Source organism: Meriones unguiculatus, chromosome 14, assembly GCF_030254825.1.
Source record: "Meriones unguiculatus strain TT.TT164.6M chromosome 14, Bangor_MerUng_6.1, whole genome shotgun sequence".
Lineage (NCBI taxonomy): Eukaryota > Metazoa > Chordata > Mammalia > Rodentia > Muridae > Meriones > Meriones unguiculatus.
In genome coordinates this window covers 18645985-18934342 of record NC_083361.1, presented here as the reverse complement: position 1 = coordinate 18934342, position 288358 = coordinate 18645985, and the positions used below count along the sequence as shown (strand labels likewise).

At 45.1% G+C, this 288358-nt stretch overlaps 2 protein-coding genes and 1 long non-coding RNA gene across 3 annotated transcripts; 1 reads left to right on the top strand and 2 right to left on the bottom strand.

Annotated features, from left to right (window-relative positions):
- Positions 1–10503: 10503 nt before the first annotated feature.
- On the bottom strand, positions 10504–12211 carry LOC132647026 (uncharacterized). Its single transcript, XR_009585313.1, has 3 exons — positions 12102–12211; positions 11409–11831; positions 10504–11002 (listed from the first exon to the last, which is right to left on the bottom strand). It is a non-coding gene; the product is annotated as an uncharacterized LOC132647026 (long non-coding RNA).
- A 103472-nt stretch (positions 12212–115683) lies between these two features.
- Positions 115684–179024, bottom strand: Usp31 (ubiquitin specific peptidase 31). Its single transcript, XM_021640639.2, has 16 exons — positions 178246–179024; positions 154025–154162; positions 152932–153020; positions 152746–152838; positions 151856–151991; positions 149538–149682; positions 146534–146711; positions 143772–143883; positions 143216–143310; positions 141193–141270; positions 140178–140307; positions 134590–134709; positions 132201–132426; positions 126713–126871; positions 125129–125281; positions 115684–123365 (listed from the first exon to the last, which is right to left on the bottom strand). Exons 1-16 carry the CDS (start codon positions 178858–178860, stop codon positions 121786–121788), a joined length of 4047 nt encoding a protein of 1348 aa, XP_021496314.1. The 5' UTR covers positions 178861–179024; the 3' UTR covers positions 115684–121785.
- Positions 179025–201939: 22915 nt separating this feature from the next.
- On the top strand, positions 201940–233813 carry Scnn1g (sodium channel epithelial 1 subunit gamma). Its single transcript, XM_021640643.2, has 13 exons — positions 201940–202085; positions 205395–205739; positions 207215–207533; positions 208859–209049; positions 210250–210353; positions 212926–213089; positions 225968–226066; positions 227961–228078; positions 228927–229005; positions 229088–229145; positions 229343–229404; positions 232013–232088; positions 232441–233813. The coding sequence occupies exons 2-13, from the start codon at positions 205423–205425 to the stop codon at positions 232819–232821; spliced, it is 1968 nt and encodes a 655-aa protein (XP_021496318.1). The 5' UTR covers positions 201940–202085; positions 205395–205422; the 3' UTR covers positions 232822–233813.
- Positions 233814–288358: the final 54545 nt, after the last annotated feature.

The window sequence follows — 288358 nt, the reverse complement described above, 5'->3', positions numbered from 1 at the left end:
CCTCCGGTATCTAACTGTATCTGGGAGTTTAAGAAGACATTGTGCTAAAAGGTTCTTCTGAAACACAAGCCAAAAAAAATGGGGGTGAGGTGGGGCACCTGTTTGCTATTACTTCTACACTGTGTTTTCTCAAGGCATGAAAAGGTAACTGCATTTATTAAAAAAATAGAGCAATTAAGAAGTAGTATGCCAGGCATGGGTGTGAGGTCATGTGAGAGGCTGAAGCAGGAGAGGGCTGCTGAGGCTAGCCTGAGCTACATAGTTGAATTCCAGGTCAGCCTAGGCTACAGAATGGGACCATGTTGAAAGAGAAAGAAAGAAGGAAGGGAAGGAGGGAGGAGAAGAAAGGGACGGATGGGAGGAAGGAGATAGAGAATTACTTTGGGTCAAAACAAGATGCAGATTATATTAAAAGTCTGGCTTTGTGTTTCAATAACCAAATTTTGGCTACAGAATTCAAAGTTTGATTCTGCTATCTTTTTAGCTGTGTGATTTGATGGACAAAGGCTTTCCCCTTCTTCAGCTCCTGCCTCATAGAATTCTAGAGAATATTAGATGTGATCAGGTGTTTGTCAGAAAGTTGATAGTTCCATGCTTGTGTTTGTTTTGCTTTGAGGGCACACCACATAAGCCAGTCTGGCCTCAAGTTCCCAACCCTCCACCCCCGGCCTCTTGAGTACTGAGATTACAGGCATGGCCAGCATACCTAGCTATAACATATTCTCTTTGCTGTGAAAAAAAAAAATATTGCCAAATATTTTCAAAAGCACAGACAACTTCTGCTCTCCAGAGGGAAAGTCTAGCCTGCACACATACCTCTATCCACTCGCCTGATGCCACTCAAAGGATAAAAAGTAAAATACCTCCATGACCCTGGGGAATGGAGAAAGGCATTGCCAGTGGCCCTGAGGCTGGAAAATTCTGGGAGGCTGTGAAGCCGACCGCAGACAGACTGATAGAAGCCTTGGCACTCTACCAAGGGGAAACAAGTCCCCTGAAAGATAAGCTCCAGAAAACAGAAAAGAGCCCTGGAAAGGGGAAGCTGCCAACACACGCTGAACAGTGAAGAACGTTCTTCAAACAGGGTTTGTTTTTCTTTAAAAAAAAAAAAATTCCCTATATATATGGAGTCACCACTGACTTCACCACATAGTCAGAAGCAGTTGGCTCCCAGAGACTGTGTGCCCCTGTGTATATAGATGCACCTCTGTGCACAAGCAAGCATGTGTGCATGCATGTTTTATGTGAGTGCATGCATGCATTTGTATTTGTGTGTGTTTGCGTTGAGTTCACAACCTCTGAGTTTATAAACAGCCAATCATGTGGTGTTAGAGGGGCTGTTCTCAGAAAGAGTTCAAAGTCAATTTTTAAATATCTCACTGTTCAGATGTGTGCACAGTCGTGAGTGAAAGAGTGTGTCTTGTTAAGAAGTTCAGGATGGTGGACACCAATCCAGAGTACGAGCACCTGGGTTTAAAGTCAGACCTCCATTTCTTAGCCCTCTGAACATAGCTAAGTCACCAATAACCTCTCTGCACCCCCAGCTTCTCACTTATGAGCTGAGGTTAATGGCATCTCCACCCCCAAACCCTTGTAAGATACAGAGAGAAAATGAAAGAAAGCTCTGAGAAGTTACAGCAAGTGCGAGCAACTGGTGGTATTGAACTGTGGCTGCGGGTGTACGAGCAGCCATTTGCACACACTCCCCCGACTGCAGCCCTGCTCTGCCTATCTCTGGAAAACAACTAGGTAGGAAATCTGAGGAGCCGCAGAGAAAGAAATTCCCACCATCACATACAAAGGAAGTTATAATCCAGAGCAGAACATGCAGGCCCAACTCCAGAGCGGCTGTCTCCACTCCTCCAGGGTCCTCACATCCTCCGCAAACCAAGAAGACTCCAAGAGACACCGTTGCTCGTTAATAATTTCCGTAATCCTCACTATCAGCTACTAAACCAGCAGCCTGCTCCACACAAGCAATAATAATTTATGGTTGCAGTTAATGGGCTGTTTTATAGGAACCCACAATTATAATTGGATGTCAAGTGTTGTGAATCTCAGCGGATGGAAAGTGACAACCACTGGGGCCTGGTGTTTAATTTTTTAATGTGATTATTAAATTTCCCATCTCCCTGCTCCTGTATCTTTCCTTGGTGTGGCTTCCAGCTGTGGCTTCACTCTACGAGCACTGTCTTCCCTGGCCCAGAATCTTGAAATTTACTTCATACAGTAAATTTTCTGGCCCTATAGGCTTTTCGGTGTGTATAGGCACTCAACTGGTCACTGGTCTAGGTCCTGCAAGTAGGCTAAGTAGGGTAAGTAAGTACTGGGCTGGAGAGATGGTGGCTGGGTTGGGAAAGTGCTTGCCTTGCAAGCAAGAAAACCTCAGGTTGGTCCCCAGAACTTGCATACGAATGCTGGGCCTGGTGACATGAGCTTGCAATCCCAGTGGTAAGACAGTAGGGAACAGAAGAGCCCGAGGGCCTTCTGGTCAACCAGTCTAGACTAATTGGTGAGTTCCAGGCCAACAAGACACGCCGCTCAAATGGAGGATGGTGGTGCTCCTGAGGATGACACATCTTGTCCTCTGGCTTCCACATAAACCTGCACACATGCATGCACCCACAAACATGTACACACATGAAACATAGAGTACGCACCAACTCTCAGGATTGGGAACACTCCAAAAAATAAACTCTGACAAAAGAACACAGGTCCCTAGAGTTGTCCAGAAGCAGGGGCAGGTATAGCCTTCAAATTCTTGTCCCAGTGACCTACTTGGTCCAGGTAGGCTCACTTCCTAACTGTGATACAACTTCCCCAAACGGCAACACTGAGTGGCAAACAAGTGCCTATAACCGATCCTGTTAGGAGCCGTTCAGATCCAAAGCATTGCAGAAGCAGTTCCTGCCTCCGTTGACCCAGCAGGCATGGACCCCTGGAATGAACCTGCTCGGCATTGTATACTTGAAATCTGTAGTCAGGTTTTTGGATGCTAGGACTCTAGAGTGACATAGAACTCAAAGAGTGTGCTTGTTACTCTGGGAAGTAGAAAACAGATGAAAAGCCATACAAAAGATGCTTTTCTGTGTTCAGTCCAGGATCTCAGATGAAAGCCCAGGGGCAGACTATGCAGAGTAAAGAAGAGACACAGAGCAGTTGGTAGTTTGTCACTATCTAATTGTGGCTCTGAGCCCATCCGCCTTATCCAGCTCAGATCTTAGCTTGGCCAAGGTCCTGGTGCCTAAAGCCCTGTGCAGATGCTAATGGGGCACAGCACTGAGAGCCCATTCCAAGGATAGACAAAGAACCCAACATTGCTGAGGGTATTTAGTTTCTCACTAAATTGCAACCCAATTATAACTCTAGAACACAGCCGTGCCTGGAACTCAATGGGAAAAGTGGTCAGGAATTCATTTGCCTTAAAGCCAAGCCCACTTCAAGGGGAGCCACTGATAACTGTTGCTCGTTAATTACTGTCAGAATCCATAACTGTCTCTTCCGAGAGGATGTCATACTGCAAACAAACTTATCACATAGGACCACACATTAGTTCACAAGGAATTCCAGTTTTCTGTGGGCAAAGACTATCTTCAACTCACCTAGGAAAGCCCATAGCAAGCACAGAGCCCAGCCTAACACATAATCAGCTATTAGAATCACCCTGAGAGTCAAACCTCTAATCATATCAATGGAGGGGGGGTCCTAGACTATGTTCACCAAAGTGGGTACCCTAAATGTGGGTAGCATTAGTCCAGCTGGGCTTCAAGAATGAATAAGTGGGAGAAAGGAAGCTGGGTACCAGCATTTATCTCTCTTCCTGTTTCTTGACTTAGAGATGCAATGTGATGGGCTGCCTCATGCTCATGCTGCCATGACTTCAATGCCATGACTGCATCCTCAAACTGTGAGCTAAAATAAACCCTTCCTTCGTTGATATACTTCCACTGGGATTTCATCACTGCGAGGTGAAGATGTAACTAATACAGACACGAGAGACAGCATGGGGTGGATTAAAAAGAGAGTCCATCAGGCCTGAGTGAGAGCCCTCCTATCCCAGTTGTCAGCTATGTGACCTTCCCCAAGTTGCTTACCTTTCTGCCATAAGGAGCAACTCGACACAAAATGTTGTCTTTTTCCTTTCTCTAAGAGCAATGTCTTGGTGTTAGATTAGTACCTTTTACCATCCATCAATGTTTTTATCATTAGGCTCCCATAAACATGACATGGGCTACTCAAGAAAGGAAGGATTTCTCCTGGCTTACAGTTTCAGAAGGTTCAGTCCATCTTTCTAGGAAGTTTGGCATGTCAGAGTATAAAGCACTTCACATGACTGGAGTGGGTGCCGAGAAAGGACTAGGAAGCAGCAAAGACATATGCCCCCAAGGACTTTCCCCTTACTGATCTGCTCCTCCAGCTATGCCCCATCCACCAAAGTTTCCAGAACCTCTGAAAATAGAACTCCTCCCCTCTCCTTCCTGTCCTCTGGCTCCTCCTCTCCTCTCCTTCCTACTCCTTCCTCCCCACTGCTCAACATTGTGGCTGGTTGCTTTAATTTGGCATGTTTACACAAAGTTGAGACAGGTGATGCTTAGAGTAAGTATCCCAGTGCAATGTCCGGATTGAAACCAGAGAGCGGGGGGCGGGGGGAGAAATCAGCATTTGAATGAACAAGGGTAAGCTAATGGTGTGGGGGAGCCTTCAAAACCCTCAATCTGTGGGGTGTTTCAAATGTTCGTATTAATCCTCACTGAGTAAACAGTCCTCACAGGGATTCGGATTCTTAGAGCCCATGTGACCTGCCAAACCAGCTGTGCCTTTGTGCTGCCTGATATTCTATTGTATGCCTTTCTACTACAGAGTATCCATAGCCTTTTGAATTACCTATCTTTTGCCATCACAATGCAATGTAACGACAGTCGCAAAATGCCATTGGTGCCCCAGTGTTTTGAATGTGAAATATCCCCAAATAGTTTGGCCAGTTGTGGGATCTAAGAAATGAAGCTGGAGGAAGTGAGTCACTGCTGGGGGGTGGGCCTTAAAACTGTATGTCACAGTCCCACTTCCTGTTCACTCTCTGCTTCTTGAGTGCAGAGGCAATGTGTCCAGCCATCTTCCTGCTCCCACCGTTGTGTCTTCTGCTTGCTGCCATGCCTTCTGCATCATGATGGACTGAGTCCCTCAGGAAGTGTCCATCAAACTAAACTCTTTCTCCTTTAAGTCGCTTTCATCAGAGTATTTTATCACAGCAAGAGGAAAGTAACTAAGATGGTATGCAGCAACAAACAGTTCTTATTTCCCTAGGTCCCTGGGATGGTGAAACTGTTCTGTTGGCCTTGCCTGATCTCTGCTGATCTTTTGTGTATACAGCGAGGTGCTGTCTTCAGGATTACGTCCTGAGACCTCTCATTCTTCAGCCTGTAACCTGGATCACCTCCAGATAGTTCCCCAGGTTCCATCAGACAAGCCTGGGCTCTGGGTTTCAGAAAAATGGGCAGAGTCCCTTCAGAGTGCCAGGGCCTGGGCTCACAAATGATAGGTCATCAGGACATCATGTCATATCAAGTACATGACCAGCCCAGTTCCAAGGACTGGAGACACAAATTCTGCCTCTTAATGGAAGGACCTTGAGGGTAACATCAGAAAGGGAAAGGAGGGAGACTGTGACCATTGGGGTGCAATTGTTGTAGTCTAAATCTAAAAGGTCCCCACAGGTTAACATTCTGAACACTTGATCCTGGCTTGTTGTAGTTGGCGTTAATATTTACTATTCTCTATCTTTTAGTAAAGCCCCATGTTGGATGTCATTTGTTGTAAAATTTATTATTATTTACTTTTGCTGTATCTTTTAGTAATGCTGCTGTTAATCCTGAACATCTGTATACCCAAATCACCACACAGAGACTGTGATTTATTTAATTAACCTAGATCACAATGCTGGGCAATAGTTATTCCATCCTAAACCTCCAGGCCCACCATTCAGATTTTACCCATTATACTTGCTTTTAGTGATATCTTAAAGTCCAGTTCATTTCTCCATGTCATTCCAAGACCTCTCTTGCAGCCTCTCTCTCTCTCTCTCTCCCTGTTTCTCTCCTCTCTCCTCCTCCTCTGCCTTCCACTCCTTCTTGTCCTCTGGCTCCTCCCCTCTCCTTCCTATCCTCTGGCTCCTCCCCTCTCCTTCCTGTCCTCTGGCTCCTCCCCTCTCCTTCCTCTCCACTGCTCAACATTGTGACTGGTTGCTTTATTTTGGCATGTTTACACAAAGTTGAGACAGGTGATGCTTAGAGTAAGTATCACAGTGCAATGTCCGGATTGAAACCAGAGAGTGGGGAAGAGAAATCAGCATTTGAATGAACAAGGGTAAGGTATATACATTCCAAAAGAACATTATACCAACACTGGCTAGTGACACTATTTGGCAGCGATGGGGGTGGGGAGAGAGAGCTGTGGAACCATTAGGAGGTTGGACCTAGCTGGTGAAAGGAGGTCACTAGAGGCAGGCTTTTGAAAGGTTGCACTTTGCCCCAGGTTTCTTCTGTACTTCCCCGTCCTCAATGAAGTAAGAAGCTTCCATCTGCATTCCCACCACCAAGACCTGGGAAGCTTCAGCATGTCAGAAACTCTGAAAATCTCAGCCCACACAAGTCTTTCCTGTTAGAACCTAGTCGATGCAGGTACTGCTGTGAGTAGCTGACAGGCCACACACAACATGTCAGCCTCTCTCCCTTCACAAAGAGTCAAGCCCCCACCCCAGCTGTCACCCAGCAATCACAGGCACCCAGTCTGTGGACACAGAGCACAGGTTACAGGTTAACGAAGCCTGCATAGTCCTGGTGCCAGGACTTCCCTCTCTCTCAGAAACCTTTAAGAGTAGACGCCTTGGTTTGACTGAGGGACTAGAAAGCCTCAGTGGTGAGGAAACCCTTACCTGAGGGCCGGTTCAACTCAACACCTCTCTTAGAATCCTCTTCTGTCACCTCCCACCCTCAAACCTGCCTGCCTCCCTTAAGTTGCTTCTGCCGGGTGTTTTGGACACAGTGACATAAAGCTAAGTGGCAGAGACATCAAGATAGTATGCATTCCTGGTGTCTTTTAAGTCTTGTTAGTCTTTAAAATCTGAATGGGAGGCTGGAGTGAGACACTGACATGCTTGAACTAGAACCAAATGTTTGAAGGCTAATCCCACGCATGCTGCTTAGCCTTTCTGAGCCTCGGCTTCCTTGTCTTTAAAGTTGTGTCAAGCTCTGCTGGCTTCCATCCTGCTCCCATGGGTCCTTTAGGACATGCCCAACCATCTGCTGTTAGCAGGACAGGAAGAAAGAACGAAAGAGAAGATTGATGTAGTCCCTGCCTGGCCATGCTGTCCATCTCAGATCCCAGGTGGGCCTGGATGCCAGTGACCAAAGCCAAGGTCACAGACACCGATCACCAGAAAGACAGCCCTTCAGCCTTTCCCAGGTGGCTGTGACTGCGGAAGAAAGGGCAAGGAAGTATGGACAATGAGGGCATGATTTATTATCCATTCCAGTTTTTGCTCTACCCTATGGGAGAAGCTGCAAGTACATGCCATGCCTAGCTCTCTCAAGGTAACTAAAGCATAACGCAAATGTTTTCCCTGCTGCCCTCATCTCCTGTCGGCTTTCCCCCAAGGCAGTGCTAACTAGGCCACACAAAACTCTCTCATTACTGTTTGCTTCATTTGCATTTTCCAATTATAATATTATTGTCCTAAACTAAGGGTCCTGTTACTGGGGCAACCAGAAGTGGTGCTTTATGAAGATTCAGCCTTTACTTCGACATCAGTTCTACTGCCTAAAAATCCACTCTCAGGGTACCAAAAAAACAGAAAACACCCCTCGGTCGTTCCTGCCCTTTTCCCTCATTTTGTCTTTGTACAGAAAAGATGTATCTGGTGGTTGCTCCTGAGTCACTCACATAATTCATTTTGCTTTTTACTTACCAGCCACAATCTCACTCCTTCTATGAGCACACTCCTCTCAGATCAATACTGCCCACTCAACGCCTACCCCATGGGGCTGGAATGAGGTTAAATGCATAATGCATTTAAGATTTTAGTGCTTTGCTCTATGCATTGAGAGGAGCTCAATAAAGATTAACTATCAGCATTACTATCACTTTTAATATTGGTGTTAATATTAATCTGTCCCTACCCTCATTACAGTATTTACATGGCTCGTTATTTCCGCCCCTCTTCAGAATTTTAAGTTCTCTCCTCTCAGTTCACGCCATGTATTACCTCTGATCAGGTGAACTCAAGTCACAGAACGGCTACTGTCTACCCTGGACCACCTCCAGCAGAGACAAGAGACTTCCACTGAATTTTCACTACTGACTCCCAGCCCAAGCAGAGGCCAATGTCATGGGAGACAGGCAGTCCTGGGCGGGCACTTGTAGGTCTCCCTTCCCAACTAAGATGAGGAGAGCAGCAGCTGGTGGGAAATGAATATGACAGAGACTGCTCTGCTGGAATAGCTATAAATAGGGAAAGTCAATGGAGTGGAAAGCCAAAGTGTTTAACAGCTAAGTATTCTTTGCAACAGCAGGTCCGTACCTCATTTCATCAAGCAGTATTTACATAAAAAAAGGTGTGGCGATGCCTGTGGCACTGTTAGGCGTGGGCTGCTTCCTTAACATGCATTTGAAAGTCTGGGAGAAGCAACATCTGGAGAGCAGCTCAAGGACACCCCGACAGCCAAGGTTCCCAGAAACAGACCCGTCTCCTTGTCCATCCATCTCTGTGCCTGTCTCTGTGTGTCTGGGTGTGTCTTTCTGGTTATGTCTATGTTGAGACTGTGTCTGTCTGTCCATTTCTGTCTGTCTGTGTCCTTGTGTCTGTCTGATTATGTCTATGAATGGTGTGACTGTTTGTCTGCCCCTAACAAAGGGCTTCACTCTATTTATTGAAGAGCATAGAAAGCATCACATGGAAAAGAAACAGGATACTTGACTGCATCAAGTCACTGACTGGCTCCAACTGACCTAGACAATAAGTATCATTGTTTATCAGCCAATAGCCATAAATGGTGCTTTCTGCCTTTTCGGTAGATTTTAGGAAGTCACTTCCAATGATTCACCTTCATTATTCTGAGTCAGGGGCTTGGGAGAGTGAGTCTGCAGCTATGCAATAGTTTAGGTTGTAAAAGCTGACTCCATGGGAAATCAAAGGCAAGTAAGGATGGTTGTTACATTATTCCCTTAAAGGCGGGTTGAACAAACGGGCTGAGTGCTCAGTTAGCAGAGCAGTTTGAAGTCTTATATGACCTAAGGATGTAGTGTTAACCCTGGCTGTGAGGGCCAGCAGAAGTTCCAGTCTCGTAGATGGCAAGAGATATTTTCAGAATATTGCAGCGCCACACATGGCTATACTATGCACCCAATTCTCCGTGGGGTCTTTCTTCCCCCACACTGCTATGGGAATTTACTAGTGCCTCTCCTGTGTCATATTTAACCTGGCCTAAGGGAAGACACCTCCCTTTCTTTCTCAGTCTTCCAAGCCACTCTGCTTCCTTCTACAAGCCTACCCCCAACAACCATTTCCAAAATTGCAGGAAATTCTTCTGCCCTCCTACCATGATTGTTCTTAAAGAACCTGTGTTCTGTGACTGAGCATCCTCCACAAGAACCCATTAAGGTGAGCTGAGGGTGCCCTGAGAAGCCTGTGGAAGTCATTGTGGAGTGTGGCAGGGCTCAGGATGAGGACTCAGCAGACATGTCCTCGAGGCCCCCCTGGCTTTGGAGCACAGAGCCACTTCCCCTCTGTATAGTGCTGGTGGGCTGAGAATCGAGAGAGGAGAGGCTGCAGGGACATAGCCACGGTTTCTGGATGGACAAGGAGACGGGTCTGTTTCTGGGAACCTGGGCTGTCGGGGTGTCCTTGAGATGCTCTCCAGATGTTGCTTCTCCCAGACTTTCAAATTCATGTTAAGGAAGTAGCCCACGCCTAACCTTGAGGCATTTATCTGCCAAGGCAACCAAACTCCAAGTTGACTACCTGCTTGCATGGGAAGAAGGAAATAAATGCAAGTGGTGGCCAGACTGTAGCATTTAAGAAATGCTGGTTCCACAATCTACCTACACAGACAGCCTGTCCTTTCAGGAACTCCCTCGAGCCCACGCACTCAAAGTGCTGATGCTTTATTTTAGCCAATGCTTGGCGATCCTCTCATCCACCAGCTCTTTGCTGGATCAGCCGGCTCATGCTGGAACTGGTGAGGTGGTCTGGGGAAGTGGTGGAGGCTAGGCGGGATGTCTTACATCTTGACTTTGTCTTGCCATTGGTTTCTCACAATTTTTTTTAATCATGGATTTCAAGGACCACTCATAAATGAAATCGCTACATTGCAAACATTGAATCACAACCATAACCTAAATGATGGTGCAAAGCCACTGCCAACCATAGCATCATTTAATCATTCAAAGAAGTGAGTGGTCCCTGGTCAGATTCCAAGGGGCACAAACAAAAGTACATGGATGTGGGAATGAGGTCAATAGACTTGGGGTGTGGATAAGGAAAGGAGGGAAATAGGAGCGAGTGAAAGCAATCAAGATGTATTCCACATGTGTATAAAATAATGAAAGAACAAATTTAATTAATTACAAAGATAAGTCAGTAGTTGGCTGTTCTATGCAGAGCCTGAGGCTAGAGATGGCTTCAAATGATGACTTGTTTTTGTTTTCACATATTTAATTGATACTTTTTTTAAATGTTTATGGTGAGCACTAGCCTTGGCTCAAAGGACAGAGGAGTGAAGGAGAATGCCTAAGTGCCTTGAGGAATTACAGCACTTTTTTTTTAAGAGCTGATGATTGATGTGGGAGCGTCCAGCCCACTATGAGTGGTGCCATGTCTAGACAGGTGGTACTGGGTAATATAAGGATGGTAGATGAGCGAGTCATGAAGAGCAATACAGCGGGCAGTACTCCATGGTTTCTGCTTCAAGCTTCTTTTTTTAGCTTCTCTCAATTGATGGACTGTAACCTGTAAGATGAAATAGACCCTTTCTGCCCCCGAATTTTTTTTTTATTACAACAGCAGAGAAAGCAAACTAGAACGGGGGTATACATAAGATGAATGAATACACAAGCAAGTAAATTAATCACAGAAAGAGAGGAAAACAGGAGACAGAGAATGACAAGGGTCCTCATTTCACATAGGCTGGTCAGCGAGGGTCTTTCCAGTGAGGTGACTTGAAACAACAATGCCAATCATAGAAAGACAACAGGAGAAGATCATTCCTAATACTGACCAGCGAAGGGGACTGTGAGGACAGTCCCCTTTGGTGAGGAGCAGAATGATGGAGAATGCACAATGAACTGTAGGTTCTGGGACAGGACGTTAAGGGACAGGATGACAGGAGCCTCAATGAGATTCAGAAAGATCAAACCTTGCAGAGGTCATCATGGCAGACATCCCAGCTCAAGGGTTAAGAGCTCAAAGTAATGTGATCCATCCCAAAAAGCTCTCTCAGGCTCAGGTGCACAGATCAAGTGTGAGTAGAGAGATGAGCAGGTAGCCCAGGCCATGGGGAGGCCTGTGGGGAGATCAGGGACGGGCATCAGAGACAGAGAAGTAGACCTAGCTAGGATGTCTAGGTTTGTCTTCTGTGGATATCGCTGGATACTACATTCAGGGAAGCATGGGAAGTCCAAAAACATGGCCTTGGCGTCTGGCAAGTGCTTTCTCACTGTATCAAAACATGGAGGACAAGCTTGCCTGCTTAGATCTTCCTTCCCCTTCATAAAAAGCAACCAAAGCCATCATGGGGAACCTGTCTTCATGGCTTCATCGAATCCGATAGTGGGTCATGCTGAAAAACAGAACATTAGAATTGAAATAGAAAGGAAGGGACCCTGCGTGATTTAAGCATCCTCCCTATTCTAGAGAAACCTGCAGACTGAGAGAGACCCTTCCCATCTCTATGCAGAGGAGAAGTTAAGGCCACCGATGTCCCCCTCATGCATTTGTGATTATCACCTCAGACTTTACAATGAAAAAAGGTGTGTAAAATACCGTGCTTTCATCAATGCCATGGACCAACTTCTTATGATTTAGCCTTGGAACTTTCTAGAAAACTTACTCAGGCTCTCCAGTTGCCTGATCAGCACAGCGTTGAGGTTCGATTTCCACCTGGTCTGTCTCCTAACCTGGAAGATGCCCGCATTAACATCTGGTGATGTTTTGTTCGTTTGATTCTGCAGATGAAATGCCCCAGGTTACATTAGCCTCCTATAACCAATGCTTGTGATGATACACCCCTTCCATCAGCCCCCCCATCCAGCTTCCATTTCTTCCCACCACAAACATTACAGGTTACACCCCACTCCAACCACACCCACCTCCCCTGAGTTCCTGGGAACCACTGTTGGGACCTTAGGCCCAAGTGCCCATCCGTTTGCCACCCTCCAGGGTACAGAGAAGTCTCATGGCCTGGCTTGGTCCCTGCAACCCCATGGCCAGAGCCCCTCCGGTTGATCCTCAGCTGCACCCCCCCAGCATCAGTCTCTGCCCTCCACCAGACAAGGGCTCCATTATTGATCCTGGCGCTGCCCGCAGCCGCCTGTGCCAAGAGATGCAATTTACCACCAGCTCGGAGGTCACCGCGGAGGAGGCCAGCCGCCCGCTGGTGCTTTTATGTCGCTATAAAAACCATTTAAAGGGCCACTTTGTGAGCCTCAGCGCTGCTTGCAGCACAGGAGGAGGGAGGCAGCGGAAGCCACCGAGCGTACCGCCCCCGGGGGCCTCCTTTCAAGAGTCCCAGTCAGATTCCAAACCCCAGAAACCTGTTTCTTCTCTCAGTGCACCCAGGAGGCAGGCAAGGGGCACCAGGTAGAATGAGGTTACAAACAGGACCCTTCTTAACTCCCCCATCACCTCCCAGAACCCCGTGCCCTCTTACTCTGCCCTGACAAACATGCTCGCCTGCCTTTTTTTATCTTTTGACAGAGGTAGGTGTTATTATTTTCACGCCGATTCTCAGAGAAAGAAACCAGAGGATCAGAGAACCGAAGTGAGCTATGGAAAGTTTCACAGCTGGCAAACATGAAAGCCTGGGTTTAAAGTTGGATCTTCCAACCCCAAAGCCATTATCTTCATTTCCTTAGGACTCCACCGCACCACATTTTGGTAAATCCAAGGCTCTCAGATTAGCCACAAAATCCAGCCACTTGCTTAATAGCAAAGAGGGCAAAGAGACTCTAAAACCCTGTCTGCAATTCCCACTTGGCTCTGCCTGATGGATTATGCCACCTACAGGAAGAGTTGCTCATTGCTTCTTGGGCCACCATTACATTCTTTTTAGTTCCTCTTTAAGATTCCTTGGGGTATCACTCATCAGACTTTTCTTTATTTCTGATCGGAGTCAGAAGGATAGAACTGGCCTGCAGCCCAGGACCCATACATGCCTATAATCTAGTGGGGACCGTTTAAACAGTCGACTAAGATGTGAAAACAGGGAAGGGCAGACGGCTGCCTGGAGAATGTGTCCTTGAGTTACCGTCTGCGGGGTCAGAAGTTATCCGGGGCAAGAAGAGTTGGGAGACGAGCTTCCGACACGAATGAAGACTTGGGGATGAGCGAGGACACCGCGCTGCTGGCAGTCCTCAGTTGCCACAGCAACGAAGACTTCTCACCATGTCCACTCCGCATACGGTCTTGTACAGTGTTATGCAAGTATCAGATGTCAGATGCCTACATTCTCCATTAAAAACAAAGAAACAAAAACCCGAGCCCTCTCTAGAGAGAAGCAAGCAACGGTGATCAGGGGCAGCTCTTGGTGGGACTTCCTGTTAGTTTCTTGGAAGTTTGCCTTTTCTTTTGGTTTTGAGACAGGGTCTGGCTGTGCAGCCCAGGCTATTCTGGGACTGGTGACCCTGCCACTGGGGTTACAGGTGAGCTGATCTGTCACTTCTTCATCAGGTAATAAAGGGCTCAACAGTGAGAGATCTGGCTAACTCCTCCTTCCCACCCAGTCCCTGAGGATATAGTGCGCCCCTGGCTTCTTCACACACCATTGGCAACAGATGAATCTTCCTCTTAGGGGATGGAGGCATTGAAGGCCACCTCCCATATGAAAGGCAGAAGCTGGAGTCGAGGTCAGCTGAATGAGCCCTCGTGCATCTCGCTAGGAAAAGGGGACTTTGGAGATGGTGTTGGCACCTGCTGCTTTACAAGCATCCGCCAAAAGCACTTCCTCCCTGCAGACCCCCGAGGACCTCTTCCACTGCCATCCCGAAGCTTCCATCTATGCATCCGGCTTCCCAGGCATCCTGTTACCCCTCTTCTAGGCATCATCTCAGTGCTGAGTCCAGCTCCACCCGCCCCTCCTCACCCTCCTGGAGGCTCCACATCCCCCTGGATTGGTTCCCTGTCTTGGCCATCTGTCTTTGCTGTTCTGTGTTTTTCAGTCTGCTTCCTGGAGTGTGACGGTTGGTCTTGTTCATCAGCTTGCCTGATTAAGAGATGGGCAGGACTGGTGAGATGTATCTCCATGTGTCTGTGAGTTGCATTTCAGAGACAACTGACCAGTGGGGCAGTGGCTAGGGCAGAACAACAGGCCCAGAGGTGGGTGGCATCTTCCATGAGGCTGGTGACCCCGATGAAAGGAAGTTGTAGGAAGGCATAGTGCTTCCTGCTAGCCCCTTTTTTCCTCCCGGGGTGCACAAGGCAGTGGTCTGCTGATGTCAGTCTCTAGCTTCTGCCTTTCAGTGTGGACTCAATGTCAGCAACTTCCATGGATCCCCAGGCTTCAGGCCGCAATTGGCATTGCTGAGATGCCCACCATCATGGATGGGGTGGCTATTGGCTCCTCTGCCTCTCCAGTGTGCAGACTACCATTTTGGACCACCTGACCTCTGTGGAGCAAGTCAAGCTGATAAATCCTCTTTGTGACACATACATCTATTCGGATTTTGTTTCCTCTAGAGAATCCTAACGTAAAGACCAACCCTGAGCCTAACACACACCCTCTCTCTTTTTTTTTTTTTTTTGTTGTTTTTTTTTCTCCCTACAGATTCCCATAAAAATGTCTTCTGCTTCCCTATTCTCTAGAGAAGTCTGACGACGAGGCCACCACTCCCTAAGCACTCTCTTCCTGCTTGAGTTCATTTGTGAACCATGGTCACGATCATTCTGCAGATGGGGAAACTGAGGCTTGGAGAGAGAATGGCATTGTGTTGGTGGTGGAGCAGAGCTCTAACCACCACTGTGTGTCCGCTCCTTTGTCTGAAGGGACCCGCTAAGAGGAGAACCACCTGGCTTATCCCTCACCTGTACCCCTCTTACGCCTGAAACATTAAGTGAGACTTAAATGAATGATCAAATACCTTAATGGCTTTCCTCCTTGATTATAATATCATATGTATCAATGTATCTCATCATTCCCAAATGACTTTATAAATTAAAAAAATAAACTCAAAATATAAAATTGAATGAACTCAATACAGTCGCAAGCCCATTTATTCATGCCTTCGTCCTTACTGCCAAATGCTGGCACTTTCCTAAGCAGAAGAGAACACTGTCAATGTATTAATTTGTGATAGCTCATAGAATACACTCAGGCATGGCAGTGTTAAAAAATAATCAAGAGAGAGACAAAAATAATCAGAATAGATGGATCTGGGAAACCCTATTCTAAATGCTACAGGTCTGAAAATATTTATTGAAAGAAATATGCCCAGTCAAGGAAGGTTATTTGGCAGACAGAAGAGAGAGAGAGAGGAAAAAAAAAAAAGGTATCTACAAGAAGAAAATGGAACAAACTTGGCAAATATTCAACAGGAAAAAAAAATATGTTAAAATCTCCCTTGGGCAAAAGGAGAAAAATGTGCATATATGTGGGCCTCTCTGTGACCCAAACACCCACTCCAACCCTGCTACACCAGGTTCTAACATGCTCAAGGTATAACAGTCACTACTGATAAAATAGAGCACTCAGAAGTGTATGATAGGTTACACACATGTGGGCTCTGTCATTCTCTGTGGATCTTATTGTACTTTGGCCTTTTCACACCAGGAAGTGCTTTACAGTTTCCCTTCGGCATCTGTCTTCAAGCATGGTTGAGTAAAACAAGGGTTCCCCAAGCACAGGCACCTCACTACCCCTCAGTCACTGCTGGGGAGGGGAGGGTGTGCAAGCTGAGAAAGCTGAAGAAAGGGGTTATCTGTGTGTCAAGGTGGATGAGGTGGGGTGGTGTAAATTTTTAGCTATGCTGCTTAGAGCAGCACCTGAAGTAAAACCTGTTGGCTGTTTATTTCCAGTATGTTCCGTTTAGTATTTTCCGAGTAAGTTTTTTCACTGAGACCCCAGAAAGTGAAACCACGGATAAGAAGATCACTGTGCTTCCTCAATAGGGACTATGGAGCAAGAGACTCCTCCATGCTAATTTTAGGCAAATTAGGCTTCAATAAATGTTTGGTACCCTTTCTTAAACCCTCCCCCAGCATTTCTTTCTTTAGACCGTAAGTTTTCATGAACATTTAAACTGCTGGGGGACAGGTTTTTGGAAGTGACCCCCAGAGCGCCTGACTTAAGTGCCCTAGGGGGACCCCCATGTCCACACGGGGGTTGCTCACAAGATCTGCTTAATCGTGGCAGGTTACTTGGATATCCAGTGGCACACAGCACACTTGGTAAGAAAATAGTCTTCCATCTCACATCAAATGGCCTTTTCATGTCTCTGGCTCAACATGCATGCAAACAGAAACCTTCAAAATATCAGTGACTTGAACAGCCAGGATACATTTTCTCTCTCTCTCTCTCTCTCTCTCTCTCTCTCTCTCTCTCTCTCTCTCCTTCAATAAGCCCCATGGTAGAAGCCCAGGAGCAGTCTGCTGGTTCCATGATCACCAGGGACCCAAGCTCCTTCCATCCCGATGTTCCACTCTGGTCACCACAGGGTCCCAGGTTGGCTGCTTGTACTTAGCCATTACATCCACATCCTGGACAACCAGCAAAAGAAAAAGAAAAGAGAAGGATGTCTTCCTCCCTGCTAAGGGGACTTCCTTGAAAGCCCATAAGATACGCTAAGGGCATCCCACTGACCTCAGCCTAACCACACGCTAGCTGCAAGCAAGGGCAGAACGTAGCCTTTTGTCCTCAGCAGCGATGTGCCCAACTCACATCCACAGTTTGTTAACCAAAGAGGAAGAGTGGGCCACTGGCAGTCTTAGGCAGCAGCTATCATCAGGCCAGACCTCCAGCCCTTCAGGGGCTGGCGAGCCCTGACGTGACTGACGCCACGCTAAGACTTTTCTCCCTTCTCACCCTCAGTCTGAGCTCCCTCCTCAGCTTTCCACATCTGCCCAGTGGAGAGATGGGAGCTCCTCAAGCAAAATGGGTTGCCTCGTTTGGCCAATTCAGAGTGCTCTTTGTGTTCTAGTTTCTGATTTTGAGAATCAGGCTATTTCACAGGGGAGTCTAGAATACTGGACCCTCTTTCACAAACTACCTGATAATCTGGCCATGCCGGGACCACCCCCGTTTGTGGCCACAGCATCTCAGCCAAGTAGAGCTGCCCTATATGAAGCTTGAAGCACACCCACACTTCCTTTCACACACCTGTGTCCACCTCACCTAAGAACTGTACTTCTAGCTACATTCTTGCTTTTCTTCCTTCTTTTCTGAGAATGCTGGGAACTAAGCCTCTGGCCTCTTGAAGGCTGGGCAGGCACTCTGCAACTGAGCTGTCCCTAGCCCTCCTTTGACTTTTTATTTTGAGGCCTCATCTCAAAATAACCTGCTGAGGCTGGCCTTGAACCTACTCTGTAGCTCATGTGGGCTTTGAACTTGGAATCCTACTGTCTCAGCTCTGACGCTGAATTGGTGGTCCTCCCTTAAGAGACCTTCCAAACTTGGTTCACAGGCAAATGGTACAATGTAGTTGGGATGGCAAGCCTCAGTTTAAATCCTGCACATCTCATCTCCCTTAGTCCCTCCTACGGCTGGGAATGGGGTAAACTCTGGAGCAGCTTAAGGGGTTTTTTGCTTCAAAGGAACTTGGAACTTGGGTGTGGTCTGTGAATCTGTGCCGTTCAAAGACATGGACCCAGCAAGGGAACATCAAGGGACACATCTGCAATCCCAGCACTCAGGGGCTGCCGCAGGAGGATCAAGGATTAGCAGTCAGTCGGGGTTAGATCATAAGACCCTGCCACAAGCTTATGGACCTCTGACGAGTTATCAAGCCCCCATAGTTCTTAACTCATATGCGACAATGCTGGCACAAGATGTAGCAACGTCACAAATCGCTGGCAGGGCATTCAGAGCCAATGCATCATCCCCTCTGAGAAGTTCTTACCCAGAAGTAGAATGTCAGCTAACTGAGAGGAAATGGCAGGCAAGCCCAGATTGAGAAACATTCTACACCTCAACAGACAAGAGCACCCCAAAGTGTCAAGGTCCGGAAAGACAGAGCCCATGTCTGAGAAGTTTGGAAGACAGAAGGATGAAATGCAAAGCGGAGTCCTGGACAGGAAGGGGTGTTTGGAAAGAAAACCTGCTCAAATCTGTGTCATCTCTGTAGTCTGACAGTGTACGCTCTTGACAGTCCAACCACAGTTTGTTGTAAGATGCTGACGTTGGTGGAAGTCAGGTCTAGGGTGTTCAGGAACATTCTGCTACGTGGTCAACTTTTCTATGTCTAAAATCATTTCCAAGTAAAATGTGGAAAATAAGGTTGTCATCAAAATGTTTATCTCCTCGAGCTGTGGAGGTGGCTCAGCCTCCAACACCCATGTAAAAAACCTGGATGGGGTGTCACACGCTTGTAGCCAGTACTGGGGAGATGGGGACAGGAACATCTCTGGGGCTTGCCAGCCTAGTCTGTTCTGTGAGTTCCAGGTCTGTGAGAAGCCCTGTCTAAAAGAAAGAGAGAGAGAAGGAAAAGGAAGGGGGAAAAAGAGAGAGAGATGGGTGGAGCCTGAGGAATGACGCTGAGACTCACGACCTACACACACAAATGCACCAGCACACACTTACACATGTGTACACCCTCACTGATGCTTATCTCTTGCAGGCAAGGTGATGATGAAGATACCATGTCGAAGAAGAACGCATTGCTGCAGCTGCAGCACATGCCTGTCATCACTCAGGAAGACTGAGTGTTGGAGGCCAGCCTGGCGCCATAGCGGTACCACCTGCGGTTCTTGAGGCACTTGGCACCAGCCTGGTTGAAGACTCGCTGTATGCCAGTCCCGTTATTTAGTTCTTATCAGCGAGGACCGTACCACCATACTCCTTTTAGAGCTGAGCGTGAAGCCCAAACAAGGCTCTAGCTTACCCGCTTGAGCACAGTCTGTCTTTGCCAGGTACCGCTCTCCCGGGGCCCATCCATAAGCCTCGGGGAGCCTGTCTCTTCTCTCACACCCCTGCCCCCCCCACCCTTTTCCAGTTCAGATTTATACTTCCAGAAAACAGCTGCTCCTGCCAGCTTCCTGCCCCAGCCTTTGGATTTCATTAGCAAACCCTATTCTAATTGAACTTTCATTCACTGGCCACAGATCAGCAGTTAATCAAGCTGTTCCCAGCCCGACTCACTTCCTCTGGGGGCAGAGACTTCAAGCAGCACTCAGTCCCGCTCCTGGGACAACATACCCTGCTCTCCAACTGCGTCCTACGTCTCCCTGTGTTCCCAGGGCACGGTGCTCTTAGTGATTTCTAAAGAAGGCTGTTAGATTCGGATGGTAATCACAGCCCCTTCTGGCACATTCCCTGGACTCTTGGCCTCATTAGAAATCCTCTCCTTGCCTGCTTCCAGCCTCTCGCTTACAAGTGAACGCTCGCCTCTGCTCTCCCGCCCGCCTGCCAGACTCTCAAGGCACCTCGTTTACTTTTTTTTTTCCCTTAAAGTAACATTTATTGTCGCTTTCTCTCATTCTCTGATTAAAGAAAGAATATGTGCTCATTGTAGAAAAATTGGAAAATGGGAAAAATCACAAAGAAGAAAATAAAACTTAATCATAATGTCACCAGCCAGAAATAAGCCCTGCTGATAGATGGAAGTACAGTAGCTCCTTGACTTCCTCAAATACGGCTTTTGTGAAAAATTATACACCATAGGTCCAAGTCTCTATTCAGAGATCCAAAGCGCAAGTAGCAGTGGGATAGCTCACCCTGTTGCATGAGTCCGATAGACAATTTTTTATTTTTCCTTTTCTTTCCTTGGTTTTTGTTTTTGGGGTTTTTTTGTTTGTTTGTTTGTTTGTTTGTTTGTTTTCTGAGACAGGGTTTCTCTGTGTAGCCTTAGCTGTCCTGGGCTCACTTTGTAGACCAGGCTGGCCTCGAACTCACAGTGATCCACCTCCGTCTACCTCTCTGAGTGGTGGGATTGATCGCATGCACCATACCATTCTTACTGTAGCCTACAGGAATGGCATCTTCTGAGGTTGTGTGGTGCAGGCTGAGCAGCTGTGTGCGGTGGCTGTGCACAGGAAGACAGCATGAAGCAAGGGTAAAGCAAATACCACTGGGCACAATCCTGCAATTCTTCAGGAGGTCCGGAAATCACGCGGGTCAAAGCTGGATCATGGAGCCCCTGTCAGCTGCAAATGATTGGAGGTCATCCTAAGACTATTACCTCTTCTGGCCTAGGTCTCTTCACACTCCTACTCACCACCCTCCCCCCTTTTGTTCTCTTTCTAGAGGAATAACCCCAGAGCCCGATTTTTATGGAGTCTTTTTTGGTCTGGCTGTCCTGGGTTTGGGTAGGGCAGAGGCAGCCAGCAAAAGCCCCAGTAAAACACCATGGAGCTAAAGAGGGAAAGCCATTATCTCTGCACCTCCATGCAGAGGCTAGGAGGCTGGAGGTTCCCTGATCTGACCTGGTTCCTGAGGAGAGGTGGGAAGAGAACCAGTAGGTGAGGGGCAGGGAAGAGGCTGCCTCTTCCCTGGAAGGGAAGGTCCACTTCTCAGCTGTTATTCCTCACACACTATTCCTTCTTTGAGGATGTTTTCCTTTGGGTGACCACACATGAGGAGGAGTCATGCTGTGCTGGACTGTGAGTGACATGGGAACCAGACATGAGTCTAATGTGAACCCCAGCTGAATTTCTATGATCAGCAGAGGCACCTTCTCTGCCCATATCATCTTAGGTCTCCGTCTTTGCTTCCTGACTGCCACTCACTTTCACTGTGCTCGCACTGCCTTGTCATAAACCTAAAAGCAATGGAGCCAGTCAACTTCAAATTGACATCTTGGAAACCATTAGGCAAAGTGTGTCTTTGTCTAATTTGTCACAGCAACAAAATGGCTGATGAACCCAGAACAAATGGAGAAAAGGAAGCCACATACTGTCTGTCAGTTGTCAAAATGGAATAAATATATCCTGAGGACAATCAACACTCTCTTATCATGTTACCACTAACAATCTATATAATTCCTTTGCATGAATATACCCAAAATTACATTTCTTGTTTATGAGCGTTTCTACTATTTATTAAGTTTTATACATATGGACTAGATGTTAGTCTTTATCCACAATCATCCAGGTAGGTTATGCTGACACACATCTATAATCCCAACACTCAGGAAGTGGATGCAGGAGCTACCACGAGACTGGGCCATGAGAGATTCCATCTGGTAAATAATAGTAATGGGCTAGAGAAGATGGTTCAATGGTTAAGAGCACTTTTCACTCTTGCAGAGGTCCCAAATTCGATTCCCAGCACCTACACAGCAGCTCACAACCTCTGTAACTGTAGTCAAGGAATATGATTCCCTCTTTTGACTTTCTCAAGCACCAAACACACGTATGTCCATATACATACATTCAAGCAAAAACCCAGTTGATTTTTAAAGATTTTTCAGGTACTTTATATAATGAATGTATCTGTATTACTTTACGTTGTTACCTGGTCAAATGGTATGCAGCCTGGGTACTCAAGCTGCCCATACCCAGGTTATATCAAATTTCTACATATGCTATGTAAGTGCTCTTGTCTCCTGACCCACAGTGGCTTTAGAAATATATTATAGAGTGGGTTGCTTAAATACAGTCATTTGAGGCATCAATCAAATATCACTGGGACACCCAAATTACTGAGCATCATGTTCACCAAAATTCTTCCTGTGGTCATGTTCTCACAGGATCGGAGGAATTGCTGTTCGTGGAGGAGGGATGCAGGTCCTGTAGAGGCTAGCTTTGGAAACAGAGGGCCATTAAATGCCTTATCAGAGGGAGGTGGTCCACAAAACTGCAAGCCTTGCTTGATGGGGCAGAGCTGTATTACCAGGTCACCTCAGAGAAACCAAAGTTTGCTGAACTCGTCATCACTCTTCCTCACAGGTCACAAGGCCTCTCCTCTTTAGACCCACTGAACAAATATTTATGGATCAGTAGTCCTAATCATTTAAAGCACTGTTACTAACCAGACTGTTTGTGATTGTCTAGGGTACGATTTAAGTGAGTTGAAGAATGGCATCTTTAGGTCCCCCACTTCTTAAAGGGAGTGTGTGTGTGTGTGTGTGTGTGTGTGTGTGTGTGTGTGTAAATGCCCATGTTTCTACCGCAGGACATTTTAACAGTGTCTAGCAACATGCTTGAATGGCATGCTTAACTTGTTTCAGTAAGTGTATGCAGTTCTTATAATTCAGTGACTACTTTGTGTGTTCGTGTGGCCATGTGCGTGAATGTCATGTGTGCAAGTACATGTATGTATTCTACTGCACATGTACTTTTACACGCATACAGATGGAGGCCAGAGGACTGCCTTGGGTGCCCGTCCTCAGGCATCCTTCGCCTTCCTATTGCTTTAAACGGGGCTCTTGACGTCTCAGAACTCACACGTAGGCCAGGCCGCCTGTTGTTCTTAGGGCTGGGGTAATTAGTATGTGCCTCCACACCCAGATTTTTGACCTGGGTTGTGGGGGTTGAACACAAGCCCTATGTCTGCATGGCAAGAACTTTAACCAAGTAAGCCACCTCACCAGCCCTCATATTTAATTGTTAACATATGGTTTGAGTAGGCATTCCTACAAGAATTTCCACATCGGAGGCCATCTCTGACTGGCAAATGGGAAATCTGCCATTGCTTAATACTAATGATATGGAAGCCATAGGAGCCGAGTTGAAAAGATTTTGATTAATGGGGTTGGCAGAGGAGATTTCAAAACATCCTAGTATTGACTGTGTCATGTGGTTATTGGTAGCCAGTCTTGTGCATATATATAATGTAAAGGAGCAAGATAAGCAAGTAAACAAACAAACAAACAAACATGTACAGTTTGAGAAGAAAGGGAGCACCAGGAAGTATGATCAAGCTAATTTCAGTGCTCAAGAAGACAAAAAGATAAAAGAAAAACATGATTCTAAAATAAATAAATAAATAAATAAATAAATAAATAAATAAATAAATAAAGGGAATGGTGAGCTCAGGGCAATATCCCACCCAGCTAAGATTCCAACTTGTGAAAAGGAATGAGAGAAAAACTTAGGGCCCAGTATGGTGGCATACTCCTTTACTCTCAGGAGGCAGAGGCTGGCCATCTCTGAGCTCAAGGTCATCCTGGTCTACAGAGTGAGTTCCAGGACAGCCAAGCTTAGGCAGTGAAGGAAACCACTGAAACCAGAAAGCTGATGAAAATGTATTTGTTCCAGTCCCAGCAAGCAGAAAAAATTGGTAGCTTTGCCACACGGTTCTGGCTTTAGAGTCAAGGATACAAAAAATAAAATAAACCCAAACAAACAAAAACAAACAAACAAACAAAACAACACTAAGAAAAGCTGCTGAGGCCAGGCATGTGGCAGGAGTGTCCCTGCGTGAAGGCCCAGAGAGGCCATTGTGTGAAGCTGTGAAAGTGATACCCAGATCACCTTGGAGCCCCCCAGGTGTTAGAGATGCCAGATCCGTGGGATACCTGCCAAGGAGAGATGCTAACAGAGAACAGAACTAGTCCAAGAGAAAGAACTATGTTGTAGTCAACAAAGCAGGAAGGAGTTGGAGATTGAAGAGCGCTTTGGCATCAAACATGGAGATGCAGAGTTCGGAGTTTGCTCTGCTGGTTTCATATCTTCCTTTGGCTCAGTGTTTCCCCATTATGCTCCCTTTCCTCTCTTTTTGGGGAGTAACGTATATTCTGTGCCACTGTGTGTTGGAAGTATGCTACTTGATTTATTATTTTTTTTTTTATTTTGAGAAGATATTATAGTTAAAAGATTGCCATGGGTCTCTGAAGAGACTTTGAACTTTTGACTTTTAAACAGTGTTTAGACTGTGATAGACTATGGATGGGGACTTTTGAAGTTGGACTGAGTGCAGCTTTGTATTATGACTACAAGCCTATGCAGGTCAGGGGTTGGAATGTGGTCTGAATAGGAATGGACCCTATAGATGCATATATTTGAATGCTTGGTCATTAGAGAGTGGTGCTGCCCGACAGGGATTAGGAGGTGTGACCTTGTTGGGGTAGGTGTGGTCCTGTTAGTGGTAGGCTCTGGGGTTTCAAGCCAGGCCCAGTATCTCTCTCTTCCTATTGTCTGCCAGGCCAAATGTAGAACTCCCAACTTCTCCAATACTATGTCTGCCTTCGTGCCACCATGCTTCCTGCATGACAACAATGGACTCAACCTCTGAACCTGTGAGCAAGCCCAAGCTTAAATGCCTTCCTTTATAAGAGTTGCCATAATCGTGGTTGCGTTGCAGTTCTGAGGGGAAAGGTTTCCCCGATGCAAGTGTTGGTATGAAGGGAAAGATATCCTGGCAGTTAGGAAACACGGATTATCACAAAGTCACGCTGCACAACAAACCTCACACAAGAGATGTATTGGAAAAGACACAAGAGGGTGGCTGCCTAGGCTTGGGAGAGAAAAAGCAAAGAACTGAGCAGGGGGCAGACCCTCTAAGAGTTTCTTGGGGGTGGCGTTTTCCAGGGCAGCCTGAGATTGATGGGATTCTTTGGCCTGATCTTGGGGCAAGCCAAGGGTTTGGTGGAATTTTGAGCTCAAGGATTGATGGGTTTTTGAGCCCTGGACATAAGTTCAGACTTCTTACCCACAGTGGTGTCTCTTCACAGCAGTAAAACACTGACTAAAACACAGTGACCTTAAGTGGGTATTAACATATAAAAAATCCAGCCGGTCGTGGTGGCACACGCCTTTAATCCCAGAACTCAGGAAGGCAGAGGCCGGTGGATCGTTGTGAGTTTGAGGCCAGCCTGGTCTACAAAGCGAGTCCAGGACAGTCAAGGCTACACAGAGAAACATTGTCTCAAAAAAACAAAACAAAACAAAAAGATATAGAAATATTCACAGTACTGGAGAGCTGCACCATGAACCCTATTTTCCTAGAGCTGGTAAGAAAAATGGATATTAACTATTATCATGTGCATTTTTACAAAATCTACAGGGCTAATCATTTGACTTCCCTTTGGGGAGCTACTAATGTGGCCAGATGTGTTCATCACTTTTCTAATACTGAGCCATTCTTGCATTTCAAAATTGAGCCTGATTGAGTCATACCTTCCCGTACAGGTTCTTACACAGAAGGGTCTCATAACTGAGCATGGCAGTGGCCAAAAGGCCCCTTAACTTGTAACTAGAAAAGCAACTAAGAATCAAACACATCCTGCCTTGGAGGTGTTTCCAGAGCACTCACTCTTGAGGCATCGTGAGACTTCACGCAGCCATGGTTCTGAGCCCACGGGGTACATTCTGCACGGGCCTGTTATCATGCCACACGATGCCAACAACACCGCCAGAAACACCTCGGTTCATACTTGATCTGGAGGCTGCGAATTGCAGTGCCTTTACCGACATACAAGGTTTCCTGCTCTTAAAGAAATCGTGGTAATGGCTTGATTCCAGGAGCAGACTCTTTACTTTCCTGCCGTCATTCTTCAGCAGCTAAGCATCAGATAACATCTTTGGGTTGTACTGTGTTAGGAAGTTAGACTCTAAAAACCACTTCTGGGTTGCTGACTTGCATTTCATTAATGTCATTAAATGTTAATTTGGGTTTGGGATTAGAACAGAATTTCCAATAATTTCTGAAATCGCCCTAAACCTACTTGTGCTACTTGTTCCTACATTTTTAAAGTGAAGTGGCGTTCTTACCATTGATGGCTATAAAATCAAAGTATTGATTAACTGAAAAACACTGAAAAGGCTTTCTGTCCTGCAGTAGCAGATACTTGGGAAAGATATTATGTGAAAATAAACAAAGGCATGTATCAAGTGAGTATGAAGAGCCACCTTCATTTTCAACGACTGGTAAAAACATACAAACACCAAAGAATTTGTAAGATAAATTTCTTCATGATTACATGTCAATAAATACTTAATTTGTATGACTGTTTTATATATCAAAATAGATGGGGTCATGTAAACATTTCTCAGGCTAAAAAGGGTCACAAGTACAAAGAGTGAAGAAGCCTGGGCTGTTGCACCGTGGACACAGTGACAGAATCACTTTGGTTACAATCAAATTGGTGATGTTTTAAGTCAATAGCCCTAGGAGTTTTTGAATGGCTGATGTTGACTTCTCTGTAATTTTTTTTTAACTTTTGCATCAGCTCTGACAGGTTCGCAAAACGTTGTTGTAACCATCCCAAGCTGTAATCTCTTGCCCTTTGTGTGCTCAGAAGACAACATCCATATGTCCACACACCCAGCAAAATCTTCTAGGAAGTGAGTTTTTTGCTGTTTGCATATAGCTCTTTTACAGCTTGTTTCAGGACTGTTGGGCTATTCACAGTCCTTGCTTCCTTCTCTTGAAGTTTTACCCACTCAGTTTCCAGACTCATTTGCATTGTGTTGTGATATCTGTTGATGACTTTTTGTTTTGTTGTCTCTTGTTTTGTTTTGAGGCAGGCTTTCTCTATGTAGCCACAGCTGTCCTAGAACCTGCTCTGCAGATCAGGCTGGCCTCAAACCCGCAGAAATCTGCCTGCCTCTGCTTCCCGAGTGCTGGGATTAAGGCATGTTCTACCACTCCCAGGCTTGTCTATGACTCTTTCATCCTTGCCTGCAATTCTATTACTCTGCTCCCTCCTCCATTCTGAGTCCTGCTTCTCACACCTGCTGGGGGCTTATTTACATTACTGGGCCTTTTAGGGAACCAGGCATACTCTGTGTGTTCTCTTGGACTGTCTAGAGGTTGTCTGTTTAGGTCTGTTAAGATCCAGGTCTTGTTGGGGATTAGGCTATAGAGTCTTGCTCTCTGTTTCCTGTTGCAATAGCAGTTTTCCAGTTGTACCACACTCCTGCTCTTCCTGGGTTTCCTTTCTTGTTCTCCTCTTTCCAACACTTTAGGTCAAAGCCAACTTCATTTATTTTCACTTTTTACAGTTAATTTTGTAGCTTTGGCTTAGCCCACAAAATCGAAGCTGTTGCATCGCACCCTCATTTTCTCTGAGATAGTTTATATCTGTGGCCGAGTTGGTAGAGAGAACATTTACAGTTATTTGTTAAATAGCTGTTTAGAGATATTTTAAATGATCAATAGGTTCAATATAGCAAACAAAAAGAAGTGAGGAAGAAAACAAAATTCTACCAGTCTGGCTGTTGGCTGCACACACACCCCCCCCCACACACACACACAGAATTTTCCATCTCAATTAAGTCTTCTCTATCCACTTATTTTTATTTTTTGAGGCTGGTTCTCATGTAGCCCAGACTAACCGTGAATTCTCAATCCTCCTGTCACAGCCTCCCAGACTCTGGAACTGCAGACACAGGCCACCATTTCTGGATTTTCCTACCTTTTTCTAAAATCATTTTATCTCTTGTCTTAAAAGCCACTTTCTTCCTTAGATATTATATGTGTCATTATTTACACCTTGTGGTGGTTTATGCTGATCATCTGCTTTACAGGCTCTAGACTCACCTAGAAGACAACCGTCTCAGAGTCTTTGGGGAACTCTCTAGATCTGGTTAACTGTGCTTGGAAGATTCACCTTCGCAGTGGGCAGTGCCATCCCAGTGGCTAGAGTCCCATCACAGTCTGCTTCCTGACTGGGGGTGAAATGTGACCAGCTCCTGCGTTGTACCCTCCTGTCTATGATGGGCTCAAAAGAAACACTTCCTTCCTCGAGTTGCCTTTTCCAGGTGTTTTGTGACAGCAAAGAGAAATTCCTGTTGCTGCTTTGGGGAAGCTGTGACCACCTAGAGTTGTAACTTCTATGAAGATGGAGGCCCCTGGGAAGATTTAGGTGGGACTGAAGTCTTGTTTCTGTTTCCCCTATGAGTATCAGAGGAACACTGACAAAGATGCTGTGTACAAGAAGATGGTTCCTCTGCCACCATGCTTTTGAAACAGTCACACACACCACCACCACCCCCACCACCCCATGATGTACCTTGAAAACAGGGAACAGGAACTTTCTCATTCCCTACAAGACAGGCTGCACCTTTTCCCCAGCTCCCCACAATTTACAGCTAGCATCAAGTCGACAAATCCCATCGCTTGTTCTGAGCCTCGCTTTCTTCATCGGTAAATGGGAGCCATCTTTGTCCATATCACGTGGTCACGGTGAGTCACACAGAGCTCTTTACGCAGGCTCCGCACATAAGAAACACTCACTGCATGAACCTGCGCCGGTGGCTCCCACTTACTCTCTGAACAAGCGAAGTGAGTTTGAGCTCATGCTCCATCGAGGTTTGGGGGACCCCTAGGCCTGCTTCTCATCTGCAGTTTCACAGAAGCAATTAAACTCGCCTGCGATCCCGAGTCTCTGGATTGTCCTTGAAGCTGCAGCTGCCCTGTTGAGCGCGGAAGGCAGTGCCCTTCCGTGCGTTCCCGTCCTGTTTATTATGCCAGCGAGGCTGCTCAAGCTCATTACTGCTGTGGAACACAGGCCCCTAGGGGCTGAAGTGGAGCCGGTAATTACCAACAGATCCCTAATAGGTACGGACTCAATGGAAAGGAGTCAATCAGGAAAGCGCGGCTCATGTCTAAACTATTCCAATCCACGCTCTGCGGCGCTGGAGACTGCTAATGAGGGCCATGTTCCTGAGGCCAAGAGCTCTGGTCACCAGCTCCCCGCTGAGTGTTCTGTACCTAGAAGAACCCCAACAAGTGGCACCAACCAACCCCCTTAAGGTGCTTAATCTCATTGCCAGCTTGGCTGGGGTTAGCATCACCCAGCACAGGGAGAGAGACACCTCTGGATGCCTGGGGGTGTTTCCAAAGAGGACAACCTAAGAGAGAAAAGACACCATCCCGTGAGATGGAGAGCTGGATGGAATTAAGACAGTTGAGCCCCTTTTCATCTGTTTCCTGGCCACCGTATGTGAGCTGTCCCACCAAGCCTCCCACCATGATGAAATGAACCCTTTGTAGCTATGAACCTAAAAGGAAATCTTCCCTCCCTTAAGTTGTTTTATCAGTTTCCGTGATACATGTGCCACCGTTACTCCGGGCTGCCGTCCAAGGTGACCTAAGAGGCTAGCCGGCTTGGCTTGCCTCTGGCCTGGCTACACGACCTGCTCTGCCCTCTCCAGTACAAACTGTTCTTTAGAAATGCCATATGAGAAGAATCCACTCTGGGGAACCTCCCTCTACTCTTCTTTCCTTCCATCTCTCTGCCTTCATCCGCATCCCAGGTGGTATCTTGGTTGGTATTTCCCCTTTATTAGAATACATTTGCATATGCTAATATATTAGCACGGAGTGGCATATATTACTTGGGTTTCATAGAGACATTTTTAAGGACTGAGGATGTGTCTCAGTGGTACAGCATCTTCCTAGCATGTGCAAAGATAGAGGTTTGATCCCCAGCACTGTCAAAAGAAAGAAACAAAGAAAGGAAGGAATTCTTTCAACTTTTCATTTGTGTTTATGGTGTGCTTCAAGCATTCTTATCCCCTTCACCCTCTCTTTTCCTTCTTATCCCTAATTCTCCCTACACACACACATATATGTAGCACTCCTTCCACTTTCACACCTTTGCTTAAATCTAAATTCTACCTGTGAGAGACAATGTGTGGCCCGTGACTGAGCCTGGCTTGTTTTGCTTAATGTAATGACCTCCAGCCACATCCTGCTGACGACATGATTTTGTTCTCCTCTGTGGCTGTGTAGTAGGTGTCTGTAAGCACATTTTCCTCATGCATCCACTGACAGGCACCTAGCTGGTTTCATGCCTGGGTTGTGAATGATGAATAGCATCACTCTGAAAAACAGCAGTCATTTCTGGTGGCCACCTCGTCTCTGTTCATCAAGTCCCTCAAGACCTCAGTGCTGCCTTGACAAAAACTTTCTCAATTTGCAGATGCTTATCTTACCCTGAAACAAGGAAGACTACAGACATCCCCCCGAAGAAAGAATCTACTTCACAGATTGGAGGGGTGAGAAATTGAGCCATTTGGATGTTTTGATAGTTGATCATCATCAATATTCCACGTCTTATATTCTTTGGTGGGAGAAACACAACCCCAGCAGGTCCAGGAGGCCCCCATTTGTTCCCCAGTGAACATGGCACCTACGTCTTGGGTGAAGAGGGCACAGGTGTCAGATGATAAACTGGTTCTTTGGGTTTATTTTTTAATTTTTAATTTTTGGTGTTGGGGTGACATGTGTGTGCAGGTGCGTGTGTGTACACATGTGTGTGGATGTCAACATGTGTGCCGGATGACAACCTCAGGTGTTTGCTCAGATGCCAGCCACCTTTTATTTTATTTATTTATTTATTTATTTATTTATTGCTGTTGTTGAGACCATCTCTCATTGGCCTGGAGCTTTCCGATCCATTTAGATTGGCTGGCCACCAAGCCCCAGGGGACTGCTGGTCTCCAACTCCCCACACTGGGATTACAAGCATACACAACCATGGCCAGCTTTTTATTTTTTATTTTTTATAAGGGTTGTAGGGATCAAACTCAGCTTCTCACACTTGCAAAACAAGCACTTGACCAACTGACCCATATCCTCAGACCTGAACCGGTCCCCTACCCTTATCCAGTTCCTTCACTGGCATCATCCAGGCTACCTTTCTCTTCTCTTGACTCGGCCATCATCCGTGACACATCCTAATAGCATCCACTCATCCCAAGCCATGTCTCACTGGGGAGGAGACATTCATCTGTTCCCAAACTCTTCTCTCCAAAAGAGCTCACCCGCTTCCTCTTTCATGGCTCCTTCCATAACACACTAAAGCACATTGCTTGAAATGTGAGGAGGATCCTTGATTGCTGTCTAAAAAGTTCATTCTCACATAAAAACAGCAAATATTGTGCTGGTGTCACAGCAGTGCCATTATCTGACCTTTTAGTTCGGGAAACTTTTGTAATAAATAATGGACAATTTTAAACTCTGTTGGTGCTCATGATAGGAATGCAACAAGGAGAACTTTGTATGGAAACTATCCTGAAAGAAGGGGGCATCATTTGGGTTTGGAGATCTTCGATGGCTTTCTTCATTCCGAGTTCCATGGAAACACAAAATCATACTTGGAAGGAGGGGCAAATGGTCCTAAAAGAGAAAATACATACTGAGGCCATTTTTCCCCCCTGAGGTTGTAACTATGTGGATACAGTGTGAATTGTTGAGTTTACCATGGTGGGAGCCCGTCTTCCCTTTCCACACACCATCTGCTTGTGGACACATTGTCAAGTCCTAAAGATTATGTGACTCCCCCTGACACCTAGAGCTAGCCAGAGACCTGCGGGCTCCTGTAAATGTATTAGTCGCACATGGAAGCTTAAGGGAGCTCTGTGGTTCTTAAGAAAGCTCTGCCATTCTTGACCTTCCAAAAGGCAATATGGCAAGCATGGTGGTTCACACCTGGAATTCCAGCACTGGGAAGGCTGAGAAGGAGGATCAGGAAGGAAGGAAGGAAAGAAGGAAGGAAGGAGGGAAGGAAGGAAGGGAAGGAAGGAAGGAGAAAGAACAAAGGAAAGAAAGAAAGAAAGAAAGAAAGAAAGAAAGAAGAAAGGAAGAAAGAAAGAAAGAAAGAAAGAAAGAAAGAAAGAAAGAAAGAAAGAAGAAAGAGAAAACATGGGGCCTGAGACACAGCCTAGTGATAGAGCACTTGCCTCGATGGACAAGGTCTAGTGTTCAATCCTCAGTACTGAAAAAGGAGAACAGCAAGCAACACACATATTTCTCATTCCCATATTCTCCTGAGGTTTCGTCTAATCCTTTTTTTCCAAGCCTAAGCAAAAAGGAAGTCCATACCATCTAAACATCCCTCCCTCCATCCTCGTCACTGACATCCAAGACCTCTGCTCTTCCATCACAGCTGTGTGAAAGTGTGAAAGTGACTTGTCCAACAAAAACCCTCCCGGTTCCTCCACCCTGTAACTTGGGTGTCTTCCTGCCTCAGATGGAGCACTTTGGCATCTCCTAGGGTCATCACTGGCGACTCCTCCAGCCAGACTCTTCCACCCTCCACCCGGCCCTACATTTTCACGACACAGAGGCATTCTCTCTCAGTCATTCTCTCTTCCCAGTTTAAGAATTTCTTAGCTTGACAATCCTCCCTAACCAGCCCAGCCCCCCCCAATCCCCACAATTCATTCCCCTTACCTACCCAACACTCACACTTCCAACTCCCTTGTTCTTCTGTCAACACCCACCTAAACCAGTGCTGAGGTTGTTAACAATCACTCAGAAATGCACGCACCAAAGCCTGTCGCTACAAATGCGTAGCCTCCCATACCAGCTTCCTTCCAGCCTGTCTAGGAATCATTTAAGAAAGGAAGTCAAGTGTAAATATGTTTTAGCTTCATTGTCAAACTCAATCAGGTCTTTTAGCTTCATTGAGATGTTGACACGTGTACCTATGAGAACCTGATACAAAGGTAAGACACACTACTCAACGAGAGTCTGGGCCAACAAAACCAGCGTGAGAAGCATGGCTGCCTCTGTTCTTTGTACCGGATTCCTATCTCGCTCTCTCAGGGTCGGGTTTGCCATCTTGTCAACGGTCCCACCCACAAGCTGCCACTGCTGCTGAGCCACTGTTCTATGCCTTCCCTGGCGCAGTGGACTGGGAACTCTCTCCTCCCTGAGGGTGTGTCTGTCAGGACTGTGCTCACTGCAGCACAAACACACGGGGTCTGCAGGAGCCCGGACTGTTTCCTTTTATCCCTCCAGTGCCTGCTGTACACACTGGTCAGAAGCCTATGCTGGGCCAGACTTGCTCTTTGCCCAGCCTTCCCTACTGTGTGCCTTCTGGGCTGTTCACACACACACACACACACACACACACACACTGCTTCTCATAGGTATCCACAACATCTGTGCTTTATCTTTATTCTATATCCCATACTTCACATACTTCCGCCTGGCTCTTGACACTCCCACCCCGCCCACTTCGCATGCTCCCTACTCAATAAAATGACCTTTCTCAACAGAATCCGTCACCATTTCGTGGAATGTCCCAGACCACACTGCTGGAGGAAAGAGCTGAAAGAGTACCTGTCCAGGTGTCCACACCTTGTCCACCAAGCGCTAAGAGCAGCTTCTTGATGGGAAGAGCTTTCTAACAGGAGAACAGAGCACAAGCCAAGAGCTTGAAGGCTGAAGAACCTGAATTCAGAAAGATGCCGTCATTCACTTATGTGAGTTTCAGGCTCACTCACTTCCTGTCTCGGGTTTTGGTTCCTCCTGTGTAGAATAGCCTTGAAAGGAGTGAACTAGTGCCCCTAGTAGGTGTTGCAGGAACCAATGAAAGAGACACAAAGGGAAGTCTGCATCATCTTTTTAAGGCTGGGGAAACTGAGACACAGCAGGATTAAGCTTTCTCCAGCTCACAGTTAGTCACACTGCTGAGACTCAGACACAAGTCCTTTGCTCTCAGAGTCTGTTCTGAGTCATTCGCCCTGCCTCTTTTCTATACTACAGTGTGCCAGGAGGAAAAAGAACATCGAAAAAGGTGCTAAAGAATTCCGGAAGTGCCAATAAGACCCCTTTCACTGCCATGTCGCCTTCTCCCATGCTCATGCCTTGTTCTATTAAACATTTCGAGGCCCTGGGGACCAGGTAACTCAAAACGAACTGGGTGTAAACAAAAGACTACTGAAGACAGATGACAGCTTACAACAGCATTTTCCCCTAAGGGCGAAAGTCACGATACCGCACACACCAAGGGTAGAGACACCCCCACCCCTGCCTACTGAAGCCATTCAGGGGATGCTAAGGACACAGAACTTCCTCGGCCGCTGTGTCTGGAAAAGCCATCACAGGCCACCATCTATGTAACCTCTCCAGCCCTGTGAGGCTGTGCATGCAAAGCAGTGCAGGGCCCTAGCTATTGGACCAGGAAGCATCCCCGTAGGAGCACTCTCTCTCTCATTAGCAACTTCCCTTAAGGATGGAGGGCAGAGGTCCAGGTCAGCACAGAAAGGGCTCTTCCTGCCTTGTGGATCATGATCCAGAGGACAGGCTTCACAGGGTCTCAGATGTGCACCTACGTCTCTTGCTCGGAGCTGTCGCTCCCTGCCTTGAATACAGATGAGCTCGGCTAACATAGAGCAGCTGTCACAGAGGGGAGCCTGCCGGAGCCTGCCGTCTGCTGGGAAGAGAAGGAGAATCCCCCCACCTTGGAGCTCTTAGCTGGAGTTCCCCCAAACTAAAGCACACACATGACATCATCGATATATGACATAGGGGCATGTGGTATACCCTTCTTGTGAGAATTTTAAAAGTAGGAGATCACTGAACAGGTACACAGATGTTTTCACCGACATGAGCTCTCCTTTTCATCATTCTTTTGTACATCAAAAAAAAAAAAAAAAAAGTAAGACACAAGGACACAGGAAATGGGATACACAGCTTTTGCTTTGTAACAAGCTATTGGAAAACATAAGCACTCAAAAGGATTATGTTGTTTCTCATAGCAATATGAGTTAACAGGTTGGGTCAGATCTGCCTGTCTTTATGGTCCAGCTGGTGGCTAGGCCGCAGTAGCTGCTCCCCGGTGGCCTCTTCTGCATGTCAAGTGGAGGTTCTGGGTCAGTGGGGGAGAGGGGAGTCGATAATATCTTTTACCTGTGTGTTCTTCATCATCTGTTAGGCTCCCGTGAATGTATTTGCACAGAGGCAGTGTTAGTCTGTGTTAGTCAGGGTTCTCTCAAGCAGTGGTTTTCAACCTTCCTGATGCTATGACCTCGTGTTTTGGTGACCCCCCACATAAGATTATTTTGTTGCTACCTTATAAGTGTGGTTTTGCTACTGTTAAGAATTAAAGTGTAAATACCTGATTGCCAGAGATCTGATATGCAACCCCTGTGGAGGAGTCAACCTTCCCTGAAGGGGTCTCAACCCAGAGGTTGAGAATGGCTGCTCTAAAGAAACAGAACTGGCAGGATGGATACGTGAGTATCAGAGTGGCTTGCTGGCTGAGGTCCAGGTAGTCAAACAATGGCTGTTTCACAATGGAAAGGCCAAGAGTCCAGTAGCTAGTCAGTCACGAGGCTGGACGTCTCAGCAATCCTAGTCCTGTGTTGGAGTCCTGGAGGATTCCTAGAGAGCCGCTGGTCTTCAGTCTACAGCAGGATCCGAAGAAGTAGGTTTTCATACCAGTGAAAGAACCTCTGAGCAGCAGGGTAGATGAACTTGCCAGACAGAGTGAGGGAAGCAGGCAAAGCAATAGCTTCATTCTTTCGTGTGCTTTTACGTGGGTGCCCAGATTTAAGGTAGGTCCTCTGACTTCAGATAGTCCAACCAAAAAATCCCTTGAGTTTAATTTGTTCCAGGTGTAGTCAAGTTGGCAACTGAGATTAGCCATCACACCCACGATTAAATGCTGATGGTTTCAGAAAGAGAGAAGCCAGGAAAGGCACACTTATATCCCCCCTCTTGCCTGCCATGCAGTTGTCCACTTTTGGACTCTAACAGCCAGAAGGCCAACTTCCAAAATAATAATAATACCTTTTCCTTATAACATTACCCAGGCAGTTGCTTCAATTTACTAAAATAGTCCTATTTTCTGACAGTCCAAAGCAGGTCATGAGGACAGCACAGAGTCAGTATGGGGACAGACTACCCAAGGAATAATTAGGAGCTATTTTCCCAATCTCCAGTTTTCTTAGCTCATGAGCTTCTAAGAGTTTCAACCCAGTTTGGGTTCTCAATCTGTCCCAGGGCATGAATAAAGTAGAGGGAACTTTTATTGCCGAGAGAGACTCCTTACCCGTGCCTAAATACAACCCTGTCCTTCTTCCTGTCCCATGTGCAACCAGCAGCCCCAGCACCATCATCGGGCCAAGATCTAACTGAGCAACCATGCATGGAAACAAAAGTGCATTATGACATCTGTGGCAGGGTATCTCATTGATCTGGTCCTCAGTGATTTGAATTCAGTCCAGTAGTGCCATGCATTCAATAAACATTTATTCAATTCCCACTCTCTACCAGGCAAGGTGCTGGGCAACCAGACAGAACTGAAAAATCAGCCCAGTCTTTGCACCCCAGAAGCACCAAGCATAGCATCACGGCATGAGCAGATGTGAACCTAATAGTCTGAGCAGCGAGCATGTAATTACAGACTGATATACATGCCTTGGAGGACAGGAGTCCAGTTCCCTAAGACTCTCTACTCTCCTGATGGTAGTCACAGGAAGAGGAGAGAGGGGTCTCCCTCAGCTGGAGGACAGCTGAAAGGAAGTGGGAGAACCAAGGGACAGGGCGTTGAAGCCAGTCAGTAAACAGAGATCCACAAATGGTTTGCATTTTACATACGTGGAGACAGAGGCTCTGCCGGACTTCAGGACTTCATTATAGGCTACCTGCTCAGGGATGTCTGTAGAGCAAACAGTCTCAGAAGACGGAGATGAAGCTCCTCTCGGAGCAACAGATAGGCATGCTCACTGCCAAGCACAAAAATTTCAGCTCCCCTCTGCTTCAGCCTGGAATATACCCTGTTCTGGGATCTGGAGTTTGGAAAAAAAAAAAAAAAAAAAACTATCCACAAATGAGGGCAGATGTCATCACCCCAAACTGTTTCTTCCCATGTGGGGCTGGGGATCAAATTCGGGGCTTCTGTACACTTGACAGGTGCTCTACCACTGAATTACTTCTCTAGATCTTGAACTCTGTGTATGTATGTATGTGTGTGTGTGTGTGTGTGTGTGTGTGTGTGTGTGTGCAGGTTAATGTCAGATGTCTTCCTCAATCACTTCCCCCTTAATTTTTGAACCTGAAGTCCACCAAATCAGCTAGATTAACCAGCCAGTAAGCTCCTAGAATCTTCCTGTCTCCACCTCCCCTAAGATTACAGTCATGGATGCCATATCCAGCTTTGTGTGAGGATGCCAGGATTGGACTCAGGTCATCCTGTTTGTGCACGAAACTCTTTGCCAGCAGAGCCGTCTTCCCAGCCCAGAACTCTGCATTTCTGTGAACAATAAACCATCTTTTCTATCTGAGACAGATGCCTTGTGTCTTCTGCAGCACCCACAAAGCTTCAGGGGCTCACGAGTTAGCTTGTATGGAAGATAAAACCGGGATCTTTTGTAGTTCTTGGTAACTTGATTCTCCCCCTTATTCCCCCAAAAAGGCGGCTTACAGACAGAATCCTGAAGGATGAATCGAGGGTGATAAGATGCTGGTCAGCCATGTGAAGCAGGGAGACTCCATCCTGGAGGCTGATGTGAACCATGAAAGGAAATTTAGGGTACCGTAGGCTTGAAATCCATCAAAGAAATCGAGTGGCCCCCAATCACCACCTCATTTCTCCTCCAGAATCTTTTCTGCCTTGACAACCCCCATATAATAGGTTGCAACACAGGTTGGCATAGCAACTGATAATCCGGCTTTTTTTTTTTTTTTCATGATACTTGTCTTTTTACCATCTCTAGACTGCTAAGCTTGTCCTAAGCATTTGGATGACCGCAGGGTCCTATGTGTATGGAAGTAGCTCACGGGGCCAACTTCCAACTGGTTGAGACACAGACATGAACAAAACCTAATTTCCTTAGGAAGGCCAAGGCCCTCAGATCAGATCGTCCCTACTGGTGTAACAGATAACTGTTAGCAAAACCGCTTCTCCTTTCCCTCGAGAACTATGTCACAAGAGACCTCACAGCTGTGGCTATTATCCAACGTGTGTGACTCGCACTGCATGTGAGTAGACACAGCATGGAGTGAGAACACCTGTCTTCAAATCCTGGCTCCACGGACTAGCTTTGTGACCACAGGCAGACCAAAGACTCGTCTCAACGCCTCAGCTTCCTCACCAGAAAACCAGAACCTGTTTCATAAGGTTGTCATGGAGATTCGACGCAGCAGAGATGAAAGGTTCAGAACAGGCCAGGCACGGCAGTGCGCACTTACAATCCCATGCAGTCTGGAAGCTGGGGAATCTTGAATTCAAGGCCAGCCTGAATTGCATCGTGAGTTAAGGCCAGTCTGAGCCACATAGGGAGATTCTGTCTCCCAAAAACAATCAAGAAAAAAAAAATGCGTCCCAGTGAGTGTCCAGAGCAGAGTGACAGATTGCACTCAATAAATGTTAGCGATTGTCTTAATACTTGCTTGAACAGTGCTTCCTCACAACCTCTGTCATTCAAAACTTTCAAGGGTGTCGTTCCCATGGAGCAGATATTGGGCAGCAAATTAGACAGCTGCAGCTTCTGCTCCAGCTCCAAAGACACTCCTTCTTGAGACTTGCTAATCCGACAAGACACCATTGCTCTCAGCGCAATTTACTGATGGCGTATTTGACAAGAGCAGTTGGTCCTGGTCATTGAGGAAGTTTGGAAAATAGCATCCTAGACTCTACTCTAAATGCCGTCCCCAAGCCAGAGGCACGAACATCACATCAGAGGCTGTTTAAAGCAGAGGCTCTCACTTTCGCCCCAGATACGCTGATGTTTAACTCAGTCCAGCCAGCTGCCAGGAGCACTGGTCCGGGTCCGTGGCTGTCTTCCCCAGGTAAGATATGGGTCTCTACTCTGGGGGTGTGCTGGATCTCTACCTTAGGTGTACATGGGTCTGTACCTTGGTGTACCGTGGGTCTACACCTTGGAGAGTCTTCACCCTAGGTACATGTGGGTGTGCACCTTGGGTGCACAGTGAGTCTCCATCGTGGGTCACTGTGGGTCTAAGTCTGGGTACGTGGCTAGTCTCCATCCTGAGTGCATTTGTGTCTACAGTCTGGGTGAGTGCTGAGTCTCTGTCTGCACCCTGGGTACGTGGTGGATCTCCCTCCTGAGGCCTTATAGACTGGTCTTGGGAAGGCCTCGTGTGCCAATGGCTGCCAAGGCTGTCTGGGGGATTCTCTCTTGCAGCCAGGACTAAGATCTACTGGACCAGGACAACAGTTCTCAAACCTTGGTCCGTGCCATGTTCTCTGAAATTACCAGAGGCACCAGTGTTCAGACTTGAGTTGTGAGAAGATGAACCTGACCTTGGCCATCTCACAAAGTTTCCAGGAGCCTCTGGGAGTGAGAGAATAATGAGAACTGCTGATGGAAATTTACGAAGCGTTCCAGGGACATCTTCCCCTACCGGTCTCTCTTCTTCCTCTTCTATTCTCCTTCCTCAATGCTACTGGCTGGCACCAGGCCACTAAAAGCTTGAGGAGTAGGAAGACCTCAGAAATAAATGGAATCAAAGATAGCTTGGAACACAGTAAACAGTAGCTTGCAGATCAAATCTCCTGCCCCTCCCTCCCTTCTCCTCCTCCATCACTCCTTAGATGTTTAATCTCTTTCTGGTTTGTTGTTAAAACATAAATCATTGCTAACATTTTTCCAAAATAGATATTGAATAAGATTTTAGATTTCTGGATCTCGGGGAAGATCAGGGGATTAGCCACAGCACCCTGGGTGGCAGCTGTGGGCTAGAAGTGCCCCTTACAGAGAGCGTTGGCTCAACACTTTGCCACCATCCCTGAGTGACACTCACTGTCTGTTATTGTGCTGCTCTGTAAGCATTGGGGGTTTGCAGCCTCCAAGCGGGGTCTACCTGCTCATTTTGTGGATGAAAAAAGAAACCCCAGACATCCAGTGTCGTCTGTCTGCCTGGTCCCTGAATTAGGGCCAAATCTAGGATTTAGGGTCAAAATGTTGGGCTCTTCCTACTTGGAGGAAGCGGGGGGAGCCTCCTGGGCTAGCCTCACTCTTCTGAGATATCCTCGCATTTTCATCAGATGCCAAGGATGGAGATCGTCCTCATTCCCATTTTGAATCCTAGACAAAGCAGCTGGGAAGTGCAGGCCACCCCTGCTCTTGGCCTCAGGCCGTCACCTAGCCAGACATAAGGAAACAGCAAGCTCTCCTGTAGTGTGGGATGGTAACGGTGCGCGATCTACAGGATTGCTTTGCGGGTTAAACCCAACTGTCTGTAAACATCCCCACAGCCAAAGCACTTGCCGGAGAGCACTGTCTCTGTCCAGCTTCAAACAGCTCCCTACAGTTCCGGAGGGATCCTCAAGGAAGTGTGTTCAGAGAGCCACCTATCGGATGAGCGGCATTAGATTAAAGGTTGGCACTTGCGGAGCCTTGAGATTTCTGCTCTGTAAATCAGAGATAATGGCAGCATTGACTCCGCTGAGTGTCAAGAAGTTTAAATGAGTTAATGTATGTACAATCTGCTTGCCTACCCAGAGCTGGGCTCCACGCGTGATTAATTACCTCTGGGTATTGACTCCTCGAAACATCATCGCCACCTGGTGGTGTAAGTGAGTAACTCCAGGTTCAAAGGGGCATGAGAGAGCCAAAGGCAAAGGGTGGCCAGAGGGTGATGGATGGAAAGGTCTGATTTTGCAGTGGAAATGGATTCAGAAAGCAGTGAAGGATAACTGACCTGAGGAAAAGCATCCCAGAAAAGCCTTCCTTACAGGTCTCTCTTCCTAATGTCTCTCACTGATACTTGGCTAATACCACATCTTAGAGTAAGAGGCCCCCAGACCAGGCTGGAACCACAGACAACTCCAAAGAGAGTAAACCGCTTACACAGTGAACATGAGCGTTGTCATTCCTCTGCCATTACTTTCCATTCCCCATGGCAATCCTGGCTTTCCATCTTGTTCCAGAATTCTCCACTTGACATTGGCCAGCTGGCCTCCGAACTGCGTGGCTCGTAGGTTTGGATCGTAACTGTCTCCATCAGTTCAGGTTGCTTTAACAGAACATCACCGAGCAGGTGGCTTGGAGAGTAAACTTGCATTTGTCACAGTTCTGAAAACTGGGGATCCAAGATCAGGTGGCAGCGCTCTTGCCTTTCCGTGGGGGCTTTCTTCCTGGTTATGTCACTGCACTGTCTTTTGAAGGAGAGAGAGACAGAGAGAAGGGGGTCTAGTCAGTACCAAGCACTGTTCTAGGGGCAAGAGAACCACTGAAGAACAAGACAGACAACCAACCGTACACCCTGGACCTTAATCCGATGCAGAAAGACGGACGACAATTAACACAAGGAATCACAATACAGAGCACACTGGTAATAGGAAGCATCATCCAAGAGAATGAGGTGACATTTGAATCCGGACCAAAAGTGGCCCTGAATTCCACTGCGTGGATGTTTTGAGGGAGAAACATTTTTAAGGAGAGAAATAGCAAGTAAAGCCCAGAGGTGGGCTTTACATGACATGTGATGGGAGTGACAAAGAAGCCAGTGTGGCTGGGGTGGACAAGTCAGGGGGAGATATGTGGTGGATAGAAAGTTGGGGTCACTGGAAGTGAGTAGTAATACAGAGAGAATGTATATAAATTACAAGTAACAAGGTCAGGTTGGCTGCAGTATGGAGAGATTAAAAGGATAAGAAATCGGCAGGGTGTGTGTGTGTGTGTGTGTGTGTGTGTGTGTGTGTGTGTGTGTGTGTGACAGAAACAAGGAATCCATTTAGGAAGCAAGAGATATTGGCTACAAAGACCAAGGAGGTCAAAGTGGAACTTAATTGCGATGAGAATCGAAACACGACTCTCGGAGTCTTAGGGGACGCAGCACCTCACCCGAGGAACTTCCCTCTCGTCCATCTAATTGCACAAATAAATAAAGGGGACAATTGAGACCATGCCTGCCCCATATATTCCCAGAAGCCACCCAGGGGGATGTCCCTGAAAGGACTGTTTCTGGCTGACACTGGAAAAAGGTTATGCCTCATGTGGGTATTATAGCCAAGAACTTAACCAATGGCACCCCTCTCTTCTGCTCCAGTCTGAAACCTTTCACTGCTAAGCATTTGGCATCCAGAGAACACCAGTCCTGACCAGACGGTCCTTCTAGCTGTCCTTCACCTATAGCTGCAGGGAGACTGGAGACAGATGGTTTATTTAAAAAAAAAAAAAAAAAAAAAAAAAAAAAAACAGAAAACAAAACCCACTTTGACTACCTCAGCAGAAGCTGTTTCTGGAGTGGCATGCAGTCCCGAGTCTGGATCAGTCTGGCCACAAAAGCTTCTTCCACTGCACAGTCATTAGCAACTCTGAAATCAATAGGCAGCCCAGGCCAGGCCCAAGAAATACAAGAACGGTCAAAGCCGCAGCCCAGTTACACCACCATGGTGACGTGGGGTTCACTGGGGGGTGGGCGCAGTGATCCTAAAGATGTCTGCAACCCATAGCCATAGACGCCGAGGAGGTCCTCAGTCCCTGGTTCTGTGTGTGTGTGTGTGTCTGTGTGTGTGTGTGTGTGTGTGTATGCTGCGTTATGCACACACATTCAGTACATCCCTCCTGCTTTTATAAATAGCATTGGCAAGCATCTATGGTGATAATGATGTCTGAGAGAGTTAACCAAGGAGTGGGGGAGAAGTCTGCGCAAGAACAATTTTTTTTTTAAAAAAAAAAAAACCCGCAAGTGGGACAAAGCCTCAAGGGAGCATCTTAACTTATCATTAAGAGGCAACAACAGGAAAGATGTAATTGCTTGTTTGTCACATCAAAACAGAATGCTCACTTGCAAAATGGAAAAAGTCAACCCATATGTTTAAATTTGTCCCTGTAAAAATTTTAATGGAATAAAAACCTCTCACAAAAATGTGCAAAACAATATGCAAATAGGTAAATACAGTCATTCATAAAAATTACATTTAAATGAATATTTATTGATACAAAACTTATTCATTACATTATTAAGGAAAATGAAGTAGAACAACATGGAACTCGCAGTTTTGATAATCTTGTAAATTAAGTATTCTGGGAAAATGCCTCATTTGAAGCAGAAAGAAAACAGGTTAGATGATAAAAGCTGGCACACAGGTCAGGGATCTCTGAGATGTCACAGTGAGAAGTAGGGGCTGAGGAAACAGAGAGGGGCGTGGGCATTGAGGTTACAGCAGGCTGATGGATGCCTGAAACTCACAAGACCAAGAAGGGTTTACAACTTTATCGAAGTCACAGTCACGCAGAGGACAATGACCAAGTCCAAAGTGGGGAAGTGGCACAAGAATCAGACCCCACAGAGGACACACGCTTTTTAAAGGAGAAAAACTAAAATATGCAAAAAGGGAACAGAGACAAGAAGAAAGGACCAGACTGAAAAGAAAAGGAAGAAATATATATATATATATATATATATATATATATATATATATATAGAACTGTGTATGTATTTTGTCTCTTCTGAACAAATGGGGGAATGGCTGATTTGCCCCGTGACTCATTCCATGGAGTGTCTCAGATCCAGGCTTCCGGCCCTGTATTCTCACTTACTCTCATTTTCTTCTCGACTCACAGTTGCACGTCATGGTCCATCGTTGCTAGGACGTCATGGCTGAAACCGGAAGCACTTGACCTTCACATCCCAGGTCAAAAGGCAGACAGCGCTTATCTAATGATGGATGACTGCTTGTGCCCAGCTCACTCACTCCTTTTCTGTATAGCCCCGGGCCCACATCAAGGAGATGGTGCCGCCCACTTTTAGGCTGGATCTTCCCACATCAATCAATGAAATCAAGACAATTCCCCACAGGCCAACCCACTCTAGACAGTTCCTCAGCGAGACATCCTGACCAGATAACTCCAGATCGTGTCAGGTTAACAGGTAGGAGCAGCCGTCACAAGTGGAGAAATCTCTCTGACAAGATACAAGAACCCCCATCTGCACTTGCTAAGGGACTGGGAGGACATGACAGGCTACAAGGTTAGGGTCCAGCCTCAGCAACATCATCACAAAATTCCTCTAAGTCCGAGGACAAAGACCTCACTGAGATAATGCAGAACGGAGCCCTGGAGATGCAAGAATCATCAGAGAGCCGTCAGACCTTAGAACAGCCGTAGTCCTCGGGGGACGCTGACAATCTGCTGGCTTGGTAACCTCTAGATTTGACTGGACTATCCACTGTCTAAGCCACTCATTAACCTTTGAGGTAGTTTCTGAACCTTGGTCATTACTGCCTAATTAGCATATCATTAATTTCAGTGTTACCCCAGGGGTCACGGACATCACTGTGACTGAAGAATTGCCCAACTATAGGGAGTTGAATCGTCTCAAAAACTGGATCAGTGACAACGGAACAAGAAGAATGCTTGTGTAAGAAATGCCATGACATAGAGAAGGGGAAAAAAGATTTTTTAAAAATTCCTGATAAGAAAACTAGTTATGAAGGTAAATGTCTAGGGAAAAAATGGATTAGAGGTTGCTTAGGGCTCAGAGCAAAACAGAAACTCCGTGAAAGTTGGGTACGGGGAACTTTAGTGTGAACGGAACATCCTAAAACTAGCTTGTAGTAATGGCTGCTCAACTCTGCAAAGCTGCTGAGAGCAGGGGAATTGTATGTATGATATGTGTACCACAGTTGGTGCCATTGAGGGTTTAGAGAGCAGTCTAGACGGAGAATGCAGCAACAGAGTTCGGTCAGCCATCACCAAGGCACCGGACGGATGAATCGAGAATGAGGAAACGGAAGGCAATAAAGACTTGGCAGGTCTTTCTAGCCACATGTCAGTTTCACTTTTCGCCCTAGAAAATGTCAGGCATATGTAGCAAAGCTGCTGCCAGAAGCCCCCATGTGCCCACGACCCGGTCTGACCAACTGAGTTTTATTTTACATAGTTCTCACCCAGTTAGCTCCACCCCACACATGACATTATCATTCGCTATTTTAAAATCACTTTCCATTGTGAAAAAATATATATACACTCTCTAAAGTAGGAAAAACAGTACCGTTACCCCCATCCACAAGCTCCCTCCCAGTTCTAGCAATTATTAACACGCAGGCTGTTTTCCTCTGTGTCCTTCTCACTCCCCATCCCTGTAGCATTTTCGAGTATACCTCAGATGTCAGATGATTTGAGACACTCACATGTCTCAGAGATGGGCTTGATTCCTTTCATGTAGCCATGTGTTCAAATTCCCAATTCTATCACAAATGTCAAGCCATGAGTCTACTTATCGGAATTGAAGGTTCTCAATCTGCTATCTGACAGACCTGATGTCTCTCAGGGTTGGTTGTTTTTGTTTTTGTTTTTTTTTTTTAATCTATATCTCTCTTTTCCTCTGCTCATTTCTCTCTTTTCTCTTGTAATTTCTTCACTAAAGAAATCAAGTCATCTGTCCGAGCAGCTCTGCTCTTCTCTGGCTAGGTTTTGCAGAACTCTTTTTAATAACAAAGACAAAGAAAGCTGAAGCCATCCATCAAAAGAAAGTCTGGTAAATAAATGAGGATATGACCAGGTGAGAGAATCCATAAAAGCTCCCTGTTATTTACATCACCAGAAAAATGGTAACACATACACATTGGTGCTAAATGCATGTACTTTCTGCTGTGTTCTGTTCTAGGTGACTGAGAAGCAGCAGTGAGCAAAGAAGTAGCCCCAGTCTTCCTCAAGTCTGTATTAGAACACAGGGCCACAGATGCATAACTCAAGTGCACACCCATAACTCGAGTGCAAAGGATAGTCCATAATGAAGAATGATCCACGAGAGTCTGAGGACGAGGAGGAAGGAAGGTTGCAGTTTTGAATTAGATGGGGCATCAGTTACTTCCACATTACTGGGACTGAATGCCTGACAGAAGCCCATTACAGGGAGGAATTGCTTATTTTCGTTCACAGCTTCATGAAGCTCAGTCTCTCGGCCACAGCACATGAGCAGGTCATGGTGGCAGCGAGTGCGTGGTAGAGAAGGATTGGTCACTTCCCGGAAAGCAGAAAGAACAGTCTTGTATCATATGACCCCCACACACACACACACAAACACACAATTTCAGAATGATATGGCCATGATCTTCAAAACATGAGACGTGAGAATACTTCCAATTTCAAGTGATAACAGCTGGCCTCCAGCAACCCTCAACATATACACTCCCAGGTGACCAACTTCCTCCAACTAGGCCCCACGTCTGACCTTTCATCACCTACCAATGATGTCATAGTATTATTAATTCCTTAGATGGCTAATCCATTCATCAGGTCGGAGCCTCCATGCTGAAATCCTTCCTGGAGATGCCAGCACAGGCACACACAAGAGGTTTGCTTTACTAACCTCCTGGACACGTCTCAATCCAACCGGGCCGACAAGATGGTCAAAGAAGGTTCCAAGGATAAGATGGTGTTAGGAAAAGATCTGATGGAGGTGATGTTTCCAGCAAGCTGTTCAGATGATGAAGAAAGCATTCAAGGTCAAAGAAACAACCTGTGCAAAGGTCCTGAAGTGAGACTATCCCTGCCGTGTTTAAGATACAGCAAGAAGGGTAAGCATGTTAAAGGCCATGATTGGTGGGGGGAGTGAAATGTGGCCTAGGTGGTACCCAGGTCTATATTACACAGGGCCTTGTAAGCCACCACTTCTGCTCTGGGTGAAATGGAGCCATGGGGAGCTTCTGAGCTGGGTGGTGACATGATCTGATACTGAAGCGTGAGTTTAAGTGTTTGCCAAACTTCCTGCACGGTTCCATCCCATTTACGTTTGGTTTAAAAAGCAAACATAGCCACGAGAAAACAAGTGTGGCTCAGCTCTGACATGTGGAACCATGTGAATGCGGATCATCTTCACTCCTCAGGCAGACGTGTCCAATCATCTCCACTGCAGCCTAGGACCCAAGGTCTTGGCTGGGTGAAATTTGATAAGAAAATAGCAAGTTTTTGAAGTTAATTAAGGCCATTACGAATGCCCGAATTAGAGTATGAGAAACGACAGTCTTCCGGGGAAAGAGTGTTAATGTTTTAAATTAAAATAACATTTTACTGGCCCTCTCCCCTAACCATGTGTTTATAGGTTGCCCGAGGCTTTGTTCTATAACATCAGGGTTTGATCACTCTAAGAGACCATGCGGCCCCAAAGATCCTGTTGTGGGGGGAAGGGCAACGATTCGATATACCTTTCCTTTGTGGGGAGAAGGTCACAATTGAACCCACCAGAGACACTCCCTGATAAGTTCCACCTATTTCCAAATTCCCTGTCTAGCACCGTCAGATCTCGTTCTCTGTTGACGCTGGGCTCCAGTCACATGCAGCACCCCAAGATTTCATGAGACAAGATTTCATGTCCTAGCCCACCCTGCCTTAGGACAGGGCCTGGCTAACCAGCTCTGTTTTCAGTCCTCACACTCTGGTTGGATTCCAGTTTGGTCCTTGTTTCACTCACTAACACTCAACCCTGTGAGACTGTTGGATCAGAGATGCTGAAAAGGCTCTGGGAGCTTTTGGGAGAGTTACCGCAAAAGCGACCTCAAAAGCAAGTAATACAAAGCAACCATCCAAAGCCATCACATATGTGATTTCCACAAGCTGCTGCTTTTGATGACTCGGGAACCTCCCTGCCACTCATCACAGACGGCCAGTCATCAGGCTGATGGGGAGAGTGGTGGAACTGGCTGGACCTACGACATGCTGTTGGAAAGCACACCACTCACTCCTTCAGGGTTGCTGGAGGTGTCCACAGTCTTGTTCCCGCGGTGTCTAACGCGTCGCATCACTAATGAAGATTCAAAGCATCTTGGTCTCTGGCTTTCCCATGCTTAACCCGGGGATCGGCATCTTGTCCCGGCATCTTGTCACAGCCTAAATAGATCATTTTCTTCCCATTGCAGCCGCTCCTCCAAATCCTAAATTGAGAGGACCTTTTCTGCCAGCGCTCTGGCATCTTTCGCCGTCTTCCCCAATGGAGACAAAGCTGGTAAAACTCCAACAGCTGTGGCATAGGAGGCAGGCATGAGAGACCTAAACCATTCCATCTGGGCACAACAAGCATAGAGCCGAAACTGTTCAACCTTGAATTGATCGTCTTTGTCGAGAGCCTTGTGCTAGGCATCCATTCCATTCTGTTTAATTATTCATCCAGTAAAAAGACACATCCTTTTTTTTTTCTCCACTAAATAGGACTGTGATTCTAGTCTGAAACCCATTATTTTTCTCAATTATTCCTCTTGCTTCTGGCTCCTTCTACCAACCAATGTATTCTAGGTACTTGTCTGGATGGGGAATAGTAAAATAAAGCACATTTAATTTCTCATTTTTTTTCATTTTAGGAAAAATATTAAGAGAAGTAAATTGTACAAGTAAAAACAAATGCCACACATTTCACATATGTGTTGAAGCCAGGAAATTGATCTCTTGAAAGTAGAATAAAGTAGTGGCCAGAGAGGCCAGCCAAGAGGGAGAGGGCATAGAAAAAGAGTGATTAATGGGCATGGGAGTGCATTGTAAGGAATAACTTTACATGTTTAATGGCATGGTAAGAAAACTATGATTGACATCAATTGGGAAGATATTTCAAAATAGCTGGTCAAAAGGTTTTCAATATCACAAACACAAAGAAACTATTAAGTAGCCAGATATGCTGACTGACCCAGTCTGAGCGTCATACATTGTATGCATATGGGAATACTACAGCGAACCCGGCAAATACTGCAACTGAAAACAAAATAATAACAGGGTTGGAAGTTTTATTGAGTGGCAGAGCAACTGCCCTGCATGTGTGAGGCCCTGAGTTCAATTGTCACCACCAGGAAAAAAAAGTAAAATTTAATTGTTTTTTTTTTTTTATGAATAAGTTAAAAAAATAAAGGAAACCACTGTCATGCTGGAGTGCTGTGTGATGGGAGAGCAGATCTGTGATTCTCTGTGCTCTCCTGTAATCTGCATTTCTGAAAAGTAGCAGGCTCATGGCCAGGGCATCCCTGGAATTCACAAGTAGATAATTGTTTGGCGTCCACACCTGCACTTCTGGGAGCCTGGTTATGGTTTCTCTTTCTATCCCCAAATGTGTTCCCAAGATCATTTTTGTGGACCAAGAATTCCCCAAGCACAAAAAGACACCGTGAGCTTCAATTTCTCACTGCTAAGTTAAACCCAAGCATCATTTGCCAAACATTATTTTATATGCACCACGAGGGCTACACCAGTGGGAAAATCCTGTTGCTTCCTTCCGGGGGCTGGTAAAGTGAGAGGGTAAGATGGGTATCCCCAGTTAGTCACCTAGGTGGTGCTATGCTTTAAATAGAAGCATCCCCCACAGGTTTCTGTGTTAGAACATTTGATTGCAAGCTGGATATTCTGGGGGGCAAGAGGCCTGGCTGGCATGAGTAGGTCACGGGAGAAGGTGCTTTTGAGGGTTATACCTGGCCCCATTTCCAGCCCAAGCTCTCTGACTCACTGAGATGTGAAAAGCTGCCATCTATTGAAGCTGCTGCCTTGTCCTCCCCACCATGGATGGACTCGTTTCCCCTTAAAAAAAAAAAAAAAAAAAAAAGAGCCAAAATAAATCCTTCCTCCCAGAGTTGTTTCTGTTAGGTAATTAGTCACAGAAACTAGGGACGCTAACAGACACGGGCAGATTTGGCTAACTGCTCCTTGGGGTGTCTAACGAGCACATGAGCTGATGCCTTCGTGGGAGGCTGTGGGAGTGTTGGTGCCATTGGCTCATGGCTGTTTCCTTCATCCAAGTCACCTGCCTTACAGAAGGCCGTGCCATACCCTGACAGCAGCCTCATCCAGGGAGAGGCTGATATGGGATGAGAAGAGCCTTGCTTCTGCTAGGGACACCTCAGGAGGGACATCTCAAATACAGAGTGCCTTCTGGATGATGGAGCTCTCTCTCCTTCCCATTCTTGCTTCTCTCTCTCTCTTTCATTTTGCAGGTGTTATATCTAAGCACGCTCTCATCTGTTCCCAAATGCAAGTTTCTACTTAAGTTAGGTTCTCAGGAGCCTAATTTGTGTTGGGAACAGAGGGCAAAGATACCCTTGAGTTAAGAGATTAGGAAAAGCCTTCAAAAGCACAGTCACCTAGTGTCTGTTAAATGTCTATTCTGATCTGGAACTTTCTAAGCTCTGGGCTTATAATAGATACCTGAACACCCCTCAGAGCATGTTTACTTTCCTGCAAGGTGTTTTCAGCCAGTGCTAAGAAGAAACAAGCTTTAAGACTGTGATTCAAACACCTTAGATTCAAACACATCACTGATATGCTTGTTCAACTTCAAGCCCAGAGCACCTGATTCAGAAGGTGGAGCCCTCAGCCCACAGCCTGCATTCTAACAAGCCCACAGACGCCGCCAGCCCTCCTCAGAGTGGCATTGTTCTTCAGCCAACCTGGATTGAAAATCTGACTTCTTGCAAACAGGCTTCTAATGTGGTCTCAAAACAGTAAGAGCCAGTGTGAGTGTGTGTGTTCTCTGGGATTTTCCCTCTGTGTGTGACTTCCCAGTATTACTTAATCCTAGGAGATGCTACAGGGAGCCCCTATTATTAGCCTCAGAGATAGTAAGCAATGTACCAAAGGGCAGCTTTAGCAGCCCCAAGATTGCAACACAGGCTGCCCTCCTACGAGGCCTGAGATCTGAGCTAGTATTTAGATCTGCTGCCCGGGTGGCTAGGACTTGTCAAACCCAGTGCCCCGAGAACTGTTTGGGCCAGCCAGCTATCTGTTACAACAGTGGCTGATAACCATTTCCAAGCACCAGATGTTTTTCAAAGAATGGATAAAGCAGATTCCTACTTTGCCCAGAGTAAATTGTAGGGGACACTACAAGTGATTCTAAATCACAGCCTATAAGCAGAACAGTAATTCCTAGCTATCACAGTTAAGAAAACAATATAACAGTAACAACTGATCCCTCTAAACTACCAGAACGACAAGAATGTCTAGAGGTGCATGTAATTCCCTGCACACTAACTGTGAAGTGAGGAGTGAAGGCAAGACATTGTGAGCACAACCCGTGGCACGCTCCAGTTTGGGTGTGGAAGGGAAATCACGGGGAGATTTCATCTCTTCATATGTGTTTGGCATCTGTGCTCTTGTCTACCTGTTGTCCATTCTCCTGGAAAAGCAAGACCTCCCTCCTAATGTAGCCTAATGTGGGGGTGGCTCCAACTGTGTTCCACGGGTGGGCACAGGATCCATAATTAGTTCTTAAAGGCAGAAGACAGCCCTGTACAGACTATCACTTCATCCGGACTGTCAGAATCTGTGTAAGGACATGAGTCAGCACTGCCAAGAGACAACACCATCAAGTGACTTCTCCTGACTCGTGGCCCTCTGGGTGGAAAGTGTGGAGCTTGCTGAGGTCTATACAATAAAACAAGACTAAGTGGAGGCATGACTCAAAATTCAAACTTGGGGACACTTTTGTGAGTAACAGTGGATGCTATTAATCATTCCAGACAACAGACAAAACATTGGGAGTCAGGAAAACCAGACCATGAGAAGAACCAAGAACAAGGAAACACAGCTTAAATAAAGAGACTTTGCACTGAGAAGACAGCTCAATGTGTAAAAGCAATTGCTGTGAAAGCATGAGGACTTGAGTTCAAATCCCCAGTACCCATGTGAAAGCTAGACATGATCACGCACCACAACCTTGGTGTTGGAGGAGAGAAATGGGTAGATCCTAGAAGCTTACTGGCCGGCCAGCTTAGCCGAAGGAGTGGGCTTCTGATTCAATGAGAGACCTTGTCTCAAAACATGAGGTAGAGAACAATTGAAGAAGACACCCAACAACCACTTCTGGCCTCTGCATGCTCAAAATGGATGTGTGTGCATGCAACACAGATTGCCAGGAGGACATTCTTTAAAGTGAAATAAGCTGACGGCAGAGGGACAAATGCTGTATGGTATCTCTTAAATGAGATGCCTTGAGTAATCTTATTTTTTTAAGATTTATTTATTTATTATGTACACAATGTTCTGTCTTCAGGCCAGAAGAGGAAACCAGATCTCATTATAAATGGTTGTGAGCCACCATGTGGTTGCTGGGAATGAAACTCAGGACCCCTGAAAGAGCAGCTAGTGCTCTTAACCTCTGAGCCATGTCTCCAGCCCCCCAACCTTGAGTAATCTTAAAATTTCAGGGTCCACCCATCTCTGTCCCCCAACACTGAGGTTACAGGCATGCATGGATGGCCATAGGGACAGAAGCTAGAAGTCACCAGAGTAGAGCAAGGAAGCGATGTAAATAAGCAAATTAAAAAAAAAAAAATTGAAAGCATGCCCTCATTAGAATAGTTTGTTTTAATGTGACTTTAGAATTAGAAATAAATTGAAATAAATAAATAAGAGTTTCCTGGCATGCTTAAAAAAACGTTTTTACTGTTGCCAGAATTTCATGCCATCACGGCACATTCATCACAACTGAGATACCGGCATAGGCACACTGCCTGATTGCATACTCCGTAGCTTTTCTCTCGAGGTATCTTCAGTTCTAGGATGCAGCATCAGAGGACACATGGTTCCCACACACAAGTCGCCACATCTCCAAACATGTGGCAGTGTCTTCACCTTCTCTTTGTTGTTGTTGATGCTGCTGCTGCTGTTGTTGTTATCGTTGAGGCATCGGGAGCTTTAGAGAGTACAGAACAGGAAGTAGACTTTTCTCTCCACCTCGACTTATTTGGTGTTTTCTTCATGACTGGTAAAAACACAACAGAAGCAAAGAGCTCCTTACACATCACAATGTGACGGAGGGTACATTTGTCACAATGATCTCTCCATAGTTTCATTTCTATCGCTGTGACAAAATACCATGACAAAAAGTAACTTAGGGGAAAGAGGTGTTGACTTCAGCTTACCACTGCAGGTCACAGGCCGTTAGTGTTGGGAAGCCAAGGCAGGCACTTCAAACAGCTAGTCATATCACATTTACAGCCAAGAGCAGCAAAATGGTGAATGTATGAGTGCTCATTGGCTTGCGTGTACTCAGCTTGGTTTCTCTGCTCTTATGCAGCTCAGGAGCCCCTTCCTAGGGAATGGTGGTACCCGCAGTGGGCTGAGTACCAATTCAGCTAGAGTGGCTGACTAGCAAGCTCCAGGGATCTCCCTGTCTCAGCCTCCCGAGTGCTGGCTGGAATTAGAGGCGCATACAACCTTGCCTGTCTTTTTGTGTGTTGGAAATCAGTCCGTGCCCACAGGGTAACCCAACCCAGACAAACCCTCACTGAGGCTCTCTTCCCAGATGATTCTAGGTTGTACCAAATTGGCCTTTAGTTGTCATTTAACCACTGCAGGGGCCATGGCTGGGGATGCTGACCATCTTATGGCCAACACAGCATTTACCAGATACATCAGCTACAGGTAGTTTTTTTTCCCTTCCTTTCCATACACACTCCACTCTTTGGAAGCAGGTTCCTAAATGTAGGCCACACTCAAGTGAGAGGGAGTAAAAGTGAGAGGGAGTAATTAAGTACTTAAGCTCCACATCCTGATTCATGGCAGTTTTGAGCCCTTGAAGCCACCTATACCTGAAGCCAAACACTCCTGGCCTCTTCAGCAAAGCAGCTCAATATGTTCTTTCTTTCTAGAATCAATGTGAGTTTCTGTCACTTGTAAATGAAAGACTCCTAATTCCCATGTCCTTCCCATCTATTCTCCATGCAGAACCAGCATGATTTTTTTTTAACAACTATATAAGTTCCGAGAACTGTCACTAGGCCACAGCTTATTTGTATCCACAATGACAGTCCCTTGAGCGCTGGTCACGCTGTTGTTGGAGGCTTCTGCAACATCCACCCACCCCCAGGATAAAATATTCTGCTGGCCAAACCCTGGTAGGATGGTGGTCTATTTAGGTGTGTGGGTTGGCCACGTGTAAAAGAGTTCAAAAGTATTTCTAGGCATGACTTCTATTAAGAAAGACAGAGCAGCTGAGCTTTGTCAACCTCAGTGACCCAAATCTGAGGTTAATGATCTCACCAGGGCTTGTTAACTTCGATCTTGTGAGTCTCTGAATTTCACAGTAATGACAAGAGTCCTGGACTGCTGGGACATGCTTATGTTCCATAATTCATCCATCTCGTCATTCGTTCAGTGAGTATTCATTGAATTTCTCATATGTTCCAGATTCTGTCCCAGGCTTGGGGAGTGCAGTTAAGAGCAGGACAAAGATCCTGTTCTCAGAGGTATTATCTCCAAGAAACAGATGCTAAAGATGTAAAAGGGATGAGGAGACAGTTCAGTTGGTAAAGGTCCTTGTGTTAAGCGCAAGGACCCAAATTTGGATTTCCAGCACACACATAAAAAGCCAGGCATTGTAGCATGTGCCACAAATTCTAGCACTGGGGAGACTGAGACAGGGAGAATCCCTAGAGCTTGCTAGCCAGTTGCTCTAGCCAAACTGGTGAATTCCAAGATTAGACAGACCCTGTCTCAAAAAATAAAGTAGAGAGCAATAGAGGAAGACACATGACTTCAACCTCTCACCTTGCCCCTATGTGCACACCCTTATGAACACACAGAGAGAGGGAGGTAGGAAGGAGAGAGAGAGAGAGAGAGAGAGAGAGAGAGAGAGAGAGAGAGAGAGAGCAAGAGGAGAAAATAAGCCAGGTAGCTTTAGATGTTAAATGCCATGAGGGCAGTAAAAGAGGGGAATAATGAATGAGTAACTGAGAGGAAAAAAGAAGGAGGCTCTACATGAGGCTTCTAAGAGAAGATGTCATCTCTAACAACTGAAGTGAGACAGGGAGACAGATAGCCAAGCAAAGCCAGAAAAAGCTTGGTCTGCTCCAAAATAGAAAAGAAGTTGGCTCCATTATAGTGAGGGGGTTGGGAGGAAAGATGTCACTAAAGAAGTAAGCAAGGGTCAGACTGTGTAGGACCTTTGTAGCCATGGAAACAAGAACTTGTAAGGAGGGGAATGACATGATCTGATTTATGTTTTTTAAAGTCTGTTCAGGCTGCTCAGTAGAAAACATTCAGAGGTGTCAGCATGAAAAAGAAGACGGTGAGCTAAGACTGCAGCCTAGGCAAGTAAGGAGAGAGCTTGACCCTGAGAGATGGCTGTGGGCATGAGGAGACAATGGGAAGACTTTTACATTTGTTTTGGGTGCTAGGACATGCTAGCGAATTAGATGTGGGGCGTAACTGAAAACAGACACAAGGCTTGAACTTTGACCGTGGTGCCAAGACCCAAATGAACATCCTGCATTTGTGATTATGTTCATGAATAATGGAGCAAGGGTGTGTGGTGAGAGGCAGGGGCCAGGGGAGCAAAAAGTGAGTCAGGGAGAAAGGAAGCAAAGTCAACGAAGAAAATGCCACAGGTTTCTGGGAGCATTGTATGTCTACTTGAAGTGTGTGGCCATGAGGTTGGGGCAAAGCCAAGCAGCCCAAGGATGAGATGCTCTCCTACAATGTTCCATTGTGTAGGAACAGATGACAGTCTGGTCTAGCCATGGAGGAAGTTCTTTGTTGATACATGAAGTAGGAAAAACAAGGGTCAAGGAGCATTTGAACTTGTGTGATCAAAATCACAAGACATGGGATCTCTGCGGGATCAGATAATAATGAAAGCTACTAAAGAAGCTGGTGGATAATTTAAGTGGGACAATAGATGAGGATGGCCCTATGCAATATGGAAGCCATTAGCTACATCAGCAGTAGAACGCTTGACAGGTGGAGCCCTGATGGGTCTAGTATAAACTGTACATGGTCTCTAAACGTAGCATGAAACATGAAGACGTAAAACACCTCATTGATAATTTTTCCATTCATTATGTATTAACACAATTATATTTTGTATCTTCTTGGTTCAATAAAATAGACGATGAAAAATAATCGTAATGGATCGTTGCATACACCTTCATGTTCTTGGAGGCTTGTAACTGACAATGGTGTCTTCTGTTCCGTTTCTACTGGGCAAGGCCAAGCTACAGGTGTTTTGAGCAGAGACATGCAAGTGAGAAGTGTGCTTCAGATTTCAGAGGTTGTATAGTTAACACCATTTGTGAGGTCCAGAGTGTGGCTACAGGAAAAGGTGGCAGGAGCACCATGAAGATCACTCGTGGGGTGGAAGGCCAAGGAGTGATGATGCCAAGGAGATAGATAAGTTTTCCACGAGAATGTTGAGCGCACTGGACAGGGAGGGAATAGGAGAATGGGATAGCAGTATTGGAGTGTCTGACGGTTTAAGGGATGGGAGCTGGTCACTTTGAGGAGACACAGCTGGCACTGTGGCACTCCTGTCCAATTCAGGCCACACATAGCAACTGAGCACTTAAGGTGCAGCTGATCTGAACTGACATTCCCCCTGAGGCTCTCACATGAAAAGTTTCTAGGGTCATTTAAAGCCAAAGAAAGGTGAGAGCTTTGAAAGCAAATGGGGAGCCCCGAGGTGCATGAGGTGGGAGGAAAAAAAAATAGCACTTTACACTTAGAAAGTCTGGCGAGAGAGCTAGAGGCCCACTGACTAAAAAGAGGAAGTGAAAGATGTTTGGAGAAGGAATTGGGAGCTCAGGGGAGGTTTTACTGGAGTGGGAATTCCAGAGGACACAGAGGGAGTGAGGGAAGACGGATGCGGGAGAGACAGAAGGAACCTGGCAGTCAGTAACATGGAGAGCTGCATCCAGGCTGATGACAAACGCTCTAGAAGGCTGCCTCCCTGACGTGAGCTGTGAGGTCACCCGTGTGTGGCCTGAAAGGCCAGACCCCAGAAGCCAGGAGCTCATAACAGCTGCCACTGGTTGACCTCAGTGTGGTGGTGCAGAGGGAGGGGACAGTCTCTGCTGCTCTCACTGATTCTGAGAGCGATTGTATCAGCGGCCATTAATATTTATTTTCTTAAAGGATGGTTATCTAACGAGAAGGACTGGGAGCAATTAGAGTTTGGGATGCTGCCGCTGTAGTGAAGACAGAGGAGCTTTTCATTAAATAGATTGGGGAGAAGAGAGCCGGGATAAGAGTGAGAATGCCTGTGGGTGTGTTGGGAAAATGCTGCTGATGGAGCCTTTAGGAATGCTTACTCAGGACGATTTTCTCACATGGAGATCTGGTTCCTTTGTGAAATAGTTTTAATGATGTCTGTAGAAGAGTTGATGCACCCAAAAGAATCTGGAGGAATCTACACTAGTTAAGTAGTTAATGAGGCCAATAATAAGAACAAAACAGGCTGCATGCTACAGTCACCACATACTTCTGTGTTTCTTTCTTTGCTCTTGTTTGAAGTTTATGTGTTTGTTTGTAAGAGATGACCTCATGTAACCCATGCTAGCCTCCAACCTCCCATGGAGCTAAGGATGACTTAGAATTCCTGATCTTCTTTGCTGTCACCTCCCAAGTTCTGGGATTATGGGTATGTGCCACCATACAGTTTGTGCAGTGCTGGAGATTGAACACAGGGAATTGTGCATGCTGGGAAAGCACTCCACCAACCAAGTCATGTGCCCAGCCCATCATTACATGGTTCTTGGATTTTATCACTTCTATTATGTGCACACGCTACTTTTATAGGCAGAAATATACATAGTGTATAATTTGAAGTTATACATTTCCCAAACAGGAAAAAAAATCTGTATAATATATGAAACTGCATATAAATCCTTTAAAGCTCCACATAAAAGGGTCTGAGTTCTGAAATAAAAGGCAAGGGTTGGCAAGCTCTCTGTAAAGCCTAGAGTATCAGTCGGGGTTCTCTAGTGGAACAAAACCAATAGAATAGACACAATTACAGAAGGGGATTTATGGCATTGGCTTCCCCAGGCAGAAGCTGGATAGTCCCACAGTGGCCCTTTGCAAGCTGGAGAAGCCAGAAAACCCAGGATCTGCCCAGACTGAGCTGGAAGCTTCAAAACTAAAGAGACCAAAAGTACAATTCAGTGCAAAGCTGAAGGCCTGGAGAGGGGAAGCTCATACATCCAAAGGAACTGGAGTCTGATATCTGCAGCTGGCAGCCACGGTAAGGACACCTGCTCAAGAACAGTCAGGCTTGTATGTCCCACTGAATTTCCTGCTTCTATCTTCCAATCCACCCAGGCTCCCCAGCTTGCTGGATGGACCACCCCATCTCTGGAGACAGTCTCACAGACACCAGGAAGTGTGCTTACCTATTTCCTAGGCTTCTCTCAACACAGTCAAGTTGACAGCTAAGAGTAACCATCACACCAGCCAGGAAATATCTGAGTCTTTGCTAGCTGCAACTTCCCAACTCCACCACCGAAATGGAAGCAGAGAATAAATTCATAAGTTTGGCTTCGAGCTGATAAAAGTTGTTTTTTTTGTTGTTGTTGTTGTTTTGTTTTGTTTTGTTTTTTTCTTTTTTCAAAAAGAGGCAGCAAGCTAGTTTAGCCAAGCGGCCGTTATTTCTTAATCCTCCGAGTAGTAAACACACAACATGAAACAGTAGCCAGGCAAAGAGAAGTAGAGACAAAACTACAGGCGTTCTTCATGCTCAATACTGTCAGAAACCCCTGGGTGAGTTGTGCTATGAGCTACAATTTAGAGAACACAAAGATGATTTAAAAAAAAAAGCAATGTGAAAGGGCTGGAGAGATGGGCTCAGCAGCTAACAGCACTATCTGTTCATGCAGGGAACCCCAGTTCAGTTCTCAGCACCCAGACGGAGGCTCACAACAGCCTCTAACTCCAGCTAAGGCAATCCAACACTCTCTTCCGGCCTCAGACGAGAACACCACGCCTACAGGGTGCGCACGCATACATGCAGGAAAACACTCGCATACATGACAGCAAATAAATAGATGTAAATAGTTTGTAATCAGTGGAGCAACTGTTTCAGACAGCCTGACGCTACAGGCACGACCTACATTGTCCATGAAATTAGCTTCAGAGCTCCCCCAAGCCCAAAGCAAGAGGGAAACAAGAGTCTTCCAACGTCCAGTGAGCACACGGGAAGCAACGTCCCAGTTTGATAGCCATCACCTCTAATAACAACCCTGCAGGCCTTCTCAAGGGCTGAGACTATCTCTGTACCTTCCCTACCAGACTCCTAGACCCAGCTCCGCAGGTTCTCCACAGATGTGAACAGAAAAAGTCCACCTTTCATCTAAGACCGATTCGTTCTCCTGGGCTTTTTCAAAGGCGTTGAGATGTGGGGACCCAACCCAAGCATTGCGCATGGCAGGACCGCTGGACATGTCCTAGCCCCAACCTCTAACCTCTTAATCCCACACCCTCCCAGCATTCTTGAATATTTGGATACACTAAGAGTCTTTCCCCAAATCTAGCACCAACAAAACAACAACAACAACAAAACTACACACTTTCTTTCTCCCCAAGTGTCTCAGTTAGAGTTATTATTGCTGTGATAAAGCACCATAACCAAAGCAACTTGAGGAAGAAAGAATTTATTTGGCTTCCACTTTCATATCACTGTTCATCACTGAAGGAAGCCAGGACAGGAACTCAAACAGGACAGGAACCTGGAGGCAGGAGCTGATGCAGATGATGTAGGGGGTGGAGGGGAGTGCTGCTTACTGGCTTGCTCCTTGTGGCATCTTCAGTCTGCTCTCTTATAGAACCCAGGACCACCAATCCAGGGTTGGCACCACCTACCATGGGCTGAAGCCTCCCCCATCAATCATTAATTAAGAAAATTCCCCACAATTAAATCGGGGTGTCCTCCTTTTCATTAACTCTAGCTTATGTCAAGTTGACAAAAAAAATTAAAAATATGCAGCACACAAGAAAGTAGGAGAGAAGAAGTTTTAAAATTCTAAGAGGTTCATAAATGCAGTAATCAGAATTCTAAAATCCCAAGATTCTTTGCTCAAAAACCATAAAGAAGGTAAGATGCCCTTTTCCTGATTGTAGTCCTTAAACAGTTAATGAGATCTTTGTCACTGAATGAATGAATCAAAAGGAAGGTTACATGGGGGTCTGATGTTATCACATGGCATAATCACGTGAAGAACTGGATGTTTTCTCAAGCTGGTAGACACAGGTTCAAAGACTAAGAAAGGTTGGCAGTACCTCTGATCATTTTGCATATAGAGTATCTATGCATAGGGACACAGAATGGCAACCTGGAGGTAGCGAGGACCCTGGCTGGCAGGAAGCAGGAGAATTGGAACCTCAACCCTACACTCACAAGAAACTAAATTCTCCCAACAAATGAGTGAGCTGAATTTTTCTTTATCATCTTCTAGATATGAGCCCAGAGAAGCCTTGTCAGACCTTGTACGGAATTTAGCTGAGTACATCCTAAACTTCAATCTACCAAGCTGTAAGGTCATAACTGGGTATTTCCATGAATTTTGTGATAAGTTGTTCCACAGCAATTGAAGTTACTGTCCTGTCTAATAGGCAGAAAAACACAGGACTCCCTCAAGGTCAAAGTTACCCACACGGGAGCACAAGGCAGGAAATTCTGCCCCAGACCTGATGTCCATTTGTAAACTCACATCTCTGAGAGCAGTCTCATTCCTTTTTAAGCCCCCTCCACATGAGACAAACTGAGAGCCGATTTGTAGCCATGCCTGGGAGGAGACGACTTAGAAGGAGAGACACAGAGACAGACAGCATTATGAGATGGGAAATAAAGGCTAAGAAATGAGCCACTGGAGTCTTTAATAAGCCAGAGTGGAGCCTGGGCCCCAGCAGCGATGCTGACTCTCTCTAAACTCCCAGGTACTTAGCACACCACAGGGTAATTATATGAACTAAATGTCCCCAGGCCTCACCAGCCTCATGGCACAAATGAGGTCACATCAGCATTTATACCCATAATTAGCTTGCTCAGATACCTGCTTATTGACTGAGTTAGTTTAGAGCACAGGATACATTGCTGGAACAGAGAGACCCAAATACATATTAGTTGAAACAGAAGAGGAATTCAATTCTCCCTCGTATAAGATCACAGGGATGGATGATGGTCCTATGCAGGGAACTCCTCCACAGGGTCCCTGGGGATTTTAGGTTTCTATCGTCTTGTTCTGTGTAGTTGTTTCCCCCCTATCAGGGCTTAGGTGCCACCACCAAGTCCACCTTCAGCTCCCTGAGAAGGGGAGGAGAGGAAATAGAAACCAATCAGTTTATTTTTAAATAAGTGACCTGTTACTTATACTCATATTCCATTGGCAAAACTATGTCCACCCTAGGTGCAAGGGAGGCTGGGAAGTGTAGTCTACAGAGTCTTTGTTTTAGTTTAGAAATAAGGTGTCCCTCAAAATGGCTGACGTAGTGAAGGGTTGGCTCTCCAACTTATGCCATGGGGAGGTACTGAAAAATTTTAGAAGTAAATCCTAGTCAGAGGAAGTAGGTCACCAGATGTTTCCATGAGGGTCCTGTCTCTGTCTTTCCATTTCTTGCCCATGGGGATATGCCCTCCTGCCATAATGGACTTAAATGTCTCAGACAAAAACAAAAACCATCTCCTTTTTTTATGTCATGTGTTTTGGTCATTTGGCAAAAATGAGTAACATGGTCCTGTTACTCAGGAAAAGGAAAGAGCAGATTTCAGAGCAGTAAGCAGACTCTGCGATGGCACCAACGCAAGGTTCCCCGGGAGTCTCTGAGAGATGTGCTATGTGTGTTTGGACAGCTCCAGGACAGCATGGACAGTCATATCTGCTACATCACTGCTCCAAGGAACTATGCCAGGTAGAAGCTGTTCCCTGGTCTCCCGGCATGTGACCATCTTCCTTTGTGATGTCTTACATGGAGCCAGAGGCACGGATTGGGTGCCAGGTTAGAGGTTCTCAACCTTCCTGGTGCCATGATCCTTTAATACACTTCCCTATGTTTTGATAACCCCCAACCATAGAATTATTTTGTTGCTATTTCATAATTGTAATTATGTATCTGATATACGGGATATCTGATATGTGACTCCAAGGCATCGTGACCCACAGGTTGAGAACTGCAGTAGATGTTCTGAGAGGGGATTCCAAGGAGAAATTAGAAAGAGACTAAGAAGGAAAAGCCAATGAATCCTGTGTAATTGACATTAGTCTGTTTTCTGTTGCTGTACTGAAATACCTGAGGCCAGAGAATACCTGAGGTAGAGAATAGAGATTTATTGAGCTCATGATTTGAAGAGCTGAGAAGTCCAAGAGTGTGGTGCTGGCATCTGCTTAGCTTGTGGTAAGAGTCTCTTTCTTGTATGTTAATATGCTCAGAGCAGATGAATTAACTTGAGTCTTGTGATGCTTAGTGTTCCTGGTCAATCTGACAAAAATCTAGAATCACCTGAGAGCTGGGTCTCTGGGCAGACCTGTGGGGATTATCCTGATTATGCTAAATGAAGTAGGAAGACCAGGGCCTGCTATGGGTGGCACCACATCCTAGGCTGGGGACCTTAGACTATAGAACGGGAAAGGGCGCCGAATACCAGCATGCATGCACTTATGGCCCTGTTCTTCTGACCTCAGATATAATGTGACCAATTGCTTTATGTCCCTGCTTCCTTGAATTCCCCTACAGGGTGAGTTGTGCCTTGAACTGTGAGCTAAAAATAAACGCCGTTCTCTCTTAGGTTGTTCTGCTCTGCATATTTCATCACAACAAAAGAAACTAAGAAAGATCTCCTTTCCTCTTCCTATGAAGCCACTGCTGCCCCAAGGAAGGGGCCCCATCCCCAGGCCTTCTCAATGAACACAGACACTGGAGAATACCCAACTTTGAACCTTTGAGGGACACATTCAAACCACAGCATGACGGATTGCCAGTTTGAGCAAGAAGGACCCAACTATTGAGGGGCATTCTGTGTCCTTTTGAAACATGAAAGACTGGAGAAATGTATCACCAATAAATATGCCCCACTGCAGAAAGACAGAGACAAGGCAGGCCCTAGAGGTGGGATGCTGTCTGCTGGCCTAAGGACCACCCACCATTTCTGCTGCTAAACTCTGACAAGGGCCAAGGGGGTGCAGAACAAAGCACAATGTCCAGAATCACGCACGGAACCAAAGTGATTAGAAATGGGAGGGGTGTCCCTCACATCCACACCTCCGCCATCTACAGTCCAGGTTGGAGATAAATAAACCTGGGAATAAATCCTTAAGAAGATTTCCTCGGGGCCCATGAGGTGGCTCAGTGGGTGAGGGTGCTTGCCACTCCGGTGCCGACAACCTGAGTTCACGAGTAGAAAGAGAGAACCAACTCCCGAAAGCTGTCTTCTACCCCCCCCACTCACCGTGTCACGGTCTATGTCATGGTCTATGTGCACACCCCTATATAAATAAACAAACAGAGGGGGAAATGACCCCCTTACCTGTCTCCATCTCTAGTGAGACCCAGTCACAAACAATGCGGGGGTGGGGGGGAACGATTAGGGAGTCGGGGTAGGAGGTTTCTGAGTCAAATCTTAGCTGAGCACTCACTTACCCGGACCCCCAAAGTTATTCGTTAATATGTCTCATGGAGACTAAGAAGAGTAAGAAAAATAAACAGTGTAGACTCTTCTTAATACCTATTAACTAGAATCATTTTTTCACTCATTTATGACCACTGCCGGCTACTGCAAAACATAGGGTGCGTAACAGGAAGGCTTCCTCTGAGGGCTGCAATTATAGCTCAGTAGCAGAGCATGTGCGTAGCAGGTGTGAGGCCAGGGGTTTAATTTGCGTCGCACATGGAGAAAAAGAAAGCTAACGTTATTTTGGACTGAGGCCCAAGATTTTATTTATCAAATGGTGGAGCCAAGATTCAAACCCAAATTTAGGAAAAAAAAAAATGATTGCCAACCAGTGGTCTAAGCTGCTGTGACCTGCACCCCTCTAGCAATGTTTGTTGGTGGTTTTTTTATCTTACCATAATAGAATTGTGGTTATTACCACAATGTGAAGCACCAAGGAAGAATGTTTGGGGGTAACAGGTTCCTGCAGGCAACCACAACCCCCCCCCCAAAAAAAATAAAGCCCTCTGGAACAACCCATTAGCTCCTACTCTAAACCAAACTGGATCCTGAGCGCTGGAGACACCACAGCCAAGTGCTCCCAACAGATGGGAAGGGTTGAGTGGCAGGGATGAGGCTAGGCCTCTGAAAACACTGAATAATGGTGCCAGAGCTTGAGAGCCTTGGAATGAGCTATTTCAGCTTGGTTAGCTTTTTAGGGCATTGCAAAGAAATTAGATATGGAGGGGGCAGGTGCAGGGAGCAGCCGCGGGGCCTGGAAAGCTGCCATACCACCTGCCATGGGAGCGAGCCGAGGCGGAAGCTCATTAACCGTCCCCGGATCATTACCTCCTGCTCCCCAGGGGCACAATCACTGAGTGTGGACTTTCAGTTCTGGAGGTCTCTCTTCAAGGGTCCCTGTGGGCTGGAAGCAGGGCTCTCTTCCCAAGAAGGGGTGTTGTAAGCAAGCAAATCTTCCAGAGAGAGCTGTCAGCGATTACTGTTTGGCAGGATATCAAAGTCTGCTGTTTACTGAAAGTATCACCTGCCCAGCTGGGGGAAACTGAGGCTGGGGCTTAGAGAGGTAAATTAATTTTCCTCGGGCTTACGCTTAGTAGCAAAGACAGAAATTCAAGAAATCTTTCTGGGTCCCCAATTCCTAGTCTCAGCTGCCTGGGGTCTTGTAGCATAGATTACAATAGCTCCTGTAGTAAATGAGGGCGTCAAGGAATGGGCAGAACCACCTTCCACCATGGGCAGGGGCAGGAGGGTGAGTGGCCCAGGAAAGCTGGTCAGGGTGCGGGGCTCAATCTGGGAAGCATTGGTGGTGTTTGTTCAGTCAATAAATCTATTCATCTCTATACATGGAGTGTCTTAAATTGCCAGGCCTTGGAGCTGGACAGTTGAATGAGGGCAACTGAGTCCCAGCTCTTGTGGAGAAGGCAAGAAACAGTGTTCATTCCTTCTGTGCCAATAACCTCAGACGGTGCTGGGAAGGAACAGACAAGCAAGAGGATGTGTACCCTGGGAAGGTCCTGCAGGTGGGTGACAATTGTTTGGAGGCTGTATGGAGAGTGGTTACCCCAAGAATGCTTTGGGGACCTGGACATCAAGAAAGGGACCAGCCAGAGCCCCAGAGCAAGAACAAACTGGGTGCTATGACAGAAGCCAGGAGTCTAAAGGTTAGTAAGAAAGGGGACTGTCATTCTCTATCTGGCCGGTTCCTGGATCTGAGTCGGGGTCTGAAGCTCTGCTTCCGGAAAGAGAAGCAGATGAGGTTCCACTTATCTCAGGAGCAGCTAAGCACTTCTGAGCAAGGCCCAGGCCCAGTGAGCCAGAGGACAGGCCCGATGAGAGGAAGCTGATGGAGGATAAATGACGAATCTCAGGTGGTCATGGTGGAAGGCTGATAGCCTCACACAGTAGCATGCATGCACCACCAGCAGCACATTTATATGAAATCAGGGATTTCTAAACCTTGGGCAGTGGGAGGGATTTCTAGGGTGAGTGTGTTTGATTCCATGGGGTCAGGGGGTCAGGGATACTTGATTTGCACATGCCTCATTTTCCATGCAGCAGCATGGTCCTACCACAAGAAGGAAAATACAGTACCTAATTATCCTATGGGTGAGAGGAAAATCTCCAAGTACAATTGAAGGTTACTGCTGGACTGAGATCCTTAGCAGGGTGGGGCATTTCTAAGGATTCCCAGATGCTTCCTGGATTGGTTTTCTTACCAGGAAAGGGTCTGGCCTGTAATCTTCCCTGAGGGCTATGTAATGCTCCTTAAAAGACTTGGGGTCACCGAGATCAGGAGAGATTTTTGGAACCCCTCTGAGAAAAGAGGGTCTGTCATCATAGACTGAGGGCAAATAAATGGCTTTCTGGAGACATCAGACTTCAGCCTTATCCAGCAGAGCCCCACATGGGAACTAGATGAGAAATATCTAAGGGATGGGAAATTCCCTTGTTCCTGCCCACCCTAAGACCAGATGTCCCATCTCTCTCCATCTTCCTCTGTCTTCCCCTCCCTCCCCTCAGGGGTTGAACAAAGAGCTCTGTGGGGCAGGGGCTCTACCACTGAGCTACATCCCAGTCCTGTTTCTGACTTTTTTATTTTGAGTCAGAGTCTCTTGAGTTGCCCGAGCTTTGAACTCACTGTAACACAGGAAGTACTTGAACTTCCTGCCTCTGCCTCCTGAGTGGCTGGGGGGTTGCAGGCCTGAGCCAGGAGGCCTCGTGGCAGTTCTGAGATTCTATATAAGGTTTGCAGAGAAGTCCCTGAGCTTCGGATGCCTTGGGCACAAAACTGATGCTTAACTGATGTTTGCTACCATCTCTTATATGCTACATTGCCTCAAGGGACAGACTTTGGGTGCCTGCCTCCCTGGCCACCTCAAAGTCAAAAAGTTACACTCGGGCCAATGTGGTGGTGCACACCGCACTGAGTGCCTGCCAGCACTCAGGGAGGCAGAGGCAGTTGGATCTCTGTGAGTTCAAGGCCAGCCTGGTCTACAAACAGTCCAGGGTAGCCAAGGCTACTCAGGAGAAATCCTGTCTCAAAAAATAAAAAAGTTACACTTAGTTTCACTGAGATTAGAGCTAAGGTCTAGCTGGGTCTTGTTCAAGATAGGGGGCCAGTGGGGTCTTCTACCTGCCTACAGCTGGAGAAATCAACACAATTCTGGACCCTCGTCTGCTTAGACTCCTCTCCCAGAGCCATGAGGTTCACTTAAAACCTTGTGCTCTGGGAATCCCTTCCTGATCACTCCAACCTTAGCTCCAGCAACTTCCACTCCCTCCTGCTTTACTCTTCTGCAGAGTGTTTGCCCCATCTCACTGTTTACACATTCCACCTCCATACCGTTTACACATTTACCTTGCTCATTGCCTAATGCCTCTGCGTTCCAAGAACAGGGATATTTGTTGCAGAAACAAATGAACAAACAAATGAAGGCATGAGCAACATGACTTTGTCGTGGGACAAGAGCTCAATCATAATGTGTCCCACAAATAAAATGGTTTTCATTTCGATAATCATATCTAACATTTGTTGGCTAGCACTTCCAGAAGGAAGCCATTTTAAGGAGTAGAGTAAGTGTTTAAGCTTTGGCCTTGTTTTCATTTTTAGTTTTTTGTTGGCAGGTCTGGAGACATGCTCTCAGAGTTTGCAGCCTGAAGAGCTGCTGCAGCTTTCTGTGGCTGCTAGTCTTTATCTATGGAACAGAGCCATCTAGCGAAAACCTCACCTTCAAAGTATTTGTAATTTTCCTTTTAAAAGACTGAGTTTAAATTAGTAAATCTCAGTATTTTATGTGAATGTGACTATGGTGTAGATTCCTGGGCTCAGCCAGTCTCCGTTCCAGGACCACAGACCCCACAGTGGGTAGCAATGAGCTCCTTATTGTGAAGGGTCAACTGATTTAAAGCTGGTTTCCATCTGGACATGAGGCTTTAGCTGAGGGACTCACATGAATAGTCTCTTTCCAATTTTCTCGAACGGGGTCTTAAAATTCTAAAAGGATGGGTAGTTGAGTATGAGAAAATGGGGACACCCCACACAAGAATTCCGGCTGTTCCTTCACTCCCCGACAGCACCCTGCCCCACCTCCTCCCTCCACCAGTAACAGCTACTTAGAATGCTGCCTGGAGGAGACTAAAGGTCCAAGATCCTTAGGACCAGTACATTATTCTATCGCCTCCCTTTCTTCACAGCGATTGAAGAAAGGGAGCACATGACCTGAGCCTGACCAATCAACAAAGAGTATTCCATTGGCAGTGACCAGTGACTAGGATCCCTTAAAAGTCCCAAATCAGACCTTATTGAACTGTCTCCAGAGTTTGACTTGTCTCCAGAGTTTGCAACTGCATCAATCACTGTGGCCAGGAGCTTATGGATCCTGTTTGGACAGACTTGATCTATGCTCCTTCAGAGTCTGAGGGAGATGGTCCCACTTGGATAGAATGGTTGGAGGCTTGTTTCCTGACTCATGAGCTCATGCTCTACTTTCCCTTAGATGTTTTAAGCTTGTTCATTGAGATGGAGTCTCCTTTTGTAACCCTGGGCTGATCTGGAATTCATACCCTCTTCTAAGTGCTGGAATCTCAGGTATGTGCCTGTGTATGCGACAGATTTTGTCAAGGCCCTTGGCCCTCACCTCCTGTGACCTCCATCATCACTTCTGAACATGGATGAAAGCCTGTACAATGGTGTTTGGTTTTGTACTATTTCACTCAGTGGTTTTTGGACCTTGGAAACAGTATTTAATATTCTCTGTTTGCTCTTCTGAAAATGGATACAGCATTCATTTCTACCTCATGAATGCTGTTAGGAGAGCAAGTGAACTTAAGACAGGGTCTGCTAAGAGTATAATAGCTTCCACCTCCATTTAAATCTTAAGAATCAGTCTCATGGTGGCACACACCTTTGATCCCAGCACTGGGGGAGGGAGGCGGCAAAGGCAGGTGGATCTCTGTGAGTTGGAGGTCAGCCTGATCTACAGAGCTAGTTCCAGGACAGACAAGGCTACACAAAAAAATCTGTCTTGAAAAACAATTGTTCTCTTGGGGAATCAGTGTCGAATGCTATGGTTTAAGCAGTGTCTAGTACAAGCCATCTGGCTACCTCCGGGCTCCATACTGGATAGGAAGGGAGAGCACGGCGAAGTGGGAGGGGCTGAAAGGCTGAAACTAACCAGGAAGAACTGAGGGAAATGGAAGTGAGATGAATGGTGAAGCAAGCCTTTGGAGAGTAAGTGAAGGAGCATGAGTTAGAGTGGTGTGAGAGAAGACAGGGTGGGGGGTGGAATGGAAGAAAGAAAGGAGAACTGACAAAGTAGGGTAAGATGTGTCGGGGCCTCCCTCCTAACAGAACAGGGAGCTTTCACCATAGTCATTTGGTAAACAGGGCATCAGGGGATGGTTTCAGAAGCAGCCTCAAGTTCGCCCTCCTCGGTAAGATCAATAAAGAAGGGAAGGTCATGCCCCTGGCCTATGGCATGTATGGGTGCTTACCTACATCAAAGTTCACCTGGCCTCCACTCAACCTGTAGAAAGACCATCTCCCAGGACCCACGAAGACCCCGGACATCCAGTGGAGCCCTCAGTTAGAGTACACAATGCCCTCACAAACTTCTACACTCATCAATGCCAGAATCCATAGTGTGTTGTTTGGTGAAAGTCAATTCAGGCAAGGATACTGACAGATGGGCAACTTTTCCTGATCAGCTACAATTTCTAAAACCCTGATTTAATCATTTTGAAGATGCTCTTACAACCGGAGTGAGAAGCAAACCCAAAGGCAGGAAGACTCAAGGAAAACACATCTGGAGATAGACTAATCTTAAGACCCACCATCCCATTCCTTCCCCCTAAACAGGGATCAGGACACCCAGAGCACAGCTTAGATTAGCTTCCTTGGATCTCTGATAATCTTTAGAGTTGTGGGTTCATTAATGACTCCTGTGGCTAAGCAGAACTTTGGCTAGTGAGCAAGTGCTGTGAGGCACATAGCAAGCAGGGCCATTTCCAACTGGGTCTATTACAAGTAACTGAAGCGATCCTGCAACATAAGTAAATGTGATAAGAAATAGATGAGATACTCCATGTATCTAAGCAAGCCAGGGAGGATTCTTCAGTCTTAACACAGAGAAAGGATGCAGGTATAGAGATGAAGAGATGGTGTCCCTTTACATCATCTTGTTTCTGCCTCTCACTCTATCCATTGCTTCTGATTTTCTATGCTTGTTTCATTCTTAGACACAGTCCCTTGATGTAGTGGAAAAAAATAGCACCCAAAAATGTTTTTGTCAGTGGTCCTTTCAGAACTGAGCCATTCCCTCTTAATATCCATGTTAATTCTTCTAAAAAGGGATTTGGGTGGACTGAAGAGATGCTCCACTCAGTAATCAAATCGAAATGGTGTGCAAGCATGAGGACCTAAGTTCAAATCCCCAGAAACCCTGTCAAACAAAACAGATGTAGTAGCATGGATCTATCATCTCAGCTCTGTAGGGAAACTGAGACAGGAGGATCCCTGGAGAACACTGGCCAGTCAGTCTAGCTCAATTAGTGGGCTCCAGGTTTGGTGAAAAGACCTGTCTAAAAAATAAAGTGGAGAGCAAACCAAGAAAAACATTGACCTCTGACCTCCGTGTGCATGTACACATAAGCACATACACATATACCACACATATCCCTCTCTCTCTCTCTCAAAGGATTCTGGCTCAGCTTAGCTTCCATCTCTCCTGGACTTGTGGAACTGTTGTGTCTCACATGGCCACCTACCCCCCTGAGTGTGAGAGGCAGCCCGGTTATTAATCTTGTGTTGAATGTCCCCATTTAGCACACCAGACCACACCACTAGAGTCACTCAAGAAGCCTGAGCTCCAGAAGTCAAGGTCATAGAGTTTTCTCTCAGACAGGTGGAAACAAGGATTAACATGTGAACTCAGGCAACAGCTTTGCCTTCTCCCCTTCTCTCCCTCCACACCCACCCACTGATGCTCAAAAGAACCTTTCACACATGCTTTAGAAGTAGCAGAGCTCACAGACTGTTTCCTCCAGTGATGACACTTTGTATAAATAAACTACAACATGATAACCAAGAACTGGACACTGGCACAATTCTCCATTCTTTGGAGATTTCACAGTTTACATGCTCTGGCGTGTCCTGTGCATGCAAGCCTACAACATACATTGACTTGTGTGAGCACCAGTAAAGTCAAGATCCACCATCACAGAGCTCCAGTGCTGCTTTTTGCATCCACAGCAACCTCCCTCCTCCTGAGCTCTCTACTGAGTAGGCACCATTCCTCCATCCTCCATTTCTGACATGTCAAGGATGCTGTATAATAAGAATGATGCTCCATGAAGCCTTTCTGGATTGACATGGGGTTTTTGCACTCAGCATAACATCCTTGGGACTCAGCCTAGTGGCTAAGCAGGTTGACATCTTGTTCCTCATTTATTTAGATTGTTGACTGGGAATTCACAGTATCCATGACAATATGGATGGTCCACAGTCTGTTTAACTATTTGTCTATGGAGACCATTTGGATTGTTTTCAATTAGGAGCTTTATAAATGAAGGTGCTATGAACATTCCTGCACAGGCTTTTGTGTGAGCATCGGTCTACACCTGTGATTTTGTAGGAAATTTGTCATTCCGTTTTTGAGAGCATGTCACTCTGTTTGCTGCCAACAATGAGCAAGGTTTCTTGGTCCTTCCACACCCCCAACAGCATTTGGTGTTTTCACTGTTTTGTATTCTGACTCTAACGATGGATGTGTGGCGTCATCTCTTTGAGGTCTAATTTGCATTTCCCGATGGGTTAATAACATTGTGTATCTCCTCACATACTTTTGCAAGGAAATTAAGCTTGAGATCATTTTTCCACCTAATAGACGGAGGGCTAAAAACTAGGACAGTAATATTTACTGTTCAGGGGTATTGGGTTGAATTCTAAAAAGAACCCACTGTATGACTCTCCAAGATACATTAGGAACTGAAGAGAGGGCTCAATGAGTAAAGTATTGGCTGTGCAGGCACAAGGACCTACATTCGAACCCTCAGAACCCAGAGCAGACCCAGGATCAGCTGTGCATGCCTGTAACTACAGTGCTGGGAATCAGGGGCTCAGGACCCTGAGGGCTCAGAAGCAAGCCAGCCCAACAGAAACAATGAGCTTCAGGTTCGAGAGCAGAGGACCCTGCCCCAAAACACAAGATGGGGATAGACTAAGCAATACATCCTGACATCATCCTCTGGCCTTCATGTGCACTCACATGGGTGGGCGATGGGTATGGGAGTAAATAGATATAAAAACTGTAGCTAGTTTGGGCATTCCAAAACCCATCATCCAAGCATTAACAAGAGGATTGTGAGTAACTGGGGGAGGCGGGTCCCAATAAGGAACATTAACTGTTAGTCACAATTCCTGTGGAGAAAGGTAAACCACAGACTCCAACAGAGCCCCACCCTACTGCTGTTAAGAATCCTTTCCTTATACCTCCCTTTATTTTCACCGTACTGTAGGAAAAAGAGCATTACTTAATATCACAGGATTGCCACAGAGGGCAAGACAGGTGAGACCCAGCATTTAGCATAGCAGTCGCTCTGGTGAATCCTTGTTCTCTATATTAGTTCCTTTTCAAGACACCTGACAGAAGCAGCTTAGGCAAGGCAGCACTTACTTTGGTTCACGCTCCAGGGAATGTGGTCTACCGTGGCAAGATGGGTGAGGCGCTGGCTGGCTGAGTAGGCAGCGATAAGAGCTTGCTGTTCTGCTTGCTCATACCTTTGCAAATCAGGGAAGAGTGAACTCAACTCGGACCAGAAATGGGTCAGGCTGCCACTACCTCAGGCAGTGATGCCTCCCACCCAAAGTTTGCATCCACAAACTCCCAAAACACCACTGGCTGAGGAGCAAGTGTTCAAACAGACAAACAGTTTTCACACCCAAACTATAACTTCACCCATCTAACCTTTTCTGCCTCTCCAGTCACCAGAGCCTCTGTTGGGATAGAGTGTGAAAAGGTTCCCAGTGATGACTCTTCCTTCAAAGATCACTGTTCCGTCAGGGTCCCCCCACAGTTCCCAGAGAAGAAACAAAGGGCTTGGCTGTGGAGCAGGGTGAGATCACATTTATCCGAGAAGCTTCCAAATGAAAACTAGCATTTGTACTTATTGCATTTCACCTCCAAATTTGATTACATTTCTCTCCTGCTGTAAATCTGCCTTCCCTTCTGCCAGCTTATTATTAAAGCTGGGATGGAATTGGTGGAGTGATACGTAAAATTTCCATCTCGGCTTTGACATACCAGGAAGTTAGGAACCAATTACAGATGCTGAGCCTCAGGCCCTGATGAATCACAGAGCACAGCACGGAATGGAGGAGGCCAGGACCTGGAGGGAGGGAGACAGTGAGTTAAGAAACAAGCACCAATTAAATAAGACCATTCATTTTTTGCTTTATATTCACTGTAAACAGAAATGTGTGTTTTGCTTTATATGCACTGTAAACAGAAATGTGAGTGAGTCCTGTTCATTTGTGTGGGTGTGGTGTGGGGGAGGGGTCTGATAGACCTTTAAAATGGCTTCAGAATATGAAAATTCTGAAATTTGAAATGTCCCAGGAAAAAAAAAATAAACAATATGATGACCTGCCCAAGTGTCAGCAGATATCAACAAAAAGCAACTGGCACACGCTTTGTGGTATACTAATGCCAGTTCCAGCTCTGGGAACAGGCACCTTTGTGGTTGAGCTCTGGCTTCACCAGTAGGTTCCTGAACTTGACCAAAATGTGAGAAAATTTGCCATGCCTCCACTCCCTCATCAAGCAAAAAGTGCAACACCCTGCCTGTGCCTGGCTAAAGACTGAAACACATAATGGAGTCAAGATTTCAAACACAGGGCCCAGCCAGGCTCGATGGTATTGAGACAGGGACGTCCAGATGAACAGATGACCTACTTCAAATAGACCCCAAGTTAATCATGTCCGCCTTCCCGGAGAGGGCTAAGCTTCCAAGACAGTCGGTTGTATTTTGCTTTCTATAGTGGGCTTGCTCCTGTTCCTCTCCTATGGGCAACAATGCAATGGAATTCAGCACCACGGATAGCAGAGGTCCAGCCTGCCTCCTTGACAACGATTCCCTTCCCTGCAGCGCCTGCTATTCAGCTCACGGTTCAAACACATACTGCAAGCTGTAAACCTGATTTAGTGCCAGGCCACAGTCCCGCAGTTCTGACTCTCATCAACAGAGGTCCTTTAAGTCCACGTTCTTATTTCTTTTTTCTAGTTTGTGGCAGGACTTCCTCTAGAAGAAATTCTTAATCTTCTCCTTTTAGGTTTACTCTGTCTGTAGGTGAGATGCTGGAAGAGGAAGAGTGAGGCAAGGGTGCCATGAATGAAGAACTAACGTAATTTCTGAGAACAGGCATGTTGGATGAGGCAAAGAGACAAGGGAGGGAATGCCTAGCATATTCAGTAGCCAGGAAAATCAAGACCAGGAAGAAAGCAACATGCAATGAGTAGATCATTGTGGTTCAAGTATAAGACCATGACTGCTGAGTGGACACAGCTCATCCTCCCTGGGACAGAAGACATGCAGGAGAAGGTAGGTCATTTCAAAGGATCTGGGCTTATCTAGTAAGCAGGGGCCAGAAACAGAACAAGGCTCAGACTAGTGGGTGAAGAGGAGTGTGGCCAAAAGGTAAACGTTTGTTTTCCTTTGCCCTTCCTCCATCAATCTCCCCTAGTATATGGGGAATAGAATTCTAGCGAAGGTAGTAATGATTGTGAGCGTCATGGGGATTCCCAAGAGGAGGAAAACCTTGGGGTGTTCTCTCATTCCGTTCCTCTATTTCTCACACTACAACACTGGCTGGAAGGACAGGACAAAGCTGTATATGCCTAAGTGGGAGGTCTCTAACTAAGTCAGGATGTACCCGGGAGAGTCTCAAGAGATGTGCTTGCTGTGGGGGGAGGTGGGGGTGTCTCGGCCTTCAATCCAACAGAGGAAGAAAGCAATAGCTGGGCACAGCACACCTCTGCTTGGCAGCGATCAACACCTGCTAATTCACTTGCAACGTTTGACTCCTAAGAACACCTGCTCCTCTGGTCCCCCGTGCATCTGATGTTGTCCTTGAAACCAGAATGCCAGCTTTCCAGGGAGGAGATGAGACACCAACAAAAGCAACTGGCAGGTGGCGGGAGTCCCCAGCTGGCCCTCCCTCCACCTTTCACTGGAGAAGGCCAATGAATATGCTGCTTCCTCCTTCCCTCCACACCTGAGGTTCTACGTGGCCTGTGCTCCGAGTGATCAAACTGGGGCTTCTTCAGAGGAAGAAATCGCTGCCTATTTCCCTCTGGTTCTTTACACTACTGCTTCTAGATCTAGGCTAAGTCATACTGGAAAAGGTTTCCTAATTATTTCTATACGAATGTTTCCCAAAACATAGCCTGGAGGAAGAAGCCCCTGAGATCGTCCTTGAAATGCCAGCTTAGGCTCCATCCTTACCCTACAGAAGAAACTGGGGCTGGAGTTAGGGCCCAACTCTGAATGAGCCCTTGTGGACTGAAGCTCCAGGAAGCTCCAGGAGCCATATCTGTGTGAAAGATTCTCCAGACTGGTTGACCGATTAGAACTTAGTGAGGATAAAGACTGAGGAGACGGCACAGCAAAGTGCTTGCATAAGAATCTGAGTTTGATACCCAGAAGCCACAATAAAAGTCAGCTGTGATGGCGTGCACTTGTAATCCCAATGCTGGAAAGGCTGACACAGGCGAATTCCTGAACCAAACTAATGGATGAGACCCAGCGTCTAATGGAAGATGCTCTCAAAAGAGTGAAGTGGTCATCTCCTGAGGCCTGACACCACAGCTGACCTCTGGCACACACACACACATACACACATGTGCATGCACATGCTCAGTACACACACAGACACACAGACACACACACACACGATAACTTACTAGTTGTCTGGATGTTGCAGATCAAGAGCCCAAATTATCTTGGGCTACCTCTAATTCTGAAATGACACTTATCACCGGCATTTTCCCAGAAATGTTTGATTATTTCATACAATGTATTCGGATCATAGTATGCCAAAATTAGAACCCCCACCCAACTCCCCCCAAATCCACCTGCCCCTCTTCGAATAACTCAACTTTATGTCCTCTTTTCTTTTCTTTTTTTTTTTTTTAACTCAAATTCAATTTGTGCTGCTCTCATACTGCCAGGTGTATGGTCAACCATTGGACTGTGGGTGACATACCATTGGCCATTAAAGAAAACCCCCCCTCTCAGCAGCTATGAACTACCAATAGATCCTCAAGTAGGAGGTGGCGTTCCATGCTGGAGCTTGCTCAACTCTTGTCCATGCTGCCACAACCCATTGTGAGTTCATCTGTGCATCTGCACTGTCTGGAAAACACTGTTTCTCTCCTCATAGTGACCCTTCTACAGTACAGGCACAGCCTCTGGCTCTTACGGTCCTCAGAAACAATACATAAACCTTGGGGGTGGGGGCAGGTAGGGATACAGATGCCCCATTTAGGGCTGAGCACCACACAGTCTCCTATTCTCTGTACCTCCCGCCAACTCTAAGTCTCTGTGTTGATCACTCTACCGCAAAAAGAAGCTTCTTTGTTGAGGGAATGGAAATGGATAGAATGATAAGTAGTTAGGAGTTCTCTAAAGGAAAAGAACTGATAGAATATACATGTGTATGTATTAAAAGGGGATTTATTACACTGGCTTACAGGATGTGTTCCACCAATGGCCGTCTCACATTAGAAAAGTCTAGAATCCCACTGTTGTTCAGTCCACGAGACTGGATGTCCCAGAAGTCTCAGGCTAGCGCTGGAGGCCTTGAGGATTCCTAAAGAGCCACTGGTCTTCAGTCTGTGTTGGAATCCTGAGGGAGTTGGTTCTAATATTGGTAAAGGAAGGCTTCGGCAATAGGGTAGGTGCCCTTGCCAGCAAGACTGTACCAAGAAGGCACAAAGGTAACAGTCCTTCTTCCATGTCCTTTTATCTGGGCTGCAACAGTTTATGGTTCAAACTGAGGAGGTGGAGGTCTTCCTGTCTCAAATACACTGATTAAGAAAATCCCTCACAGGAGTTCTCAGTAGCTTGGACTTTAGCTGATCAGATTCAGTCAGGTTTACAACCAAGATGAGCCACCACAGTCCATTTAGCAGAATAATTGTGGTAGGTTCTTCCCTAGGGTCTATGAAATGTCTAGCCACGTGTTTTGGGCCCTGATAACAGTTCTAGGCATGAGTTCAGTTTGTGTCAGGTGTTTTAAATCCAGTCAGAAAGTCGTTGGTCGTTTGTTCCCATTACAGATAAGGCACTATTGCACTAGTGGGCACATCTTGCCAGGCCAGTCATTGCTGGAGTCCGCCATGGGGCCTATGACTTACTTTCCTCCACTAGTAGCATGCACAGCACCTTTCAGCTAGCCAGGAAGGACGAAGCTTTCAGGTTGGTAGAAGCTTGATCTCTCGATGTTCTCTCTCTCTCTCTCTCTCTCTCTCTCATACACACACACACACACACACACACACACACACACTATAGAGTAACTTCACTTAAAGGTTTTATTCATCTGTGTGGATATATTTTAGGAAGCGCCTTGTGATGGCCACTTTTGGTTACCAACTTGACTACACCTGCAATTAACTCAAACGCAAGGCACTGGTCGCACCTGAGAGGGATTTTTCTTGATTGAATCATTTGAGATGGGAAGATTCATCTTACATCTTGGCAACACCTTCTGGTGACAGCTTATATAAAGGATGTTAAAGAAAAACAAAAGGGGGAGGGCCTGCTCTTTGCCTCTACTGGTATTAGAGCCTAATTCTTCAGGAGTCCCGCATATCCTGGAGACCAGGAGCTACACCCAGCCTTGTGGTTGTTGGAATAGAACTCATAAACCACTGTAATAAATCCTGTCTTAAAGATATTTAGTGTTAGTTATTCCTCCTTTATTCCTTCCTCAATCCTCCACCTCCCTTAACCCTTGCTGTTCCATTAGTTCCCTTTACTTCTTTAGACCACAGCATTCTATCTTCCTTTCCCTGAAAGCCATGACCCTCCTCCCATTTCCCCTGACTAATTTCCCCAAACGAAACACACATATCTAAAGATTCAAAGCTAATATCCACAAATGTGAGAGAATTTGTGACATTTGTCTTTCTGGGTTCGGGTGACCTCACTCAGAATGATTGTTTTCCACCTCCATCCATTTACCTGTGAATTGCAAAGTTTCGCTTTTCTTAACAGTTGAATAATACTCCATTGTGTGAATGTACCACATTTCCCATTTCTTATCAGTTGATTGACATCCAAGCTGTTTACATTTCCTGCTTATTATAAGCACAGCAGCAATGAACACGGAGAAGCAGGCATCTTTGTGGTAGGATATAGCGTCCTTTGGGTATTTGTTCAAGAGTGATATAACTAGATCACATGGCAGGTCTATTTCTAGCTTTTTGAGAAACCCTTCCACTGATTTCCATAGAGGCTGCAGCCGTCTGAAATCCCACGAGCAGCAAATAAGTGTTCCCCTTTCCCCATATCTACCCCAGTATTATCATTTGGATTTGTTGTTTATCTTAGCCATTTTGAATGGTGTTAAATGGAATCTCAAAATAGTTTTAATTTGTACTTCTCTAATGGCTTAGGATGTCAAACATTTTAACAGGGTTGCTCAGCCATTTGCATTGCGCCTTTTAAAATCTCCCTATTTAGTTCCACGCCTCGGTTTTTAGCTGTGTTCTTTGTTTTCTTGATGTTTAGCTTTCTCTTTAGCTATCAGGTAAAAACCTTTTCAATGTATTCATTTAACAAACCCCGAGCTCCCACCAACCGCAAAGTAAGAATGTCTTCAAATAGCATCTGAGGCTCACACGGAAATCTCCCTGCTGGGCTGTGACTTGCCTGCCTGATATTCCAACCAAGGGTTTCTGGTAAGCGTGTTGATGTATAACTTTATTTTCCTCTGTGACGAAGGAAACTTCATGTAATCTCCCACAGTGGAACAGGTCATGAGGGCAAATTGAATCCATTTCCTGGGCCACGGTCACTCATTTGTGACTCAAAATAAACTTCTCTTCTTCCCTCTAGAGCAAGTGCTGTGTATGCAAGGACATCCTCCCCAGGTGGTTCGGGAAGCACGCGACAATGTGAGAACATCTTTCTGCAGAAGTGACAGAAAGAAGGGAGCCGGATCTCCGCTCCATTTTGATCAGCACCTTAGAAGGACGCCACCTTAGAACAATGGTTCTCAACCCACCTAATTCTGTGACCCTGTCATACAGATCCCCATGCCGTGGTGACTCCCAACTGTAAAATTAACTGCCATTTTGCCACTGTTATGAATCGTAATATAAATAACCGACAGGCAGATGGTCTTAGGTGAACCCTATAAACAGGTGGTTTGACCCCCCAATGGTGGCTCAATTGGTCACCCCAGGCTGCTAGATTAGGTCCATATTTTCTGCTACAAAGAATGTATATTGAACAGTCTTTGGCTTGCATCTTCATCGACCTGCACAAGGATTTCTCCGGAACGCATTTTTAGAAACAGAATCGCTAGAGCGGGATAATGTACACAGTGAGACAGTCGTACATATGCAAAATGGACCTGCTGAACGGGTGCTTCGACTCTCATTCCCAGCATAGGAGATGCAGAGCTGTGGCCACCCCAACACCCCCCACCCGGCCTCTCCAGCATAAACTAAGTATTTTCCAGGCTCTTCCAATCTGAAAGGTAGAGATGATGCTGTGTTTTGATTTGCCTTCCTTTCAGCGGGAAACTGAACACCCTTTCTTATGGATATGAGCCGTTTTGGCCCTGCTGCTGTCTGGTTATCTTTGTTTGCACAACCGAGATGCCCGACTCTGTAACTCGGAAAAGAGAGGAAAGGGAAGAAGAAAACACGAGCCGCTCTCTCTTCTGTGAAGTACAGTCTCTCTAAGGACACACAAGTTTGAGGGTCATGCGTAGGGTGAGAGTTTTGCACAGGGTAATGACGTTCCAGAACAGGGGACATACAGTGGTATAGCTGTGGAAGTCCAGGACAAACCCTGGTGAGGCGTCACTGCGCTGAGTGATTTGCTCAGGGCACAAAACAAGACCACAGCCGACCTCATGTTTCAGGGGCAGCTCCCAAACCACTGACCCTCCCAACTCCCCCCACCCCTGACATCCCTCTTTGTCTCAGGTACTTGTTCTGAGAAACCCAAAGATTCTGTAGTTGTGTAGCTGCTAGCTCAGCCTCTCCCAACCAGATTTTTTAAAAACCCATTTGCTTGTGGCCTTTTGCACAGACTTATCACTGACTCTGACATTGTTGGTACCTAGATTTGGACCATGTTCTCACAGGGTTAAGGAAGAAGCAGAGCCAACACTGTAGCAGCCACAGGTTACTAATGTACAGGAAGTGAATGACCAACTCTCTTTGTCATCTTGTCATGTCCCAACTGATCTGCTGTGGTTCTGGCTACATATGGGAGATGAGAATGGGGCTTGAGATGTTTCAGTGGGAAAGAGTGCTCTCAGGGCAACCATGAGGACTGAGCTCAAATCCCAGAACCTAGACAAAATAATGATGACGATGATGATAGCCAGGCATGGCTGAGAACGACTGTAACTCTAGCAGTTAGTGGTGGAGGCAGATCCTGGGTGCTTGCTGGCCGGTTAGCCCAGGCAGACCAAGAAGGTCCCCGTTCAGTGAGAGACTCTGTCTCAAGGGAACAAGATGGCGAGTGATAGGAGAAGATATCCAACATCCTCTGGCTTCAACATGGTGTGTGTACTACTCACATTCATTTACACACACACACACACAGAGAGAGAGAGAGAGAGAGAGAGAGAAAGAGAGAGAGATGGGTAGAAGAGAACATTGATTAGAAAGACCTATTTTCCAAGGTAATAGGGCTCAAAGGTAATGAGGCGGGGTGATTAGAGTTCAGTCTGACCACTCCAAAATTTGTGGTTGTTGAGAGTAGATTGTGCAGCTGGGTGTGGTGGCGCACACCTGTAATCCCAGCACTCAGGGAGGCAGAGACAGGCGGGTCACTGTGAATCCGAGGCCAGCCTGATCTACAAAGTGAGTCCAGGACAGTCCAGGCTACACAGAGAAAGCTTGTCTTGAAAAATAAACAACAACAACCAAAAAGAAAGAATGAAAGAAAGAGAAAGTAGATTAGATTGGAAAAGTCATTGGTGTGGGCTGAGTGGACACTTGTCCTTGTCAGAACCTGGACAGAATAGCACAACTGCCACTGGATACCAAATGTTGTCCATTTCTGAGCTGTGGACCATCACCATGGCATCCAGTGGAAGCTAAAACACAGTACATGCTCCCTCCCCCAAGCCCCCGGCCCTAGTCCAAGGCTGAACGTACTGAGTCCCATGTTCTGTGTGGTAATGGTTGTGTCTAACCGCACTGTGCAAATTCATACAAAGGCACTGTAGTGGCTGCTGTAAGTCCTGGTGTTGCCATAGCCCTCTGGCCTCTCCTGCTCCTTAGGGCATGGAGACGAGAGACTTTCCATGGGCTTACTCCAACCGGGTATTTGAAGAGCAGATCTTCTACTCTATGAATCATAAATCAGTTGCAAAATTCAAAGCTGGTGGCGTGGGGGCTCTGTGAGTCAGGATACAAGGCAGATGGTCTACCAATTAAGAAAGCGCTTGGCCATCACCGTGGATCCAGGAGCACCTAGATGAGGTTATACACAAGCCCAGCTTCTACCCCCCAAAAAGAAACACTTTTGCTCTGCTCTGGCCTCCTGCCTTTATAGATCTCCATGAGCTCAGCTGTGAGAGCTCAGGGAGGTCCCCAGGCCAGGTACCCATCCTCTCTCAGCTCAATTAAGAGAAGAATAAAAGATGACTCTACAGTGCCCGCTGTATTCCCAACCCTACAAATATCTAACCCAAGGGAGAACAGGTCTAATATATTCTGAGATGATTTAAATTTATTTAAATTTTTTAAAAAATAATAATTCTGCAGCAGTGAGCTGCAGAGATAAATGAGGGTGTGAGTGACTCCATAGAAGCCAAAGCCGTGACTCGGGGAAGAAAGGAAATCAGCAAGGGGACTTGAGTTCCAGATATACTCAGATGGCTGGCAAGGACACGAAGAAAGGTCTCTGAGACCATGTGATCAGGATGGATGGCTCTTATTTGAATTTTCAGTGTTAAACGGAATGAGTGATTTTGGAGGAAGGAGGGTTGCTAGCAGATATGCTGACACATAGCTATGGGGTAGGTCAGTGAATGGCAATGAGGGAGAGACAGCATAAGCCCAATGGCTGGAGTTCGTTTCTTGGGAGATAACTGACTTCTACAAGTTGTTCTTCTCCCTTTCAATCTCTCTCTCTCTCTCTCTCTCTCTCTCTCTCTCTCTCTCTCTCTCTCACACACACACACACACACACCTCACACACACACAAACCACACCAGTGACTACCCACCACATGAGACTGTAGGGTAATTCTGCAGCTCTAATATGGACTGTTCCCCTCAAGGAGGTATCATCCATGACAAATCTGTGTCTTCCCTTTAACCTGGCTCACAGCGCCACAAATAAAGCTCTATCCAACCCCAGAATGTAAAGGTTATAGAGGCTCCTGGGGCCCCAGGTTGGCCATTCTGCAAGCCAGTGCTTGGGATCTCTCTCAGACCAAGAGATCTGGGATGATCCAACTACCTCTGTCCTCTGGAAATCCCACTTGCTTTGTTCCCTAAAACAGCAGGTCACAGACACAGGAGGGACCAAGATCCAGACTCCAGATATCAACAGAGGCATCTGGCTTTAGGGCTCCAGTGAGCAGAGACACAAGTCTTGAATTTCAAGAAGACAGATTGTTTTCAAGTCCTAGAGAAGCTGGAAATATTGGGGGTAATGTTCAGTGTTTAAGAATAAGGACCTGAATTCAGATTCCCCAGGACCACATAAAAATCCAGGTGTGGTAGCTCACAGTTGTAACCAAAGCAAACAAATCACGGGAGAATGTTGGCCAGCTAGCCTAGCTGAAGCGATGTGCTTCAGATTCAATGAAAGACTTGGGCTCAAAAAATTAGGTAGAGAGGCTGAGGAAGACATCTGACATCAACCTCTGGCCTCCATATATGAACACACATCCACACACGAACACATACATGCACAAACACATGCACACACGCACAAGAGAGAAAGAGAGAGACCCTAGAAATGAATTTCCACATGAAGTCCCCTGCTATTAAAATGCTTCCAGAATTGTTTTGAATTATTGCTATGAACGAAAATTGGTGTGTGGACTTCATATCCACAGCAATTTTCCACATGCGACAACTGTCTCAGATCAAGGTGTAGCCATCCATCTCATGGTCACTGGCTTACTTTGCTTTCTGTTACTAACCACCACGACCAAAAGTCCCTCGGGAAGGAAAGTGTTTTTTATTTGATTTACACGTCCTGATTACGTGAAGAGAAGTCAGGACAGGAGCTCAAGGGAGCAACTGAAGCAGAAGCCATGGAGGAAAACTGCCTACTGGCTCTCTCTCCATGGCTTGCCTTCACTGGTACAGCCTAGAACCAGCTGCTAAGGGTGGCTCTGCCCACAGTGGGCTGGGCCTCCCACATCAGTTATGAAGAAAATGCCTCCGCAGACTTACCTATAGGCCAATCTGATGAAATCATTTTCTCACCTGAGGTTCCCTCTTCCCAGAAAGTTGGGGGGGGGGCGACCCTAACAGACAGGACAGTCACCTGTGTTCCTCATGACTTCTTTTTCTCCACTCCCAGGGCGGCCCCCACACACTTCATTCACTGTGGTGCTAGCCTGCTGCTTGGAGGCTCAGACATTCTGAAGACACCTTAGGCTTCTGTAAAGCAGAGTTCCATGAGCACTGTTGAACGACACTGGCCCACAGCAGAACTGTGGACAACTCTGTTCTCCCAGTGGAGATGGGCTCGGTGCAGGAAAGAAGCCAGCTGTTGCCACAGACTCAGCAGGTTGCTCGTTCTGGTTCAGCTGTTTCTCCTCTGTACAGCCTAAGGAAGTTGTTTAGCACCTCTGCACCTCGGCTTCCACAATGACCAAAATCAATCTGTCTCTAGTCACTGATCTCCGTGGGTTGGTGTGGGATGTCCTACTGGTTCATTTCACAGGTATTTTTAAGAACCAGACTGGCGATGGTGGAACTCGGTCCTGTTGGCAAGGCCACTGGTGGGTAGGTCCGAGGATCCAGGGGTGAATGCCAAGAGAGAGAGAGAAGGCCGGCTCCAAAACAGCCCTTCAAGTGTTAAAGTTCAGTGGAACAGCACCTCTTAGACCATCTTTGGTGAATTGGCTTGTGCCCATTAATTAGTGAAGCAGCTATGTCCATTTATCCCATGGTAAACAAGTACCATAAGAACCCTGGGGAGTGAGGAGGGGCTTGTGGGGTGAACACACCCCATTGGTTGTGGCTGGCTTGCTGGTGATGCTCTATTTGCATCCAGGTGCCAGCTATGTGACTACCTGAGCCGATTTTTGAGAGTTGAGGGTCACCAGCCTGCGTGCTCCAGTGCGTCCAGGTGCAGAAGCAGGGAGGGAACAGTCCTGTTCCTGCAGTCTCGGGATGAGATTTTCAGTTTTTGTGCTCTGGACACATCTCTGACCTCACTCTAACCCCACGCCTATTGTCCCCAGCCACCCAGTGCCCTGCAACACGCCACCTCATAAGCATGCATAACCACTATGGGCCAATTAGAAGAGTAACTAAATACAGTGTTTTTTAAAACCATATGGTAAAAACAAAACAGAAACAGGCCTGTTGGTATATACTTGTAATCACAGGGCTGGGGAGGCAGAGAGGAGGTCCCAGACTACTTGATGAGTGCCAAAACAAGGAGAGACCCTGTGTCAAAATAACAAACCTGCCCTCTGCCCTCTATATTCATTCCCCCATTCATGAACATGTACCCACATAGACACGTGTGTGGGTGCTGTGGGCCCTGGGAAGGGTCCAGAGGATAGTGAGGGAGGCTTCCATCCGCTCTATAGTATGAGCGCCCATGTCCACATGTGACGTAAAACAGAGGATCTTAGCAAACTAGTAGACTCTCGGAATGGGCCCAGAACAGGGCTGTGGCTGCTTCCACTGTCTGCATAGAAGTCCCCCCAGGGGCTGGCAGGCCCAGCGCCTCCCCATAGTGACAGCGGGATGTTTGGCTACCCCAGAGTCTGTGTCAGTTCTCCACTGGTCCAAAGGCTATATAACAACGCTTGCTGCTGTGCAATAAAGATAGATCTGTACTTTGATGTTGGCCTCCAGAGTCTGTTTCCCGGGCTCTTCGTGACTCTGTCTTCCTCACGCCCTCCTGGATCCTGGTTCCCAGACATGTGGGCACATAAATGCACACATGATCCACCTGGTCACAGGTTGGGAAGTTCCTAAGAAAGGCAGCTGCCCCACGTTCAAGTGAGCGTTTAGAGGCTGGCATTCGCTGTGGCGAACCCCCAAAGGCCCTAGTCTAGCACCCCCACTGATCAGGCTGAGGTCTTCCTTGTACCTAGAACAAGGGTTCACATAAAGCCGAGGCCGGTTCTTAAGCCGTAGCTCTGAGATGTCCACTGACAGTGAGAGGAATGCAATTGTTTAGTCAGTTCATCCTTGCTATAGACAGCCATCTGAGAAGCCACGTGATAATGAGCTTGCTGATTAAAAATAAAAACCCCACAAAACGAGTTTGATTAACTTCAAATATGGCAGCCGTGATGAGTTCATCTGGTTCCAGGGCCCTGACGTTACACTCGGCTCCTGGTTGTTGCTGAGACTTGGGAGAGAGAAGATGCTCCCAGGCAAAACCCACTGACTTTCTGTTGAAAGGGCTTCGCCTCAAATCTAAATGTTTTGGCCCATTCTAGAACAGTGGCTCTCCACCTGCTTAATGCTGTGACCCTTTGATACAGTTCCTGTGTTGTGATGACCCCCAACCATAAAATTACTTCATTGCTACTTCCTGACTACAATTTTGTTATGAATCATAACATAAACATTTGCTATGCGAAATATCTGATATTTGACTCTGTGGGGGTCACAACCCACAGGTTGAGAACCATTGTTCTAGAGACAGTCCAAAGTCCTTCACTAAAGGTAGCCCTCTCTCCTCCCTCTTTGATTATTCCCTCTTGTGAAGGATATGGAGATTATAACTGTTAACTTGACAGGACTTAGATTATCTAAGAGACAAACAGCTGGGCATGTTTGTAAAATACTCCCTTAAAGAGACATGGGCTGGGAACCTGGAGTGAATTTAAAAAAGAGAAAGAAAGAAAGAAAGAAAGAAAGAAAGAAAGAAAGAAAGAAAGAAAGAAAGAAAGAAAGAAAGAAAGAAAGAAAGAAAGAAAGGAAGGAAGGAAGGAAGGAAGAAAGAAAGCAAGCTGAGTACCAGCACCTGCCTGCTTCCTCACTGGACTCAATGTGACCAGCTGGCTTAGGCTCCTGACAAGTGTCAAGAATTTAGAGTTTGAATGATACTGGAAGAGCCAGGAAGGTTCTGTGTCACCTGGCCCTGTCCAGGATGATTCTACTCATAGACCATAACCTTTATGGCAGAAAAGCATCAACAAGCTGTGTGCCTCAAGCCGAAAAATTTTATAAACCTTTGATCATGGCTGTGAAGATCAGGAAGCTGAAGGGGGTGGGGCTGTGACTGTTACCAAAAGCACCACACTTTGGTCTCAGCACTCGGGCTTCCCTTGAAAGGCCACCTCTCCATGCATGAGCTGGACCTAGGCCCCCTACACATATGTAACCAATGGGCAGTTTGATCTTTATATGGATTCCCTAGTAAGTTGAGCAGGTGCTGTCTATGGCTCAGTTGCCTGTTTTTTATCACATCCCCCTAATGGGGCTGCCTTGCCTGGCCTTAGTGGATGAGGATGAGCTCAGTTCTGGTGCAACTTGATGTTTTGGGGTGGATTGGGTGGTGGCTCCCCTTTTCTGAGGAGACCAGGAGGGGGCATGGGGGAAGAGGATGGAAGGGAGCCACTGGGATGAGGGGAGGGAGGGGCCTACAATCGAGAGGGGATGTAAAAAGAATATATGAATTAAAAATAAATTTTAAAAAAGTCTCCTCTCTCCTGCTCATCGTCCTGTCTTCTGTGTAAGGGTTAATTCCACCTGCAGATCAAGGATCAGCACACAGTCTAGTCTGTCCATAGAGTCCATAGAGTCTACCTCTCTAGCTACCGTCATTGCATGAAGAACGCACACCTTACCCTTGCTACGTGTGGCTAGAGCCATAGGAAAGAGAAGCGACTTCTTGACTATCCCACCATTGATGGGATGGCACAGACACACAGAGTACCTCTAGGAGGGAGTGTTCTCTGAGAGTGAGGCCAACACACAAGTGTTGGAAGGATAACTAAGGATTCCAAGGCTTTGCAAACAGGAGAATCATGGGAAACAAGAGATGGACAGGAAAAGAGGAGAAAGGAGGATGCCACGATGAGTTACCATGGAGAAGAAACCATATGGGCCAGGAGGAAGGACTCCAATAATGGCATAGAAAGGCCCAGATGAAGAATACAAACAAATATTTATAAGATTATGGATGGAAAATAACCCAGATAACGATGGTTAAGACAGATGGTATTGGATAGGGGGTAGGAACTGGATGATGAGGTTATTGAGACAACATAGGTAAAACATCTGCCGAGCCCAAGATAAATAAGACAATTATAAAATCTAACAGATGTCCATGTCTTATTAATTATGTTAACAGGTTAATAATATCACCACAATAACTATAGGGCTGATAATAAACATTACATAGCCCAACACCACTTTATTGTCAACAACACAGAAGGAAGCAGAGCTGAGGGTGGATGTGACAGGCTTTTCTGTATAACATTACAGTGCCTCCATCTAGCTGTACCTTACGGTAAATCCAGCTGGGGCTTTTCTATTGCATAAACCTCATGATTTTCATTTTGCTCAATCCAGACTGAGTTGGGTTTTCTGATCCTTGAAACTCCAAAGGCTTACAGTGGTACTACATCTGGACCCCACCCCACGACACTACCCATGCCATGTCCGGCTGGCTGGCTCTGTGTTTGGTTTGTTTGTTTTGTTTTTAAGACAGGATCTTGCTATAGGCAGACGGGCTCAAAATCACAATCTTCCTGCCTCAGACACTGCAGTGAAGAGAGTACAGCTATGTGGTGTGTGCCACTCTTCTTTGTTACACTGACTGTTCCAGAGAGCAGGAGGGGTCTCCGCAAACAGAGGAGGAGATGCCAAGAGGGAATGAAGGAAGAGGGACCTGAGCTGGCACCTGTGGATCCCTGGGAACCTGGACGGGAACCCAGCTACAGTGATTCAGGAAAAGGATGGTATCCTTATCCCTGAGCCCCGTGTGTGACTACAGGGCTCCAGTAGGTATTTAAACCATTGCAGCCAAGCAATGCCTTCCTGAAAGACTCTGAAGTTATTTCCAAACCCTCAAAGCTGAGCCAGCAGGGGATTTTATTAGACATATTTGTTCTATAATCCAGCATCTCACGAGACATTCCAAAGTTTCATTTAAGCTGCTTTTCCCTCCCAGGCAGAATTCTCCTGTTGGCTCTTAGACATAAAAAAATAAAACACAAAATAAATAAATAAATAACACCCGCAGTTCCCTGTCACTCTTGTCCAAATCAGCTTAGTCAATAGTCTCCTGTCTGAGCTCCGTCTTATTTTGCTCATCTGGCTGATGGATGCCCCTGCCTCCACCTCCTTCCTCCTAGTCTGAGCTGAGCCTTCCTGGGACTGAGAGCCTTCATCCACCACAGCCAAACCACCTTTGGATTGTCATAGATCCAGGTCTTCAGTGCAAAAGCGCACTCCTTACATTTCTGTTTTTATGAGTCCTTTAAAATGGTTCCTTACTGGACTGCAGGCTAGATGGCTCATTGCCTTCCCGGTCACCATTTAGTTACTTGCTTGCCTGATTCTCTCAGCCTTGATTAAGTATTGCTTTTCATTGAGTAGTTTACACAGTGATGTTTTGTAGCTGTCGCTGAGGAGAGTGAGGAAGGGGACTTAGGCAGGATTTGGATGCGCCTGGGCTTACTTCCTGTTGTTGTCCTTTTCACTTTGGGTCAAGTGCAGAGGCAGAGCCACTGGAGCCATGTTGAGAAAAAGCTTTGAGAGATGGCTTCACACAGGACCTTGGAGAAGGAGGGGGTTTAGCTATGACTTGCTGGGAATGAGGCTGCCTTTTAACTGTCCTAACAAAGGTGTGGGTGCTCAGTGCTTAAAGCTATTATAGGGTCTGGAGAGACAGCTCAGTGGTTAAGAATGTGTGTTGCTCTTCCACAGGACCTGAGTTAGGTTCCCAGCACCCACACTGAGTGGCTCACCACTGCCTGTAACTTTAGTTCCAAGAAGATATGACACCCCTGGTCTCTTCTGTGCACATACTCACCCGTAGATACCCATAATAACAAGAATACGGCTGAGTCTTTAAAGCTAAATTAAGAGGTAGGTTAGCTGGACAGAGTGGTACATGCGTGTAGTTCCAGCACTTGGGAGGTTGAGGCAGGAAGACCATGAGTCTGAGCCCAGCTTAGGCTCCACAGCAGGACAATGTCTAAAACCCAGAACCGTGATGGAGTCTGGCTCCTCTCTTTCTCTCCAAGCCCTTCTCTGTAGCATGACCTTCAGTCTCCCCGGTTATGGCCATTTCTGTCACCTCCACGTGGCCTTTCACTCAGTTCACTGAGAAAGCCCCCTCCCTGGCCTCTGGCAGACTGTTTCCAGCCTCCAGCCTCTAACACCCCTCCTTTTCCAAGTGCTGCTGTAGCTGTCAGGTCTTCCAGCAAACAGCAATGGTTCAGTCTGACAGTATCGTCCACCCTGACCTCTGACCTCATCTCTTCCCACTATCTTCCCCCTTGCTGTCCCCTGCTCTACGCTGATCTCTAACTACTGCCTCCAATGTTCTTCCCATGATTTCTCCAAGGTTTCCCGCTTCCTCTGTTTTCCTGGACCACATCTCTCCACAGAAAACTGCATGCATCCCTCACTCACCTCCTTCAGGCCTTCACTCAACCACCACCCGTCAACGTGTCCTTAATTACTCACTGAAACCTGCATATACCTTCTAGAGGCCACACCTTTAAGGAAAGGGGACTCGTGTGTCTGCCCTACCCGATGTTAGAATGATGACGGTCTTGATCTTGTTTGGGTCCTACGTAAGCAACCACAGGTGCTGTGAGTTCATGAATGCTGTGGGCAGGTAATATCCAGAGGACACTTTTTCAGGCTGGTCCCCCCAACCTCTGCCTCCTCTTCCGCAATGGTCCCTAAGCCTCGGTGTGTGTGTGTGTGTGTGTGTGTGTGTGTGTGTGTTGCGTGTGTGTCTGTCTGTCCGTGTCTGTGTGCCTGTGTGTGTACGTGTGTGTTAGATGCCCCATTTGTAGTTGAGCGCTCCAGCTCCACTGACACTCCACTCTCTGCACCTTCACCAGTTATGAGTTTCTGCATTAACCATCACTCGTTGCTCTGGAGAATTCTGATGAGGTCTGAGAGCTACACCAATCTGTGGCATAGATTATACTATGCTATCTGAGTGCAGCATAAATACTACACTACGCCACACCATACGGTAGCACCATACCATACCATACCATACCATACCATACCATACCATACCATACCATACCATACCATACCATACCATACTGAGCATAGTATATATACTACACTAATCTGTGTAAAGCGATATAAATTTAGAACACAGTTTGACATTGTATCATTTATCAGAACATTAGTTAGGTTCACCCCTGCGCCACGTGAGCTCACAAGCCATTTGTCTTGACCAGATTTACAGTATGAGGCCTGTGTTTCCTCCTGTGGAACAGCTCACAAATCCAATCCGAAAGCAGCTGGTTATCACCATAACATTTGTGCCACGACTGCCCCCACGGGAGTATCTTCGCATGCTGGTCGTGACTATAATTCACGGGGTTCACAGCTGAGTAAAGCTGTTAGTGACTTTTCCCCAGAAACCCCACGGTAGGCCCTCTGTGCTCCAGAAGATGATCCCAACTCCATGGACAGTAGAGAGACAGCACAAGTTGGACTTGGTGGGTTATTTTATTTTTTTAAACAGAGGACACAAACTTGGGACCATGTGTGGAGTGGGGAGGTGTGGATCTGAGAGGAAGCAGGGAGAGGAGCTGGGTGGGGTAAAGATGGATGGAGGAAAGTAAAAATCTTTGTAAGAAATTCTCAAAGAATTAATTAATAAAGATAGATCTTCAAAAAATTGCATCTAGCCAGGTGTGGAGGTACAATGCCAGCACCCAGGGGATGGAAACCAGTCTGAGCTATGTAGTGAGACCATCTCAACAAACTGGAGCCATAGCACACCTCCCATCCCAGTGCTTGCTTTCCATTTCCTCCAAAGATGACTGCTATCCATCATGCTTGTTAGTCAGCTTACTTATTTTGCTTATTAACTCCCCTTCCAAAATGTTAGTTCTAGGATAACAAAGGTCCTTCTGTTCGGTTTCACCGCCAAACCCCAGGAGTCTAACAAAATTTCCAGCGCTAAATAAGTGTGCAAAGGAACATTTTGTAGTGGCTGTGTGAATAAATTTAAGCACACATGGGTGGATGGTCTGCTCTTCATTTCTGTCTATAAATTCCAACAGATAGGCTTAACTGCAGACCAGGAGCTTCAATGCATTTGTACTCTGTGGTAAACGATTCTAGGCATTAAAGAAGAAATCTTCCTGTCAACCCAACACTTGGGAAACTGATGCAAGAGAATCATGGGTTCAAGGCCCTAAGCCACATAGAAAGTCTATGCAAGAAAGAAAGGAAAGGAAAAGAAAAGAAAGGAAAGGAGAGGGGAGGGGAGGGGAGGGGAGGGGAGAGGAGGGGAGGGGAGGGGAGGGGAGGGGAGGGGAGGGGAGGGGAGGGGAGGGGAGGGGAGGGGAGGGGAGGGGAGGAGAGGAAAGGAAAGGAGAGGAGAGGAGAGGAGGTGAAGAAGGGGGAAGAAAGGGGAAGAAGAGGAAAAAAGAAAAAAGAAGAGTAGAGGAGGAGGTGGAGGAGGAGAAGGGGCTTCCCTTTGAAGATGGAATTGCTAAGGGCAGAACATAAAATGATCTTCAACTCTCTTTTCTAAGTGCCCATTCCTCTAAGCCAATGGTGAAAGAGAAGGATATTTACACCATTATAAAAGAGCCCTGTTTCACAACATTGGAAGGGAAAGCTGAGCCAAGGGCTATCTCTGGTGGCAGCAGCAGAGGGAGAGACCTCAGTGAATGATCAGGGTGTCACTGGCCCCAACCAGCCTGGAGATGCTCTAGGATTCCAGGGATGCCTTTGGCTTTTTGAGTTTGACAACAATCCAGGAGACATTGCTGGGAGAAGAAGAGGGAAGTGAGAAAGGACTACAGCATCAATTGGACAAGGTCAGACAGTTCGTCCGCTGGCCAGGACGAGCTGGAAAAACTCTCCGGCAAGGTCCACTGCAGAACTTCCACCTTGCACCTTTTCAGTCACACAAACTTCTCACAGGGAAGTGTCTACTTTTTCTTTTCATTAGCCTTCACATTTGAGAGCTTCACTTGATTCTAATATTTATTTATTCATCAAATTTTCAAGGTACACACATTTTATCTCTTGACGGTCATGTCAATCCACCCACTAGAAACATGCCAATTTACACTGCCCTCTTCTCGTGCCTATTGAATCTCTATGTTTTCTCCCCCACTTGTGGAGGAGTTCAACTTTCCAGAGGCACATCTATTCTATTTTATTGATTTAAAGTTCTGCTTCTTGATTTGATTAATCAATCCCGCTGGCTTTTTGCTTCATGATTAATGTGCAACTCTTATCTGCATTAATTGCTTCCTCCCTCTGTACTTTCATTCTGCTGTTCATTTTCTACTTATTTTGACTTCTCAATTCAATTATTTTCCATTTTTAAATGTGTAAGCACGGTTATTTTAGTAGCATCATCTTTAGATTATAGAGTTTTACTAAAAATAATCTTTGCTAAAAATCATATATATAAATTATACAGGGTCCCACTGTCTTAAATATCTAAATAGTCTACCAGAGAAGTATTGATTTCCACTTTAATAAAAAGCATATTTCTGTTATTTAATTTCCAAGCAGCTATCATCTATCTTTATCTATGCTCTTGCTATCAGTGTGATCAGAAGAAACATTTATGCATTCTTTCTCTGAACTTTTATTTTTGAAATTGTAGTATAATTACATCATTTCTCCCTTCCCTTCCATTCCTCCAAAACCTCCCATATATTCTTTCTTATTCTCTTTCAAATTCATAGTCTCTTTTTTCATTAACTATTATGATATATTTGCACATACCCTAAATGTGACCTGCTCAGTCTCTATAACGTTACTCATTTGTATGTTCTCAGGGCTGACCATTAAGCATCAGATAAGCAATTGGTGTGCTCTTCCCTGGGGAAGACTATTTATCCCACTCTCAGCATTTCTCTCTTTCCCATAGTTCTTTTTATTGGGTCCAGGCTAGACCCATCCACTCTGGCATGTCTATTGTTGTCCTTGTTCAGATCACGTCTGGGCAGTCATGTTAGTAAGATGTTATGGGTGTAGCTCCTGACATTACTAGGAGACACAGTCTCACAGCAAATTCTCTGATCCTCTCTCTCTTATAATCTTTCCAATCCCTTTTCTTGTATTTACGGTTGTGAGCCTAGCCTTTAACGGCTGAGCCATCTCTCCAGCCCTCCAGCCCCTTTTCTGAACTGTTCCCTGAACCTTAGGAACAGGAGTGGGCATTTATAAAAATTCTTGATTGGGAAAATTGTTATGGATTTCCCCCTAAACTGGTACAGATGGTGTACTGGTCAGAATAGGGCAAGTACAGCTGCAGTAACAACCAACCTAAAAAACGACAGTGGCTTAAACAACGAAAGTTAGTGCTGATTGTGTCTCACGTTCATAGAGGATAAGACAGAGATTCTCATCATCACCCAGAGAGACGAGCTGAGAGATGGTCTGCCTTAGCTCACACCTCTGAGTGAGAGAACAAAAAGCCTGACACTTAAAGCCACTTCTGTGTCCACCTCACTGATCAAAGAAAACTCAGATGTGTCAGTTCAGGAGAACACAGAGGCCTTATCCCGGGAAAGAATGTTCCGGGAGTCTTTGTGCTCGGCAGATGTTTCTGCAGGACTGTGGAGGTGCCTTCTACTGATTCCAGGGACTCTCTGACAGTGCTGTGATCACTCCATCCAATTTCCAGTCCCTTATTCCCACCCAGAAGTGGCCAATGAGATTCCTATATGAGTGGGACCAGACACACACACCTCAGTGGCTAATAATTGCTGCCAAGCCTGACAACCTGAGTTTGATCCCCAGGCTCCATATGGTGGAAGAACTGACCCTTAAAAGCTGTCCTCTGACCTTCACACATGCCCTGTAGGCCATGCGTTCCCACACACCTACACAAAATAAATAAAATGTCACTCTAAAATGTTTTCAATAAATGGAAATGATTGGGGTTCCTGGGGACACTTCACTTTTCCGATATTAAGGCTGCTTTGCCTCCCTATGGGGAGAAAGCCAAGAGAAAATTTCAACTATTGACCCCGCTGTGCTTCAAAACCAATGCCAAAAGCTCCTGCCCCCAGATTCTCATATGAAGAAAAACTAAACTCGTGTTTGCACAGAGCACTGTGGCTGGGCTTCTCGCTTCCATCTGAAAGCATTTCTGCCTGATGAAAGAACTCAGTGTGTAAACAAGACATACGGTTCCTGTCTTCAGTGAATAACAATCCTTTGAACGTGCCCTGCGGATGACTGAAAAGAATGCTAAATACACGCCTGTAGCCACAGACCAGTGTGCATGCTTCGAGCCTTCCATGGCTGCATCTAAGATATGAGATAAAATTCCTAAAGTGTGACAGTTGTTGAGCCAAGTGACGGACAAATAATTATTCATGGTACGTTTTATTAATATATGAAATTTTCTATAAAAAACACGTCACCTATTTTCATTACAAAATGTGTTTTTTCGAAAAACATATTTCATAAAAGTTGTATCCATACCAACACTATTTCAGCCACCTTTTTGTGGTGCTATACATTACTGCTTTTAAAACACTTTTAAACAATCGAGATACAGTTTGCACATCATACAGTTCACCCACTTAAAGTGTACAGTTCGTTATGGTTTTTAGTACCAAAAGTTGTGACGACACCACTCATTTTAGCTGGGGCAGCTGTTGCAGTGGAACAGTGGGGCACATGGAACCTGAGGAGGAAAAGGGTTACTCAGCTTGTGCTTCCGTGTCACGGTTCACCATCAAAGGAAGTCAGCACAGGAACTCAAGCAGGGCAGGAACCTGGAGGCAGGAGCTGATGCAGAGGCCATGCAGGGGGGCTGCTTCCTGGCTTGCTCCCCATAGCTTGCTCAGCCTGCTTTCTCATAGAACCCAGAACCACCTGCCCAGGGATGGCACCACCCACAGGGGGCTGGGCCTTCTCCTGTCAATCACCGATTAAAAGACCACTCTCCCACAGCCTGGTCTTATGGAGGCATTGTCTCAGTTGAGGGTCCCTCCTCTCCGATGACTCTAGCATGTGTCAAATTGACATAAAACCAGCCCATACAACTGACGCCTTGTTAAGTTGACACACAAAAACATCACTGTTTAGCCACAACCTTTTCTTTCTCGTTCACTCCCAGGATGACACATTAATATCAAGATCACAATATAAAACAAACTTAAAAAGACCCCACCGTCTTACAAATCCCGATAAGAACAAAACAACTCTCACAGGCTGGATTGGGAAGCATATGGTGCTGTATGCTATTGCCAGGAGATGCACTTTGGACCCAAAGATGGTTGTAAGGTGGAAGTCATCAGATGGGGGAAAGATAAGAAGAAAGCTGGAGCAACAAGATTGACAGATTTTCCATAGACTGTCAAACAAAAAACAGAGCCTGGAAGACATGGCGTTGAAAGGACTGGCCCCGAGGAAGGTATGTCAATCATGTATTCATCTGTCCACACAGCCCCCCAAATGCGCGAAATAGACATGGACCAAACTGAGAACGAAATAGGTACCTGTCTCTTAAAAAGTTTTATTTTGATTGCCAAGAGTTGCGCTTTCTCCCCCCAGGGTCCAGTGTGACATTTTAGTATAGGTAGGCGTTGTGTACTGCCCATATGAGGGTAATAAGGACAACATCCCACTTCCTGTGATGGAGGAAACAAGTAGATAGAAGGTCGATATGGAAACTGAAGTCTGACAACACTGTAGATCTACATCACTGATTCAGAACTAATCTTTTGGAGTTAGTTCTGACTCCAGTAGTCAGCTGTGAAACACTGGGACCAGCAAGAGCAGGGTACACATTCTTCTCTGATTCGCATGGGGGTGTTTTCTGGTGGAGATCCACAGCATCTCTTAAGGCAAACCATAGCGCATTTGCAGGGATTGTCCTCATGGGATGTACTCTCATTATAATGGGGTGATTAGAGGTAGGTGATAGGGGAGTGAGTTGGTACACAGCTATCATCTCTGAACCCCTGAAAGACCAAGATAAGATGCAACTTCGAGGACAGCCTGAGCTGTGTTTAGTGAGACCCTGGCCCAAATCAACCAACCAACCAAATCAATCACTCACTCACTCACTCACTCAATCAATCAATCAATCAATCAACCAATCATTCTAGCTGGTGAGTGGGTGGTCTAGCTGGTGAAAGTTTTTACTGTGAAGCCATGGAGCCCCAGTTTGATCCTGGGGGCCCATAGGATAGAAGGAGAGAACTGACTCTTGAAACTTGTCTTCTGGCCTCCACAGAGATGCCATGGCCTGTGTACTTCCCCTGCCCTCCCACCAAATGTAATTAAAAAAAAATTAAATCACTAACAGAAATGTGGAAAATTCACAAATACGTGGGGATTAAATAGAACACTGGTCAACTACAAACAAACACGGGACAAGACGATGGAGGAACTTACTTACTTTGTGATCAGTGAAAAGTTGGTGCAACATACAAAATGTATAAAATGTAGATTAGACAGAAAACCTTGTCCACGAACACCCATGTTTTAAAAAGAAAAAAGCTGTGTGCAGTGGTTCACATCTTCATCCTAGCATTTAGGAGACCAAGGCAGGAGGGTTGCTGTGGGTCAGAATGTCTCAAATTAGCAGCATCATCATCAACAACAAAAACAATAATCAAATGTAAGAACTAAAACAGAAAAACTTTGTGTCAAAATCATGATCTTTCATCCAAGATATGGGGAAAAGAGCATACTAAGTCGAAAGCAGGCAGGGTGAACAGTGGAAATCAGAAATTAATGAAGCAGAGAATGGGGAAACAGTAGAGAAAGGTCAGCAGACCTAAAACGTGGTAAAAGCTCAACTAACTGTTGAAGTTGTAGTTAGGCAGACCTAGACAGAAGGCGTCAGTGGTCACCGAGGGCTGTTATAGGGAGAGGGTGTGTTTCTGATGGCTGCAGTTTAGTTTTTCTTTTTTAAGAATTTATTTTTAATTAGGTGTGTCCATGTGCATGTGCTGATATGTGAGTGCAAAAGTCTGAGGAGGCCAGAAGAGGTCATCAGAACCTGTGGAACTGGAGTGACAGGTGGTTGTGAGCTGCCATGTGGGTGATGGCCATCAACTTCAGGTCCCCACTGAGCCATCTCTCCATCCTCAAGACACAAGCGTTCTTGTTAGCTATGAAAATCCTCAAAATTAGAGTGGAGTGGTGTACTGGCCATTTTTATGTCAACTTGATACAAGCTAGAGTCATCAGAGAGTTGGGAGCCTCAGTTGAGAAAATGTCTCTATAAAAATAGGGCTATAGACAAGCCTGTAGGGCATATTCCTAATTAGTGACTAATGGGGGAGTGTCCAGCCCATTATGAGTGGTGCCATTCCTGGGCAAGTGTCCTGGGTTCTATAGAACAGCAGGCTGAGCAAGCAATGAGGAGCAAGCCAGTAAGCAGCACCCCTCCATGGCCTTTGCATCAGCTCCTGCCTCCAGGTTCCTGCTCTGATAGAGTTTCTGTCCTGGCTCCCTCTGGTGGTAAACTGGGATGCTGAAGTTTAATCTGAATAAACCCTTTCCTCTCGAAGTCGTTTTGATCGCGGTGTTTCGTCACAGCAACATAAACCCTAACTGAAACAAGCGGGTACCACCATAGTAGGGCGTTGCTGTGACAGACACATGGTCACATGCTTTGGGTAGGATTGTGGAAGGACTTTGGAACTTTTGGGCTAGAGAAGCCAATAAGTGTTGAGGGCTCAGACGGATGCTCTTCAGGAGCTTGGAAGATAAGAATGTTGAATGCAACATGCAGGCCTGGTTTGGAAAGTTTCAGAGGGGTGTTTAAAGACTCTATCAGGGACATTTGCTATTTTGAATTAAGATTCTGTTATTTTGGCCAGTTGGGGCTGAAGAGTCAGTCGCGATTAACAAGAGACCAGCACAGTACCATTGAAACGAAGCCTTTGCCTTACTGGGACGATTGATGCTCGTTAGCTGGAGCTAAGAAACTACCAGCAACTGAGAGACCAGTTTCACTGGGTGACATCTTCTGGGAAGTGCTCCCTCAGGTTGTTTAATCCAGTAACGTCTATAGATATAGCTGAAACCACAAATTCCTGAATGCTAATTTCCCTGTTTTGTTTTGGTCTTCTTAAAAAGTCGCCTCAAAGAAGCTACTTATATGTAGGTGACATTTGCTCTTGAGTGTCTGAGAGCATTTGTCTCTTATCTTTATACAAAAACAAACAAACAAACAAACAAACAACAACAACAAACCCCAACAACAATAGTTTGAACACGCTATGGTCATTATCTTCCCCCTCGCAACTCTGAGCCTTTGCTATTCAGCATTGCTGGGAGCACTGCAGTACCACACCCTCACCTGTTCTTTTAACTGCCCGTGTTACCTAACTGAATTTGATTTGCTACGGTTCAGTCTTTGAGGCAGTCTCACATAGCCCAGGCTGGCCTCAGAGTCTCTATGTAATTGTAGACGACCTTGATTTTCTGATCCCCCTACTTTTCCTAAGTACAGGAGTTACTGGCACTTATTTAAACCATCTGTTTCAGCCAGTTCTGGGGACCAAATCCCAGGCATCATGCCTGCTAGGCAAGTTCTCTACCAACTAAGACACATACCTAGTCCCTCATTTTATTTTTGATGCAGATCTTGGTGTTTACCTCATGCTGGCCTCGAGCCTGAGCCGTTCTTGCTTCCACCCTCTGCATTCTGGGATCACAGGCCATGCTCCACTTGTCTAAGTAAATGCTCGTATCAACTACTATAGACTCAAACACCGAAAGTGGTTACCTAACTCCAACGTTCACGCCTGGTTTAATGGTGTATTCAGAACTTCGAGCAGTCTACATAGGATGTCCACACAGAAATGCAGGCTTTCTGTCTAGGAATCCCACACATGAGTGAAGAAACACTTCTGACCCAAAAACTTAAGTCTTCTGATCAGTACTTTTTTTTTTTGGGGGGGGGGTATTTCTTCTCCGTCTACTTAATGATATATTTCTTTTACATAAATATCCAATCCTTTGATGTAGTCTCCTATCTTACATTGTCATTTGTGATACTTATTCTTTCTTTTGCCTGGTTTGTTCTAAGGTTTCATAGGGTGTTCCTCATTCTCAGGACTCATGGGAGTCCCTATTTCTACACTAGTGAATGTCACATGTTGGGAAAGTTTTCACAAAAATAAGGTAAAAAGAGGTTAATGCCAGTCACTGAAAATGTGCCAGGCACTCCTTCATACTGATGGATTGTGAGACCAAGAGAGACAAAAGTCACCATGTGGCCTCTGTAACCTTTTCTCCAGCTTATTTCTTTCTAATTCCATCAGGGCCAGAAAGCCAAACCTAAGAATAAAAGTGACACTAGAGCTCTTCCCCATTACCCAGAGAATAGTTACTGACAGCTGGCACTCATTTTTTTTTTTCCAAATAAACCTAAACAAGTTAGAAAAATCAAAATATTTCTCTGTTAGTTGTGTGGGTCAAGGTGGTTCCCTACCTCATATCTTTGTCTCCACTTGACTGTAAACTACAATCCTAGCTACTTCTGACTTGATACAACCCAGAGTCACCTGAGAAGGGAGTCTCAAGTGAGGGCTCGCCCACATTAGCCTGGCCTGTGAGTGTGTCTTGATTGCCAGGTGATGTAAGAGGGCCTAGCCTAACTGTGGGTAGCACCATTGCCTAGGCTGCTAGTCACCGGCTATAAAGAAAACAAGCTAAGCAAGAAGCGAGGCAGCAGGCAGCATTTCTCCACGGTTTTTGCTTCAAGTTTCTACCTCAGCCCTCCTCAGTGAGGAACTGTGAGTTGGATCGTGTTAGGCTAGATAAATCTTTCCCTCCCCCTGCTTTTGGTCCAAGTGTTTTATTATGACAACAGAAAGGAAACAAGAGCAGCTACATAAAAGCAAATAGCATGTCTGTTTGGCCACACCCTCATATCCTTTTCCATGTCCTCAGCGGCCAGCACACAGGGAGTATTCCAGAAACACCTGCTGAATGAATGAGAAACTCTTTGGGGGAAATAATGGGTAGCCAGGCAGAATCTACAGGAAAATGAAGGCTTTTCCTGGCACTGTATTTCTGAGTTCTGGCCACAAGAGTTGGGCCTAGAAGGGCCCTAACAACAGAAAACTAAAGGAGTCAAGGACTCACAGCCAGTGTCCCTGCTCTGGGACACACTGAGCTTGAGCCAAAAGAGAAAAAAATCCCACCGGTAACCTTAAAGCAAACAGAAGGTGCAAAGCCACAGCCATGGAAAATGTCTTAAATCACAGGTGCCACAGGGAAGGACACCCAACCTGTGGCCCAGAGACCACAAAGCATCCCCGGGTAGCTATGAATACAACCCAACACGATCCATCAATCATGAAGAGTCTTCTCTGATTTATTTTTTGTAATTCGGTTGCGTGGTTCTTGAGTGTGAACTTTGGAGCTGACAACATCCTATCACAGCAGGTTGAACATCCCAACTAGCGGGACCACGTGAAAGTCAGTCACTGAGAAGACGGTTCATGGTCATATCTACTCCTGGTTCTTACTCTACATGAGGAACCTCTACCACGGGCTCCTGCACTGTGAGCTCCTCCATGCTTTCCTCACTATGGAGGGTGGGTATCTGTCTGAAAATCGTGAACCAAAACAAACTGTTCTGTCAGTTGTTTCCATCTGGTAATTTGGTCACAGTGGAGCAAAATGAATGACTTAAGAGATATTTGACAGTGGAGGAGAAGGGGGCATGACCTGGTTACAAAATTAGTAAACAGCTTAACGGAACCTAAGACTCCTTAGGTTGCAAAATTTCTCTTATTCGTTCCTCTCCCCTCCCCCCAATCCTCACCTCCCTCCCCTTCCTCTTCCCCAAATTCTGGAAGGTGACAAAATCGGTGCCAAATGAAGCACAGAGGAGACAGGGCACGAGCCAAAACAGCCAGTGATGTGGTCACTTAAACCAAGCAACTAGCTTTAGTTTTTCTCCTCTGTTCAAAAGGGTACAATGTGGCACTACACTGCCCGCCCACCCCCTGAGAGGGGCCCCCCATTGCTGCCCTAGGTAGGTTGTCCAGGTATCAAGAACCAGAACAGGGGAAGAGAGAAGGTGGAGGGCAAACTGCTTCTCTCTTAGAGACCCAGTCCGGAAGCTGTGCAGAGAACCTCCTCTTACGTCCTGTTGGCCAGCGTTTGTGCACTCGGGTGGCACCACTCATCTGAAAGGAGACAGGAAGCAGGGCCTCTGGGTGAAGATGAATGAAAGGTGAAAGGTGAGATCATTAATCCAGAGAAATCTATGTGTCCCTCAATGTCACTTAAACATTTTCTGAGCATTGACAGAAGTTCCTATTTCATAGGTCTGAGCAATAAGCAGGATGGTCCACCCTGCCCTGCTGCACAGACCCTCTGGGTCCTCCATCACTGTCCTCCATGCCTCCTGCAAGTCCCTCTGACTCAGTCACCACCTCCTCCCATACTTACCAGGGGACTGCATTCCAAAATTAAATAGAGAGAAGCAGGGATTCTCAGCTCTAACTGCATACTGGAACCACAGCACCCATTCAGACAGATTTGATCAGAATCTCCAAATCCAAGTTCTATAATTTTTAATTTGTATTTATTTGAATTTAAGTGTATGTGTGTGCCTGCTTGTCTGTGTGTGCACCACACACATGTGGGTGCCCTTTGAAGCCAGAAGAGGGTGTTGGATCCCCTTGGACTGGACTCACAGGATTGTGAGACACTAATGTGGGTGCTGGGAAGTGAACCTGGGTCTTCTGCAAGTGAAGCAAGTGTTCATAACTGCTGACACTCTTCTCCTGCCCCAAGGTTCTGTCAGTTTCCATTCCCAACGTTATTCTAGTGTGTCAGAGAAAAGAGACCTGGGGAATTCACACTAAAAAAATAATAATAATAAAATAAAAATAAAAATACAACTAAGTTTCCACAAAGGGCATAAAAGGGTTGTTTTATTACTTCACGAGGAAATGCCTTGTTTTGCATTGGTGAGGGTGAGGGCCAATTCATCAAATAAACTTCGTACCTTATGTATTATGTTCATCCTTGATAAGGAAGGATAGGATCCTTGATAAGGAGGTGAAAAGGCTTTGTGTTTCTGGGTGTGTCTATTGAAAAGGACACAGTTTTTGTGGTGTGTGTGTGTGTGTGTATGTGTGTGTGTGTGTGTGTCTGGAAGCCAGAGGTGAGGTGCCCTCAATCTATCTCCACCTTGTTTTTCAAGAGAGGTCCCTCCCTTACCTGAAGCTCCCCAGTTCAGCTAGATTGGCTTGTGAAGCCCCAGGTTCCTCCTGCCTCTGCCTCCCAGCCCTGAGGTTACAGGTGTGTGCTCCATGCTGGCCTGACTTTTACTTGTTTCCTTGTTTAATGTGGGCGCTCAGGTCCTTATGCTTGCACAGCAAGCACTTTGCTCTCTGATCCATCTTCCTAGCCAGATGATGTAGATGGTCTCCTAACCTTTCCCAGCCCAAAAAGCCCCCAGTTCTCTCCTCAAAGCTTCAGCCTTACGACTGTCAATACAACACCAGGCTAAGTCTCTGTGTTTTGTGTCCCTCCTTCAACCACTGACATTGGACAAAGACAATTGGCAACAGCCGATCCAACCAACACATTTGTCTTGTTATTCTACATAATGAAACAGAGCCACAAAACTGATAATCAGTTTGCTCCGGGTCACAAAATGATCAGGCTGGGTTTGAACACAGAGCACCAGGCTTCAAGCCCCATGACATCAGCTGCTGTGCCAGAGCATTCTTGCTGCAGAAGTGGTGTGGCTCTCTCGACTGCTATGGCCCGAGAAGAGGAGCTGTGTGCAAAACTGCATCATTTGGGACATGGTTTGTGGGGCATCTACAGACGCTGGGAAATTTGGACGCTGAGTCCCAAGGTCTGAAGCCACAAATGATGCTTACCTCCACCGAGTTCTACACGTTTCCAGGTGATTCTACTCTGGAGCCTCCAAAACATCCCTGCCCGGGTCTGATTTCTGAGATGGGGCTTCCTTCCTTCTTCTCTGCACCCTGACAGCTCAGCAAACACAGGCCACCCATCTGTGACCACAGTGGCTTTGGCTCTCAACTGGCAGGTGGGCATCCATCGAGGTCCTGGTACACAGATAGCGTCACTGCCCAGGGGCAGGCTCTCTGCCCTCACCCCACAGGGGAAGGCTAGCTGCGGAGGCCCATTTTTCCCCTGCCTGAGGGCTCAGGAGGGCTTGTTCAGGGAACACAAGAGAGGCTGTTAAGTAGAAAGCACCGTGGGCTTCACCCTTCTGTTATTCCCTTTCTGCACTGTCACTCCGACAAGCTTCGCCTGACACAGGGGCATTAATTTTTCATGCTGCCTTGCTGCAGACACACAGATTAGATTGGGGCTATGATGAATGAAATGCGAATGCAACTGGGAGTCCAGAGATGCCAAGCTACAGGTCACATCATGCTCCACCCCAGCCTCTTGTCCCCGAGACGCTGCTGGCTGCTGCTCTACACGTACTCCTGTGGCTCCACAAGAGCCAGAGGTGACTGCTGAGGAGAGGGAATACAATGTTCTCAGCTGGTAACAGGAAAGTTGATTAAGAAAAATTCACTCCCTCTATCTGGGTGCCCATCTCCTGTTTATCTTCATTTGGACCATCCCGGGTAGATGTGTTTTAATTGCAAGCCACTTCCATTCTTCTTCCGGAAGCAGGCAGGGCATACATTATAAAATAAATAAATGATTAAGAAACATCTAATTATTGTTATTAGTTTCTTACTTGGAGGGACTTCCACGCTGCTGCTTATTAAAGTCATTCATCAAGGAGCCACCGTGCCCTTTCCAGAGGCGCTGCTCCTAGGACCAACATGGGACTGGCTGTCTCATGCTGCACGTGGGGCTTAATAAACACGGGCGATATTGATGGCTGCGAATTCCTCCCTCAGCCTAAGCTCCAGCATGATGGATTGATGCTTCCTAAACATGGAGACTATTTCTCCGGCCATTCATCAGCCCTACCACAAATACAGGTGTCAGCCTGAGCCGACGTCAGACTCTAACTGCCTCCCCCAGAGCACAGGGAGAGAAGCCTGCATTTCCCACCAAGGGACCTCATCAATTTTTCATGCACTGCAGTCCCTTGACTTGTTAAATATTTATAACAATGTCATTATTTACCAAACAAGCTATCCGGCTGCATCAGAGCCCCCCAGAGAAAGATTCGGGAGTGTAGAGCAGGGCCCTCCCGCTGAAGGACCTTCAGGACAAGGGTGGTTGGGCCTGGCAGGCAGGTCTCTTTGCCTTCCTGCTAACATGTGTCCTGATGAATCTCTAAGACTTTGGGACAGGTGGTTGCAGGGCTGGAAGTGTTGCTCCAGCCCCCACCTGGAGACCACAGTATTACAACTATGGGGCTAAGAAGAGAGCAGTTGAGCCATGGTCGGTCCTGGCTATTGGGGCTGTTCCACTGACTTTGCTAGACCCCAGACTGTCCTTCATTCGTTCTTCCCTATGACACTGCAGTCAAGAGCCATGTGAATCTTCCTGGCCATGGAAGATGATAAGCCTGCAGACAGCAAGGAACCTTAAGTCATCCCACAAGAGTTCCCTGAGACGTGACAGAAGCCAGACATGGAATGGCGATGTGGCTGCCTCTCCAAAGAGCCCCCTCCAGGTGCCTTTGTGACAAAGCCCATCTGCTGACCTTAATGGGAATGCCAGACACTTCCTTCACCTTGCCTGCTATTCTGGTATAGGATCTAGACAAGTGGTTCTCAACTTGTGGGTTGCTCCCCCTTTGGGGCAAGGGTTGACTATCATATATCCTGAAAAGCAGATATTTACATTATGATTCATAACAGTAGGAAAATCACTACTGGAAAGTTTTAATGGAAATAAGTCCATGGTTGGCGGTCACCACAGCATGAGGAGTTGTATTAAAGGGTTGCAGCAAGTGGGAAGGGAAGGATGATTCCTAAAGAACAGATGAGATTCTGAGAAACACTTAGGTGGGGAGGAAAAACAGGTATCAGTGTATATTTTGTGGAAAAGAAGAAAAGAAAGAAAGAAAGAGAGAAAGAGAGAGAGAGAAGGAAGGAAGGAAGGAAGGAAGGAAGGAAGGAAGGAAGGAAGGAAGGAGAAAGAAAGGAAGGAAGAAAGAGAAAGAGAAGGAAGGAAGGAAGGAGGAAGAAAGGAAGGAAGGAAGAGAAAGAGAAGGAAGGAAGGAAGGAAGGAAGGAAGGAAGGAAGGAAGGAAGGAGGAAGAAAGGAAGGAAGGAAGAGAAAGAGAAGGAAGGAAGGAAGGAAGGAAGGAAGGAAGGAAGGAAGGAGGAAGAAAGGAAGGAAGGAAGAGAAAGAGAAGGAAGGAAGGAAGGAAGGAAGGAAGGAAGGAAGGAAGGAAGGGAGGGAGGGAGGGAAAGAAAGTAAGGAAGAAAGAAAGAGAAAGAAAGAAAGAAAGAAAGAAAGAAAGAAAGAAAGAAAGAAAGAAAGAAAGAAAGAAAGAAAGAGAGAGAGAAAGAGAGAGAGAAAGGAAAGAGAGAAACCTACGTGGAAAAGGTCCTACTTTTTTTCATGTGCGTATTGGCACATTTTCAGAACTATGATAGTCACTAGCATAAATTTGAAGACAAAGTCTAGTGTACTAAGAACAGCAGAGAAATAAATGAATTCCCTCAGTCCTTGATGACACAGGTGAGAAGCTTCCTGGCACTTGCCATGCCTTTGGACTTTAAATGTAGAGTTGTTTGTTTGTTTGTTTGTTTCATTCAATGAAAATAGATTTTTTTTCATACACTATATTCTGATTATGGTTCCCCTCCCCCTATTCCTCTCAGTTCTTCCCCACCTCCCATATCATCCAGATCCATACCTTTCCTGTGACTCTTTAGAAAAAAAAAAAACAAAAAAACAGGCATCTAAGGAATAATAATGAAATACAATAAGATAAATAAAACACTAACAAATCAGAACTGGACAAAACAACCAAACAAGGAAAAAAAAAAAGAGCCAAAGAAAAAGCAGAAGAAATGCATAAAGATCCGGAAACATACATGTTCACGCACACACAGGAATCTCTCAGAAACACAAAACTGGAAGCCATAAGATTCATACCTCCAAAGACCTATAAGATGTGAATGGGGACACACCACCAACAAAAAAAGCCCTGCTTAACATTGAAGACAAAGAACCTCCAAAGATGCCACTGAGTTCGTTTTCTGTTAGTCCTATACTGCCGGGAATGGGGCCTACCCTTAAGAGTGTTTCCCCGGTAAGACCACAATCCTTTGGAAAAAACTAATTTTTCATTTGCCAAGTGGTTACCAGTTGGCGATACCTTCTAGGTTAGGAATGGGAGCATGTGTCCACTTCCTTCAGGCCCGCATCTGGTGCAGACCTGGTGGGCCCTATGTTTGCTGCCACAGTCTTTGTGAGTTCTTATGTGCACCAGCCCCGTTGTGACTAGAAGACCTTGATTCCTTGGTGTGGCCCATTCCCGCTGGCTCTTTCCACCTCCTCTTCAGCAGAATTTCCTGAGCCCTGAGAGGAGGGATTTGATGGAGACGTCCCTGTTAGGGCTGAGTGTTCCAAGTTTGAAGGGAGGTTTTTAAGCCTGCCCTTCAACCTTAGACTATCATGATAGTAAGAACGCATCATAGGCAAGACCCACCTGGATGGATGATGGGTCCAAGATCTGAGGAGAAATGGGATGTTCTTACGGTCAGGATCTATAATGCTGATGAAAGAGAGGTGAGTCATTTCATAATGGTGACAGTCACCACACAGTCATGGTCATGATAAATGCCTTCCTGTGCTTTCAAAAGCACAAGCATAACACTCTACTTTTGTAGGGTTCTCCCCACAAAATGCAGAACCTTAATCAGTTCATGAGAAGATATGAGACAAGCCCTAATTTAATAGACATCCTGTACAAGTGACTCAGATGCTTCAAGTGTCAAGGTCATGAAAAGCTGAGAAACCACAGACAACTAGATGTGATGTGGTATCAGAGATGGGTTCTTAGGAAAACAACAAAAAACAACAACAACAAAAAAAACCCTAAATACACACAAACAAAAAAAAAACTTGACTTTAGAAAGACAAGCAGGTGAAATCCAATTGGAGTTTACATTACACCAATGTTAATGTCTGTCTTTGACCTTTGCACTGTGGCTATGTAGGCTGCCCCCAGGATATGAGGGAAATCATTAAATGATTTTTACTTTTCTATAAATCTGAATGCTTCTTTACTGTTAAAAAAAAATACACCCAAGAACATCCTCTAAATTCTGTTCCCAAACTGTACAAATTTTATCAAGTTCTGGGTTTGGCTGTTAGTAAAAATGCCTCAGGGATTACACAGAAAATGATTGTATCTAAAGGAGTCCCCTTTTGGAAACCATTATCACCACATCACGTGTATCTGTTACTGTATTTTCCTATTTAATTGCCTAGTATTGGCACGATAGATGAATAAAACCACAAGCTCTGTACTAAGACAGTTCAAATTCAGTTCCTAGCAGAGATTTACCATGCACTGTCCCTGTAACTTGCCATTCTTTACTCTCTCTGGGCCTCTGCATGAAATTAAAATAACGGAGCCTACTTTGGTGGCATAGTCAGTTACCTATTGTTAAAGACACCTCTAATGGCACTTACCAAAGGACAAACAGACAAAAGATCCTCCTTCCTGGTCAGTACATCCTACTACTAAAGTCAGTGGACAAAACGATTTTCAAGTCCACAAAATCCTCTAAAATAAACTGCAAGTGATAAGGTAAAAAACACCAAATAGAGGCTGCAGTAGACTCTGTGATCCAAGAACTTAGAGGCTCCATTTGAGATGAGGAAGAACTTGCCAAGTGAACATCGATGGGAAAAGATCCCTGGCGGAGAAATCGTGAAGGCCTGAGTCCCAGAACCAAAAGGACGTTCTTATCAGGACTGACGAAAGGTGGGTCTAGCATCTGAATCTTGTGCTCCCCTCTCTACCCCAACCACCCAGGGTAACGCCTGGTTCTGCATGTGATGGTGTTAAGAGGTGGGGCCTTTAGGGACTGATCATTCCATGAAGGGAGAATCCTTATTAATGAGATACTAGTGTTATCAGAAACTAACGATTTTATAACTAATATATTTAAGAAAACTGTCCCTATAAAAAGTGACATAGCTTCTTTACCCTTTCACTACGAGAGGTGATGAGCATTACCCACAAAAACAGGCTGCTGATGCTTGGATCTTCCCAACCTCCAGAAGTGGAGGTGAAACATCTCTAGAGTTTACAAATTATTCAATCTAAGGCATTTTGTTACAGTATCAGGGAAGAACTGAGCCAGATAGGGTGGGTAAGTAGACAGATGTAGATGGTGGCATAAGAGCTTGGACTGGACACCATGTAATATGGGTTCATCAGTGGAGACAGGATAGATTTAGCTTATAACTAGGGAAGAGAAATTGGATGGAATGCTGTTCACCACTGTTGCTGGTTTGTACTGCTGCTGCATTTGCTGTTGTGTTTGCTATGGCTGGTTTGCCGGTTTGTTGGACTGCTGGATATCCTGACGACGGAGATTGGACTTGCCCCCAAAACTACATCGTTAATTAGCAGGAAGTAGTCTAAACAGACCTATGCTCCCTTTTCCCTCTAACCTTCTGTCTGGGGTGCTGGAAGGGATTGGGATGGGTAAGGGTGGTAGATATAAGAACCCAATAAAATAGATAAAACAAATATGCCAACAATGGAGCCCACACATGGCTTAGGAAGAGATTTCGGGAAAACAGTAGCATCAAGGATTGTTGGGATGAGTGATGTTTGGTGCTGTTATTTACTGAGGCAGAAAGGCTGAGGTGTAGCAGTATGTGGAATGTTTCAATGGAAACATCCATTCTTTTAAAATACTAACTTACCTGGACTTTCATTTCCTCAGGAAACTGATCTCAAGTAAAGTCCACCCTTAGCATTTTCTGTGTCTCTTTGGTGAGTATATGATAAATTCTCCACTGAGGAGAGTTTTTATTTTGGGGTGAGGTTTCCGGCTTGCTCACTGATACGCTTGGTGCTCCACACATTCTTGCTGAATGACCAACAGAATGAATGTCCAGTCTGTGTTCAATGACCTGACCTACGTGGAGGCTTGAAAGCTGCCAGTTTCTAGTCAGATTTTTCTCCCATCTTCCAGCCCAGACACGGGGTGTGTCTTCTCTGGAGGGAACTGTCAGCACCATTCAGAGCCCCTGTGGTATTTTCTTACACACTGCCTGGCATCAAATCAAAACACATGTCTCAGTGAGCAAAGTTCTTGCCACTAAGCCTGACAGTCTGAGAGAACATACACCTGAAAGCTGTCCTCTGAGCTCCAGAAGCATGTAGGGGCATTATGTATATTATGAGAAAAGAAATTAAAGCTTGCTTTGAAGCAGAACAGAGGAAGAAACAGATTATAGAAGAAAATGCACATGTGGCTGGATGCTGGTGTCATAGGCATAAGCTTTCGGGTAACTACGCCGCCTGTGAAAACTGACAGCACCAGGCACCTAGAACCTAGACTCTATAAGTGACCCATGGAAATTCTAGAACTGAAAAAGCAATCACCTAACTAAAATTGGAAACACAATGAGACTTTGCAAATGAAATTGAGGATGCCCCATATAATTTAGATGAAAAACAGAAGTTTTGTACAAATATGCCCTATTCAAAAATTTAGACATTCTGAAGTGTGTCCACTGTTCATGCTAAGTTCCTATTTAATGGGGTGTCCCTTATTTTACCTGGAAAGAGCAGACACAGCTGAAGAGAAGACTCCTGATTCTGCTGGAAATACCCAGAATAAAGAATAATATTTTTTAAAGGATGACAAAGATCCCAGGAAGAAAACAAGTGAAAGAGATGTTTGAGACTTGGTGAAGTCTAAATCACATGCAGCTGGAGTCCTAGAAAGCAAAATGTGTCAGAAGTGAGATTTTAAGCAACGAATGGCTGAGGTGTTTGCAAGCCAGACTCATTTTATGAGGAATGAGAACAGGAAGCCCATGCCTTAGGCCATCGGCAGAAAGCCGATGGAAGAAACACCCCAGACTGTCCCAGGATGAGCAACAGGACTGAACATGGACTTACCAATGAAAGAAGCCCAGGGAATGAGTATCAAAGACCATAGTCTCCAATCTAGAGTTCCATCCCCTTCAAAACTGAAAGGGAGGGCAGGGATGTAGCTGGAGAGGCAGTGACTGCCTTGCAGCTGCAAAGCTGAGAGTTCTCATCCCCTAGACATTCTGTGTGTTGAGGTGTGTGTGTGGGTGAAACCCAAAGAATACACACATATAAACCAGGTAGGTGGAAAAAGAGAACAGCCGACAAGCACACAGAAAAGTGGCGGAGCCTAGGGAGCTAGGGAGATGGAATGATATGTGGAGATGATGGCCAAGGTAGGAGAAGAGAGGTGAGGCCCAACTCAGAGCCTTGTGAGCCAAAAGAAGGCTTGGGATAAGCAGAGATGGTTCTGTTGAGGACAAGCAGGGTTGTGGCAGAATTGGTTTTCACATTTTCTTAGTGTTTCTGCTGCTGTGCTAAAACACCGCCATCAAAGCAACTTGGGGAGTTAAGAGCTAGTTTATCTTACAGCCCAGGGAAACCATGGTAGGAGCACAAAGCAAAAACCTGGAAGCGGGAACCGATACAGAGGCCATGGAGGAATGCTGCTTAATGGCTCATTCCTTGAGGCTTGCTCAGCCTGATTTCTTACAACCCAGGACCACCAGCCCAGGAGGTGTCATGGCCCACAGTGGGCTTAGCCCTCCAGCATTAACTGCTAATTAAGGAAATGCTCCACAGACTTGCCTATGGGCCAATACGGTGCAAGTATTTTCTCAATTGAAGTTCTCTCTTCCAAAATGACTCTAACCTGTGCTAATTTGACATAGAAGTCTAGCCAGAGCATGTCAGTCATCAGGAGACATGCCCAACTAAACTCTTTTTTATTTTTCTAGTGTTGGAGGTATGTTAGTCATACACTCTACCACTGAACTACATCCCTAATTTCTAGACTGAATTATTTACTTTCCAGAATCACACACACACACACACACACACACACACACACACACACACACACACACAGAGAGAGAGAGAGAGAGAGAGAGAGAGAGAGAGATGTATAGATAGATATAGTTTTTTTTCTTTTCCTTTTAACTATAAAGAAACAATTTCAATTAGAATACAAAAGATCCTTGCTGCTGTTTGGCCCTTTGTCGTGCCTAAAGCAGACAACCCTCAGTCAAAAGGTTAACCGTCTTTTAATGACAAGACACACAATGGATCAATACACACAAATGATTTCCTCTTTAAAAATATAAAGACATTTCTAGTCAAATAAGACCTGAGAGAATGCACCATTAACACAGGCTTAAAAGTAGAATAGAGGAATTCTTCAAGAAGAAAACCCGTCCCAGGGTGAACTATAGACAGGACTGACGAGCAACGAAAGCAAATGTCCTGGGAAATCTAAGTGAATAGTGACTATATAGCGTTAATACTGGTAAATGTGCATAGACTTAGAAGACATGAGAATAGCAAATGGTCAGAAAGAGCAAGAGAATGAATGTATTCGAAATCCCCGAGGGGTGGGAATGCAATGTTGAAAGCCAGCACACACGTGTCATCTCAGCACTCGGGGTGGGTGAATTGGTCACTCACCAGCATGAAGTACATGGTGAGATGCTAAATGACAACTAAATTCAGAGGTGGAGGCAGGGGGCTGAGTATGAGGTCAGCTTGGAGAAGAGTGAGAACAAGGCCAGTGAGGTATCTGCCGTGCAAACCAGAGGACCTGAGTTTTTAGCTACAGCATCCAAGTGGGTTGGCGAATCTCTGTAACCCATCATTGGGCGACAGAGACAGAAAGATTCCTAGAGCTTGGGGCTAACCCAGTCAAACCAATATGAGGCTGTCTCAAAAAACAAGGTGGGGAGCAACTGAGAAGGCTACCCAATGTCAACCTCTGGCTCCCTCATGCAAGCCCACACATGTCCAACCACATTCACATGTACACCGACACATGAACACATACAGACACACACACCTATATACACACAGATGCTTCGTGTATTAAAAGAAAGAAGAGACAGATAGCTATAAATTAAGTCAGAGAGATGGAAGGGCAGAAGGAAGGTAGAAGGCAATGGAGTCATTTATAAAAACTAAACAGTGTACACCTGTAACCCCAGAACTCAGGAGGTACAGGCAGGTGGATCTCTGTGAGTTCGAGGTCAGCCTAGTCTGCAGAGTGAGTTCCAGGCCAGCCAAGGCTACACAGAGAAACCCTGTCTCATGAAACAAAAACAAAACAAAACAAAAAACCCAAACAACAAAACAACCCAAAAACTAAATAGTTAAAAAGTAAAGCGGGTGATACAAACAGCAAACAAGCAGTAAGATAACAGATAAAACCAAACACATTAGTAATTATATTAAGTGTAAATATATCCAAAACCCCATTAACTAAGACCTCCTCATGCACCATTACCTACATTCCACAGGTGAAGACTCCTAGACACAGAGAAGTTGAATAACTTGTCCTGATTGTCCAGCCATCAAGCCCCAGTCCCAGGGCTAAAGCCTAGCAGCTAGCCTCCTCTGAACAGGTGTTCCCTGCCCTCCCCACCCCCACCACTCTAGGTCACCCCTTCTGCAGCCTGCATCCAGAAGCCTGCAGCAAGCTCCTAACTCACCTCTCCGGCACCACATTGTTGTCATGGTGACTGCAATGGCTCAAACTGGATCTCGTCTCTTCCCCCAAAAAAACTCTTCCTGATTGTCATTTACTTTGGAACAAAGGTAGCGGGTCAGATGAGGTTCCTTTAGACCATCACAGCTCCCTTGTTTCACTGCTTCTTGCCCTTGCCAGGTAGTTCCTCTCTGGCTTCTAGAAAGGACGGTGTGTGGAATGAGAGCTATCTTACAAGACCTCCAGGGTTAGCTCATTTTGGTTACAAAGATAGCTACCACCCAATGAACCTTTTCTCTATGACCCATACAGTGGAGCAACTTAAAAAGCATCATTTCCCCTTTAACCTTCATAAAGGCTAACTCATAAAAGTCGACCCAGACAAGTCAGTCAGCCCAGTAGCTCAGTAAGTCACCATGTGCCACCTTTTGAACATTTTTTTAAATTTAAAAAATTTGTTTATGTTTATTCACTTTGTATCCCAGCTGTTCCCCTCCTCCATCCCCTTCCAATCCCACTCTCCCTCCCTCTTCTCCTATGCCCATCCCCCAGTCCAATCGTAGGGGAGGTCCTCCTCCCTTTCCATCTGACCCTAGTCTATCAGGTCTCATCAGGACTGGCTACATTGTCTTCCTCTGTGGCCTGGTAAGGCTGTTCCCCCCTCAGGGGGAGGTGATCAAAGAGCCAGCCACTGAGTTCATGTCAGAGACAGTCCCTGTTCCTATTACTGGGGGTCCCTCTTGGACACTGAGCCCACCTTTAAGAGGAAAAAGAGCAAGCAAATCGAGCAAGCCATCTCCCTCTAACATATGTGGCACCGGCTGATTGAGTGACGTGCAGAAAATAAGGTAGGGAAAGAGGTAGACTGCAGCATGTACTGCAAGTTTGAGAGGGTGGTCCAGGAGGGCTTTTAACAAGGTGGTATTTGGGAGATGGTGTGAGAGTGAAGAATGGACCATTTGGGTGTCTCAGAGAGAACGCCTTGAGGAACAGCATGGATGGTGGTGCTGAAATGTCACTTGACCCTATGACTAGACCCTAGTGCTGGCCCACAGAAGATAGTGCCACAAGAAGGGACCTGGACTCTGCCTTGGAATGATGGAAAACTGTCATCTTTGTGCAAACCAGAACCTGGTGAGGCTCATCCACATTCTACACAGAACAGTCTCTTGAGGCCTACTCTAGGAGACAAAGCCTTGGAACTACATCTGAGTCTCTGTGAATTTTTCCTAAACACAGGGAAGCCTTAGGAAATACTACATGCCTGACCTTAAACAAATATTTTAGTTTCATATTACCTTCAACTCAGGAAAAATGGGGCAACTGAAGAATTGACTCGAAGGTTAAGAGCACTTGTTGCTCTTGAGGAGGGCTGGATTCAATTCCCAGCACCCACATGGTGGCTCACAGCCACCTATAACTCCAGTTCCAAGAGGATCTCCCTATCTTTTTGGCCCCAGGCATGTACATGGTGCACTAACATACGTGTAGGCCAAACACTCATATGCACAAAATAATAAATCAAAAAAAAAATTTTAATGACGCTGTTTAAACCCCCAAAGCCTTAAGCCAAATTAATGACACAGCCCTTCAGGGTGATGTTCACTGGGCTAAATATGCAAAATTTGTCTCCAAGAGAGGAGAGCTCTTGTTCTTCCTGAGTAGTGAATGTCAGCAAAGAGAGGAAAATGTGATCGGGAGCCAAGACCTAATGAAGACAGAATCCCAAAGGATTCTGCATGAAGTAGAGCCTACCCGCCAGGTAAGCCAAAGTCCTGGACAACCCACATGGAGATGCCAAAAAAAAAAAAAAAAAAAGAGAGAGCCACAGGCAAAACCAGACATCTGCTCAAGTCTGGAGTCTTCGCTTCCTTCGGGCTAAGAGGCTAAAATGTGTTTGGAGTCACTGAGCATTCAACTATTTGAAAATAATCCTTCAAATTCACTGGAGACTGACAGAGTGATCTTTAAATATCTGTGCAAATATTAGATCTACATACTATACGTGAATGTTTAGATGCATAATGAAAACTCCTTAGTCAACAGTGTGCTGTGGTTAAGCTAAAGGAAAAATTTATCATTCCAAACTAGCAGGGAAGGCAAATGCTGTTTTGATGACCCAGCACGTGGTCTGCCCAGCCCTGTGCTGTGCTTTGGGAGGAAAAGTATCTGCTCGCTTTTCTGGGAGTGATGGCTGGCTCGAGTATTTACTGAATGAGCAAGCCATGCTCAGAGATGCTATTCTCAACTCATCCTAGGCATTTCCAGACTCAGATGAGAAGTTAAAAACTGCTGGACTTTTAAAATACATCCAAGACGAATGCTGAGCTCTATTGCCCCCAAGTGGTCATAAATGATATGACAGCCCCACTGGAAAGTTCTTTGTTGGCAAGAGAGCTAGAAGGAAAAAACCAAACCCAAAACCAAAAAAAAAAAACAGCTCTGAAAGCAGTTAAAAGCCAGTTACTGGGGTTCTGGGGAGACAGCTCAGTGGTTTCCTCCAGAGGACCCCAGTCCAGTTCCCAGCACCCATACAGTGGAGCACAGCCATCAGTAACTCCAGTTCCAAGAGTTATTTCTATAACTTCCCCCTAGGCACAAGACAAAGGCCCACAAGTGGTGCACTTCCATGCATGCAAGCAAAACACTCACACACATAAATAAAATAAAGCAGGCATTATGTGTGTAAGGGGTGATGGAAGGCTGAGGAAAGTTTTGTTTGCTTTTGTTGTGTTTTAATGTTGTAGCTGCCTCTCCTCACCAAAGAGGACCGATGAGAGTCTGGGCAGAATGTGAGCTCTTCCATGCCCAGCTCTGCAGACAAGGACAGTCTCTTATCCCTCATACCGTCAACGACTGGGAACACTGAATAAGTATGGATGTGATCTTTCACACAGTACCTTCATGGGGAGTTGATCAGACTGCATGGCAGTATCCTGCAACTTGATATTTTACCTGAAACGCTGCAATTTTAAAGCACTCTGCTGTAGAAATCCATGCAGTACAAGTATTGGTTGACGTTTAAATTGGTTCGGCAAGGGGGGAGAAAAGAGTATGTCTTGAAGAAGGCATCATGTAATAAATTTATTGTTTTGTTACATTTTCCAGTTTTCTCTTGATTCCAACCGTATACTATATAACCAACTGCTGTCTCAGAAATAAAACGTTTTCAACATAAAAATATAAATTCTGCTTCTTAAAAGTGCGTACACCTCGAATAATAAAATATACAAATAAATAACAGAAGGCAGTGACACACCTCATGCACTTGGCCTAACATAATTTAAAATGTAGGATACACTTTCTTCCAGCCTGCAGGAAGGATACTCTGCCATCCTTTCACTGTAAGAGTAAGTTTATACAGAGCTCACTACAGATGACTCAGGAATGAACACCAAAGCATTTTGTGTACAGTGATATGACACGCAGCCTTTAAGACAACTAGAGAAATAAACACCGGTGCAAAGACACGAGAGAATCAAGAAACCATTTTGGTAATGGGGCCTGAATTCAATTTTAACCAGTGGTGAGAGGCACAGTTGGTGAGCGGACCTACACAGAGAACAACATGTCTACAGGGAAGATGGACAGAACCGCAAGCGCAGAAACACAGTCCCCCAGTCTGGAATAGCACCTAAAAAAGTTCATGCTGCGAGTTCACAGCAGCAGAGCTCGACTCTGAGAGGCTGTGCCAAAGCTGTCCCAGCTCTGATTTTTTTTTTTCCCGGTATCCTTAAAAAATAGACCACGTCAGATAAACTTTTTGTAGGCAGCCTGACGCTCAGTGGGATGAGGCCACGTAACACAGTGGATTATTCTGAAGATGGTACAGGGCACCTGGCTCACCACAGATTAAAACCAAACCTCATGTGCCTCTGGAGGTAACATATACTGCCAAATTCGTCGATAAGTATTACTTGATTTTTAAATTACTTTTAAAAATAGCAACAAGGGCTCTAAAATAATTTGGATAAATTGCTTCACATTTGTTTTCAAACTAAAAATGCTTCCTGAAAACTACATTCCAAGTAGGAAAGATCTAGAGTGGGGTGCAATCTGAGCAGGAGGAGGCCCAGTGTCTCCCTCCTGTGGTTTGCAACTGTACTGTCAAAAGCAGGGCAGAGTTTCCAAGGCTAGACAGGTAGCTTCCTACTGTCTTCTACAGTTTCTAACCTGGAGTGACTTCCCTCTACTGCACAGGCCTAAGTCCCACAGCAGAATCTGAAGAGAGGTTCTGGGAATGAATTTGGACCCTTTGGGGCACTCTGCCCAGCACCAGCAAGTAAAACCAATCCCAATGGCAGGTAACATATCACCCATAAAATGCTTCCCGCTTCCAAATCAGGCCTTCAAGTCGGAAAGCCCCACACACACCCTGATTTCAAGCCGAGGATTTTGACACCTTTTAATTTTCTTGTCCAACACAACTGAAGTTCCTCCTGGGTACTTTGCATGGCAGTGAGGATTCTCACCATAATTGTGGGCAAAAAGATGGCGTACCATATCCTTCAGTTCTGACTGCAAACTAGAAGAGAGTCATGGGACCCAGCCAGTGCTAACTGGCATCAGAAGCCTGGGAGCAGCCCAGACATTCCAAGTCCCTTGATGATACTAATGACCTCAGGTGAATCATCAGAAGTGGCCTGCATGCGATCTGAAGACACCTCTCAGATATGCTATGAGACTCCTGCCCCTTGGGAGGCAATGGCTTCGAATGAATGTGAGATGGATCTAGACTGGAATCCATGGTGCACGATCACACATTCCACAGGCTCAATCTCTCTAAGACTCGTAGGTGGGAAGCTCCAAAACCTTCCTAAGCAGCTCCAAGCCTCTACAAAAGCACTTAAAAAGTTAGCACTGTGTAAAGCCACACCTCTCCTTGTGATAACAAAACAATGCTTGAAGATATAAAAAATTAAAATCTATAGAAAATGGCAGGTTATTTCTTAGAACAAAATACTTTAGGAAAGTCTTCAGGCTAAATACAGTATATACACCAGTGTATGTTCAACATGTCCAACCCACTTCTGTTTGCAAAATACTATTTTATACACACTCTAACCAATGAGCAAAGACTGGCGGAGAAAGATGCAAAGGAACCTAAAACTCACATTCATGCTCACCTACACTGATGATTAAGCCACATTTAAAAAATTACAAATTCAAAAATAGAGCTCCAGAATCTAAGAGTTGTCTTTCTTCTTTTTAAAAACTCATGTTTAGTGTAGTTTCTAATATGCTTTGTAATCGGTTGCTTGCATAGGTAGTATAAGCATGCTTTCTAGGTTAGATGGCGGGCATGCACAATTGTTTTCTTTACTTGGGGGTAAAAATGATTGGTCATGCTCAAAATGCAGCTGGAAAAAAGTTTGGGATCTGATCAAAAGGCAGCATGGGACACTGGGCAGTCACAGAAATAAATAAAAGACTTATGTCCCTCCTGAAAGGTGCAGTCAGGTTGAACAGCAATGAACCCTTTATAAAACTAAAGAGAGGCCTGCACACTAGCAGCTGTATTTTTTTATGGTAGGCACTGGCTTGTAAATTCTGCCCTTCTCAACTCCAAAATATAAATATCAATGTACCTCCAAAATGTGTTGTAGTGAACCTGTGCTTATGATTTTCAACCTAGCTCAAAACTCCAACCCAGAACACTATCTTTGTATTCAATGACAATCTACACAGGAAACTGTAACTTCAGCTATTAAGTAATCTGTCAAAATGAAATATGATACCACATATCCATCTCCTTAAAGAGGGTATTTGAAAACTTTGTTCATAACGCTTTAATCCATATTCCCTTAAGCTGCCACTACTGCTCCCTTTATATGCCATTCCTACGTTTTATATATATAGTTAATTTAGAGGGATGGCAGTGCCTCCCATTCCTCAATAATCTCCGTATCAACCTCATACAAATACAATAATTCTGGTGCAAAGTGACTAGGTACTGCATTCTAACCCCTAACAGTAAAGACCGCTCAGTCTGAACCAGTGGTCAGAAGATCATACTGTCTCCAGAGATGAACAAGGACACTTTAGGTTTTCAGACAAAACAAACTTGAAAACCTCAGGCCTTAGCCAACCAGAATCTGTGTGGGTGACACTGATGTGGTGTCTCCCAGGAATCCTCAACTACAGCAGACTGCTGAAGCTTTCTGCTTGCCTCTATATGCAAAGCAGGCCCAAATGAATGATTAAGTGAGGATTACATGCACGCAAGGCACCTCAGATCGCTGCGCAACTGTGGCACAGCACAGCTATCCAACATTGCTTTATAGGTCTGACATAGCACTACTTACTCTCAAGCTACTTTTCAGCATGAGAAAACACAAATGAAGTTGGCAAGGGTCTTAAGTGGCATGAGCATCTGAGCCTCATCTTCACATCATCTCACATCATCTATGAAGGCAATGTGGAAGGCTGACTTAAGGAATGCTGTAGCCTCATGCACATGTTTACAGGAAAAGAGAGCAGGAAGAAAAGGGGTTTTATTTAATAGAAAAAAAAAAAAACATTAGTAATGCATCAACCACACTGCTCCTTGTTGCAGTGTGCCCACTGGGAAGGACTGCCCTAGCCAGGACCGGTGAGTTAATAGGAACCTCAGGCCTACCATCTCAGTGGGTTATTTTGACCTCAAAGCACACGTGTTCACTGTGTCCAAACCACTGGGAAAAAGATTTTAATAACCAAGTCCCTAACCCTGCCAAAGTTGAATGAATCAAGTGACAAGATTCTCATAGGCTGTTTCTCTTCAAGCAGCACTTTCAAAGCAGCTTTCTGTGTCTCACAGGCATCGCAGTAGTAAGGAATTAGACCTCACTGCTTACCAACCTCACAAGCATACCAGCTTCATTGGCCTAGGTAATGCCATGATACTTCCTGATGTTTTCCTATTAAATGTGAAATAAGGACTAAACTCCATAGACATGTAGCTTTTAGATTTTATTACATTATAGAAATTGTATTTCTAGATCCCATGGAAAAGAGACTTGTAGAGGATTTTTTCTGTTTCTTTGTTTTAAGAAAACATGATACACAGGGGAGGGAGGAACCATTCCTACAAGAATAAAACTATGTAGTACTGTGAAAATTAAACCAGTTTCTATTCATCTTAATTATGGCCAGTTTGTAATTAAAATTCTTTGTCTTATCACACTATAATTCTAAGACTGTTTCAGAGGCTCAAATCACAAAAATGCTCACTTCCTGATACCGGTGGTCTCACATTTGGTGCTTTTTCAGAAAATAAAGACAATAAAAGAAGACAAGACTGGTGGCTAAACACTGATGTGGCTCGTCTTGTGCCACTGAACAATGATGCAGCTGTCACCTCAGTCACACCACGGCAGGGCAGAGAGCTGCGGTGCTTTGGGAAGCCACAAGGGGACACAGAAGCAGCCAGTGGAGGACTGAGTGCAGTGGGTACCGGCTCACTCACACTGGACGGTGTGGAGGGCACTGTGGCAATGTGCACAAGGCTAAACAACTCAGCCTCAGATACCACAAGGGCTGAGAATCCCAGCCAGTCTCACCCTGCAACCTACCAGCTAATGTCCATAGTAGCAGCAAAATAAAATTAAGTAACCTACTAGAAATACTTCCCAAGAGGTATCCCTAAAAAAAAGAACAAGAACAAAAGGACAGTGCAGAAATCAACACTGCATGCACATATGCACTGCAGTCACTTCACAGAAACACTGAAAAGGGAGACCTGGGAACCATAGTCCTTGGAATTTAACAACATGTAAACTCAACATGCTATATTTAATGACAAATGCTATTTTGAGAATCAGGACCATGATTCTCTTGAGACTAAAAAAAATAAATAAATAAAAGATACTAAAAAGCTGGACTGCAGAGTATTTCCAAGAGATTTCCACAAGGCTTGGAAAATTGTATTTTCCCTATCTGTGAGAATTCAGTGAGGTTCCCCTTTTTGTATGTAAGAATGCAGTTTGCAACTCCACGCCAGGGGGAACACACGCCAGAATCAGCTTCTGAGTTCCGGGTCTGAGATTAACTCTTCAGAACAGAATAGACATACATGAGTTACTGAAAAGCGTCAAGAGGAAGACTGACAGGCAGGACCCAAAGTGCATGTGCAGTGCTTTGTCTCATATCATGTCAATGCTCCATCAGTTGCTCTTGGCAGGAGGCAACTTCTATCTTTTCCAAGCAACTAGACAAGGCAGTATGCATGTACACAAGGGGCAGCAACAGAAACAAGTAACATCAGGGATGGAAAATGGTATCCACTCAGGCTTCCAGCTTGGAATGAAAAAATTTTTTTCTGGAAATCTTTCAAAGGCATTAACTTTTCTGCTACAGCTGAAACTTACAATTGTCTTAGCTAGCAAATTTAGAATGAAAAAAAATTAATTAGTGACTGTCTTTCTCACAATTCAAAATTTGTCACACCCTAGACATATCCAAGGAATGAAAGCAGGCTATCACTGCAGGTGAGAAGGTAGCAAAGATCTTACTTCTACCTGTAAAACCTCGACCTGTGGCAGTAGGAGAAAGGACACAGTCACCACCCAACATGTCCCCTTCCTCTTGAACCCATTTATTAGTAATGCACACCCATCCTAGACTAGCTGAGTCTATATACCTGAGAAACATTAGTGTTACAATATTGCCCTTACAGAGACTGGTAGGTGGGGCCAAAGTGCAGAAAGCAAGTTTTCCCTCTGTTTATTTTGTTGTTAGCGTCAGCTTTGTTTGCTTGCTTGCTTTTTAAGCTCCTGATGCCACTCAACAATCTACATGAAGAGAAATTCTGCTCAGATGAAGCCCAAGTCAAGCAGTTCATCTGACTACACACTCATAGCTTAATTGGTTCACAGGTTGGCAAACCCTAGTGTCCAACGTGAGTCATCAGAGTTCTCTGGAAAGACATAGGTACAATTGCTAAGGGGACTATCCAGATTATTTTCTACAGTTATCCCAGTTAGCTTGATAGCAATGCTTAGCCTATGGCTGTTATTTGGTTCAATGGCAGAATAAGGCGACACTTTTAACAATTTCACACACACACTCATACTCTCACAGTCAGGCACATGACCCCAAAATTACAAAATAAAAGCATAGAGGGCTTTGGTGGGAGGGGAGGGGTTCTAAATAAATAAAACATCTGTACAGATAAAACACCCGATTGCAGAAGATCACTGAGGTTTTTGAGAAGGCCGTGCAGAGGTTTGCATGCTAGAAGACAGCTTTTTGGAGCCTTTCTCGGTGGTTGGCCTGCTACTGGGAGACAAGGGCGCTCCGGAATCTAGCTGGGAAGACTTGGATCTGCGAGTAGATAGCAAGGAATGTTTAGCAGAAGCAGGGTCCTTAGAGACAAGCTGTTCTTTTCCAACTGCATTTGTGTTTGGCTGCTGTGAGCCTGGGGGCTGATGGCCTTTCTCTGCCTTGTCATCTGTGGTATTCTTACTGACTGACTTGACGGAGCTCCCACCAGCCTTTTTGGACAGCAAAGTTGTCTTGCCAAGATCAGTTGACCGCCGGGTCTCTTTCTGTCTCAAGGCTGACTTAAAGAAAGATAATCCCTTATCCTCAGACTTGCTGTCCCTCTTCAACCCCGAGCGCACACTTGTGCTTGGTGAACGCAGGCTGGCCATGGAGGAGCTCCGGACATGTTTGCCATCAAATCTGCTGTCCCCTGCTCTGGCCTGAGTCACCCGAGGGGAGCTGGGTTTGGAGGTGGAGGTGGAGGTGGAGGTGACACTGGCTCTGTCAGAACCTAAGCTTTGTCTGGAACCCTCTCTACTCAAGCTCCGGTCAGAAGTCCTGCTCTTCCCAGAAGGAAAGGAGCCCCTGGTGGCAGGGCCTGGGGCTTTTTTGGCAGACATGGAAGAAGAGGAGTAAGTGAAGGCAGAAGCAGACTTTTGCTTCTGTGGTGAAGGAGATGACATGGATTCCTGGGACCTGGGGGATGATTCTTTTTTGGGTTGGGTAGAGGCAGGGGACGAATGCCTTCCACTGGTCCTGGAAGAATCTGCTTTATTCCGACAGCGGGTGGGTTTCATGGAAACCTTCACAGGAACAGGGGAAGACGGGGATGGACTTGAAAGAGAAGATTCCTGGCTGGCCAAGGCTGGCCTCCCCTTGCGCGTGTTCTTTTCTGGCTCAGTAGTGCCTTTGGAACTAGGGGATCTCTTGGTTGTGCTCTCTGGCTTCTCTGTGAGGGAGCCTGAGTGGCTTGGAGGTTTCACCTCTTTGACTGGAGAGCTGTCAACAGAGTCACTCTGGTCCACATAAGCAATCTGGTTATTATTGTCAAAAGGGTCAGAGACGGGGGGCAAACAATCCCCTTGTGCTCGATTTTTGCTTGGTGTGTCTACAACACTGGGGTTCAATTTTCGAGAGTCTGACTCATCTCTGAACACACCTTCCATGACAGCCAGTGGGGCCCGGCCCACAGCCTTGTGCTCTCGTCTATTTTGACTGTCACTTGGTTCCTGGTGGCTACCAGAAAGGTTCCGCAGACTACCAAAGCAAGAAATGGAGACTTTGTCATCACCTGCCTCCCCAATCCTCTCAAGGGTAGAAGCAGATCCATGGATCGGGGAGTCCCCTGAGAAGCGGGAAGGAGAACTGGAGCGCATCTGCAGCTTGGCGGACAGGGACCAAGAAGGCCGCATGCAATTTTCATTGACAGCTAAGGGGCTGGTGACAGAAGATCTGGATGACAAGCTTTGACGCTGCACACTTCTCACAAATGGTCGCGTAGAAAAGCCTCCTGCACGGCAAAGAAAATCTGTCAGGCTAAACCAACAAAAACATAAGATACTGAAGACAGAGTAAGGGCAAGCCTGAAGGAATGACAGGACCATGACCTTCAAAACCAGCCTGTCTGCTACAGTCAAAGAAAGCTGCGTGCTTTCAATCCTTTGAAGATCAGTTCCCTTATCCATAACAGGATCATGGTAACTCTGAAGTCAGCAAAATGTTCTCTATCTACCTACCGCATCCTACATTACAGTCAGCATGCTTTCTCTCAGGCTGTTCAAGCAACTGCTCAGCTCTGACATAGCAATATGAAAACAGCCACAGGTGGCACATAAACAAGCATGAATGATTATGTTCTAAAAAACTATGGAAAAACCAGCCTTCCACAAGTGGCCTGTGGACTACTGGTCTAATTAAACAAAATCTTAGAAGTCTGTGTCTAGAAAGGATCCTGGCACCCCCAGGTGTTCACTGAACATGGGTTGCTAATCCAACTCCTTCATCTTCCTGAAGGCCACCTGAGACTCACACAACAAACAACTTGCCCAAAACGACACAAGAACCCATGGCCCCCACTGCATTCCCTGTGAAAATAAGTCCATAACAGGTAACAATGAAAGGGCATTAATGGAAAGAGCTAGAGCCTTGGATATAATATATAGTATCTTGATTGACTGAGAGTCTAGTATTTCTAATGGCTTAAAACTTCCCAGGACAATTCCAAACTGAATTCTGTACACATCTGTTACTGTAGCTGTGGCCTTTGTGACTCTTAAGAGTCAGGCTCTGTTCTATGTGACCACTGAGCATGACTAAATGATGATGATGCTTAAGAAGATATTGACTTCACCAACTAGACTGTTTAAAAATAGATTAAGGCAAGCCATTTCTGGGTTTATTGTTAAAGCAGCAGCAAATTCAGAGTTTACAGGGCTGTGATGAGAACAGCATCCATCTAACAGGCTAGGTTCACTTGTTAGCTTTTCACAAAATACCAGAAATGAGGAAGGTCTTAGTAATAATAGTCCAATATATTTCTGCTTCACAAGAAAAAAAAAAAAAAGTTAAATGCCAAAACAGGTAGAGCTAGAGCCATGCCAAAGCTCTCCTAGTTTGGCTTCCTTCCTCCCAACCACCTTCCATTTTGGCTCCATTTCATTGTTTCAGAATTATACATCACCCCTAGAAGCAGATTAAAGCAACTGGAATACTGGCAGCAAAGCGAACCTCATTGGAAGATGACTCACTGTGTTCACTGTAGATGTTGAGCTCCCCCTCCCTCTTTCCAGCTTTTAGTGTTCTGGCTACCCAATCCATCCCATGCCACCTGGGGTTCCTGACAGCCGTAAGTGCTATCCTGTCAATACTCAAACAGTAAGTGAAAGGTACCAAGAAAAAACAAATAAAACCCACTTCAATATTTAATCAGATTTTCTCCAGTAAGAATATGACTATGTTTAGAGTAGAGGTCAAACTGAGTCAATGGTATCTCCTTTAAGCTGTGAACATCCCAGGCAAGATTGAACATCTGAGTTCTTACAGCCATTTTAACAAAAAGTGTCTATTACTGTAAGAGTTAACACTCTACTCTGCATGCCAGAATACAGAAGTGGGAAATAATGAAGTGGAAGGAGAAAACCCTGAGTCATTGAGAAGCCAGAACCCCAATTCCTTTAAGTTCTACAATCTCCTTGAGAAAAGACTGTTCCTAAGCCTACAGAACCTGTGCTTTGTGTGTGATTTGCCATTTGGAACACCAAGGCCCATACCCACCATCATCTTCACTCCTTTCCCCTGTCATCTCCACAGACTCAGAGAGTGAGGCCAAGGAGGTGCGTCTGGAGGAGGCTGCAGAGGTCACACTGGCTTGCTTGCTCCCTGGGAGCCGGCTCACCCAGTGCTCACACAGAGAAGAACTTGTAGAACCTGCAGAGGAGGAGACAAGTTCTGAGGTCAGCCAGAGTCCTGCTGCACACATCCTGTCAAGGTGCTGACAGTCAAGCCAGAGACTTCTGTCCTTACCCAGAGTTAAGACAAACACCCAGAGCTAATTATCCCTAGCAAAGATGAGGAAACTCCAGGCAATTCCTGCATACAGAAAGGTCATGTAAACAAAATGCAAATGTAGAATAACTGTTTCCAAAAGCAACATCAAATCCTGGCAAGGGAATAACGAACAAGAACACACATCCACTCACTCTACAGGGACTCACTATGTACACAGATCTCAACAATGGCAGTACTACTGAATCACCCAGAGGAAGAGTGATAATATAGACATTGTTTTTCTTAGCCTCCATGTTTTTTGGACATTTTAAAGCCATTATCATCATATTAATGATACATACTAATATGGGGGGGGGGACACCAATGTCCTATATGTCAGTCTGTCCTGTCAATTCTAGGGGTAGCCTTAAATATAGGGCAATAGATAATGCTACTGAAATTGGTAACATGATGCAGCAATGTCTCAAACAGGCCCCAAGAGACTCATTTTTTTAATTCATCTGAGATACTGGAAAGCCCTAAGAGTACCAGAGTTCCCCCTTCCAGTTAGGTAAGCAGCCTACCCCCTCACTGAGCAGGGCTTGTCTCCTGGCAGGGGTTGCTCTGCTTGAATGAAGCTTCTCTCAGGTGCTTTGAGCACGCATACCCCTGTATAGGCTTGTAAAGGGACACAGGTCACTACTTCCTGTCTCTTTATTGATACATTACCACATTTCAAATTACCCCACTTTTTTAAAGACATAGTTTGAAGTACCTAGGTGCATCCATGTTTTGTGTGGGACTCATTTCTACATTTACTAATACAACAGACTGCATCTCATTAGCAAAACTAAGCCCTCAATCAGTTAATAGCCATCAACCTTTCCCCTAACAGAACAGATTAAGCTTACTGAAGAAAAAGAACTCTTTCTAATGGTCCTTTATTGGTTACAGAATGCTTTCCTTACCTTCACCAATGTTAAAGCAAATAGCAACACCACACTGAGCAGTGTTATGGTCACAGCCACATCGAGGACGAGTGGGTGGCTCAGAAGGGACATGTTCCAAGGTAGCCTACACAGATGTCAGAACAGCACCTCAGGCTGCTAACACGTTCCTCCAGGCACTAACCCTGAAGTAAACTCTGAGTGATTTGGCTAGGATCTGTCCCCACTTCTATGTGAACTCTGCTGGTCCATGGTAGTTCAGAGACTACTCAGACTTCCTTGACTGAGATCATATTAGTTCCCAGATTAAGTGGAAATGTGAAAATTAATCTTATGGAGCTTTTAATAATGAAACTTTCTGGGACATCCTCTGGACCATGAAATAACCTCTTGCTCTGGGAAAAACACCCAAGAACCAGGTTACCTGCCACCGAGCTATTTGCCGACCATGATGGGATGGCTGTCCGCCTCTGGTAGAAAAGGATGTAGGCTGTCTGCGTGCACACCTCATCTTCTGACAGCTGCTGTACATCACTGTCATCGAAGCAATACCAGAGACCATCCACAGAGTTCTTACAGTACGCTGCCAAAAAGAGCCCACTGTCAGCACCAGCAAGGCCACACCAGGCACTTTATCCAGAGACAACATCCTTTATATTTCATGCATATGATTCATTCAACAGCATTTGAGACTGCCCAAAGTAAGAGAAAGAAATTAAGGGAAAACAAAACAAAACATAAAATAAAAACAAATCTAAATTTCAATTCACAACCAGGCAGAATGTTGTAAGAAATTCCTAAGTATTCCAATTTCATAACTGTTTCATCTCAGAACACTCATTATACTTCTATGTATAGGTAGGTCTCAACCAAGGACAATTTTTTCCTGCTAGAGACACTTGGCAACGAACGAAAATACTCTGTCACAATTGGGGGATAGAGTGGGGGTGGAGGTCAAAAAGTACCTAATGAGTAGAGTCCAGGCATGTCCACAATGCAAAGGAAGTATTCTACAACATAAAATTATCCAGTCTCATTGTCAAAAGGCACAGTAGAGAACTTTTGATTTTTGTTGCTGTATCACTTTAGTGTTTATTAAGGATATAAAATAATATGAGCAGCCCATCGACTGATATCTAAGACCTACCATAATCTAAACATCTCACTTTAATCCTTTAATTTTTTATTTCTACAGATTTACTCAGATTCAGAAAGATTACTTATGGGGCTGGAGACATAGCTCAGCGGGTAAAGTGCTGACCAGGCAAAAATGAGGATCTGAGTTCAATCCCTAGCACCCAGCAAAATCCCAAAAAAAAAAAAACAAAAACAAAAACAACACAAAATGGGTGCAGCAGAGGGCCATGGCCTCCATACACATGCTCCACACACACTCCCATATTATCCTACACACAGAGGCTGCCTATGCCTAGCACATGGTCCCACAGCTGATAAAGGCTAAGTGCATGGCATTTGGGTTTCTAATTCTTTGGCTTGTACTTAAAACCCTACCGTACCCCACCCTTTTCCTTCAGGGGAAGCCTAAACAATCTACAGAAGTTCCCTGACAAACTTGAGAACACAGAGCTCAAGAATACAATCATGGCCTGAGATAGAAACAAAGAACATTTGAGTACCATCGAGAGAAACAAAAATAAGAACCAGCAAGAGCCAATAAGACTCTTGTCTGGGGCTAGGAGTATAGCTCAGTAACAAAATATGTGCTTAGCATGCCCAAGAACCTGAGTTCAATCACAAGCACCATACCTATCCCAAAACCTTGAGGTCATAAAGCCAAGTCATACTACTAGGCTAGATCAAGGGATCTTATAAAGCGTGATCTGGAAAAGCACATTATTATTACATTTCTAAAAACAGCCATTGACTGAACACAGATGAGTGCTGGAATAGTCAGTAAATGCTGACAGAGACTAAGGACGGCCCTTCAAGGACAGGGCACATACAATCCTGAGAGGCACCGTGAGTAAGGGATACTCTCATTAGGCCATTTCACTTTTGTAAGTATGGAACCACAGAGATGAAAGGGACTCAGGTGAGGAATTGCTGCTGGCTAGACAGATCTCCAAAGAGAAGCAAAGGCTCCCAATGTAGGAGGGAGATCATGTGTTGCTACCAGAACCAGAGAAAATGAAGTGGAAACATCATAGCAACAGCAACGGCTGGGCCAATAGTGTCAGGTCAGGCTGATGTACGAATAGCCCATCTGGGAGGAGGCTGCTATTCCAGAGAGGCGAGTGGGAGCAGAACTGCACAGCAGACACACCCACCAGGAGACAGAGTAACCTTGCTCTAGTTCAGTCTCTTTCCTTTCAGGTTGGTTTGTTCTCAAACATGGCATGGAAAGGCCATGCAGTAACTATTAAGCTAACTATTTATAATTCTACTTGCTTTTCTCCCTAACACTGCCTTCCAAAGTATTTTCTAGGCCAGAGCTGTGGTTCAGACACTGGCATTTGTCCACAAAAGCAGGCACCAAAACAAAGATAAGCAATCAAAAATGTCTAGCAATATGATACTGCTGTAACATCTCCATTGTATTTTTACAAAATTGGCTTATGAAGGATTGGAAATGCTAAAATAGAAAATAGTGAGGGCTGTATCACAGATAGTTTGAGAGGCTCTGGTAAAATCCTTGTACAAGCTAGCCAGACACATACCATGCATTATAGCAAGAATGCATCAAAGACATTCTAGTGAATGTCACATTCTAGTGACTTAAAAACAGTATGTTCACCTTAAAATGATATGAGGTGGCTCAGCAAATATACTTACTTACAGCCTATTTGATCCCTGGGCCCCACATGATAAAAAGATAGAACCAAATCCCTCATACAAGTTGTCCTGTGACATCCACACACACTGCCATCCCCCAGCACAAATAAACAAATAAATGTGATTAAAAAGAAAAAAGTAATGCCAAGAGTTATTTTCTCTAAACAGTAACTATAAACATTTAAAGATGAGACAAGTAGTGGTTTGCCTTAAGAGCAGAAAAAGAGAGGCCTGAGGAGACCAATCCATGTGGCAAATGTTGGTGACCCCACTCCTGGGGAGGCAGAGTCAGGCAGATAGCAAGGATCAATGGCCAGCCCAGCCTAACTGGCAAGCTTCAGGTCAGTAAGAGGCTGTCTCACAAGGCAGACAAAGCCTGAGGAACAATACTCAAGGTTGTCCTCTGGCCTTGAACACACCCAAATACACACATAGAACAGGAGAGAGGAAATAATATAGTTCAGCAATTCTCAACCTGTGGGTCATGACCCCTTTAGATGACCACTGGAAAACACAGATATTTACATTATAATTCCTAACAGTAGCAAAATTACAGTTATGAAGTAACAACAATAATCTTATGGGTTGGGGGTCACCACAACATAAAGGGTCACAGCATTAGGAAGACTAAGAACCACTGATACAGACTATGTGAGCACCTCCTAGGTACAGGGCAATGAGCAAACACAGTCACTACTGTGCTTCAAGGGTCCAAGTAAAGTTAGTTGGCCAAGTGCTCAGAGCTAGGAAGATGGGTCTACAATCTCACCCAAGCTCCTGAGGGTTTTCACAGGTTTCCAAAGTCTGTGCTAAATAAAGAACAACACAATATTCTAAAATCTAGTGCTGTCCTATTTTCCCTAACAAGTTCTTGCCTACTCAGTATATAATAATAGGGATCTATTTTGCAAAATGACTTCTTCACCAAAGCTGAATTAGTGTAAATATCAACTAGAAATGCTGGTGAAGGTGTTAATACAGAAAGTAATTAGTAAATTACAATTACTTCTAAGTCCTTTCCATACTAAGAGTAAAGAATAGACAGTCCCATGACTATCCCATGTCTATGTATCCAAGAACTAAGACATTACTAATAATGCCAGAAAAGCAAATATCCAAATAGAAATCATCACACAAGTGGCTGCATAAAAATAGATAAAACAAATATTACATTGCCATCTAAATAGTGTTTGAACAAAAGTCCAAGGTAAAACATATTTAAGCTATTAACGTCTTCTGTAACATGAAAGCACCGTGGGGGCCTCTTTTTTTTTTTTTTTTTTTTTTTTTTCCTTGCAATTGCTTCCCAGACAAGCAGAAGCCAAACTGTTTTGTCTTGAACACACCCAGAAGCTGGGGTTATTCCTCTCAAAAACAGCTGCTGCCAGCAGTTAATCTAAAAGGGTTTCAAGAATGAGCGACTATACCTAGTCATCTTCCTGTCCTCCTGAATTGGAAGAGAATAGGTCGAAAGAGCAGGTAAGGCTGGGAAGGCTAACAGACACCGCTACCTTGCTAGTACACAGGGGAATTGGTAGGTAACTGCTAGAAGAATCTCGAGAATTTTAAAACACTATCTGTCCAGTCCCTTACCCCTACTTCATCTTCACCCATCAAATACACTGAAGATAAAGGATACAGCAATCTGAGTCTTAAGACACCTATACAGATAACCAAATAACAGTATTTCCTTCACATTAATCCTTATATAAACAAATGTCTAAGAAACCTTAAAATCTGCCTTTTACATGGTTCTTATATACCTTAATCCAATAATCACATTTCTGAACCTCAATCTCAAAGAAATAAAGAATCAAAATTCAGGAAAAATAAAATGCATGTATAAGGAGTCATTAATATTAGATTAAAAGTTTAAAAACAAAGAAGTTTAAATACAGAAACAAAATGTTTAGCAACAGGAATGGTTACTAGTCATGTCACTTATGAGATAATGCAATGCTAGACAACTTGTCATTAGAACATCAACATAACTACACAAGCTCAGATGCTATCATCTCATTAAGCAGCAGCATCTTTACTGGACCACGATAATGGTGCGGCTCTCCCTGAGCCCTAAGCAGTGCTGCTCCGCCAGGTTACCTGTCTTAGGCAGCTTCTCCTCCCCTCTCCTGGGTTGCCTTCTACTACCACTTATTACACACATGGCTCTACCCTTAAGTTTTATCTGTATCTGCGTCTCTGCCTACTTATTTCTATCCCTAGAAGATACACAGTGGGATTTAGGCACCTCTGATGTGATAAGAATCCACTGCAAGCTAACTACAAAGTGTTTAACATTTATAAATGAAACATACCAGTATAGTCACATTAGTGTAAAATAGCAAAAAACTACAAAAAAAAGTTCAACATGTATGTCATATTACTATGGATGAACTTTAAAGGCATTATGCTCAGTAAAACAGAGTAGTTACAAAGAACTAATCATACTGTGCAGTCCCACATAACAGAGCTCCCTAGACAGTTTGATGGCAGTCAGGAGGCTGGGGAGGGGAACATGGAAATTACTGTTCAATGAGGTTCTATTTAAGAAAATGAAAAAGTTCTGGAAATGGAGAGTGATGGCCAACAACATGTTCTCAATGCCACCAATACTTAATACTGATTAAAATGCTAAGTTTAATCATCTCTATATTTTAACCATGATTTTTTTAAGTGTTAGTAGCTTTTATCTTGATACTCGATAAGCATTCTTTCCACCTCTCTAGACTTCTTATGCTAAACAGAGTTGCTTTTATAATGCAAAAGTGAATTCACCCTTAAAAGGATAGAAGCCATGAAAGTGGCTCATGACTGTTCTAAGCTAGGGAGATGCCAGAAGCTCAAAGGCATCAATCACACAGCTATAGCTGGGAGGCATGCTGGGTAAACAAGCGTGTTCCTTCCTCAGCTGTCCTCTACAAACATTCCCCCATCAGGGCTGCTCCCTACGGGATGAATGACCTCAGAAGGAAGAAGCTTCATGCATCTGCTCTTGGAGGATGAAGGTGCTCTCAGAGCTGGCAAAAGGCATACTGGAAGAGAAAGGGGGGTTCAAAGGCTACAAGCAAACAGCTTGAAGGAAGCGTCAGCACAGACACGCAGCCTCTCGCACTGCAGACCTGTGTAGTGTCCCCCTTGCATGGTGCCATGATGATTGCACACAGCATACAGATCATAGATGTAGTCCTCAGGGTCCCTCCCGAGTCCATAGGGCCGTCTCCATGGGGACCAATGAGATGGCAAACTCCAACTGCTCTGGCTTCTCTTAACCACATGAGGTGTCATGTCCAGGCCAGTCAAGGGAAACTTGACCATGTTCTGTAGTTTCATACGCCTGTCTCCTTCCTGTTGCAAGAAGAAAAACAAGTTCTGATAACATCTTAATGCAAGCAGATGGAAGTTCAGTTTAGCATGAAATGTGGGCCCTGTCTGTTAAATCACTTTGAATCACCTATCTGATACTTCCCAAAACACATAATAGAGAAACAGACTAATAGGGTTAAATGCCTACAGTTACAAGCTTTAGAACCACCTAAAGTAGAACCAATGAGCACCAACATGTAGGGGAAAATGAAGCTCTGGATTTTCATTTTTTTATCTTAGAGGCAAAGTGACAATCTCGGGTGGTTCATCCTGATACTTCTGTCAGAGGCCTGAAGATTAATGGAGTGTAACTACGCAAAGGGCAAGCCCTGATACCTAGCACAGGAGAGGCATTCATTAAGCAGTGACCCTTTCCTCTCTACTTCTCCATATTTACTTATTATCCAACAATCTTGAATAATCTGTATTTTCCATTAAACCCTTTGGGATATTCTTGAAAACTAAAAATCTGTTGAATGGATATTATTTCGTGTTTTCTATGTCCAGGAACACATTTAAAAACTAATCAGACACGATGTGACAATCCTAAGGATTTATGGATCTACTAAGGGAGATTTATGGATCTATTAAAGCTATCCATAGGAGAAAAGCTTCTGAATGAAGGCCAAGGTGAAGAACAGGGACTTTATTTTGTAGTGTAGAGGGAAACACTGAGGCTTGTAGGGAGGAAGTGATGTCACCAGAACTGTTAGTGAAGAACTGTGAGAAGTGTGCAAACACATTAGCAAGGGCAGCATTATAGAGGCTGAGAGATCTATTAGAAGGCTGCAGCTGCGTCTGTCTGAACAAAAACAGATAACCATTTAGTGGCAGGGTAACAGCAAGCAGGAACAGCCACCCCAGGGATCCATGGAAAAGCCAAATCAACTTGTACAAGTGGCTACCTAGATTAGAATGACAAGAAAAAATGCCAAAGAGGACACTGCAGTTTTGAGTCTGGAATTCTGGAAGGCAAGGTGAAGGAAATCAATTAGCATTAGGAGAAAACAGAGAAGGCTGGACTGGAAGCCTCAATCAACTTCTTACCTGCAGAACCCAAGCAGGATGTCCAAGGCAAATGCCATGTTTCCTTACCACAAAATCCCAACTCTGAAATCCAGAAGGGCTTTGGAATTTGATATACTCCTTAAGTTCCACATTGATGCTTAGAAAAACCCAAGACTGTGACTAGGTTGTATTGCCCTTGCCACCCTGCTACACCTTAAGTCTTCACATCTTTCCATTCCTGTTGCTACAAGCCTATCCTAAACCAGTAGCAGCCTCTACGATGCCCACAATACTTGCAACTCTTTATCTGCTAACCATCATGATCATTTCAAAACACATTTAGCAATTGCTGCTTCTGTTCAAAGCTCTTCACTAAAATGTGACTCTGCCTACAAGGATTTGCTTGAACAACTGCTGTCTATGCACCTCTCTCTTCCATCTCAGATCCCACCACCACCCCATCTTCTTGAACATGTCACTCCATTGTCCTGCTTTCAGCCTCTTCAGGCCCCAGGCTTAGCATACACTGCTTCCTGTCACATGAAGACACAGTACTGCTTCTCCTTCTCATCTAGCACATACCTGCTCATTTTTCAGGCACAAACTCTTTTAAATTCAGGCCACAAAGACTCACTAAGATTCATCTCTCATTACTCTGTCTAGGACATGCTTCACCTCAAGAGATAGACTGACTTTTAGGGGAAAATGACTCATAAAGTAGTACAACAAAAAGCAGGCATTTGTATCTAATTATGACTCCCCTCCCCAGCTACATAACAGCTCCTTGAAGCAGGACAACACTGCTCACTACATTAGGCAGAAACAGAATTCTACCTCTCTTACAAAGAAACACTTCACACACCTACAGTAAACACACTAAATTTTAAGCGAAACATTTGTAAGTCTACAGCAAACCCTCAAGAACAAAGTAAAATATGTGGACTTGAAGGATCATGGGATACTCAAAATTTGCTTTAGAACATGACCACTGATAGGGTAGGTCAAACACGTGTGAACATATTCAGACATCATCAGTGGATGAATCCAACAGTGTCACCAAAGAAACCACACAAGCCACCAAGAGGAGCCAAGAGAACAAGATCATGCTAGCTTTCCCCAGCAACAGGATTTCCTCACCTGCCGGAATCTCTTGAGGTGTATGATGAGCACGTCAGGCAGAGTCCACAGGCTTAATGTGATGCTCCCCTGCTGCAGCTGCTTACAATGTGGGCACCGCCAGGCGTCATCTGGAGCAAGCTGGAAACAAGGAGCAGGACTTCCATTAGGCACCACATTATGAAAGCCTTTGTCATAGCAGACAGTTGGACTACTTTCTTGCCAGGGCCTGGTATCATTCGGCATCTCTCTGGAAGCTGCACAGGAGGACAGCCAATGGGATAACACAATTACAAGTAGCACCTGGCTGGTGTGGATACCAGATGAGCGATAAACAAACCTCCCTTAAAGAAGAATGACTAAATGCTCTTCTTACAGATGCACCCAATCCCGGCCATGCTGCCAAATACAACTTATCACCTTTGCATCGATACGGACTTTCCTGGTCTAGAACATCTTACCTCAGCAAATCACACTATTGCCCATCAAAGTGGAACAAAGGGGACTATCCCCAGACCCAAGTCCCTCCCATTTTCCTTTCTTTCACCCCGTATCCCTCCATTTTGAGACTGCCTTTTCTCCACACTAACGTCCATGAATACCACTGTGCTCCAAGTTCTTGTTCACTCCCACCTACACTTCATGTGTCCTAACCCTTCTCTCCTCTGGCAGCACTGAACTGCTTCATGTAGTCTTCCTGACATGCTCTCAACAAGCTCTTCCAAACACTGGTCCAAAATTCTAAATCCAAATACAACAGCTCTAAATGGGAAAGTTGGGGATATGTCAACTTAAGAGGTTTCAAATGCATGAGAAATCCAGCCTAGAGAGACAACATCCAACCTGGAATCACACATGGGATGAGGTAAGGATGATGTCCTTCCTGGGAATGGAGGACAATTCCCAACAAAATGGAGGAGAAAAAGGCCAAAGTCAGAATCTTGGGGAAAATGTCTGTTTTAAAAGAAATACTCAACCTTATAAGTGACCAGGGTCTAAAGATACAGCCAAAAAACTGAAAACCAGAAGTATTCCCTTTAGGTAAAGCAAGAAAAAGTGGTGAGAAAAGTAGTCATTAGTACCATGCACCATATGGCAGTCAAATGAAATCTGAGCAAAGGCCAATGAGAGCCTCAGAGACCAATATCCACACTTCAAATCAGATAAACAAGAGACTTTGAGGGGCAAAAGGGCTACCAACAGTAAATTTGTGTAGAAGAGAGGAGAAAACACAGTCTGGTAAAAGCGAAGCACAACTGATGAGCTCTGTTTTCATGATGATGCAACTCAGAGTTTATGTCCACAGAAAAGACTGGGGGACAGAAGGGCAGATATTTGGGTAAATAAAAGTGATCAGAAAGCCAGATGAAAGGGGTCCAAACTATCATCAGGCAAGCCCACATCTCATGTGATATATCAATACTCCCCTTATGTGGCCATTTAGGCTCACACTTGTGTCAAAAGTAGGTTTCTGTCTGTTTAATTCTAATAAAAACAGATACTTTCATGCAAGGTAGTATTACTATCATAACATCTAATTTCAGTGACAGTGTCTAAGACATTTCTCTGTTTTCTGTACTGATTAAACTGGTGGAAAGCTCCGAGGCCTGCTGACTGTACTCGGAGAATCCTTGGCCTACCAAGTTTTTCTAGCAATAAGGGGCTAGCTCTACAGGAAAATGGACTTCCAGTCAGTCTTCTACATGGGTCTTCCTCATGTAGAACGACAAGACCACACTCTCTTCAGCCTTCCCAACCTCTACATTTTGTTCTTTATATAACTTAAGCCCAACATTTCATTCACAGGACAGTCCAAGTGTCCCCAACTACCAGAAGCCACCTTAAGGTCTCCCTCTTCGAAATACTCTTAGCTGCATCATAACTTCCAGATGTGCCATCCCCACCCTCTCTCACCTGTGTCCCAATGTGCTGTCTTCATTAACTGTACATTTGAACTGATAAAAAGAGCAGCACACAGCACCACCACAGTCTGGGCCCTCTTTCTAAAGCTTCCATGGACAGCACAGCACTAGCTCACACCTACATGGTACTACTCATCAGTACTGAGCCTCAAGACAGCTAGACACCAGACTATTGTCACACAACCAACTGCTAAGTCCCACCTCCTCCCCTATATCTTAGTTGAAGATTTGGTGTCTTTAAAAACTCAGTCATGTTATATAAGCAAGTTTTTTAATCACAAGTGTGTGACATGGGGCTGCCTTTTTTTGTCCACAGCTGATAATTGCCTCATGTGGCTCACAGAGGGGCGTGATCTTTGCCAGCTGGAGTTATTAGAACTCTGAGGACTCTGGGAGAGTATAAATACCAGAGCCCAGAGCGAGGAAGGGACTTCAAGACCCTCTGGAGGTGCTCCAAGGAGGCTGTTTGTTCGGCCTGCTGCATTTGCAGTTTACTGTTGCTGGACTACTGGATATCCTGACGGCTGAGATTGGTCACCCAAAGAATCCAACGACCCTAACAAGTGGGAACTAAGTCGAAAAAGGTCTATGTCCTCTGTTCTTTCTAACATTTTTTTTTCTCTCCTACCTAGGGTTGGGGGGTTAAAAGGGAGGTAGAGGTATTAAGGAATCCCAAATGAAATCTAGTTGTTTTTTTGTTTTTTTTTTTAAGTGCTTACACCTCCTTTATTTCTTTTTTTTTTTTTTCAATGCAGTTTATTCAGGAACCTTGAACAATCCTTGGACCCTGGGGAAAGCCAGCCCACAGCTTAAATAGCCTCTGGGTAGCCAACCCAGGCATGCCACGTGGGCAATGCAGATAGGTCCACATACATGGAAGCAAGCCAGATCCTCGGCCTTAGCCAAATGTGGAGTTGTTTTTCCTGTGCTGCAAATCTGTCTAAACAATTGTCGAGCTATATTTTAGGTAATTGGACTGGAGAATTCGATACTACGATGGAGCAGCTGAGAGTGGCCATTGTCACAGTAAATTCTACCAGAGTGGACGCAGGACTAGCCACAGGATTATCAACATGGATTGCTGCAGCCATGAATCATCTGAAGGAATGGGCGGGCATGGGAGCGTTAGCAGGCCTTCTGGTGTTGGTCTCCTTGGTTTGCCTGTGGTATATATGCAAGATTAGAGTCTCACAACAGTGTGATGCAGCCATGATCATTCAGGCCTTTACAGCCATTGAAGCAGGACATTCTCCCCAAGCATGGTTGGATACCATAAAAAGCTAAAATGTTATGCTCAGGATGCAAGGCTAAGCACTACACCTCCTTTATTTCTATACTGTTATTTTTGGCCCCATACTGAACTTCCCAAGTAACATTCCAGTACATATTTATTGAGCACTTCCTATGGACCAAGTACCTCTCTCAGATACAAGGATATTTAGTGAGAGACAGATAAATGCTGGCTCTAACTGGAGCTCACACTATCCTAACTCTCTCCCTTAGCTCTTGTGCTCCTGTCACACTGGTTATACTTCTGTTTTCAACCATGCTGAGCTCCTGCCTACCTTAGGACCTTTGCCTCCCTTATGTACTCTAGTGTGTGAACGACGTGAAAGCAGAACCACTCTTGATCACTGAGTATCAGAGTGCCTCGTGCAGGACTAAACACACTGCAGGTATTTTAAACGAATGAGCCTCTACAGCAGCCTATCTTGCCAGTACAAACTCTGCAATATAGAGCAGAGAGCTGTTTTCTCGAGCCAATGCTGCCATCAGCACGTCTGCTAACCCCTAAGCTTTATATTGCTTTCAAGTATCTCTCAAGGCAATTTTTAAACACAAACAGTGAAAAACACAGGATGAGCCAATGGTCTTCAATCAACCAGTTCCAAAGCCAACTGGCTATTTTATAATTAAGCTAAAAATTGATAAATACTTGTCTTTAAATGAACTATTTTTGAAGGAACTTGCTATAAGCAGGTTAGGGGAGAGAACACAGTGAGATTCTAAAAATGATTTCCCAATATTTGAGAAAATTACTTTTTGTTGTCATGTGACCAGAGGACCTATTTCAGGTTTATTTTAGTCTATTATCTATTATACATTTAGACCTAAATGGATACCAGGTCTTATGTAGGTAAACTCCTCATAACAGAAGGCACTCTGGCAGTTCAAACAATCATTCACTTGAAAACAAGGTAGAAGAATAGAAAAAAGAAAAAAGTTTTAAGTCCCTTCTAGTCCTGAGGTGCCTAATTCTATATGTACAAGATCAAAGGGTAAACTAACAGTCAAAATTAAATCCTGCCATGGTTTAAAACAAGTGCTCCCCAAAGGTTCATGTAGTAAATATTTGGTCCCTGACTGATAACACTATTTTTGTAGGTATTACAAACACCTGGCTAGAGGAAGTAGGTCACCCAGGGTAGACCTCTGGTGGTATCTTTTCTCTGACCCCTTCCTATCCTTCCTTTGTTTCCTGACAACCATGAGGCACGTAGCCTTCTTCTCTACATACCCCCCATCTCCAAGAGAGTCTGTCTCATGACAGATCCAGAATCAACAAAGGACTGTGGTCTGAAACCATGAGCTAAAATAGATCTTTCCTTCTTTAGTTATCATGAATATAAGGTGCTACACAAAGTGAGACTACACAAACATAGATCTTGCACAGCAACAGAAGACTGAATGACCTTTAAACACTCTCATCAAGACTTCTCATAAGCCTGGGCTCCACAGAGACTTAGCCATCCATCTACCTGTCCATTCAACATTTAAGTATTTACTGAATCCCTACTATGTGTAAACCACTATACCAAGTGGTCCAGCACACTATGATTCAACAGAACATGATATGAGCATTGCTCTGTACTGGAGCAACTGTCACGGAAGCATTTGAGATGGGGTTTACACAACTAAATAATTTTATTTTTCATTTTATCTTATTTACTTAATCTAAATTTGAAGCAGTACCAACACCTGTGATTACAGTACAAGTGTACTAAATTGAGAAAAACTGGATGTGTTGGTAGCCACACCTGTAATCCCAGCACTCAGGAGGGAGAAGTAGAGGACTACCTTGAGCTTAGACTATCCTAGTCTACATAGCAAGTGTTACACCAGCTAGGACTACATTGTAAGACCCTGTCTCAAAAACAAAAACAAAATAAAACAAATTAAAAAATTTTGAGAAAAGTTTTCATTACTAAGGAAAATAATAATAAGTTTTCATTAATAAGGAAAATTTAAAACTTCAAATTGAAATGAACAAAAAAATGTATCATTAAAAAGAAAACAAATAATTACAAAGGCTCATTTCTAGAGCTCTCCAAATACTCAAAAACTTACGTCACTCCTTGTTAAAGTCCTAAAAGGACTGACACTAAAAATGCCCACTTAAAAAAAAAAAAAGCCCACTTAAGCTGGGTGTGGGCATGGTGGCACACATCTTTAGTCCCAGTGCTTTGGAGGCAGAGGCAGGCAGATCTCTGAATTTGAGGCCAGCCTGGTCTATAAAGTGAATCCAGGACAGCCAAGGCTACACAAAGAAACCCTGTCTCAAAAAAAGCAAAACAAAACAAACCTACTTAAATGTGTAGAGCCTGAGGGAATGCAAATTCCTGGGGCATGTGCTTTCTTGGGCAGATTTAATATCTTTGCTGTCATCTTGTGGGCTCTGCATCTTACCCGTTCCTCTTTGGTGTAGAGTTGGAAACATTGAGATAAAGTGCAGGTTTGTGGCTGATGATGTTGCTCCTTCTGCAAACGGACACTTTCTGCATCAGGGATATACTCATCTTCAGTGTTTACAAACAAGCTGCAATTCAGAGAGAGGCAGCTTTCAGATCACGTCTCATAAAACAGGCACAACAACAGTTGTTTAAAGTAGCTATGAATTCATAACCTAGTAGATCAATGCATAAGAATGTGGTCATTCAACTCTTCTACATTCCAAAATGTTCTTGGAAATTTCTCCATCTGCAAAGTTATTTCAACAATTAACTTGCGGAGTCAGTGTTTCTCAAACACTGTGCTTACTTTTTTTTAAACTAAGTATACTGACGTATATGTACCTGTGTGGATATGCGCATGTGAATGTAGGAGCCCATACAGGCCAAAGTGTTGGCTCTCTTGAACCTGGAGTTACAAGCTGTTGTTAGCCACCTGATATAGGTGCTAGGACTTGAACTTGTTTCCTCTGCAACAGTAGTGTATGCTCTGAACTAGAACTCCCTCTCTGTTCATGATGCCTACATTCATTCTTGTCCATGGTATCTAAGGACATCCATTTGATACAAGCGTAATAGTATACAGTCATAAATTCCCTGAACACATTTGATCCTGACTAATATAAGCCTACAAGAGCTGATGAGCATATAACAGAAAATCAAAGTAGATCAAATTACACAGCAGTTAATGAACATACAGCTTTTCTCTCAGCAGCAAGTACATTTTCTAAAGTTTTGAGCCTTGGAAAGCAGTCAGGAAAAGAATAATAAACTGTTTCAATAAAGGGCTAAAGCACACCTAAGATACTGAGCTAATTGTAAGACTTGTATGTTCCAGCTAAACTGAAAGTACTGTGTGCTGTTAAAATGTAATAAAGAGAGAGAAGAGAAGAGAAGAGAAGAGAAGAGAAGAGAAGAGAAGAGAAGAGAAGAGAAGAGAAGAGAAGAGAAGAGAAGAGAAGAGAAGAACTTACAAATCTTTTGTCTCCTTGTCCCATTCTACTACCAATTTCACATGAGCTGTACCACCTGGTCCACAGGACTTTAATGCCCTAAAGAATGAAAGTGGAACCACATATTAGTTTTTAAACAAAAGAGTTTACTTAAATGTGATTTATATTCTATCTAGAATCTCATAATTATAGAAAATTCTTATAGTTCCCCATTAGAAAGTCTTTAATGAGACCAAGCCTCTGACTTTGTAAGTAGTTTACAAGCAGAACGAAAAATCCTTAAACTAAAACATCCAGTATAGAAATGAGTGTAAAAACTTGAGCATCACCCTGTAAGTTTGCTCATACATTCTCAGATGTTATGTATTATCTTTCCAACTTTGCCCAATGTCTCACCTCCAGAGACTAGACAGTTTCTTGGGAACAGTCTGTTCTCACACTTGCCCAACCCCACCCCACTATGCCTAACTTATATCAACTCCCCTGTGCCTTCCTTCTCCATAAATACACACCAACTAACTCAATGGTCATCACCATTTTTTGAGACGCTCATCAGTAATGCCTAATGTTACTCATCTTTTATCTTTTGTACATTGTACAATGTTTTAGATTATTTATCTTATCTACTTTCATGTCTAAAACCAAACAGTGACCTTTCAAATAAGATTATGCTGTTAAAAAAAAAATGGTGGTGGGGAGAGTGAGACAGGATTTCATACAACCCAGATCTCAGATCACTACATAGAAAAGGACAGCCTTCAAATCCTGATCGTCCTGTGCTGCCATAATAGACATGTGCCATCATGCCCAGCTTGTGTGCTTTTAAAAATTATGTGCTGAAAAATCATTACAAAAAAAAAAAAACAAAACAAAAACAGTACAACTTTTCCTATTTACGTAGCCACATATGGATAGTCTATAGACATATATCTGCTAGTACAATAGATCGTTAAAAAGATAATAGAATAGTATTATGAAAGTACAAGAGTAGCAAAGTAGATCACCTAATTCTATCAGAGGAGGAGGAACAATAAAGATTTTCACACTAAAGAAATTATAAACAGTAGAAACCACCCATGCAAAACACACATATGAGGCAATGCCATGTGGTCAAATAATCATAAGTACAATGAAGACAAAGGCAGGTTTGCTGTAGTTGGGAGAGAAATAGTAAAGAGACCGAATCAAAGAGAAGTAGAGTTCAAACTATGGGGCATGGCCTTTACCTTCTAGACCATAATTTACCAAGTAAAGGTAATAACTAGGGAATGACCAGAACATTAGCCTGGAACACTTCAATCTTGGTGAATAATAATGTAATTTGTTTATCATTCATTTATTTATGTTTATGTATACATGCATACATATATAAGTATGTGTTTTATATACAACATAGATATATATGTACATATAGAACACCTATGAAAGTGTTTCTTCTTCCTAACATGAGCTACTCTAATTTCAAGAAAGAATAAAGAATACTTCTTCTATGACAGCTAGTTTTACATCAAGCTAGAGTTACTGGAGAGAAGGGAGCCTCAATTGAGAAAATGCCTCCATAACAGCGAACTGTAAGCAAGCCTGTAGAGTGTTTTCTTAAATTAGTGATTGGTGTGAGAGGGCTGAGCCTCTTGTGGGTGGGGACTACCCTGGGCTGGTGGTCCTGGGTTTTACAGAAGACAAGCTGACAAGCCATGAGGAACAAGCCAGTGAGCAGCTCTCCTCCATGGCCTCTGCATCAGCTCCTGATTCCAGGTTCCTGCACTGTTAGTTCCTGTCCTGACTTCCTTAAATGATACACAGTAATATGGAAGTGTAAGGCCCCCAAACTTGCTTTTGGTCACAGTGTTTCATCACATCAATAGTGACCTTGACTACGACACTCCGTACCCAGTATAAATCAAAAGTAAAACAAGTGCTTAACTTCTACATAAGCTTAAAGAACTTAAGACACATGGAAATTATACCAGATATCAGATGTTACTTTAAGTGGCACATGTGCACTTGTGAGATTCTTGAAGGCAGTTGTGTGTTTGTCTTTTACCTTTCTACCGTAGGGTGGCACAAGGGATGTTCTTCCTGTGGCAACAAGTAAGTTATTCCCACAACACTGACCACACGCAAACTGAATGGACACACCTGTATCAAATGAAAATAGGCTGGCCTTAGTCAAAGGCATCTTTCACAGCAGATTTCCAAAACAGATCAGAGGTACAGCAAACAGCTCACTTTGCAAAATACTCCTCCACCTGAAGTACAAGGCACTCAGATGCAACTTATTTATCAGGTATGTAAGCATTCCCTTGCTGTCACTGGACGCTGATTTAACAGTCTTCCATGAATACCTTTATACGGTAACAGTAATTTTTAAAGTTACAGAAGTTTATAGCATCTTCATGCTGATCATATGCCAGCTGTACTAGACTGGCACCATAAAGAAATACACAACAATTCAAGAAAACTTCTGCAATGTTAACTCCTTTCAGAAACTAAAGAAAATTCTTAGTCTTGAAAATCCCAACAAAAGTAGTTTCACTGTACTAAATTGCTGCTTCTGAGTAAAAACCATGATCTATTGGGATACCAAAGTGCTTACAAACCTGAATGCTGACAGTAGGCCTCAAGAAATACTTCATCTTCTCCAGTATCTCCTTCTGCAGAAGGTCCCATGCTACTGTCTTTTCTAGGTGCAGGACAAAAGGCAGTCCGAATCTATAATACAAGATTCTGGTGAAGTCAGTCTGGAATGTGATCCAGCAATGAGGCTTTTCTGAGGGGGTCCCAAGTAGTTCTAATATGCAGTTAAAGTTGAAGACCACTGTTCTGGTTTCAGCTTCATTCATGCCCTAGTCGTTCAAGCCTCTGTAATGATCCCTTAATGTGTCCTTCTCTACACATTCAGATCGGTGGCAGACCACACACCCTCAGCATGCAACACCCTTCCCCACCCTTCTGTACTTTCTCCTACTCATCTGCATGACACCCTCATTCCCATAAAGCACAGTACTAGCCACTGGGTTACTAACACTGCCTGACTTTCCATCAGCCTCCATGTGCTAGCTCGGTTTACATCAACTTGACAAGCTACAGTCATTTTGGAAGAAGGAAATTAAATTGAGAAAATGCCCCGATCACACTGGCCTGCGGAGCATTTTCTTGACTGATGATTGATGTGGGAAGCCCAGCTCACTGTGATCCTATAGGTGTCATAAGAAAGCAGGCTCAGCAAGCCATGGTGAGCAAGTTAGTAAGCAACATTCCTCCACGGCTTCTGCTCCAGATCCTGAATCTAGATACTGCCCTGGCTTCCCTCCGTGCTGAAGTGCAACTTGAGAGTTGTGTGATGAAATAAACCTTTCCCTCCCCAAGCTGTTCATGGTCATGGTGCTTTACGATAGCAACAGAAACCCTAACTAAGACAGCAACAGGCTGATGGCAAGAAAGAAATTTTCTAACCTTAGAGACCTAAACAGCCAATGAGTAGAAAACAGAAGCTGCTGAATAAATCAATCAATCCATGAATGACAAATCTAACTAAAAGATGAACTCAGATGAAGACTCAGGCTGATAAAAAGTGGTAAAAGTACTAGAAAATCATTCCTTGACCATGACCATCACATTACTCAGAGCAGCCATACTGAAGCTATCTGCCTGAAAGGCCCCATGAATGAGACAGCTTCCTATCACAAAACAATGGCTCCACTTTTTTTTAATTTATTTTTATTTTTTAATTAATTACAGTTTATTCACTTTGTATCCCCCCTGTAGCTCCCTCCCCCCTCCCCTCCCAAGCTTCCCCTCCCTCCTTTAGTACCCTCCCCCAATCCATTGATTCGAACCTAGTCTATCAGTTCCCATCAGGACTGGCTGCGTTGTCTTCCTCTGTGGCCTGGTAAGGCTGCACCCCCACCCCCTGAGGGGGAGGTGATCAACAAGCAGGCCAATCAGTTCATGTCAGACAGTCCCTATTTCCTTCACTTGGGAACCCACTTGGACACTGAGCTGCCATGGATTACATCTGTGCAGGGATTCTAGATTATCTCCACGAATGGTCCTTGGTTGGAATATCAGTCTCAGAAAAGACCCCTGTGCAGAAAGTAAGACTCCACTCTTAAGAGCTTGGTGCCACAGAGGGGATTTCATAGGTCTCAATGTAATGAAAATACCACAAGCTCCCTTCCACTCTGTACCTTAAACACATCACACTGCACTGGGGCCCCTCTACACAGGTCCTCTTCCCAGATGCTCCCACAGCTCACTCCTCCTTGGGACACCTTCCTTCCAGTGAGATACCTTCCTGTGCTCTGGTTCTCATGTAGACCCAGAGCCTTTCCTCATTCACATGCTAACATTTTTGCCTGTGTCAATATCTTCAACATGGACTACTACCTGAGATTAAATGTATTTTCTTATTTCAGGTTGGCCTGAACTAACTAGGATGCCAGCTCCATGAGAACGAGGAACCTGTCTATATCCCCATGGTTTTGAACAGTACCGAAACACTGTAAGCAGCAGCATTATTGTTAATATCATTAATACACATGACAACACTTATGTTTATGTCACCACTCAAGGAACTTATTTCAAAGTGAAATACTAAAAGGCTCAAATAATGTCAATCCTGACTATTTAAAAAAAAAATCTGAGTCCTTCTGAGACACATTCAGCTGTTATTATCACTCAGGTAATACTTTTGTAATAAAGCTACTTTGAAAGATATTCTATAGTTCCCATATATTCTTAAAGAGGGCAGCAGAGAAATTTGAGAGATTTTTGACTCCCAGATTTCTGACTTATAATGCTGAGTGAATAATAGTGCCACTTGCCAAGACAGGAAATATTGGAAGAAAAAGATAAAGAGTTCAGTTTGGGACATAATTCTAGGGAGCATGTACCACCCAAACAAGCATGTTAAGACTTTTTTTTTTTTTTTTTTAGGTCTTAAGATACAGATTCAGAATTCTAAGATGTCTAGTACACACAGAACATAAGCTCTCAAAAGCTAGATAAGCTTTAAAAGTAAGTGCCTCGTATTCAAATTCTAACATCCTAATTTTATAGTCTTCCCCTTCCTAATCCAACAATTCAAGTCAACTTACACAGAAATTCCTTCTGCATTTCAGAATCAAAAATTAACTGCAGCTGGGAATGATGGCACATGCCTGTGACTCCAGCATTTTGGAAGGTAGGCTAGAGAATCAGGAGTTCACGTGTAGTCTGGGATACACAGTGAGTCCCTACCTCAAAAGCAAAATAAAATTCCTATTAAAGTAGATTTTTTTTCATTCCTGCTTTCAAAAGGATTTTTAAACATGTAGCCTCAAAAATGTCAGTAATTATTGTGAAATAAGCTGGTTCTTACCTTTTCCCTTGCTGCCCAGTGCAGGCCCGGTTACACACAAGCAGAACAATCTTGTCATTTGCCACTCTGGTGGGCAAGTCCACCTTCCCTTGTTTTGCTGCTATTGGTGGTGGGGAAGACAGTCTACGATGATCCAAGCCAAATTTCAAATGGTTTAGATTGTTATTTAAATGAATGCCTGAAACAGAATAAAACAGCTCAACTTAACTCTTTAAGATTCTTTTTATTCATTCATTACAAAGATTAGAAATAGAATAAAAAAACTGTCATTTACAATTCAAATAACAATTAAAAATAGGGACAAACACTCCACTACGAGATTATTCATCTAGCCATTAGGCTAGGTGTTGGCATTCATCGCCTGCTTTAGAATAGGCTTCCTATCTTTAAAACCGGAAATTAGAACTCTCCACCTAAGTCAAAATCAGGTACAGTTTCAAAGGGCAAGTTTGCTGGAATGACCCACAAATACAATTTAAAGTTAGATCCAGTAGCCAGTCATCAAATGCATTCCAGAATCAATAGAGACAACATGTGGAATCATCTACAAGGTCTCACTAGCAGTTTCTTGTCCCTGATTATTATTATAGAGATAAAACTGCACTTCCTAATCTAGAGCTGTGGTAAGTACATGATAACTAGAACAGATCAACCCACATTAGCAGAAACAGATGCCTGACAGACCGCACAAATCTTCAGGGCCCTATACCAGAGCTTCCTGTTATTCAGAGCCATCCAGTTAGTCAATACTATCATGAGGCTTTGTAGCCTTATGATATCTGTGAATATCTGACAATATCTGCTTATTTCTTTATTCTCTCAAAAGTATGTCACCTAATGAAACGCACCCCATAATGAAAAGGGGCCTTTCTGCCAACACCACCAACAATAATAACACTAAAAGAAAAAAACAGAACAGCTTACAGAAAAGCAATCACAACAAAGTTCTGGCAATAACCTAAGCAGCCAGCAATATAAAATAGAGGACTTGCTGTTAAGATGCAGTGGAATGACAACAATCTGAATGACAAGTACAGAGCTAATACCAAAATAAATTTCAGAAAGCTTAAAAAGGCAATCACTTGAACTTTAATCAAGCTACTAGAGAGAAGAGCACATTTTAGGCATAAATACCACAAAGAAATCCCAAAGAAACAAAAGTGGATACCACTTTATAAGCATTCTAAAGTGTGATGTGAAAAAAATAAAGATAACAGAAAACAAATCTGAAACAACAAATTACTTCAGTCCCCAGGTTCTTGGCAAAGGTAAGTGTGGAAAGTGAACAGGATTTCTAGTGAGATAAGAGGATGCTGTTCAACTGCTGCAAAGATCCATTCTTCATATCACAGTCCTGTGGCTCCTAAGCCATGGGACCTGGGGCCAGTGATTTAACCTCTAAATCCCAGCTGTCATTCCAGATCGAGGAATATGGTGCTCTCACGTGCTCTCACTGAATAGGGCACACATAATGTCTTTAGGTCACAAAGTAACATGCTTGCAAGTTCTTTCAACATAGACATGTTCTAGCTAGAATACGATATTTGGATATGAAATTCATTAATGCACAGGGACTCAATGTGATAAAATAATCCCTAAGCAATCAAGGATCAGGGACAGGACTGAGGAATTTTTCAGTTGAAAAATTACTAACTGGACTCTTGCTGCATATTAAAAACTGCTAGGTATAAAAAGATGAAGCATAGGTGACCAGTGCTCCAAAGAATGTCAGTATAGTGGGAAAAACAGAAGAGCACACAGATCATTTCCATCCACATGCTGATGAGCAGAAGCAATGACTGGAGCTCCATGATCAAGAGCTCGCAAGAACGCCCTTTACAGGCTCATGTACTTGAAGTCTTAGTCCTCAGCTAAAAACACTCCTAAGAGTCAGTGCAAACTCAAGGAACTAAGGCTTCACTAGAGGAAGCAGTCACTGAGGACATGCCTCTGACTCACTTACTTTTCTATCTTTGTTGCTACCTGACCATGTCCAAATATATTTTTTTATTTAGTTACAAAAGAAGTCGAGGCTATTTTTTCAGCTATACCTTTTTTCGCAATTTTTAAAGTTTTGATACTTTTTTCCTACAGTTTTTGTCTTGTTTATTTGTATTTTATTTATCATTGACCATAGGAATACAAATTCCTGTGGCAATGAGATGGATACAGATAAACAACAAAAAGGAAATAAAATCTGGGACACTGATTGATTGGTGATAATGCTGTAAAAAGAAAAAAAAAAAAATCCAGCTGGCTGAATGGGAAAAAGGGCATCCAAGGATCCAAGTACAAACTCATGTCAAAAATAGAAGAACCCAAATAAAAAAGTGGTTACTAATATTTAAAAGAAATCAGCAAGGTGCTGGAGATATGGCTATGCAGTTAAGAGCACCAACTGTTTTTCCAGAGGTCCTGAGTTCAATTCCTAACAACCACATGGTGGCTCACAACCATCTACAATGTGATCTGATGCCCTCTTCTGCTGTGTGTCAAGAAAGAGCATTCAAAATAAATAAATAAATATTAAAAAAAGAAAAATCAGCCTTACTCTCTGAGTAATATGAGAAAGGATGTCTTTATAATGTGCCCAATGGTTTTCAAGAATAAAGAAGTAACAGAACAGAGATATTAAAACAAATACACACACATCCAACAAGAGAATTCAAGTGGCTTAAGGCAAACTTGTACAAATAGGGTGAAGAAAAGCTGATGATCTGGTGAGGTACTGAGGTAGGCCCCTACAGAACGTGAAAGCAGTCAAGAACTGAGTGTAACAGACAGGTGAAGGATCAGATGTTCAACACACAGGAATCATATTTGGGGTTCAGAAGGATCACTACTAACAATAAAAGAAGTAGAGATTTTATTGAAAACAATAAAAAAAACACAACAGTATGCACTTAATCACAATTTTTAAATTGTACACTATCATATAACATTTCAGTGCCCACAGTGGTCAAATCTGTAAACTCAGGTGCGTTATAGAGACATCACCATTTACCTCTTTGACTGAGAATTCCTTCAGGCCTAAATATTTCTGGAGTCTCAAAGGCAAAAATGCAATCACTTTCATGAACCGTCTCCAGGTCATCTGTGTCACTAAAGGAACGATGGAACCCATCATAGTACATTTCTGTTAACACAATCTAAAAAATGGGGAAAATGTGAATAGTTGGGTAACTGGAAATTCAATATAAAAAGCTCTTCCAATCCTAAGCTGACCTTCACAAGACCATCAGGTTGGTAATTCTCGGTGGGGGCTATTAGATATCTTCTAGGACCACATAATTTGCTGGTAATGAGAGACTCACAGAAGAACAGTAGCCTCTGTAACTGTCTAACTGTACACTCTGAATCCAGAGCTCTATGGCACTAAATCCAGAGTTCCTCCAAGTTTGGGGAGAGGTGATAATAACAGAATTATTCATTCTTCTGTTTCACAGGAGGAAGAAGGCAAAAGAGACATGCCTAAAGTTCTTCATGTTTTCAGTCTCATGGAGAGGACAGTCTACATCTGAATCTAAGACATTCTTTTATATCATTAAATTCTCCTCTTTTTCAGATTAAAAGAAAAAGTCCAATGACCAATATAGATAGTCAAATGTCTATCTATATTGGAACACATAAAATCAACTCAAATGCCCAGTGACAGCAACTAGTTAAATATATTCCTACTTACTCAGAAAGCTACTAGAAAGTATGACCTGCATATATCTGCATTATGAAGCCAGACCCCAAGTAAACAAAAAGCAAAGCTAAGAATGATGCGTGTAAATAACTACTTTTAGGAAGAATTGTAGGATACTCCCAGAAAAAAAAAAAAAAAAATCTAAAGAATATTATATAATACAGCACTGAATTTAGTGACCTTCTTACCACTGATACTTAGAGACTTTTAATTTCCATGTTATACTTTTCTGATTGAACGGGCAGAGAACAATGGCTACATTCGGGGCTTCTGCTACAGATTCAGCAGCACTGCCCAATGCAAAACAACAGACAGGGCAGAGGAAGAGAAGGTTCCAGGTCCGGCCCGCCATCAACCAGCTCTGTGACCTTCAACAGGGCCTTCTGCAATGGGGTAAAGAGGCGCCATTGGGCAAACCACCAGTCCCCTGCCCCACTGTCACCTCACTAGTACCAACATTAAATAAGTCTATGAAGTAGAAAGCCCTGTGGTCTGTTTCACAAATGGCCCAGAAAAAATTGCTCCTCCCGTATTTCCTTCTAAGGATTTAATGCTTATGCTGCTTTCCTCATGGTGAACATGAAAGTGTAATTCACCTCTCCAGAAAGCTGAGAGCTAAAGCAAACTATCAATTATATCACCAACTGATACAACACATGAAAAGAGTGTGACAGCACTGAGGCTTTAAAGACACCACTGCATTTATTTTGGATGCCAAGAACTCTCTTCTCCCTGCCCTCCCCTCATCCTGGAGAGAAAAAGAATCAAGCAGCAATGTAAAGAAAATATCAATATTGTATCACTGTGCCAGTACTCAGCCTATGGAAACAGTGGAGCTCTGCTGCATTAAGGCAACACTACTTTACGTGTATCTGTCCTAATGGCGCCAAATGAGGTTGACGAATAAAATACATTTATTATTCAAGTGATTACATAGAAGCTTCCAGAAGCTAACCAGGGAAAAGCTATTTTACCAGTAAGTCATCCTTCCTTATAAAGCCTAAGAAATGTTTCCTGTAATATTTTTCCAGTAAAAATTGTGTATAAAATATGTTCAGTCACCAATAAGCCATAAGTATTTTTGGTCAATTTAAATATAACTAGTTATCAAAGATGTGTTACCTTTCCCTCCCCACAAAGGGGAAACCCAACTTTCCCTATGCAAACAAAAGACTCTGGTCTTCAAGGAAGAAAACGAAACAGGGTGGCAGATACGCCTCTGGTACACTGCACTTGCTTGCAGGAGGAAGAAAAGCAGCACAACAAGCACGTACTATGCACAGGGTACCACACTGGCGAGCTGCCCGCTCTCACCACTAACAAGCGGGACGGGTTCCTAAGCCTCTCTGTCAAATGTCACCGGAGTGGGAAAGGTTAAGTAATTACACTTTACAAACAAAGCCAAGAGGTCTTTCATAAAGCAGTTTTTCCTTTTATAAATACAATTAACTGAAGCAGACAAAGGTTTTTTCTACACTGTATTCTTTGAATTTGGATTCCCTCCATCCATTCTCCCCTTACCAGTAAATGCAACTGGTTTTAAATTTCCAACATGTTTGTCAGAAAAAAAAATCCAGATAAGCAAAAAGCAACAGCTTAATGGCTCATGTGTAGTCTTAGCAAGTTATTACCTGATCAGCGGGGATCTTTGTCTCCATCGACACAGCTTCCCGAAGTCTGGCAACAGTTCCAGACAGAGGCACGGCCACACCAATCCTCATGCAGTGGGAACATTTCCCTTGATACACTACAGTGACATAGAGAGGCCTGTACAGATCAAAGTCAGATCTTCTCATTAGTTACTTATTTTAGCTACAATACAGAAGAAATGAAACAAACCTGACCTGAAATCAATACAAAACCTAAAATGAGGCCTGGGCCATAGCTCAGTTGCCTAGCATGCACAACCCTGCATTCCCCTGGTAGGACATAAACCAGAAACAATGCCATATGCCTGCCACTGCAGCACTTGTTCAGAACCTAAAGGCAGGAGAGTGAGAGTTCAAGGTCATTCTCAGCTACACAAGTTTGAGGCCAGCCTGTGATACAAGAGACTATCTGAAAAGAAAAGAAGCTAAAGCTAACTCCCCCCTTATTTGGAAACCAAATGGGAAAAGTTAATTTAGACCTAACTAGAAACTATTAAACAAGTCAAAAGAACTTTGAAAAAGCTACCCTCATACAAGTATTTTTCAAGCAAGATATTCATAATTGGTTCTCTTTTCCTCCAAAACAGCCTAAGTTCTAGAAACTCTTAAGGTCTGAAATAAGTACAGGGAAGGTCTCCAGGGATTCTAGGACAATCAGTTTTTTAAAGGACTATGGCATGGGCTTGCCTCTATCATGTACCTGCTCAGCATGCACACTGAGAAAAGCATTTAGCTTCAAGAATTTAACAAGGCTAGTGTTCACTACCATTAAGCCTAAACTAAGTAATTGAAAAGCCTTAACAGGAGGCTACAGAGAAGAAGAAGAAGTACTCTACCACAGCAGACTGTTAATTTTATGCATACATTCTTACCTTGTATGGGGTAGAGGAATTGGCAAAGAAATGCACAGGAAAGGGTCAAAAGTGTTGCTCTGTTTCTGACAATGAGGACATGTCAAAGAAGATCTTTGAAAACAAAAATGTAAAACATTCACATTGAGATTACATAGAACTACATTAAGCAGACAAAAAAATAGGGAACATGTCATTTGCTCTTACCTATACTGGGCTTGAAAAAGTTCTTGTACAAAAGTGCTACACACAGGAAAAGATGGTCCCTCAGGCATCATATCAGTTTCTGATGGTGGCTTAAAAAAACAAAGTACAATTCACAGGCCTAAAGTATCAATTCTTGACTAAGTTGAATCTAAAATGCCATAAATACTCAACTTCCTTTATAAGCTGTATACGGAACCCAGGTGCTCTGCAACATGCTGTGCTAAGGTAAAGAGAACACAGCACACAGCCTGTAGGTCACATGGACTCATCCCCACAAACAGACTACTGCACACCTCATATATCTCTTTAGCCCGTTGGAAGACTGTCTAGCTCTCTTCACTAGGATGTTTCAATCTTCATCTTGATGCTTAATTCAGTCTGCTTCACATTTTATTTAGCTTTTCCATGTCCCTAACTACTAAGCATCTGCTACCATGTGTACAGAACACTGCACAGGAAGTTAGGCTACAAGGACTAGTAACACAGTGCCTGCCTCTAAGATTCTTCAATACAGTGTTGGAGTCAGCCATGTATACATATTTTAGGACAGTACAGTGGTCAGGAACAAAAAGATCTTAAGTCAGAATAATCCACCAACTTCCTAAAACTAGAAATTCTGAAATACAGATCAGACTTGTCACAAACTTCAAAAGCTCCACAGGGACGTATTCTTCCCACTGTATGAACTGCTTTATCTAGCATATTAAGGCTATGTGTACAAAAGTTGACTGAGAACTGCTATGTTACTCAGTAAGACCATTCTGGACTCAATTCCTATGCTCAAGTCTAACAGCAGAGATATTCATACATTTTCTTTCTGACTGTGTTACATGTTCTGCAAATCTGTATAGTATGTGTCTGTCTTATTAGAATAGACTGTAAGGTCCTTAAGGGTGGAACTGTGTTTTACGTACACTGCCAGCACAAAAAGCAGTAAAATATCCCATAAAGTGCCCACTTAGTTTTATACTCACCCAGAGCTAGTCACTCCACTTAATATAACAAACCCACAATGGAAGTTTGTGAGAAGACTTCCCTGTCTCTTTACCCCTTCCCCTGCTCCCTGATTGCCCCAAGGAGTCCATGTACTCACCTTCAGAGGAGGCTGGCCACTCTGCTTTACAGCATGATTGAGGTCTTCATGAACTCGATCCAAAAGCCAAAGCAGAAACTCCTGGGCGTCATGTTGGGAATTTCCTCGATACTGCAGAGCATTCTTTGACACAATACTCTGCAAGTGAATAAATCAGCACAAACAGTTGTGAGTTCCTGGCTCTAAAAACTATCATAATTCTGAAAGAGGGGTATACAGTCTCAAAAAGACTGCAAAAACAAATAAAACCAGAGGAAGGTCCTGATAACTGAAATTCAGTCAATAAGCAAGGTACTAATAGTTCACTTCTTAGCTGTGACATTAGCAGATGTTAATGACAAGGAAACTAGTACAGACTTTTAAAGGACTCTAGTGCTACTTTTGTTGACTTTTCTATAAATCTAAAATTATCCTAAGAATTAAATTTTAAGGAATAATTTTTATTAATACAGCAGTTATACAGAGAAGGTGTCAGAGGTAGAATAAAAGCTAGAGAAAGAATTGGAGGATAATGATAACATATCAAGAGATGTCACTTAAGCTTTGAAGGATCTAAATTAAAATGGATCAAAGTGGGAGCAACATATTTAAACACACAAGGTGGTAAGAAAGTATGATGCCTTTAAGACCAAGAGGTTCCACAGACCTGAAAGTGCAGGTTTGCAAGATAGAGCAAAAGGTATGAGTAAAGACAAGAGTAGCTCAGTAAGGATTTCAAAAGCAACCAAAAATAACATTGGAAGCCAGGAAATGGTTCTAAATGAACTGGCTAAGACCATGTGCTCTGAGAAGGTGGACTTGTGGGAATTGTCAGAAAAGAATATATACAAAACATTTTACATATAAATGAGACAAATAAGCGCTCCAACTTTAGCTATGCATATTTAATTTGGAGTGGGGAGATGCACAGTGGTAAAGAAGTTAGGAAACAAAAATGAAGAAAGAAACAACATGAGTCTAAGAGAACACTGTGAAGACAAATAAGAGAAGGCAAATTTGCAAAAGATTTAGAAATGTGTCAGAATCAGTAGAATTTGAGGTCCAATTAAGGTAGAATTAGGAAGTAGGTGTCCAGGCCACCCAGGTAACAGAAGCAAGCAAAGGAGGTCCTAGACACAGACAGATAAACTATAGACAGGCCAAGAAACCATTTCCACCAGTTTGCGTGGTTTGCCTTACAGAGGAAGCAAAGAACAACTGCTAAGAGGTCTTATATACCACAGGAGGGATAACAAGTCTTATAGCATGCAGCTAGGTCATAGCAACTGCCAGAAGCACAGCAACCATCCATTCTGATCACACTCTTATTTTCTTCAGCTCGTGTATCCCCCAAAATAAACTAACCAAACCACAATCTTCATTATCTATCAATGAAACTTTAAGACAGCAGCCTCTGAAATTTCAGGACCAGGTCAACATTTAATTTTTTATCAAGATTACATTAAGTTCGCTTATGCTTCTTACCACCAACATTTCAACTCATCTGGACTCAAACACCAATAACTATGTATCAAGATATTGTACTAGGTTGTTTAGCAAGACAGCTGTCAAGCAAGACTAAACAGACAACTGAACTAATTAATACAAACCCTAACTAGAGCAAAATCCATCCTGGGTCAACCCTGCCCTCAATCACCATATCACAAACTGAAAGAACTGAAGAAAAAAAAAATCCCACTGAACTAACACAAAAGCTCCTTGTCACACTTTCAGCCCCTCAACATGGTGATGTCCCACCAAAGGCACACAAAGGACTATTTACCTCTTCCCCAGGCGAAACAAAATAGAGAATGATAGCCTGTTATTTAGTGTGTGCCTCAGAGAAAAGCAGCACTTAAGTGCCACTAGCTACCAGAGAGGTCTGATTCACTAAATGAGTAAGTAGAAGAGAACCTAATGGTCAAAATCTTCAACTGGCTCAACCCCTACAGAAAGAGCTTTCAGCATATTCTAAGTCATATCTGATCCTACCTTAATTTGCCTTTTAAGATTCCTTTTCACTTTTTTTATTAAAGAAACCTTAATTTCTTTAATGTCCTAATGTTAGTCACTGTATTTTTGAAGTGTTTAAGAGCTGATTATCACTATCACCTGCTGAATAATAGCATTAAAATTATGCAATACACTGCTTCTGTGAAAAAATGGACTTGCCTAAACTTAGCTTCTTATACTCGTGTCTGTTTTACAGAACCTGAGTATTTCTGCTTGAAAAGTATTAAACCAAATCTACTGGCTTAAGTTCTATATATCCTACTATAATTAGACCAATTGTCTCCTACGGTGATGATCCTTGCAGACATCAAATGAAAGTCAAAACACTTGCAAGACTCTAAGTCTTCATTAACATCTTTTAAATAAGTAACAGTGTGTTCCCCTTGGAACAAAAAGAATGAGTTAGGAACATAGCTAAAAAAAAAAAGGGGGGGTCTACACAGCAGGAGCCATGCACCTCCATTCTGTGAGGAGACTCTTCATAGAGCCCCAGACAGGCAGCAACATCTTACGCCCCAAGGAAGACACTGATTGGTCACAAACATTCTTTACCTGACCAAGACAGAGACAACACAGTCATGATGTTGACTTCCTCTCCTGGGAAACAGGTATCACAATATTGGTCTGATATGACTAAATGATCAGGAGCTGAGCTACTCTTCCGGGGACAAAGTGATTTGTAAGATTCATCAAACTAATCCCTATCTACTTTCTTTGCCAGAAGAAGAATGGAATTTAGTTCCCTAAGTGTGAGAGCTGGCCCAGTAACATGGCTCAGCAGGTAAAGACACTTGACACCAAGCCTGATAAATCTGAGTTTGATTCCTGGGATCTAGATCATGGAAGGACAGAACTGATTCTCACTAGATGTCCTCTGACACCCACATACACACAGAATTAGTGAATAGAGTGTTAAAAAAAAAAAATCACAGCATTCAGAAGGACAACTATATATAGGTTGAACATTCCTAGTTCAAAATGCTCCAAAGTCCTAATTTGTGTGTGTGGTATGTGTATGATGGTATGTGTATGCGGTATGTGTATGTGGTATGTGTATGATGGTATGTGTATGTGGTATGTGTAGTGTAGTATACATGCATATATGTGCAGTGTGCATGCCTGTGCAGGTGCAGAAGCCACAGGATGTCAAAGTTCCTGCCACGTTTTCCTCTAGCCCTGCCTGGTCTTGAAATAACTATGTAGACCACACCGGACCTCAAACTCAGAGATCTACCTGCCTCTGCCTCCTCGGTGCTAGGATGAAAGGCATTCACCACCATCCTCCTTTTGAGACAGGGTTTCTCACTGAGCCTAGAATTACACTGGGAGCCAGGAAGCCCCAGAAATCCTTCTGTATCTGCCCCACATAGCACCCATCCCCAAGTTATCTCATTATATATATACAGATTTCCAAAATCCAAAACCAAATCTGAAACCCCAACACTTCTCATTCTAGGTATTTCAGATAAATGATACTCAACTTGTAACCACAATTTTAAAGAAATATATGAAATGTGAACTTCTAGATTCACATATAGAGCCTAAAGTGAAATTTGATTTCTAAACTAATACTAGAACTAAATAAACATTTCCCTTAAAAACAGCTCATCTTTTGAATTTGACTTTTGGGACACCAACTAAGTTAATGAAGAATAACTAAAACTTAAAGGGATGATATTTGTGTGAATACTGTAAAACACATTAGAAGGTGAGGAAACAGTGAGAAAGACAAAGTACACACATAGCAGCATGTCACACAGGGTCCAGAATGCAGCCATGATCAAAGTACTGTGTCCTTCACATATTCCCTCACTTTTACCTCCACTGTGGAGGTTTTTATCTTAGCAATACAAATCTGGCAACAGACCCGGAAGGCAAACCCTAATGTCCTGACCTTCTTACAAACTGAAATGCCTCCACCTAATCTCTGACCCACTTCTTTACTCTCCTTCCTCAGAAGGACGAAGTAGGGTCACTCTGGAGAGGTCAGAGAAAAATTATGCAGATTCTACTGTATGAGTTTTCAAAGTCATTAAGAGTGGATTTTATCCTATTGTGCTACGTAACCCTGAAAACAAGGGAAGATATCAAAAACACAGGTTCCCAACCCTCGCTGCACATCAGCCATTTGGGAAACCAAGCCAAATCACCCAAACAAAGCTCATGTCCTAACAGCAGTGAAGAGACACAACATCATTCGTCTATGGCACAGCTTGCACATTCCAAGATTTTGTCAAGTGTAATTTCTTCATGACTCTACTTTTAAAGCAAAAGCAGACTGAGACCAAATATGACCCGGCTGGAAAAGCTCTGATTTCACTTTTTAAATCAGCAAAGCTTATGAGCAGCTTCATAATTGAGAGGCCCCTTCATAATTGTATTATGTCACTTAAGACCATACTGACTGTTAAGATTTAGTGAGTGCCTATATCGTATAGGGCTCAGAGTAATTATTTATAGGTGTTATTTCCTACAAAATTCACAACTGAAAACCTTTGGTGTGGTGGTGCACACCTTTCATCCCGCCACTCAGGAAGCAGGGGGAAGGGAAAAATCTCTGTGGGTTTAAGGCCAGCCTGGTCCACATAGTGACTTCCAGGTCAGTCAGGCCTATGTAGAGAGAGATCCTATCTCAAAACAAAAACAAAAGCAAAAACAATAAAATAAAATTTGAGAGAAGTATGAAGTAGTCTATCCAAAGCAAACAGCACTCAGCCATCAGACATTCTGTCCATGACATTTCATTAATAAACAAAGCACCCTGCAACAATTGTAACCCAATGTTTCAACTGTGGCTCAGACAAGAGCTTGAGTTTTCTCACAGTGAATGTCAATTGTCCACTAAGACAAAAAACGGTTTAGAGGCTGAACAACAACTATACTCACCCAGAAACTTCTGAAAGTTTATTTGCTAATTTTAAATAAATCTTTGTCCATATGTTTCCATTTTATTTTCAGGTGCATTTTTCCTATAATAATATAGCAGCCTGGAGGGCCAGTGCGAAGGCTCAGCAGATAAAGATAATTGCTGTACAAGACTGACAACCTGAGTCCAATCCCTGGAACCTACTATAAATTGAAGAACTGTACAAAAAAAAAAAAAAAAAAAAAAAAAAAAAAAAAAACAGGCACGTAGGCAAGGCACATGGAAACACACACAAAACAAACAAACAAAAACCAACACATAACCCAAAACAAACAAAAATGCTGCTTATCTACCTGGGATATTATTTTAAAAAGGAGGCATTTAGGAAGAACAAGTGTCAGCATGTGAAGACTTCTCTACTGCAGCATCCTAAGATGCTGAGGGCAAACAGGAGACCTCTCTCAGTCTCTCATCAGGCCAAGAAAAGGCAGGAGCTCTGCACCTCACATGTACAAGCTCTGCTGCTTGAACAGATTCTCTCACTGCCCTCTGCATACACACAGCAGAGAAAGCTGACTCCCAAGGTTAGTGAACTCAGTTCACACAATATGTTTATGTATCCAATTAAGTAACAAGTAATTAAAAATGACCTTCTCCTCCTTGGTATTTCCCAACACAATATACAAACCTTCCAAACTATAGTAAAACAAAGGCTTTCCCCCCACCCCCGCCTTTTTTTTTTTAAAGGAAGGTGGAAATTTTCAGCTTAGAATTAAAAAGCAAACACCCAAGCCTGAAACAACAAAAGGTCATCATAAGGGAAGTGCAACAGTCAGAAACAGTTAAGTGTCAAAGAGAAAACTGGAAAGGCCATCTGAGTATCTAAAGAACTCAGCACCCAGGAAAGCAGAGGCTGGTAGATCTCTGTGAGTTTGAAGCCAGTTTGGTCTACAAAGGGAGTCCAGGAAAGCCAAGAAACCCTGTCTCAAAAAAAACAAAAAACAAACAAAAAAAGTACAACGTAAGTATACATAATTTAAACGAAATGGTATCTCAATAAAGCATTTAATAAAAAAAAAAAAGGCTTACAGAGCCTTAAACTAGAATTTTTCTGTCCTATATTAATCTGACATAAGCTCACAAGCCCATCAAGCTCTGGACCTTATCACTGGGAGCAAAGTGACAGCAGCCAGTGTAACGCAAGGAGGGAAGGAAAGAGAAAAAGAAGTCCATGTAGTCACTGGCTTCCAAAGGGGAGGAATAAAGCTAAGCGTCCCGGGAAGGGAGAAGGCACAGCAGTGTCATCTTCCCAGTCAGTCAGAAGGAAGCCAAAAGAGAAGCTAAGCCTGCCTGCTTCATGAAGCAGACACAAGCTATTCCTCTTGGGAGGTTGAATAAGTGTAAAAGGTGAAGAGTGGGAGAGAAAGAGGTAAGGCTAACCTTACTTAGCCACCCACAGGGACAAACACGCATGTATAATTAACTGTCCCTCTGGAGACTGGTTTGGCAGCATCTGTGGACACGTAAACTACAGATGTTCAAGTACCTTATAAAATACATGGCCTCATACTTGCATTTAGCTTATGGATGTCCTCACATATAAATTAATCCCTATATTACAATGAGATACAATCAAAGTAAGGGCTTTGTAAATAGTTGGTATATTACTGTGTTGTCTAGGGAACCACGGTGGGGGAGTGGCTCATACACATTGAATAAAGATGCATCTTTCCTTTCTGAAAACACACTACCAGATGATGGACTACATTTCAAACAAGGGGGAGAAAACACACACACACACACACACACACACACACACACACACAAAGCATATGTCTTCCTGATTTGGGAGATGCTGACATTTGGTACCTGACCTGTGTTTCTGACTAACCTTTTTCAAACAAGGAATCCAAACTACTGTAAAAATATTCTGGCTTTTTCTTCTACTGCGTCTTTAGAGCTGAAATGTCAATTAGGAGTAGCCAAGAGATGTTACTCCTAAGCAGATTCATAAAGTTTCACTATACATCATTTATAATGCTATAAACCCAGGGTAAACGCAATAAATCTTAAGTGGTTAAAAATGCTTTTAAGTCACACCCCACACAGCATGCTTGGCAGTCAAACCAGGCCAACTCCTCAGGCTCAGGGAGACAAAGTCTCTCTACAGGTTCCACCTCACAATGTGATCTCATTAAAACCAGCCCAGATGAAGAGCCCCCGTTTTTGTTTTGTTTTTCTTATCATAGGACAAGTGAGAATCTTCCCAAAGCCTAGGTCTGACCTGGCCCAATTCTGACCAATTCTACTTTAAGTCTTAGTCATCTCCCTAAAGTGTGAGGACACTAAACAGAAGAGCATATAAATACTTGACAAAGAGAAGCCTGTGGAGTCAAAAACCGCAACATGGCAAAATGTTACTATCACATAGATACACTTCCACTTTCTAGACCTGGTCGGTGGTAGGACACCGGCCTCCCATGCATAATGTGCTGGCATTGATCCTCTGGCTCTGCAAGGCGAAATCCTCTTACCTCACAACTAACCAGAGAAATTCAAATAAACTAGTAAAATGGTATTTTCAACAGCAACATAAAATGTCCCTTTTTAAATTTCAACAGAGACATTCTTTCCAACTGCTAGTAAACAGTCAATCCTGTAACTTCTGACAGGAATGGCATCACCACTAACCTGAAGAAATGAATAAAAGGTATATGTTAAAAAGCTCATCATAACCAGAAGTCATTTAAATGTCCCCAGATAGATATAAGTTGGTGAAATGAGCTAAAGAATGTTTGTGACCAAACTATTCAAAATACAATATGAAAAAGAAATTGCACAGTGCAAAATTATATATAAAAACTCAAATACACCCATTAACAGATTAATATCAATTATGATATAGACATGTTGGAAAGGAGTTTGACACTCCTTGGCCAGTCATACACAGTTACCATACAACCCAGAAATTCTACTCCTAGTATATCTGCAGAAGAAATAAAAACACATCCACTCAAATACCTGCATACAAATGTTCCTAGCAGCACTATTTATACAGTCCAAAACTGGAAATGACCCCAGTATCTTTCAAAGGACCAAAAAGGAAAAAAACAACATAAAGATAGGTGAGGAGGAAAGACGCTCACCTGAAATACCAGCCTTTGGGAGGCTGTGGTAGGAAACGCAAGTTCTGGGCCGGGCTGCCTAATGAGTTCCAAGTCAGACTAGGTTACATAAACCATCACAAAAAGCCAAAACAAGCAAACAAAGCAACGAAAAGGTGGACCATTCATATATTATTATTTTTGTTGTGCAAAGAAATAAAGTAAGATACATGGTGAGCTTTTAAAGCAACATGCTAAGTGCAAGAAGCCATAAAACAAAGGCCACATATCACAAGTTTATGTGAAATATCCAGAAAAAGTATGGCTATGGAGATAAAAAGTAGACAAGTGATTACTGAGAGCTCAAATCTGGGGAAGTAGAGTGACTACTAGTTTTGAAGGTGTTAATGGAATGCAGGTTTCTAGAACTGTAGTGGTTGCAAACCACCCCCATCCCAAAACCTGCTTATGTTCCTATATACCTAAAATACATGATTTCGTATGATTAATATATCTCAATAAAACTGCCTTTTAAACCAATATATAATTAAAAATAAAGGTAAAGGAGAAACAAAACTAGTCAAGGAGTGAAGCTGCCTTTGTGGAGGATAAGCCACTAAGGAGAGAACAGGAGCCTCCAAAGTGCTAGTAACTTATTTTTGCACCTGGGTGACGATTCATTACTTCACCACAACCCATTAAGCTGCAACTAATAACCTGTGCATTTTTTTTGCACATGTAAAAAGCTTAAAAGTACCTTCACAAAGGCAACACACACACGCACACTAAAATGTCTTACTTCAACTATACTTTTGGGGCTTTAGCTCTACGTACTTCCTTTAGAGCCTATTCACCCAGATACCTAGCTAGAAGCAGATCGGAAACTGTCAAATACAGGTGTGAAGCAGCAAGGGTCAGAGACTCCCAGGGACAGGACACAAAGGGAACACTAGGCATCAAGGGCACTGCAAGAGAGCAGTAGGAGCAAGCGCCAGAAAATCCAAGTGAGACAGTATCTGCAACCCTTCACCTGCATGGCCCCATAGAAAAGCTCATGTCACACAAGATGGGACTCAACAACTAATGTTCATAACAGAGAATTCTAATCAAGGAAACATGCACAGCATGTGATCCAGCCATCCATTAAAAAAAAAAAAAGGTTAAAAATCTTCAGGAAAGTTGGTATTTAAATAATTATCTGAAGGAGTCTTTTTTAAAAAGATCATATATTGACAATTCAATGGCACAGAATACATCACACTGAGAACTGCCTACCCGCAGTGAGTCATCCAACACCCACAATCTATGAATCTAGTTACATATGTACGGTAATGGCATAAATAAAAACTAAGGAAACTGGGGCTCAGTGGCCTGCCAAGATCTCAGCTGCTCCAGGAACCTGAAGAGTCAAATGCATAGGTTCAACGATTTTTCCAAAGGAAAGAAGTAGCCTCCAACTGTGGCCTTCCTTCCCCTCAACCCAGCATGAACTCTGATGATGACCAGGAAGAACATCCCAACCAGCTTTCTAACACAGAGAAAGGGCAACAGACAAAGGACCACTGACCACTCCTCTTGCAAGAACATGAAGAGCACCCAATGCTCAGTTTTCTATCATCAGAACTTTAAAAAAGCCTCTTTCCAGTCTTTCCTGCAGTATTAAGATCCCCAACTATTTACTCACAGATATTTCCCATGATCAGCTGCCTTTAGAAAAACTTGTCTTTTAATAAGTGGGTTTTACTGTAACTTCCAGTAAATACAAACTAACATGGGAGATTTACCAAGCTGTCACTGAACTGTTAAAAGTTGACTCTTACTTTAAGGCAGACTGAAGGATAGTCCAATTTAATGTACCTTTAATGTAAACTACTACTAAGGACACATATACACAGTAAAGATGGTCTTACCATTACCACTATCCTGCTAGTGATGGTCCTCAAGGAAAGGATAAATGTTCCTCCCTATAATTTAAAAAGGATCTTTCTCAGTCCCAATGATTCTCAAAGGCAAAGGGCAAGACTAGTTTTATGTAGCAAAAGAGTCATGGAATGAGAACCTTTGTGCAAAAACAAAAACAAACAAACAAACAAACAAAAACCAAAACAGTTCTTTGCATAATCTATAAAGCAAATAACACTGTGCATATCGCCCTTCTAACATTGTAAGGAACATAAAATAACCCCCTGTGCAGGGCATACTACAGGCACTGTGTGAACCTCACATAAGAAAGAGAAAGACAAACACACAGACATTTACCCAAGTCAGAGAGAGAAAAATATACATCTATCTGTGTTTGAATAGAAGAATAAATCATAAAATTAGAAAGGACAGGCTGTAAGGATCAGAGAAAATGCTAAGCTTTTAAAAAGATCACACTTTACAGGTTGACTTTAAGTTATAAATTGTATTTTTTACATAATGCAACCAAAGTAAACTTTAGACAGAAATCCCTCAAACTCAAAAGCAAAACGGGATTTTAACTGTATAGCCAACTGACAACAGAACTCACTGGGAATTACTCCAAGTGACTTTCAGACACAGTGCCGGGCCCGGCCTTCTCTAGACAGTGTTTCAAATGCCCCTTGTTAGCAGCACACTGGATTATTACTGTGACCAGTGCACAATGTGATGAAGGAACAAGAATCCACATGCTGTAAAGAGGATCTCCTGAGAAGGAGAAACAGAAGTGAAGTCCAACAAGTTACACAATGTCCCTAAAATCCGCAACTAGAATTTGAATTCATGATCTAGCTTTAAAACCAGACATTCCTAAGTGTGGTATCCCAGTATCATTTGCACTGAAGAACCAGGAATCCTTAAACAAATGACTGACAGAGCTGTATAAGAAACATCTAAAATAAGCTAGGAACATCCTAACTTCCTTACACTCTGGTTTGATATCACCAACTACACGTATTTAATTGTGTCGAAAGGGCTTATCATCCTATTGGCCAAAAATAGCCAAAAGTGTAAGTATCAACAAGGCTTACCAGTAGCCAAGTGTTGCGGCACATGTCCCAGCACCTGGGAAGAAAAGTCAGCCTGCCTGAGCCCATGAATAAGGGGAAACTCTAAAATGGCAAAGGGTGTGGTAAGTAATTATAACATTATGGGTGAGAGAAAACATATTAACCCTATTCATAAAGTTACAAAAACTAACCACATTAGGAAATCGATTATTTTTAAAATTGGAAGATAAAGAGGGGGTATTAAAACATGTAATCTTTCACAAAATATACATTAGGGTAAACAAAGAACTAAAGAGCTCAAGGGTCTTTGTAGAAGTGTTTACAGCTAAAATATACAAAAGTGAATACTAGAATTAGTGTCACCACTCTTCAGCCCTTAATGAATTAGTGGAATGGGGGATAATTACCAATGAATGCCAAGATTACAAAAAACACAGCCAAAGAGTTAGACACCCTGAGGGAGGTTTACAGAACCAGTGACACAAGGGAACTTCACCAAGAAGGGGAGGCAACCCTCTAACTTCAATCTACTTAAAACTGTAAACATAACAACATTTTATAAGAAATATGGACAGGAGACGACGGGAGCCTAGTATAGCTGTCCTGAGAGGCTCCACCCAGCAGCTCAAAACAGATGGCTGAGTCTCACAGCCAAACCCTGGGTGAAGCTTGGGGAGTCTTGTGGGAAAGTGGCAGGAAGGATAGAAGGACCTGGAGGAGACAGGAGCTCCACAAGAAGACCAACTGAGCCAACTAACCAGGTCCCAGAGGAGCTTGCAGAGACTGAAGCACCAACCAAGGACCATGCATGGACTGGACCTAGGGTCCCTACACAGATGTAGCCGATGGGCAGCTCAGAGTTCATGTGGGCTCCCTAGTAAGGAGATCAGGGACTGTCTCTGGCATGGACTCTGTTGCCTGCTATTTGATCACTTCCCCCTGGCAGGACTGCCTCACCAGGCCACAGTGCAAGAAGATGCACTCAGTCCTGATGTGACTTGATGTGCTAGGATGGGTTGGTGAGGCTTTCCTTTTCTGAGGAGTAAGGAAGCAGGAAGTGGAGGAAGTGGGGAGGTGAGACTGGGAGGTAAAGTGAATACATTAATTAATTAACTAATTAATTAATTAAAAAAGAAGAAGCTGGGCACGGTGGCATATACCTATAATCCCAGCGCTCAGGGATGCAGAGGCAGGTGGATCTCTGTAAATTGGAGGCCAGCCAGGTTTACAAAGTGAGTCAAGGACAACCAAGACTACACAGAAGAAACCCTGTCAACCATGCCAGGCAAGAAAGTATTACTAATACACCAGTATCATAAAATAAACTCAACTGAGTGGGGGGAGTCTCTTGCCACAACTTGAGGATCTAAACCAAATTCTCTTACTCTCTATTCAGCCCTTTGACTGTATTCCACTGTTTCCCAACATAAAGGGACTGCATCATGAAGAAGCTTAAATGTTAAGAAATACATACTGCGTTCTGTATGTAACAGGAAAGGCAATATATAATTTTTGAGATGTAATTGCAAGTAAACTCTAAGAAGTCTAATCTGGCAGCATTACAAACTCGAAATTGGAAGTGGCAGAGTGTACAAATGAGGACAGTAGGATGACTATTGCAATTATATAACTAAGACATAAGGTGGCAGAACTAGGAACTGGAATTGTATGCTAAAGAGCTACCAAATGCCTGTCCTCAAAATAGCTCCCTTACCTTAGTGGAAGCCATGCCTCACAGGCCACACCTCTTTTCTCTGCTACTCCATCAACTGCAGAAATGGCAGTTTTTAAGTCAAGATTATACAATGCCGTAGTCCAAAAATCCCTAAAACGGTCATTACCTCCCCAGATTAAGACACCCATTTGACAGCAGAACACTGTATACCTAGCTGGTAGCTGGATCAGCATAAGTTTCATGCCAATAACACACATATAAACCAGGGAGGGCCCTTCACGTGTGAACAATGGGCAGCTCACTAAGAACCCAAATAGAAAACACAGCGTTTGATTCCATTTCTACTGTAACTTTAAAGATAGTTATACCTTATGTAACATGGAGGAGTACGTTCCAGGATTTTAAAAATTTGACCAGTATCTCTGCTGAAACCTTATCTGATTCACCAAAAAAAAAAAAATGTTGTGGCTGGGATGACAACGGGAAACCTGCAAGGTGGCTTGATGACTCCAGGACCAGAAAGAGCAGTTCGGTAACCAAAGTGCGGCAGTGGAGGGCAGCACATCTGAAGCCCAGAACTCTCAAAACCACACAGGCATGAGGAATGCCTCCAACAGCCTGTTTCATCTCTGCACTCTGGGTGTTTGGGTCCACAGGGAGGTACGCGAGTGGCTTTGGTTGACAGCAACTGTGTTATCCCAGTCATCATTTCTGTGACATGTACAGGGTAACTAGTTCCTACACCAGCAGTTCTCAACCTTCCTAATGCTGCAACCCTTTAATACAGTTCCTCATGTTGTGGTGGCTTCCAACCACAAAATTGTTTTCATTGCTACTTCATAGCTGTAACTTTGCTACTATTATGAATTGTAATGTAAATGTCTTTGAAGACAGAGGGTTTGCCAAAGAGGCTGCAAACCAGTTTGAGAACCGCAGTTCTACACCAACCTTCCTTGTACTTTCTCCTTTAATGCTCAAAGAAACCATGCAGAACTGCAGTCTATCTCTCCTGCTCACTAGCACAGAATCCCAAATTCCAAAACAAACCTTAAGAGTAACAATAAGCCCTCTTTCTCAGAGCTGCTGTAAAAACTTAAAAATTGAGCATGAAATCACTCTGTAAATAATCTAGCTCAACACACAAACACACAAATACACACTCACACAAAGTATTCTCATGATTATGTTTGTTTTTAATTCTTACTTATGTGTATAGGTGTCTTTCCTACATACATACATGCATGTCTGGTGGCCATGAAGGAAAGAAGAAAAAATCATATCCCTGGGGACTGGAGTTGCAAACAGTGTGAGGCTTCATTCAGGTGCTAGAAATTAAAGCAGGTCTTTTTAGAAAAGCAGTCAGTGCTCTTAGTCCCTGAGCCATCTCTCCAGCCCCATGACTGTTTTTTTAATGCTCCCCTAAACCAGATAGCTATGCCTTATTCTTAATGCACAGAATGACAACTCTTAACTCTTAGAATGCCAAGTAAAATGTACTGATCAGACAATAAATGCCAACATTCCTTTTAGTAGGAGCAGATACCAACAAAGTCATTGTCTGACCAGCCCCATGGAATCTTCCAAAGCATGAATTATTTGTTTGTGGATGTACTGTTCGCTCCATCCGAGCTTGACAACTACAGGGAAGAAGCAACAGATGTTCAGTGACTGGCCAGTTCCTCTAGGCACTGCCTCAGTGCAGGCACAGAACAATGGCTTCCACACAGACAAGAAACAATCATAACACAACAAAAGACTCAAGATAACATGTGCTCTCTGCAAAAATGTCTGTTATACAGAAGAAGAAAAAAGTCATTTGAAGAACAGCAAATGAACAATTAATAACAGAGCAAACAAATTTTGAAGGAAGAAGCAACAGATGACAAGTTTTACTCAGTTGTTAATGACTTCTCTTTCACTACTCTAAAAAGGTTGGATTTTTGTTTTGAGTATGTGGAAATTATCTATGAGGTCATTGTTTTCCAGAGTTTTTACTATAGGAAACAGCTGCAGGGAACTATACAAACAGAGAACACTGCCCCATTTAGTAGCCCCTCATTGTGACAAGACTATAAAGGGACAGGAAAAATCCATCAAACCACACACTAACATCAAAACAGTAGTGGCTGAGTCAAAGTAAAAGCTGGAAGCACACAAAGGAAGATGTAAGACAATTCACTGGGACCAAGCATCAGCGTGAGGCCACCTGTGTTTGGGTTAAGAGGTTTGTTCTATGCGCAGACCAGTCAAGCCAGCTTCTCCCTGTCAGTGGTTCCCAACCTTCCTAATGTTGCCCTTTTAATACAGTTCCTCGTGTTGTGTGACCCCAACCATAGTATTTTTGTTGCTGCTTCCTAACTGTGATTTTGCTACTGTTACGAGTCATGTTTTCTGATGGTCTTAGGCGATTCCTGCAAAAGATCATTCAACAGCCCCTCAAAGGGGTCAAGACTCAGAGGTTGAGAACCACTTAAATGATTCACTTTGTACAGCTCCTGAAAATGAAGCAATCAACAGACAGCATTAAAAATGTTTTTTGCCTAGGTTTCTAAAGTTCAAACACAACTGAATTCACCCCTCACCTCCAAAACCATTTTCCACTTTGTTTACCAGTGTTGAAAAGTGCCATCCCAAGATAACCTGTCTCAAGAACCCTTCATAGAGTTTCAACTCTTCCTACCTCATTTTTTTCTCCATGAAGCTGCCAAACACTGTCAACTCACCTTGCAGTGTACGATCTTCACAGATTTAAGTAGGGAAAGGAGCAAGACACAGGCAATGAAAGGAAGGACAGTGCATGCAGCCCCTTATCACAAGACTGCTTCAGGGAGCCCAGTGACAGGAACTGCATCCTTCTGCACAGCAATTCATTCTCTGGTTTAATTTGCTCATAAAGTGGTGGGTACTAAGGCCTGCCACTCCATCTTCTGATTTCCTCCCTGCTCTTTGAAAGTTTAAAGCCTCATGTGAGGTCTGACCCAAGTCTACAACAGACCTGGCAGCCATCAGCAGCAGCACATCCACAGTTAACAGAGTCTAGTCTGCAAGCAGTCCTCAGTGGCTTCCTCAGTTCACAAGAACCAACAGTGTGCACATTCCACAAACCAGGAGCAGGAACTCAACACACAAGGAGCTGGGGGGTAAAATAACAATGGGTTCAGAAATCTGAATCCCCTTATCTCTGTTGTTCAACAGTTCACACAACAGAGGAATTATCTGGTCCTATGAAGAATGTATTAAAAAATGCCTCCGATCCTGTTATACTTTTGGGGGAACATAAGGTTTTTTACTACCTCAATTTCTTCTCAGTTATTAGCTGATGAAGGCTTTCTCACTACATAGCTATTAATTTACATTTGAAGGCTACTGCTTTTGTCAATGGCAGGCAAGTGTAGTTCTGCCCCAAATTAACATAGATATTTAACATTAAAATTCACACAAAATAACTTTTTTTTAACTTGATAAAAGAACTTTTAACAAAGAGCATGAAGGAGAATAAGCAATATTTGATATCAATACAACTGATGAAACAGAATGTAACATTCATAAATACAACATCAAATGCTAAAGAGGCCTTCTGTTTGGAAGCAGGGTGATCTAAGGTTGGATGAGAACAATAGCATCTGTCAGCACTTGCTGAGCATTGTGTGCAGGCCCCTGCCAGGTCCTTCTCTCATTTATTCCAAAACAGGCTTAGGAAGCAGACATACTGTCATCTCCTCACTACAGACGAGGAAGTGAAGCCCAGAGATGTTAAGCCTCAAGGTCTCAAGATAAGTAGAGGAGTAGGACTAGTATCAAAATCTGAGTAACTAGCATGACGACGTGGGATTTATTCTTGCTGTGAAAGGAAGGTTCAACATACTAAATATCAAGCAATGGAAAGTAGCGCACATTAACAAACTGAGGGAGCAGGGAGGCAGGGACATCTCAAACTGATACAGAAAAGAAACATTCAACAAAACAGGATTAAAAAGAAAAATCAAGGGGGAGGGGGGAGAAAACTGCTCCAGGACAGGGGCAATCATGCTAGTGGTAGAAGCCTGAAAAGGTAAAGCAAAGCAGAGTAAAAATAAAATAAAAATTGGAAAGAAGCCAATCTCTCTGTTCAGGAATGATATCACCTTTTATGTGGAAAACTATAGACACCAGGAAAATCTGCTAAACTTAATAAATTAACTCGCAGAGTTGCAGGATACAGAATCAACATGCCAAAGTCAGTTACATACTTTTATACACTATTAATAAGCAATCCAAAAAAAGAAATCAGCAAGTCTACTTATGCAGCTGAGAGTGTAGCTCTTAATTCAACAGCAGAAAATCTGTTTGGTATGTGCAAGGCCCTGGATTCCATCCTCAAACCAAAAAGAGCTATTCCACTTACAATAGCATCATTGAGAATAAAATATCAGTTTTAATCAAGAAGGCAGAAAAAAAAAAAGAAAGAAAACTACACCAAACATACAAAACACAGCTGAAAGAAACAAGAAATGGCATAAATAGATGGAGCACTCCCATTTTTATGAACTGGAAAATTCAGTATTGTTACAATGATACTCTACCCAAAGGAATCTACAGGTGCAATGCAATCCCTATCAAAATTCAAACAACTTTTTTTTTCCAGAAATAAAAGTCCTTAAGTTCATACAAAATATCAAGAGACTCTGAAGCCAAAAAGATCTTGAAAAAGATAAAGGTGAAAGAATCACACCTGATCTTCACACTTACTACACGTTAGTAATCAAAAGTGTGGCACCGACATTAAGATAATCATAGAACAGCAGAACTGAATAGAGCTTGGACATGTGCATAACTGAATTTTGACAAGGATGAGAAAAGCAGTCTATCTCTACGTGTGTCTCAAATCCAGCCCCATTCTCCATTTCCTCTCCCCAGTATTTTCACCAGGCCATCACAAAAGCCTGCTCTCCAAGCTTCTATTCTGTCTATTCAATAGGAGGAATGAGCAGTTCACATTTGAACACAATCATGCCAGAACACTGTTTGAAACCAGGAACAACCAGCCTTTGCTCAGGATAAATCTAAATACTTCATCGTGGCCTGTATGGCCCAGTGAGACCTATCTCTTTCAAATCTCATCTCTACCACTTTCCTTCTGCCTCCTTGAACTGCAAACAAGACCTGTCAGACTTCTAAATGCACCTCCAGGTCTTTCCAATAATATAACCTTTTGAGTCCATTTTCCTCCCAACCCCTTCTGACCAAACTCATTATTTTCACTCATGTACCTTATCTTCTTCTTAGTTCTTAGGATTTAAAATTTCTTATTTGTCAGTATTCATTGGCTAATATCTGCCTCCTCTGTGACAAGTTCTGAGAAGAAATCTTGTTGCCTATGGCCTTCTTTATTTTACTATTTCTGTATCATTTTATTTAAACACTATATAACCAAACACTAGCTAGCACAGTGTCAGGAACTCTGATTTGTAGAAGTGTTAACTGCTGACAGTGAATTAAAAGATGAATGAGTCTTCAGATTATATTTCAGCTTACAATCGGGTCCTTCTCTGAACTCCTACTCAACCTTCCATTAGTAGTTCAAAATCGCTTTCAACTGTAACAGATGGATCCTCTAAGAGCAAGAACTCTGCTCCATAATCTTCACACTAAATCCTGTATTCCCAACCTTTCACCTAAACTAGCTCCTTTAAACACAGTAATTGAGCAGATGTGATGTAGCTTAAGTCAGATGCCATATTTTAAACATGACCCCCAAAGCTCCTGTAATGTAATCCCCAATACAAACACTAAGATCTTTAAGAGGCAATTAGGCACAAGGAACCAGCCCTCAAAAATGGATAAATGTTGGAGTATCAGTCTCAGAAAATACCCCTGTGCCCAGATTTTTTGGTTCTGTTGTTCTCCTTGTGGAGCACCTGCTCCCTCCAGGTCTTACTATCTCCCCTGCTTTCATAAGATTATCTGCACTCTGCCCAAAGCTGGTTGTGAGTCTCAGCACCTGCTTTGATACACTGCTGGGTAAAGTCTTTCAGAGGCCCTCTGTGGTAGGCTCCTGTCCTGTTTCCTGTTTTCTCCTTCTTCCAATGTCCATCCCGTTTGTCTTTCTGAGTGTGGATTGATCATCTTACTCCAACCAAGGACCAATCATGGAGATAACCTAGAACCCCTGCTCAGATGTAGCCATGGCAGCTCAGTCTCCAAGTGGGTTCCCTAGTAAGGGAAACAGGGACTGTCTCTGGCATGAACTCAGGGGCTGGCTCTTTGATCACCTCCCCCTGAGGAGGGAGCAGCCTTGTCTGGCCATAGAGGAGGACAATGCAGCCAGTCCTGATGAGACCTGATAAGCTAGGGTCAGATGGAAGGGGAGGAAGACCTCCCCTATCAGTGGACTTGGAGAAGGGTATGGGAGGAGATGAGGGAGGGAGGGTGGCATTGGGAGAGAATGAAGGAGGGGGCTACAGCTGGGATACAAAGTGAATAATTAATATAAAAAATATAGTTAATATAAAAAATGGATAAATGTCACTACCAAAGGAGTAGGTTCCTGATAAAAGAGCAAGTTTATATCCCATTACACCCTCCTTCCTCATCCCCCTGCAAACACACAAGCTCGCCTCAGTCTCCTGACCATTCATCTTCTGCCATAGGATGACAGAAGAAGAATCCTCTTTTGCCAGATGTGGGCCCCTCAACATTGGGATTCCCCATCTCCATAATTTTAAGAAATAAATTTCTTAGAAATCACCCAGTTTAGCCTGGCCATGGAGGAGCACACCTGTAATTCCAGCACTTGGAAAGGCAAGAGGCAGGCAGATCTCTGTGAGTTTGAGACCAGCATAGTCTACACAGCAAGTCCAGGAGAGCCAAGGCTACATAGAGAAACCCTGTCTCAAAAAAAGAAAAAAAAAAAAAATCACCCAGTCTGTGTATTTTAATAGCAGAAAGTACCAGAACATCTGCAAACATGGAGTTCTATAATTGCCTGTGTATTTTATTCCCCAACTGTCGTTCTTTGGCAATTTCTTTCCTGCTTCCTGTGCCTGATAAGTGGTATACATCAGCTCATGCATTTAAAGAGCCTGTAAGGGTTGTTTTTAAGCACAATTTCCGAAAGTATCTGAGCCTCAGGAGCAATGGCATACATTCAAAGCTGGCGGCAGATGACCTTATTTTCACTACAATTTCGTACCACAGTCTCAGAGGAAAAAAATGCTGCTTGTCTCAGCAAGTCCACTAGGTCTGCTCAAGCGCTCTGCTGAGCCCTATCACGTCAGTGGTTGTGCTGATAAGGGCACCCCAGGCCCAAGTGTTTCTGATTACTGCAAACTTGGAAGAAGTCTGCAGAGTTCTTCTATCAGTAGATCCCTCTGCTACAGTTACTCTTTGGGAGCATGGTTTGAAGACTGGGACTATAACACTTACCTACCTTGGCTAAAAGGTGCCCATCTGTAATTTTTTTTCCCACTTGTTACAAAGAGAACTAAGTACTAGAAATGAAAAGGCTTTCATAAAGAACCTGAATACTCATGATCCTGAAAATCAAGCAATACACTGATTTCCCCTTAAAACACCAGAATGAGTATTTAGATTTCAAAATCATTTATTTACTTCACTGTTTTAAAAAAGAAAGATTTCAAAATCATTTATTTACTGTTTTATAAAAGAAGTGGCACAAGGATCAAGTCCCAGTTTTACTCTTGTGTGGTGTATATATTCACAAACACCAAATCTACAAGGTAAATTGGCTAGAGTCTGGGAAAGTAATGGAAGTCTGTGCTGAGGACAGACAAACTGCTTCTCCATCTCAGCACTACTGATATCTTGGGCTGAATAATCTGCAACATACAGAATCCCTGAAATCTACCCACTAGATGCCAGCAGCACTCACATCCCATGTGTAACAACCAAGTATGTCTCCAAACAGACAAATGTCCCAGCAGGTGCGAGATCTGTGGCACAGAAAACGGAAAAATGCTCTGATCACAAACCAGTGCTCTAAGACCATGAGAAGGTATATGCTTAAAACAAAATAAAAAGACACAGGCTGCAGCTAGAGATGTTTCTTGAAGCATATCAAAACTGGACTAGTCATTTTGTCACGCTAGCAAATAAAACTCAATGTTTGCAACCATAGTGCAACCAGAAGCAAAAATTAAAAATAAAAATAAATTAAAAAAAAAAACAAGACCAAAACCACATTTACTTGCCAAGTTCCTTAAGTGCAAATCAATGAGGTTAGAAGGAAGAATTCTAACTGAAAACTTACACAGAGAAAGATGACTAAGCCAGAAGGTTTAACATGATAAAAATCATACTCAAATCCACAGCAAAACCAAAAGGGCAAATTGGTTCTATCTCCTCTGCCAGCTACAATCAGGTGATACCTTCCTGGAGCCAAGAACAGAGGAGGGCTCTGGGTTTCAGTGAGCTACTTGAATATGAAAAATATACAAATAATTATCCACGATGGCCACAAACAGCCAGGAGGGCAGGAACAGATAGGCCTCTCATCTATCTCCAATTTCTTTTATGTTCGAAATCATATTCAGCAAAAAAAGGAAGCCATAAAACCAATTCTCCACAGACAGCAAGAGACAGAGAGAGGGAGAAAGAGGAAGAGGCAAGAGAAGGAAGGAAGACAGACAGACAGAAATTCTACTACTTTTATCAGCCCTCGCTCCCAAGTTCCCAGGAGAAAGCCCAAAGCAGCCCACAAAGCCTCCATAATTTCTTTACGACACACTTCCCCAAGGCCGTCCGCACCACTGTGGCTGGCTCTGGTACAGCCAGCTACCTAGTGCCTCACTGTCTCCCCAAAGCACACGCAATTTCACACTCCCCCTCATCACTACCTGGCCCAGGAAACCTTTGTGCCTCCTGTTCACTGATGTCCTCTCATCTGCTCTTTGGAGCCCACTATTACTCAAAGTACAGTCCTCCGATAGCAGCAACAGCATCACCTGGGAGCTCGTTGGACAAGCAGACTCTGAGGCCCTCCCCCACAACAGATCAGAATCTGCTTCATAACAAGATCCTCAACTATAAATGTAAGTCATGTACAAGTCCACGTGCAAGCGGAGCTCTCAAGGAAACTAGGTCCCAACATCACACCTCCTAACAAGTGTCCTGTTATGAAGTACCTAGGTGACTGTCTAAGGGACAAAACCCTACACAACTTCTATATTAAAGCAGGACACCAAAACACCTGCTTCTAGCGTTCATGGCCACCTGCTGGGGGCTCCTAGGTGAACATTTATTTCCCTCATGACTTCCAGACTTCCTACTAGAACACAGGGTGCTGCAGGTGCCAGCGTCAGACAACCATAAGGTAACACACATAAGACCAAAATCCCAGTAACAGCTAAGGACAACAGAGTGGGTTAGCACTGGGTCTATGTACCTTCTGGGACACCACAGAACCACCAGACTACTGCGCCAGCCGGTTCAACATTTCTACTGCTCAGCACTCTCATTGGGGAATGTTCCTTCCAATGGTGAATGCATTTCTATCTGAGTAAACTGTTAGTAAAGGGGAGGTGAATCAAAGAATATACACTGAACTCTACTGAAGGTCCAGGAGATTACAGTGTTTCAAAAACGAGGACTCCAAGAACATGCTCAACTTTGCCAAATACGCCTCCAAAGTCTCTATTCTAGAAGTATTGACCCATTTCTGTTGGTAGCTTAATGGATGCAAAAGTGAGCACAACCTCATAAAAAGCAATGGAAATGACTTCGAAGAATGTGCTCAACTTTGTCAAAGTATGCCTATCAATCAATCCTGCACATCTAGAATTACTAACCCATTTCTCCTAGCTCATAGCTTACGGATACAGAAGTGAGGAGCACCTCCTAAAAGCAACTGCAGTGTTTACATGCTAAGACACTAACATACCAAAAAACCACAAACTTCACACTAGGATTGTGCCTTGAAACCTTCCCCACAGTTGTGGCTACCCATGGGTAACTATAAGCAAAGGAGACAGATCCTATAAAAATGCTGTTCTAGTTTCTTACTTTGAGACCTCTAACGTGAATCTTTGTCTTTTTCCAGACCTTATTTCAGACTATTATTTCCCATTCAAGATTTCAAGATCAAACAGTAAACACTTTCTTTTTAAGCAATATAAATACAATGTAAGCAAAACTGATTAAAAAGGGAGTGGTAGGCAACAGCAGCGTTTCTCCTCTAAGGCAGGACCTAACCAAAGCAGACTCTTCTGCTCCATCATCATAAGTCCTGCAATCCAATCAGTACTTGGAGAAATGTATTTTAGAGAGAAACTTGATAGCACCAATGGAAAACCAGTACCACTTGCCATAAATAGAAGACAAATGAAAAAAAATCCAATAAAAGCATAACCTTATTACATTTAGCTATTGTTAGGTTGAAAAGATGGCTCAGCAGGTAAACCTGACAACTTGAGTTCAATCCCCAAAATCTACATAAAGACGGAAAAAGAGAACTGTCTCCACAATTGTCCTGACCTCTACACACAGTGCCACAAAGACATACACACATAAATACTTTTGTAATAAACTTAATGTTGACTACCAAAGTCTCTGAACATTTTTTGTTTTGTTTTGTTTTGTTTTGTTTTTTAAAGAGGAGTGGGGTAGGAGAGGTTGATCCTGGCACACAGGAGGCTGTCAGGAAGATCTCAAGTTGAAAGTCAGCCCTGGACTACATAGTGGGACCCTGTCTCAAAAATGAAAGAAGGCTGGATGTACATGATGGTGAGACAGCTGTGTTTAAAAACAAACAAACAAACAAAAAAGTGGGCCAAACATCAACCTGAGGGGTTCTAAGCACAAGGAAATGATAAAGGGAACGGAAACTGATATTTTTCATTATTCAACTTCATTCTCCTATCCATGTCCCACCTCAAAGTATCCCTTATACAATCTCCAATCATCTCCCTGTTCAGCTTGCAGTAAAAACTCAACTCCTTAGGACAGCCTAAATGACCCTTACCATCTAGACCCTGCAAACTTCTCTTCTCCCCAATCTCATCCCCTCACTACACAGGCAGCTCCGCCAGCAGCTGCAAACCAAGGCCAGGACCACCTCTTCATCCACTACATCATCAGGTTCTGCCTTCTTCGAAGTACTGAGAACACTTGGTTCATCTTACTTAAGAATGAAAAAAAAAGGAGTAATTTGCACATACGGTACCAGACAGAGCTGAAGCATTTCACTGATCCCCACGAACCCCCTAAAAGTGCCCAAACTGGGTAATCTCAGCGTCCAATGAAACCTGTCAACTTGCTATGAATAAGTACCAGGTAAACAGAAGCATAAAGAGGCCCGGTGATTTGCTAGGAAAGAAGAAGGGGGATTCGAACCCAGGCGGATACTCTTCCACCAATACCCGCTCCAAACACTGCAGTTCCGTGAAGGCAGGGTCTTGCTCCTGGCAGCATCCATCCCCAAGGCGGAGCACGGAACCTGGCGCCTGTGTCCCGGGCTCGAAGACAAGCTGGACGCGTGAACGGTGGGAGGAACCCGTTCCTTTGTCATCTGGGTTATCTTCCAGAACTCTGAGCATCCAGAGCAGAAATCCTCCCGGCCTGAAGAGGGGGGAGCCCAAGAAGGCGCCCGCGCTCCAGGGGTCCCCCACCGGGCTCACCTTGAAGTCTCGGCTGTGCTGCGGGGTGTACTCCAGGGTCCAGAGCGCCCGCACCAGGTGTGCCAGCTGCTCGGTGACCTCGCCCTGGCCGTGCGGGCCGCGGGCCGCCGGCTGCTCCGGCTCCGAGGGCTCCGGCCGGGCCGCCCGGTACTGGCCCAGGGCCAGGTACTCGGCGAAGAGCTCGGTGTTACTGAGGCACTGCAGCGTGGCGTTCATGAAGCACGTGTTGCCGTGGTTGCGGAGCCCCGCCACGCCGGGCACCGGCTCCGAGGCGCAGGCGGGCGGCGCGGGCGAGGCGGGCGGCGGCGGGCACGGCGGCGGCGTGGGCGCGGAGGCCGGGCCGGGCGGGAAGCAGCTGCGGAGGCCGCCGCGGTCCGGGGCGGCGCCCTCGGAGCTGAGGTGCGAGAGCGTGGACAGCGTCTTGAGGACGCGGCTCATGAAGCTGCCCACCGAGCGCGCCGACGACGGCGACGAGGGCGCGGCCGGCCCGGGGCCCCCGGCGCCGCCGCCGCCCCCCGTGCGGCCGCTCCGGAACAGCCGCTTGCTGAACGAGCGCTTCTCCTTCCCGCCCGCCGCCACCGGCGGCCCGGGCCCGGGCGCCGTTACCTTGGACATGGCGCCGGCTGCCGACGTTCATCACCGCGCCCGTCCGCCCGGACCGCGACCCCGCCACGGCCGCCGCCGCATCCCGCCGCCCGCGCCTCCCCGCGCCCGGGGGCTTCGCGCCCCACACCACCTTAAAAGCGCCTCGGAGGCAGCCAGCGAGAGCTAAGCGGCTGAGGGGCGCGCGTGCGCGCGCGGCCGCCCCAGTGGGCGGCTCACGTGACTCGCTCGCCTCGCGGCCCCGCCCCACACTGAAGCCGTGACGCCGCCATGTTGACTGTGGGAACGGCGTTGTCCCTGAAGCCCGGCTCCGGGGCTCCAGGTTCCGGGCGTGGTTCTGCGTGCTGAAGCTCAACACCGGCCATGTTTGGTATGGGCACGGTCCTACAGGCTGGGCAGGCGCTAGGAGGTGGGTTTTGGGGGTGGGTCTCAGTCTTTGCTGATCCCAGGAAAGAGACCTAGAGAAAGTATGAAAATCGAGCTGCCTCTTAGCAGGGCGCGAGGGAGCTGCTGGACGTAGCTTTGTCTTGCCCTAGGGATATTAACCCCGCCTGGCTCCCGAGGGACTGCCGCGTAGGTACCACCCACCCGAACGTGGTCACGGAGCTGGCACATTCTGATGGGCTTTTCTTCCAGGGTGTACCTTGGGGGTCCCAGCAAACTAGTAGTATTAGAATTGCCTTAGTGAAAAGTTTTGTAAAAATCAGCCTGTAAGTCCGCTGACCTCTCCCATCATTCACGCCATCCACTGAGCACTCGTGCACTCATTCATTCATTCATTCATTCATTCATTCAATAGCTACTGAACACTTGCTGTGTCAAATACCGAACTAAACGCTAAGGATGCTACAAGAACGAAACTGGGTTTCCGCTTGCCTTCCTACAGCTCACACGCTCAGCAGGTACTCATTCATGATACCCTTTGCATTCAACACGATATGTCAAGCATGGAATACCTGCTTTAACCTTCAACCCAATGCCTTTGATAGCTCAGTTAAGCCCAAGTTTGACTCAAAGTCTTAACCTTTAAACCAAGGGTCACAGACCCACTACTATCCCCAGATGAGTCATTCACATGAACAAAGGTGAAAGGTCAGTCAGCTGCTGATCAGGTCACACTTCATGTGACTTGGGAATACAAGAAATGTTGTGGAGAGTGGCAAACGGCTAATTAACATTCTTCTAAAGGGATGGCTGCCACTCACCTCCAGTTAGTTGTCCTCATGTGAGAATGGGGACGTGGTGTTGCCAGGTCATCTGATTTCTAGAGAGAAGGTGGAAATTCTATTTTTAAGTGTTGGTTCAATTAAAAAAAAAAAAATAGTGCATGGGAGAACAGTGTGCCTTAAGGCTGCCTTCCTCTTAAAATCTTCTGGTTTCTAATCTTTCCCTTTGTATGTTCTCTTTGCTGAGAGATTGGCCTGAGTCCTGCTTACTGCCAAATGGAGATATTGGGAAAGGAAGCCCATAACATTTTAAAAATAGAAAGGCCACCCTGCACCCATCTCAAAGTAAGCAGTTGGGACTCTAGACTACACAATATTAAGTATCATACCCTGTAAAGATGTTCTTGGTTTGCTCTGAATAGGTTCAAACCAACTCCACTTCTACTTCATAATCAAAACATCTAGCCTGACTGTACCGCAGGCTCCTCGAAACATCAGAAAGAAAGCCATTTGTTCACAACAGAAGCTGAAGCCTGATGCCCTCCACCTTGGCACACATACTTGCTGCTCCTAGTGGTTTGATCCTGATTGAGAACCTTTGCCCAAGCAGATACATCTGCTTCGGGTATCTTTCCTCGCACTTCCTCACTCAATTTACCTCTCTTCGCCTCTAAAACCTTGCCTTCATTTCTTGCAGACTCTCTTAGTAAGTACCTTTTGGCCATAGACTTGACTTGACCCTGTTGGAATTCAACATACAATGAACTTACTATTCAACATACTATCTTAGTTATTTTTCTATTGCCCTGAAGATACACTGTGACTAAGGCAACTTATAAAAGAAAGCACTTAATCAAGGGCTTGCTTACGGTTTCAGAGAGTTAGTCCCGGATTATCATTGTGGGAAGCATGATGCTGAAGCAGTGGCTGAGAGCTTACATCTTATCCAAAGATTGGAGGCAGAGAGAATGAGAGGCAAAACAAGAATGTGTGTGCATGCGTGTGAGGGGAGACAGAGACAGCCTGGGCTTGGTGTGGGCTTCTGACAACTCAAAGCTCACCCACAACGACACACCTCCTCCAACAAGGCAACATCTCCTAGTTCTTACCAAAACCCAAAATAGTTCTACTAATTAGAGACCAAGCATTCAAATATACGAGCGTGTGGGAGTCGTCTTCGTTTAAGACACTACAGTCATTTTCAGTGAACTGTAGGCTCAACCCGCAAGACCCTCGCCCATCTTACTCATTCAGGAAACTCAGTTATTGCAAGAGTATATCTAAATTACACCTAAACTCCCGGAAGGATATGTGAGAACTGCCTTTCCAAGTTCCTCCTATAAAAGTCTAGGCTTATGGGTCTCCAGGGACCCCAAGCCATCCAATCCTCGATAATCCAGAGTAGGCTTTGAAGAGTCCCTTGTTGAGTACTCATATGGTGGTGGTGGTATCGATGGTGTCGGTTGTGCTGCTGCTGCTACAACTACTTCTAAGCTCCTCCTCCTTCTATTTTACTTTATTTTCATGTGTATGAGTGTTTTGCCTGAATGTATGTCTGTGTATCACATATGTGCAGTGTACTGAAAAGCCAGAAGAAGGCATCAGATTTCCTGAGACTAGAGTCCCTGTGGGACTTGAACCCAGGTCCTCTGGAAGAGCAACCAGTGCTCTTAACTACTGAGCCATCTCTCAGCCCAATATGTTCATTCTTAAGATTTATCCAAAACCACACTCCATAATAAATATCCCACTGCCCCTCCCTTAAACTTCAGCTAGGGAAACATAAATGAGAAATAAGAGCACAGTGAGGAGCATCCTTGGCTGTGCTTTATTTATTTTTGCAACTACCCTTAGGCTGAAACTCAGGTCAAGGAGCTTGTGTGCATCCCAAACCTACCTTGGGGCAGGTTTGTCCGGGAAACAATGAATGGAGAGCACAGCTCCCACCCAGGAGATGGTGCTGAAAAGTGTTATCAACTTTGTCACACTGGCAACTTTATAATAACTGGCAACTTTAATAATAACCAGGATGATATCACTATTCTTAGGAGTCACAAGGCCAGGTTTGAACAAGTTAATACAGTTTAGCATTGGAGAGATTTGGAGAAACTCTGTTTCTTTGAGAATCAGCTTTTCATCTACAGAATGGGTTAATGCCTAGCTTCACCTTTGTGTGGATATATGCACATATTTGGTAAGTGTTAAAGTTTCTCATACTCTACTGAGTAGCTAAATAGACAGCAATACATTTTAACAAAGATGAAAAGAAGTGTGATGACCTTAGCTGGCATATTAATGGGCTTTGATTTGTACAAATAAGCTTGGGTTCAAGCTGGGCTTTTAGCTTTTCAACATTCAAACCAACTTCCAGTTTGGAAGGGATACAAAATTAGGGACGAGAACTCAAGCTTCCCCTGTGAACACAGAGCAGAGTTTGGGGAGAATGTGTTCTCCTTCCCATTCCTATCAGCTAGAACCCAGCAAAGTAACCTATTAAAGACCAACCAGGTGTGCCCCTACCCCAACTTAGACGTTGATATTGTAGAAAAAAAAAAACAGGTTAGCTGGAGATAATGCTTCAAATCATGAAACCCCACAGCTCTGTGTTCGGCATCCATGAGGGACAGGGCCAGACATGGGTGCAGCCACTGTCCTGCTGGCCACCAGAATAGCAAGTTCTTACTGGCCTCTGCCTCCCGGAGTTTCTGCCCAATCCTGTTTCCCCAGCTCTGTTTTCACTGTTACCTAACCTGACAGGCTTCTTATAAACTCCTTTATTGCTGAAACTGTTAACTGGGGTCAGTTTCTTTTGTCTGTAATCAAGAAAATGACTAGTAGCCCCTTTTAATTAGCAGTTCTTGATTTTTTCCTAGTGTGAGTTGCCTGCGTGCATTTGCATTTCCCTTTCCTTTTATGTGTGTTGGTTGACAACAGTAAATTGCATGTACACTGTTGTTGATATTTCAGTTTGTTTGTTTTTTTTTTCTTTAGGGTAGCCTGAGCTTCATGGTGATCCTCCTACCTCAACCACCTGAGTACTGGAATTATAGACACGCGTCACCACATGCTTTGTCAATGCCGTGTCATTTAGTTACCTTTCAACCATGTTTACAGGGTTTCCATGTCACGTACAACGCTTTAATATTTTCCATCTCTTCTATAAAAATGGTTATTTGTCATGCTTTGACAAACAGCTTTCCTTACCCCAAGATCACAAGAATGGTAATCTGTATTTTCCTTTCATTTTCTTCTTGGGGGTTTCCCCTTCACTTTAATATTAGAATTTCTGGACTTTGTGCGTGTGCGTGTGCGTGTGTGTGTGTGTGTGTGTGTGTGTGTGTGTGTGTTGTGAGAAATGAGGTAGGGACCTACTATGGTTCACATTACCTTTGACGTCCCCACACGTGTGTTGCAGTTTGGTATCAGCATGACCATGTTGGGACCTGAAGGAAAGGGAAGGGTTTGGATCATAGGCGTGGAGCCCATATAGGGACTGAGGACTTTCTCGGGTGAGTTCCTGCTTGTTCTTGTAAGACTGGATTAGTGACCCTGAGAGCAGGTTATCTTGAAGCGAGTTTGGACTCTCCAGCTTTCTCATGCTTTTCTCCCACAACCCACTCATCCTTCTACTTTCGGTATCAAGTTGGAGTGATACAGGAGCCCTGCCAGAGACTGACAGCCTATCTCGGACTTTCCAGGCTCCAGAAGAGCCCCGAGGATGCAGCACAGTCTATACCAGGCATAGCTAGCAGCCGTGAAGCCGTGGGTCCCATCCCAATGCCTCCTAAACCAGGGATGTGAATCAGACACACCCATCATCCCCAAACTAGGGAGAGAGGACAGGAGGGTGAAAAGTTCAAGATCATCCTCTACCACATGGCAAGCTCAAGGGCGTATGGAGATAGACTCTGTTTCAAAACCAACCAAACAAGTCTCTTTTCTTTGTAAGTTACTCAGACTCAACTATTACGATATACCAAGAGACAAATTCTAAGACAGAATCTCACTTTTCCTCTATTCCACAGGGCTCAGCGCCATTAAAAATAAAAATAACACAACTCTCCCCATTGCTTTAAAACCCCACTTTGATCTCACTTAACCTCTATTTATTTTTGATGTCTTGGGGGAAAATGTTATATGCTATCAGTATATTCGAGAGTCATATGGATTTAGAATATATTGAAACAGTTGCTAGGCCATCCTTCCTTAGGATTAGCACTCTGCTCAGCCTCTCAAATCAATTTATACATTTGGGGCCTAAATTATATAGATTAACTTACGAAGAAATCACATGATCACAGTTTTTAACTTATCTGAGAACCAAGTATGGCTTTTTAAAACCATACAGGAAGGAGGAGAGGACGTGGCTCAGGAGTGGAGCACTCGCCCAGCATGTGCAAAACTGTAAACTCCCTTTTTTTTCCTTAATATTTTTTGCATTATATGCATGTATGTGGAATGCATGTGTGTGTGCACTTTTGCATGTATGTGGACACCGATGTGTGCAATTGCACAAGCTCCTGCATGCAGAGGCTGATGGTGGGTATCTCTTCAATCTGTCTCCACCCTGTTCCCTGAAGGAGGATCTCGAGATTGAACCAAAAGCCCATGGTGCGGCTAGTCAAGCTAGCCAGCTTGCTCCTGAAATCCCCCACCTCCAGCCTCTATGCATTGGAATTCGAAGCAGCCTGCCATGCCCGCCAGCATTTATGTGGGTTCTGAAGATCTCAGTTCTGATCTTCAGATGTGCACAGCAAGTGCTTTGCTTCCTGAACCATCTCCTCAGCCCAGCCCTGAGTTCCAGCCTCAGCACTGCCAAACAATTAATAAAAGAAAAGAAAGCCATTGCAGGGACTTGGGTCCCATACAACCTGAATACGTTCCTGTTTGTTACTATCATAAACTGGACGGGTTTTGTGTGTGTGTGTGTGTGTGTGCTGTTGTTTGTCAACATTTAAACTTGGGTTCTTTTCTGTAATTTTGCAGTTGACTCATGAGTTTTTCAGGAATTCATAAGAACGCATGAGCTAATAATCTTGCGTCTTCGTAAAGCCCGTCTGTACCTTTCTCTTGTCTAATTGTCCTTCCAGGGTTCCTCTTCGAGCAATAAGAGGAAGGCCTGCATTAATGGCTGTGCTCCCAGGACTTCACCATTAAGCTCCTGCTAGTTTGGGGTTTGAGATTATATATTATTTATTGCATTAAAGTGGTATCCATTTACTCCTGCTCAGAAAGGGTCATTATCAGAAATGAGCTTGAGCTTTATCAAACACCTTCTGTGTATGCCCACAAAAATGAACTTTCAGTCCTTTTCCTTTTGAGCTTCTATGCCCACCGGAGGGTATACACAGCAGGTATGTTTGATGTCTCCCATAGGCTCCCGTGTGTTTGCATACCTGGGCCCCTGCTGGTGGCACAGTTTTGGGAAGTTACAGAACCTTGTGGATAGGGGGAAAACCTGGTGATGGAGGCCCACCTTGACAGTTACAGGTTAGCTCACTTCTAATCTAGGTTTGCCAAAATCAGAAGAAGCCAAGCCACAAGCTCCAGATGCAACAGTTGGAGCCACGGCCCAGGCACCATGCCTCCCCTGCGATGATAAACTGTATCCCACGGACCTAAACAAACCCTTCCTCCATTAAGTTGCTCTGTCAGGTGTTGAGTCTTGGCAGTGAAATAAGTAACTAACATAGAAACAATTTAAGTTGTTTTTACTAACTCAGCTTGGGACTTCACTGGAAGAATGCATAAAACTATCAGAAAAGCTGGAGAATCAGACTTGCAAATCCAAACAAGAAAACACAGCAGGACCCAACTCCGGAAAATGCTGCTTAAGATGCCACTGTCGGACCATAGAGGAAGTTGATGCCACCAAGACCAGTACTGTCACAGAGTGCAGGCACACTGCTGGACTCTGCAGCCACTATGAATGCCGCTGAATAATCTGTCATTGTCTCTGAACCGTTGCTGTCACAGCCTCATCATTATGGCCCAAAGAGGAGACATCCATTTGGACAGGAGACCTTAGGTCTGCTCCCTGGGAGCTGGGACTTAATGAAGGAGCATCCCCTCCTTCCAGCCATCACAATGGAAAAAAACTATCTCCCACCTCCAGTGAGCCTCTGCTCAGAGGATTACTCAAGTGCTGGAAAAGCAAAATTGGCACGAATCTACTACATCAAATGTAGCGTGCCCTTATTGATAGCATTAAAAATATTACTGTATTTTTATCATAATTTTAGGTCCATATTAAAAAGCCAGCTTAGGCTGGGAATATCTCCCTAGATCAGTTGGTAAAGTGTGCACAGGCACACACACACACACACACACACACACACACACACACGGACAAGGAGGGCTTATTTCATGTCTGTGTGTGTCTATGGCAGGGCACTGCCTGTCGATCTACTATCCTTGGCAAGTTTCATTCAGTTTTGCTAGTTCTTTAAAACCCAACTGTGAAGCATTCCTATTTTCTTTGGCTTTGAATCATTTAAATGGCATATTTTCAAAGATTCTGAGATTCACCCAATTTAGTTGCTCAATCTGGAAGTTCTTTGAAACGTTTTCTAAATTGTTAGCCATTAATACTGCCGTATCTAAATCTTCCTTCTCTTTCAGGTTAATTTTAGTCCTTTCATTTATTTTCTAGAAAATGTCCCAGATTTTCCAGCTCATTCTTAAAATCTTACAAAGAATTATTATTGTTATTCTGTCATCTCTATTGGCTCAAGGCCACAGAACTGCGTTAAACACATCCCTCATTTGGAACTCTCACTGGTGCCCTCAATTCACGTGCTTCTCTGCCCAAGTCATGTCCTGAGCCTCATATTGCAGCCGATGTGACTGCTGTTTCCATCATCCTCCAGGGGCCTTCTGACTTTTCTTCAAATCCAGCTTCCAGCTCTCCCATGCTTTGCTTCCATTTGACAGCCAAACATGTCTCTCTCTTCTGAGTAGTGCCTGTAGGCTCCTGGCAAGCTAGGGAAGGCGTGCACAGGGAGCCAAAAGATGCTTGTCTTCTGGAGATTCTCAACCAATGGATGTTGGATACAGGAATGCGGAAGCCATCTTCATTCTCTCCAGTTGAGACAAGCTCAGAGGGGTGGTTCGTAGGGGTGTCTCATACTCCAGAGCTCTCTGCAAGGTTAGAATACAGGGATTCTTTCCAGGATTTTCCTTTAACCCCCTTGTCTTAGCTAGGGTTTTATTGCTGTGAAGAGACACCAAGACCAACACAACTAGTATAAAGGAAGGCATTTCATTGGGGCTGGCTTACAGTTTAGAGGTTTAGTCCATTATCATCATGGCAGGAAGCATGACAGCACACAGGCAGACATGGTGTCGGAGAGCTAGCTGAGAGTTCTATATCTGGCTAGGCAGACAGTAGGAAGGGCCTGGCATGGGCTTCTGAAACCCTAAGGCCCACTGGCAGTGACACACTTCCTTCTACAAGGACACACCTACTCCATCAAGGCCACACCTCCCAATATGCCACTCTCTCTTCATTCAAAACACCGCACCCATCTTCACTTGACTTCTTTCTTGACTGCCTCCTGCTTCCTTCCACCTTGCTAGGGCCTGGATCTGGAATAGCCTCTACGGAAGGGCCATGTGTCAGGGGTGGACCTCAGCTTGGCATTATTGGTAAAAGGTGAAGCCTTTAAGAGGTGACCTAGTGGAAGGGTTTATATAACTGCAGCCATGCTACTGAAGGGGTCTGTGGGATGCCAGAGTCTCTACATCCCATCCCCCCTCAAGCCACCACACGATGGACAGTTTAGTTTTGCTACACAAGGCACTTCCTGTCATGAAGTGCCTCACTATAAGGGCCAACAGCCATGGACGGAAACCTCCAAAACTGAGAGCCCAAATGAACTTTTCATCTTTTTGTTTGTTTTGTTTTGTTTCCTTTGGGTTTTTTGTTTGTTTGTTTTTGTTTTGTATTTTTGAGACAAGGTTTCCTTTGTAGTCCTGGCTGCCCTGAACACACTTTGTAGACCAGGCTGGCCTCGAGCTTGCAGTGATCTGCCTGCCTCTGCCTCCCCAGTGCTGAGATTAAAGGCATGAGCCACCACACCCAGCTTAGCTTTTCATCTTTTTATGTTGGTTAAATCAAGTATTTTGTTACAGTGCTGGAAAGCTGATATGGCCTCTTAGCAGTCTCTTCTAAGAGCTCTTCCTTAGTTGACCACTTACATAACAATTCTCAACTCCATGTCCAGGTATAGAAAACAAGTCTATGACAAAGATGAAAGTCAGAGGAAGGATTTGCAAGTGTAGCTTCTTTCCTTCCATCATGTGGGTCTGGGGAATTGAAATAGGTCATCATGCTTGGCAGGGAGCACCCTTACCTAGTGAGACATTTTGCCAGTCCATAGTTGGGGTCCATCATTTCGAATGTAATGGTGTTAGGAGGTGGGATATTTGGGAGATGGTTGGGTCATGGGGAAAATTTCCAAGAGAGACTCTTCACTCCTTCTACCATGGGAAGACAACCTCTGTGAACTGAAGAATTGGTCCTTAGCAGGTACTGAATCTGAATGCTCTGTCTGACCTTGGACTTCTCAGAATCCAGAGCTCTTGGGAATAAATGTGTGTTCTTACATGTCCATAGCAACCAAAACAGGCTAAGAAAGATAGCTTAGACTCATTCAGAAAAATGGTGTTCCGTTTTAATCAAATTTGAGTGCAGAAAAGAGAAGAAACTGGTAGTCGATGTGAGTTTTGAAGGATGAGTAGGAGTCTGGCCTCCAGGAAATGGAGTGTGAAGGCAGAAGTCAAGTGGGCAAAATCTAGTGGTTGAAAATGGCACAAGGCTGCCGTGCTCTAGGAATTAAAGGGTAAAATGTGGAGAATGAACCTGGGGAGTCAAACAAAACCCAGGACAGTGGTGCTGTAAGAGATGAATGAAGTTTGGTCTAAGCAAGCGGTTCTTCTCAAATCAGAGAACAGAGCTGAGTGTGGAAGACTGAGGTCACTTTTTAAGCACGAAAGAGAGTGAGAGAACCTCAAAAGGAGAGCAGCATGGATGTGGTGACACAGGAACATTTGAAAGGCTTGGTGTGACAAGGAAATTCAGTCTAAGGTGGGTCCACAGACCCAAAATTGAGGGGGGAAGGGTCTATGCTTTTTTTCATGAGTTGATTCCTTCCTTCCTTCCTTTTTTTTTTTTTTTTAATTTCTGAAGAGGAATTGAGGTGCCTTACTATGTGGCCTAAACTGACCTCCTAGTAGTAATCCTCCTGCTTCTTCCAAGTGCTGAGATTATAAGCATGCATACACTCCTTTCATTAGGAAAACTGTCCAGTGGTGCTCATAGGTTTTGTAGACTTCCCCGACACTCACAATCCTTTTTCTCTTCCTCTTGTGTTTTGTAACACAACTGGGGTAAGCCTCAAGTTCAGAATCTTCAGCAGACTACAGTCTTGGGGAAGACTGTTCCCCAACAAACGTGCCAACTGAGAACCTTGACACTCCCCTGTCAAGAGCTAGGATGCAAACTCCCTCTTTTAACCCTGGGTGAGCCTTTGGGGATGCCTCAACTAACACAATTCCATACAAGAGGCAGTGTGCGAGTTGAGTTCTGAAGCCAGATCGCAAAGGCCATGGTTTGGCTTGATCTCAGCACGTTCATCCTTGGAACCTGGTAGCCATCCTGTAAGGGAGCCCAGACCTTACTGAGAGACTCATGGGGAAAGAAACCAAGTCTGGTGGTCCGGATGGGTTCAGTTGGAACCCAGTTCATACTGACCCACCAGCCACATGGGCAGTCAGTCCTGGAGGTGGACCCTTCAGTTGTGTCATTCCATGGTGCTATGTGGAACAGAGACCTAGGCTCCCAGCTGAGGATTTTTTATACTGGAGGTTCATGAGCAGCATGGATGATTTTGTCCTTTAGCCTGTTAAATTTTGGAGTGATTTGAGAGGTAGGATTAGATAACGTGAACACGTATCTATGTAGTTGTTGGTGGTCACTTTCATTTTATTTTGCCTGCGTGTGTGTCTGTGAACCACGTTCATTTAGTGCCCTTGGAGGCCAGGAGAAGGTTCCAGTTCCAGAGAAACCCTGGAACTGGAGTTACAGCTAGTTGTGAGCCACCATGTGGGTGCTGGGTGACTTAAGACTTCTGGAAGAGCAGGCAGTGCTCCTAACCACTAAGCCATCTCCCCAGCCCACAATGAGTGTTCTTCTGAACCATCTCTCCAACCCTTGGTTGTTGTTTTGCTATGCTATGGTTTGAACCCATGGCCTTATGCATCCCAGCAGGCGTTGTAAGAGATTTTAATTGCATTCTTTTGTGTTCTTCTATCCATTTTTACATTTGCTTTCTATTTATAGTAGTACCCGTTTTCTGCTTGCTGCCTCTTCATGAAGTTTTCTCTTAAAATATACCTATCCCTGAGATGTGGGCTAAAGTTGATGACTCACTACCAAAGAACTAACAGTGAAGAGAAAGACAGAATAGCTTGACAACAGAGTCCTGGCAGCCCTTGCCTGAGCCAAGAGAACAGGGCTTACATGAATAGCCAAAGGGACCATGCTAGGACATGATACAGATGGTATGCCACCTCATTGATGTCTTCTTCCCCAAACTACGAGCCCAGTATGAGATGAGGAAAGTCTTTATCTGAGGTTAAAGATGAAAACGAAAATACTTACCGGGGTTAGGAAAATCAAAGAAACCCTGAAAACTCATCACAGGGTGGAGGAGATGGGAAACAGAAGAACTCAGTGCACCGTATTTCTCAGAATTGCATTTTGGAACAGGAAAAAAAAAGGGTATTAGTGAAAACTGAATGAAATATAAATAAAATCTAGAATTTAGCTATTAGTGTTGTGGTGGTTTGCATCTGATTTACCCCTGAAAGGCTCTTATTCGGGAAACTTGACTCCTAGTGTGGCAGCACCCTGATCTAGGGAATTTCCCACTGAGGCTTTCCTTAAAAGTGATTTCTACACTGTGTCAAGTTGACAAAGCTCAATAGGATATTTAGTTATGTGAGCTTGGTATTTAGGGGAAGCGGAAAAGAGAAGACAAGAACTTGCTGTATTCTCTTTTGCAAGTCTTCAAATCTAAAATGATTCCAACATAAAAAGTTCATTATGATGCACTTAAGTTGGCCTGCTGTTGCCTGCCTGTAATCTCAAATACTCAGGAGGCTAAAGTAGGAGGATCACAAACTCAAGGCTAATCACTGCTACAGCCTGGGCCTCGGATTGATACTCTGACTCAAAATTAAAAGTAAAGAGAAAGGCAAGGGTGTAACTTAGTGCCAGAATGCCCAGAAAAAAATATATGCACTTAGTTGCCAGGCAAAGAAACACATACATGTAGTACCAGTACTTGAGAGTTAGAGGCAGGAGGATCAAAAATTCTGGGTTAAGCCAGGAGTGGTGGCACACACCTGTAATCCCAGCACTCAGGGAGGCAGAGGCAGAGGGATCTCTGTGAGTTCGAAGACAGCCTGGTATACAAAACAAGTCCAGGACAGCCAAGGCTACACAGAAAAACTCTGTCTCAAAAAAAAAGTAAGTAAATAAATAAGTCCCAGGATAGCCTTAGGTATATAGTAGATTTGAGTTCAGTCCTGGCTACGTGAGGCCCTATTCTAAAAAACAACAAAAATAAGTAAATAAAACATTTAATTTTCAAAAGAAGGGTCGATTCCAACATAGCATTGACTAATATAATAAGCCAAACGGTGTGAGAACGACTCAGCAAGCATTCATTCCCTGAGGGCAGCATCCCATCTTGGCATTGATAGAGATAACTGATAGGTGTGTAGAGTGTGAGGACACCCAGGGCTGTGAGACCACACAGGTCTGGAAGGAGGGGGGATGTGGTAAGAAGCCATAGAGGGTGGATTCCTCCTGGTACTCTTGAGCCCATCTCAGGAGTCAGGGGTAACCGGATACACACCTGGTCCTTCCAAGCAGAGGTTCTCAACCCTCATGGGGTGGTGACCCCCAACCATAAAATTATTTTCCTTGCTACTTCATGACTGTAATTTTGTTACTGGTATGAATCATAATGTAAACATCTGTGTTCTCCAATGGTTTAGGTGGCCCCTGTGGAAGGGTCATTCTACTCCCAAAAGATTGAGACCCACAGATTGATAACTACTGTTCTAGAGTCTTTCAAAGAGCCAACAGAATTCCATCTGCCTGAGAGACACTGAAACTTCACGTGAAAAGAAAATATCAAACCTCTGCTTTTTTTTTCTGCAAAAATAAGAACATTGTGAGAGTTATGCAAGTATTAAGTGTTCCATGAACACTGGAGCACTCATCCAAGATTCCAGTATACAACCATGAAAATACAAAGTGCTTTCCATTTTAATGACAAAGCAGCATAAATTAAGCAAAGAAATAAATGTGCAGTGTTATTTTAGCCTACTGAAAAATTCTTTGAGGAAAAATAAAATCGAAGGCCAGAGATAAGGTTCATTGGTTAAGACTGCTTGCTTACACAATCACGAGGACTGGAGTACAGATCCCAGCACCCACATAACAAGGCAGAGACCCTGAGCACATGTGTCATGCCAGCTCCATGGGAAAAGTGGAAACAGAAGAATCACTAAAGTTTGATGGCTTCCAGCCCAGCCAAGAAAACATCAGCTCCATATTCAGGGAGAGACCCTGCCTCAGAAGAATAGGTAGGAGAGTGATAGAGGAAGGCATCTGCTGCCCTCTTCCGGCTGTGCCTGCATACAGGTATATGCACCCGCACATACATTCACAGAGATACATACATGCAAATAAGTAAGTGTGGAGAAAAATCAGTAAAGTTTTTTTTTTTTTAAGCTACTAAAAATAAATAGTAACAATCAGGTCTAAAGTATTGAAAAGATCTCGGTGAGGGCACACTTAGACCGGAAACTGCTTGTGGGTATCCGAGCCACCACTACAGAGGCAAGAGGAAACACAAAAGGACTGAGCTGGGAATCAGTTTGGCATCTTCCAGAGGAGCCAGCTAACCGGAGTGGATGCTATGAGTTGGTCGATTGCCCGAGACAAGGAGCAGGGGATGATTGGAGTGTCAGATACAGCAGGTTGGTAGTGTAGAAAACTGAAATGCCAGCAGAAACACAGAAAGGACTGTTGGTCACCGTTCAAGTATGATGCAAAGAGTCATGTGTAATTGTTTGATTCAAATGAGATTGGAGGATAGAGAGAGCTTTAGGAACACAATGTAAACAGATGCCTTTTCCTCTCCTCCATACCATTTTACTAAAATGAGAGGGAAATAATAAAAAAAAAGATGTTATAAAACCACAAGAGAAGGATCAGGAAATGAGAGAGAGAGAGAGAGAGAGAGAGAGAGAGAGAGAGAGAGCGCCCAGGGATTGAGAGATTCTACAAGAGGCCATCAAAAGCAAAAAGATAGCTCAGTCAGTGAAGTGCTTCCCTCAAACGCATGAGGACCTGAGTTTAATATCCAGAACCCATGCAAACATGCTGGATGGTGGCCATGCTCACGTAGTCCCAGCTATGGAGGCTGAGACAGGTAGGTCCCTTAAACTCACTGGCCAGCCAGATTTGTTCAACTGTTGGGCTTCAAACCAGTGAAAGACTGTCTCAAAGGAGGCGGGTGACACCCAAGGCTATCCATCCTCTCATCTCCATGTGCTCCTATACACTCCAGTGAGACACGCATGGGTACAAACTCACACACACACACACACACACACACACACACACACACACTGTCTATAATAATAATAATAATAATAAAAAAGAGGCCAAAAACAAAACAGGATAAACACAATGAAGCAATGCCCTCAAAATAACAAAGAATACTATTTTCAGCCAGGCAGAGGTGGCACATACCTTTAAGTCCACTATTTGGGAAGGCAGAGACAAGCAGATCTAAGTTCAAGGCCAGCCTGGTCTATAGAGTGAGTTCTAGGACAGCCAGAGCTATGCAGAGAAACCCTGTCTCAAAAAATATATATATACTATTTCCAAGCTAAAATTTTATTTCCAAGCTAGCAACTAAGCATAAGGATGAAATAAAGTCATTTTCATGCATTGTCTCAAAACATGTAGTTCCTGGGCTGCCCAGATGATCCAGTGGATAAAGTGCTTGTATAAGGAAATGAGCTTGGGTCCCCAGGGCCCACAGAAAAGTTAGGTGTTACAGCATATATTTGAAACTCAAGTTCTAGGGGACAGGTAGCTCCTGGGATCTTGCTTTCCCTCTAGTATCACCAAAATAACAAGCTCTAGATTCAATGAGGAGACTGTTTCAGAAAAGTATAGAGGAAGACAGTTGATGCTCATCTCACACCCCCACAAATGCACACACACGGGTCCACATTCATGCGTACAACACACACACACACACTGTCTACATGCTCTCTTGATCAAAACTCTATTGGAAAGCATAGTTGACTGAACTAAAGGATTCAGTGTTAAAGCCTGCCAAGAGAGCCAGCAGACAGAAAATCCAACACCGAGTAGCTAAAGAAAGTTACAGAGTGCATAAGGAATCACCAGTTCAGACTGTGTGAGATTGCAGGAGACTTTAAGAGGAATGGTTTAAGTACGGAAAAGGAGAAACAGTGTGTCTGACTACATGAAAAAAAGAAATTAGCAGAAAGCTTCAATACTGTTGAAAAAATTGGAAAGAACTGGACACAGTGATTGAAAACTATGTAAGCAAAAGCAATCCATCATAATTAAGAAAAATGCAGGAGCTGAACAAGAAACAAAAATGTGATTACAGCACCTGACACAGTTAGTGTAGTAGAATGTTTACCTGGTCAATCACATCAGACACCAGCTTAAACAGCACTACAAAAGAGATGTATCACTTTCTGCCCCAGCCTTCTGTTGCCCAGTCTTCACTGGTGCCTATTTTCTCCTTGTGGTTTGCTAGGAGGTTATTGATTGTATTTGAGAGCATTGTACCCAGCAGAAAAGTCCTTTTTATGTTCCCCATTTTATAGGAATAGCCAGACCCAATACTGAATGCAAATACACAAAAATTCTGAGATTCTGGGAGAGGTGTTTTGTTATTGTTGTTGTTTTGTTTTTGAGACACAGCCTATCTATGTAGCCCTGGCTGTCTTGCATCTCTCTGTATAAACCAGGCTGGCCTCAGACTCAGAGATTCATCTGCCTCTGCCTCCTCAGTGCTGGAACTGAATGCATGTGCCTCTATGTTCAGCTGAGAGCTTTCTTTTTCTGATTTGATGCATTCACCATATTACCTTTTCCTCTACCTTCTTCTCCTCCTCCTTCTCCTCCTCCTCCTCTTTTTCTTTCTTCTCAGACTCTACCTCCTTCTTCTCTTCTTCTCCTTCCTTTCCTTTTCAAGGACTGGTAAATACAGCAGCCATCTTGTGACCTTGAGGATGATGACCACGTGCTAAGAATGACAGAGTCAAAATAACAGGAGAATGGCTCTTTATGACACTTTTGGACAATTGTGCTGACTTCTAGGCAATAGTAAAAGAAACAAAGAAACAAAGCACACCTTAAAATTCAATCAGAGACTAGTTGGTCACTACCACAATATTTGTGCCACAATTTCACAACAGGGCATATTTTCCCAGGCTAGTCATTATCCCAGATCTGTCAAATAACTAGAAATAAATATGGAAAGACACACATAAGATTTGTACTAAAAAGTAAAAACATTTTTCCTGAGAGAAGTTAAGGAACCCTTAACAAATAGAAGGATATACCATGTTCATGGGCAGGACATGTTCTATTATAAAGATGTCAATTCTAATCAAATTGATCTACAAGTTACACACATTCTCTATGATTTTGTGCATGCGTGCATGCTTGTGTGTGTGTGTGTGTGTGTGTGTGTGTGTAATTAGAGAGCAAATCCCTAAGTTTTTGATTGTTTGTTTGGTTGCTTGGATGATTTCTTGTTTGTTTGTTTGTTTTTCTTTTTTGTTGTTGTGGTTTTGGTTTGTTTGTTTGTTTGAGACAGGGTTTCTCTGTGTAGCCTTGGCTGTCCTGGACTTGCTTGTAGATCAGGCTGGCCTCGAACTCACAGAGATCCGCCTGCCTCTGTCTCCATGAGTGCTGGGATTACAGGCATGTGCACTGCACCCATCTCCTAGGTTTTATTAGGACAGATGAAAGACTCAAAAAGCCAGAAGAATCCTGAAAATGAGAACTTATCTATCAAAGATTAACACTTCACATAAATGACTTATCCTCTACTGTTCTACTTTTAAGTTTACTGTTCCTATTTAAGATAAAGATGAAAACTTTGATCATTAACTTTCAACCACATTTTGTTTAACTTTTTATTGTTAAAGAACCATACTTCAGCTGAAAGGGTGGTTCAGCAATGAACAGTACTTTCTGCTCTTCCAGAGGACCTGAGCTCAGTTCCCAGCACCCACATCAGGCAGCCCACAATCGTCTTTAAGTCCAGCTCCGGGAGGTTCCCACACCCCCTTCTGGCCTCAGTGGGCACTGCACACACACACACAGAGAGAGAGAGAGAGAGAGAGAGAGAGAGAGAGAGAGAGAGAATTAAAAATAATAAAAATAATCATACTTGCAGAAACTGCAAAACTAGTTTTCATAGAGTTTCTTGAGCTTTCACTTGGCTTCCATCCACAGCAACGTCTTATACAATTAAAGCAAAATACCCGAACCAGAAAATGTCTGTTGGTCAATACTGTTGACCAAACTCAGATCTTATTTGACTTACAACAGTTTTCTTTTAAACTGTGTGTGTGTGTGTGTGTGTGTGTGTGTGTGTGTGTGTGTGTGCAGACATTAGTGTACCTGCCTTTCTTCATAGGCCAAAGATGCCAGATCTCCTGGAGCCAGAGTTACAAGCAGTTGTACACACCTAATGTGCATGCCGGAAACCAAACTTGGGACCTCTGCATGAACAGTAGGTACCCTTAACCTCTGAGTCATCTTTCCAGCATGGTTTCCACCACTTCTAATATGCACATTTGTGTGTATGTGTGTGTGTGTGTGTGTGTGTGTGTGTGTGTATGTGTATGCACATGCGCGTGCTTTGTAAATATGTATAGATTCCTGTAATCATTGCACAGCCAGTACACAAAACTGGCTTGCCTCCGCAAAGAAGCTCTCTCCTGTTTCACCCATTCCCCTCTTGACTCCGTCCCTGGGCCTTACAACCACCAATCTGTTCTCCACCTCTGTGGTGTAATCAGAAGTTTGGCCAGTTTTGGCTAATTCAATTTTGGCAACTCTCTAGGTCATTAAATAGCATGGAGAGTTAAGAACTGGTTACACAACCAGACAATGGTGGCACGCTTTTACCCTAGCACTCCAGGGGCAGAGGCGATCGGATCTTTGAGTTCAAGGCAAGCCTGGCCCACCAAGTGAGTTCCAGGATAGCCAGGGCTACAAAGAAAAATCCTGTTTCAAAAAGCAACAATCAAGAAAGGGAAAGAGCTGATTGCTCATGTCTAGTTATAAAGACAGCTTAACTTGACTTTATCTATGTTGGCTTGATAGGCCGGCTGGAGGATGTCACCTTAAGCCCTTCAGCCTCCTCACTGAATCCATCTTCAGGCTGTAAATGGTGTTTTGTGTGACCAGCAACCCTTTAGAGACCTCCTGCGTAAACGGTCTGTGAAGCAGGGCCCGACGTCCTCGCCGCTGTCCACGGTGCTGATCGCCTAAAGCCAGTTTCCTGCTGGAGAAGCAGCATTCACACAAGAGAACCTAAAGGCTCCAGTCCAGTGCCGGTGAGATGGGTAAGCAGGTGAAGGCACCCACTGCCAAACCTGATTCCTGGGGTCCATATGTCATAAGGAGAGAATTCATTCTGAAAACTGCCACCTGACTGCCACGTTCATGGCATGTAAGTGTCTCCACACACAAATAAAGAAGGCGCTCAAGAGGCATCTCAGTGGATAAGAGAAGTTGCTACTCTTCCAGAGGAGCTGGGTTTGAGTCCCAGCACTCATATGGTGTCTTGCAACTGTCCGTAACTTTGGCTGCAGGGGATCTGATGCCCTTTTCATCTGGCCTACATGGGAACTAGGTTGGCATGTGGTGTGAAGACATACATGCAGGAAAGACACCATAAACAAACAAACAAACACACACACAAATGTATTTTGAAAGTCATATATCCTTGTCCTGACTCCTTAGTAATCAGTTTCCAAAAGAGACTTGGTCAAAGAACAACCTTGAAGAGATAGACTTATGAAAGTAGGGGGAGATAGTAAGACCTGGAGGGGACAGGAGCTCCACAAGGAGAGCAACAGAACCAAAAAATCTGGGCACAGGGGTCTTCTCTGAGTCTGATGCTCCAAACAAGGACCATGCATGGGAGATAACCTAGAACCCCTGCTCAGATGTAGCCCATGGCAGCTCAGTGTCCAAGTGGGTTCCCTAGTAAGGGGAACAGGGACTGTCTTGGACATGAACTCAGGGGTTGGCTCTTTGATCACCTCCCCCTGAAGAGGAGCAGCCTTACCAGGCCACAGAGGAAGACAATGCAGCCAGTCCTGATGAGACCTGATAAGCTAGGGTCAGATGGAAGGGAAGGAGGACCTCCCCTATCAGTGGACTTGGAGAGGGTATGGGAGGAGATGATGAAGGGAACATGGGATTGGGAAGGAATGAGGGAGGGGGCTACAGCTAGGATACAATATGAATAAACTGAGAGAGCAAGGAAGACCCCATCTTGGGAGCAGCCTTCTTTACCCAACAGGGTTTCCACACTTACGCCTAAGCCCTTGTCTTCTAAGCTACTTTAGACACTTTCAAGTTGCTTCTGATCCTCCAGAAGCTTTAGATCTCTTGGTATCTCTTGTAATTAATCTCTTGAGACCATGAACTCCTATAATGACCCTGAAATGCTATACTATCGGAAAAAGAAGTTTCAAGTGGTATTGATTTTAGGGAAAATGGCCCATCATCGCTAAGAAGCCAGGGGAATGGAGGATCTCAGTGAGACTGTTGCTGTTTGTGAGGGCCAAAGGCAAAAGTGGGGAACTGGGCTCAGCAACTGGAGGCACTTGTTGTCAAACCTGGCGGCCCAGATTCAATTCCCATGATCCACAGAGTGGAAGGAAAGAACCTATTTCTGAAAGCTGTCCTCAGACCCCCAGCTATGCACTGTGTCTAGCACATGCCTGCCTGCCTGTGCATATGTGTATGTGTGTGCGTACATTTGTGTGCATACATAGGCTCTTATATTTGAATGTTTGGTCCCAGTTGGTAGAATTTGGGAAGGATTGTGAGGCATGGCCTTCTTGGTAGAGGTGTGTTACTGGTTTGGGCTTTAAGGCTTCAAGAGTCCATGGCATTCCCAATTAGCTCTCTCTGCCTCGTGGTGGCTGCTGTCTCAGCCACTGCTCCAGCACCAGGATTTCCTGCCTGCTCCGATGCTCCCTCCCATGATGGTCTTGGACTCACCTCTGAAGTATAAGCTCCAGTAAACTCCCTTTTATGTAAGTTTCCTTGGTCATGGTGCCTTAACACAGCAATAAAAAGTGACTAAGACATCCTCTCATTGCAGCCTTTAATTTTTAAAATTAATTTATTTCTTTGTTCTGTCTCTGGCCTGGAACTTGCTGTTTTAGTTCAGGTTGGCCTTAGATCCAAGGTGAGTCTCTCACCCCAACCTCCCAAATGCTGGACTACAGGCATGATGACCCACTCAAGCCTTGCCAACAAAACAAAATAACAAAGACGCATAAAAATCACTTGTAAACCTATATTTAGAAATAATCTCTTTCTTTAGACATACACATTGCTTAATCCACGTATGTTTTAATACATGCTTACATGATAGTTATAAACAATCTACTATTATTATGGTCTATATACTATTTTACACCTCTGTTCTTTTAACTCTCCCTTTTGTTCACTGATAGAATACATGAACGTGGAGGAAAAATCCTATTAGTGGGAATTTATTCTGAGGACATAATTAGAGATATATACAAGATTTTATATAAAGAATAATTTATATTAGTGAATATTTAGAGACAATAAGTATAGCAATAAAGCAAGAAATTAAATAATTTGATGGGCTTAGGTCCATGTGCATAGTGGCCAGGGCAGCTTCCCTCTATATATCAGGAGAGGAAAAACATGGCTCTCCTATCCATATGAGAACAAGTCATGTAATGTCATTTTTTTTAAACCCAATACATTTAACAATAATGTATCTTTAAAACTTTCAGGCAGGAGATACGGCTCAGTAGTTAAGAGTATGCATTGTTCATGTAGGGACCCAAGTTTGATTCCCAGCACCTGAATCAGGAGGTTTCCAACTACTTACAACTCTAAGGGATTCAGTGCCCTCTTCTGGCTTCTGCCAGCACATGAACACATGAACACATAGGGAGACACACACAAACACACACACACACACACACACACACACACAGAATTTTAAAATATAATTCTTTCTAAATTAAATAAATCTTTCTAAACAAAACCCCATCACACAATATATATGTATATATTATATATACATATATTAATAATCTAATATTATATATAATGCATTGTTTTATTAATATATCAAATAATATATTATATATATATATATCAAATGATGATTGCCTTAGTTAGGATTTCTATTGTGATAAAACACCATGACCAAAAGCAACTTGGGGAGGAAAAGGTTTATTTCAGCTTACACTTCCAGATACCAGCTCATCATTAAGGGCTGTCAGCACAGGAACTCAAGCAGGGAAGGAACTTGGGAGTCAAGAACTGAAGCAGAGGTCCTGGAGGAGCGCTGCTTCCTGGCTTGTACCTCACGGCTTACTCAGCCTGCTTTCTTATAGCACCCAGGACCACCAACCCAGGGGTGGCATCACCCACAGTGGGCTGGACTCTCCCACATCAATCACCAACCAAGAAAATATGACACAGGCTTGCCTACAGGCAAATCTTATGGAGGCATTTTTTTTTTTTAAATTAAGATTATCTCTCTTTCCAAGTAACTATAATTCATGTTAACGACAAACTAGCCAAAACAGTGGTTCTACTGCATGCTTATTTTAGGGAGGGGTATGGATTATTATGTCCCTTCTTCACCGTGAGCATGTATGAATTGGAGTCCACATTCCCACCCCCCCACTCCACCCTTCATTTTCAGAGGCAGGGTCTCATGTAGCACAGGTTGGTCTCAAACTCACCACACGGCCGAGGATGACCTTGAGTCTCTGAGCCTCTTGTCTCACCCCCAGCCCCAGCTCTAGCTTTCCAGGAATGCACCACTACTTTCAATGTACGTGATACTTACTGTGGGAATCAAAGCCGAGGCTTCCACTATGCCGGACAGGCGCTCTACCAACTGGGCTACATCCCCAACTCCAGAATCTGCATTTTTAACAAGCTCCTGTGGGTGGATGTGAATACATCATTAGAGTCTACGGCATTTTAATTCTTGTTAACACCGTCCCTTTTGTGGGACTATGTTTCCCCCAAGCTCAAAGGGATTGTGACTCGGACATCTGTCTTCGGTCCCTCATAGTTTCAGCATCCTAAATTGATTTCTAATAGTCATTGGTGTGAGTCCCTATAGAAAGACAGCTGACAGGCCCAAAGAAGGAGTGGTCTGGTTAAAAAGCTCATGCTGCCCACAGCGGATGCTGAAGCAGCTGAGTGATGCAGGTCGTAACCGTGTCGGAGGGGTGAGAGGCAAGAGGCAGCGTGGAATGTCTGCGGGAACTAGGATAAGAGAGCTCCTGTGATCTGGGCCAGGGTTGAGTCCCAAGAGCAGTACCTTGGGGAAGATGCAGGTTGCAGAGTGGCCTCTGGGCGGCAGCAAACACGCGCGGCGCCCCAGCAAGACGCCAGGCAGCCGGAGCCGGGGCGCAGAGCTGACTCAGGACGGCAGGTGGCGCTGCGGGGTCGCGGCTTACTCGGGCCGGAGAAAAGTCCCGGGGTGGCCTGGGGAAAACACCTGGGCAGGTGTGGGCGGAGTCTGGGTGGGGAGGGAACCCTAGGGGCGGGGCCTAGGCCTGGCCCACCGGCGTTTCTGGCGGTGGCTGCGGGAGATGCTGGGCTTTATGAGGCCCGAAGAAGAGGAGCGTCCCCAGGCAGTGCGCACGCCAGCCGCGACCCTTCGCCTCTGAGAGGTAAGTCCAGCGAGGTCGGGTCGGGCCGGGTCGATCTCGGGGTTCCAGGCGCCCGAGCAGCCGCGGGGCGTGGTGGCTTCCGAGAAAACCACGGGGTGGCGGGATGCTGAGACGCTTCCCGGGGCACCAGGGGTCCAGCTCCGACCTCTCCCCAGACCCCGGCCCGGGATCCAGAGCCGAGCGACGGGCGTTTCCGAGCCAGCGTGTGTGGGAGGAGCGCCTCCAGGCTCTTCTCTGCCCATCTCATCCCGCTCCCCAGCCCTGAAGAGCGTGCGCTTGACCGCGACTGCTCTTTCAGCCGCGGAAAGCTTTTCTGTGGAGGTGACTGCTGCAGAAAGAATCAAGTACTTGGAGAGGGCGCCCAAGACTGCAGCAGCGCCCGTAGCAGACGGCTTTTGCCGCAAAAACCGCCCCAGGACGGACAGGGCCTGCAGCGAGTCAGTGGGGTAGCTCGGTCCCGCGGTCTTGAGTCCTTGGAAGTCCTGAGGCTCAAGCTATTTCCAAACAGCACGATGGCGTGGCGGGAGTCCAAACATGCCCTGGTCCCAGACTTTCATGCCCAAGTTCTAGGATGCACAGAGCCTCACAAACGTGTCACCCCTCGCCAAGCGCTGCTTCCCTCACAGGGGAAGAGGCAAGGTCTGGAGCGTGTGAGGGAAGAGAGCAGGTGTCAGGAAGAAACCAGGGACCTGGAATTTCAAAGAATTTTTTTTTTCGTTCTGTGTGGCCTTGGGCGGATTACCTAACCTCTTCGCACTTCTTTCGGACGGGGATAGTAATAACAGCTCGTTTCGTCTGTAGCGAGAATTAAATTCGGTGAAAATGTTGGAATAGGAAGCCTGGGCACGGGCTATCGGTGACTGACAGCTGCTGTTATTGCTGCTGCAGTCGCTGACATCTGCAGCCAGTCATTATTTAAGGAATAACATAACGAGTATGTGTTCTTGGGTTCAAATCCTAGTCCAGACACTTTCTATTATGACCTTGGGCAAGCTACCTCGTCTACCCATGCCTCCATGCCGCGCTTATAACCGGGAAACTATGACACCTACCTGAGGAGACTGTTGATAGCTCTCGGCAGGCCCACCCTTAAGATGAGCTTCGAATTCCTCTGCCAAAGCACCCGGTTGAATTAAGTCCCAGGTCTAGCACTAGATACAATTTTGCTTTGCCTGAGAGTTGAAATACATATGTGAACATTCTGGAGTTCCCTCTCACACGACTGGCTGATCCTCTGGGAAAGAGGTGAATGGGAGCCCCGAGAATCGTCTTCAGTGAGAAACCTTAGTGTTGAGAACAGGAGTGTAAAGAATTCGGCTTTTGGCAAACAGCTAGTAGAAGAAGGAGCCATTTAGGCTGTAGTTCTATACAAATGGATCCTAGATCTATGCTTTGAAAAAAAAAAAAAACTGCTAACTTTGTTTCCGTTTTTGTTTCTTTCTGTTTTTTAGACAGAGTCTTATTATGTAGCCCTGGATGGCCTAGAACTTTAGACACACACACACACACACACACACACACACACGACTTAAAACTCACAGAGATCCTCTTACCTCTGCCCTTTGAGTGCTGGAATTTAAGGTGTGTGCTACCATGTTTCACAACTTTTTTTTTTTTTTTTTTTTTTTTTTTTTAGGATGATAACATTTAACACAAAGTAAAGCAAAGCAAATTCCACTGCTTGCCAAGAGGCAAACAGAATAATCTTGTCAATAAGATACGGTTTTTCTCAGCTTAGGTATCTCATGTGAGCCTGTGGAGGGCAGGTTATTGGGGCAGTCTGGCTGCCTCTGAACATCTGTCCTCGATTCTCTATTTCTTTTGTACGGTAAGCTTTAAGCCCACGAGCATTGTAAACCTGAGAGCCTTGTTCCTCAACTTCCTCCCAATTTTGGACCATATTTTGTGGATTCAGGATGGAAGAAAACCGATTCTGTTGGCCCAGAATCCTGCCTAGAGGACTTGATGATGGAAATGGAAGTTATTATTTTAAGCAAGCTAAGCCATCCTCAATTTTTTTTTCTCTCGTATACAATTTTTTTTTCTCTCTTAGATGAGAGAGAGAGGAAATGAGACAGTAGACAAAGATTTTAAGGAAGGAGGGGAAAGAGAGAGTATTTGGGGGGAGGAGGTGACGGACCAGTGAGCGCAATGGGGGAGAGGCCATATTGGAACAAAGTATAACGACACCTTACATGCTGTAACAAAACCCACCATTTTATACACCATCTTGAAAAAATGACATAACGAGGACATCAAAGTCCTTGTCTTGAATGCAGATCCCACACACAGACATAAGGAGCCATGCTGTGTACCTTGGTGACGTCACTCCACCTCTCTGATAGGGACATAATAACAGTCTATCTACCTCATGTAATGGTTGAAATATATAAGCGACTGTCTGTTTGTATACAGAGATTACATATTCACGAGGCCGCTGATTCTATCTAGCGTACAGCGAGTTCATTGCTGAAATGACTGTCTCATAGCGTGGTGTTTCCACAGCGGAGGAGGTGCAACGTACGCAAATACATAGGTGAATACGTCCGTTTGCTCTCCAGTAACCGAGGAGCCTTCTCCAGATCCTAATACCTTAAAATCAGGTGCAATGGCATGGTGCCTGGTAAATGCGGAGAGGCCAGCAGTCACGGGCTGATGTTACACCAGGCGCTATAGAAAGCGCACGGAATTGATGGTAACAAGAAAAAGAAAAAGAAAGAAAGAAACAGAAATCATTTCTTTAGAAGAAGGCAACGTGGAATATGGGGCAGGGAAAACATGGTCAGGACATGATCTCTAACAGCTTCTGGGAAATTTTGGGAGATTTCACCAGCCGGTGACACGTTACCTAACGTACGCTCTGTGCAGGAGGGACATTTTGCTAGGCACCAGGAGACATCGTAAAACAGGAGGGCTGCTCTCAAGGAGAAGTGGCCCAGGGACGCGATAAGGCACGGGATATAGCGCCTCCGCCTGATAAGAGCCGCCTGCCTGGGTTACTGTGAGGGCACCTGCCCCAGGAAAGGTCCTTCAGCCAGTCCAGCCAGTATGTGCAGGTTACACACGGCCCTGCCCCCACGGGGCTAGGCCTGGGGGCCGTAAAACGAGGAGGAGGCAGCTGGGGTGGCCCCAGAGCAAATCTCCTGGAGAAGGGGCTGAGGGCTCAGAATGCCGCCCGCCCGTCCAGCCCACGGATGAAGAAGGCCTCTGAGAACACGCGGGCTTGGTGTTCCCCAGTCACAGGCTCCAGGGACGGGCTGACAGGCCTGTGCTTGCAAGCTCACTGACTAGTCTCCTCTGTCCCTTCAGAACTCAGCTGCAAAGTTCCGTCCTCGCCATGGCGCCCGGAGAGAAGATCAAAGCCAAAATCAAAAAGAACCTCCCGGTCCGAGGCCCCCAGGCACCGACCATCAAGGACCTGATGCGCTGGTACTGCCTGAACACCAACACCCACGGCTGCCGCCGCATCGTGGTGTCCCGGGGCCGCCTCCGGCGTCTGCTGTGGATCGCGTTCACGCTAACGGCAGTGGCCCTCATTCTCTGGCAGTGCGCCCTCCTCGTCTTCTCTTTCTACACCGTCTCCGTCTCCATCAAAGTGCACTTCCAGAAACTGGATTTCCCCGCCGTCACAATCTGCAATATCAACCCCTACAAGTAAGAGGCTGCGCTCACCTCGGGGAACCGGGAAGTCTAGCTTCTCCGAGGATGCCAAAGCCCCTCCCCCAGAGCGGCGGGTCCGAGGGCCACACCAGCCTGCTGACACAGGCTCTAGAAATGTCGATTTGATCGCCGGGATCGGTTTCAGACCTGCATGCTTTCAGTTCAATGGCTGTGTTCTGTCTTAGGCAGCAGGCAGGGGAGGCTGCTCCACCAATTCTGCTTAGAGACTGGGCCCGGAAGGTGCCTCCCCCGGACACACAAGCAGCCCCGCTGAGCCTTTCCCAGTTCACTCCCTTACTCTCTCCCCAAGCCAGGCTGACTCAGAAGTGACACCCAGGTGACTTCCGGAAGCATCCTCGCTGCCCTGACCCTTCCGTCTCAGGGAGCCCAGCCCAGTAATTGAGCTCCCCGGCTCTGGACAGGATAAATCCTTGGTGCTGCCCGGTTGTCAGTGGCAGGACCTGTTCTAAATGGGTCATCAGAGTCTTCGGGATTATGGGAGACTGATCTGGGAGGCCAGTCAGAATGCAGCAGAATGGAGGGGGGATAGGTGAGGGGGGGAAAGAGCAGTGAGCGACTACAAGTAACAGTGGCCCTTTAATTACCTACTTGCATATATATATTTCTTTTACACTTTTAACAGTATTTATATACTTGGAGACAGAACCACGCTATCTAGCTCGGATTGGCCCTGAACTTTCGGTCTTCCTCCCTCAGCCTCCCACGTGCTGGCATTGTAGCTGTGTGCCACCATGCCCACACACTGAGCCTTCTCCACAACCTCGTTTTACAAATAAGCAGGCTGGGTAACGGAGACACAGAAAAGCGAAGAAACTTGTCTCAGATCGCACAGCCTGGATTGGGATGGAGAGCTTGAACGGGGCGGGTAGACTCTGAAATCCATGTCCCTGGCTTCTGTGCTATGTCATGACCTCCCTCCGAGAGGGAGAGAGAAGGGAGAGTCACGAGAGAGGCTGGGGCCGTTTGGTACAGTGATTTTTTTTTTTAAACGGTGTCATTATGCTTCATACAGTCAGCTCTTGCTTTCTGTGTGCTTGGGTGTTGTCAAAGTGACAGCTCCAATCCCGTGCCTCCCAGCACTGGTTGGAGGGTGTCCTGTGGGCCGGGGCAGAGTGTGATGGGTGGAAATGGAACCTGCCCCCCCCCCGTACAATTAGCAGTTATTTATATGTCCCCACTTTGGCTACTTTATGGGAGGCACCTGAGAGTCAGCACTCTAGAGATACTGGTTGGGGGCATCACCCTACCCAAAGATGGGTAGACAGAGGTGGCAGAGGAGGGGAAACGGTGGTCATTTTGAATGGGGCAAATAGTGAAAGACCATGTCCCCTTGGCCGAGGGAGTGGTCAGGAGACACGGGGCTGACACTCCAAGATGGAAGACAACATGGAGAAGCTAGAGCACTGTGCTTCTTCCTTCTCCATGAAATTTCCTTTGCACTTTGGTAGGTACAGCGCCGTGAGCGACCTTCTGACTGACTTGGATGCTGAGACAAGACAGGCCTTGCTGTCCTTATACGGGGTCAAAGACTTTCCAGAGGTTAAATCTCGGGAACGCCGGGAGGCAGGATCGATGAGATCCACTTGGGAAGGCCCGCCACCCAGATTCCTCAACTTGATCCCATTGCTGGTCTTCAATGAGAATGAGAAGGGGAAGGCCAGGGACTTCTTCACTGGCCGGAAGCGCAAGATCAGTGGGAAAATCATTCACAAGGCTTCCAACGTCATGCACGTTCACGAGTCGAAGAAGTTGGTGGGATTCCAATTGGTAAGACTTCCTTACAGTTCAAGGGCGTCGGGGAGAGGAAGAGCTGGTGCTCATTACGGTCAACAGGCCAACTCTAAGATGTGTATGTTATTATCATGATTTGGTGGCAAGCCACTGAGACCAGCTCATGGGCAGAGTCCTAGGAGATGACCAGTGGCTCGTTAGGGCTCTCAAAGGTCAGAAATTTGGGGAGACCTAGTGATCTAGGGAGCAAGAAATGATAGTATTCGTTCAGATTCTGATGTTGAATTAAAGAGGCCATTGTCACCCTCTCTGATAATGCCGAAGTTGCAGAGTCCATCTTGGGGCTCCCTTAGCCAAGCTGGGGGGGGATACCTGATCACCTCCTGACATATTTGGGGACGGGTCCCCAAAGCAAAGCTGCTGTGCAGACATCAGAAAGGGGAAATTAAGCCACAGAGAATCCACCAGGGTTCCCAGTAGTACCTGCCTTCCTGAGGTCCAAGCTCATGTCCAAGCTTCTATTGCCCCTATGGTTCCATTCAAGTGGCAATTGGAAGCAGCTATTCAATGAAAATGAACTCCCCACTATCGTCCTGGGCACAGTCCATCATTACCGTGCTTCTCCACGCCACCGTCAAAGCATGGAAGGGGACTGTTTCTTCATCTTAATAGTTCCAATAACAGGACTTTTGAATCTAGCAATGTTTTCTATCAATCTAAACAAATTTTTGACAATGAAAAAGGTGCTTCATCAAAAAGCATCGAGACTTCAAAATCTTCCCGGTTACATTCACAGGGTATTTACACAATTTCTCTTAATACCAAATTCTTTGGACGTTTGTCCTTTCGGGAGACTTTCCAAGCCCAGGGTGATGAAAATGTCAAGAATGTTCCATGGCTCCTCTCTAGAGCCCTCATAATTAAGTATTTCAAACATGAGTCTTTTCAACTGCTTGCTAAGTGTGGCTGGGTAGCGTGGTATTCACCAGCATTCTGTCAGTGACATACCCCATATGTTAGTGCCTAGTCTGAGATCTTGCAGAGAAGTAATGTCAGAGTCTGGGCTAGAATCCAGATTTCTAGACTGTGTTCAGTAGGAAGACGATGACATTAATCAGCTAAACCCTGGATATACGGAGACCCTAAAACTTGAATTTGCTTCTTGCTCAGTGGCAGACAGTAGCAGAAAGTCATGGGAGTTGGCCTCAAGGCCCCTCTTTGCTCTCTCTTTTATCCATGAGGCTTGAGGTTGACCCTCTCAAGCTCCCAGAAGTAAGCGGAAGCCGCCTGGCATCTGTAACTCACCTCAGTCCCTCCGGCGGTGCTAGGACTGACAACCTGGTGTCCCCTCTTATCCACAGTGCTCAAATGACACCTCTGACTGTGCCACCTACACCTTCAGCTCTGGAATCAATGCCATCCAAGAGTGGTACAAGCTTCACTACATGAATATCATGGCACAGGTGCCTCTAGAGAAGAAAATCAACATGAGCTATTCTGCCGAAGAACTACTGGTGACCTGCTTCTTTGATGGGATGTCCTGTGATGCCAGGTCAGGAGGGGACACTCCCTGAGGACCAGAGGTTCTAACCCTAGGCCCTTTTCATGCATTGGAAGCTTGCCTTTAGGTCTTGAGAACACTGGCTCTGCCCTTTGAAAAATCACTGACAAGGGAGCTAGGTTCTGGGATCACTTGGAAAAAAATGTACCTGGTGTGGAATCATAATATCTTTAAACCCATTAAATTACCTGTCACCATGCAAGGTAGTCAGGGGCATTCATCTAGCTTTGTGCATTACTATGATGTGTATCTGTGGCTGGAAGCCACTGCTCTGGTTCAAAGAAAAGAAGGAAGAAAGGAAGGGAGGGAAGGAGGGAGAAAGGGAGTGAGTGAGAAAGGGAGAGAGGGAAAGAGGGAGGCAGATATCCAAGTGTTCATATTCCACTTTGAATATAATAATCAGATCCCTAGTGGTGACTATTAAGTCAATGGGATATTCTGAGGTGAACCTTCTAGTCTGAATGGTTTAACTACCTTCTTTTCTGAATTCTAAGCCTTTCTGACCCATCTATAGGTTAATGTACACATTATTTCTTACAAATATTGAGTGATTGGGGTAATCTCACCCTGAGGGTAAAAGTCCTGAAATTACATGATGGCCATAGGATGAGACTCCTTCTCTTAAGATCATTTTCATGGAGCTGAGGATTTGAAAAGCTCCAGGTGTTGGCTGAGAAACTGAAGGGTAGAGGAATTTGGGGGCAGGCATGAGGCAGGCCTATCAGAGCTGAGGATGCAGTTCAGTCGGCAGAGAACTTGCCTGACCTGCACAAAGCCTGGGTTCCTCCCCTAGCGATGGTGTTACACACCTGTGCTCCCGGCGTTCAGGAGATGGAAGCAGGAGGAGCAGAGGTTCAGTGTTATTCTTGGCTACATGGGGAATTTGAAGTGGACCTGAGATACGGGAGACCCTACTTCAAAGACAAAGCAATACCAAACCAAAACAGAGACAGTGGTGAGAGGGTGATAAAGGAGAACAAAAGCAGAGTCTAACTCTACGCCAAGGCTTGTCAACCCTGCTGAGGGGCCTGTTCGTTTCATGGGAGGGAAAATGGGATGAGTGAGTCACATCCTCATCCATTGTCCCAAAGGAAAGCTTTCCCCATCAACACAGTGCCTCCTGACTTCAGCCGGGATGCACAGGGGCAAGCCCCAGCCCAGCTCTTTCTCAACCCTCCCGTTCTTCCATAGGAACTTCACGCTTTTCCACCATCCAATGTACGGGAATTGCTACACGTTCAACAACAGAGAGAATGCCACCATCCTCAGCACCTCCATGGGGGGCAGTGAGTATGGTAAGGAGGGAACCCCGCGTGGAGGGGACCCCCGAGGCGTTTGGAAGTGCTACCTTGACGGCAGCAGCACAAGTGGGGACACGTGATCTTCCAGTCCTCACCACCTGTCCCTAAAGCAAAGGCATTCTTCCCCTCTCCCGGTGCACACACGGTCATCCGAGTTCATTCTTCCCTTCGCTGTGGGTGTTTTCCCTTTCTGACTTCTTTATCTTTGGGAGAGCCACTGGGACACTGCCGGGGTTCCTTCAGCTGACGAACCGCTCTGGTTTAAGCTCACTGCTGCGGTGACTAATCCTGGGCAGGTGGCGTCTAAGCTAAACCCAGATGGGGTGAGTAGGAGATTAGCTGGGCAGACACACCTTTAGCTTAGTTAGGATGACAGACTCCGGAGCCAAACCTCAGCTCTGCCTCTCACCATGTGACCTTGGTTGCTGCCCTTCAACTACAAAGTGAGAACAATAACAGTAGCTCCCCTAAACGTTATTCAGAGTTCTTAGAATAAGCCCTGGAACACATCCAAGCTGCCATCTTGTTATGATACCATAGTTTAGATGGCATCAACGGTAGACCTTAGTTTCCTCCAATGCCAAAGGCTGGATCTTCAAGGTCAAGGTACCAGCGCTTGTGAATTCAGATAAGACTTTTCTCTCTTCTTGGTTGCAGATGGCTTATCCTCTTCGTGAGTCCTCGTGTGGCCTTTCCTGTCTCAAGAGGGTGCTGTGATGTCTCTCCTTTTTATGAGGACACCAATCCTATCAGAGTAGAGCCATGACCTTAAGTCCTCATTGAGCCTTAACTAAGGCCCTATCTCCAAATGCCTTCACAAAGGGGGTTGGCACATGGCCATGTGAATCTGGTCCGGGAGGGCACACACCCCAACCACACGCACTGTGCATGCATCCATCACTGGCATTGCTGTCGCTGCCACCACAGCTCTTCATGACACCTCTGTTTCCGCCCCTCCTACTTTATACGGGAGCTAAGAATGTGGCAGGTTGGCTTGGTTTCCTCATAGAAAGAGCTCCTCCCCCACGCCTTTCCTGTGGTGCTGAGGATCTAACCAAGGGCCTTATGCATGCTCGGCGAAGCGTTCAGCTGCCAACCTACACCCCCAGCCCCTGTTTATTTTGAGATGGGGGGTCTCACTAGATAACCCAGAATGGCCTCAAATTTGTGAGCTTCCTACCTCGGCCTTCTGAACCCTGACAGTACAGGCATACTTACAGCACTACGCCCAGCCAAAGGGAATTCTTGAAAAGTTCAACGCAAACAGAACTTGATGTGTTACAGATATGTTCTTGTTAGGAATAGTCAGGCTCCGTGATAGAGGAAATCTGCTCTCATGAATCCTGGATTTCATAACCGTGAAGTCTGTGTTGTTTCCAAGAACCTGAGAAGCTGTAGCAGCGGCAAGGAGCTGGCCTGGGAACTGAGGGAAGAGGGCCAGAGTTTTAGCTCTGCTGTGTGACCTCCAATATGTCAAGCCCCTCTCTGGGCTCAGTTCCTTAGTTACAAATAGAAGAGGTTAGACTAGCTCTGAAGTTCTCATTTTTCAATTCACACAGACTCTACCCATTCATTCATTCATTCATGCATTCATTCACCAAGCACTATCTGCTCTACGACCCACTTGGAGGAGCTAGGGATACAGTGGGGAGTGAGGCAGATGTCATTCCTGCTTTTAGGAAACTTGCATTTCTGTGGAAAGAGAGATAAATGAGGTGTGTTAGTTACTTTTCTGTTGCTGTAATGAAACAACATGGCCAAGACAACTTATGAAAGAAAACATTCAGTTGGGCTTACAGGTCCAGTGGGTTAGGCCATGGCAATGGAGCAAAGACACAGTGGCAGGAACAGCTGAGAGTTCTACCACCTGAGGCCAAGAATTCAAACATAGGCGCTTATGGGGGCCATTCTTATTCAAACTGCCACTTAAGAGGAGTGTGCTTGGAGCTGGTCCAGAAAGGGAGAGAGTGGGATAAGTTAAGGGTAGAGACACAGATTAGGATACATCTTCCTAGTCCTGATGGTGACAGGCAGGGGAAGTCGATGGCATTCCTCTATATACAGACAGATGCCATTGAAAGGCTTCAGGCAGTGATCTGACCCAATTTCCAATTTCCAAAGTTCCGTCTGATAGCTGGGTACAGACTATAATCCACACAGAGAACAAGAGCAGGGGAAGGAGAGAGTTATACCAGCAACCAGACAAACCATCACATTCTGTCTCTTCTCCAGCTCCACTGTGTAAGCAGCCACAGCACCGTAGGCACCTTTCCTTGCCCAGTAAACTTCCTTTATCAGCAACCGCATAGACTTACGTGTCTCGTGCAGTTCTTTATTTAGCAGGATCTTAGTCTTAGCTATCACGTGACTGTGATGTGAGGTTGAACCTTTGAACTTTCAACTTGCAATAAGCAGATCAAAGACAAGTCCTCTACTGTCCTAGAGATTTCAGTCTGGTGTTCAACCACCTAGTACTTTCTGGAGGTTTCTGGTTCTCAGAGGCTCCCCAAGTCCCCGAGGACTGTTTTGTTAGCCTTTGACCATAGCAAACTGCTCTGTCTCCCAGGGCTGCAAGTCATCCTATACATCAATGAAGACGAATACAACCCCTTCCTGGTGTCCTCCACTGGAGCCAAGGTGCTTATCCATCAGCAGAATGAGTACCCCTTCATCGAAGACGTGGGGACCGAGATTGAGACAGCGATGTCCACCTCCATAGGAATGCACCTGGTAAGAAGATATTCATTGGCTTGTGTTTAGAGAAATGGCACATTCTTACTTGAACGATGGCTAAGGAGGTGCAGCTGATGGAAAAGCATATCATTTTCCAAGGGAGCAGGAATCTGTGCTTTCCAAAGGCTACCCCTGTGGTCATCCCAGGAGTCACATTCAAGTTTCTGTTTGCATCTTCTATGTGGATTAGCAAGCATAGGATGCCATCTAGGGAAAGAACCTAGGGAAATGCCCTTGTTAAAAAACAAAACAAAGCACCAGTGTTTATGGAAGCAAAGCATCAGACGATAGCTGTCAGTTTGTCAGTCATGTAAAGAGAGCAGATAACATCCGTCTAGGATGCCTACAGACACCGGGGGGGGGGGGGGAGACAGTCACAACCATGTAAAGGCCAATATAAAGTCCCGGGGTTTTCAAAGGTCTGTTTATTCTGTCCAGCAATTTCACTTCATCTACTAAGACCCCTTTCTACCCTCAAGCCTTTGATCTTCTGTAACCTAAGTGGGTACTGGAACCCACACGCTTAGCAAAAGGAGCATGCATGGACCCTCGACACCAACCAACATGGCTTACTCTTCCACTCTTAGTCTTTGCCATTCTGACAAGAAGGTGTTATATACACTGTAGTTTTACTTACATTAGTCCGTAGTGGAGAATTTTTTTTTTTTTTTTTTTTACCTGTGAGTGGTTGGGAAAACTAGACAATCTCTTTACGAACTATTGCTTATGGCTTTGTATCTGTGCCTAATGTCTCACTGTAAAATCCCAGTCCCTGAACCTCACAAACTTAGTCTCCAGAACAGTGGTGGCCATCAGACCTCTATTCTCTAAACTAGGATCTCTGAAAGATGCACCAAGGACCAAACTTTTGTGATGATCACAAGAGTCAGTAATATCAGGAAATGTGGCTTGGAAATTTAAGTGATTCTCAGCCCGGGGTTATGAGGTGATGCGATGGGCATTTGAAGCTTGATTGACCCTCCATCATTTATTTGTTTAACAGTTATTTTCTGAGTACTTCATCAGCGCTAAACACAGAGAAGTCCAGATAAGAGAAATCAATAGTGAGAAATTATAATCATCATGCTCTCTGAAGGAGAAACGAGGATGACCACGGTGGTTTATGTCTGTAACTCTGGTACTTAGGAAGCCAAAGCTGAAAAGTTCCAAGCGTTTGGGGGCTACATAAAAAGATATTGCCTCAAAAAAAAAAAAAAAAACAAGGGACAGGTGGTAGGAGAGCTTCACAAGATCACACCACGGGTGAATTGGTCAGTTTTCTGGTCAAACACCTAAAATTGGATTGTCTGTAGAGACTTTTGTTTGGCTTGTAACTTGAGGCTGGGAAGTCCAGTATGGTGGTATTCGTTGGTAAAGAGTCTTTGTGCTGCACTGGATTAGGAAAGACGGCACAGAGCGAGCACCCTAGCTCAGGTTACTCTCCCTCTTCTTATAAAGCCACTTATGTCATTATAGGGACCCACCTTCATGCTCTTACAGCCTAATGGTCTCCAAAGAGCCCACCCCCAAATATTATTAACATGTAGGTTTGGCGATTACATTTCTAACACCTGAATTTTGAAGGGATACATTTGAACCACAGGATTGGCATACTGACTCAGGGAAGGTGAGGTTCAGGGCATGCTACTCTGAGGAAGTGTGATTTAAAGGTCACTGGTAAAGACTGTGAAGTAGAATGGTGGTTGTACACGGGACATCTGTTGCTTCAATGTGTAGAGGAGGAACCATGTCTGGTGACACAGATGCTCACAGATGCCTATCACTTAGGACCTGTGTTCCAAGAGACAGGTACTATGTACAGCTTGGGCTATACGAATGCTGATTTCCCAAAGAGACATAAACACCTTGAGTCTTCAGCATGTTCAGATGGGGAAGTGGAAAACCTGGGGTACCACTAATTTCTCTGTTCACCAAAAAGCAGAAAGAACCCAGGAGACCACAGAGGACATTTCCACCCAGCATTTCCCATACTGTTTTCTTTGCACCCTGAAAAGGGACTTGGGCTTTTTAACTCCTTACCTTATCTTTTCACCTCTCTTTGCCTCCTGCCTCTCATCGTGTCTGCAAATGGTTAAGAGTCAAGAGCTAAGAGAGCTTGCAAAAGTTCAAAAGCAAATGGACTCCACCTCTGGGTCTCTGTGTTGAGCTTTGAAAAACACACTGTATTAGTAAGCAAACATTCTCTATTCCAGTGGTGGGTAAATAAGGATCTGGTTGAGTTTTCTGCTACACCTGTAGAAAATCAAAGCCACCCAGCAGGGTCAGGCAGACAGAGGCATGATTGATGACCATGCAGAACAACAACAACGAAAAGACGAGGATTACCAAGAGGTCAGCAGGGAGTCACTAAGAATAAATCCAAACAAGCGAGACTTCCTTCCTTTTTCCTTTTTCACGTTTATTTGTTTGCTTACTTATTATTTATCATTGATAGGTGTGGTAAGCTGATAGACTTAAAATTTTTCTCATTTGTATGACTTAGCATGGCCTAGGCCCTAAATATCAAAAGATGAACCTTTAAGTGGGGAAGACAAAAATCAACACACCTGGGCTGGAAGGCAGCTTGCTAGTGAAGCATTTCCCTAGTGTGCACAATGTTCTGGGTTCTAGCAACACTCACACACATACACACACAGAGGGAGACAGAGAGAGACAGAGACTAATATATTGTTGATAGATTGATCAGTCAACATGTATCTGCAACATGGTGATTATATCTGAGAAACCTGGACCCTCTCTGTCTCCTACCCAGTCTCAGATCTTAGAACATAACATATCCATAATTTCTGAGTAGGTGAGTAGGTGAAAGGATGGATGCATGAGTGGATAGACAGAGAGCGGCTACTGGAGAAGCCTCCTAAATGATGAGTTTTTGGAGAATAAGTTCCTGGCAAATGATTTCAGGAAGAGTTGGTCCAAACAGAGAGCAGAACAATTATAATAGGGTCGTGGGTAGGATGTTAAGACATATATAGTAAAGCTCTTTTAACCTTGAAAGCTGGACAAAGTGACACCTCTAATTCTGGCATTCAGGAGGCTGCAACAGAAAGATCGGGAGTTTGAGGCCAGCCTGGTCTACATAGTGAGACTTTGTTTTTAAAAAGATCACTTTGGCTAAAGTCTAAGCATATGCCGGAGACAGCACATTAACAGTGATTCCAGAGAGAAACTGTAAGGACCTTCAATAGGAGCAGGGCTGTGAAGGTGAGCAGGAGTGAGGTGTAGAGATAGTTCGTAGGGGATAGATGTAGAGTAGTAGTTTGACAACTGGTGCTAGTAGGAAAAGCCAGGGGAAGCCACGTGAACATTTGGGTCCTAGCTGGGCTGTGCGGTGGGTCAAAGTCAGACTCAGAATTAAAGAGTCAAGTAGGAAAGGTGGAGAAAATTCAAGGCCTGCCCAGCTTGTTGTGTCTTGTGCGCAAAAGCCAAATGAAATTGAGATGTTTAGTAATGGGCCTGGAGAGATGGCTCAGTGGTTAAGAGCAGGTTGAACTTCCAGGGGACCCAGATTTAATCCCCAGCAAGCCACATGGCAGCTCACAACTGTCTGTAACGGTTCCAGGGGATCTGATACCCTCACACAGACACACATGCAGGCGGAACACCAGTAACACATAAATAAAACTAAATAAACTATTTAAAATGTCCAGTAAGTAAACGCTTTGAAACTGGAGCTCAGAAGAAAGTTTGGGAGTTGGAGGGAGCGGCACAGAAACTAGAGTAGAACAGGTTGGGTGGTGAATAGGAGCTGAGGAAGTGAGCAGGGATGGCCCATTCACTCATGAGGTGGAGGGCTGAGTTATGGAGCAGAGAGATTACTCCGCCGTGTTGCAAACCCACAGCAATATTCCTTTGCCTTCAGCTGCGCCCACACATTCTCTTCACGAGGACATGTATCTCAGGGATTTAGGATTGACAGGGTCTGGCTCTGCACTTCAGCTGCCTCCTCTCCACACCGCAGTAACCTCACCTGCGTAAGGGGGTGGTGACAAAAACGCTGCTTTGTGGCTGTTGACAAATGCTCAGAAAAGGGCACTGGCATCCCTGTACATGTTTCCAGAAAAAGGATGTGGCCAAGTGTGATAATGGATGTGTGCAACCCCAGCACACAGAAGGCGGAAGCAGTCACAGATTTGGTGCCTGCCAGGATAGAGATGGAGATCTGTCTCAGGGGTGGCAGAAATGTTGAGGAAGGCTGATCTTCTCTTTTTAATAACCCTTTCTTTTCTGAGATAAATACACACAGATGATATGTGTCTACATTACTATATACTAATACACCGTTGTAGCATGTATATGAAGACTACTAAATATATATAAAATATAATATAATATATATAATATACTACTTGCTGTATGTGTTGAAATGTCTTTCTTAGTTTGTGCTTTCCTCTGGGTTTCTTACAGTATTTTATTTATATATATATGTATTTTATTTTTTTACGATTTATTCACTTTATATCCAGATCGTAGCCCCTCCCGGTCCAACCCTCCCTCTCTCTACCACCCTCTCTCTCTCCTAGTCCGCTGAAAGGTGGAGTCCAGTCTTCCCTTACTATCTGACCCTTGTCTGTAAAGTCCCATCAGGACTGCCTGGATCCTCTTCCTCTGTGGGTTGGCAAGGTCACCCAGCCTGGGGAAGTGATCAAAGAGCAGGCAACCAAGTTCAGCCCCTGCTCCCCTTACTAGGGTACCCCCATGGAGACTGAGCTGCCCATGGGCTACATCTGAGCAGGAGGTCTACGTCCTCTCCCTGCATGGTCCTTGGTTGATGCATCAGTTTCTGTAGGCACCCCTGGGCCCATATTTGTTGGCTTTGTTGGTCTCCTTGTGGAGCTCCTGTCTCCTCCAGGTCCTCTATCCCTCCACTCTTCCATAAGACTCCCTGTGTTCTTCCCAAACTTTGGCTGTGAGTCTCTTACAGTATTTTTCAATGAAAACCGCTAAGTGTTGCACAGTCACAGCCTTTGCTTTCCTCTTTTGTCAGTATGTTTATTGAGGATTTCCTCACCTTGATATCAGATACTGAAGCGATTTGTCTTCTAGTTACTTTACCGCTTCACTTAATACTTTCACCAGTTTGATTTATTTTCTGTAGGATGTAGTTCTTAATGTCTTAGATTTATTATTTTGAGCAACTTGTTTTGACTATTAATTAGGAATATATGTTGTTTTGCAACACACACACAAAAACCGTTATAATATATCACAAAATACAAAGAAAAGAGTTAAACCACCTGTTTCAGTTACTTTTCTCATTTGTGACAAACAAACAAACAAACAAACAAACAAATAAATAAATAAATAACGGAAAGACAAAAGCAATTTAAAGAAGGAAAGATTTAATTGGGCTTCCCAGTTTGAGGATATGGTCCACGGCAGCAGCAGGAGTGCGAGGCCCAGAGTGTGCACAGAGTCAGGAAGCAGAGAGACATGAATGCTGGCGCTCAGCTTGCCTTTTATTTGTTTCCTTCATTCGGTCTGGGACTCCAGGCTCCAGGATGGTGTCACACACATCAAGGTGGGTTTCCCCGCTTCAGCTAACCCTCCTTAGAAACACCTTCGCAGACATACACAGAGGTGTGGGTGTGTTCCAGGTGATTCTAAATGCAACCAGGCTGATAGCCAGAATGAACCGTCTTGCCACCCATAGTCCCGTGTAGGGGAAGGCCCTGCGAGTCTCTTTTCCAATTTTTGAATTTGTTAATTTTACTACTAAAATGAAACCTTCCCGAGTATACTCCCCTGTAACTTGCTTTTATTGTCTCAAAATTCAAAATATATCACCAGCATTGCTCCGTGGCACTAGCTGATCCTCCAGCTTCAATGACCACATACAATTTTGTTTTTATAAGTGTAGGCATGATCATGATATTCTAAGTTCCTATGGTATACAGTTGCTTTTTGGTATTGGAAGTAAATTGTTTCTAAAGACTCTCCACTGATACCAACATCCATGGCTGCTCGAGTTCCTTACAGACAATGGCACCGTATTTGCATACATTTCCCTAGATGCCTTAAATCATGTCTATATAACTCATAATACACAATACCTTACAAATACTTTGTAGATCATTCAAGATCTACAGATGTTGTTACAGATGTGTTGTCTTAGCTGCAGTCTCTACTGCATGGCCACAGGTAAAGTGGGGAAAGGGGGAAAGAGGGGTTTAATCTCATCCTTTAGTTGGTACCACATCATGCAGGGAAGTCTCACACAGGGCAGGCAGGATCGTGGAGGTGTGAGCTAATGCAGCAGTCATGGAGGGGTGCTGCTTTCTGGGGTTTTCTCATGGCTTGCTCAGCCTGCTTTCTGAAGCACTAGGACCTCTGTCCCAGGGGTGACAACATACAGAATGGGCTAGATCCTCCCACATCAATCACCAATCAGTGAAACGCACCACAGACTTGCCTTTAGGCCAGTCTCATGGGGCACGCTCTCGATCAATTTTTCCTCTTCCCAGATATATCTCTCGCCCTGTCAGGTTGACATAAAACTAGCCAGCACATGAATTTTTCCAAACATTTTCTATTCGTCATTGGTCGAATCCTTTGATGGTCAATCCTTTGATAGAATGAGGCAGCATTTTCATAGAGTCTACACACCCTCTAGAGATGAATGCTATGTAAATATTATGTACCTAATTATGCCGTACTGCTTAGAGAATAACAAAAGAAGTGGCAGCATGTGCAATAGAGATACAGCTTTGTTATTTTACTTTTAGATGTTAATTTTGTTTAGGTATGTGTGTGTGCATGCACAGGTGACCATGGAGGCCAGAGGATGTCAGATCCCTTGGAGCTAGAGTTACAGGCTTTTGTGAACTGCCCAATGTAGGTGTTCGGGTCTGAACAGTATGAGCTCTTAATCACTGACCTCTCTCTCCAGCCCCAAGATAGTTTTAAAACATATTTTCACCACACAATTGGTTGAAATTAGAGATGCAGTGGGCCAACTATAAATGTTACTGATCTATCCATCTGACTATCGTCTATAATCACTTATCTATCATCTATCAATCTATTACCTACCTATCTATCTACCTATCTATCTATCTATCTATCTATCTATCTATCTATCTATCTATCTATCATTATTTATCATATATCTGTCTGGCTATCTATTTGTTGTACTGGTGTTGCACTCAGGACCTTGAGTACACTAGGCAAGTTCTCTATCCATAAGCTACATCCCCATGTCTTTGTTACTATCATCATCATTAAATTTATTTTGAGACAAGCTCTCACTATGTAGGCCAGCCCAGCCTTGAACCCACCTCCCTCCTGCCTCCGTCTGCTAAGTACCTGGGATACGGGCAGTACCATACCCAGACCAGTTGTGTACAAGTTCTTCATAATAAAAGGCCACCTGCTGCTCTAGTATGGCCTGTCTGTTGGATTGACGTGAATCGAGAGGGAGGTAAACCGAGGCCAGTGAAGGAATGCTTTGAAGGCTAGCTGATGCGCTTAGTCTTGAATCACCAGGCAGTGAGGACACTGATGGGATGGAGCCTGTAATTTGGATGGGTGAGTGGGAGGTGGGTAGATACGTAGGAAGAGAAAGTGGGGACAGAAGAACAAACGGGTCACTGCAATAATCCCAGTGAGGGACAGTTTCGATCGGATCAGATGGGGAGTAAGAATGACGAGGACTCGGCTGGTTTGAAGATGCCTCTGCATCTCCTGATGACTGAATACAGTGAAGAAGTTTCTAGGAGGCAGCGTGGGTTTCTAGCTTGAACAGCTGGACAGACTAGAATGTCATTAGCTAAGACGAGGAGGTTTCACGCAGGCGGGGGAGATCCTGAGCTCAGATCTAGACAGTATCCCTGAGCCGTTGCTCTTTATGTGCCATCTTCAAAACCGGCGGCTTTGAACAACCACCTAGTATTAGGTCAGCCCGTGTGGCAGACAGCGCGCTGGGTTCACCTGGGAAGTTTCCCTGACCCGGACTGGATTGCGTTGACCTCAACCACCATTGCTGGTGGCATGTAAGGTCAGGTGCTAGCTCTGCTGGGCCACCCTGTGTCTCCTCCCTGTGGCCTCTCCTCTCCAGGTGACTGGCTGGGACATGTTCACATGGTGGCTCAGGCTCCAAGGTCAGCAAGAGAAGGCTAGTTCCAATGTACAAGCACTTTTCAAGTATCTGCTTGTATCAGGCTTGTTCGTAACCATCGGCCAAAGTGTGAGTCATGTGACCTACCCAGATCCAGCCGGTGGAAAGCAAACTTCATATGTCTTTATGAGACTGACTTGGCTTTTTTTTTTTTTTTTTTTCAAACTCCCACAGACACAGACGGGGTATGCTTAAGATATTTGTGAACCTCCTAGGCAGAGATTACGAGTGGTCAATTAGGTCCCAGCAGACAAAGTACCTGGGAAAGGCAACCTAAGGATAAAAGGGTTTATTTTGGCCGGAGGTCAGCTTTGGGGACACCAGTCCCTTGTGCGGCTGTCCTGAGAGAGGATGAGTCATTTTTAGACTGTGCACATACTCTAATAATTAAAGCTGACCTTTGTGGCGAAGTTCTGTGCTAAATACTTTCTTAGCCTTAGGTTCAATGAGTGCTCACAACGGTAAGCAGGAGCAGAGAATGAAGAGGAGGGGCTCTGGGCTTGGAACCGTGGCTCGCTCTCTATTCTGAGACATTGAGCTTTTCCCTGGCAAAAACCCAAGTGTTACATTTTTAAAGGGAGGGAAAAAAAATCTCAGATCAAATACATTTCCCGTCACAGAACAGGGCTCGGTGCCAGCACAAAAACCCTTCTTCAGAGTGAAAATAAGTAAATAAACAACTCTGTTTACAACAGAGAGTTCTGAGAGCCAGGGAAGCTAAGCCCTGAATCACCCGGTAGGAGGACACACACCTGCAGTTCTAGCACATGAGGGGCCAGAGCGGAAGGATTACCAGTTTTAGGCAGTCCTAGGGCTGGCTGCATAGTGAGACCTTGTCCCCAAAGTAAAAAGAAAAAGGAGAGGGGCACAGGGGACAGAAAGGCAGGAGTTCCCTGTTTACAATCCCCACTTCTCTAGCTGAGAGTTCAGAACCGGAGGTGATGTGGTGAGGTGATGTGGTGCGCTACCACACCAGGGCAGGCTTGCTGCCCTCCCTCCCCAGTAGCCTGCGTGCTGCATTGTGAGGAAGGTACTCTCCTCATCCTCAGAGAGGAGGGGGATTAAGCAAGACCAAAGGTGATTTTGTTAGATGAGCTGACGTGGTTCCTTGGCTCCCAGCTTGAGGATACAGCCCATCCTGGTGAGGCAGGTGGGGCAGAAGGAGGAGGCAAGTCAAATAATTCCATCTGAGGTTGCATAGCTACTGAGCTGGCCACTGCAGCGTGTTTGGGGGTCATTGGCCATGAGCCGCAATGTGCTTGCTATAGCAGGGACCCCTTAGGAGGGCTCAGGATCCTACCACCTTGATGTATGGTTGGATAAGATGGCCACAGCCAGGGCTGGGTCCTGGATTCTGCTTTTGTTGAGCAGTCCGGGGTACCATTTCAGACACATCCTCCGGGACTAGATGAAGTGAGGACATCTCTTCTACAACGGGAAAATGTATCGTCCCCCAGAAGTCTCACCTTGAAATGGACACAGTGGAAACACTGCAGAGTTGCTCTGGCTGAGCTAGCAGACCGGTCTGCCTGCTGCCCAGCCCTCTGGAGTGGCCCTGAGACAGTTTTGACCCAGGCAGCTGGAGACACAGTTCTACCTCATGCAGCCCGAGTTCTCTTCAGAGACCTTTACTTGGGTGAAGCCAGCAGCTTAACTTCCACCATGGAAAAGGATCTCAGGAGCAGTCAGCAGGAATCAGGATTGGAGGTGTGCAGGGCTGGAAGGCATTCTGACAAAGTTCTTTCAGCTGAGTCTCTGGAGAAAAGACCTCCACCTCTCAGGAATGAGTGAGGAAAAAGCCCCAAACCACCCAGGGCTCCTATGGGAATCAGCATCATTGAGAATAAAGATCACTGTGTCCTGAGGCATCACTTAGATTCTGTGACTTCGGTGCTCTCTGAGGACTCGTGGACTGCCAGAGTCCCGGCCACCTTTGCTGACCTCACTCAGCTCACCTAAATACACAGACCTTCTTTCCTGGATGCCAGACAGCATTCTGGCTGCAGCAGGCAAGTGGAGCCTGTGGCAGACGGGCTCCATGGACATGTCAGCCGGATCTGGGCCCCCAAATTCGTAGGGAGCTTGCAGCTTGGAACAGACCAGAAGGTGACAAGTAGCGGAGGTGTCCTTGGGGAGAGCTACTGCTCTCTGTATCTTATTCCCCAGCCCAGTCTTGGCAGACACTATAATCTCTAAATGGATTTGCCGTTCAGCTTTAAGCTCATTGATTCCGCACTGACTGGAAACCAGCTCATTTGTTAGGAGTACATTAGTGAAAAGAACAGATTGCAGAACAACGTCTGTCGTCTGTCTGCCTGTCTGTCTGTCCACTGGGGTGAAGCAGCCGCTTTCCATCGCTTGCTTGTGTTGTTGCAGCGTTTCGAAGGGAGCACAGCCAATTGCCCTTCAGGAACTGGCAGTTAATTGAGGGGGACTAATGGGTCAGCAGATGAATTACAAAACAAACAGAGAGGAAGAGGAGCCTACCAACATGTCGCTGGTCTGTTTCTACCTGTGGGGGGCCTCCGAGGTTTTTGTTTTGCCCCACCATCATTCTTTCTCTTAGAAACAAGCCACTCTGTGCCTCTTCAGCCCTGACCTCCGACCGTATGTGCGTAGGTGTGTGGGTGCCCATATGCCTTCTCACACACCGGCAGACTACAACCCCTCACTCTAGGCCGGCTACAATGCCTGCTTAGCTTTTGCTCCTCCTCAGAGATGTTCTCCTTCTCCGTCCCTATTTTGTTGTTCTTGTTCATTTGTTTTGTTTGATTGTTTGTTTGTTTGTTTTCCTTCCTTGTTGTATCTGCATTGCTTATTTGCTTTGAGGCAACTAAAGTGGAGGCAAACTTGAATGAACTGTGGAAGGCGGATGGACGAGGGCTTTGAACCTTGAATGGCAAGGCTGGCCCTCCTTTTATGACCGGGCTACTATTTCATTTTCCTTGATCCTTCTAAGGAAGTCAACATCCAGAACCTGAAGGCGGGGAATTAGGCCCCGATGAAGGGACAGGCAGCTCAGGAGGCTCACAGCCCCCACACTTCTTTCTAACCTTCCGGTTATGTCTTATAGTCCCATCAGGACTCCTATCCCTCCCCGCCCCCACCCCACTCCACCCAGCAGATAAACAGATGGCTCCTTACCATTCAGAGAGCTGAATCTAGGTTTCTCAGCAGGCACTGGAGGTGGTTTGTTTCCAGAGATCTCTCTCCCAGCCCCCTGTGCTGGGAATTGAACTCATAAAAGCCAGATAAAAGCTCTACCACTAAGCTACAATCCTAGCCCCAGAGATTCCTCTCTTTTGCCATGTTTCAGGCACAATGTCCCCCCCCCCCCCCGCCACCACCACCACCTCAATCTTTGCTGCTTCTTCTGCCTCGTATTCATTCCCCAGCTCTCCGCTAGGGCAGCTCCTTTTTATCATTTTTATATTGAGTCAACATAACAAAGGTGTCTTGTGAAGCCATGTAGGGAAAGCTGGTGACACAGTCCTGGTCCTGGTCTCAATAGGTCGCTGTGAAAAAAAAAACAAAACAAAACAAACAAACAAAAAAAAAACACCCTGAGCAGAAACAGTTAGTGGAAGAAAAGGCTTATTTGGCTCATGACTTTAAGTTATAGTCTATTATTTCAAAGAAATGATAGGACCTGGACACTGATCACATCACATCCAGTCAAGAGCAGAGAAAAAATGGGCCCACCTATGCTGTCAGCTTGCTGCTCAGCCATCTCTGTCTGCTCTTATGCTGTCTAAGGGCCTAAACTGGGAAATGGGACCATCTGTATTCAGGATAAATTTTCCCACTTCAAGCAGTAACCAAGACTCTACCTCCCCACACTTAAACCCACACACTCACCTTATAAAGACAATTACTCGGGTGAGCTCTCTTCCATGGTAATGTTAAGTTGTGGCAAGATGGTATTTAAGACTCTTGTGCAGGCCCACATCTGAGGGGACAAACAGACCCTTCTTTAAATGACTAAGTAGCACATTTTACAGTGTTTCTGGAGCCTGGACAGGTAAGGCATTATGGGATATCAGGGATCAGGCTCTAGATGTCTAATCATTAAAGTATCTGAACTTTGCTCTTAATTTGGGCCTTTATCTCTACCAAAGGGCCTTATCAGAGGTGCCTTTCTAATCAGTCTGGAAGACTGAATGTCTCCTCCTCCTGAGTCTTTCTACCGAGAGTCCTTGTGCATTACTCAAAATTATCTCATTTAAAAAATCCGTGTGTTTGTGTGCATACACACTGATGTACATGCCACAGGACATATGTAGAGGTCAAAGAGAACCTCAGGGGGTTGTTACACCGCGGGCTAGCTGGACCACCAACTTCCAGGGAGCCCTCTGTCTGCATCCCCCTTCCCAGTCAGGGAGCTAGGATTACAGACACGGGAGCAACTGTGTCGAGCTATGTGGTTTCTAAACTCGGGTCTTCACACATATGTGCCAAGGGCTTTACCCGCTATGCCATCTCCCGAGCCCCACTTCATTGATTAGTAAGCTAGAGGCAAGGTGTCTTACTGGCCATGCAGCAGTAGACCCTTCTAGAATATACGCTCAAGGAAAGCAGGGCACCTGTCAACTTTTCTCAGCGTCTACAATGGCGCCAGGCACCTACCAGGTAATTAATAAACTTAGGTGAGCGACTAAGTGATTACTTTGTGTAAGAGGGACACTCCCATCTGGGTCCCTATGAAAGCACAGATGACTGTATGCTGTTTTACTTGTAGACAGAATCCTTCAAGCTGAGCGAACCTTACAGCCAGTGCACGGAGGATGGCAGTGATGTGCCCATCACCAACATCTACAACGCTGCTTACTCCCTCCAGGTATGGCATGGCAGAGGCCCTCATCGCTGGGTTGCAGCCTGAATCCGAAAGATGAAGTTGTATCTAGGCTGAGGTGTGCCCTAAGACCAGGAACTAGGGTGAGGATAGCTGGGATTGGTCCAAAGACCTAAAGTACAAATGATGCCAGCTGATTCCAGTCTTCTTCGGTCCTCTGTAACCAGAGCTTACTTGACTCACTGAGGTCTGTGTGGAACACAATGTACAAGGCAGACAGGTCTACTTGCTAAATGGAGCTTGTCAAAGGATAGACAGGAGGGAAACCTTTAGCAGGAGACTCTGCCTGAGGGGTCAAAAGTTTGGCTTCCATGTATATCTGTGCCCCAGGACTTGGGTGGGTTGTATCCCCTTGACAGTCACAGAGCTGTGCTGGGTCGGGGTGAGCTCGTTAGCAGCTCCTGGACCACTCCAAGCTGCACACTGATTGCTCCAGTGAGAATGGCATTAAAAACTCAGGAAAGGACACAAGAAAATCCATACTCCTAGCTTCTCTTGGGGAGAAAACAAACAACAAGCAAAACGAAGTGATCTGGGATCTGAGAGCCCATATCCTGGCAGGATAAGCCACGGAAAGAGCCACCACATTAAACAAGCTATAGATTGACTATTATCCACAGATCTGGCCCCCGCCATAGCATATACCATCACTGGCCTTACAAACATTGCAGTTTCCAACCCTTAAGTGCAATGAGTGTTGCAGCTGTTACAACTACTCCCACAGGCTGGAACTCTGAATTCGGCCTCCTATTAGGATGCTAGAAAGCCCACAGGTATCATCTTGGCAGAATCGAAACACCAAGGGGGGAGGAAGGAGGACAGACAGGTGGCTCAGACAGTAGGCCACTTGCCTCAGAAAGGATGGGTGCATGAGTTCAGATTCTCAGAATCCACACGAAAAGGCAGGTGTGTGCCTAGCAATGGCAAGGTGGGACATAGAGACAGGTGGGTCCCTAGAAGCTCACCAGCAGCTAACATGGCCTGTATGGCAAATAAAGCTCCAGGCCTTTTTCTGTCACTTGAATGCCAACACCAAGGTAAACGGGGAAACTAAGGCAACTACTAATCCACAGGGTCCCAACAGTCCAATACTCAGTTCCGAGTCTCCCACGTGGGTCTTTCAGGATTATGACCACGATACCCAGGAAGATTCTACTACAGGGTAGCAGCTTCACAGCAGACTCAAAGCTCAGTGTTTTTTGGTTTTGTGGGTTTTGTGTTGTTGATGTTGTTTCTTTGGTTTGTTTTGTTTTTCCTTTGCTTTTTCTGAGACAGGGTCTTATTTTATAGCCCAAGATGACCTTGAACTTACTAAGTAGCTCAGGCTGGCTCTCCAAGTTGCTATGCTCCTGCCGCTGTTTTCTGAGGGCTGGGATTATAGGCGTGCAACGCCACAACTGGCCCAGATATCAGTTTTGATATCTGTCTCCCGTGTGCCCTCAGGCGAACCTCTCAGATCTCTGCTGTGTCTTTTTTCCTCCTTGAGTCAAGTACAATACTACTCCAGGAGACTGTGGTGAGCGTAGGATACATGAACGCATGAAGCTATTTTTCCTCCGTAGCTTAGCGTTACCCAGGGCATCGTTTTATGATGGTAGCATGGATTCTTGTCAGCACGGGCTCTTGTGCTAACAGTGCTTTCGTGAGTATCACCTCTCAGCTCAGTTCTGATGGAGGCTGGAGGATTCCATGCTGGACGTCCTGAAAAAAAAAAAAATTTTTTTTTTTAATATTTTAACCTTTTTTTTTTTCTTTAGTTTTATGTGTGCATGATTTGGCCTGCGTGGTTTAAAAAAAAAAAAGAAGGCTTTGGAATGAAAGACATGCAGGCACAGAGCCCTCCAGGAGGTTAAGAACATTCCTGGGTATTCTCTTTCAGATCTGTCTTTATTCATGCTTCCAGACGAAGATGGTGGAAAAATGTGGCTGTGCCCAGTACAGCCAGCCCCTTCCTCCAGCAGCCAATTACTGCAACTATCAACAGAACCCCAACTGGAGTGAGTGAGCCCACCTCCAGCCTTCTGCATCCCGGGAGGGAATCTGCTTGGCCCAGCTTCCCAGCGATGCTCTTGAGCCCCTGTCCTAATTGTCTTTTGCCTGAATGGGCGTTAAAGGCCCTTTCTATCACCAAGCCTGGCTTGGATTGTGCTTTTCAGTTATGGACTAAACGCTGCACTCTAGCCTGTACTAACAGCTAGCCAACACAATTAACTCTAAAAGGTACTGTTGCCACTGTTGACAGTACTCTTTCACAGAACAGAGAACCACGGTTCAGAATGATTAAGTCACTTACCTGGGACACACAGGCAGGAAGTTATAGAACTTGACCCAAGGGCTGCCTAACTCCCAACCCCAACTCATAGTAGTTTTTTGGGTTTTGTTTGTTTGTTTTGATTTTGGGTTTTTTGGTTTTTTGTTTTGTTTTGGTTTGGTTTTTTTGTTTTGTTTTGGTTTGGTTTTTTTTGTTTTGTTTTTTTTTTGTTTTGTTTTGTTTTGTTTTGTTTTTGAGACAATTGTTCTCTGTATAGCCCTGGCTGTACTAGAAGTCACTTTGTAGCCAGGCTGGCCTGGAACTTAGAGATCCACCCTGCCTCTGCTTCCTAGTGCTGGGATTAAAGGTGTGTACCACCACACTTGGCTTCCAACTCAAATCTTTAACCAGGAAATGATACCATTTTCTAACTCACAAACAAGAATTGGCTCCCTCCTCCCCCACCAAAATCTCCCAGCATTTGTAGAAGGTGCAGAAATACATAACTAGCAGGAGGTGATGGCGTCTCTACAGGTGACTCTAGGAAGGGCGCTGGGTTCCCAAAGTTTATACTTTGTTCTGCCCTGTCTCCAGTGTATTGCTACTACCAGCTGTACCAGGCCTTTGTCCGGGAAGAACTGGGCTGCCAATCAGTGTGCAAGCAAGCCTGCAGGTGAGTAGCCATGGAGGGTTGGGGCAGGCAGGGCTGTGCTAGGCCAGGGGCCTGTGTTCATTCTGTGGCCTTCTCCCCTAAGCTTTAAGGAATGGACGCTGACCACCAGCCTGGCACAGTGGCCATCTGAGGCTTCCGAGGTAAGCTCTAGACCCCACCCCCACCCCTGGAGCCCTTGGTGTCTTCCTGTATTCTACCATTGGGGGGGGGCATAGTAGAATGTACCCAGGTGGATAGGCCTACACTGCCAAGGCAAGCGAAGGGGGGGGGGGGGTGTATGACTGAGGAAGAGGGCAGTGGGTAGCCTTAGGCCCACTCTTTTCTTTCTCTGTCACAGAAGTGGTTGCTGAATGTTCTCACCTGGGACCAAGGCCAGCAAATAAACAAAAAGCTCAACAAGTAAGTTTGCTTCCACCTAGTTCCCTCTGCCTCTGTCTGCCACAGATTCTGGGCCCTTCGATTGCTTCCTTGTTGCCAAGCCCTCTCCTTTTCATTCACTCAATCGTTTAGTCAACAAATATTTACTGAGCTCCCATCATGAACCAGGCACTGCTCGGGCTTTTGTTTGGCCACGATCCACCATATGAAATACATTTTGCATTGTGGTCCGTTGGGTCTATAACCGGAATAAAGCATGCAACAGTGTTTCCTCATGAAGGACAAAGCACTTGGGCTGATTTTCAGATGACATGCGAGGCTCTGGCCAAACCAATTGTTTACAGTTGTCTTTCTGTGCCCTCTGGGGATCTGTTCCACGACTCTCCGTGAATACCAAAATTCCTGAAAGCCCAAGTCCTGTATGAGACATAGTACATGTTTGCATATGACCTACCGCATCCTCTCCTCCGTTTAAGTCATCTCTAGATTACTTGTCATGTTCAATGTGATGTAAATACTATGGAAATCACTTCCATATCGAATTGCTCAGGGAACTTGAAAAGAAACAAGTCTGTGCATGTTCAATCCGGATGTAATTATTTTTCATCTCAAAAAATTTCCTTCCCTGCTTGGTTGAACATATGTTTCCAGAACCGATAGACACAAGAGGGAAGGTGAGTTTCCATCCTAAATGGTCACCACACACTGATCTGATTGGTTAATACCTGTACCGTTTCAACTGGCAAACATTTTAGATATGCCTTTCAATATATTCTGATAGCTCTTCATCTCTGTTCTTTATGCTTTGGGGTTTGTGTTTGTTTGTTTGTTTTGAGAAAGGATCTTATGTAGCCCAAATTAGCTTCAGTGAATGACCTTGAACTCCTAATCCTTCTGTCTCTACCTACCAAGTACTGGCTTGCAGGCATAAGCTACCACGCTCAGCTTTGCCTAGTCTTCTCAGTTATGTAACATGTACTACCATAGCCCACTAAACTTGTAACTTCACACTCTGGCCATTACCATGTCCCAGCTTAGGATCTTCCCAAGTAAAAGCCGATTTGGTCTCCAACCCATAGCATCTCATTAAGGGCCAGGTGGTATGTGAGCTGTTGGAAGAAAATGGGGCGTTCAGGTGACCAAGCATACTCTCTAGTCCCCATGGGGTTTGCAGTGAAAAGATAAAGATAGAATTTGCCCATTGGTAATCCCAAAACTTTGGAGCCAAGGTAGGAGGGTTGAGAGTTCATGGCCAGCTTAGGCTACACCTCAAATAAATATAACAAATAAGAAACAACAATAAAAATAGAATGAACTGAGCATTTGCAATCAACTGTTGCAAACCAGTGACCCCTAGCCAAACCCAGCTCCGTAAACACAGTCCTTTATTTGCAGCTTTTCCGGAAAGATTAAATGTCCTGCAAACATGTGACTTCCATTCTTGCATCACATCAAATGGCTACAGAAGAGTGAAGTCTCAGAATGAGCGTGAACCTTCCAGTTCACCATTGTCCTATCAGGAGAGGGTATAGAATGGTAGTTGAGGGCATGGCCTTGGAGCCAAATGGGTCTGGCTTTGAACCAGCTCATTCAACAGTCAGTTATGCAATGAATGAACCCAATCTGTGTCTCAGTTTCCACGATGGTGTAGCAGAGGGATGATGAAAACACCGCTCCCTACCTCAGAGAGACATTGTGAGAATCTCATTCATTCATTCATTCATTCATTCATTCAAGGGTTTTTCAACAGTGTTTGGCAACACTGAAAATGCCTAATAGAAGCTAGATGCTATTATATTTATTATCACTATTGCCTTAGCCTAGACTTGCACCACCTACTGGTCTCCTATATGAGTCTGAGATTGAGATTTCAATCAAACAGTTACCAATGTCAAAATCTAATACAAGGGTGGCTGGGTGAACAATCCTCTGTGGGTGTGAAACAGTTGGATTTTTTGTTTGTTTTGGGTTTGTTTGTTTGTTTTCTGGTGAATGGGTGGCCAGAGACCCAAGCCTGTCTTACTCGGGGTTCCTATTGCTTCGACAAAACACCATGATCAAAAAAAGTAAATTGGGAAGGAAAGGGTTTATTTGGCTCACACTTCCACAATGCTGTTCATCACTGAAGGAAGTCAGGACAGGAATTCAAACAGGGAAAGATCCTGGAGGAAGAAACTGACACAGAGGCCATAAAGGGGTGCTGCTTAATGGCTTGCTTTCCTTGGCTTGCTCAGCCTGCTTTCTTATAGAATCCAGGACCACCAGCCCAGCGGTGGCACCACCCATCATGGGTTTGGCTTCCTCCCATTGATCAGTAATTGGGAAAATGCCTCACACCAGGACCTCATGGAGCCATTTCCTCAGCTGAGGTTCCTTCCCCTCTGATGACTCTAATGTGTGTCAGCTTGACACACAGAACCAGCCAGTGCAAAGCCCAGGTTGGAAAAGTACTCTGAGGCATAGAAAGAGAGCCAGGGAGCATGTTCTAACAGTCTGAGGAAGTTCAGAACATAGGCCATGGCAGGGGCTTAGACGGGAGGGAAATGATAGCCACACTGAGGAGCTAGCCACCTGGCAGGAAGCCAAGCCTTCCCACCCACCTGATTCCCACCTGTCTGAATTTCTGCAGAACTGACCTGGCTAAGCTCTTGATATTCTACAAAGACCTGAACCAAAGATCCATCATGGAGAGCCCAGCCAACAGTGTGAGTAGTCTGCCTGTCCAGCCTGTCCCCTGCCTGTTAACCCCATCTAGGAAAGCAGTCAGTTTGTAGGGTTCTGACCTGATGTAGGACGGATGCCAGAGGCCAACTGTGCCTCAAAGAGGAAGCCCAGAGTGAGAGGAGACAGGCCTGCTGCTGAGGCCAATTTGGAGAAGCCTCTCATCCCTCCTTTCTTGAGATAGAGTCTCACCAGGTATCCCAGACTAGCCTTGAACTGGCAATCTGCAGAAGGATCCTTCTGCCCCTGCCCCCTGAGTTCGGGGCTGTGGGCATGTGCCCCCACTCTTGGCTTGGGGAGGTCCCTCTTGAAGTCACAGCACAGTCTTCCTTGCAGATTGAGATGCTTCTGTCCAACTTCGGTGGACAGCTGGGCCTGTGGATGAGCTGTTCAGTCGTCTGCGTCATCGAAATCATAGAAGTCTTCTTCATCGACTTCTTCTCTATCATCGCCCGACACCAGTGGCAGAAAGCCAAAGATTGGTGGGCCCGTAGGCGGTCACCTCCCTCCCCCGAGACTCACGCCAGCCAGCAGGGCCAGGATAATCCAGCTCTGGATATAGATGATGGCCTGCCCACTTTCACCTCTGCAATGCGCCTGCCTCCAGCCCCAGGGCCCACAGTACCTGGCACGCCACCCCCCAGATACAACACCTTGCGCTTGGACAGTGCCTTTTCCTCCCAGCTCACAGACACTCAGTTGACTGATGAGTTCTGAGGCAGGATTGGAGGGACAATCATGGTCTGAGGAAACTCTCTTCCTGACACAGAAGGGCCCTCCTATCCCGGCTCTGGGCTTTTGATACATGACTTATAGCCTGCTGTGAACAGAACAGGGCCACGAAATCTGCAGAAGGATACTATGGGCCCTTCCCCAACACTCCTGACTTCCAGGATGAGCTACATTCTGTAGCCTGGACTCTGCAATTCTGAGCTAGAGAGCCAACAGTAACGGCCTGGGCCAACAGTGAGCTCTTCACGGGATCCTGAGAAAGAAGCGTGCTTCCAGAGCCCCAAGCTCAAGAGTTTACCCACAATACCCCTGGCCTAGGTTGCTGCCCAAGCACGTGATCTTGGGTAGCAAGGTTGGCCAGCCATTGCCTGGCATGTGTGACAGAAGAAATTACCACTGGCCTTGGATCCCAGCTGTTGGTTGCTAACCTAGTCATTGACATGGGGACAAGGTGTCCTCTCTGCCCTCAGACAGACATTTGGCCCAGAGCCAGAGAGCATGTTTGGAGAGGGCACAGTAGAGAGAGGCCAATGGGTGTGACAGGATGTCCCTACTCTGGCATCAGGGTGGGGCAGGAGAGAAAGGCCAGTTAAAGGGCATAGCTAGACACTCCTGACAAATAGTACTCCCATGATCTCAATTCAAGAGTGAAATACTGGGAGCTGTGTTAAGCACGTACATAAGTCCCCTGAGGGCATAACATTCTTTCTTTGAGCTGAATATGTATGTGTGAGAATATGTGTGTGTGAGTATGTGAGTATGTATGTATGTGTTCATAATTTTTATATAGCTAATATATACGTGTATATCAAAAAGAGAATATTTTGTGACTTGTGAAGATTACATGTGATTCAAATGTTAGTGTCTATAAATAAAGTTTTATTGATACATGGCTATGCCAATTTATTTATACTTTGTTCGTGGCTGCTATGAATTAACACATTAAACATTAAAACATTGGCCTTTTCAATAAATAATTTGCTGGCTCCTGAGTCAATTAATCTAAAAGGTGCAGAAACTAAGGTAGGTTATTTGCTCAAGATGGCATAGCCAGGAAGCTACAGATGTGAGATTTGAATCCAAGTAGTTTGACTTGCTGGCATGAGTATTGTCATTCCCTTATCCTGAACGCAACCCCTGCATGCATCAAGAATGAAGCTGATGTCACTTGGAGTGCAAAGACAGGGAGGCTTAGCACACAGGATCTAGACTAGAAGAAGATCCTTTGTGCACAGATCAGAAGGACCTGCAATTGGAGACTCGCTGACACACTGAGACAGAGACTGATGGAATTCAGCATCCTCATGAAACAGAGGCTTCGGGGACCCTACGTGAGCTAATGACACAGGTTCCACACCATGCCTGTTCCTGTATTCGCCACTTCTGCCCCATGTGGGGATGCTACTGATTCTCAGAGGGTCCGCTAACAGGAAGGAGGTCATGATGACTCCAGGTGACATGGCCCTCCCCTGGGGGCGTGGGCTGCTGCAGGAAAGTATCACGGGCATAAGCCTGGCCGGGCTCCTGGTGGCTTCCACTGGTGCTGACAGGGAGCACACAGCAGATGCTCACTCGGGCACCGCTCAAGGAAGAGCTGGGGACTGTGCCTTCAGATTCGTGGAACTGGCCAGCCTTGGCTTGATGTCACCCAGCAGGAACACTCCCAGCAAGGCTGAAGTTGCTGCTGGGTGTGTCAAAGGTGAGACCGGCAGCAGCTGGCTTAATTGTGCTCTGGTAGATGGGCGTGCGCACCTCCTGGCTCCAGCCATCTCCACGCCTGCTTGACTCCTGCCGCGGCGCCTCTTCTCCTTTTCCATTCACCTTTCCAGGACAGGTGCAAAAGTCACCACCTCTGCCAAGCTTTCCCTGGTCCCACGAAGTTGAAGGTTTTACCATTACACGCCGCTCACCCCCTGGTATGAGTTTTTCATCCGCTTGTGTCTCTCATTAGACCGTGAACTCCATGAAGACAGGGATCATGTCTTCCCTCTTTGTACCCAGACTGAGATAGGACTGAACACAGAGTTTAATTGTACGAAGCTTCTATAATAATTGGGCTGGCAAGGTGGCTCAGTGGTAAAAGGAGCTTGCAGCCGAGCTAATAATCTGGGTTTGATCCCCGGAATACACATCTAGAAGGAGAGAAACAGCTCGCTCAAGTTTCGTCTGACCTCCACTGTTCACCACTGCATGCTTGCCCATACTAAACAAACAGGTGTAATTAAACAAACAAACAAACAAACAAACAGTAAGAATGGCACAGTTTTTCAGCTCTTATTGTTTCCTGGGGATTCTGCTCAGTGCCTCCCCTACATCAGCTTCCGTCATGCTGGTCCCTAGGATACGCTTGCGAATAAGAAACAGAGCACAGCAATTTCTCCTCTAACCACGCAGCTGGTACTTCATGAGTGCCACCCAATAGTAGAGCCTGTGGGTTTAGCCACCAGCCACCCTGCAGACTGCCTTTCACTTTGGAAGCTTCCCCCGAGAGGCCAAGCTTATCTGCCCCTGAAAAAAAAATCACTGGTCCCCTGGCTTTATGTCCAGAGGCCTTCCTATATCCAGACAACGAGGAAGACAACCCCACGACCCATAGAGCATCTCCTAATGATTCAGAGACTCCCTGGGAACCTGCATCCCAAAAGGTGGTATCAAATAAAAACTTTTCCAGTCTGGAAATATAGCTTGGTTGGTAGAGCATTTGCTAGCATGTAAAAACCCCTGGGTTCAGTTCCTCGTACTGCTTAAGCCTGGGATGAAGGTACATAATTAGAGCCCCAGCCACACTCAGCCAGATGGTAAATTCAAGGTCAGCCTGAAATACATGAGCTTCTGTCTCAAAAAAAAAAAAAAAAAGTTTTAAGACCCAAGCTTGTCTGAGGTTGAAACTCAGGAGAGAGGTCCAGGTCAGACACAGGAGGCATGACTGATGTGGGAGCCAAGAGTGTGAACTGGGCAGGGGCAACAGGGGGGTGCTGGAGAAATGGATCAGCAGTTAAGAGCACTGGATATTATTCCAGAGGGTCCTGGTTCAATTCCCAGCACCCACACGGCAGCTTGCAACTCTGTAACTCCAGTTCAGGGGAATCTGACACCCTCACACAGACATGCATGCAGGCAAAATAAAATAAATTATTTTTCTAAAAGTGTGAACTGGGTCACCATGGAGGAAAACGGGCACTTCCTCAGTCAGAAGGGGAAGAGAAGCAGCAGAAGAACACGGGACGTTTCCAGAAAAAAGGGCAAAGCAACCTAAGGCTCCGTACTCCCAAATGCTCTCCTCCTTTTCATCCCTACTCTGGGATACTGCAGAAGGATGTTTCCAGGCGACAAATGCGGCACATGATACTTCCCACCTAGACATTTCTTCATCACCTGGGCCAGGTTTCTGGACTCAATGTAGGGCAAGGATGCTAAGTGACAGGAGGGTTTCATTGCCGTGCCTGCCACACCCCGTTCTTTCACTTTCTCCACAAATTCTCCACTCATTCATTCATTCACCCATCAAGACGAGGTACAGATACTGCCAAGTCTTAGACAGTGAGCTTTTGACCTAGCAACCTGGAATATTACAGAATAAATAAACCATGCCGTTTCCAACTGTGCAAAACACAAATGCCAGTTTGGTGAAACTGGTGTTTAGCACTTTAATTCTGTTGACCACTTTGTGTGTGTGTGTGTGTGTGTGTGTGTGTGTGTGTGGTGCATGTGCAGAAGGCCCAGAGTTCGATGGCCAAGTGAGTTCCTCAGTTGCTTTTCATCTAATTTTTGAGATACGAGCCAAAATGGATAAATGGATAATGGAAATGTGGCATACATACACAGTGAAATTTTACTCAGCCATAAAGAAAATTGAAATTTGTAGGAAAACGGATGGAGCTTAAAGGTATCAGCTTAAGCATGGTAATCTGGGCTCAGAAGGACACAGTATGTTCATCTCATGTGGGGATCTCACCTCTAACTGTTAAATTTGCGTCTTAAGGAGGGTAGGTGGACAAAGGCCAGGAATCTAGAGAGTGGTGCTTGGGGTTGGAGAAAAGGGAGCTAAAAGGCAGAGTTGGGGAAGACGAACCAACAAAATGAAAGGGGATAGCAGAGATGAAAGGGGCAGAGAGATCACCCAGGAACCTGTGACTTCACAAGCCAATTCAAAATGGAGCAGCTTCTGAAAGTGAGAGCTCATTTCGGTGCACGATTAGGGAGTGTGTTCCATCATGCTGAGGTGGTGAATGCCTGTAATCCCAGGGCTGGAGATCAACAGCCGAATAGCCAGACCCTGCCTCAAAGAAAGGAAAAACCATCATAGTAAGAGTCAGTCAGTGGCAGAACAGAGTGGCCAGTGCTGTGGGAAAAGAGACCCCAGGATGCTGTGGGGGAGGGGCAGGCCCAGGAGAAGGTGTTGGCTAAGAGAATCAGTTTTACTAGAGAAAAGATAATGTTTTCACTCACGGTTTCAGAGGCTGCCTTTCAAGGTTGATCCAAGGATCGGATGCTTTGGGCCTAAGGGAAGGCAGAGCATATGGGCTTGCAAGAGCAGACACCTCACTACGACAGACAAGAAACAGAGAGAGAGGGAGGGGCTTGGGACAAGTGACCTTTCTAAAGCACTCCAATGACCTCCTTTTGACAGTCAGGCCTCACCTCCTAGAATTTTCACTTTTACCCAAGTAGTGCAACCAGCTGGATACCAAGTTCTCACTCAACACATGAGCCTATAGAGGACATTTTTACCTTCAAAGTTTAGCAGTGAAACAATCATTCACTCAGATAAATAGATCCTGGAGCAGAATGTTCTGGACCACAGGAAATACCAGCACTGGCAACAATTACTGCCTTTTATGATAGAATATTATTCTGTCACTAAAAAGGAATGGGTCAGCAAGCAAAGGCACTTGACACCAAGCCGGAAGATGTGCGTTCAATCCTCAGGACCCACTTGGTAGAAGGAGGGGACTGTCTCCTGCACATTGTCCTCTGAGTTCCATAGGTGCCATGCTGATTGCCCTCCCTCACATAAAATGTAACCTGTAATGAAGTGCTTACATGGATGAACTTCAACTGAAAGAGCCAACCCACATAAAAGATCACCACAACTGTTCGTACTCACTTATATCAAAGACTCAAAAACTAAAATAAAATAGAAAAGGCAAATTCAGAGTCAGACAGATTGGCAGCTGCCAAGAGGAATGGGTGCTTACGGCAGTGGACTTAGGGTTCCTGCTCAGGGATGTGAAAAACATTTTGGAACTACACAGAGGCAGCATTTGTAGAGCACAGCGGCTGTGTGGGACAACTTCAAAAAGGTTGACTTTATAGAATGTGAATTTTACCCCAGTAAAAAAAATCAAAGTGAATTTAAGAATGGGCAAGAAGATGCATCTATAATCTTAGCACTTGGGAGGCAGGAAGATCACAAAGTTAGGCTGGGCTACACAGCAAAGCCCTACCTCAAGTGTATATATGCATGCACGCATGCATGTATGTATGTATGTATGTATGCATCTATGTATGTATGCATATATGTATATATATTTTAAAAGTGAGGGCTGGAGAGAGATAGCTCAGAGGTTAAGAAAACTTTTCTGCTCTTCCAGAGGACCCGAATTCAATTCCCAGTAACCACATAGTGGCTCAAAAACCACCTATAATGGGATTTGATGCCTTCTTCTGGCAGGCGGTGGGTGTACATGCAGATAGGGCATATATCTTTTTTAAAAAATAAAAAGTGAGGTGACTTAAAGAAAAACTACGAATGAGAGTGCGAACAAAATCAAGATGGCCCAATTGCAGAAGCCAAGAGAGTAGAAACTTGTGGGTGAATGAGGGGTGCAGAAACGCTCAGAGGATCAGAGGGCATGTGGACACTGGCTGGTGAGCGGCTGTTTCTTAGCCTGATTGGCATCACATGTAGGTGTGATTTTCCTATTAGACCACACGGAAATTTTCTATGCATTCTGCTATAGAGCATGAATTTGCACAACTTAAAAGATCTCGGGGACTAGAGATACAGCTCAGTCTGAAGAGTGCATGCCTTGCAAACGTGAGGGCTCGAGATTAACTCCCAGAACCCACGCAGAGAAGCCAAGCGAGGCGACCCATGCTTGTTACTCCAGCTCCAGGGAGGTAGAGACAGGCAGATCCCTGGGGTGCTCTGGCCAGTTAGGCTAGTGGACTTGGGGAGCTCCAGGCTAGTTAGAGACGCTGCCTCAAAACACGGTAGATGGCTTAAACAGAATGACACCAAAGGTTGGTCCTCTGGTCTCAGGTGCGCATGAAGATGTATACATGTACATATGTTTACCAGTGCACACCTGCAGACACAGAACACACACAGAGACATACACACCACAAACCACATACACATCTCAGAAAAGAAAGAAAATTAAGCGGCTGGTAATGCAGGCATTATGTGGGCCCCAAAAGCAGCCTGAACCCCTCAAGGCAGCTGGTAGTCGATGCAATTCCCTGAAGATAAAACACTTTCCATTTTCTGCCCCTCTCCTCCAGAGAAGCAGTCCAGAGAAATAGCTGTGTAGCCATCCTCTAGACCCTGGGAACATCTGCCTGTCCCAGCTCTGGCTTACACAAGCTTCCAGCGTACCCCAGCGAACTGAGAAACGATTCCAGCCCCTTCTGTCCCAAGGCAGGACCAGCCCAGGGTGGTGAGTGGCCTGGCCTGGCCGGATTCCTGAGACACGTGCTGTAATTGCAGGATAGCAACTAAAGGAGCCTCATTGTGCCCAGCTGGAGTCAAGGAGCAAGAAGAGCAGGTGAAACCAACCCAGTTGTTACTTTGCTCCGTTTCCCTCTCCCTCCTTCTGGAACATTCCCAGGGGAGTCTTCCCAACCTCTCCTCATAGCTCCAGCAAAACCTGCTAAGTGTTTGTTCGACAAACTCTGTTATCCTACAGCTCTGCTCGTTAACTACCTGGACTAGGGATGAACAGTTGCCTTTTGTTCTTTTTAACATTTTTCAAAAAAAAAAACAAAAAACAAAAAACCAACCTATTGCTTGTATCTACACAGAAGTAATAATGTAGTAGAGATCTGTTCTGAAAAATTACAAAAAAAAAAAAAAAAAAACAACCTAATTCATTTTGAATTTGGAAAACAATACATGCTATACTTTCTGGTTCCCATCACTGAAAAGTCCGTTGGTTCCTCACTGTGGGTACTGCTGGATGCAGATCCTCAGACACGGTGTCTCGGAAGTTTTACTCCCCCCTTCTCAGAACCCGTGCTTTCCGTCATGTTAGCTCCTTCCTCAGCATAGTCCCCCAACCTGTGTCAGGATGATTTCGTGGTACTAGCATGTGCACCTCTTAACATCCCAAAAGAAAAGGAGATCCTTTCCTTAAACAATTTCAAAACCCAAACTTACCCAGTATTCATGTGTTTGGGCCATTGGCCCTCTCCTGAATCAAACAGTGCAGCCGAGGGATGAAACCATGGCCCATCAGGCCTGGATTCCGCACTTATTTCTGAACCAAGGGAGCATGAGCTTTAAAGGCAACATCAAAAGAGAGTAGAGTAAGGAGCAATTGTCCAAGAGCCTCCAGCATTCAGCACAGCTAATAGATACACGTGATAGATAAAGAATGGGAAGTGGGAATAAAGCAGGAAGCAAAGGTCACTTTTATTCCATAATGGCAGCCTCCCCCCACCCCCAATACTATCATGTTGGCCCTCTTTCCATACCAGTCCAGCTTGGAGGAGCTCCCAAGCCAAGAACATGAAAGTGGCCAAGGTAAGAAAGCAAAGCACGTTGGTGTGGGAAAATGAGGCCGGCCATCCATGGCTCCCCGCCAGCCTTGGACAGTTCACTAGCAGGTCTCCATCAACCTTGGAGCAAATGTCTGAGGTCACCTTTAACTTTTACCTGCAGGTATTCATCCATAGTCAACATGCCCATCTGTACGTCCATCCATCTTTCTACTCACAGATCCATCCATGCATCCATCCGCAGACCTATTTATCCATCCATCCATCCATCCATCCATCCATCCATCCACTCACCCATTCAACTATCCACCTACTCACCCATATATATATATATATATATATCCATCTGCACATCCATTCATATGCATGTTCATACATTTATCCAGCCACCCACCTACCCAATAATTATCTTTTAAACTCTGAAGTTGTACTATCTAATTCAAATCCAAGTTACAGCCCTTACAGCTGTGTGGCTTTGGGCAAGCTATTTGATCAGTATATGACTCCAGTTATTGCTACATAACACTGTTTCAAGCCAGGTCTGGTGGCTCAGGCATCTAATACCCACTGCTCAGGAGGCTAAGCAGGAGGACCGCAATTTCAAGAAATGTCTGGACTGCAAAGTGAGTTTAAGGCCAATTTAGGTAACATCAAAGTGCTGTATTGAAAAAATAGGAGGAAGGAAGGAAGGAAGGGAGGAAGGGAGGGAGGGAGGGAGGGAGGGAGGAAGGAAGGAAGGAAGGAAGGAAGGAAGGAAGGAAGGAAGGAAGGAAAGGAAGAAGGGAGGAAGGAAAAAAGAGGGATGGGAATATAACTTCGTGGTAGAGCCCTTGCTTAGCAATCATGAGGCCCTAGGTCCAGTCCCAGCCCCTCAAAACCATAACCATAATTACAAACACATACACACAGATGATGAAAAGAAGGACGACGGTTACGGAGTTCTTTGCTGAGGGCAGGGCTCAGGAAGCATCACTGGCAGAGTCTTCTTTGTGTGTTCGGGAGAGGCGTGGCGGTGTTTGCAGGCTGATACGTGCACCTGTGAAGGCAGGTGTGCACGTGTCCACGTAGAAGCCAGAGGTGTTCCCATCTTGGGTGTTGTTCTCAGGTGGCACCTACCTGGTGGTGGTGGTGGGGTTGACAGTGGCTTTTTCTCATTGACTTGGGGCTCACCGATTAGGCTAAGCTAGCTGGCCAGTGAGTCCCAGAGAGCCACCTGCTTCTGCCTCCTCATTACTAAAATTATGGAGTACCATGCCTGAATTGTTACTTTTATTTTATGGGTCTGTGTGTGTGTGTGTGTGTGTGTGTCCATGTGTCTAGCATATGCACGTGTGTGCATAAGTGCTCCGGGACACACACCTGTGCGTATGTGTGAAAGCCAGAGGTCAATATCAGCTACTTTCCTCTGTTGCTCTGCACCTAATTTTTCAGACAGGGTCTCTTACTGAACCTCAGCTCAACTGTGGGCAATCTTGCTGACCAGGGCATCCCAGGATCTGCCTGTCCGAACCCTCCCCTCAGACCCCGGGGTTGCAAATATGTACCACCACACCCAGCTCTTTACATAGACACTGGGGGTCTGAACCCAGGCCTTCCTGCTTGTGCGGCAAACTCTGACACGGAGCATCTCCCAGCCCCACACCAGATACTGTGGCTCCGACTCAGGTCCTGCTGCTGGAGCGGCAAGCCCTTTACCAACTGAGCTGTTTCTTCAGCCCCTTGGCAGAACTTTTTAGTGTCGAGTTCCCATTGTTAACAGACACCTAATACACACCAGATGCCGGTAAAGCAACTTACAGGTTGTTTGGGGCAGGCCATTATGTTCTTTCTGTATTCTTACAGGCAGATTTTGGCTACGAGAACTGTTGGGGCCACAGTGTATTCTGAGACTTCCTGATTTGTGAGTTGGGGGTAGGGAGGGAGAGAGCAAGAAAGAAAGAGAGTGAGAAAGGAGAAGAAAGGAAGGAAGGAAGGAAGGAAGGAAGGAAGGAAGGAGGGAAGGAGGGAGGGAGGGAGGGGGAAGGAGGGAGGGAGGGAGGGAGGAAGGAAGGAAGGAAAAAAGGAAGGAATGAAGGAAGGAAAAAAGGAAGGAAGGAAGGAAGGAAAAAAGGAAAAAAGGAAGGAAGGAAAAAAGGAAAAAAGGAAGGAAGGAAGGAAGGAAGGAAGGAAGGAAAGAAATATCTTTAACTTAAAACAAAATAATAAAAGTATTTCTGGTGGAGATCTTGTTTCTCTTCTTTTACCAAACTAAATATCTGAGGAGCTTCACATCACATTACTTAAAACACTAAGGAATGGGCAGAAAATGCCCTCCCTCACTGGTGATCTTACAGAACCTCTTGGGAGCCAAAGCAATGTCCTCATCATTTTTTCCCTTGTGCCCCCTCATACTGGGGACACAGGACCATTTGGAAGTTTGGTAGTTGATTCTCCAGATGGAGAATTCAATTTTGCTTTCTGAACTATGACCTGAGGTCTTGGGACAGTGTCCCAGGCCTTTGAGTATGATGGCTATAGATTATCAGGTCAGAGAAGATAGCCAATAATCAGATTCAGCTTTGATGTGACCCTAAGTCTGAAAGGATGAACAGAATCCGAGATAGAAGGGTAACTCAATCCAGAATCACCTTATGGTGAGGGAGTGTCCAGCACAGTCAGTATCAAGGGTCAACCCAGGTCCCACTGGAGTCCAGATGAGTGGTTCTGCTGGCTTCAGGAGAAGGTTCTTACTCTACCTGTAAGCCCTCCTCCAGGTGGCTTTTGACTCTCTCAGAACCTCTCACCACCCCAATTTTGCTCTTTGAATCCCTGCTCCTTTGAACCTCTTGGCCTTTGATAACCTTCCCTTTTATTCTTGCTCACATCACCATCCACACACACACACACACACACACACACACACACACACACCCATCCCCATCAACCAGGACCCAGGTTCACTGGAGACTCTAGCCCTTACTGCCATGTTCTTTTTTCTTTTATTAAGCTTCTCAGGGGTAAGAGACACCCAGTTGATACTAGCTCTGGTAAATAAACACAGAGAAGATGTGGCCAGCTAAGTTAAATGTACAGATATATCTAGCTTTAAGAATCACATGAAAAGCCGGGTGGAGTGGCACATGCCTGTAATTCCAGCACTGTGGGGGGCAGGATCAGGCAGATCTCTGTGAGTTCAAGGCCATTCTGGTCTAAGAGCAAGTCCAGGAATGCCAAGGCTAGGCTACACAGAGAAACCCTGTCTCAAAAAACCAAAACCAAACCAAACCAAACCAACCAAACAAACATAAAGAATCATATGGACTAGGTGTTTGGAGAGCTATGGGATAGCATGGAATAATTCCCCCTCCCCAGTTCCTCTGCTTTTGCCTTTAGTCTGTCTCAGACCACGGCTCGCTAGAGAGTTTAAAAACCTGGCCCACACCCCAGTCCATACTTTCTTTCTTTTTTTTTTTTTTCATACTTTCATAATTCATTCATGTCAAAGAAAATGTGATCCTCCCTCCCAACATGCATTTATCAGATTCACCAAGGGATTCTAACTGGTCCCGTTGGGTCCTGCACCTGGCTGTGAATCAATCACAGGGATAAGGGAACGGGATACTATGATTGGCCACATCCCTGCCATATTCTCATTCTTATTCTAGGGTAGTTTCACCCGAGTCACATGGCTCCCCCAAAGAACAGTGGCCGAGCAAATAAGTGCAAGCCATCTGGAGCAAACTGGGCTTGCACTTCAGTGAGCCACTCAGACGGGAGACCTCACAAGTCTTTGCGTTCCTCAACTCCTCTGACTTTCACCCTCATTCCTCAGTGGGCATCTACTCCCAAGGCCTTCCCTGGAATGTGAGACACCCCCCATCCCTTCTCCTTCTGCCCTCTTTTCTCCCTCCCCTCCAACCTCGTGCTTGACATACTCTCAGCCCTGATAGCTCTCCCTCCTCCTTGGCTTCTTACTACTCCCAGACCCGAAGCCTAAACATGCCAGCTATTCTCCCAAGAGTTCCTCACCTTTCCACCCTCACAACTCCGGATCAGTACGAACAGGAGACTCTCTTCCTGCTAGTGCTCCCATCAGCCACTCTGGGAACAATCATACAACGGTGCCAACCAACCAGTCACTAATTCTGGCAACAGCAGCGACTTACTATCAGGCTTTTCAAACTTTTATATGACTCAGACCTGAAATGCAGGTTCTAATCTGTTAGATGAGGAGAGAGATGTGCAGTTCTAGCCAGCTTCTGAGTGAGGTCCATGCTGCCATGCTCAGAGAGGCATGGAGCAATAGGGCTTGGCACGCCTTCAGCACAGTGCTTTTTGAGCAGTCCTTTAGGGTACCGCCCACTAGAGGTACAATGTGCTGCAAAGACTATCGGTGTTCATCCACGGAGTGTCTGATCCGGTAGGTATCCTGGAGGATGCATAACCTTAACAAGTTCTAAGTGATTCTTATCTTTGGGGATGGTTGGGAAATAGAGTTTTGTCGTGTTATTTGGTTTCTGTGACTCACCAGCACCCAGAGCTCTCTACTGTTAGCACTAACCTTACCTAGCCTCCTTAACCCTCAGAAGGTAAGTTGACCCCCACCTGGTGGCGCAAACTCAGAGTGGTTGGCATGAACGTGCTAAGCCTGCCTGGAGAGAGATATCACTGCATCGGTAAAAATGGGAGCTGAGAGATAGCTCTGCTTACTTCACAAGCATGGTGACCTAAGTTCCAATTCCTAGCACTCACATAAAAAGCCAGATGTGACTGAACACACACACACACACACACACACACACACACCTGTAACTCCAGTGGAAACAGGAGGATCACTGGACATCTCTGATTAGCCAGCCTAACCCCCAAAATAGTGATGTGCTCCAAGTTCAGTGAGACGCTATCTTAAGGAAATTCGGTGGAGTGTGATAGAGGAAAATACCCAATATCCTCTTCTGGTCTCTCTGCTAATGCTCAAGGCACACACACACACACACACACACACACACTCACACTCACTCACTCACTTACACACACACAGTCACACACAGAGACATACACACAGACACACTCACAAACAAATGCATACACAACAAATAAATAAATAAATCTTTTTTAAAAAAATGTAACCTTTGAATAGAAAATAGAGTTAACTTCAGGATTCAGTATTCAAAAGGCAGACAAGGGAACTTAGCAAAAACTTTCCTTCTGTTCCTATTTCCCACTTCCCAGTCCTCTCCTATATTATTACAAAGACCAGAAATCATCAATGGTGTCAATAATTATAATCTATAACCCTCTCTATAATCCCCAGTACTCAGGAAGTGGAAACAGGAGGATTCCAAGTTCAAAGCCAGCCTAGGTATGTAGCAGAATACTATCTAAAAAAAAAAAAAAGAAAGAAAAAAAACAAACAACCAGCCAACAAATCAAACAACAACAACAACAAAACTAAAACAAAACAAAATGTTAAAAGCAATTGGCAAATTTGGGAATAAGCTGCTATTCATCTCAACCAGTCCTCGGTTTCTGAATGCTTGGGTGCTTGGGACTGGGTTAGCACACAGCATACATCCCTCCCTTGATCTTCACTGGTTATTTTCTTAGAGTAAGTATCCAGGAGTCTGTCAGAGAGTGTATACTTTCAGTGTTGAGGACCTTTGACTTCAAACTTCTCTCCATAAAGACTGCACATTCCTTCCACGCACCCGGACCCAATCAGGTTATCAGATTTCAGCAGGCACATAAAACGTGGCATTATCAGTTTAATCTGCATTTCTTTGGTAAGCAGAGAGGTTGGGACAAGTTTATTCCATAGGTATTATAAACAGTTTTCTTGGGAAATGACCACATAGCCTTTTCTCCTCTCTCTCTCTTTTTTTTTTTCACTCCCCTTTGACTTTTCAACTCCATAACGTAGCCTTTGCTCAGTTGCTCTTCTACTGAGCGTCTTCAGCAAGAGCTGCAGCATGAGCACAGACAGCTGAGCCCTTTCCAGTCACACCCTGTTGAATTCCCTGCCTCTGAGCATCATTAGCCAGGCTGTGCCCTTCTCCTGAGCATTGCAAACCAGGCCAGCCTGTTTAACGACTATTCAGGGCTGTTAGATTGAATTGGTTTTTGTTAAATCTAGCTCTTTTTACGGAATTCACATTGCTTAACAAACATACAAACAGCAACAACAACAAACCAGTTCTCACCAGGTAGCTTTAGCCGTCCTGGAACTCACTATATAAACCAGGCTGGCTTTAAATTCACAGAGATCCACCTGCCTCTGCCTCCCAGACCCTGAAACGAAAGGCACGTACCCTCATGCTCAGCTTAAAATTTACTATAAAACAGCTGAGGTTGTCTTTAGTCCTCTCCTTCCATACCCACCCAATTTTGTGTCATTAAAAAAAAAAATTCTTCAAAACAAGCTGTCCAAATATTCTTGGTCTTCTTCTGGAGGGTGGCGGGCTGGCAAACACAGTCATGGAGGGGGCAGAAGAGAGAGTGATGGGGACAGGGAAGGTTATTGCAGTATAGCTTCTCTCATGTGTGCCATCTAGATTTAAATGTAAGGGGCAAGCATAAGGGCCTAAGTTTGGCTCTTCAGGACCCACAGAAAAACACCAGTAAACTCAGTGTGAGAGGGTGGAAACCGGTAGACCTCCAGCCAGTGGGCCACCATGGCTGAGCAGAAGGCTCTGTCTCAAAAAACAAACTGGAGGAAGAGAGAGGAAAACTCCCAAGGTCGATATCTGACTTCCACATACATGCACAAACACAAACACATGCACAGCATCTGCCCCTGCACCCATACATACATGTATGTACACTGCACACACAAAATTTTAAAAACTTTATATAAACTTAAATTATATGAATAAGCTACATGCATGTAATATCTTAGTCGGTGTTCTATTCATGTGAAGGGACACCATGACCTTGGCAACTCTTATAAAGGACAACGTTTAACTGGGGCCGGCTTACAGTTTCAGAGGTTTAGTCCATTATCATCACGGAGGGAACCGTGGTGGCACTCAGGTGAGACGTGGTGCCGAAAAAGTAGCTTGCGAGTTCTACATCTGGATTCTCAGGCCCGGAGCCCAGCTTGAACCTTTGAAAGCTTGAAACCCTCCCCAGGTGGCACACTTCCTCCTCAAGGCCACACCCCCTACAACAAGGCCACATCTCCCAATCCCTGTCAAATACTGCCATTCCCTAATGACCAAGCATTCAAATACATGAGCCTATGGGAGGCTGCTCCCATTCAAACTGCCACATATAATTTATATTTTATAAATCACATTGAAACGAAACGAGATTATTTGGGGGAAGGGAGGGGATAAGAAGAAGAAGGAAAGGACATAAGAGAGAAAGTAACTGCGGTAAATATTAGCAGACCGCAATGATCTACGTGTAGGAAGAGGTCACAAAGCCCATTGACATGATAGTCATCAGTCACATCCTCTGTCGTGGAGGAAGCCCCTTCTCCCTGGTACTCCCTGAGTGTCTGTGGCGGTTCTCCCTGCCCCTCATCCTGAGAGAGCACACATCTTTTCACTTAGTGGGATATTTGGAAGGGTCTCAGTGAGCTGCCCAGGCTGAGCTTGAACTCACTCTGCCGCCCAGGCAGGACACCAGTCAGCTTGCAATCCTGCAGATTCTGCCTCTCAGGAAAGCTGATAGGAGAGGCCTGGACCACCATGGAAGTCACCTAGTGGAGGACATTGGTTTCCCCATCTTTGGCCAGGACAACATCCTTGAAGAAATTCTATAGGCGTGTGTTAGCATTTCTGTTCAATCAATCTCTAGAAGGGGAGTTCCAGGACTAAGGGGCGTGTACCTTTACCCTTATAGAATGCCTATTTTCCCAAACCCTCTCTAACACAGTGTTAAACTTTCTCAAGCCTTGTTTTGTGGCCTGAATGGGGTGAGGGCTTACATCTGCAAACACACACAAATCTACACCGGGATATTTGTAATAGTTTGATTTATAATTTCCAAACTGGAAGCAAAATCGAAAGCAATCCTTCCCTAGTTGAGAGGATAGAGAAGCTACACAACAGGACAGTGTTCAGAGCTGAAAAGGAGCATACTATCAAGCCATGAAAAAGACACGGAGGAAAACTCAGACACGTGCAGCAGAGTGAAAGAGACAGCCTTTCAACACTGCCACTGTGTGGCTCACTGGAAAGAGCAAAGCTATATGTCAACAGGAGAAGATAAATGTTGCCAGGGAATCTGGGGCAGGGGAGGGATGCCAGAGCACAGAGGGTTTTAACGGTGGTGAGAAGATGATGCTGCCGGGTCAATGGATACAGGTCATTCATTGCACTCTTGTCCTCAGGCACCGTCGGGTGAGAACGATGAAACACAGCTGTAGCCCCGTGCTGCTGAGTGAGGCGTTGGAGTGAAGGAATCCGTACTTACCGGAGACTGGACGCATGTGACAAATCCATGTCCCTTCCACTTATTTCTCTGCGAACTCAAAGCTACTCTGTAAAAATTATTCTCAAAGCCAGAAGGCGGTGGTGTATACCTTTGATCCCAGTACTCAGGCGGTAGAGGCAGCTGGATCTCTCAGTTCAAGGCTGGCCTGGCCTACAGAGTGAATTCCAGGACAGCCAGGGCTACACACACACACACACACACACACACACACACACACACAAACCTTATCACAAAAATAACAACAAAACAAACAAGCAATCAAAAAAACAAACAAACTGGGACCTCTTGATTATTTTGTTTGTTTGCTGCTGTTCTCAAAGTATTTTGTTTTTACTGTTTGTTTTATATCTCTCCGTTAAAATTTCCAAAAGGAAAATACTGAAAATATCCCCATTTTTCTTTCATTTCAAGCATGCTTTACAGATTTCAAGGATTTGTTTTAAGATTTTATTATGCTGGGACCTAATAATTGGGACATTTTCACGCAAGTATATAATGTATCTTGAACACATCCCCCTAAAAATCACAGTACTCCTTCATTTATTCTAAGCATTTTGTCCATTATGGATGAGGCTGGGTGCACTTTTGGTATTTAAAATTTGGTTGAATTTCCAATGAATTATTTTTTTTGTTTGTTTATTTTTATTTACTTATTTATTTATTTTTTACTTTGGATGGACAACATAGTACATAACTCCCTGATCCTCCTCATCTCTTTGTGGTTATTCGTCCTTCTCCATTGTCTTTCCTGGAGTCCCCTCTATTTTCCCTCTCCAAAAGCAATTCTCTGTGATTTGATCTTTAGTTCCCTCCACTCTAGGCTGTGTTCCTGACTTCATTCTTATTCTGCATCTTTTTTAAATTAATTTATTCATTTGACATCCCAATCATAGCCCCCTCCCTCATCTCCTGGTCCCACTCTCCCTCCCTCTTCCCCCCATCCCAGTCCCCTAGTCCTCAGAAACGGGGAGCACTTCTCCCTTACCAACTGACCCCAGACTATCAAGTCTCTTCAGAACTGCCTGCACCCTCTTCCTCTGTGGCCTGAGAAGGCCGCCTCACCCGGGAGAAGTGATCGAAGAGCAGGCAACAGAGTTCATGTCAGAGACAGACCCTGGTCCTCTTACTGGGTAACCTACAAGGAGACTGAGCTGCCTATTGACTGCATCTGAGCAGGGGGCCTGCTGAAGGAGTGACTGTGCGTGTATTCCCAAAGTGGAGCAAAAGTTTCGCTCTTCTCAATGCTGAGATGAGTTAATGTCAACATTCGTTAGGCCTTGATTGTAATGCAGGACACGTCAGCTACACTCAGGATCACACCTAGTGCTCACCTTGGTCCTGCCAGGTAAGTGCTCATCTTTTGTTTGTTTGTTTTTCGAGACAGGGTTTCTCTGTGTAGCCTTGGCTGTCCTGGACTCTCTTTGTAGACCAGGCTGGCCTCAGACTCACAGAGATACACCTGCCTCTGCCTTCCTGAGTGCTGGCATTACAAGAGTGCACCACCACACCCGGCTGTAAATACTGATCTTAATACCGTTGTACTGGCAAACAGGAAAAGAAAAGAGGCTGTGAGAACTTCGGTACCTTTATGTGTTACAGACCAACCAATCACTTCACCACTCTTGGCAGTGACTCATCTGCACAAAGCTCCAGGCATGGACCATCCAACCACAGCCACACGGCTAGCCCGACTGAGATCTCTCAGCACATCCAAAGCAGGTCACACCAGGCACGGTAGCACATGCCTTTAATTCCAGCACTCAGGAACCAGAGGCAGAGCCTACCCTTATTCATTCCAGCAGCCTGCTCTACATAGACAGTCTCAGGCCAGCCAGAGTCACATGGTGAGGTCATAGCTCAGAAACAACAACAAAAATCAGACAGGCCGGCCATCACCTATCCCTGGCTCACTCCTTGCTCTCCGCCGTGTATTCAGGAGTGACTTCCCAGTGGTTCCTGTGGCTCGGCTCCAGGACACCAGCTCTGATTAGGAAAGCACAGTTCTCATGCTACCTCCTATCATGTCTGCTGGGCCTGTGGCAATGTCCCAACCCCTGGTGTCCCAACACTCTTTTCTCTTCATCAGCCACCTCTGCAGGCATGGTTCCCTGAAGTTGGCTATAAATTTATTCACTAATGGTCTTATGACGGGGCTGTTGCTGTAGCTTAGTTGGAGAGTGCTTGCCTGGCATGCATGGAGCCCCTGGGTTCGATCGCCAGCAACCCACAAAACAGGGTGGTGCCTATCTGTAATCCCAGCAGACATGGGAAGGTGGAAACAAAGTATCAGAAGTTCAAGATCATCCTTGGCTACATAGTGAGCTCAAGGCCAGCCTGGGTAACATGTGACCCTGTCTCAAAATAGTAACTGACAGGCACCAGGCAGGAGATAAAAACACTCAGGAGTGTGCTTAACATGTGCTTGACTCTCCACACCTGTATTGTGAATAAATGGATGAATTAATGGATGGATGGATGGATGGATGGATGGATGGATGGATGGATGGATGGACAGATGGATGAAAACTGCCTATGCTCTGTAGCTCATAGACTAGAAGACAAGTCAGTAGACAGAATTCCAGATGAGGAGCTCCAGCATCTGCAGGCAAATATTGCTAAGACAACACCTTTGGGCTTTATGAGGGAAACCTTCCTGGAACTCTTCCCGGAAGAAGCAGGTCTTGAGCTGGAGCCGGAGGCCAAGAAAGGGAAGAGGACAAAGAGACAGCAGGTTTCTGAAGAGTAGAAAGCGTAGTAAACAGGGCTTACGACAGTCTAGGAAACTCAGGAGTCCCTGCAAGGTACACGGAGCTTAGAGCCGACTGAGAGCCAGGGCTCACTGTTGGCAAACAAGTCCAGCCAAAGAAGTGAAGGCTGGGCACAGGAGTTCATGCTGGTAATCCCAGCACCGGGGCAATGGAAGCAGGAGGTATGCGTTCAAGACCAGCCTGGGTTGTATACTGAGAATGTTAGAAAAAAGGAAAGAGAAGGAGGAAAGGGAGAAGGTAAAAGAAAAACAGGGGATTGATGAGAGCCTGGGGACATGGTCCCGTCAGGCTCTGAGTTCCTGAGCTCAAGTCCCAGCACCCACATAAAAAGCTGGGTGTGGTGTGAGCACTTGCAACCCCAACATGGGAGGAAGACAGGAGGCTCCCTGGAGCTTGCTGGCCTGTTGACCTAGCTGAATCAGTGAACTTTAAAGTTAGCAAGTGTCCATGTCTCAAAAACAGTAAGAAAGAGAGTGAAGGGGGAGGAAAATCCATGTCATCCTCCACTGTCTGCATGCACGCAATTGCACACAAATGCGAGCACACGCTGTGCATACACACACAGAGTATGGAAAGCCACAGAGCAAGACACCGAGGTTGATCTCTGTCCTACACATGTGTGAGGGTACACAGGGGATGAGGAGAGAGAGAGACAGAGACAGAGAGAGGAGGCAGAGAAGAAGAGAAGGAGAAAGAGGAAGAAAGAGAAGGAGGAGGAGGAGGAGGAGGAGGAGGAGGAGGAGGAGGAGGAGGAGGAGGAGAAGCAATGACTAAAATATATCTATGGTCTCTACCAGAGACACAGATTGCTGGTGAAGTTTATGGGAAAGCAAAGCTTAAGTTTTTTTCAAGACAGGTGCCATGGTAGGCAAAATAAGGCCACCTGAAGCGTGGTCCCCAATAAGGACAGCTGGGTGTGTTAAAGGAGGTGCCATTGCTCCAGGTAAATCTGTGTCCTTCAACAATCATGACGATAAAAAAGAACATTCAGCACAAAGGGAAAGGCCTCATCGTGTTTGCCTGGCTCGAAGCTCCCTCCCTTCGCTGCTACTGACTCTTTAATAGGGCAAAGTGAAAGTACAGTAAATATAAACCTTTCCCTCATTCCTTTGCAGGGCAAAAAAATATTTAAACAGAGTGTAACCCATCTTAACAGCTAACATTGAACAAACACAGGCCTCCTTCTGTAAAGACAAGCAAACAGAGGAGGAGGATCAGACAATTTATAAAGCAGGGCAAAGGACACTAAATGAAAGAATTAGAGCAAATGTACCTGATACATCACCCTACTGCCCAGACAGCATTTAAGGGAGATGATCTAAACTGCAGTCTTCACAGATTGGAGACTACCGAATCCCTAAAGCAGTTCTTAACAAGAAAATATCCCACTAGGTGTGATGCACACCTTTAACCCCAGCACTGCGGAAATAGCAGCAAATGGATCTCTGTGAATTTGAGGCCAACCTGGTCTACAGAGCAAGTTCCAGGCTAGCCAGGGATACACAGTGAGACAGTGCCTGAAAGGCAATCCCTGACACATAAAAGCATTCTGGAAATGGGGCTTGTGGAACCCCAGGAGCAGCAGGTACAGTCAGTAGAGGATTAGTCAGTACAGACAAGTTGGTGAACTTAATGGATTTAAATTTTTCCTAAAATCCAGAGGAAAAAAGATAAGGGGGAGAAAAAGAGAAACAGATTAGAGGAATAAATGTGCTATCCCCGAAAGACCAGAGCAGGAGCACAGCAATGGCTCACGCGATTACAAGCGACCGCACAAGCTGGGAAGCCCTGATTTGCTGTCAGCACTGGGGTCGGCTTGTCTGCACTGGGGGTCAGCTGGGTCTGTAGTTTTCAGTCCAAGCCCATGAAGAACTGATGCTGTGAGGCTACTCTAAGGCTGAAGGTTCAGAACCAGGCACATTTACCCTGTGAGTTGATTCTAAGGACAAGAAAAGAGCAACATCTCATCTCAAATAGGCAGAGAGGCTAGATTCTCCCATTTCCCCCTTATTTTTCAGTATCAGGATCTTCAGCAGAGTAGGTTGTGGCAACTCATGTGAGGGAGGCCCACCGTTTAAAAGTTAACCTCATCAGGCATCTTCCATCTACTAGACATATCCAAAAAGAATGTTTCACCAATATGTGGGCACCCCACGGCCCAGTCAACGCATGAATGAAACATGGTGCATGCACCATCATCCTCACAGTGCCTGGTTGGCTGTATAGACTGACCTGTCCATGTGGAAGAACACAGTAGAATTACCCAAGAGCGTGAACATCAAAAGACAAGACTCTCTGAACACCATCTTCGGGGCTAATTGTCACAGACCCAAGCCTAGCCTTAACCCTAAGCCTAGGGCTACATCTGCCCCTATTAACCTAATCCAATGAAGAAAAGAAGTGTGGGGGTGGATTTGTGTATTGACATGTGTGTGGTATATCTGTTAGTATATGTGTGTGTTATGTGTGGTGTGTGGTGTGTGTTAGTGTGTATGATGTTTATATGTTATATGTGGTATGTGATGCACATGTGTTGATATGTGCATTGTGTGTTGGTGCACGCATGTGTGTGTGTGTGTGTAGTATGTGTTTGGTATGTATGGGGTGCATGACGCATGTGTTGGGGTGGTATTTGTATCATTGTATGTATGGTGCGGGAAAGGAAAATGTGGGCTGCATAATGGGCAACTTTAGATGCCAGACTGAGGAGTCTGGTGTCATGGGAGGTTTCTGGAAAGGGCACAGTCAGACCCTTTTCAAAGCCGTCCTCCATCAGCACTGTGGCAGATGGCAGAAGACGGAAGGGCATGCTGCCAGGCATCTGCTAGGAGACATGGCAGGGACAGTCATGCGCTCAAGAGACGTTTCCAAATGAGATGAAAATTTAAAACCAAATTTCAGTGTGGAAGATAGTTTAATTTTAGGCCTCTACCCCACATAGCTGCTACTTGAAGCTTTACCCTTGACCCAAACTCTAGCACTATTACTGTTTCATGCATGAAGTACACAGTGACAGCCAGGGAGGGAAGCCTGGCCCAAACTACTCTTACCCTCATCTCTAGAAGGACCCTATTGTTTATATAACCAAATAGATCAGAAAAAAGAGGTCAGATACATCTTGATTCAGAGATGTTCTCTCTCTCTCTCCACTTCAGAAATACCACCACCCTTTTGAATCCAAAAAACGATTTCTTATAGACAAGATGGCTCAAACAGTCCAAGGATCATATCTTAAAAGTTCAGAAACCTTAAAAAAAAAATCCACAGCAGCTAAGAATGCAGTTCAGTGTCCAAGTGGGTTACATAGTAATGGGAAGAGGGACTGCCTCTGACATAATCTTATTGGCCTGCTCTTTGATCACCTCCCCCTGAAGGGGGAGCAGCCTTACCAGGCCACAGAAGATGACAATGCAGCCACTTCTGATGAGATCTGATAGACTAAGATCAGAAAGAAGGAGAGGAGAACCTCCCCTATCAGTGGACTTGGGGAGGGACATGCATGCAGAAAGGGGAGGAAGGGTGAGATGGGGAGGGGCTTATGGGGGGATACAAAATGAATAAAGTGTAATTAATAATAAATAATAATAATAATAATAAAAAGATTCATTATATATTAAAAAAAAAAAAAAGAATGCATTCACCCCTGAAACCAGCCCCAGAGCAGGTAGGTAGGAGGCTCTGACTGACTGGCCATGCCCGTGTCCGAGCATTTTAACTATAGAAACGGTATCAACATGTACATGCACATTTTAAAACAGGTCTACCCGTCCTTTGGTCCTCCTTCCTTTTAAAGCCGGGTACCTGCTCCTCTTACCTAACTGTGGACCAAACTCACAACCTCATAACCAATCTGATGTGGAAAAAGTTGGGGGTGCAGCTTCTAAGCCTAGATCACAAAAGGCATTGCCACCTCTGCTTTGCACTCTCGGGGAGCGCTCACCCTGGGAGTGATGGGCCACCATGCTCCGAGGAGTTCAATGCAGGAATAAACTCAGAGCTCCAACATGGCAGCACGTGAATAAAACTCCTCGGAAAGAGCTCCTCCAGCCTCAGGCTCTCCCCAGTGACCACAGCTCCAGCTGGCATCTCCACTGTGACTTTATGAGCCTGAACCTCCCAGCTGGGCTGTTCCCCATCTCCCAGCTCACGCACTGTGAAGACGATAAACACTTACTGCCACCATTAAGTTTGAGGGCGCTTCGTTACGGGACCTACAGGCATGTACTCTGTACCTCGCCTCTCCCCTTCCGTGTTACGATTCTTAACTCTTTCACGCTGATACAGGTAAGCGAAGTAATTTACCCTCTGACTTCCACAATCATTCTGTTGATTCTCATTGCTGGACGACCAGCAACATCGTTGCTGGTTGTTGTTTCCGTGTGCAGGCTTCTGCTGCTGTCACAGAATGCCCGATTCTAAACAACAGAAGGTGCAGTTTTCAAAAGCACGTGGTCGGTCTGCTTCCCATCGCCAGGCCCGCCTGCCGGTTTCCCACCACATCCCAGCATGCCAGTAACTTAAGAAGCCACCGACGGATGCATCCGTTGGGTAAGGCAGAGCCCTCGTGATCTGAACTCTGTCAGGAATGCCACCAGTCTAGACACCAAGCCTTCCAAACCCAAGCCTTCTCTGGGGACACTTCCTATCCAAGCTGTAGCACTCCAGCTTTGGTTCTCAGCCGTGCTGGAATGAGCAAGCGTGCACATGTCCCGAAGTGCACGTGCCTATGAGATTTTTTTAGGCAGCGCACACTGATGTTTTTCTAGACGGTGTCACCTTGACTCTCAGGGCAGACACTGGAAGGCAGCCCATCAGCCATGTTTGGCAGGCTCTCTGACATCTCTGGGAGCATCCACACTGTCAGATTTTCATCCTGCACTTGAGTATGAAGGGTATCTCATGTACATTTTGTTTGTGACAAGCCATGAGTACCCTCCTGTCACCAGACGTCCAGGACCCTCAGCAATTCTGGGCACAGATATTTTTGGCTCACTACCTGGTCTTTCCTCTCCCAAGGGGTTTCCCATAATCCTCCACCCCTGAGCAAATTCAGTTTTTCGTCACTGGCCAGATGGAATACCTAGAAATGCTTCTGTCAACCAGCTGTTTCCTGGAAGAATGTGGACTCTGGAGAGCAGACTGCCCTCACCTTCTCCCTCCCTCCCCTTGCCCTGAGGAAGTGTGACAGCCAGCCAATAGAGAGCTTAGCCAGAGTACAGAATCTTCCACTAAGGGCACCTAAGAATTCAACCCTCTGGAGAAAAGCCCAATGGGGCAAAGGGGAACAAGGAGAAAAAGATGTGCCCAGCCTTGGACTAGCTTCAAGCCCTGGGCAAGACCCACACATCCTGTTCACGCTTTGAGGGCATGGCCAGGGAAACGGAGGGGCAGAGACTAGCCTTGGGTTTCCCTCAGAGCCGGGATTCCCTCCAAGGCCTTGAGACCAGCTGAGGCCTAAGCGGGGATCATCTACTGTCAGCCTAGACTACACAGTGCTATCATGCAGCATTATGGGCAGGAAATGGAAGGTCTCCAGAGGCTCAGGGGTTGAAGATTTTGTCCAGCAACTGTAGTCAGAAGTGATTGGCTCACACGGGCACTAAGCTCATTAGTGGGTTACTCCGTTGATGAATGAGTTCCTCATTAGAAGAAGTGGGGGGCCTGGAGGAGGAGGGACATGTCCCTAAGAGGTATATGCTGACCCTGACCCTGATCCTTTCTCTTTCTTTCTCTCTCTCTCTCTGCTTCCTGGCTGCCACAAGCAGGCTTCCCCCAGGTTCTACCCCAGCACAGGTCTAAAAGCACCAGGGCCAGCTGCCTAGAGTGAAGCCTCTGACACCAGGAGCCAAAATAAATTTTCCTCTTTTAAGCTAATGTTTTGTCAGGTGTTCTGGGGATGGGGCCTAGTGCTTGTGAGGGGCAATGTTCACCAGTGTTCTTTAACATGAAGAGAACCTTCACACATTTTTTTGTCATAGCCATAGGTCAAGCCTTTAATGCTGTAGACATTTTCTGAGAGATGTTTTTCACTTTCAACAGGCTAAGAAATGTATAAAAACAAAACTTGTTACTAGGCAGGCATCCAGCATCCATTGCCAAGAAAGAGAAGGTAGATGTACGCTAGGATGAAAATGAACAGTGTGTGTAAGCACTGTTCAGCACTGCCATCTTTCTATGAAAGGGGGAGGAACAGCAGCCAGAGTATAGAAACTTAAAAGGCCTCTTCAGCATCAAACACAGACTTTCTCTGTGGTTCAGTATTGCTCAATGTTGATAAGCTTCTCTGTGCATGAAGTCAGCAGCTGCTCTCCAAAATCCCTTCTCATTTTCCACAGCCATATTAATAGGCTGTCCCATGAGTGAGACCTCATTTTTCAGACGCCATGATGGTTTAGTGAGGCTTAGATTGTCCTAAATAGAATGTGAGTGATTGCCGCATGTATGTGAGAACTTCAACACAGCGGTTTCCTCTTTTCTCTCCTAGCTCACTGAGCGGTGACCGCTTAAAATTCACATGCTGAAGAGGCAGAATGGCCCATGGCCAGCATGGGAGAGAGCTGCCCTCAAACAGCCAAGGAGAATTAATGAACAAGAAATATGCTTTCATTTCACCATTGCACACCTGGGTCTGTTTGTTACCGCTGCTCAGCCTGCTGTAACATCCCTCCCCCCCTCAGTTCCATTTCTGTTCGCAGAAGTTTCAACAGCAGGAGTCCAGAGCCAGCAGATCTGGCTGTGATCCCTGACTTCGCCACCTGCTGTAAGTGTAAACTTGGATAGGTTAGTGAGTGAGCCTTTCTGAGCCTGGTTACAGTGGGCCTCACTCGCACATCCTCCACAGGATGACTTGAAAGATGAACGAGGCAATGTGCTACATACTTAACTCATTCCTCAGGCAAGTATTGTGTTTTGGTTTAGTCTGTGATTCTGTGAGTGTTGTGTGTGCATGTTAGTGTGTGCAAAACTGTATGTGTGTGCATGTGCTCGGGTGTGCATGCAGGTACACATGCGTGTGTTCCACATGGAAGCTTAAGGGTAACCTTGGGTATCCTTCCTCAGTGTCATCCTGGCTTTTTGTTGTTTGTTGCTTGGAGCTTGCCAATCCAACTAGGCTGACTGTCCACACCAGCGGAGGAATCCGCCCATCTCTACCTCCCCAGCATTGGGATTCAGACGTGCTGCTGTGCCTGGCCTGTTTACACAGGTTCAGAGGACCAGCCTCGGTGAGTGCAGGTGCTTCCAGAGGCCGGAAGGGAGACCTGCTGGATTCCCTGGACCTGGAGTTGCAGGCTGTTATTATTTGATGTGGCTACCGAGAGATGAACCCTGTCCTCTGCCAAAGCACCACACACTGTGAACCACTGAGCCACCTCTCCATGCCCGAGACAGCTCATCTGAAAAACACTGCCCAAGACAATAAACTAAAAGGCTACATAGCCCCATCATCTTTAAAAAAGAAAATTATTAAACATGACTTCACTGGCCTTCATCCCCTTTGGCAGTCTCCCTTCCAAATGGCACATAGCTGCCGTCGGCTGGAGGAAGCCACTTTCCCACCACTTCTTCTGGGAAGCCTGCCATCTCCTCACCAGCCTTGCTGTGGCATCCCGCTGAGAGATAGTTGGGTGAATAATGAGGATGAGATGACTGTTGTGTGCTTCTGATCTCTTCAGCGAGTTGTAGAGCAGTCTGGTGAGCAGAGCAGCGTCGAGGGGTGCCGCCAGTTTCCTGCACCGAGCCAGGCAGCTCAAGAGAGCCCGTGCTGGCAGGTACCGAAGGCCATGCCTACCGTGAGGGAAGCCATGACAGAGACCCCTCTATCTAAGCTCAGGCCTGGTGTGGCTGTCCTCCTCTTTGTGGTGCTGTTTTGGCGGGTAGACAGAAGTTCTTGTTTTTAAGACATTCCAGTGCTTGTGTTTTGTTCCGCTGGGGGTAGCAGTGATGTCTACGTGCTGGCGATGCTTCAGCTTGCCCGTGAAAATCCATCTTCCTTTCGAAATGTGGAGCTACATGACCTGCTTTCCCACCCACTCTCCTTGGAGATAATATGGCCGTCTGCCACAGCTTCGTCTTTTGAGGCACACAGGCGTCTAGTGCAGAGAAGGGAACTTCTGGGAAGTTGTTCATTTCCTGCTAAAATGATTGGCTTGTGGCTGGGCCTCCTCTTCCTCCTCTTTGTACGTTGATTCAAGTTGGATGTATGGAGCTGCAGCAGTCACTTTGCAGCCGTGACTTCTGCAACACCTTCCGTCCTGGCTTTTTAACAGGATATTTCCTTCTTAGACTTATATATTTTATTCCATGTGTGTGGCTCTTTGCTTGCATGTATGTCTACACACCACATGCATGCCTGGTGCCTGCAGATGTCAGAAAAGAACATCAGAAACCCTAGAATTCTAGTTACCTGGGTTTTCTGCAGGAGCACCAGGACTCAGCTAGTGAGGTTGGAATTACAGGTGAGCCTCCACACACCCCTCCCCCGCAGCATTTACTGGGGTCTGGGGATCTGGACTCTGGTCCTCATGCTTACATTGGTGAGTGCTCTAACCATGAATCCATCTTCCCAGCCCCATCAGCTCTCTGAGTATAAGCAACCGATCCATTTGGTTTGGCATGAGCTGTCAGTGGCACTGCCAGGAATCAGGCGACTTAACAAAGCCGTCACCTCATGGAACCACTTCTCTGCTGTGAGAGCATTCAAACTCTGCTCTCCCTTTCTGGACATTTATATTCATCCACTTCTGAGTCTCGCCGTTCATGACTCTGCTCCTCATTAGTCTGCTTGCCCCCCTGCCTGGAATGCCAGGGGATGCGTTCATGTGTTGCTGAATTTTACAGGAGAAGAGATATTATTCACATGCAAAGAGAACTGGAAGACATTCTCCAGAGCACTGCCACCCATTCTGGGAAAATCCACAATTATACATGAATATATATACATACATATGTAATTGGTTAGTTAAATACATATGCTATTTAAATGTGTTTGTTAGCTAAACGTATGTGCGTATGTTAGTTAAATCTAATTGTTTGTAAGACTGAGCCTCTATTTCCTGTCCGTTCCTCAGTCACGTGTGTTTGTTTCTTCTGGGCTGACTGTTCTTCCGGGCCTCTGCAGCTTTGCCACCTGCATCTGCTCATCTCAGTAGCTGTTTGGATGTGGGTGATTTGCCTCCCTTAAATGGTGTCCCCAGAAGAAAGTGGTAGCCACTATTGTGAGGATGTTTCTTTCAGTGTTTGTGATGATTTGCTCCCTTTATCTTTCTTTTGGCCCTTGTAGTTGTCAAGTGCCTCCTTCCTTTCTTTAGGCTTGATTCTGTTTGCTGGGGCACAGTAGTCCTGTTATGTTAGGTGTTCTCCAAACACTGGCTCTCCATGTGGGTTCACCTGTCAGATGGCTAAGATGGCTATGTTATGTCCATAGATATAGATATAGATATAGATATAGATATAGATATAGATATAGATAGATTGCTGACATGGTTAAATGTTTGAGACAATGAAGGGGAACAAGCTCTCTAAGCCATTGGTGGGTCTATAACAGGGTATGACCTGTGCGGTGTGGTCCACACAGCCTCTACTTTAAAATATGATACAAGCAACACGGAGCTCTCCAGACACCCCCAGACTGTGCTGAGCAAACAAGGCTGTATTTTGGTTTTGTTCGGCAGCAGGGTTGTTCCTGTGTAGCACAGCATGGCTCTGAACTCATAACCCTCCTGCCCTGGGCTCCTACAGGCCGAGGTTACAAGTACAAGGCACCACACGCAGATTAATGTTACTTCTGAAAGCGTGGAACATGTAAGAATGACAGTCTGGAACTTCCCCAGGTAACCGGCAGTGCAGTCTTCAGTGTGCCCCTGGCTCCCGGAAGGATGCTTAACAGTTCCTCTGGATGTCACCAACCACTGCCGCTAGCGTACATGGTTCTGAGCTGCAGCACCCAACACCGTTTCCCACAGTCGTTTGTCCTGTGGCCCCCTCAGCATCCTAATCCCGGACACCAGTTTAACTCTAACCTTGACCCTGACTGTCGAAACAGTGAACTTGAGGGAAAGAAACACAGCACAGGAAATTAGCTGACGCTGCCACTCCAGATTATTGTGCCCGGAGAACAGGCTGAACTCCAACGCCTTCTACCTTCTACCTCCCAATCGGTCTCCACAGGGTGGCAAAAGCCCAGCCTACTCAAGACTTACAGATTCTGACCTGAGTAGAAGACATACCTTGCCAGGGTGCACAGTCCAATCTTTGTATCTTTATGATGAGTATATTTTGTCTTGTGATCAGAAAAATGGCACACACGCATGCTAAAGCTATTGTATGTGGGGGCGGGGGTATCTATCCAATAATGTTAGGTGGATCCAATTAACTAACAGTCTGGGTTCTGGTGGCCAGAACAAGCAGGCCAGGGAAGGAACACCCTTCCTGGAGTACATCTTGTTCCTGTCTGGGTGTGCCACGTTATAGGCACTCATTAAACGTTTGTTGAATGAATACATTAATGTTGATCCCCCATCGCCTTAGGAGATAAAGTCCAAGAGCACTTGCGTGGACTCTGAGTCTCCATGTCTAGCGTTAAGGGCATCATTCCCACTAGTCAAGCTGCTGTGCTCACTGGGCCTATGTCTTCACCATCTCTTCCTTCCCGTGGACTTTAAGCCAGATGTCTCTTTCACCTGAAAGAAAAACCAGCTTCTCACCTCCCCACAGCTAGCGTGGCCCCTTCTCCCGGCCTTCTCCCTGCTCACTCTTTACTCCATCTTATTTCATATTTTCGTTCTTTTTCTCAAAACAAAACAAAACAAAAAAAAACCTTCATAGGTGGTGGTGGTGTGTGTACGAGCATGTGTGTGTGTGCATGTGTTTTGGATGTGTGTAGGGCTCGCATGTGGGTCCACATACAAGTGTGTATGTATGTGAGGGTCCGAGGTAGATGTTGGATGTTCTTCCTCAGTTGCTCTCCACCTTTATATTTTGAGACAGGACTTCTTACTGAACCTCACGCTCATTTGTTTGAGCAGGCTCGCTGGCCAGTGAACTTGACTGCCCATCTTCACTTCCTAATGCTGGAGTTACAGCCACTCACCATCATGCCAGGCTTTTTACATGGGCACTAGGGATCTGGGCTCAGTGGGCACTCTACTGACTGAGCCTTCCTCCCGGGTCTAGTTATCTTTCTAAACATGCAAATCCTGCATCCTTAAGAAGACCCAGCTGCTAGTGGTAGAGCATTCTTATATTCCCCGTGCTCTAGAAGTCTAAGGCAGGGGCATTTTGAGCTTAAGGTTAGCAGAGGGGACATAGTGAAACTCTGTCCCTTAGAAAACCAAAATTACACACAACGTAGACACACACGTGCACACACACACACACACACACCAGCCACACACACACACCAGCCACACACACACACACACACACCAGCCACACACACACACACACACACCAGCCACACACACACACACACACACCAGCCACACACACACACACACACACACACACACACACACCAGCCACACACACACACACCAGCCAGAGCTTGTTTCCAGCTCTTACTTTTCCATGTAGCTGTTAATTCATAAGTATTTACTGATTTCTGATTTCACTATCATTTCCCTTCTGTTCAGGGATCATCTATTAAATTATGTCTTAGGCTTGGTTCCCCCCAGATACAAATCTGGAGAGATAGATTTGTGTGAAAGTGATATGAGGACATTCACCAAGGAAAACTGGCTAAGAGAGCCGGCGGGTGTGGAAGGCAAGGAGATAAAGCCGAATGTGTGATCAAGTGATGGAATACATTACCCCGAATAACTAATCTGTTACTTTGTTGCTGGGTATGGAATCTAACGCCTTCCATATTCTAGACACAGTTCTACCAATGACCTACACTCCCAGACCTACAGAGGGTGCTTGTGACTCAGTCCTCCAGGGGAGATTTGGAAACAGTGTGGATGAGACCCTAGTGCTGTCCCATTCAGGGCAGGAGTTTCATAGCCACTGAGAGTCATTCACTGATTGAGGGCTGTCCTTTAGAAAATAGGAGCCTCTGGGTATTGCTGTTTTTCTGGGACACACAGAAAAGGCAGGTCCTAGCAGCCTGAGGGCAGCCCTTCAAGGGAGAGAAGGGCATACTGACTTTAGGGAAGGAAACAGACAGGAGTCCACACACACACAAAAAAACAAAAACAAACAAACAAACAAAAAAAGCAAAATAATCAAGAGAACAGGTGGTGTGGAACATACGAATCCATCTCATTTCAGTAACATTAACTTATAGAGTCTTCTGTTGTGGATAATGGGACTTGCTGAGAGACGGGCTTAGCTTTCGGGGGTACAGTCCTGAGGTCTGAAAAGAGACACAGCTGAGTATGATTATGATTCATCCTAGGTGAGCGGTCCAGCAGCAGAGATGTGGGGGTGCCCAGAGCAGACTAGACTCGGTCATGTGCTCCCTGAGTGTGACACGGAATCTTAAAGGATGAGTAAGGGGGAGGGGAAGAGGGAATTCCTAGCAAAAGGAACAGTGTGTGCATGGGCAGAGAAACAGAAGCACACACACACACACACGTTTGTTTGGAATTGGGGAGTAGCTCGCTGTGAGCAGAACACGGGGTGTGGGAGAGAGGACGGCTGGAAGCTAAGGTCATAAAGGCAGGCTGAGATGGGGAAGAGCCTCAGACACCTGCTAAGAGACAGCGACACTTTAAAACGAGTCTAGCTATGATTAAAGAGCTATTTTAGGAACAGGGTGACCACATAAACTGGGTACCAGATGTTCTGAAAGTCCAGCATTCACAACCCAACCAGAGCGTTCTATTTCTCTAGCAACAGTGATTGGTTAGGGCATAAGCAGGTGTAGGAACAACAGATGTACCACAACAGATGTAGGAAGATTGGGTCTGGACTGCTGGAGTTTCTGGAGAAGTTTGCTAAATTTGCACACTCAGTGGAGGTAGGCCTGAAGCAATTAAAAAAAAAATGAGTGAGGACTGGGAATAAGGCTCAATTGTTGAAGTGCTTGCCTAGCATGCAAGCCCTGGGTTCCAGCCCCAGCACCGCACTGAGGACACAAGAGATGGTGGCATTTAATGTAAGCCCAGCACTTAGGGGGTGGAGGGTCAGAAATTCAAAGTCATCCTCAGCTATACGACACCATGCCTGAGCTACAAGAGACTTTGAGACACAGAGACGGACAGACAGACCGGACTGGGAGACAGACGGATGCTAACTGAGAAGATGGGGGCATGAAGTGTGGCCTCTTGGGACCCTGGTTCAGGCCTCAGTCCAGCTGGACCAAACAGCACCAGTGCTCTCTCTGTGGCTATGAATATGAGCTGATTCTAGTCGAGCGCCTTGTCCTGAGGCATCACTTTAACTCCCGTTCTACGGTTTTAAAGACAACGGATCCCTCACTAACACAGAGTGTAAGCCTTGCATAGCGTGGTGGCATACGATGATAATCCCAGCATTCACAGGGTAGTGCCGAATAATCCCCTAGTGCCAGCCTGGGCTACATGATGAGATGCTGTCTCAAAGCAAGCAAGCAAGCAAACAAACAACAACAAAAGCTGGAAATACGTTTCCATACCAGAATGCAAAGAACTGTTCCAGATATGCAACTAAAGCATTTCACAGGGGCGTATAAATATCACATCTATGGGGGAAAGACCTCAACAGAACTGTCAACATGAAATTCTGAAAACTACCAGGCAATTCGGAGGAAGCTGGAAAGAATGCCCACCACCACGTAAGTCACCCTGGAAAGTGTGGGTCGTTTTCTTCTCCAGATCAAGCGCTGGAAGCACAGCTGGGCTTTAGGGAAAGCAAGGAAGGTGCTTGTTCACCCTGAAGTTCACTGCGAACGTCTGGAGAAGAGAAGGTCCCAGAAAAGCTATTCTGACCCTGTGTGCCCCTGTCAATGGATGTCTGGAACCCCCAAGGACTTTAGGGACATGAGCCAGCAAAGCCTGCAGAGTCTGAGCTGCCCCTGGAGTTAGCATGACACAGCTGGTATTCTGGGAAAGAGGACCTTACTATCCACATGCCAAGAAAGCTGTGAGTGGAGGAGGGATTCAGAGAAAAATGCTTACCCTTAAACAATGTTGTTAGGTAAGCAAGTTCTGAAAAAGAGAGGCTATACATTCAACTCAAGGCAAAGGCAAGTCAAAGGGAAGCAGACGGTTCTGCGGGCAGCAGACTAGCTCCACGAGCAGGAGGCCTGAATTCAGATCCCCAGCTAGGGTGAGAGGCAGGAGGCAGGAAGATGGGGTTTGCCCTGCTGCTCACCACCCTAGCAAAAGATTCAAGCTCCAGGTTCCGTGAGAGGCTGTCTCAGGAGGACAAGGTGAATGCTGGAGAGATGGCTCGGCAGTTAGCACTGATGGCTCTGCCAGTGGACCCGGGTCCAATTCCCAGCACCCACATGGTGACTCACAATGGTCCGTAACTCCAGTTCCAGAGGACCCTACACCTTCACACAGACATACATGCAGGCAAAACACCAGTGAACATAAAACAGAAAGAAACATTTTAAAAAGGAATTCAAGGTGGAGAGTGACAGAGCAGGACACTGGATCTGTCCTTCTCCAGCATCTAGGCATGCACTAGCATTCACACCCACATGTACATGTGTATGTAAAGCCATACAACATACATGCACATGAGCGCGCGTGGGCACGCACGCGCACACACACATACACACACACACACACAGAGTAAGCAGTAAGCAGAAGGAGAAAAACATAAAAGTACGAATAGACGTTGAGGGAGGAAAGAGAGAAATGGAAGAATCTTAAATACAAGCCATTTATTGAAAGGTCTAGTCAATATAACTCACACATGCAAACATGTGTGTTTGTGTGTGGGTGTGCTTGAGTGCATATGTGTGCATACATGTGTGTGTACATGCATATTGCATAATATGTGTGTATCTTTATCTGTATGTGTGTGGTTATGAACATAAAATCTCTTCTTCTTTCTAACCCACTTCTAAAATCCCCCCTACTTGTGTATCTTCCACCTAGACCCTTCTTCTCTCCACCATAAGTATTACAGAAATCCGACAGCCAGCGTGTCATTACAGTCGACCTAATAATGAAATGCTGAAGAGGAGACGCGGTGAAGCTCGCTGTCTTAGTTTCACTTCCTGTTGCTTTGATAAAACTCCCTGACGAAAAGCAACTTATGAGAGGGAGGGTTGCTTTTGACTCACAGTTCCCACACGGCCCCTCACAGAAGGGACATCACTGTGGCAGGAGCTTGAAAGGCTGGTCACATCGGGTCCACAGGCCAGGAAGCAGGGAACGAAAGAACGCTTGTCCTCTGCTCACTTTCACCCCAGGTTATCCCGTTCTAGGAATGGTTGTTCCCGTGGTTAGGAAGGGTCTTTCCACGTCAGTTAACATCAGGGGCTCACAGAGACTGAAGTGCAATCACCGAGTTGCACTAGGCATACATGCTGTGGCTGTTTAGCTTGGAGATTTTGTGGAACTCCAAAAAGTGGGGATGGGGGTGTCTCTGATTCCTTTGCCTGCTCGTGGGGCCCTCTTTTCTCCTACTCAGTTGCCTCGTCCAGCCTTGATAGGAGGGTATGTGCCTCGTCTCTCTTGTAACTTGTGTTTGGTTGGTAGCCCTGGCAGCCTTGCTCTCCTCTGAAGGGAAACAGAGGAGGAGGGGATCTATCTGGGGGAGAGGGTAGACTGAGGACAGGGACTGGGAGTAGAAAAGGGAGAAGAGGCTGGGGGAGGGAAATGGGAGAAGGGGAGGAGTTGGGAGGCTGTGGTCAGGATGCATTGTATGAGAGAAAAATAAAATTTAAAAAAAATTATCAAGACCACTCCCCCCCCCCCCCCCGCCCAGAACACTCTCAGAGGCTAACCCTAATCTAGATAATCCTCACAGGTGCACCCAGAAGCTTGCCTCAAGAGTGAGTCTAGAGTCTGTGGAGCTGACAACGAGCAGCCTCTATCACACTGAAGATAACAATTCATGTGGGCCAGGGTGAAGGCTTATCACAGACATGTCATGTAAAGATGATCCGGAGAAAAAGGACGAGGCAGCATGATTAAAATCCCCTCAGGGCCAGCAAGAGAGCTCAGTGTGTAAAGAGCTTTCTGGCAAGCTAAAGAAATTAGGTTCAACCCCTGGAACCCACATGACTGTGGAAGGAGAGACCTCGTTCCACAAAGCTATCCTCCGGAGGCTGAGACAGGAAGATCAAGAGTTCAAAGCCAGCCTGGATTCCATAGTAAACCCTTTATCAGAGGCCTGAGAGATGGCTCAGCCATTAAGACCACTTGCTGCTCTTTCAGAGGACCCAGTACTCACCCTGGTCAGCTCACAAGCACCTGTAACTCCAGTTCCAGGGGCTCCAGCACCCACTTCTGGCTGCCACAGCATCTTCACACATGAAATGCATACACACGTAAAGCCAGACACACAGACCATGCACACAAGATTAATAACTCTTTAAAAAAAAAAGAAATGGTTGACTTCATGTAATTAATTTAAAATATACATTAAAAAGATTAAAATCAATTATCCATAGAACATCTCAGTTAATTTGAAGGGTGTAGCCCTCTCATATCAAGCTATCTTCTGCCTGAGTGACTCTCCTCAGGTCCTTCTGTACTGCTTTATATTTTTTCACAAGTATCTCCCATATCTTTGCCTTTTCTGACTTATAAAATTGAAGGGATGAAAGAAATAACTCACCATAGCGATTGGAGTTGAGACATTTCACTCTGGGGCTAGGAAAAAAGTAAAATTCTGCTCTCAAAAATTCTACAAAGAAAGCCGGGTGCGGTGGCGCACTCCTGTAATCCCAGTGCTCTGGGAGGCAGAGGCAGGCGGATCTCTGTGAGTTCAAGGCCAGCCTGCTCTACAGAGTGAGTCCAGGATAGTCAAGTCTACCTAGAGAAACCCTGTCTCAAAAAAAAAAAAAAAAAAAAAACAAACAAACAAAAAAACAAAAGGAGGAGGTGAAGAAGAGAAAAATCTAAAAATACTGGTTCAACTTAATTTTTATATATATAAAAAAAATAGTAACACAGGGGCTTCGGAGATAGTTCAGTGGTTAACTGCTTGCCATGAGAGGGTGAAGACCAGAATTTGGACCCTCAAAAGCCATATAAATGCCAGGTGGATATGGTGGCCTGCCTATAATTCCAGGCTCAGAAGGCAGAAACGGGATACCCAGGGCAAGCTCTGACTCTAGACTAGCCATATCGACAAACTCGGTGTTCAATTGAGAGAGCCTACCTCAATTGATGCGTCCTTGGTGGATGGTTCTCAGCATCGACCTCGGACCTCCACGTGTGTGGGCACCCACAAACACAGGTGCCGGTACACATGAAAACATGCCTACATGCCCGCACCCACCACACGCACTGAAAAGGAAAAGAACGGGAGAACTAGGAAGGAGCCTTTTTGCCTTTTTATGAGCGCATATTGACTAGACAGAACGGGTTTCATTACGACACTGTCTTAGGTCATGTGTGTAATATATTTGATTATTTTTCACCCCTCCTGCCTCTTGTGTTTCCCTCCCCCGCTGATGCTGTTTTTCTTCCCAACTGCTCTCCCTTCTACTTTCACGTCTTCTTTTTTTCTGAGCTCCTGAGCTCAAGTGATCCTCCTGCCTCACACTCCCGAGTAGCTATGACAAGTGTGCACCACTGTGCCCAGCTTCAGAAAGATGCTCTCGCGTGCGTGTCAAAGGCCTGCAAGAAAGCCAGATGCAGTAAGGGGAACTCGGTGGAGAGCTGCCGGCATGAAAATGCAGGCTTTAGGATGATGGCAATAACAGAGTGATTAAAAAGTAAGCTGCCAGCTGGGGGAAAGCTCCCTCTGCTCCAGGAACCCCTTCATCTAGGAAGGAGCCTGTCTGGGCCCTGGAGGCCTCAGTCAGCATTCTGTTGTATAAATCTTCCTTTCAAGTCTTTCTCTTTTTAAGGGTTTATTTGTAATTTTTTTTAAGTCATATAGAGGTGTGTTTATGTGCAAGTGGGCATGTACAGGTGAGTGCAGGTGCGTGCGTGTGTGTGTGTGTGTGTGTGTGTGTGTGTGTGTGTGTACATGAGTGCAGGTGCCCACAGAGCCATGAGAGCATCTGAAGCTGGAGTTACTGGTGGCTGAGAGCCACTTAACGTGGATGCTGGGAATGGAACCTGGGCCCTCTGAAGAGATGCAAGCGCGTTCAGCCAACCACAGGCCTCTCTTTCTTGGTTTTTCCATTTCAAGCTTCTGATCGGAAGAGGGGTGATAGTAATTAGGACGCGAGTGTAGCTCAGGATAAGAAGTGTCTCAGATACCAAGGTCACCTATGTCACATCCCCCCAGCTCCTATTGCTTTTGGTTGGTTTTTACGGTCACTAATTGTGGAGGTCATAGACTGTGTGATGGTTTGTTGGCTTCCCACCGGCTTTTCTGGAAAAGATGCCTCTACATAAAGTCACCTGATGGGTTAAACGCTTGCTTTCTCCATCAGACATTTTTTGGGTCCTCTGGAAGGAGATGATAGCCTTTTACTTGCTTGAGTTTTGTGCAGGGTGATAGATATGGATCTATTTGCATTTTTCTACGTATAGACATCCAGCTAGACCAGTACCATTTGTTGAAGATGCTGTCTTTTTTTTTCCAATGAATGCTTTGGCTCCTTTGTGAAAAATCAGGTGTGCATAGGTGCGTGGGCTTATTTCTGGATTTTTTATTTGATTCCATTGATCCATCAGCCTATTTCTATGCCAGTACCATGCAGTTTTAAATACTGTTGCTCTGTAGTACAGCTTGAGCCCAGGGATGGAGATACCTCCAGAAGTTCTATTATTGTAGAGGATGATTTTAGCTATTCTTGGTTTTTGTTGTTGTTTGTTGTTGTTTTTCTATATGAAGTTTAGAATTGGTCTTTCAAGATCTGTGAAAAAGTGTGTTAGTATTTTGATGGGAATTGCACTGAATCTGTAGATTGCCTTTGGTAAGGCAGCCATTTTTACTATGTTAATCCTACTGATACATGAGCATGGGAGATCTTTCCATCTTCTGATATCTTCTTCAATTTCTTTCCTCAGAGACTTGAAGTCCTTGTAATACAGGTCTTTGACTTCTTTGGTTAGAGTTACCCCTGGATATTTTATATTATTTGTGGCTATTGTGAAGGGTGTTTGGTTTCCCTAATTTCTTTCTCAGCCCATTTGTCATTTGTATACCAGAGGGCTACTGATTTTTTTAGATTAATCTTTTAAAATTAATTGATCTGTCTATCTGGATGGTCGGATGGATGGATGGATGGATGGATGGATGGATGGATGGATGTCTGACTGACTTCCAACAGTATTTTAGGCTCTCCAAAGACCTGGTGGGCTTTTATAAAAATGTGATCAGGTCAAACTCTCCCTAGAGAACAAAATGACCACACTCTGTAGTTGAATTTGGAACACTGGTTAGCAGTTTTACTGTAGTCTGAGGCTTTACATAGAAATAGAAGACCCCCACCCTCAGGGCTTCTGCATGGGTTTTTGCTGAAGGATTTTATCAGCTGCAGGAGTTCTCTGATGAAATTTTTGGGGTCGCTTATGTATACTGTCATATTCTCTGCGAATAGCAATACTTTAACTTCTTCCTTTCTGATTTATATTCCTTTGATCTCCTTTAGTTATCCTATTGCTCTAGCTAGAACTTCTAGTACTATACTGAAGAGATATGAAGAGAGAGAGTGGACAACCTTGTCTTGTCCCTGGTTTTAGTGGGATTGCTTTGAGTTTCTCTCCACTTAGTTTGATCGGCTTGCCGTATATAGCCTTTCTTATGTTTAGGTCTGGGACTTGTATCCCAATAGTGCAGAGGGAATGTGGGAGGGAGGGTAGGACCGAGAAGGAAGGAGGTGGGGCTGTGACCTAGGTGTCTGCTTGTGTGTATATCACTCCACATCACCCTTTATAATCCTTACATCTGCACCCTCAGGAAAGATGGTGTTTGTTGGTGATGGCTGCCATTTTCTTTAGCTTGCTAGATTTTTAAGTAAATCTTTTTCTTGCCCGAAAAGTTTGTCTTTGAGTCATTGGCTTCTTCCAGTGGTGAGCAAGAAACACAGGCTCACAGTTACATCCTCAATGACCGTTAATGACTTGAGGCTAAGACACAAAAGAATTCAAGTGTATGCACTATATACTTGAATTCCTGTCTAGCCTCTGATCCTCACTTTTCCATCTGTACATGGGGTTGATGATGACATCACCCCAAAACAGAGTGTAGCCCAGTGCCTCGTACACAGAACTAAAGAAAGGCCAGCTACCTAAATGGGTAACAGTTTACAAATGGTTTCTTCTGAAGAGATTTCTCTGGCCCCCAAATACTGCACAGTTGTGATGTTACTGTTATAGTCATGCCTATGTAGTAAGCACTTGTTTTCCCAGATGCGCCTCCCACAGCCCTAGCAGGCTACTACTCATAATAGCCGTACAGCCCTACTCTCATAAATTTTGAAAGTAATGTTTGTTCCCTGTAGAAGAATTTTAATTCAGAACATGGATGCTATGGCAAGAGATTACATCAAAAGACTTTCTAGGTCTGTGTGATCCAGCTGGAATACAAACATGCCTTTAATCTAGGAGACAGAAGCAAGCAGATCTGAGTTCAAGGCCAGCCTGTTATAGAGCATGTTTCAGGTAAAGAAAATCTTAGGTCCAGGCATAGTGGTACACACCTTTAATCCCAAATAATAAAGATAAACTTAGTTTGTAGAAGGAAACACCCATGTTTGAAAGTGATATCTAATTGAGTGGCAGAAAAAGTGACAAATTAGAGAAAGGTTTGACAGAATAGGATATGCCCAACTCTCACGAGAAGAGAGGAAAGGGAAGCTACTTGTGGGGCAATGCAAGAGAGAAGGAGGAAGTTTTTACCAGGACATTAGTAGAAAGAGGTTGCAGAGAGAGAAGTCAGGTGAAGACAGAAAGAGCCAGAGAATGAGAAGGAGCCGAGAGATTAGAGCAGATTGCTGGAGTTAGTTTGAGGCCAAGCAGAGCAATTCAAAGGCTGAGAGAAAAGTCATGCTGTATAAGTTAGCTGGGAGAAGAGTTTGAGCCAGAGCAGCTGAGCTGCATCAGCCAGCCCAGAGCTCAGAAAGAGAACAAGAAAGGGTGAGTTTATTCAGCACTAAGTCTCCGAGGTTGAAAACATTCTAGGCCTAGGATAGATTGTATGGAGGCTAGAAGCTTCCAGGACTAGGCCCAGGCTAGCAGACAGATGCAGTAAGCCTCAGAGACAGCAACTGAAACAGGAGAATAAAGGTTACTTTTACAGTTCCCCAAGTTCTTCAAGGCGCTCTAAGAGAGCAGTGCTGAGTGTGAGTAGTTTCTGTCCAACATGGTGCTGGAGGCAGACGAGCAGGGAACTGAAGCCAATCAACAGCACAGGCCAATCAAGGTCAGGACTGGGGTTTCTCCAGACAAGCACAGTTGGTCCTCTTGGACCTGAAGCCTCAAGAAGGTGTTCCATAAGGGACGGGTGAGCTTCAACTGTAAAGGCATAGCTTACTAGAGGGGAGGGGTGCAAAAGAGCCCAGTAAGAGAACACAGCACAAAAAGTCACCCACCCACAGAAGCACACAGTCAGCGGGGTGAAGGAGGGTACTCAAGTTGACTCTTCTCTGAGTGGGCACACACGAGGCTGGAATGCTGATCTGAGGGATGTAGGGGTTTTGAAACAGTTCTGACTCACCTCGCCCAGGGGAATTGATTAAAGGCCCAGGGTCTGGGAGAGGATGACATGTGTCTGCAGGTGGGGATGTATTCACGAATCCAGGCATCCACAGACAGGCCCAAAGAAGCATTGGATCCCTTGGAGTTACAGGAGGTTGTGAGATATATTACATGGGCGCTGGGAATTAAACTCTGGTTTTCGGCAAGAGTAGCGAGTGCTCTCAACCACTGAGCCACCTCTCCAGTTCCTGGTTGTACTGTCTAGTGATGTCATTCCTTGGGTTCTAGCTCCTCTTCCTAAGGACGCTTGTGTCCACATTGGGACCCACCAAGGTCAATTGGTTGAGTCCCCGCTACATCCTTCATTCCTCTTACCTATAATCTGACATATTCCTAAATCCCAGGGATTAGGACCTGGATGTTTTGAGTGTAGTTATCCTGTCTACCACACAGACCAACTGTGGCACAGAGTGGGACATGAATACCACGTGGCGTGGGTCATGGGGAGTCAAATACAGTTCCTCCTTCCTTGCTACCCTGAGCTTTCCAGTTGAACAGTAACTGGACATCCTGAGAGATGGACGGTGCTGCAGCCTGGGCTCTGGCACACCAGCACAAAAGGGAGCCGAGGTAGGCTCTTTGTCACAGGCATAACAATCTAGTCCCATCTTCTGGGTCTGCACCTGAGCCGGAGGAAGATTGTCAGGGAGCTGGGGGCGGGGGGGAGGGAGAAGTGCATGTTCCATAAAGTCCCCGAACCCACCTGGTGCTTTGTCACCACACCTGCCTTCCTATAAGCCAGGACAATGAGCAAAGTCCTAATGTGACCTTCCTCTTCCCATCACCACCTCCTCTTCCCTCCCCCACTGGGCAAAGCCATCCTTTGTTTGACACAGTGGACAAAACAGAATATAACACAAAAAGCAGGTGGGGACTTAAGAAACATCCTATGTTTGGGTTAAAAGCATCGGTTTCAAGGTGACAGGCTGCAGGAGGGTGACTTCTCCATCCCCTGCTCTCCAGGTCTCACTTGGATGCTGAGAGGTTGCGGTGTTTTCTACCGTTACCCTCCACTGCCTCCATCTTCCAGCTGTATTTTCAACAGGAGGTTTCTGGTTATGCAATAAGCATCCCAGGATGTAGAAACAGATCAGGCATCAGCCAAGGTCATGGTGAGGTCATCTTCATGGTCAAACTGGTTGTAGGCAACTTTCTGAGCTGTCTGGTCCATACTGGAGCACCAGAAATTTAAAAATGATGGGGAAGGGGTGGGTTTTGTTTTGTTTTTTGCTTTTCCGTTTGTTTTTGAAGATCCATTTTGTGTGTGTGTGTGTGTGTGTGTGTGTGTGTGTGTGTGTGTGTGTGTGTGCCATGTAGGGTGGGCTGACTGAGGAGATCAGCTGTGTCAGATCCCCTGGAACTTAAGTTACAGGTGGTTGTGAGCCACGTGATGTGGGTGCTGGGAATTGAACTTGGGTCCTCCGTAAGAGTATACATCTTTTTAACAGTTGAGCCATCTCTCCAGCCCCTTTAAAGAACTGTTTATTTTATTATCTTATTTTATTTCATTTGTGTGTGTGTATAGAAAAAAACCCATGTGTATATATGCAGAGACTTGAAGCCAATAGCTGTTATCTTCCTCACTCACTCTCTAATTTTTTGAGACAGGGTCTCTCCCTTAACCCATAGCTCTACACTTTGGCCAGACTGTCTGGCCAGGAAATTCCCAGAATCCACTTGCCTCCACCACCCAGCACTGGGGTAACACACATACCCCACCATACCTGTCTGGATGCCCCACTGCCAATTAACTGGATCAACACCAGGACCTTTTTCTTTAGTGCCCTGAACATCCCCAGCTTCTGTTTTGCCTCTGTCCTCCCCAGCAGCACCATCTGCAACTTGACCTTATCATCCTCTTATAAATGGTCCCATACCTTTTCTGGCTTGGCCCTGTACACTCTTAAGTGTACAGAGTTGATCATCATGGCCTCTGGGCCCTCAGGCTCTGAATCTGGGAACCCATGCCATTTTCAATGGAAAGTTAAGATAGCATCTGACCCCATGACAACCGTTTTCTTGTCCCTGGTTTCTAAGCATCCACTTGCACTGTAATAAGTGTTATAAGCACCACGGAGTAGTTTAAGTACACAGAAGAGTGACTGTGGGTTTTATGCAAATGTCACCCATTTTAGATAAGGGGCTTTGGTACCTGTGCTGTGATACCTGTGCATCCATCCGCTTGGGATATTGAAAAATGACTGTAGTGCCTTCCTACTGTACTCAATGCAGAGACTCAAACCCTCACGTGACCTACAAGGCCCTTTATGTCTTGGTCTCTTTCAGCCCTTCTCTCTGCCTTTCATTCACAGAGGCCTCCTACAGCAAAATGCCTGCCCTTCCATCACATCCCAACTGTTCTGGGTACATGTCTGCCAACTTCTAACTCTCGGCGCTTGCTTCGTTTGGTTGGGGAGACTCCTCTGTCATTTTAATATCTAGCCCACCCCCTACTTCTAGTCCTGAAGCAGGACTAAGAAGGGTTGATGTGTTACACCCCAGCTCCATCACCTCACATGGGTGCATTGTTCCAGGAACTTACGGCGTTGAAACCCAGTGACCCGCAGTGGTTACCTACTTTGACAGCTGTGACAGTAAATTTAATGTGTCTACTGGGCTAGGCCCGGGTTGTTCAATCAAACACTAACCTGGGTGTGACTGTGAAGTTAGGTGATAGATGCACCTCATATCTACAATCCACTGACTTTGATGAAAGGAGATTGCTCCCTTTAGCTCCGGTGAGCTTCAGTCCACTAAAGGCAAAACCTGAGGTCTCCCTAAGCAGAAAAGCTGCCTCGGGATTGCCTGGTCTCCTGCCTCAGCTATGGTCTTGCTAGGCTGCTCTATAGATAGTGGACTTGCCAGTCCCCAAAATCGTATCATATGATCCAACTCTTTAATATACATAAGTATGTCTGTAACCATCTATCATAGCTTTCATACACAGGCAGATAATAATAAATTCTTTCACATGTGCAAAGATACAGATAGACAATAAAAAACTAACTAAACCACAAATAGCTTACATCAGTTGTCAGTTGCAGAAAGCACCTACACAATTAAGCTGCTACAATATTGTTAGGCAATACAATCTTTATTAATTTATTCATTTGTTTATAAATTACAGTTTATTCATTTTTGTATCCCAGCTGTAGACCCCTCCCAATCCCACCCTCCCTCCCTCATCTCCTCCCATTCCCCTCCCCAAGTCCTCCCCTTCCCTCTGACCCTAGCCTATCAGGTTTCATGAGGACTGGCTGAATTGTCTTCCTCTGTCTTAAAGGACCACTGTCCATAAGCAGTCAGTTACAGAGCATTGTGAAATCATGCATGACTATATACAATATACCCTTCTGGTTCTGTTTCTCACATACAAGATGGCACCCTTTATCAGCTCCCTTCTCTTCCCTGTATCACTTCCCACATCTTACTCTTTAACTCCCAAATAAATAACCGGCATAGAAGTTTTTTCTCAGGGTCTGCCCCTGAAGAACTCCCTCTAAGCGCCTTCAGGGGCTCCTATTGTACAATACAATACTCCTCCCAAGTGTAGTAGGGTAGGCTGGGCTGGATAATTTCAGTCCTCTCAAAATGACGGTCTCTACAAGCCAGGTGCTTGGTCCTGAGATGCTTAAGGCAGAGGAATTTTGCATCTGAGGGTCAGGCCAGAGGGAAGAATGCGGTTCTAGGTTGGATGGTTTGCAAGTCGAAGACGCTTTTGCAGCTGTGCTCTTTTCCACCTCTAAGCACCCACAACCCAGGAGAGGGACTCTTGAGCCAGGTGTCTGAGAGGTCAAAACACCAGAACACACACAAAGTGAAATATACATCCTGTGCAATGTTGCACAAGGATTGGGCCTCCACTGGAGCATGCAGTCAGTGTGTTGCACTAATGAATTTTAAGGGCAGCAAAAGACTTCTCAATGTTCCTGCCTTCCAGTGGCTATCCTCTGCAGGGTACTTATCATATGGGTGGAGCTGTAGAGCCAAACATAAGAAATAAGGACAGCATTCATGGACACCATTAAAGTAAGAGGCAAATTAGTAAAAAGGTTTTGTTGTTACCAGAGGAAAAAGCAAAAATTACCTGCCACACAAACTGATGTAATCTGAGTGTTTGCATTCGAGTTAACGTCTCTGTAACAGAGTATAAGATGCTATGGGAGTTTGCTGGGAAGGGTGCGTGGGGAATTTTCCATTACTGTCCAACTTCTCCTGAGCCCCAAACTATTCCACAGTAACAATTTGTAATAACAATGATAGTTATATTAGTTGTTTGTCTCGTTGCTGTTATAAAATACCTAACTGAAACAACCTAAGCGTCGAAGGGAGGCTTGACTGCGGCTCACAGTTCCAAGGAACACAGTCCGTCACGGTGGGGAACGGAGCACAGCAGAAGCTGGAGGCAGCTGGTCCTACCGCATCCAGCCATGAAGCAGAGGACAATAAACGCTCAGGCTCAGCTTCTTTTCCTGTTTTTATTCAGTCTAGGACCCCAGTCAATGAAATGCTGCCATCTATATTTAGGGTGATCTTCCATCTTGGTTAACCTAACTTAACCTCACAGACTTATCCAGAGATTTACTGGAATTATAAGTCCCATCAAATTGGCAATCAAGGTTAACAAGCACGTAAACCTATACCCCAGGGATTCCTAATTCAGTATGTATGCTACTATATATATATATATGTCAGGGTGTGCAAAAATGCCAGTGTAACACACCCTGGTTTTTCTTTTTGCCTCATTCAACCACACTAGAGACTAAAGAACATGAACCTTTAAAATGTGAGTTGGCATAGACCAAAAGAACCCTCCCCCCCAATCAAAAGTTTGTTGCTCTACATAGAGAATAATGAAATGCTGGCATGGAAGATAGGAAACAGGTAACACCTGATTCATCACAGCAAAATGCTGTGGACTAACCCATCCCACTTCAGAATAGCCTAAGAGGTTAAGCAAGACCACCGCTGTCGCCCAAGGAGTTCCACAGGAAAACAGATTTCATCATGACTCGGTGATATCAAAATCCCCTGCTGCTGGTACCCACAGAGACCATGTAGAGATCCAGGGCTCATACCTCCACCTCCATCTGGGCAACCAGACAGCCACGGGGGCCTCCTCAGCCTCCCTTATGAACAGCCCGGGTCCACATCAGTCTTCTACGTGGATTTATACCCTCACCCGGCAAGGCAAAGCAGTGCATACCCTCTGCCTCCTGGATCACTGTCAACAAGAAAGTTTAAGTAAGCTCCAGCTGGGTGCGGTGGTGTCCACCTGAAGTCCCAGCACTCAGAGACTGAGGCAAGAGGACCGTAAATTTGAGGCCAGCCTGGGCAACATAATGGGGCCCCGTCTCAAAAATAAACAAACAGGCTTCAGAGTCTCATAACATGATATGTGAAAATGTGAATACAGTGAAAGCCACCCTTCATCCGTAACCAAGAATGCCCCAAAAGGGTAATCAATAAATGGACAAGATGTCAAAATTTTCAGATATCTCAAAGCAGCTGTAATAAAAAGTGTTTGGACGATCAATTACATGCATTCTTGAAAAAAAAGGGGGGGGGAATAAAAATCTTTGCCAAAGAACTAAAAGATATAAAGGGTAACTACATTTACATCATGATTGTGCTGGCTAGTTTTATGGCAAGCTAAAGTCATCTGAGAGGAAGGAGCCTCAACTGGGAAAATACTCCATAGGATCTGGTTGCAGGCAAGCCTGTGGGCTATTTTCTTAATTGGTGATCGATGAGGAAATGCCTAGCCCACTGTGTGTGGGTCCAGCCCTGGGATGGTGGTCTGGGGTTCTATAAGAAAGCAGGCTGACCAACCTACAAGGAGTAAGCCAATAAGCAGCACTCCTCCATGGCCTCTGCATCAGCTCCTGCCTCCAGGATCCTACCCAGTTTGAGTTCCTGCCTTTGGGGTATGTAAGACAAACAGACCCTTTCCTCCCCAAGTTGCTTCTGGTCTTGGTATTTCATCACAGCAATAGCAACCCTGACTAAAACAATATTACAACTAATATATACACATATACATACATATATACAGTAACTGAATGGTGAGCTCAGCAGCTAGAAGAGACAGAGGAGCCTGTCACTGAAATGGAAGACAGAGGGCAGAAACTGTCCTCTCTGGGAGATGAGAGTGGAGCTCAGAAGCAGAGAACCTGCCTAGTATGCATGAGGACCTGCATCCCGTCTTCAGCACCACAAAACAAAGCAAAAGCCCTACGGAAGACGTAAGAACATAGCTCAGTCCATTTCAAGAACATTTGAATGATAAGAGAGAACAAGTCAGTGGTCCCTAAGGTGAATAACAGGAGATGGGGCACTGATGTGAGCTGGAACAGATGTTGTAAGGGTAATACAAGAGCTATCCTTTACAGCACTAGTGGGGTTTGTTTGTTTATTTGTTTCTTCTTGTTTTTAATCATTGCTAAACTCAAGTCAATATCCTCCTTGAGATGCTGCATTACAGTTTTGCAAGATGTTACTATCAGGGAAAACTGAAATTTGTCTGTGTAATGTTTGGTGTTGACTGCCAGTTTGACAGTCACTGAGATGACCTAGGAAACAAGTGTTCAGGCACAGCCATGAGAGACAATCTTATTCGTTAACTCAGGATGGAAAACCCACACCAGAGGTGGGTGACCTCATTCTCTGGGCAGGAGTCTGGGATTGAATACAAAGGAGGAAAGGAGCCAGGTGAGCACAAGCAATCATCTCTCTTCCTTCCTGACTGTGCCTGCCGAGTGACCAGCTGCCTCAAGCTCAGCTCACGCTGCCACGATTCCCTGGGTATCCCGGAACTGTGAGCTGATGTAAATCCTTCTATCGTGGCCATGAGAAAAGTAGCTAAGACCGTCTGTATCACTTCATCCACCTGTGTGTGGATCCAGAACAGTCTCAAAGTCAAATTTTAAATTAAAAAGATTCAAGCACCTGGGTCCCTGATCAGACCAATACAGAGAGAATCTTTCGCCCAAAAGGTTGCCCAAGGGACTCTCATCTACTGAGAATCACTGCTCTAACATCACACAATCAGTATTTTCCCATGTCAAGTAATCCCACACCACAGTTTTCGGTGGCAGTGTCGCATTTCAGCATTTGTGTGTGCCGGGATCCGTCCGAACAATGCCCTACTATTTGACAAGTTGTTTTCAGTGTGCTGCAGTTATAAATAAATACACTTCAAGATTAATGTTTGGACACATCTATCATTATATCCTTTATTAGAGCATGAATATGTTTGAGGTTCTCAATCCATCGTGCCAAACTGGCACCGGGGACGGTTGGGCAATCTTACAGTTCCTGCCTATTGTTTCCCCAACACAGGGCGCTGGAAGCCGGTATCATCATCCCTAACGCCCATGCCAGTTTTGTTGTGGAAATTTTCTCTTTCGTGCTTTGGTTTACATTTTTAAGGGAGGGTCCCCCCCGCCCCCATGTTTGAATTGCCTACTTGCATTCACCTCTCTGTGGATTTCCATAACGTTCCCATCTTTCTAACAGTGTGCATTTCCCCTCCCCCTCCCCCCCCTCGCTCTTAGAGTAACTCCTGTCATATGCACTGCATGAATTTCCCACAGGTTTTTCTTTTTACATTTTTTTTCTGAGACAGAGCCCCAAGGCTAACCTCTGACTCATTACATAATCAAGGATGGCCTTGAACTCTGGAGCCTCCTGCCTGATGGAATTACATGTGTGTGCTGCTATGCCTAGGGCCAAGCTGTGCTGGAGATCTAACCTAGGACTTTGTGCATGACGCATGAGTACTCTACCAATGAATAACATCCAGTCCCCAAAATGTTCAGTCACTATTTAATCTGGTACTGTTTTTTTTTATTATAGTGTGTGTGTGAACGTGTGTGTGTGTGTGTGTGTGTGTGTGTGTGTGTGTGTGTGTGCGCGCGTGTGTGCGTGCGCGCGCGCACACATATGTGTGAATGTACATGCCACAGAATGAGAGTGACCTGAAGGACAATTTGGGGGATTGATTCTCTTTTTCCAACATGTGGGTTCCTGGGAATTAAACTCAGTTCTTTAGGATCATGTAAACAAAATAAGTAATGTAATTTCTTTAGTTCAAAAAGTTGTAAAAAATTAAAAAAAAAAAGACTTTTCTTTGCCAGGTATGAAAGCCTAATGTTAGCTTCCATAATTAAGTAATGTGACGTTGGTAGAAAATAAACAAATGTTCCTGTAAAGAGCAGATATCTCGGAAACAGACGCAGGCCTACTGAGAACTTGTCATACTTTTTATAAAGCTGGCATTAAGGACCGGGGGAAAGCAGGAATCGTGCAATGTGTTATATTGGATAAGCTGGCTATTCAAAAGAAAACAGTACCTTTTGTAAAAACAAGTCCAAGAAGACTGAGTAAATATAACAAATAAAGCCACAAAACAGCTTCTAAGAAGTATGGGAAAAAACACTGCATTTTAAATTGAGGGGAAACCCTTCTAAGAATATCAGCAAAGGAGAGATTGGTGGATTCTGCTATCATGGTGGGGACTGAAGAAATAGCTCAGTCTCTAGCATGCTTGCCTTGATCACCTGAGTCCAACCCCCAAACCCATGTCTAAAAAATAGCAAGGCGAGGTAGCTTAGCCTTGCAATCCCAGCACTGGGGAGGCACAGAGAGTGACCGGCCACCCTAGCCTCATTGTGAGTTCTCTGTCAGGAGAAGATCCTGTCGCCAAAACTCAACAAATACAAAAGGTGTACCTGAAGAATGATACCTAATATTGTCCTCTGCTCTCCACATGGTATGTGTTCACAGAAAGAGAGAGACACACACACACAGAGAGAGATACATACAGACACACACACATAGGTACACACATACAGATGCATACACACACAAATACACAGACACACACTCACAAACACACAGACAGGCACACACATATATACCCAAGTCATATTTTTTTTTAAGTATAAGAAAAACACATGGCAAACTGCTCTGACTGGCATGTAATTTGCATGTGCCTCCCAAGCACCTCAATGTAGTGCTACTAGAACATGCTGGACCCTTTAAGAGGTGGGGCCTGTGCTAAAGATGGCTCAGCGCTTACTAGAATACGCTGCTCTTGCAGAGGACCAGTGCCTGGCTTCCAGTGCCCATGTCAGGAGGCTTGCCACCACCTGCAGTTCAAACTCCAGTTCCAGGGGAGCACTTTCTAGCTTCAGAAGGCACCTGAACTCACATGGCTGCACACAGACACATACATGTACATGTCATTTTTAAAAAAATTATATTTTTATAAAAAAAAAAAGAGGTAGCCCTTAGTGTAGAGTGATAAGGGAACACTGTCCTGGGAAAGAATTAACACTGGTCATCTGAGCTGAATAGTTTTCATGAGAATGGCTCGCAACAAAAGAGCAGGCCTGACTCATCAGTCTTTGGTTTCTTCCATACATGGTTCCAGCATCTTGACACTATCCACTGTAGATCATCATGGCAGAGTGCAATGCTCTTGGACTTGCAGAGATGTGAGCTGAGCAAACATCTTTCCTTATAAAGGGCCTCGCCTGGGACATTTAAATACATGACAAATGTTTTCCATCTATATGAAAGCAAAGGCTTTATATATTTATTCTATAAAAACTGTTAAGGAGCAAATATGGGGGCCTGCAAGATGGCTCAGTGGGCAAAAATTGCTTGCCTCCTGAGTTTGATTCCTGGGACTTACACGATGGAAGAAGAGATAGATCCACCTCCTGCAAATGCCCTCTGACCTCCACATGTCCTTCCATGCATGTGCCCATCAAGACAAATAAATGTTTTTTAAAATCTCATGCTGGTTGGGGAGCAGGTAGATAGGATTTGGCAGCATGGCACACACATATACACAAATAAAAGAACAGATGCATGCATAGTAAGGAAAAGAAAATAATCTATTAGACATCTAAAGGAAGCATCATGGGAAAAAAAGTACTAACAACTTTATGGCAAAATGTTCAATCACAAGAACTACAAATTATAGTAAAATACCTTCAACTTCACTAACAAACATGGGCACGATTGTGAGGAAGCAAATTAATAAAAAGTATCTAACATTTACTGAGTCCCATGAGCCAGGAAACCTCACATAGCTTTGGTGGTAGCCTATATTGTTACCACCTTTCTAGCAAATATTTGGAAAGATGAAACTAAGTTTTAACGTTTTTTTATAATTTTTCACCCAGACATTCTATTATTAGATTTCTACATCTTAGAAATCAATCGATATAATTATCATAGATGAACATTAAAGACTGTACATTAGCAAATACATTTTAACGATGATTGGAATGTGCTCAAAGGAAACAATGTAAACAACAAATTAAATCTAAATACTTGATCGTTTAGTCTTTAGCCATCATGAGGCATGAGGCTTGTGAATTTGAAGGTAGTCTGGACTATAGAGTGAGACCCTGCCTCTAAAAGACAAAATGAACCGGTGTTTAGAACATTCATCAACTCAAGGAACACTCATAAAACACTGTTGTTAGATTTCTGGCTCACGAATAGTCAATATAAATTTGTAGAGAAAAATATAAACACAGAGCAAGAAAAGCTTGGGGTGCACACCAAAACATTCACGGTTGTCTCTGGAATGAGGAAGGCTCATGAGGAAGGATGGTTTTCATTTCTTCTGTGCAGCTTTCTGTATCTGTAGTTGTCTGCAATGAACACAGATTTGTCACAAAATGCTTCGTTGTTTTTAAGGGCTTAACAGTCACAGATGAAGACTGGAAATATGCTTGACAGTGAACTGTCTGTGCAACACTGTGTGTCCATCATATTCAGAGAATGCAAGTGCCATTTAGGCAAGCACAGAATTCCTGGGCTGGTACCAGGATGTGGCGCCCCGCATCTGGGTTGTGGCTGATCGACACTCCTCCCAGTTTAGAACACCAGAGAGTCCAAGGAAGCCTACGTGATCGTGGGTGTCTGAACATGGGATACAGTGAGCTCCTTGGACCTGCCTATTCCCTGGATCTATAGCTGAGAATGAGTCCCCCAACACAGAAGGAATGCAGAGGAGAAACTGAGGCACAGTTGGCGTGCCCACGAGGACCAGAGGACTGTAGGCAGAGCGCCTAGGGTGAACTGTTTCTATAAGACAAAAGAGCGAGCCTGACCCTGGATCCCTGCTGTACTAATATGAAGGAGCAGTCGGTAGTAATTATTGGGCATTGTGCTAAGTACTATATGCTTGATTATCAGTTTTTATAACTGGAGAATCTGAGTCTCAGATCTAGGGCCTATCCCACATCCCCACAGCTAGTGACTGGTGGTCTAGCCTTGTCTCTGAGCACTCCTGCGTACCTGGTGGAGGTAACTTCTTTGCACATTTTAGCTAGGTCTCCTGCTGTGGGGACCCTTGTAAAGGCTTTTTTACCAGGGGCCAGTCTGGGTCACAAAGAACTAAAGAACCAGTGGAGATTAAGAAGGAGGTCTATCTGTGTGAACTAAGCCAAGGCGGAGTGGGGAGATGAGAGAGCTGGCTTCAGGGGAGAGGTGGGGTGGGTTCGTGTGTGGAAATCCTGACTCTGCAAGTCCATAAAGGAGATTACTGTGTGTGGAGTCTTGGCACCAGCATAGAAATGGAGATGGTGCGAGCAAGCAGCTCTGTGGTGATCAGTCTTTGTCATCAACTCCAATGGACTTAGAGCCATAATGGAAACACACCTGTGGGCATGCCTATGAGGGTGAAGACCCATCCCGAATGCGGACATTCCTTGGGCTGGGGCTCTCGGGATAAAGAGGAGAAACTGAGCAGAGCTCAGGCATCCATCCCTCTTCCTGACTACAGAGGTAACGGGCCAGCCACCTCACTCTCTGCCACGCCAGCCTGCATCCCCCGAAATGTACCAGAAGAAACCCATGCTCCCAGGGTGACTTCCTGTCGGGTATTTGGCTACGTCTGTGGACCGTAGAACCAAACTGCCTGCATTCAGAGTGTCTCTCCACATCTGTCCTGTGGACAACCTTCCATGCCGTTAACTCTTCCTTCTGAGCCTCAGTTTTCTCATCTATAAAGTGGGGACAACAGTAGCATCTACTTCCTTGGGTCAATGTAGAGAATAAATGCGTTGTGGAAAGTAATGTAAAGTGTCTGGTAAACAATACTCTCCCAGTCGAGCTGAGCTCAAACAGTTTGTTAGAGGTTGAAGTGCAGGAGTAGAATTCCTGCCTAGATGGGTAAAGACTGGGTTTGCTCCTTAGCATTGAAATAAAAAGATTTGTTAAAAAAAAATTAATTACATTTTGGGGTGGGGGTCTTTTGGGCACATGCATTTTGTGGCGACCAGAGAATAACTTTTGCAAGCCAGTTCTCTCCTTCCGTGGTCTAGATCTTGGGGAATTGAACTCAGGCCGCCAGGCTTGGTCACAAGCACGTTTATTCACTGAGCCATGTTATCATCCCCAAGAGTCATTACAATTTTAGGCCTGGTGGCACAAGCCTGCAATCCTATCTAGGAAACTGAGGCAGAAGATCATATCATTACTCTCAAAGCTTGCTTTAGCTTTCATAGTAAGTTTCAGGACCAACATGGCAACCTAGTGAAACAGACCCTCTCAAAATAGAAATTAAAAAGGTCCATAGATGTGGTCTAGTGGTAGATCACTTGCCTAATACAAAAGCCTGAGTTCAATCCCCAAACCTGCAAAATAGATACATAGATAGATAGATAGATAGATAGATAGATAGATAGATAGATAGATAGAACAATACAGCTACCATTATTATTTATAGTTACTAATAGTAAAATTTGAATATAGATTTGGAACTTCCAAGTCAGTAGAGAAGGGGAAGTCAGAGAAAGGATAAAAACAGGGCCACAGAGTGTGTGAGAAACTTGGCCAGGCTGGGGCAAGCCTCGACACTCTCCTATCCACCAAGGGCTCCTGGCTCCAGGCGAGGCGCTACACTCTTTGCAGACTCGGCCTCGTTCCTCCTCGCTCCTTGCAGCTATCTCTGAGGAAGGCATTGCCCTCCACCTTGCACGGAAGAGGAGGAAGTGCTGGGGCAGGGGGTTATCCCACGGTGGGGAGATAAGAATCTGACGCAGCCTTCTGGGGCCTGACTCTCCAAATTGCTGTGGTCAGTAGTGTTTTTCCTCATCCTCCACCCAAGGTAAACACTTTCATGGAGCCTGCGCTCCCGCCTTGTTTGGTAGGCCCTCCGGCATGTGAACGTTCTCCCTGCTAGGTAGACGTCTGTGTACATAGAAGTGGAGTCGCCTGTGTGCTCTCTAGAACCGTCTTCTTGTTGCCCTGGTCAGCCGCCCTCTGCCTCGTCTCTTTTCTGCCCTGCTCTCTCCCTGGAACCTGCACAAATCAGATGAGTGACCGCTGAATGTTTTCCCCGAATTTTTACATAATCTTATCATTCCCCATGCCCCAAAACATCTCTCTTGCATTATACATAAATTGTGATAACATATATCACAAGTTATTTGTAATTTTGTCTTTTATTTTTAAATTTGAAATAATTATGTGTATGTGGAGGGGGGAGGGGCATAAGGACATGCATGTGAATGTGAGTGCAGTTTCTGCAGAGGCCAGAAGAGGGCATCGGATGCCCTCGAGTTGGATATGCAGTTGTGAGCCACCCTGTGTGGGTGCTGGGAACTGAATTCAGATCCTCTGGGAGAGCAAGAAGCACTCTTAACTGCTGAGCCGTCTCCGCAGCCCCAGCTTGTCTTCTTCAATAGAAAGAGACGTTCTTCATCTTTTTGCTTTAGTGATGGACTCAGAGCCAAGGCTGCACAAGCTGGGCACGTGCTCTCTGTATGTACCACTCGGTTGCATCCCTGACCCATGACTTTACCTCAGTCAACAAAGCCTTCGAAAGTCGCTTAGCTCATCTTGTATGACGTCAGCTTACTGTTTGGGTAAACTGCCATCCTACATGGGTAAGCAGCTGCTGTCTCAGTTTACTGCCATGCTCAGATGGCAAGGACGTCCTTGGACACATGCCCCTGGATTCCAGTGACATCTAAGTGGTGAAGTCTAAGGAGGGGAGTGTCTCAAACTACCTATGGGCTTTAATGAACACTTTTAAAATGCGGATATGGAAAAGAGATCCAGGCATAAGGGTCAATAAACTCAGTTCCGAATTGTAGCTTCTCACCACCGCTGGGACAAATCCGCATGAACCCTCTAAACCTTTGCGGTTTAAATCAGTACAAACTTATTTTCTCGTAGTTTTGGACATAGAAGTCCTGCAAGAGAGGTGTAAGAATGGCTGTGTGCTTTCTGAAAACAGGAAGATCTGTTTTCTTGCTTTTGTAGCTCCTCTGGCTGCCTGAGCCTTAGCCTCTAGCCAGCAACACCATCCATCTTTAGTGAAGCAGCATCCTCTGTGTCCTGCTTCCAATGCAGCGTCTGCTTCTCTCCTCTGGTCCTCTGCCTCCTTGCTGCTCAGACTTTCTTGATCCCATCAACCACTTAGGTAATCCAGAATAATCCAGTTCCTGGGTCTTTAGTTTAGCTACATCTATAAAGTCCCTTTAGCCAGGTGTGACGACACACTCACAGGTATTCAGGAATTAGAAAGTGTCTACCTTGGAGAGGGAAACATTATTCAGTGGCTACGCTATTCTAACGTATAAGAAATACATTCCTCCTTTGGCTATTCCAAGAACTCTGCGTCCAAGTCTCTGACACGGTCTTCTAAAGATGTCCTGAGACTGGAGGGTGGCTCTGTCAGTAGCACTTGCTGTGCAGGCATAGGGTCTAGAGTTTGGATCCCCAGAACCCATACAAAAGTCAGGTACACGTAATGTTACCCTAGCACTGGGGGTGAGAGTCGGGGGAGCCAGGCAAATCCCTGGGGCCAGACAGCCA

Excerpts from the sequence above, each read along its gene's own strand:
- Usp31 (XM_021640639.2), bottom strand. The coding sequence starts at position 178,860 with ATGTCCAAGGTAACGGCGCCCGGGCCCGGGCCGCCGGTGGCGGCGGGC. Across the intron at positions 125,282-126,712 it reads GGCAAATAGCTCGGTGGCAG|GTTCTACAAGTTCTTCTCTG; the intron begins GTAACCTGGTTC and ends CCTCCTCTGCAG. Across the intron at positions 123,366-125,128 it reads GGAAAGGAGTGAAGATGATG|GAGGCTTTTCTACGCGACCA; the intron begins GTGGGTATGGGC and ends TTTGCCGTGCAG.
- Scnn1g (XM_021640643.2), top strand. The coding sequence starts at position 205,423 with ATGGCGCCCGGAGAGAAGATCAAAGCCAAAATCAAAAAGAACCTCCCG. Across the intron at positions 229,405-232,012 it reads ATAAACAAAAAGCTCAACAA|AACTGACCTGGCTAAGCTCT; the intron begins GTAAGTTTGCTT and ends GAATTTCTGCAG. Across the intron at positions 232,089-232,440 it reads TGGAGAGCCCAGCCAACAGT|ATTGAGATGCTTCTGTCCAA; the intron begins GTGAGTAGTCTG and ends TCTTCCTTGCAG.